Source organism: Prenolepis imparis, unplaced genomic scaffold (assembly GCF_030444845.1).
Source record: "Prenolepis imparis isolate NDT839.2.m4 unplaced genomic scaffold, iyPreImpa1.0 SCAF_6, whole genome shotgun sequence".
NCBI classification, from domain to species: domain Eukaryota; kingdom Metazoa; phylum Arthropoda; class Insecta; order Hymenoptera; family Formicidae; genus Prenolepis; species Prenolepis imparis.
In genome coordinates, this window is record NW_028141164.1 from 361,242 (window position 1) to 619,855 (window position 258,614).

Consider the following 258,614-nt stretch of genomic DNA (forward strand, 5'->3'; position numbering starts at 1 on the left):
TTTATATAATGTGTAATTAACAAATAAAATTTTATACTATTAAAATTTTCTGTACAATATTTTTATAATTTCGAACCATTACTTTAATGTTACTATCCTATTAAAGTTCTTTGTAATTCAACGTTTCTGCATTGTTGTATTTATTATTATCATAATTAATATTTTAATAAATTGATAATTTCAAAGGTACAAATCTCTTTAATTCGTATTATGCAACACAATGTATTTATTTAGAGTTATATAATTATGTCTTTTTATACGTATTAATTGCCAATAAATAGAATCAGTAAAGTGTTTTTATTTTTGAATTAATATACATATTTAGTTTGTTTTTTTTCAAGGTATATAATATCAGTATATTATAATTAGAATGAGACATTTAGATTACAAAATATATATTCACGTTTCCCACCGTTCCAAAAGATTTATTTAAAATACTCGCAGTAATTACTTTTATTTGTAATTAGTAAAATCAAAAAACAGATTGATAAATGAGACTGTAGAGAGAGAAAAAGTATTACAATTTCATAAAAAATACAATTTCTCTCTTTATTTGTCCTTACGTATTTAACAGTACATTAATTTAAAAAAAAACTGCTGCTTTCTTAAATGTGTAATGCAATAAGTAGGAAATAAAATGTATCTATCTAAATTTAATGTGATTAATTAATTTCTTTTCTTTGATTGTAACAAAGTGTGATTATTGTCATTAATTATTTTTATCAAAAAACGCACGATAAATACTAGTACGATAATAATAATTGTTATACAAAGTAGAAGAAAAGCAAACACGTCGACGAGAGATAATTGCCACCAGGTCAAATCCATTGCTGGCGATCGCAAAGCATCGCTGCCGTATTTAATAACATATTCGATCCAATAAATGGCAGTATCAAGTGCGTTCATCGGCCGATCGAGGAATCTTTGAGACAGGTTTCGAGCAGATTCTCTGAAACAATGAAATTCGAAGAAAAATATTACGTAAAAATAATTTATCATTGAAAACGAAAGTGAATTTGTACTTAAGGATAATTAGCTATAAATCAATATTAGCTATAAGCGAATTGTATATATTACACATCTGCATATGCATAGATATGTTCTCTCATTTGTGTGAGAATAATAATTTATGTTAGTTTTTATTAAGTGAAAAACATTGTACGAGTACACACTTGTAAAAAGGATCCCACAAGACTGCGTTTAAGGCCGCATCCATATCATTTTTCGTCATTTTCTTAAGGTCCAATTTCACGGCAACGTTTCTCGCAACGTACGCGTCAATATTAATAAATTGTTCGGCAAAGAGTGGTATACCGATCATTGGGACGCCATATGTTACCGCTTCCTGCGTACTCATGAGTCCACCATGAGTAATGAAGGCTCTTATCTTAGGATGCTCTATGACAGTATGTTGTACTATTTACATTTTAGACAATTTTATAATTTCTACAAAATAATCTCGCTTACGCAATATTTTAATCTGCGGCATCCAAGGTGACGTGTAAACATTTTCGGGTAAACCGGGTGGCAGTTTTTCCGGACTCGGTACCTTCATTAAAACACGCACGGGTGCTATTTTGCCTAAGGAACTGTAAAATATATTCAGGAACTCGCGTGGAAACGTCTCAATCATTACCATCGAGCCGAAGGTGAAGTAAACGAAACCATCTTTGCTATCGTCTATCCACTTCTCCAAATCCTGCGAAAAAAATTGTTGATACAAAATTAATTGATATACATATACATATATACATTGTTCACGCTCTATACTTTTATCTCGCATAAATAATAAAAAGAATAGAGCAGTATTAACACTTTACTTAAATTCGCGTCACTTGTGTTATCTGTAACTTATAACAAATTTTATTAATTTAAGTCATTTAATACTTTTTTTTTATTAAAAGAACAGATTATATAATATTTTTTAGTGTTATTAGATGATATATGTACATAATTATCATGTTTATTACATTTATCGCCTGTCATTATACATCAATGATTCTTTCAACTTAATGTTTCACAAGAGATCTAATAATAATATCTAACCATAAACGATAAAAAAAGATAAAAATAAATAAATTATTATAAAAAAAAGTATTCATTCTTGGTAAATAATGTAAAATAAAAAAATTAGTAAATCTACACAACTACTAAATACGTGTGTATCTCTACTAAATATTATATATCTGTTGAAAAAGCTTTATAAACATATTGGCAACTTAATGTTTCAGACTGCAACAGTGCAATGATATATCGATCTTTTGAAATATTATTTTTCAGATAATTTTAATTTTCATATTCATTCGAAACACTGATGATAGAAGCCAACAGATTGATCCTTGAAATTAAATTCTTGAAGATACACGTACAAATATAGAAACTGCGCAAAAGAATTTGCCTATTGCTGACTGCTTTTTTAATGAAATGTTTCGAAGTATTATTAGAGCAGCTATTATAAACTAAGGAGTTTCTCGAATATCGTATAAATCACTATCGTGTGTCACATTAAAAAAGTGAAAACGATTCATATATAGATCTAAAGAACCGGCTTACAGGTCGCAACGTTAAGTCCTCGTCTTGGATATGCAGTCCCCCCACGTCCACAGCGGCAGGTGTCTTTGGCTGGATCCCATTTAGAGAGATGTGGGAATTGATGAGGATCAACGCCACCTTGGACTCCAATTCCCGTACCCCCGGCATGTCAGATCCAAAGTTCTTCCTTATTATCTCATCTTGCACTCTTGTGAGATAATTAAAGTACAATTTGTTATATAGCGCGTGCAGGGTGTTGTACAAACGTTGCCAAAAATTCATGGGACCGGTGAAGCTCATTGTCAGACAGTTGTTGGGTACGAAAGTCATACTTTCTGGTTGAGCGATTAATGGTGGTAGCCACGGATACAGCGACGTTGTGCTTCCTCCGATCAAAGGAACATTCCACAAGTGCGCAAAGATTCCGAAACAGTGAGCACCAAAGACCTAACATGGGGCACATATCTTATAATATATAATATGAAGAATATCAAGTTGTAAAAGTTAATGCAGTATAGCGAGTATTATTAATGATTAAAACTTGTGCAAAATATTTATCGAAGTAAAAATAATATTTAAATATAATTCTCGAAGTATTAATATTTATTAACTGAAACAGGATTGTCATTTGTTTTGATATAGTGATTATTATTTGCTTCGATTTTAGACAGAAAAAGAGTCGTTCAATCTTATTTAATATGCTATTACGGACTCTTTATTCGATTTACAAAGAAATTGGATAAAGAAACGAGAGAAACATTTAAATTAATTTATATCTAATTTGTTTATTGTAATTCTTATTAGATAATTGCAGAGAAATTTACATTGCAAGAACAAGTTGATGATTCAATATTTGTGATTAATAAACTTTCTTCTGCCTTTAAACGTAAAAAAAAATTTATTTATTATATGCAAAATAAGGCAACTTGTAATCAAAGACCATTGATAGTCGATAGTTTTACATATATTACATGATATTGTCATATCAGCAATATCGTCTTTATCATATCAATCATATGTCATGTAATATATCTTGCAGCAATTAAAAGAGGAAATAAAAAAAATGCACTTTTTACATCAAAAACATGATTGATTATTAGTTAAGAACTCGATTAGAGAAGTTCATAAACAGAAAATAAAATTTATACCCGAAAATATATTTATAACAATTTTCAGAGCTCTATTTTTAAAAAATGTTGTATATCCATTCCATACGTCATCGTCGAAAGAGAGTATTGACAACATTCAAGAATAAACACGCATTTTTATTTTATATGCTTGATATATTTATGCGCTTTTTACGCATGATAATCGGTTTTTAATATAGATGTAGGCTTTCTCTTGAGCAAGTGATTGGTTCATTAACAGCATACATATGTATATATTTTAGCAATATAAAAATTAAAAATACATTTAGTTTTATTCAGCCTTTTCAAGTTATAATTGTTAATTAGTTTTCAATTGCCAGCTGTTTTTCCTTTATTAATATAAATATTTTATTTATAGAATTTTATTATCCATTGTATTTATTTTATTTTAGCTTATTGTACTCTGTTGTATGATTAATGAATTTTTACATTAATACTCTATTACTGATTCATATATATGCTAACATTTTTCTAAATAACGCTTGTATATGCGTTATTTTATCTTTAAAGTCAGGAGTAATATTTACGACTGAAAGCATCTCATCCGGAGGCCGTACAAATTATGGAACAAGCACCTAGAATCCGAGATTTACTAGAGCGTTTTTTACGCCTGGGATCGAAAACGACCGACTATGAACAACGGCCGGACGATATGCCGAAGGTCAACAAAGTTTTAACGAAACTCAAAAATGCTGAGGGTGGTCCAATCCTGAGGACTGAAACGTACGATAATAAACAATATTAAATCTTACAAGACATTCGATTTATTTCAACTTATGCGCACCGATTTCCGCGCTCGGCTCTCAATTAGCCCGTTTCATCAATTTATTTATTATTTATAATTTAGCCTTATTCTTTCTAATTCATATTTTAAATATTAATATTTTATTATCTTCTTTTTATTTATATTTCATTGTGATCAATTATAAAGTATATTAGAAATAAAAGAAAATCAACAAAAATATTTTTGTCATATTTGATTATAACATCTTATTGCAAAAAATTAAAACTAATTTAAGCTAATTAAAGCTAATCATAAAAAGTTTAAAAATTTTTCTAGTTGTTAACTAATCTTATCTTCGTATCTTCGGTATGTTTTAACTGATTTCTATTTACATTATTTCTTATAATGGAGAGAAACCTCAATTACGACAAGAAATCGAACATAATAAATAGAACACAAAGTGTTAAAAAAAATACTGTGTACAAAATTATGAAGAAAGAATTAAGAAGTAGTTTTGTATTCTTGTTGATGTTAATAAACAGATTTTTACTTGTATATGAATTTAAGGTAGGAATGCGACACTGTATACTAGATTTTTACTCACTTCTATGAGTACCGCATCATAAGGTGGATTTTTCGGTGGATTACGTGCCAACTCTTGTATCGCCGGATTTTCCAAATGCATGCAAATATTATTGCTCAGAGGTATTGCAATAGTATATACTAAATTCTTGCGAATAGTTTCCATGGCTTCGTACGACATATTGTTCGTTATTGGTATAGGCGGTGCGATGAGCTTCACGATATCGTTGTAATTCGTATAAGGTTTTTTCAACGGAAAGAAGCTGATCACGTCGACCTGATGACCCTTCCTGGCCAAGCCCTTCATCAATTGCTCGAACATAACGAAGTGGCTCTTACCATGATATGGAAAGAGTCCGAGCAAACGATATCCATGGCACACCGATAGGCAGAACAACCAAAGAATCATGACTTTTAGCATCTGCATCTTTCACTCACTGTTAAGTATTTAAATTCGGTGTACTTGAAATACCAGTAATAATTGATGATAACCTAACTGTTTTCTTAGAAAACAATTCTATTGAAATTTGAAATTATTTGGATTCTATTTTACAATATTTTATTTAATTATTTATTTAAAGAAAAATTTCATAATTTTTTAAATTAAAAAATTTCAAGCACTCTTAAATTAATTTTAAACACTCTCTTTTGATGAGTGAATTGATGATTATTATTATATACAGTATAATGTTGCAGAATATTATACTATGAATATATATATACTATTTGTGCTGTGTGATGATACGTCTACTAACTTGCTGAACATATGATATAAGACTGATGGTCTTAAGTATAGATAATCGCTTAAATCTCATATAACATAGTGTGGATAAATGCGTTTCATTTAAATGAGAGGCGCTATAATGTACTTATCTATTTACTTGCTTTAGTATGAAATTCATATATGTAACATATGTAGGGATATGCTTTATTTGGTTTATCTATATGCATCTGCATTTCAAATGAAAATATAAAATGTACAATGCCTATTTTGTATTTTGCATTTAATATACATATTTTCAAAAACTATTTTATATTTACATTTAAATGGTTTTTATTACCCATTTTTTATTTCAAATGCATTTTTCTTGTAAACTAAAAATTTATCGAGATATCAATAATATGTATATATAACAATGAAATTGTTATTAAAGAAATCATTAACTAAATATCTGTAAACAATAATAAACATTTTTTGTAATTCCACATGTAAATATTTATGTAATTTTTTGTTTCTTGTATAAAAATTTTTCTCATATTAAAAATAAGTTTATATAAAGTTTATAAAAGTTTAGAAAGTTTATAAAAGAAAGTTTATGAAGAAAATTTATAAAGAAAATTTATAAAGTTTATAAAAATTTAATAAAGAAATAAGAATTTAAATATAAGTAATAGTAAGAAGTAAATAATAAAAAAAATATATATATATATTTATTTAAATATATATGTGCATACATATGTGATGTATCGCTGAAATATTTGTGATGTGGCAACACGGTACGTAGGGACCATTCGATAGCTAAATATGTATAAGTCGAAGTGGGAGAACTGAGGCCGAGCAGTCGCACAGTGATCGTCAAACGTAATACTGTGTATCGTCATTGTCTTTCGATAACTCTCAAATATATAGATAATTGTATGTTGTTGTGCAAACGTTGAGTTATTATTTACCCCGAAACATGAAAACATATATATATATATATATGTGCATACATATTGTATTAAATGTGTAATGCAATAAATAGGAAACAAAATATATCTATCTAAAATTAATGTAATTAATTAATTTCTTTTCTTTGAATGCAACGAACTATAATCATTTCCATTTATCATTTTCAACAACAAACGCGCGATGAATATTACAACGATGATAATAATACTTATACAAAGTAGAAGAAAAGCAAACACGTCGACGAGAGATAATTGCCACCAGGTCAAATCCATTGCTGGCGATCGCAAAACATCGCTGCCGTATTTAATAACATATTCGATCCAATAAATGGCAGTATCAAGTGCGTTCATCGGTCGATCGAGGAATCTTTGAGACAGGTTTCGAGCAGATTCTCTGAAACGAAGAAATTCGAAGAAAAGTATTAGTTAAGAGTTAATTTATCATTAAAAACGAAAAAGTGATAAAAGATTTTGCAAATACACAAAGTAACAGTTGAATTTTTACTACAACTTAAGCATAATTAGCTATGAATCATAAATACATAATTGCATAATTGCATATGCATAGATATGTTCTCTCGTTTATGTGAATAATTTGTATTAGTTTTTATTAGGTACGCAGAAACATTGTACGAGTACGCACTTGTATATAGGATCCCACAAAACTGCGTTTAAGGCCGCATCCATATCATTTTCCGTCATTTTCTTAAGGTCCAATTTCACGGCAACGTTTCTCGCAACGTACGCGTCAATATTCATAAATTGATCGGCAAAGAGTGGTATACCGATCATTGGGACGCCGTATGTTACCGCTTCCTGCGTACCCATGAGTCCGCCATGAGTGATGAAAGCTCTTATCTTAGGATGCTCTATGACAGTATGTTGTATTATTTACATATTAGACAATTTTATAATTTCTACAAAATAATCTCGCTTACTCAATATTTTAATCTGCGGCATCCAAGGTGACGTGTAAACATTTTTGGGTAAACCGGGTGGCAGTTTCTCCGGACTCGGTACCTTCATTAAAACACGCACGGGTGCTATTTTGCCTAAGGAACTGTAAAATATATTCAGGAACTCGCGTGGAAACGTCTCAATCATTACCATCGAGCCGAAGGTGAAGTAAACGAAACCATCTTTACTATCGTCTATCCACTTCTCTAAATCCTGCGAAAAAAATTGTTGATACAAAATTAATTGATATACGTATACATATATACATTGTTCACGCTCTATACTTTTATCTCGCAAAAATAATAAAAAGAATAGATCAGTATTAACACTACTTAAATTCGCGTCACTTGTGTTATAAGTAACTTATAACAAATTTTATCCATTTAAGTCATTTAATATTTTCTTATATTCGAGGAACAGATTATATATTATAATATTTCTTATTGTTAGTGTTATTAGATGATATGTACATAATTATCATGTCTATTACATTTATCGCCTGTCATCATTCATCAATGATTCTTTCAATTTAATGTTTCAAGAGATCTAATAATAATATCTAACAATAAACGATAAAAAAAGATAACAATAAATAAATTATAATAAAAAAAAAGTATCCATTTTTGGCAAATAATGTAAAATAAAAAAATTAGTAAAGCTACACAACTACTAAATACGTGTGTATCTCTACTAAATATATATCTGTTGAAAAAGTTTTATAAACATATTGGCAACTTAATTTTTCAGACTGCAACAGTGCAATGATATATCGATTTTTTCAAATATTATTTTTTAGATAATTTTAATTTTTATATTCTTTCGAAACACTGATGATAGAAGCCGACAGATTGATCCTTGAAATTAAATTCTTGAAGATACACGTACAAATATAGAAACTGCGCAAAAGAATTTGCCTATTGCTGACTGCTTTTTTAATGAAATGTTTCCAAGTATTATTATATATAGAGCAGCTATTATAGACTATATATATATAAGGAGTTTCTTGAATATCGTATAAATCACTATCGTGCGTGTCACATTAAATAAGTGAAAACGATTCATGTATAAATCGAAAGAACCAACTTACAGGTCGCAACGTTAAGTCCTCGTCTTGGACATGCAATCCCCCTACATCTACAGCGGCAGGTGTCTTTGGTTGAATTCCATTTAGAGTAATGTGGGAATTGATGAGAATCAACGCCACCTTGGACCCCAATTCCCGTACGCCCGGCATGTCAGATCCAAAGCTCTTCCTTATTATCTCATCTTGCACTCTCGTGAGATAATTAAAGTACAATTTGTTATATAGCGTGTGGAGGGTGTTGTACAAACGTTGCCAAAAATTCATGCGACCGGTGAAGCTTAGACAGTTGTTCGACACGAAAGCCAAACTTTCTGGTTGAGCGATTAATGGTGGTAGCCACGGATACAGCGACGTTGTACTTACTCCGATCAAAGGAACATTCCACAAATGCGCAAAGATTCCGAAACAGTGAGCACCAAAGACCTAACATGGGGCACATATCTTAAAACATACAACATGAGGGATATCACAGTGTAAAAGTTAATGCAGTATAGCGAGTATTATTAATGATAAAAACTTGTGCAAAATATCATCGACGAAAGAAAGTATTGATAACATAAAAGAACAAACACGATAAATTAATATTTTATTTGTTTGATATAATTGCACGCAGGGTTGGGCAGATACTTCAAAACAAAATATTTAAATACAAGATACAAGATACTTTTTGATATATATTTAAATACTATTTATATACTTTGGTTTTGACATATATTTAAATACTAATTGTATTTAAATACATTTATAAATACTTTTAAATACAATTATTCTTTAAATTTTCTGATTATATATTAAAAGTAGAATTGTATAAAAATAGAATCAAAAGTAAAATCAGCACTTTGAAAGATAAGTTTATTTATTTTAACTTTAAACTTCATAAAATAATAATAATTAAAATAATATTAGACATATAATAGCATATATTATATAATTTATATATTATATATAATAGCATATATTATAGTAATTTAAGTATAGGTTTTTCAATACAGTATACATAGAGTATACTCTATTTATTTATCATCACTACAAACTATAACTTTGGTAATTCTTATTGCCTTTTAAAAATACCAATGTTTCAAACATTTTGTCAGATAGAAGGTCACGAGTAGGCGAATGTATAAATCCCGTAGAAGAAAACAGTCTCTCTACAGGAGCGTAGAAGAACATAGACTAGTATTAAATTTTATAAACGCCTTTTGCACACGTGGGATAATAATGTAATTACATAAATACATTTAAATACAAGATACATTTAGATTAAATAATTAATTACAAAATTCAAGATACTTGATTATTCGGTATTTAAATACTGTATTTAAATAAGATACATATCTAAATACGTATCTCAGATACTTTAAGATACATATCTGCCCAACCCTGATTGCACGCTATATTTTTGCGCATAATATTCAATCTTTAATGTAGATGTATGTTATCTTTTATGTAGATGCTTTTATGTATTAGATATATGCTATCTTTTTATTATTTATATTCTATTATGATCAATCATAAATTAAATTAAGAATAACAAAAAATCAACAGATACTTTCGTCATATTTGATTATAACATTTTATTGCAAAAGGATTAAAACTAATTTAAAAAATCATAAAAATAATTTTTAATTCTTACAATTGTTCCATCCTTTAATTGATTTCTATTTACGTTATTTTTTATATTGAAAAAAAAACTACAATTGAGGTGAAAAAGCGATCATAATAAATAGTACATAATAAAAAAAATTTGCTTAGTACATATGATTATTAAGAAAAGAATTAAAAAGTACATTTTAATATAACTTTTTCACGAGTAGCTTTAATGAAAGGATTCTTTACTTATTGTTAAGTGTAAATTAAAGAAATAAATTCAAGAATACGGCAATGTATTCCAGATTTTTACTCACGTACTTCTATGAGTACCGCGTCGTAAGGTGGATCTCTCGGTGGATTACGTGCCAGTTTTTGTATCGTCGGATTTTCTAAATTTACGCAAATCTCATTGCCTGCCAATGTTGCAACAGCGTGCACAGGACTCGCGCCCACCAAAAGTTGCATGAATTCATATGACATATTATTAACAAACACTAGAGGCGGTGTAATGTTCACAATATCGTTGTAATTCGGATAAGATTTTTTTAATGGAAAAGGGCTAATTACGTCGACCTGGTGACCTTTTCTGGCCAAGCCCTTCATCAGTTGCTCGAACATAACAAAATGACTCTTACCATGAAAGGGAAAGAGCCCGAGTAAACGATATCCGTGGCAAACCGATAGGCAGAATAACCAAAGAAATATTACTTTTATCGTCTGCATCTTTCACTCACTTTTTAGTTAAATATTGTAAATATTATATAATGATGCTGATGATAATATTTAATGTTTCTGCATGTCAATTAGATTGCTGAACAGATGATATAAGACTGACAATCTTAAATACGGAGAGTCGCTTAAATCACATATTTATAACATAGTGGGGAGGAATGCATGCACTTAAACGGGGGGTGCATACAACTGATACTATACTATTTATTTACTTGCTTTCGTAAATTCACAAGTGTAACATACTATATAATCATTCCAATAATGATCAGTTATAATGTCATTCTTAATAATTAGTCATCCGTTTATCTCTATATCTAGGAATAAGTCTTGTAACTATCGATTATTATTGTAATGTGTTTTATCATCACAATGATAAGCGAAAAAGCATTAATGATATGTTTTTTCTGCAGTTTTTATAAACTTGGTATTTTAATTTGAAAGGCATAATAAAATTTGTGATGTTAGCAAAGAGCAAATTTTTTTTATATTTTCTTTAAAATAGTGATTTATTATTAGTTCATATAATATGTGACTAGCAAATTAAATCCAATGTTGTATGATCCTATTGTAATATTTTTACAATATTTTCGAAACGTTAGTTTACTCTGTATTGCTGCAATCTTATTAAAGTTCTTTGTTATTCAATGTTTCTGCATTGTTGTACTGTAATTTGTAAGATTGCAATGTGATTGCAATGTAGCGGATAAATTCTGTTCTGCATGTATATATTTTTGCTGAATATTTTTATCTATAGAGAAAATTTTTTTAATAGTCACACTCGATTGTATCGACTTTGTATATAATACAGAGATAAAAATAAGCTTTATTTAAATTATCCGTTCATTATCGTAGATAAAATATATATAATAATAAAAGACAATAAATTAAAGATGACTTTTATCTTATCACACTTATACTAACTATAAGCATATGCAGTAAATATATATATATATATATATAGTTGTTAAAGTTTATTACAAATAAACATTTTCAAAATTATATTATATTTTTCATTCTTGTTTATATCTTAAATCGAAAAGTAAAACCTAAACCTAATCACTAATTTATCTCTTTTATTTTTATATTTCTATATGTTATTTATTTGCATTATTACGCTTATGTAATTATATAGAGTTTTGTTATAGTTCAATGACTATAACCAATATTAATAAAGTATTAGAGTTAGTATTAGTTATTAATAAGTTAAAAATATAAATAAGGGATAGATATTACAGAATATTTTGTTAGACCATAAAAAGAGCGCTCTCGCAAAACGGTCGCCGCGTGAAACTGTGATGAGATTCAAGCGAAGAGTCCGTGACTCCGACCCCGACCTGCTTCGCTTGTATTGCACTTATACCGTTAGATTATAGACTATAGGAACCGCAATAGTAAGGATCGAATAAAATCTCCGAGGCAGAATAAGTTAATCGAAGATTGTACGAGTTTATTAATTTTTATACAAAATATATACTGATAATAATTGGTAAATTTTTCTCGACATTTCGAAAATTGTGTTATTAAACCTATAGGGTATAACGTGATGTAATTGGTATAATTACAGAAAGTCAATCAATCATGCATCTAATACGAAAAACGTAACAAAAACATTTTTAGACATTTGATTAGTCGACTTCTCTATATCATCGATATAGGTATATCGATCATACGATCACGTGTTCGATGACGTGTTCACGCATGCGCACAAAATTCCCGGCGAGAAAGGTATGTTAGTATATATTCCTTTAATTCGCGCAATGTTTTGTCAAGCGTATGCGACGCGTTAAATATTAAATTAAGAGCCAAACACAATTTGCATAAATGCATATTATACTACTTTTTTCGTACTAGACGATCGGTGGATTGATTTTTTCGTGCACATAATATGCATTATGCATGTGTGTGTGTGTGTGTGTGTGCGTGGCGTGTGTGCGTGTGCGTGTGCGTGTGCGTGTGTGCGTGCGAGCGTGCGAGCGTGCGTGCGTGCGTGCGTGCGTAAAGAAATTAACGTATACATCAGTGTCTAAAGGTGCCTTTTCATGCTGACGCTCGACGCTCATTTTTAGCGGCAAAAGACGTCACGTGACCAAAAATAAAGATACCATTTCGTCAATTTTGGTCACGTGACGTCTTTTGCCGCTAAAAATGAGCGTCGAGCGTCAGCATGAAAAGGCACCTTAAATGTATAGGTAATGCTTGCTTGATTTTTGACGCGTATTCATTACGCGTTTATGTAAAATTTGTCCGAATTGGTCTCTTAGAAAGCAGAACTTATACGGTGACCAATGAAAATCTCCCGCTTTGGAGAAAATGAAACATCGCGAGAAACGATTGGCTGACCGTTGTCGCTTATTTGCAACGTGTTGCCGCGTTCTAGCCATATGTTTGTAGTTGCGCGCACCGTCCGCACCGTCCACCGTCCACCATCAACCGTCAATCGTCAATCGTCAACTTCAACCGCTGTACCGCCCTGTTTTTGAGAAAGAGAGGCCGAGCACGCACACGAGAAATTCTGCACGCACTTTCGATATCGCATGACTTGTTCGCGACAGCGCGTACAATATCTCAGCTATCGAAAAAGCTTCAACGAACGCTTCGGTGAATCCAATCGCCGAGACATTCTATCGGAACGTGGAGTAAGAGTCGGTATAAAGCTGAACGGAGCAATCGGCCACCGCAGCGAGCCAAGATGCAGGAACCTCAGCCGAAAAAGGGCAAAAAAGGTTAGTCGAATCGGCGATGTCGTCCAACGATACGAATATTCTTTCGCGCATATTGTATCGTCGAATTAAAGTGCATGTCGAATTAACATATGTACGCTCCTCTTTCGATGTGGCAAATGTCGTCTGCTACCTAACCTCAAACACGGATTTTACTCATTTTTGTTTTTTTTCCTCGGTGCGACATGACTACGACGATTTTATCATATTTAATGTCATCTATGTCGATATCTACACGATACTAATAGATGCAAGGCAAATTATAGCACTATTGTTTTGTAATATTAGTCCTTGACTCATTCTAATAATGTCCGATGGTTAGGTAACATTATAAGCTCAAACTATGCATAAGGATGCAGTGAACTAGTTTTGAAAATTCATTAAAATTTCTGCAATTATAGGTCACTCTGTCAGTTTATTAATTATATCGCGAGTGAGAGTTGCTCATTCTTGGTGCGTAGTGAAAGTTGATGACCTTTAAATTGCATCAGCTTTGTACAGTTATACTTTAATATAACTATAAAGTTCTCAATCAATTTATTGTCTGCTCTAATATAATAAAACTTTTAAATTTATTATTTCTGTTGAAGTTTTTAAGTAATGTATATACATACATACATCATATATATATATATATATATATATAAATGAAAAGTTATATTATTTATTAACAAAGCTCTTAATATTAAATAGTTTTATATTATATAATTATAAAATTATTTAATATTAATATATTAAGCTTTACATGTAGAATTATTTTTTGTGCATTATCTTTTTACATTTATGTCGACTTAATATCTTCAATAACATATCAACGTCTTGTAGTTATTTCACATGGAACAATTTTATCTTAATTATTAATTATCTTTTTCGTTTCTCTGTTATGTTTACACATATGGATCTTTCATTGAACTACAGTATTATTTCCTTGTCAACAAAAATAAACCGATTCAACTAATTTCTTGAGAGATTGTAATTTATTACGCATTCTGTATATACAATGAATTTGAATTTTTATAATTTAGCCAGTAGCTATCAATAAATAAATAAAAGTGATATTTATAATTTGTATCAATAGCTAGAAGAAATCGCAATGATAGTGACGAAGAAATTGAACAAGTATTGGCGGAGTTGGCACTGGAATATTCTGGAACAGAAGCAGTTACAGACAATAAAGTTGAAGACAAGTCGGAATCAAATGAGCAAAAGATTGACGATGAAGATAAAAAGAAAAAAGGGAAGAAGGATAAAAAGAAGGAAAAGGCTGAAAAAGACACTAAAGATGAAGCTCAAGACAATAATATAATAGCATCAGAATTAAATGATGCAGATATAGACATTGAAGTCAGTACTGTAAAAGCAGCAACACAAAAGAAAAAGGAGAAGAAAGAGATAATAGCACCAGAATTAAATGATGCAGATATAGACATTGAAGTAAGTACTGTAAAAACAGCAGCACAAAAGAAAAAGGAAAAGAAAGAGATAATAGCATCAGAATTAAATGATTCAGATATAGACATTGAAGACAGTACTGTAAAAACAGCGGCACAAAAGAAAAAGGAAAAGAAAGAGATAGTAGCACCAGAATTAAATGATCCAGATATAGACATTGAAGACAGTACTGTAAAAACAGCGGCACAAAAGAAAAAGGAAAAGAAAGAGATAGTAGCACCAGAATTAAATGATCCAGATATAGACATTGAAGACAGTACTGTAAAAACAGCGGCACAAAAGAAAAAGGAAAAGAAAGAGATAGTAGCACCAGAATTAAATGATGCAGATATAGACATTGAAGTCAGTACTGTAAAAACAGCGGCACAAAAGAAAAAGGAAAAGAAAGAGAGAGAAAAGCAAAAAAAATTGGCTCAAAAAAAAGTAAGTAAACAATATATGTAATTTATTTATTTTATAGATATTTCTTATATAAAGTTTTTTATATTTAAAGTAATAATATTTTTTCTATATTATTGAAATTAGTATTTGTACTAACTTTTATTACAACAGGAAATGACTAAGGAAACTAATAAGAAGACAGAAAATGGTGAAATAGTCGAAGCTGCAACCTCTGATGAGAAAAAAAAAGATAATGTACCTGAAAAGAAACAGGATAGTGTGGAAGCCGATGGTGACATTGTTGAACCGGAAGATAGTTCAAAGAAGAAAAAGAAAAAAGGTGCTAAGGAAGAAACTAAAGAGAAAGGTAATTTCATTAACTTAATAATATATATATATATATATATATTTATATAATAATATTAATTATTATATAAATATATATAATATTTATATATTTATATAATTATTCTTCTAACATAGCAGATGGGATTTTGTAATAGGCAAAGGTCCTGGAAAGAAAACTATTGCTGCTATGCAGGAAGCTTTAAGGAAAGTAAAAGAAGAGGAAGAGAGATTGAAACGTGAGGAAGAGGAAAGGATACGACAAGAAGAATTACGAGAGCAAGCAAGACTGGAACAATTGCGACTTGAACAAGAGCGCAAAGAAAAGAAAAAATTAAAAGAGAAACAGCGGAAAGAGAGATTGAAGGCAGAAGGAAAATTCTTGACTACAAAACAGAAGCAGGACAGAGCTAGAGCACAAGCGATGATTGAAGCGCTTAAAGCTCAGGGTCTTGACTTGCCAGATGTAGGAGAAAAGAAGCCTAGACCAGGTATTTCACAAAATGCATATATAGGAAATAATCGAAACTTTTTATATATAAAGTTTTTATTATATTAATCATTGTATTGTTTTAGGAACTCGAATCAGGCCGAACAAAATAAAACAACAAAGTAGTGTAGAGAAGAAAGAGGAAGAAAAAGTTGAAGATGATAAGACACCAGCGCCTCAAGTGCAAGTAGAAATTGTAGATGAACCGGTAAAGGAAATAAAGGAGAAGAAGGAAGAAGATGATGTCAAGGATTCATGGGATGCAGACACCACGGAGGATGAACAGGAAGAGGAAGGTATTACAAAATATATAATATATACATTATGATCGTCATGTGATTATACTTTGTATAATGATTAAAATGATCGAATCATAATTAATTAAATTTAGATAAATCGGACGATATTCTCAAGACATCCGAAACAGCAGAAGATGTTCAAAAAATATCGACTGAATCGGAAAAGAAAGAGTCCTCCGAAAGTGAAGTAGAAAGCGAAAGTGGGAGTGAATCTGAATCTGAAGAAGATAGTGAACAAGACAGTGAGGTAGAGGACAAAGTGCCAGATGCCGCGCGTAAAAAGGAACGTGCGAGAGAACGAATTCAGAATCGTCGTATAGAAGCTGAGAAGAAAAAATCTTTGGATAATTTGAGAGCTGCCGTAGTCTGTGTCTTAGGCCATGTAGATACCGGCAAAACCAAAATTCTAGATAAACTCAGGAGAACAAATGTGCAAGACGGAGAAGCTGGTGGTATAACTCAACAAATCGGTGCTACTAATGTACCAATTGAAGCTATCCAAGATTCGACAAAGCATGTAAAAGGCGTAAGTGTTTATTTTAGTACCTTAGTTCTTGGGTAAGAAATATTGAAATTTTATAAATATGTTACAGCATACATCGTTTCTTTTTTTGTTTTTAGTTTGCTGACAAGAAATTAAAAATTCCCGGTCTCTTGATCATAGATACGCCTGGTCACGAATCATTTAGTAACCTCAGGAGCAGAGGATCTTCTCTTTGTGATATAGCAATTTTAGTTGTAGATATTATGCATGGGTTGGAACCGCAAACTTTAGAGAGCATCAATTTATTAAAAGCAAAGAAATGTCCTTTCGTTGTTGCCCTTAATAAAATTGACAGGTACTATCTTATATTAAGTAATCGATTTGCAATTGCAATTAAATAATGTGCAATTTACAAATATAAAGTCACAATTTAATCTTTTCAGGTTATACGATTGGCAAACTATGAGCCGTAAGGATGTTCAAGATATAATAAAAAATCAAGCACCTAATACTCAGCGAGAATTCGAAAAGCGGTCCAAGGACGTAATTGTACAGTTTGCTGAACAAGGTCTCAATGCGGCATTGTATTATGAGAATCCAGATCCTAGGAATTATGTATCATTAGTTCCTACTAGTGCTATAACGGGTACGCTTTAAAATGAGACGTAGATAGCATTTGATGAAAATATCGGGGTGATTATTTACACATCGTTGTATCACAATACAGGCGAAGGCATGGGTAATCTGTTGGCGTTAATAGTCGATGCCTCTCAGGGTCCTCTGGCTAAGAGATTGATGTACAGCGAAGAACTTCAGGCTACCGTATTGGAAGTTAAAGCATTGCCTGGACTCGGCACTACGATAGATTGTATTCTAGTCAATGGATTGTTAAAAGAAGGTGATACAGTCATTATCGCTGGTACGGATGGGCCTATTGTAACGCAAATTCGCTCGCTTCTTATGCCGCAACCGTTAAAGGAATTGAGAGTTAAGGTAATCTGTCAAAATTACATATTTTGCATGTTGAAATGTCATTACAGCTATTATTTCTTTTTTATGTATCTTTTTGAAATATAATATTTATTGTATTGTATATGTATTTTTCATTCCACAGAGTGCGTACATCGAACATCGTGAAGTTAAAGCAGCTCAAGGAGTAAAAATTGCCGCAAAGGACTTGGAGAAAGCCATCGCTGGTATGTAATTTACTTTTAGATATTGGCATTTTTGCTTTTTGATAGTCATAATGCAAGAATCATCATACAGAAATTATGTATATATTATTTGTTTTTATGTCTAAAAAATTAAGTAATACAAAATTAATACTTGTTATTATCTACAGGGTTAAATTTGCAAGTTGCACAGAAACCAGATGAAGTGGATGTATTAAGAGAAGAAATAGCAAAAGAATTAACGAGTGCTCTTGGAAATATACGGTTAGCTGAACGAGGAGTTTATGTCCAGGCGTCAACTTTGGGAGCCCTTGAAGCTTTATTAGATTTTTTGAAGAGCAGTAAAATACCGGTGAGTACCCTTAATTATCTATTTATTTACCTGAAAATTATCCTTTCATTCTAATGCGAGACATCATATACACACATATTATAGTACTAATATTGTACTGTAACGTATTCTTTATACCCTATTATCGCTAATCGACAAAATGATACAATTGTCATCGCGTATAATCGCTCATGTCGAGTAATATTAATTCTGGTAAATGGCAAATTCTCATTGCTGAGATATATATATTAATCAATTTTAAATATAAAAGACAGATTTTCGTGAAAAAATATTCTTCATTGATATAGATGTCTCTTTTACAAAATATTTAGTCACAATCTCTCTTCAATGAGTAAAACTGATAATATTATTATCTTGATATTATAATTTTATCAGAGATTAAGGTGTTTAAAGTATTAAACTTATCTATGTGTATATAAATACGCAATCTATATCTCTATAATTTTGTAAAAACAAAATATTCCTATAGATTTTTTTTTAATTTACAATTACATTTCCATTTGCAGTTACATTTTTTACAATTCATTTATGTAATAAAAGAATAATGACTTCCTGTGCATATAATGCACATATGTAAAAGATTTCAAAATTTGACTTACGATTATATGTATAAATAAATTTAAAAAAAATATATATATCATCAAGCGCGTGTAGATCTCTGTAGGAGCAGAAAAACGAACAGACACACAGATAGACAGATAGATAGATCAGTAGCTATATAGATAGATAGACAGATGGAGAGAGAACAGCAGCAACAGCAGCAGCAACGAACCACTTCCTTCTTAACAGTTTAGCAGGATACGGCTCATTGGTCGCATACGGTGCTTGTACTCGTGATCCATCGTGCTATCAGCCGCACTGTTCAACCGTGGGCACGCCTCATAGCCTTTTACAAGATGTCTTATACATATGCCACGCATCGACAAAAAATTTGCACGCCATTCTTGAGCCTATTTTTTATTTTTTGAGAATTTTCTCTAAAGCAGACGTTTGAATTAATATATAATATAATAATAAAAAGAAACGAAATGTGCGTGCTTGTTTTTCACGATACAATTAGTATGTTATTTGTCGCGCGACAATTGCACGAAACTTAAGTTTTCTTTCGACGATAATGTGACGAAATAATCTTATTTGCATCGAAAAAATTGCAAATTATTTATTCATCAAATATTAAATTAATACATGGTACGGATAAATAAATACGATCGATTGTGCGAAGTATATTATTTACGAGAAAACTATAGAGTCGTCTAGCACTGATACGCGATGAAATCAGCGATGCGCATTTGTTCTTAATCAGATAGATAAATTTACGTGAGAGAGCGAGAGAGGCAAAAATATGTCCCGTTATATCTTGGAACTGAGATATCATTCACAACAAGCTCCGTCTACGATACAATGAACGTAATAGTAGAGGCAATTCCGCCAGAAAGTCTGTGATACATACATACATACATACATACGTGTAGCGAGTATGTGTAAGATATGTACACACGCATGCATAAATGTATATATATATACGTGCATATTTCGCAAGTTGAGGCTGGCATCAATCGCATGTCCGTCTAAAAGTATTTTTTTGTGGTGCCATATGAAGAAAGACAGAAGGGAAAGAGAGAAAGAGAGAGTACGGTAAAAACTTCCTGTCATCTTTGAGCTCGCGGAGGTAACACACCGTCCGAAACGGCCTTAAGCCTGTCCTTGCTCAGGTTATGAATGGGTTCTCCCCACCGTATCGTACCATCACGTGGTCCGATGACGTCAGTTTTATGGCACGCACACGCGAGAGAGACACGCACGCACGATCGCCTGTCTTTCCCTCCTTTCTCTCTCCCCTCAGCTTTGTTCTTCCTCCCCTTCCCGCTCAACTTCCTCACGTACATACAGAACACATTTCACGGCGCGAAAGGGGGACGGGTGGGAGGGAGAATCGGAGTATCACAGTGTCGCTCGACCAGAGTCGTCAGGGAGAAGAGGCGGAGAGGGTTGACGGTTTAAATTCACGCAACACACACATGCGACAATGGTATTTTTTTCTGTTTTTGTCTCTTTCTTTCTATCTTTTTCCTATTCATGTATATTTATCAATTTATCTATCTATTTATCTCTATATATCCATTTATCTATCCATCTATCTCTCTATCTCTCTTTCTTTATCTCTCGGAACGCTTCGCTTTTGCCAATATGGAGGCTCGCGTTCGCGGACGTGTGTAGGCTGGAAAAAAGGAATACGTGATCACGCACAACGTACAGGAAACTGCCTGCCCACACTCGGCGCGCAGGCACCGTGGGTGGACGGATCGACGGATGAACGGACCGGACGATTCAGAAATCGTAGCAATTTCAGGCCAGGCGTCGACACGAATAAATAGCGACTCCACGAAAGCTTGGCAAAATGATGGAAACATTTTTTAATCTTGAAGAGTATATGTTTTAGTCGGCTTATTTGATTAACATGTCGAGACGTTTTTATAATCATTGCAATCAAATTCGCGCTTCATCCTTAACTTTATATATACATATGTCTAGTTTCTACGTCAAAGAATTGGATTATTATTTTCTGACACATTTATACATTTCATATAATCAATTTATTTATAAAAAAGAAGCTAAAACTAGGAATTTTATTACAAGATTTGTGAATTTATTAATTATTCGATAGTATCTCTGTTTTATAGAATATAAAGTTTTCCTTGTTATATCTTTCAAACGCGTGTAAATTGAAGCTAATATACATTTTTATCACACACGCGACAATAGAATGATATAACTTTTGAGTTCAATGACTATAACCGAAGGAGAATCGATGTAAAGAGTCGAAAATATTCTCGGTTAGCCCTGAAGATGTTTTTCAAGGCGCCGTAATGACTCCGGGCTGTTATTGTAAACGTAAACACTATATATCGGCGCGCGCCCTCGTCGTTATTAAACGACTGTTCACAATAACGCCGTTGAATCGACGATTCTTATCGGGTGCGTCTTCCTGTCCTCGTCCCGTTTAGACGAACGGGATCGGAATATGTAGCTTAATCGGGGCGTGTTACGCTGTTCTTGGAACGTGCGTACGATCGCCGATTGCCTGTTTATAGACGTACAGGGTACAGATGCGATTGCAGACTGTAACAATAATAATCGAAAACAATCGTTCGAGCAGACTTTCGCGAGCCATATATATCATCGTTCTTATTTCGTTATTACCGAAATTGTTATGCAACAGGTGATGTTATTGACGCGATTCTCTGTAGCAACATCGACCGTCATTGATATCGTTTCCGAAACTGCTCGAATATATCTTTGATAAATATATTGATTAAAAATTATAAAAGAATTATAAAATTGTCGAAATTGAATGGACACGGACCAAAGAGAGATTAGCGCGTTGATAAAGAAGCTAGCTTATCAATGTTGTAAAGGATGTTGTTATTATTATAAATTCATATCAGTTGCTATCATTATTGATACAAATCTGTTAAGTATTCTAAATATGAATCGGTCGAGAAAGATGTATTCTTTTATCAACGCGTTGATATTAAAATCAAGTTATCTTTTTGCACGTACCTTGTACATGAGTCTGGTGTGGTCGAGTTTATTCGGCGTACGTCTTCTCTCGAAAGCTCTCGTCAGAGTCGGAGAAGAGCGAAGAACAGCGCGCCGTCACGAGCGGACAGAGCGGACGCCTTTCTCGGCTCCGTTTCGATGCGAGCACAACAGGAAAAGATGGTTCGCTTCCTCGCATTGTTTCTGAACGCTCGACAGCACGACGGCAGTCTCTTTACACGTCGGTTAAGAAATGGGTTCCCTCCAAACTAGAGAGAGACTAATGCATTTTCATTATAATCGCGCCTATCGTTCGCGTCTAATAAATTAGACAATCCGGTAATTAAGCAGCTTTCGCTTACAGACCTGGGCGACGAATACATTCTTCTTCCGTTCGTTCTTTTTACAAATTATTATCCATTTGGATGAATCTCTGTTCAGCTTTTGTCGTCATCGATTTATATCGTGCAATATGTTTGAGAGATCTTTGCAGACTCGACAACTCGACTGCAAATAACACGCTTTTGGCAACTCTATTAAAGGTTCTCCTTTTTTTTTTCCTTTTTCTACTCTACTCTGTCCTTCCTATATTTTTTTCGAAATGTCCGAGTATTAACAAAGAGAGGATTTCGCAAACAATGAATGACAATGTCCGACATTGTTCGCTTAAACGAAACCTTAACACTTTGGCGGAATTTAAACTCGAGTTTGAAACTTTTCAAACGCGAGTGTTTGGAATTCTTGCTACAGGAAATTCTTATACAATAGAAAAATTGGTCCCCGCGGGAACTTTTGGCGCACGGGCTATTCTGCATTCGAAATTTCGCAGCATCTGATTCTCGCCGGTACAGAGAAACGCACTCGGGTCTCGATCTGTCTACCTACCTATCTACCCACCTACCTCTATCTACCTACCTGCCTGCGTCGTCGAGCGTTCGCGTCACGGGCGGGCGGAAACGCGCGGCACTGGCACTCGCTCCTCTTCCGCGCGCCGGTGCGGTGCAGCAGGAAAAGATGGCTCGTTTCCTCGCATTGTTTCTAACCGCGGCAATATGAGCGCGCGGCCTGCATATGCGGCGTATCCGGGGACATGGGAGCGGATGCGCGGACGCGCACACGCTCCGCCGCGTTTTTCACCAAGCGATCGAGGAAAGTTGCGCATTAACGCGTTAAACGCGAATCTCGATTAACTTCATCAAGCTTTATGACCCAAGATTATATATACGAGCTGCCTCGAGACAACCCGGACGTTGTTTTAATCTCAGCTTCTTCGATCATTACGGAAAGGGACGAGTATCGAGAAAAAGTTCTTTTCTTTTTCTTTTTTTTTTTTGCATGTCTGCACAATTAACTGAAAGAATTAAAAATTTTTATATATTTTAAATTATTCGAAGAATAGATGACTTGTCATTGATTTAAGCTCTTTCTTTTTAATAATTTATAATAATAAAAAGCGTTAAAAAGTTATATAGTTGTCTCGTGAATTTGGGGAGTTGGCTGGCGTCGTAGTTTACTTGAACAAATTTTGTTCTATTCCGCAAAGCTCATCGCTCTGTTCACGAGATGCATCTTTCGCCGATGGTAGCATCATCGCCGCGTAACCGTGGGTCTTTTTGTAAAAAAAAAAAAAAAAAAAAAAAAAAGGCACGTCACCGAATTTGCGAGAGGCGCAAAACACGCTTGTCCTTCGGTGCCGACGTTAATCGTACGCGCGCGCTTGTTCGCTCGCTCGCGCGGGCAGGATATGCAGGAGGAGCAGAATGGGAGGCGAGTTTAATAAATTAGCGTTTCCTTCTTCGGCGCAGCGTGCCGCAGTTACGACGAGAGGCTAAAGAGGATCCGTGCTCTGACGGCTGGTTTTAAATGCCGGAAGCGCACCCCCTCGCCCCCGGTCTCTCCCGATCACCCGAACCCCACCTTTGTCCCTCTCTCCCTCTGCTCCCTCTGCGCCGAGCCCTCTTCACGCCCCGCTTCCACCTCCGTCTTACTCTTCCTCCCAACTTCCTCTCGCTTGTACCAGCGGCGTTTCTTTCGCCGGCAACATCTGCCATGTCCGCCTTTTTTCTCGTCGTATTACGTTCCTCTTCTTCTCTCGTTCGCGCGCGTCTCTCCTTCTTTCTTCCGCGCTCAATTTTTTTTTCCACCACGGCACCTCTCTCGCCTTTTGCCCTCTTCCCCCCTCTTTCCTCTTCTTCCCTCCCCCCCCCCCTCTTTGAGAGCATCCGTTCTTCCAAAGCCAAGTATCGTCAATTTGCGACTTGCTACGAATTTTGATAGCGTACGAAGAAGAACGTCGACAAGTTTTCGTGCTGATAAACGACTATTGTTTTTAAAAAATTTCACTTGTTTATTGAGTTTGGTTTTCCTTCGCAACTTCGAACAAATTATATAAAATCTAAATTTAAAAAAGCATATATAATTTGATAAGAAATATATTTACTTTTGAATGTTATGTGGAAATTGATTTAAATTTTATTATAAGCATTATTAGAAAAAAAAAATATGACAAAGATACAGTAATTGAGTAATGTACAACTGTGTATATATTATTTTTAATTGATCATTAAACTATCTAAAAATGTTCAAATATTATAGTGTTGTACATGCAAATTTTTATGTGAGTGTGCGCGCGCTTGTCGCTTTGTCTTTTGCTTTGACATTTCACGAAACTGCATCCCTGCAATGTATAATAAATAGAGTCGATGTAAATTGACGATATATATATATATATATATATATATATATATATATATATATATATATACATATATATCTGGTGTCAGGATCGGAATTCGACGCGCACCGGAAGTTCTAAACACACTTATCAAGAGACATGGTTGTGTCTCACGCCAAGTCACGCGCAGCAACAGCAAGGCGGATCGTGTATCTGTACGCGAGCCGCCAAGTTGTGTATGAGAGTACTTTAGATTATCGAATCTCAGTAACGGCTGGACCGATCAGGTTCTTATATATACTCAATCGATAGCTTGTCTATTTTACGTAACAAAAGTATCTTTATTTGCGTGCTCTATGAAGAAAAATATTACGATGAAGAACCCAATATCAAAATTTCCAGACATTTAAGAAATGTCATTATTATAATTTCGGTCCGAAATGAGAGCTTCCGATCTCCCGGATTAGAAAGACCGATATACTTTTACAATTTTCAATTTTTTACAAAACAACGCTGACAGTTGATAGTAAAAGTCACAAAATATATTTGATGCACCTAAGTGCATCATCTTTGCTTACATTATGCTTTGAAAAATTCTTTATCAACGATTAGAGTAATGATAAATAAAATAATTTAATGCAAAAAGTTTGACCTCTTATGAAATAATTATCACATATATTTTCATTTTTATTTTTATTTTTTAATGCACTATATGGAGATGTGTTAATAATAATTTTTCATTATCAGTCACAATATTCTTACGGCAGTGCAATGTCAAGTTTTTTGCATTAAATTTTTTCTTTTTAATTTAGGTGCATCATATTTATTGATACATATTGTATTTGGAAAAATTGTTTATCGGAATATATTTTGTGTGTTCTAATTTTATATCAAGATACATATCACAAATATTTAATTAATATATGCACGATTATTGCAAATATATTGTACTTTGTTGCATAAAACAATTTTAATATCGAGAATTCTATGATATGCATAAGTTTCTCAATTGATTTTTAATAATTTTCTGATAGTTCTCGGAAATGTATCATTTTCCACTTATTCGTTCATCCGCTGATCCGTACTTGTCATTTCTTTTCAATCGCCTGCCTATCAATCTCCTGATTATACCGGCTCGAGAATTTGCCCGTAAATAGGAGTTGTACCATTTGCACGGTCTGTATACCTGCGAGAATAATTATCGTTCCAATCGTGGAGGATGCAGTTCGCGAGAGGAAGCGAGAAAAACGAACGTGTATTTAAAACGCCGGATTGTTATAAACTTTAAAATATTAATAAGGAAATAAACTTTAACGGAAGTTTATTATTACAAAAGAAAAAGGAATTAGAAGAGGTATTATTTATAAAAGAAAAAAAATGAATGATCCCCAACATTCTTTAGAATGATAATTTATATATAAGCTTCAGTACACACACATTTTGAAATTGTTAAATATCATTGGCTATTAATATCTAATATTTAATTTTATATAGTATGTTTTAGAATATTTTAGTTCCTAAAAGAAAAGCTTTATATAATGATCTTGTTTACGTACTGGAGAATATATATATAGAGAGAGAGAAAGTAAAAGGAATAAAGAGCGAGAGAGAGAGAGAGAGAGTCTGGAAGTTATAATATTATACTTATAGCATATTTAAATTTGATCGCGCAGTTCTTAATGCGGCAATTAATCCTGTATATCAAGTATCATTTTATAGACATTGACCATATCAGCAACTGATATAAATATCTGTTTCGCAACCGGAAAACAGACGCACGAGTGTAATTATAAGGAAGATTACAGGAAATTCGCGTCTTATGGCGAATGACTGAGGCTGAATGTAACATTTGCAGTATAATCTGGCAGTTATCGGAAATATACTCACTTTTAATTAATTTCCTTACATTTATTCAGCGAGACATATTGAAGGTGATTTATTTATGATTGTGTTCATTTCCAACGTAGAAAATATGGTATTATCTCATTAAGATACTCCCTGTCGAATTGCGTGAGAAATTGTTTATTGCTGAAATTATATCATAATATGTATATATATTTATTATTTGCAGAATCGTTAAATGTTTAACTCTGGATTATTCATCTTTTGAATAAAATTTGCGTATTTAATATGCAAAGAAATAACTAAAAATCTTTATTTTTGCTACATTTCGAATATTTTTATTAATTGCGATAAATATACCTTTGTACTATCTAGTGCTATTTTGAAATCCATGTACCTATACTTGTTAGGAATAAATATAATTACACAAGTTGAGGAGTTTAGATACATGAGAAATAATGTATATAGAAAAATCTTTTCAGAAACAGATTGTTCGATATGGATAAACTGTCGCAGAGTTTTATATATGTATATCTCTTGCGAAAAGACTCGTGTTGAGACGTTCGGCTTTAATTCCGAGTCTATCTCGTGGCTCTTCTCCGACCGCGAAGCGGCCTTTTCTCGGTAAAGCCGCGAAACGGCTTGTTTGCGAACTGCATCGCGTCGCGCGCGTTTATTTCAACGTGTTACGTCGCGCATCTTCTCGCGTGTCGTCCCGTCTCGCTGCGTCCGAATCCGGGCGACGCTGCATGCGTCACTGGTTATTTTTGCCCAGACCCGCGGGATGGATCTCCATGGTGGTTTCTCGATGGCGATGGATTCCGGTCCCGGTAACCAGCGCAGAGCATAGATTCTACCACAAAACCCATCTTGCCTCTTCGTCTCTCAAAGAGAGAACAATTATCACGTGATGACACGTCGATGAAAAGTTACATTGTCTTGTAAGAGAAGAGTCTGCCATGGTTCGGAGATAAAGAGATGACACACGCAAGTGTGCGAGTGGAGCGCAGCTCCGGCCGTTTAGATTGTTACAGCAATCGTCCCCCGCCGCCTTCCTTCCACCTTCCGTTACGTAACAATGTGCGAAATAACGTAACGCAAGAAACTATGTAATAATGTTGCCAAGATGACAGCCGTTGCACGCTGTCGAGCGAAATCGGAGCGACTTGCGTAATGACAAATCGCTCGCTCTTTTATTTTATTGCACAATTAACAATCTCTCTAATTCGCTAATCAATCAATATTTTTGTCTCTTTATTTACAGTACTCTGGAATTCGTATCGGGCCGGTCGTCAAGAAAGATGTCATGAAAGCTTCCATCATGTTGGAACACGATAGCCAGTGAGTAGAGCTTACAATTAGATTTTGTACCGAGTCTAGTTTGATATGATATTAAAGCAAATTTTTTTTTTTTCAATAGTTTTTTATTACGAAATTGAGAACCGAAATAATAACTCGTCAAAGTTTTCTTTAATAATTTTCTAACGCGAAAGAGAAAATTCTATGCTTTGCTATGATATTTCGAGTTTTTGAGAAAAAGTTTTCAAGTTTTCTGGCCAGCTGGCTAGATTGCATTTAAGAAATAATCGCCATTTAATTCGTTGCGCAGATACGCCACGATTCTCGCGTTCGACGTGAAAATAGAAAAGGACGCGCAGGAACTAGCAGACGCGCAGGGCGTTAAAATCTTCCAGGCGGATATCATTTATCACCTGTTTGACAAATTCACCAACTACAGGGAAGAACTGAAGCAACGTAAACGGGACGAGAACAAGCACATTGCCGTATTCCCGTGCAAGTTAAAGATCCTCCCGCAGGTGCGTATGTGTTTTTTTTTTTTTTTTTTTTTTGCGAAATTTACGTCGGCAGTCTAAAGTCGCCAACTTTTTAACGGAGATCCGATATAATTTGTATTTCAGTACGTATTCAACTCGAGGGATCCGATCGTGATTGGCGTGATGATCGAGGCTGGAATCGTCAAGGAAGGAACGCCACTCTGCGTCCCGAGCAAAGACGTGAGTCGACTCTTTTTATTCATTCTTCTTTCTCTCTCCAACTCTCTAAACTCGTGAATCGCATCTTTTCGCATCGTTCGCATCATTAGAATATGAATATCGTCGAGTAATCTTTACATGTCGCATGTGAGAATCAATAACATTACTATACTTTGACTCTTCGATGAATCCGTAAGAGTGATATGCTTGATATCTGTGAGATTTTTTTATTATTAGCGACACATATATATTTGAAATAACAACATTCTCTCCAATGAGAGAAAAATATCCTAGAGAGATTTATTTAAGAGAAAATGAAATTATATATACTCTGTTAGATTATTTTTATTATTCTCTCTCTACGAAAATAGAAGAATATAAACATCGACAAAGTATCTTTGCGACTTGTACACAAAATAATCGTGTTTCGCATGTACAATCGCGGTGGCCGGAGAGATTAATGTCTACGTCAAAGGTCCGCGGCGAAAATTGAATCCGCGCGTCCAGAACGGATGAATGAGAATGAGAGAAAGAGCCAGGACGGAGGAATCGGAGCAGTCTCGAGGCTCGGGAAACCGAGAACTATCGGGATACGCGTAGGTGAACTCGTTCGGCGGAAATACGGCGATTCAGTTAGTCGATCGAGCGGGCGGACACGTAAACTCGCTCCGGCATTCTCGCTCTCCCAGCGAGATCCCTCTCCCGTTCTTTCCCGTAGGAGGAACCGGGTGGGTAGAAGCTCTGCTATCCGGCCTCGCCTTACGCGGTAGCGCGAGCACGAGCGCGAAACGTTGCAGGTTGCCTAGCCTCGAATCTCGTAGGCGTTGGCGATGCCATTAGCGGCACGCAAATTCCCGACGGACAAAAATCCGAAATGTATTCTCCCACCAACGTCGCGCGTGACGCACCCACGCAGCAGCCCGCGATCAATGATTTAACGCGCCTGACCGGCCAGACTCGCGCGCGACACTCCTTCCCTTTTGCCGATTTTTCACATTCCATTCCGCGATTCGCTTCTTTCATTTTGGGGAAAGAATGTATCATTTTAAAAACATATTTTATTTCTCTTCACGATAGAAATCTCTCTTTACGCGCTTGCGTTCAGGCTCTCCTCTCTCTCTCTCTCTCTCTCTCCCCCCCTCTCTCTCCTTTTTGTTATATATATATATATTTTAAACTCTTACGATATACGATTTTTCAAACATTTGCATAATATTATATTTATTATACACGTCTGGGCGTGCCTCGCCAATATCTCTTTGCTATTCTCGAAAATATCTCGCCTCTCGTGAAAGTTGCAAATCGCAACCGATGTATGTATGTGGTTTTGCGATTCGTAGGAGTCGCGAGCGAATCGCGCGCGTGAAATCGCGCGAAGGGAGACGAGACGACTGGCATTCCGAGCCCTTGCGCATATAGAAAGCGGCTCCGACCACGTATCCACGTAGCCCACGCGATATTCTCCGCGGGACATCGAGAGGAACTCCTCTCTCGCCCAGGCTCTTAACGAGAAATTTCTCAACATTTTCTGGCGACGATACGCCTCGCTCTCGCTCTCACTCGGGAATGAATTCACGAGGAGTTTATAATTTTTTGCGCAACGTGCATCTCTTAAAGAAATGATCGTTTTTGCGCGAGAGAAGCTCATTTATTTTAATTTATTTTTGAATGCGTATCAAAAGAAGATTCTTTGCTTTTTACCGAGGCTGTCATGGTTCTCGAGGAAATGTATCGCAATTTAGTTACAATAGCTATACTGCTGTAGATAATGCTAAAGGAAGTTTAGGCATTTCTTACCTCCTCTAGCTTCTTTCTTTAGAATAGGGCACGGCGAGGCTTTGAAGCGAGGCTTATATACTTTTAGAATAAATTTTAAATCTATTTCAAGAATTTTTCTCAAGACTCGAGAGACAGAATCCAACCGAGGTTTCCAAAACTTCGGATTACAAAATCTGTAAGAAGCTCTGTGGCGGAAGAAAAAAACGCCTCGCAAACAAAACGATCGGCTGAGAAAAACTGGAAAATTTACCGTGAAAGTTATTTCCGCCGAAACGTGGCACGCTCCCGCAGAGAACCGCGTCCCTGACGATTGACCTGATGATTATCCCAGGCGTATATCGAGTCTCACGAAACTCGAGTTAGCGCAGGTCAGTTTGCGCCTGGGTCTCTCTCTCTGGTTTTGTTCAAGACGATCGAAGGCGACCGGATGTGCGTCGTCGTTGTCGTTGGCGATGAGGAACGCATCGATATCGTTCGCGCCGCGAAAGGAAGCGGTTTAATAACGACGGGGCGGAAGAACGTGAGGTCGATACGACGCGTGAGCTCGCAAACGTCGAGCGGATTTTCAGCTCGCGCGATAGAGAGACTCTTGCACGGAGATCGGAGCAAAATTTCGCGCTCCAGACGCATCGTCTGTCACTCTTTACGTTTTATCGATGTTTTCTTCTTCCTTTTTTGAAATTTTACAAGATGCATTATATATTTAAATCGAGATGGAAATTGCGCGAGCTAATGCGGATTCAAAATAAATTATGAGACATTTGTCTCTCTCTTTGGTTGTACCTACGGATTCATTCATATGCTATTGCGCAAGTTTCTCGTAAATACTTTTAATAAATTCACTAACAATAAGTTAAGTGATTTGCTAATAGCGTTGACGACTGACTGTCGATCGTGTCGTTACATAACTTGCCTTACATATTTTGCTCTTTTCTTGAAATTTATTTCTCGCGTATGTATCGCGAAAAGGAAAGAGTCCCCTGGAGAGTGTAACGTATCTATTAATTTATTCGCTTTCCCTCTCTCGCGACTTGTATCGTGCGTTATCGGGTATATGCGTGCACTCTGCACACAACATATATGTGTAAAGACACATACGCATACATAGAGCGTATATAAGCATTGCGCAACGCGGCGATTCTCGATAGGCGGTTCTAACGCCGAGCGGAAATCCGGCGGATTCTTTCGGCTTGCCGTTTTCTTGTCATTTCCTTTTTTTTCTCCCCTCCTATTATCCTTTACATTTTCCTCTCTTTCCGCCGACCAATCGATCGATCGATCGTTTCATTCATTCTGTGAATCGGGTTCTGCTCGGCCCGATGACCCGAAAGCGTAGAGTTGCGATAGCGCCGCACTTTTGATGCTCTCTTCCTTCCTCTTTCTCTCTTTCTATTTCTTGCTGCTTGCTCGGAGAATAGATCTCGGCGCTTTTCACGATTGGATGCTTCTGGCGGAAATAACCTCCGCTGAGTAAAGCACATCATCTTTTCTTCTTCTTCTTCTTCGCGGTCCTCGCTCCGACCGTGTGTATCGCGCAACTTGTTCATTTTCTTCTGCTTCCTCTTTATCAGGCTGTTAAGCGACAACAGGGGACTGCCGCGTCTGCTGGCGCATAACAGAGTGCTAATGCTAACGAAATAGACGCATTTCATCGGTCGTTTGTGTGCAACATTTTCGTTTATTATAAATTTCGTTATAAGGTAAATCTTGGAGAAGTCTATCGAAATGAGATATGGTTGTAAATAATTTTACGCGATTACTAAAGTCTTAAGAATCTCTTAATTTTTATTAAACATTTCCACTTTTTGTGTAAATTATGCACACAATTTATAATTGGAAATTGTTAAAATTATGAAATCTTCAGATATAAATCATACATACACACACAATACCTACTCGTTTACAAAATCTTGAAATAAAAATAGATTAAACTCGGAGCTGGATATAATGATGGTGTTAAAAATATTATCCTGTCGTTTGTCAATGTCGTACCCATGAAGCGAAAGTAGGAAACTCGACAAAGAACGAGTGATCGGAGCGAGGTGGAAAAAGGAGGGAAAGAAAGAGAGAGATAGATAAAGAGTGAGAATGAGGCGGAGGCCCTTTATCGTAGCAAGTTCAACAACACGCTATCGTGAGACGAGAAACACGATCAACGTACATCCCGCGTCGACGTTCGTCCGATTCTCAACTTCTAATACGATGTTTCATAATTCCATCTGTCTCTCGTATGCTTACAATTAAATGAAATCCCTGATAAACGCCCGATTTTATTTAATTTGAAAAATTTTATTAATTTTTTGGATACTTTTGTATCGACGATCCTGAAAAATACACGCGACTATTGTCTATCCTGAGATTAGACTGATTTTTTTTTTCATTTGTGGAATTATATCCAGCTCGTGGGTGAGCGACAGGAACTAGAACACGCTTCGGTGAACACAAGTCCTCTTCCGCCGGAAAGGCGCTGGTAACCATTCTTCCTTTCTCTCTTCTTCCCTCCCCCTTCTCTCTCTCTCTCTCCCTTCTTGCTTCCTCTTCCTTCTTCTTGACGCGCATACGCACCGTGACGAATTCGCGGCAGATAGGAAATAGGAATTTCAAGCCGAGAGGATATCTCTCTATTGAGAGATATTCAGACCGCGACGTTTCGCAATTGTCCGCAATGCACGCGGTTGTTATTCTCTCAAGTATGAGAGAGAGAGGGAGGAGGGAGGGCTCCTACGCGCGAAAATTATCCTTCCTGACTTTACTTACTCTCTTCGTCGCGAATCGTCCAAGAGTAGAAAATATAGCACGCGGTTCTATACGAAGATGGTTTGCATCACCTTTTGATTATTTATTGAATCTCTAAAGAAGCAAAACTTCTTTCCGATTCTCTTATTTTATTATTCTTCAATGGACAATAATAACAAATTTAGATTAATTGGTTTCAATTTTCAATATATACAAAATATAATTAAATAAAACAAATAATACTTTCATATTTTTGAAAACGTAATAACAATTGACAAACGAAGAACAATATAAAAAGGAAATGAAAGAATGATATAATTAAGGTGACCTAAATCTTAAAAAAAAAAGAAAAGTATATATATATACATATATATTGTATATTATATATTTAATTATGTTCAATTTTTATTCTGCATTACTGTTTAATATGGCAGCTTTTTCAATTTAAAATAAATTTATTCAAAGTAAATTTTTTCAACAAAAATATCTATAGTTTTTGTCTAATTAAAGATTGGAAATAAAGGACTCTTATTAGAAATAAATTTTAACGAAGAAAATAAACAAAAGAATCATATTCTTCGATTATTATTTACAAAATTAAATCGACTAATTGTAAAAAAAACTGAAGTTTAGCTTTATAAAAGTATATAGTTATATTTATGAATCATAAATGTTTCAAAAACTTTGTAAAAGATTTTTTTATAGGTAACAAAGAGAGAAAAAGTAAACGTAAAAATAGATTTATAGCTTTTTATTATTACGCACATATATATATATATATATATATATATATATATATGTCTAAAAGATAAAAAGATCTCTCTCTTCTTCATCTGAAATATTTTCTCGTGTATCTCATAATTTCGACACCATCGATCGGAACCGGATGTGTCGAGTTAACCGCGAAAGACCATCCCAGAGCTTAAAAACGGCCGGTCGGCATATAGCAAAGGATACTGTGTGCGCCGCTTATATTCTTAGCATTTGTACTCTTCCGTTTACTACCACTATCGAGAAACCGAGTCGGTATCCTTGTGAAAGGACGAACGTTCCGTGTCCGCATTCGGAACATCGAGAGGGTTCGGTCGCCCGTCCGTCTAGCGAGTGATAAACGGCCGGAAGGAAGCCAGAGGCGTTTCCACGAAAGCTACTGACAGGGACCGGAAGACCGAAAGACGGGATGTGGTCGCCGTGTGAATGCGTTTGTGCGTTATATCGTACTACACACACATCCGCGACGTTTCTCTCTCTTTCTCTCTTCTAAATATGTCGTCTCTCTTTTTTCCTATCTAACTTATTCTAAATATCGCTTCCATCCGTCTCTCTCTCTCTATACGTCATGTTTCGTGTCTCTTTTTTTGCCTCGCGTGGAAGAATTTTCAATTACTGTCTCTAAGAAGCAAATTATTAATATATGTACTTTACGTATTTTATTTTTCCAAATTTCGTTAAAGAGATTATATTTCATTTTTGTTCTGCGTTATTTTTTAATGGAAGTTTTTTTATCAGTTTAAAATTAATTTTTTCAATCTATAATTTTTGTGTAATTAAGGATGATTGAAAATAAAAGATTTGAGAAATAAATTTTAATGAAGGAAATGAACAAAAGTCATATTCTTTAGTTATTTGCAAAGTCAGTTTTAATTATAAACTAAAATATTTAATTTTATAAAAATATATAGCCATAATTACGTAAATAAAATTACAAACGTTTCAAAAATTGTATAAAAGATTTTTTAAAACAAAAAGAAAAAAATTTAATTATTATACAGAGAAAATAGTAATATACATATAAAACTAATATATTCTAAAATAATACATATCTAATTTTGAAACATTTGATTAATATCAAGAATCACATATACACACACAAAATGATTTTACAAATAGTATTTTGTCGACATAAAATTTGTCATATTTGGCCCATGAAGGAAAAAAAAGGCTAGAGTAGAACGGAAGTCAGAACGGGGAGGAAGAGGGAAGTGGCCGGCCGGATACAAGGTTTCCAATGTCGGCGGGATCGTTTTACCCGAGCTTGCGATTAATTCTGCTACGACGATAAAAAATATTGCGACGGTAAACAGCTCCGGTACACGTGGAAGACACACTTACGTCCGTATAACGTTAAATAGCACGTGAACGAGAGCGTTTAACCCCGAGAGAGCGAGGCATAATCTTGTCTAGCTTCAAATCTATCCGTTTTATTCCGGGAGAGTCGTGGAAAACTTGCAACGAAATTATACATGAAATAAATATGCAATATTTATATTTCCGTCAATTATATTAATTACATTTTGGTATATATTTACAATAAAAACATTTCTTTTATCTAGAAAGAAATATCGTCGATATTTACAATTTGATTTTATACTCTGTCTGTGTGTGTGTGTGTGTGTGTGTGTGTGTGTGTGTGTGTGTGTGTGTGTGTGTGTGTGTGTGTGATTTATAAAACTTTATAATTTTAGTCTTCTTTTTTAATTGTATTTTGTATTTCTTATTTTTTTATCGCACACTCCCCCCACTTTTTCTTTTTTTCTTTTTTTTTTTTCTTTTTGTCTAGAAAGCTTTTTTTAAAAATTACGATAAATGCATCTCTCTCGTCGATAGATCCGATCGCGATCGCGAGTCGAGTTTTCGAGATTCGGCAAAATTTACATTTGTTTGGCTTGTCTCTCGCGGAAGACGAGAAGGACGCGGCGCGAATCTCGATTAAGCGTCCAAAAGCGCCGACGACGCGCACGGTTAGAGCCGCTAACTCTCGTCGCACACGAACTATAAAGCCTTCTAAATTGGTGCGGGCCACGAAAATAGACTTCCGGTTCCCGTCTCGCGCGCGCTCACTCGCTCGCTCTCGGCGAGACGCGCCGCGTCTGCTATCTAGTATGCCAAGAACGATTCCTCCTCCTCCTCCCTCTCGTTCCGTCTACATCTTCTCGCGCACACACGCGAGAAATATGGCCACGCCATATACATACATATGTACGCTATGGTTGGGCCGCGAAAGCTGCACGTAAATATTGCACCCGCGAAAATAATTCCGATTTGCAGAAGCACCATCGCGTGCGAGAAACGTGGAAGGCTTGTGCGCTTTGCTGCATCAATATTTACGACGACGTATAAAACCCACGTGAATTAGATAACGAGATAACGATATTTGTATAGAAGAGAAGAAAAAGAATTGTCATCTTATAGTCAAGCTACACAGCTACATAATGTAAATATTAAGCCTGCGAAAAATATAAGTTCGATATTTATCGAGAAATTTTATGTGGAAATTTGTGCTTTGTGGGAATATTCTTTCATTATGTAAATGTCTTATATGCGGATAAGTATAACAATCGCTATATGATAGATGACAAAGAAATATTATACATGCGTTTTATTATGTTATCAAGATAAATATTTCACATGATAATTCCGATATGCGGATTCAAAAATAGGGGTCACATATGTCAATATATTCCCATATTATATAATACACATTACCCATATTATATAATACGTAGATAAATGACAAAGAAATATAATGTCATATAGTCAAACTTTGAGATATGGAAATGTTACATATATTATGTGTATATGCGAAAATAATTTTAATATAAATTTTACGTGAAAGAAACGTTTGTCTTTAGAAAATCTTTGATAGCATTATAGCAATGGCCAAGTTATAATATAATCAAACTGCAAAAGTTGCAACGTTATACACCTGTTACAGTCAAGAATTGCGACAGCTGTACGTAAATCTCATACTCGTGCGGAATAAATAATTCCATCATATTTGAATACGCGCATAATGTCGATAAATGATCTTCGCACGTGAATCTTTCACGGTGACGTAATGATACACACACATGTACAACTTGTGTAATCTAAAAAAACGTGCACTTCTTTTCGCAAAAGGATCCAAGTCCCTTCGGCTAGGCGATGCAGTTGCATCTTTGGTGGATTCCCATTTTGCGCGCCGAGAAAGGATCGGCCTTCGGAATAGCGTGCGCACTTTTGTGCCAAGGTCGAGGCTCGCCATACTTCTTTCTAGGAATTCCTCTCTTCTTTCTTTGCTCCGAGTAGTTTATATAGGCTGTTCTCAAATGACTCTCTCTGCGACATTTCTCATTTTTGTGGGAATTGTTTTCTAGCTACATCCTGGCTTCTTTTTCGCAAACTGTTTCGCAACTCTTTAGAAAATCTATTATTTAATTGATTTTAATTAATTGCAGCCGTATACATATTGGATCTGATGATGACCTAGAAAACTTGATGGAAAAGTGTACAATTTTATATACAAATTTGCATCATACAATTGGGAGATATATATTTTACATTAACTACTCTTGTGATTATAGAGCAAATTAATATTTATGAAGAATTAACTCATATATTAGACTCTAGCGTTGCAAAATAATAACATTATTAAATTAATCGACACATGTTTTATATTATTAATAGTGTATAAAAAAGATATATTTCTCACGCATTATTTTTTAATAATAAACCTTTGACAGAAGATTCGAGTAATTTCAAAATTAATCGATTTTGTATTACATATATGCCAAATGCAACGAACGTATCAATAAGCATATGTAATGGTACGGCGAAAACTTATCGGAGAAACCACAGAGAGGACGGGTGGGTGTCCGCACGAACAGTTAGATAGTTTAGCATCGGAAGACGAGCCGGGAGATAAGGCATGTGCACGCTTTTCCGTTTGATCTCTTCGTCGTTGCCATCATCCGCCGACCCCGCAGGGCTCTTCTTCGCCCACGTAGCGCGAGAGAGATCCTCTCTCGTGTCGTCTCTCGAACACTTAGAGACACGAGATAAATCTAAAGTGGACCGGTGTATGTCCGGGCCCACGCGTCGTATCCACGCCCGTTTGAATTCGAGCGAGAAAGAGAGAGAGGAACAACGAAACATCCATCTGTCACTCTCGCTTCCTCTCGCGTTCTATTGAAATGTTTGTCGTAAAAGGTAAAGCGCGCGCCGATAACACCTTATAATGGCTTCCGTAATTTCAGGAGACGAGGGCCGCGTTATGTCTGCGCGCAACAGTGACCAGATTTTTAAGCCATAAAGCTGTTAAGCCTCCCTTGCTCGGGATCCTCTTTTTTTTTTTTTTTTTTTTATCAGAGAAAAGGTATGATAGGCGTCTAATGCGCCACAGGAGTATCTAAATACCGTATAGCTAAAATCGTTCGCCGATTCGATCATTAAAATCGATGTTTTCCTTCTTTAATACTAATTGTAATTTTTAGCAAAAAAAATGGTATCGCTTAAATCGATCACGATGAAAATTATATATATATATTTATCTATGAAACTTTAGTCGACCTCGAGACTTCCGAAATTCCTAGTAACAGAAACGAAAGAAACGACAGTCGTAAAATACGTCGCGTAATGTTATACATCTGAGAGACGAAAAACGAGAAGACAGACGGTTCGAAATTAGCGGTCAGTCCTTCGACAGTCCTCTCGACAGACTTTATCTTAAAACCTCGAACGGTTAAAAGAGAGAGAGAGAGAGAAAGAGTGAGAGCCCACAAGAGAGGATTGAAGAAAAGTGCGATAGGCTGGAAGGGCGGAGAAGGTCGAGACGGAGGACGAACAAGGTTCGTTTGCCCGCCTGCACACGTGCACCTATATGGTAATTCCTTTCGGTCGCGGCCGAGTGTCGAGAATTTGACGACGGGGGTACGCCGTAAAAGTACGCCCGGCCAGAAGAGAGTATATATCGTGGAGAACATGCACGGGGCACGGGTGAACGGACGACCGTATCCTTTTTTTCACGTCTGAGCTGATTAACTCCAACACGCGCAATATTTCTCCTGCGCATGCACATTTTTTATTTTATTTTATTTTTTTCGGTAATTATTACACTTGATACAGTTTACACGAAAGCGAAAAGATTTGCAAGATGATACATTGCGCGGTAAAAAAAATTACATTGGTCTATCTATTTAATCTTAAAAAAGTTTATCAAGTTTATTCCGATAATTTCAAAAAATTATAATAAAAAAATTTAATCATTTTAAAAATATGTTTTTGTATTTCTCTAAGAAATCTCTTTTTATGCTTTGTTCTCTTCTCTCTTCTTTTCATTATTAAAATACTTGTATACAATTTTTCAAATATTTGATTAATTTTGTATGTAAAACTGTATATATAATTTTTAAGTTTCTTTCTAACAATATATATACACACCACTAGAATTATAGAAAATTTTATTAATTTTATTAACGAAAAAAAATAATAGTTGTTTAATAGAAATTTTATAGAAGCAATCTAGATAGCTTGTATTTGTTCATCGGTATTTTATGTCAGTATTATATACCATTCGCAATATTTCGTCGTTCAAGAAAGCGTTGAAAAGGCATTGCCTCGGTTATTGAACATTTGCGGGGATACCGGGTGGCTCGTTTGAACAGTCACACAATTGAATGAGCGTATCACTCTCTTGACATAGGATTCGGGATACATTAAAGTATTTTGCGCGATAATAGATCTTTACTAGCATTAATTAATCTCGCATAATTCAATTTAATGTATCCCCGAGAAAGAGAGAGACTTGCGAAAGCTACGGATCTCTTTTAACCGCGGCTGATCACGCTTGCAAGTCTTTTGAACGCGATCGCGTTTGTCGCCCACTTTGCGCTCCTGCAGCCACAGGTGTGTCGGAGTCGGAGAGCAACGTGCTCAGAGTTTTTTCGTCTATATAACACCGTTATACAACGTGTCTCGAGAGATATACATAAGAAATTGGTAGTCGGCATGTCTAACGATGGTTGACGGAAAGTTCAATTTCCAGCGTCGACATTGAGAATAAAAAAATTGTTTTTTTTTTTACGATTATAACATTAGTTGTCGCAATCAACAAAGTACTTGAAAATAATTGATCGATGTCACGATGGGAAACCACCAGCTTGGTGTTATTATTTTTCAAACGATAAAAAGATAGGCAAAGTACACACAGCTGGCTCATTCTTGAATGAAATCCTCATTCTTCTCTCTCTCTCTCTGTCTTCCTTAAAATATTTCACGCATTATTGCCTTAATACTGGATAATCTGGATTAAAATTCAACCGAAAATCCCGACGTGCGATCGTTAAATCTTTGGCGGGATATTCGGATAAACATCCTGCAACATCGGCCAATTTACTACGTCGACCTACGTATATATGAAAAGAAGGAAGGGAAGGGGGGAGGATATTGCCTGCCTACTTTGGTTTACCGATTCTTTCTCGACGAAAATGTGTACCCACGTCTCGGTTGTGAGACCAGGCACACGGCACGGCATGGCACGGCAGCGCTACTCAGGTACTCAGGCTGTCCCGACTTCCGGTCGTGATAAAGGTGTGCCTAGGCGTAGAGTTATACCCACGCGACCAGACACCGACGATCGATGGCGAAAAAAAAGAGAAAAGGAAAAAAAAGTCGCGCTACTATAAACTTCGTTATGAGAGAGACCTGTTTCGGTATAGATCGTGCTGTTAAATCATATATTCAAGCATTCGGTATGCGATGCTAAATCAAGCGAACGCACACATGAATGAAATGCGTCGTATTACCACCTGGATAGGGAGAGAAAAAATTACGACAGGTTTTCGGATCTTTTCGACTTGAATTGTTTCCAATTAGAGACCATAAATATGAAAATAATTCAGTGTTTCTGTATTGGCGATTTTTTTTTTATGTAGGTATACGAAATAAAACAACTCTTTTGAGAGATGTATTATTTTGAAATCTTTTGGTATAGTCTCTTATTTTCCAGCATATACATGTACATATAATGGTGCTTTTAAATAAAATAAAAATTGATACTTGTAAAATTCCTATATTTCAAATATGTGTAACACATATAATAGGTATGAATATTTATCGCTATCGTTTAATTTATTGTTTCAGTTTGTTGACTTGGGCATGGTAACTAGCATAGAGTACAATCACAAGTCTGTGGAATCGGCCAGGAAAGGTCAAGAGGTTTGCATCAAAATCGAGCCTGTACCAGGAGAAGCACCGAAGATGTTTGGTCGTCACTTTGAAGCGAAAGACTTTCTCGTCAGCAAGGTAAGCGCATCGACTATCAGTTTGTCAAATCTATATACTTTAAATACAAAAAAAAATTATAAGACGCGAATTATATGTATAATTTGAAGGAAAATTTTTTTAAAGTCGAATGTCGTATCTCGTATATAAATCCGAAAAATAAATGGACCAATTTTGCTCGTTATATCATTATATGATGTGATACAACTTGAGCAATACAGTTTAACTCTTTGGCACGTATAATAATTCAACCTTAATTATAATTAAATTTATTATACATTATTCGGATATATTTCGACACATTAAATCGGGATAAACTTTAAGCTCGGCAATTTTAATTGGCTTACACACGCAGTTGCATATTACTTTACTTGCGTTTAACTACGCAAAACTGAGAAACGCGTTTTTGCCTTGACGCGAATTCGACTTGTTAGTATGCGAGACCTAGATCGAAAAAGGAAGATGAACATCCGGCGGCGATCGCCCGTCCGCCGTCGGCTTCCGGCCTTCGTAGAAGCTCGCTATCTTCTCCCCTCGCTTCCCTTCTCGCTCTCTCTCTCTCTCTCTCTCTCTCTCTCTCTCTCTCTCTCTCTCTCTACTTTCTACTCTTTTTCCTTTTTTGTCTTTTTCCTTCAGGCCAGAATATCGACTACAAATCGATCCTGCATTCGTTCAGAAACTTCATTCTAACACTCGTACGTGCAAGTTCTTTACTTTGATAAACACGCGCTTACACAATCAGCAACGATTTATTATTTGAATCACACAAAATAACGCCTCTGTATATGGATCGAAATATATTATATATACATATAATATTAGTTTTATCTTATCTTTTTTAATATCTCGACACGTAGATATCACATAAACTTAATAAAATGTTGATATCTTGGGATCTATATGTGACTCACAACTCAAGAAAATCAATAAGATAAAAAATTTATATAAGAGTTTTAATCATACTACTTGAATATATACATATGTGTGTGTAAAGCTTTTATATTTTAGTATTAATCACAACGATGCCTTGATATAGCATTAAAAAAAGATTTTATGCAAATGGACATGTCTTTATGTCATTTAAATGTTTAATCGTTAAATAATATTAATGAATATAATATTATAAAACAGAGAAATGAAGAGATAAGAGTTTGAAAATTTTATTCCGTAAATCTAAAGAAAAAATTGATGTATGTGCGAGATAAAAATTATAACGATTATATAAAGATTACATTCATTTGTATACGCGTTACAAGGGTTAATAAAGATCTAAAACGGGGCTGAATGGATCATGTTTCAATTACTTCACCGTCGTTACATTATTCTCGAGAAAATGTGTGTAAAAACTGTTGCGATCATCGTTAATTAAGACGGATGTTTCATAGGCCTCTTCCCCTGTGGGAAACTCTACCGGCGCCTTTTCTTCGACGTACAAATCGACGTCTCATCTTCATTCTTTCTTCCTCCTTCCTTCTCTCGTCCCTTCTTTCCCCTGCCGTCTTTTCCTCCCCCTTTCCGCGGGTCTGTTTCTATCGTCGGGCTTCAAACATCTTCCTGTGCTTTGGTAGGCAAGCGGAAGTCGTCGTTACCGTTTGGTTCGTGGAATCAGTTCCGGAAGTATCTTGTTCCCACGATGATTCCCCCGAAGCCGTTGTTCCGCCGACATGTCGATTCATACTTGAAGCGAAGCAAAAGAGCTTTTGCTTTTGTTCGCTCGAAGAAAATATCTCAAACAGAATGAAAAAAGACTCAAAAAGTCACGAATAAAAAGAAGCCAACGTATTAATTTCTTTACTTAAAAAATGTATGACAGACGATTGATATATAAGAGTAAGTATTTTTTGCATTAAAGTTGAACAAATTTTGCTTCTATAGGCAAGATAACCGATCGGAAATGAAAAATATAAAAATAATAAAGAATACAAATCAATCTGAAAACTTATTCGGACACTTTGACGTTTGTAAAAAAATATTACAAAATATATAGGAAAAATATTTTACACATACAAAATATTAAGATAAAAATACTCGGTAGTAAAAACTATAGTCAACTTTAGATTATATTTTTACGACAGAATTTATCATTTTATGTGCCATATACTTTTTATGATGCGTGTTTCGGTATGTATTCTATATATTCTGTGTATTATGTTCCTTAAAATTGTTTTTTTCATATTACATGACTTATATAAAATTTAAAAAAGAATCTTGTCATACAAATTATGGATCGTCTAAGGTGAGCTTAAAATACGTGAAATATAGGATGTTTTTTTTTGCTTCATACAAGTTCGAAGCATAAATGTTTTCATTCCTGCTTTCAACTAAGAACATTTGCTTCGCTTGTTTCGCATCAGGCACAAGATTTCTCGGCTTTGCTTTTTTTGCCGCATCTCTAAAGATGCGTTTATTTATTCGAACGCGGAAATAGTTCGTTCTTAATCTTGGCGCGAGGAAATGAAGAAAGTAGATCACGGAAATTAGCGCGAAACATTTTAACGGCGCTGTAAATGTAACTCTCAAAAATTTCATCATAAAACCGATAAAGTTTTCAAAGGGATAACATCTCTCTCTCTCTCTCTCTCTCTCTCTCTCTCTCTCTCTCTCTCTCTCTCTCTCTCTCTCTCTCTCTCTCTCTCTCTCTCTCTCTCTCTCTCTCTCTCTCTCTCTCTCTCTCTCTCTCTTTCTTTCTTTCGTCTTCCTCTTTCGTCAGTCGATTCGGCCCGATCGCGCGATCTTATCGCGCTTTTTTCATCACGGAGGCCGAAATTGCATAATAACATCCGATGAGAGACGCGTAATCGCGATCGCGGATTTCGCGCGAAAAACTTAAACTTTCAAATTAGTGTGTGTACGCCTCGCGCCGTCTGTGAAATTTTTTATGATTACCGCGAACTGTTGTATATTCAACGTTCCGCGTACTTTACGAGTGGTAATATGAACGTAGGTGGGGAAACGTGGAGCAGGGTAGAAGAGAGAGAGAGAGAGAGAGAGAGAGAGAGAGAGAGAGAGAGAGAGAGAGAGAGAGAGAGAGAGAACAAGAGAATGAATGAGAGAGAAAAGGAGAGAAGCGGTACCGTAGAGAGAACAGAGGAAACGAGAGAGAGAGAGAGAGAGAGAGAGAGAGAGAGAGAGAGAGAGAGAGAGAGAGAGAGAGAGAGAGAGAGAGAGAGAGAGAGAGAGAGAGAGAGAGAGAGAGAGTAGCAAGGGGTACGAGGAGACAAGGGAAGGGGCGAGAAGGGGCGTGGCGGGAGGCATGCGTCCTCAATAGCCGCGTAAAACCACCATTGTGACCGATCCATGAATGAAACGGGACTTCCGGCCGGGAGTGGGGGCGGAAACAGTTGTGAAGCGTTACGTTTCCGACTGGTGTGCGCCCGCGCGCGTGCACGCTCTTCTCTCTATTTGCGAAAAGCGTCACACGTGAAAATTACCCACGGTGCCGGCGGCCCCGGCGCGGAGCACGTTAGAAAGACACGCACGCTTCTTGAAAACGCCGCAGCTGCCGCGCGATTAAAGTTGTTCTGTCTCTTCTATCGAGATTTTGCCTTCAACACATAGCCTGCCACGTCACACGAATGACGCTTGTGTTTCCGTTATAGTTGCGTCATTCGATTATGTAACGTGTGACGCTACATTTTTCCCCTAAAGCGTTTACGGAGAGAGAGAAAGACATTAGTGGTGCCTACAATTTACTCTCGATTATACTCACGCTCACGGGTTATCTCTGATTCACGAATTATACATATTAATCGAAGTTTTCAGTATATTTTTATACTCGATGTATTTTTCAAATGTTACAAAAAATGTGACAGATGAAAACCTTTTATTTTTTAAAATTCTTTTTCTTCTGTCACAATTTCCAACAGTCTTATTCTACTATTGCTATACTACTGTAATACATTAAGCATATCTAAATGCTATCTAAATAGAGGGAGAAAGAGAAAGAATAAAATCATATAACAAAATATATAAGAATATAAATTTTTTGTTTTAGTTCTTTTTTTTAATAAAACAATCGAGACAGAGGTGAATCCCAATTTTATTATTTAATTACAAATGCAAAATTTATAGTTATACGTCGTATATAGGTCTTGCAGTATCCGATAACGATTCGGATGATAATATACGATTAGCTACAGCACCATTTTACAAACTGTTACAGATAAGCAGACAGAGTATAGACGCCTGCAAGGATTACTTTAGAGACGATCTGCTGAAAACGGATTGGCAGCTCATGGTGGAACTGAAGAAGCTCTTCCAGATACTCTAGGACACGATAAGGATCACTACAGCGACATTATCCAAGGACTTCTTGCTTTTCCGACGACTGCTCGGCAAGAAGATCGGATCGTCAACGAGTTTCACGACATCGCGAACCCGAAACGGACGTCGAGTCGTCTCGATCATCAAGGATGTCATGATAAAATACACATCGACGCATGCTGGAACTTATCCTCCATTGCGAATCGACGCTTCTTCCATCCTTCCACGCTTCCGTCGAAAGTACCCGCTTAGACTTATTGTTGAAGAGCATGCCACAAGAAAGGATGCGAGAAGGATCTCAAACTCATCCTTGAGAACGCAAAATATCCGGTTCGCCAAGTCTCGAAGACGATCGAAAGAAGGAGATGCGATCGTTGGGTTCGGCGATTGCATTCAGAATATTTACGGAGTACCACGAAGCAGTACTCTCATATCCTGTCGACGACGAGAATGAAGAAAAGGTAGAGCCAGTCGCATCGGAAATGAAGCTTCTTGGAAGTGCGCGATCGCGAAAAGGAGAGAGAGTCATTCCGGATGGAATGTCGTGGGTGGCAACGATGTGGTTGTAGATACGTGGAAAAGCGGCGATACAGAAAGAGGAGAGAGAGAGAGAGGGGAGAGGGGAGAGAGAAGAGAGAAGGAGAGGGGACGAAGAAACACATAGCTCTAATGAATGAAAGAATCGTGCGTGAACCTCATGTGTTTTGTATATGTAATCTCTTTGTATGAGACAAGCAAAGTACATATGCTGCGACCGGAAAATAAAGACTATGTACTTTCGCAGAAAAGGGAAAGATGAAAAAAAAGCATTTCGTTTATATATGACTGTTCTCTTATATACGCCGATGCTCTCATTCATTACTGTGTCATCCTTAGGTCTCTTGGGCATCACTCCCGATCAAATTTTCATCGTTTCACTCAAGACATATGTCCGATATGTGCTCGCAACTATTAGTAAGTATCCTCATCTTTTAAAAATAAATTCTGTACATTTTCGTGACAAGAGTGTTTTACAACGATATATTATAATTGCAGATATTGCAATAATTTATCAAACTCGAACTTGTCTTTGAACGGCCTTGTCCCAATTTCGATGCAATTTGATGAATTTGTAAAATGAACGAAAATCTTAAGTGAATGAAAAATTCTTAACAAAAAGAAGGATGATTTTGTTGTGTAATGTCTGATTATAGAATTGCAAAAATCAAAGATACGTTTCCTTTCTGTAGAACACAGGTTTACACAGGAAATGTTTCCGCAAAAATAAACATTTTATTTTGATACGCGCGACAACGGGAAAGTAACATTTCAGGAATTAGACATAAATATAATTTAATAAGCAGTCTTTTATAATAAAGATTATTCTTGTCTCTATTCTTTTACGATGACAACATTAGCCTGCGTTTATATTTATTTAAATGACCGCGCCCTGCTCTATCCATTGAAAACTATCGAAATCGAATACGTTCGTAAATATAAATTCGAAAAATTGAACGGAGAATCTTCTTTAGGACAAAAAAGCTCATAAATTTATGGACCCTTTTTCCGCTTCTTGGATCTTTATTGCATGTTCCTTTATTAAGACATTCGGCAATACACCTCGACCGTGGGAACACGCGTTTTTAATTGGCCGAGAGTGGCAGTAACGCCGGAAAGAAACTCGAGAAATAAATCGACGACGACGACGACGACGACGACGACGACGACGATGACGTGTAACATTACGCAGTGTCGTAGATCGCGTATCGTTCTCGAATTCTTCAGAACTCTCTTCGCTCCCTCCTCTTTTTTTTCACACCACCGGAAGTGACAATAATAGGGCGCGGGCGTGCAAGATCGATTGTGTGCGCGCACGAAATCGAGAGACACATCTTCGTGCTGTCGCTGCAACTCGAAACATTTATTCGTTTACGTAAGTCATAAGTTTTAATTTATCTGGTTTACCGACGCGGGATTCTCCCTCTCGTCCGTCGCTCTCTCTTACGCTCATTATCTTACATCGATGCGTGCTCGCCTCTGTTTTCCCTTCCCCCCGAACAACGTTCCAAGTTGCCCGTGTATTATTGTCGAAGGATACAAACAAACGACCAGTGCAAACAAATGATAATGTGAGATAAATTTTAACATACGCTCGCCTGCCCATCATCTTGGGTAACGAAGGCTGACTCTGTTGTAAAAGAGAAAGAGAGATCTCGCAATATATAGTCGATTATCTATATTTAGAAAAAAAACATTCGCACACTATTTCCGTATGGAATATTATAATATTTAAAATTAATATCTTTTGAGGGACAATTTCTAAACCTTTTATTATTTTTATCATACTCTTATTATATACTATCTGTTTGAGATATAGATTGTCGATTTTTTTTCATACATCTGTATATTTTCTTATTAATAACAAACTGTAAAAAATGTCAGTTTGCACGTTGAATATGTTTTCTCTTTATACATAAATTATACGTATATATCACTCGTACGATGTAGTTGTATATACTTGGTCAATTGCTGATGCGATTGCTAATATTTGCGTAAACTCGTGCGTCGAAAGTTCGATTCCCGCGATTAGGGTTCTTGAGAGTTGTTCGAGTCCGTCGCTAGTCAAAGTCGGAAAATATATGTCGTGTCCTTGCTGGGAGCAACCGAGAGCGCGCGAATCGGCAGGCCGTGCTCAATAAACGCGTACGTCATTTTTCGAGTCATTCATGCATCTGCAGGTTGTCCTCGCGCCTCTCTCCGACTGTGCGTGACGTGCTGTGCGACTGTTGCACTGTGTTAGTGCGACTGCATGCGCACGTGCGTGCTCGCGCATTGATCGTTCGAATCTGCTCAGACAGCATTTACGCGAAATCGAATGATTTATGGCATCATCGCGACGCGCGACGTCACCGAGCTTTCGCTAACATTAACATTAAATAGATATCGTATCCGGGGCAATTCTTGAAAATATACGTGTCCTTGATAATTACAGTTTGAAATCATTATTATGTCCGATGAATCCAAATCCTGTGTGACGCTATAAAAAAATAAGAATATAATTATTTATAAATAAACAATGATGTCTGTAAAATAAATGGTGAAATTTTGAGAGCGTATAATCTACTCGCCTTGAGAATAAAAAGAGATCGGAGATATCTTGTTTCCAATAATAGAAATACTTTTTATCATTATTTTTTGAAATTGTACATTAAATATTGAATGTTGCGATGCAAACACTCTTGATGAAAACGTAATAAAAGTAGGTCTCGATACGTAAGAAAATGTGAGAGGGAGAGAGAGAGAGGCGGGAGCGAGTAGAAAAAATATAATTGTGAAAATGAGGGTAACATTTCGCCATTGCTATTCCGAGTACACTAATTTCTTTATATCGCCCGAATAACTTACTTAATTAGAGACAATTAACCTTGCAATTGTTGAAAGCAATGGCGTAGGAAAATACGGAGAGGGGAACGCGAGGAAGGAATCTATTCGAGAACGCTTTTTTTCTCTCGATACAATTTTATCGTTAAAGATTTTTCGTATTTCTAACTTTAATTTTTAACACGTTTCGGGTTAAACTATGAATGCATTTAAATCTGAAAATTCGAAATTTGACTTAAAATCTCTTAAACGTTAGAGATAAAAATTGCACATTATTAATTACATAAATGTTTAAGCCCAAATTTCGAAAAATTATTCATTAATCTATTATTGATTTGACTTTGAAAATTCGAGAAAAAAAGAAAATAGAAAAACTTGGAGAAAAGAGCCAATAAAGTATCGTTCGATCGCAAAAGGGATTTTTACGGATGAACTGGCATGAATTGCAGACCCCGGGTCTGTTCACGAAAAGTCCCATCGTGGGCCCCGTTGTATTTCACGTAAAGTAAAACTTCCGACGTGAATGCGTCTGTTCGTCGACTCATTGAGGACGTGCTATGAAAGAAGAATGACGTCGGGGGAGGGGGAGGGGGAGGGGGAGGGGGAGGGGGAACAGAGGACGATATATACGCGCGATTCTGTCGAGCGAGAGAGAGAGGGAGCGAGAGAACTAATACGAGAGGGGACCGAACGGGAGGGGAAGCGTTTCCACACCGGATATCCTCTCGAGGGAAGCGGTGCACGCGATTCGCATCGCCGCCACGCCCGTGTGGCGTGTAGATATAAACGTCGTCGCTCGTATTACTAACAGTATAAATGGCCGAGAAAAGACAGCCGAGGCTGCGTCGATTGGATTGTTCAGCCAACGCGAGTTACTTGTCTCGTGTCGAGCACAATGCGAAACGACATGAGCAAATTGGCCAAATATCTCTCTTTTTCTAGCGCTCTATTTGTCCGACACCGGAAATAATTTCGTCTTTTCACGTGTTATCTTATCGATATGGCTAATACATATAATATTTTTTGCGAGATAATTCACGTATACAATATAGAAAATTAATTTAAAAATTGACTGAAAAATCGACAAGTATATTTTGACAAGTTTCCATCTACATATTTTTATTTGGTTAAATCGAATGCCTGTTGTTATCGTCGTAATGAATAGATTAATATATCCGTTCTTCGTCGAGAGAATGACGTATAAATCGATCGACTGTCAGCTCTGCCTCACTGTGCGTTTTTCATATCATACTCTCGACATTTATGTTTCGGAGAAGAGTTAGCGAGAGACTCGAGTGAGTCTCGTGATGAACATTCCCCGTACTGTCGGTTGAATCACGAATCGACCGATGAATATCATCAGCGAGGAAGTGCCTTTTGCCGCTTCTCGGAACAAAGTACGTCATATTTTGCCTCCGGTTGCAACGCCGTCGTTATATTCCGCGACGATTCGATTCGACGAAACAAATTCATCGAAGCTGCATTTCAACCACGATGGATGGAATCGTCAAGTTTATTTTCTCTCTTTTTTTTCTCGCTGACGACATATTATAATTGATGATCCGTATTTTCATTTCAGAGAAATATTATGAACAATCGTACAAGCACTTTATTGAGGAATATTACAGAGTCACCCTGTCTTTCGCTTACTTTTTTCTCTTACTCTTTCCAAGAATATCTCGAATAGATTCTGAGCATTCGTCATGACTCACAGCCAGAATCGTTCGACTGCTTAACTTCAATCTTAAGCGTTTGACATGTGCGAAAGATTAAACGTAAGGTTAAAAAAATCACTGACAGCTGATAGATAGTAAATTAATGATAAATATATATATTTCGTATTTTTACAAGCAACAATCATGACGCACGAATATCTAACTAAATATGTCGTGATGAGCACGGACATGAAATGACAAACATGGCAAACATTAACGAATCCGAAATATAGTATTGCAAAAGCTTCTTAAGCCAAGGCAATCCTCAGTCCTCAACGAGTACCGTTTTCGTTCCTGTACTGTGTACCCTACGGCCACTTTCGGACAGGTGCGCGCCTCGGTGTCAAATTCGCAAAGACCATAGGTGTAATCCGAACCTAACGCTCCATGGGGACTTTGAGTGCCTCTCCATACACGCGGATGTGTACGATACATGCCGTACGATACGACGTTCTCGCGCCTTATTACCTTATTAGATAAGCCAAGGCGCTCTTCAAGTACGTCCTGTTGCTCTCGGAAAAAGATTCGTTCGATTCTTGCCTCTCTTCGCCTTCGCTCGTCGAAAGAAGCTTCGTTTTCATTATTATTCCAAGAATTGCGGAGATATCGGAGTATATCTGGCATTGATTGATATTTTTAACATTTTTGTAAATATATTTTGGTTAATGCGAAAAGTCGATCGAAAGGAATGTCTAATATTGCAACTGAGAATTGTATACACATACTATGTATTCATAAATTTCTTGGAAAAATTACTAGATTGTAATTTTGCAAGTTGCACTTTTTTTCTCGTAAAACGCAGATGAAACGTTGAAGTATTCGCTCGCGTGTTTTTCTCGCAACAGGATTTCCATAAATCACGATGCAAATTATGAATGAACGCAGTCTTCAACCTCTATACGAGGTGTGTATTACACGCTTTACCAAGGGTTATCTCCGACGATCGTCATGGACGATGTGCGCTTCCTCGTTTTATCTCAATATTCTTTTTTTTTATTACGATAAAAAATTCGGCGAAGTAAAATTGTTGTTTATATAATATAAAACTGAGTGGTTTGCTTGTATAAGGTTGTTACTTTCTTGATTTATATAGTCATTTTTCATATGACGATTATATATGCTACACAACTTGACAAGTTTTATAAAAATTAATTATTATATAAAAGTTGAATATATTAGCAATTATATTAGTGACATAACATAAAATGTGATGTGAACTCATAAAGTAGAGAAAAACGTGTAAAATAAATCAATCTAGGATCTATCTTTTTATTTTATTCGCGCATTGAGATATATTGCTGAAATTGCGTTTATGGTTCTAGTAAAAAGGACAAAAAAGACACGTCGCTTTTATTCAATTCTTTTTTTTCTCTGCCTCTCTCTTTCTCGCCGTCTGCCTAGGCGGGTATAAGTATAGGAGGAGCAACGCGCCAACAATATATTTAATACACACACGGCACCTCCGTACGACATATCCGCGAGCAAATGGAACGAGCGTAGAGCGTTGCGGTGCAGGAGAGAGATGAGGAGAGAAGAGAGGAGCGGGAGAGCGAGCGCGACAGTTTGTAAAGGGCGTGCAACGAGGACGAAAGAGGATGTAGTCGGCGGACGTTTACGAAGAGAACCGAGTTGCTCCGACATGTGGGAGAGAGACCCGATATACTACTATACTCGCCGCAGGATCGGCGACATCGGCGTATGTTACAACGTTCGATCACCTGAACGGATACACCCATTCTACTATTGCCACTCTCCCCTCGAGCATCCTCCGGAGGACATTCGACTACCGTCTTTTAAAGAATTAATAATTTATTATTCGCTACAGCAAACACATACTTGAAACTTGTATTGTGAAAAATCAAATTATTTTTAGCGCATATTTTGATAAAAAGAGAAAATAGCGAAATACAGAATTAAATGACGCGTAAGATTTATAAAATGGACGTGTAACTTTATTTCAATTATATAATAGAATATAAAGCAAAATAAATACATGGTAAATATTATATATCACTAGCGGATCCTGGGGGGAGGGGGGGGGGTAAACCACCCCCCTTGAAAATAAAAAAAAACAGTTTTGCTAAATTTGTTTAAAAAATATAAGTAAAGAAAAACAAACATTAAAGAGCTATCAACGTCGTTGATCCTGGAATAAAAGCTAATCATGAAACCAAAAATATTAAATAAAATAATTTTGCAAAACCCCCCCCATTATCGGACGTCAGGATCCGTTAGTGTTATATATACTCCAACAATCAACAAACATAGTATGATAAAATAACGAGAGAATATAAATTTTATAACAGCGAAACGAAATTAAATTTGGAATCTTGCGATTTTTATTAATTTTTCTAAAGTGTACTTGTTTTCGCGGTTCTACGAGTGTTAAAAAGTATTGCGTGGCCCCGCGACTTTGCGGGTCGGTTCTGGCCGCACAATACGAGCATGAATGAAGTATCGCGTCTGACTCGATGAAGCACGGTATAGGAATACGGTGGAGCTGAGCTGGAGAGAAGGGAGAGCGAGAGAGAAGGATCGCAAGAGCGCGTCACGGTACCTCACGGTGGATACACGAGACGCGCGCAAGCGAGCGAGCGACGTGTAAGTACCGCTCTCGCGCACACCGACACACCCGCCTTTTAATGCGAAAGAGCGCGGCGCATGCGCGTCCCGTCCGCGGAGCGAACGAGAAAGAGTGAGAGGGGGGGAGAAAGAGCGAGCAGGACAGAGACAAAGCGCCGTTCGCGCTGTTTGTATGTACGAGTAGAGAGAGTTACAACGCCGCAGCAGCGCCGTGCGCCATCCGGTCGTTTCGGAAAGCTAGGAGCGCGATCGCCGCACTGCTGGACAAAGACGGAAAGAGAAAGAGAAAGAGTGGGAGGAAGAGAGAAAGAGAAAAACAGTGACGAGTTCGCTGGGTGTTTGCGTATAGAGTATAGCCGTCGTTCGTCGTCGTGTCGCGAAAGATACTCTGTGTAAACGCATCTTGTGGAAGCTACAGGACGCGATACGTAGGATGTCGCACGTCTGCGTCCTGTCATCGCGCGCGCAACAAGATTCGCGGTAGCATCTGAGATCTACGTCTCGCCGTATGTACATATCTCTCACGACGCAGAGATTGTCGCGTTGTCGGATATATGAGCGCGTTATACCGGTGCGTTATAGCGGTGAGACAAATCTGACAAATTTTTACGTGAGTGCGACAACTATCCAAAATCTCGCCGAATACGGTTACGAACGTGACGTAAAGCGTAACAGAGGTTAGGAAACGTCACGTCACGACGTTTGGGATTGCATGTGATTGCGTATAACAGGAGGTGCAAATATATCGAGTAGCGAAAGAAGATTCAAGCGGATCTCTAGTTTGGAAAAATAGCATCGCGCGAAGAAATATTCTCCCTTAAAGGGGAATCAAGAGGAAAACCGACGGAGAGGAGAGACCGACACCGGTCGTCCCGGTGGCCCCGACAAAGATAATACGCGCCTGACTCGCATTCGCCACCGATCTGTACACCGGCATGGCTGCCGAGGCCAGCTGAACTCTTGCCTCTCTCTCTCGCGCACGAAACCGTCTTCCTCGTGCACGGTCAGACGAGTGAGCGGACACGACGCGCGTATACGACGATACGACGTGCGCTCGCGCGCGCAATCATTCGCTCTACGTCGTCGCCCTTGTTTCTCTCGCCCGTTCGCCAACCTATCGGCCAACTCCCCTGACGGCCTCTCCTGTCTGTCTCTTTTTACTTCCTTCCACTCTATACCCGCTCGTAATCCCGCCGTTCTAGTCTACAACGACGCGAGAGAGAGAGAGAGAGAGAGAGAGAGAGAGAGAGAGAGAGAGAGAGAGAGAGAGAGAGAGAGAGAAAAGGACGCGCGCACACCATCACGCAAGTATACATCACCCGATATTTCAGAAAGAAAGAGAGAAAGAGAGCGTGTTTCTTTTGTGTATGTGTGTAATACACATTAACGCGACTCGGAGGCTCGCCATTTGAGAGAACCAGCGGAGGCGCAAACTCCTACATCGTTCGCCAACCCGATTTATCTATCTGTTGAGGAGGCACACGATATCGTATCTATCCCTCTCCCTTCTCCTCTTCCGTTCTTCGCCAAAAAAATCGTCACTGCCGTCATAGGAATCGCGTGTCGTCATCAAAGACGCGTTACGATGATATGTTCGGGAAGTAGCGGTCGGAGAAAAAATTTTCGCAAAACAAACGTGCGCGAAATAAACGGCGAACAAGTATTATTGTTTACCCTCGTCGTAGAGCGGCGATAACGGAGACGCGCGAGTGAAAGATTCCGGAGCTACGAATTCAACGACGTCGCGCGATTCGAGAGAAGACATTAGACGGGGGACCCATACTTGTGCACCTGTCGTCATTGTCGAAGAAGCTACCGTTCATAACATCCGCACAGTCGGTCGAAGAGTCTCAACACCTCGAGGAAAGAGAGAAAAAGAAGATCGAGGAGGAGAAAAGGTCGCGCGCGAAAGAGGGTGGAAGGATGCACGAGCAGGAGTGCGGCCTCCACGACATACTCCCGCTTGACGTTTTTTCATCGAGACCAACGCGGTTATCCGAGATGCGAGCCGCGTGACACGAATGCGGGAGCGCGAGAGAAAGGAGAGCCAGAAACACTGTGAAGGGGCGGGGGGAGAGAGTCGGATTGGAAAAGAGAGAGAGAGAGAGGGGCAGGGAGGGAGAGAGTGTATCCGGCCCGTGCGTACAAACGTACGTACGCTGGTGCGTGCATACGGGTGTGACGAGGACGGAACGAGGGTGGCTATTTCTGTGGGGCATATAGGGGCCGTCCGTATAAAATAAGCAGTGAATGAAGGAGCTTGTTTACTGGCAGACAGCCTACGCGAGATTCAGTCGGCTCTCTTTCTCTTTCCCCTCCTCTTTTCTCTCTCTCTCTCTCTCTCTCTCTCTCTCTCTCTCTCGCTCTCTCTCCGACTCTCTCCCCACTTTAATCTGTGTGTCTCTTTTTCTCTCTCGCTCTCTTTTTTCCCTATACTTGTATCTTTCTTGCGCTCGACCGTCCGTCTTCGTCCCGCGCGTTGGTAGTAATCGCGTCGTCTCTTTCCCTCTGGTTGCGCGGAGGAGCGAACGTGTCCGCGCGCTCCGTGCGGAAAAGAGAGAGACAAAGAGAGAGAGAGAGAGAGAGAGTGAGAGACGAAGAAGAGGCAGGCAAGAGAGCGAGCGCGTCGTGTCGGGGCACCGAAAGAGAACCGTGTCGTATGTGTATTGGCCAGTGCGCGAGAGGACCCCGCGGTGTACCGATCTCTCGTCGCTGTGTCGTGTCACCGCGCGCGTGTCTCTCTCTCTCTCTCTCTCTCTCTCTCTCTCTCTCTCTCTCTCTCTCTCTCTCTCTCTCTCCCTCTCCCTCTCCCTCTCTCCCCCTCTCCCTCTCCCTCTCTCTTTCTCTCTCTCCCTTCTCTCTTTCTTACTCTTTGTCGTTCATTCTGTTTCTTTCTCTCCGTCTCTCGTTCGCTACATTCGTGGCCGATCTATCCAGATCTCGACGCGAGCGGCGTTGCTCGCCGCATTCTCGATCAAGTTGAGAGAAGTCGAAGCGAGCGAGCTTGCGCGCGCGCGCACGCGCGCGCGTGCGCTCCGCCTCGCCTCTAATGTCGTTTCCGCACTCCCGGATCGTGCTCGCCTTGGGAGATACGTATATGCTTGCTTGCGTGCTGTGTGACGTTGTGTGACCTGTGCCGGAAGTGCGAGCGGGGAGAAGTAGTAGTAATAGTAGTAGTAATAGTAGTAGTAGTAGTAGTAGTAGTAGCTGCAGCAGCAGCACCAACAGCGGCGACGGCAGCAACAGTATAGCAGTAGTAGAGTAGTAGTTGAAGAAAGAAGAGGTGGAGAAAAGGAAGAGAGGAGAAGGAGCAGGAAGAGGTGGAATTCGAGTTCACGAACCGACGTTCAGTCTCTCTCGGGTACACCGGAAGTGGCGAAGCAGGAACCGTACTCTCGCCTCTTAGTTTTTCTCGCGGGCGCAAATGTACATACGTACACACATGCATACACACACACACATATATATATATATATATATATATATATATATATATATACATAATATATTCTCAAAGTGCGTGACGTGTTTGGAGCGCGACGTTCTATATTTGTGGTAAAAGATAAAAAAAAAGAAAAAAGGAGTACAAGTGAAACAAAAGTGCCGAAAGTGTGGATACCTCGGACAACAACCCGCCTCCGGCGCTGCTTCCGCGGCGGCCGCTTCGACCGTTCAACGTCGCCGTCGTATTAAGGTGCGACGCGCCGCGACGTCCGGCGTCGACGGCGGATAATACGGTAACGACGGCGGCTACGACGACGACGACGACGACAGCGGAGGCGATCGTGCCAGCCACGTTGTCCACGTCCCCCCACGGCTCAACGACCTCCTCGGCCGCTGTTCGAGTGTCGCCGCAGCCGCCACTCTTGACGCCGCCCCAGTATCCTGCGCCTCCACGGCCCCCTAGTCGTACCGGTGAGTGCACCAATTTGCTATCTTCTTCTTACAACGACCGTTCTCCAAGTTGCTCCGAAATAGCCTTGCATTCATCTAGCTTCGTTAATGCTGGATCCCGATTAGAGAAGTATGCGCGAGTAAAAATATGTGGCGTTTGTGAAAGGATCGGCGAGTGCGCGAATTTCCATAATCTCTTTTCTCTCTTATTGTTAGATGTGACGCGAGTCACGTGAGTCTTATTGGTGTTCCCAAAGTGATTCGGGATAATTATAAACACTCGTGTCGGCATTTGACATTTTCTCAATCGAAATATGTATATCGCGGCATCGAACGTTTTCTAAATTATTATATATGCAATTGTACGAGGATGATGAAGGAACTGAAAGTATACAAGTTTTCGGGAGGGTGAGAGTTTAATTATTAAATCTTTAACAAAGTAGGTTTGCACGTCGCAAACAATTTTTATATTTCCATCCATCCATCCATCCGTCTCTAAATTGACGTGACAATTGAATGCCAGAATTACCTTTGCTCGACGATACGTGATAATATCATAATATTGCGCTATCGGCAAATAGCGCGCGCCATTATAGTTGCATTAACAAAAGACTAGACGGGTATATATTGTGTGCAGGTGAAAATGACGATATATATATTGTATATATATATATTAATATTCCGCTAGATATGCGCCTCGCGGCACATGGTCGATTAAAAGTTTATCAAACGATTTCGTCGGAAAAACAACATCCGGGATGGACGGCTGACGGGCAAATGACCCGGACCAACTGGCTGCCGACGCTCTTCTTTTTTTTCTTTTTTTTCTTTTTTTTCTTTTTTTTTTCATTTCGTTCGTCTCGCTCCGCTTCTCTGTTTATTTGCCCGGTACTCTCGTACAGTCGACGAGAAGAGAACCGGGGTTTCGTAATGAGCGCATAACCGAACGATTCACAAGCGCGCTCGTGTGTCATTAGTAACGGCATACGGGGTGATCTGAAGCTAATAAATGTCCTATCTCACGACGTTATTACGAGTCGGAAAGCGATTCTTCGTTCTGAAAATTCCGGTCGTTGACGAAGTGCTCTGTACAATTAACAGTATAGGTTCTCTACTTTGACAAATTTTTAAGAGTCGTCGAATTTTCATTAATTTTGGTTTATGCAAATTCGGATTGTGCAATTCGATTTTAAGTGTCGAAATATTCACCTAAACGTGCAACATTAGAATTTTTTTCGACAAACGTTTTGCATATTTTAATTCGTTCAAAAATTTGTATAGATATAGACTAAAAGATACATTCGTTAGACGTTCACGATATTTCGTATACTATTTACACGTCGCTTTTCTTGGCGAAATGTAGACGAAACATTTGGAAACGAGACGACGAAAGAGGAAGAGAGAGAGACAGAGAGAGAGAGAGAGAGAGAGAGAGAGAGAGAGAGAGAGAGAGAGAGAGAGAGAGAGAACGCGGGTAAATCTGGGAACCGCGTGCTCGTTTACGAAATTCCGCCTTGTTGTTTCCAAGCCGGCGCTAATCATCAGTCGGTCGTGCGCGATACTCGGGAAACGGTCGGGAGCGATAAAACTCCGAAAAATATCTGCGTTGTTCTCCGACGGAAATCGATCGGATTCTTTGCTCCATCTTGTTACACGTCACTCCTCGTTTTTTTTTTTTTTTTTTTTGTACGGTAATATTTCCTTCGAAAATCACGTACAACGCTCAATTAATTCTCATGTGTGTCGAACAAGATGTGTTTGAAATTGAGTGTTTGATTCAAATTTTTTTCAAGAGCTCGATTAAATGAAAATGAATTAAATTTAGAATCTCTTGTAAGATATATTTTCTCCTCTTCTCTCTCTATCTTTCTCCCTCTCTCATTCTCGGTTCTTAATATTTTTAGCTGCTCGCGTATGTATGTATTTTCATTGCATATTTGTTGTCGGCGAATTTTCTCGCGGAACACAATAAATCTCTCCATCTCGTTCGCTGCGTCGTCGCTCTCTCTTGGACGAGGTCGCGCGACTCGGTGCCAACTCCATCGACGGTTAGACCAGCGTGACTCGTTGCGCGCATTGAGTCACACTACGCTTTCATAGAGACCGAACCAGTCACAGGGGCGAAGCGGTGAATGAAACCCACAGGTGTAGAAAGTTTGCGAGAAAGTCGCCGTCGTCTTTCGTAAAACTCACACTGTCGCGCGTAAATGCGCGCACGCGCACGTCCTCCTCTCTCTTTCGCCGTTAGAGATGAATTATCATGTGTAGGCTAAAATTTTAAATTTACGAGAAATACTCTTTGTTGATAGAAAGACATATTTATACTTTCCGCTACATTTCAACTTTGAGAGTATCCATTTTAATCCGGCAAAAAGTTTGCCGGATGTGCATAATACTACATTTTCAGAGCTTGGTTTAATCCATTAGGTGTTGAACGACTGGTGTTGAATCTTCATCTTGATTCCTAGTCGATTGATATCGTTGATTGATATCGCGTTCGCGTTACGAAACTCATTGAACGGCGCGGCGGAGTCGTTTCGCGACGTTTCTGCGAGTCGCCCGCTATATAAGGCAACGCCCGTGTGCGTGCGTGTGTACAGGCTTATTGACACAGAGGCTCGGAACACGTCGTTCGCTCGCTCTCATTGGCATCACACGCCGTGAATGCTACTCGGCTCGCCGTGCGAGTTTCGCGCGCGTGCACACACGCGTACATATACTGCCGTATCCTCTCGTGCAAGCGCGCAACGATACACATCGATTGTTCGAGCGAGGTAGAGCTCTATCGACAACGTTCTCGTACATACCTCTCAAAAGACACACACACACACACGTACACACATATCAAGCGCGCGCGCGCGAGCCATATACGCCGCGAAGTTGATCCGGCATGAATGAAACCATGATTTCCACGCATGGTGCAAAAGTAGGCGACTCAACCGGCGCGCGAAAACGAGTATAGCCTCGGATTCTCTCTCTCGAGGTTCCAATCCAAACGTCATCTTCTCGCACAACGTGTACAACACTTTGAGGACTCATTGATGATTCGCATTGACATTCCGTTGTGATACGCAGCAATTATCCTTTCGCGAGATATTTTATTACATTACACATTATTGCAACAATTAACGATGCTATCTAATTTTTAAGTCAATTTCTTAGAGCAGGTTTTAGAGATTCTAGACATTTATTACATATTTTACAAAGATTTGTCCCGATATTATACTTTTGATAATAGGAAACGGTTTCGTAGATAAAAGTCAACCTTGTACATATTTCTCTTTATTTTACTTTTGTTCATCGCGTCACACGAATGCATATCTCAGATAAAGAATGAGTAGCATGAAAAATGAATATATTGCATATCTATCTAGCTGTTACGTGCGCACGGTGACTGTTGTCCTAGTTTATTCTTCGTTATTAGATAAGAAACGATTTGCCAGATATCGAAAGTCGATATATGTATATTTATTCATAAAATATATACTTATATTTTTGTGTGCTGATTGTATATATTATATCTAAATATTGAGAGAATATATGATATGATATAATAGAAAAAATATTTTATCAATACGTATTTTCGATTCTATTTCATCATTTTATCAATAAATGTATTTTTAATGGATAAAATTAAATGTATCCATTAAATGTATCTTTAATGGATGAAATTAAAGAAGCTGAAAATAAATTCTCGACACATTGCATAATTATCAATAATCTGACAAAATCCGTTTGCCACATTTCAAAAATTATCACTTTATTTCTTTTAAAATAAAAGCCTGACGACGCAACTATTGCAAACGATATTAATACACCGCATATCTTTTGTCAAAGGATCGATTCTTTCCCTTATATTACTACTACTGCAAGGAATTAACATGTAGAATGACGCGTGTTAAATAACTAAACATTTCTCCATTACTCTGCATTTGTCGGTAAAACACGGTTAATTCAATTGTATTTTAACAAGTCCAACTGCGAAACAGGCGACCTTCTGACGTGTTGCTTTAAACATGCGCGCGCACTGTATCGATACCTGGATCGTGTTAATCATACAGTAAGTTAATTCTACACGCCACACAGATGTACTCTCGATATCCTAAGGCTAATAAGCCTATCGAGCTCTCTCGACTTCCAGTAGCGGATCGAACTCGCGCTCGAATCTCGCTATATAATCGCGTATCTTTCTCTCTCTCTTTCTCTCCCTTCCTCTCACGATATATATCTCTCTCATTCGTTCTTTCTTATTCTTCACTCTCTTACTCTTTCTCGCTCAAATAACACGAGAATACCAGCACCACGCTATCTTCATGTTTGCCAACTCCGTTATCTCACGTTCCTCCATTTCGATCTTTTCTCTCTTCTCTCTTTGCTCATTCCCCGTCCCTCTTCTCCGTCTCTCTATCCGTCTTTTTCTCTTTCGCTACTCGCAATCTTTCCTCCTCGTCTATATCCTGCCGACTCGTTTCTTCTTCTCGTCTGGTTTTGCGCGAGCATCGAATGCAATCTACAAGCGAGTCGTCGTTATGTGTTGTCGCGTCACATCCGGCCTCTCCGCGATCTCTCTCCCTCCCTCTTTCTCTCTTTCTCTCTCTCTCTCTCTCTCTCTCTCTCTCTCTCCCTCTCTCTCCGTCTCTTTTTCTCTCTTCCGCCGCCGATCGTGTTCGTCCTTCTCTCCCTTCCATCTTCTCCCGCCGCGCGCCATTCATTTACCGTGCGGTTCGTGAAGTGTCTCTTTCTAGCACTTTTCTCTTTATCGATCTCTCCGGAGAATTCACGTTTTATATACGATCGATGAGCTGAAAGCAACGGCACACGATACGATTTTTTTAATGCTAAATCGTTAACAAATTGCTAGAAATGCATCGCTAGGCAGGAAGTAATTTATACTAGCTTGCGATACTAGCACGAAAAATTGCGTGTCATTCATTTTGTCTATATACATATATTTACATTTATTTGGCGAAACAGATAACTTTGATCCAATAACGATATCTTGAATTACAAACTCTTACGAATCTTACGAAATTTATCACACGTTTGTAAAAAATATTTGATTTAGAACGATATTATCGCTTCGTAAATCGACATTGGTCGATTATTCTTCTCCTCCCATCTGTTTCTTTTTCATTTCGCCCACTCATTGTCAGTCCTATAATTCCTGTAAACGAGGAGACTCGATAGGGATTATAGCGCAGAACGATTTGATAATTTATTGTGATACGTTTCGTCGACCGGAAATCAAATGCTACAAAGTTTATTAATGGGACAAATTCTCAGTATTTGTACACATTTTCGGCGAGGTATCTCTTTCGAATCGTGATTAATTATGATTAATACGAATCAATACGGTGGAGCCGATTGATGCGACGTAGATAAAGACGTAATTACGTAATCGTGTCGATAACAAATACGTTGTCACGGGAGAATCTCTTTTTCTCTCTCTTGTTGGCTTCCGTATCTGATTTTTTTAAAAATCGAATACACAAGTCTGTTTGTTAAAAATAATTTGTGAATGACTAAATTAATTCGGTTATAATACGTACAATAAAATGATTTATTTTTTTCATTTTTTCACACAAATATATTTGTATAATATTATATATATTTTTGATTATTTTACTTGTCAATTATACAATGTAAAATGTTAAAATAGAATTGATATTAAATCAATGTCTCGATATGAAATGCAACGTCTACCGATTCAAAGATTGAATCAATTTCATTATAGTACAGTTGGGGATAGAATAATTTATATATACAGATAATTGTTTATAAGATTCCGAAATTGTCAAAATAATCTTCAGAGATATAGAACGCGATACATAAACGGCATTATACATCGTGCAAGATGATTGAAATTATATATTCGCGCAAAGATAGTATTTTAATCGGATGTAAAGATATATGTATGTATAGGCGGTCGAGAGGTGGAGATAAACGAGATAAACTTATTTCCGGCGAACGGTGAAAAACAAACGTGACGAGATGCTCTGTAGTTAGTATACGTTATCCCTCTTATGTAAGTGTAACTTACATATTAGGTTATTGCTTCGCGCGGCAAATTTTCCGTATCACGAATGGTACGCGTTTAAATTACACCTCTCTCATCGTTATACATATATCGGCGATATCTCGGCATGCGTCGCGATATAATATGTATTTGCGAAAGAAATATATACGAGAGATGAGAGTAGCGTGCGTCACGAATTAGGTGCGGTCTAATTGACAATTATATCTCGCTTTTACCCTAACGATATCAACTAGGCTTTCAACTTAAAAGGATTAACCCTCCGTGTACAACCGCGCCTATTTTTCCACTATACGTAGATCAAGACCGATGCGTGATATTCCGTAAATAAAAGCGATACTTCGGACTGTAATTTGATCGAGAGTGGGAGCTTCTCGCGAATTAGCTCTATACGATAATGTTTCGAAAATTTGACAGGTGGAAAGGCTTTAAGCATATCTCGATATTAAAGGTTAATCTCTCCAACAATCGGCAAATTAATATACACGATCATGGTGACGTAACGCGCGATTTCCGCATCTCATTGTCAGTTTAGATCGGCGTCAGACGACGTAACGTAATTCATCGTGTAATCAACATCGTGTTTTTATTATAATCGCAATCGCTAAATTAAAGATTATCACATTTGTGATTTCTCGTCGATTCGATTTTTTTTTCAAGTTGATTTATTACATTACAAATATCTACAACTTTACTTTATCGCTCGCACTCGCTTATACGCAAATTACAGTCGAGAATTAAGAAAGAATCGAGGGTTCTTCTCTTTCCATTTATTTTTCTCGCCGCGTTTTCGTCTCCTGTTGTGTCTCCGGTGTCTTCGTGTCCATTCCTCCATATACGCGACTCTTTCTGTCTCCTCCTTCTCTTCCTCCCTCGCCCCCATTCCTTCCTTCTCTCCCCTTGCCTCTCCTATCCCCGGTTGTTCTTTAACTTTTCCCTGGCCGTCCTTGGGGGGGAAAGGGAACGTTGACCCCTCGCTGGTTCCTCTCTCGACGCGGTCTCGCTCCAAGTTTCATTCAGAATGCGACGCCGAGAGCGAGGTCCCTCGTCGATATACATATAGTACCTATAAGGAATGTGTGATGCGGCGAAAGTACGCGACTACTACAGAGTATATTTCGGATTTACTCGGAGAATATTATGTATTTTCTTCAACGTAAATGAATCATATTAAGAGTTCCAGTAGCTACCAAGTTTCGAAAGATTCTTTATTAGCATATTAAATCTTATACATAAATGTAAACCAACAATAAAATTTAGTTTTTTTGTAGATATTAAATTGAAGATTCTTATGAAATTTTGTACAACAATGTTATAAAAGTCTTAGAATCCGTGGAAAAGTATCAAGATTAATAGTTGTATGTGTATGCCACGAGCAGGCGGAGAAACCGTCTCGCTTCCGTTTATTTTTCCACTTACGATTGGCGCTATCGGCGTCGAAATGCGAGCTCCGCTTTCAGAACGGAGCGCTGGTATATTGATCAATGATCGACGTCAGCGTAGACGTAGAATTGATTGATTGGCGCTTGAGCGCGAAGGCCGACGGGAGTGGCGCGAGCGACTTGAATTAAACAGAGGCTTAATGAACCACGTTGGGAGAGTCGCCGGCTTTAAATAGGACGGCGAGAGCGAGAGCGCAAATTTGAAGAGCACGACGAGCAGCGTGTCATGGACGAGGCGCGAGAATGCAAGAGAATCTTTGTGCGGATTCGCTTTATTTTAAGTAGGCGAGCCTGAAATAAATTGGACACTTGGATCAATGAAAGAGACAAACTCTGTTGGGGACGCACACGAATAGATCGCGCTTTTATAACGCTTCAATTTCAATCCTGACCACCTGCTTAATTAGACTTTACGTGTTCTCCGAGTTTCATTTATTATTAAATGCGACATTTTTTTTTTTTTTTTTGCATACAATATATACTATTGTTTTATGTAGTATCTACGAAATGTTTGGAAATTTTAGAACGCGTGCTTTGAACAAATTTAATGTGATTTTTTTTCAAGAGAATTTTGATCAATCAACTTAAAATTTTTGTAAAAATCATTAAATTGTCGCCAAATACGGTATAATTTTATTGCGTATTTATTTTATTGCAACGAGAGACGCACATCGTAATGTTGAGCGAAACTATCGCAATGACATACCGGTGATACTTGGCGATGGGAGTTAAATTTCATTGCGCTGCAAGTCTTGTTGCGTAACTCTCGCTGCGTAAACATCTTCCGAAGAGGTACGTCCTGAAAGTTTCCAGATTTTCATGGATTGTCCGTGTTGTGTCGAGAATTTGACGATACGTGTTCCAAAGATGGAAGTGGTACGGACATATAATTCGGCGTTAATGAGTCGATAAACGTTACATCGTGTTGGAGTGCATACATATACACGATTCGCGGAGGCGCGCGCGCAAGTGGATGAGGGCAGAAGGGGAAGGAGAGAGAGAGAGAGAGAGAGAAAAAAGGGAAGAAAAGGCAAATCGCGTACGCGTCGCGCGTATATTCGTTGGCCGCTATAAATACGTAAGATGCAGTCGAATGCGGGCGTGTGCCCGCGCGTACGCACGCCCACACATACGTACGCGCGTGTAATTCCGACGTTCCAGCATTTCTCTGCGTGTACGCGCGACGTCGCTTGAATGCCGAAAATAGTTTTTCGCATGCGAGAACGAGGGAAGAGAGCGCGCGTGGGTCGACGTGCGTAGGCACCTAGTGTGTGCTCCTATATATGTATACATAATATATATATATATATATATATTTTTTTTTTATAAGTGCGGATGTATATAGATAAATTTAAACATAAGTAGTTTTCCCTTCTTAGAAAACCATTATCGTTCCTTCTTATGGATTCTTCGATAATGGATATTGGAGGAGTATCGATATTCTAATATTCGAGAATTATCCCGAATAGAATAATGAATCCATTGTATTTCTTCTATTAATTTCAAGTGGATTTTGCTACAAACATTATGGGGAATCTGAAATTTCAATGAAATATTAACAATAACAGTTACATTTCTCCGTTTTGTTTCCGCGCTTTGTGCACACATTTCCGTATACGTTGTTATTTCCTGTTATAATAAACCCGATAACCTTATGTCGTAATGTTAAATAAGGAATCGGCTTATCTGGAGCTACGCTTCCGCTCGCCAGATGGAACGACTCGTATATAGCTGCACACGACTTTTCGTCAATTAACTCGGCAATTATATTACATTATACATCTCATTTTCAATTTCAACGAGAAAGAAAAGGTTCAATCTCGTGAAAATTCGACGAAGAACATCGTCGTTCTCGAGAACCGTTTTTTTCCTTCTCCCTCGTCATCAGGCATCATCCCGCGTAGGTCCGTCCCTGTTGAGGAGAATACGCCGAAAACGGGACACATGATCGCGGGACAGAGATATATAAACTTTCTCGCGAATAACGCGTCTTGTGGAACGAATGGGTGGTTCGTGTCGATCGGTCGGTTAGTTGATCGGTTGGCTCGTTGGTCGGTTGGGCAAAGACCCTGATGGCCATATGGCATCCACATTCCATTTCTCGGATGGCAGCGATCGCGCGATTGTATGCCCAAGGCGCAGGCTCGCGTAGTTTAACTCTATCGGCCCTAAATTTTCTTCTCGGCGGGGGGAGGACTAAGAATTCGGGGATATATATGCTTTGCCCTCTCGCGCGATGCGAGAAGAAGACCGAGAAAAATTTCTGTTCCAGGATATACTATGCAAGATTTTTAACCCTTGGCCTAAGCGCGTAAATGCGTAAAACTCACGCGTGAATCCGTGAAGATAATTAAACGGAATGAATTCAATAAGCTCGCCAACTGACGAGGAAACTTTGAGCTCGAATTACAAAATCATAGAGAAGTGTATAGAGTGAGCGTTGTGAATTGAATGATAACCTTTAGAAAGATCGTTAGTGTACCTATATTTATGTCGTTAAATATATATTTCAATACGTATTTTGCACATAATTTATAATTTATAGCATAGAGGATACTACCCACAAATTCATATGTGTCACGTGTATAAATGTCACGTGTATGCTGATGCGCAAAATATATTCAAAAAAATTAATATACGTATTTTACGGGCAAGACAAATATACTTGTTTGGTTTAATTACATCGAATTAAATATATTTTAGAAATTGTACATTAAATTTTCTTAATTTAATTGGAAATTTAATTTATATTGAATATTATATTATAACTTTGAGATTTGATTAACGATTTAAATTCAAGTCCTCGTTAGTATATAGAATTATTTGTCCACGATGATATTGATGAATGGAATTTCTTTATCGTATACAAGACTCGGTCGTACGTATATATAAGACTCGATATATATCAATGTCGCGGTGACTCGAAACGCAGGTACATTTAAGAACAATAACGGACTGCAGCAGGTATCACGCTGAGAGACTGACGGAAAAGCCGGAAGAGTATTATGTCCATTGTCCTCCTCTGATACTTTGCAGAGGATACAGCTGGTTTCGCCCTCTTTCTCCTTCCCCCTCCCCTCTCTCGGAGGATGCCTTTCTCCGAAAATATCTTCCCTATGGTCAATTTTACCTGTAATGGCGGATTTCTCAGTTCCCGTCGTATAATGGCCCACGTAATGAGGTGTATCGTAAAGAACGGACTGGTGGGAAGGAATCCTTTTCTCCGTCTACCTAGAAAAACGTCCGGAATGGCATTGTGGGATTCATTTCCCGCCATTACTGGCCGCTTATCGATCATGGGACAGCGTCGTAAAAAATGTACGACGTATAGAGTAGTGAATTATGACGAGGCAAATATTTTTCTTACCGAGTCAACAAAGTTGAATGAATCGATTAACACAACCATCAGGGAGACCAGGGAGAGATTTAGAAAGAGCGCGTACAGCAGACGTGTATATTAACGATTAAAGATTGTTTTCTAATTACAAATTTTACATTATTATTGTATCGCGCGTGCAAAGATACATCTTGCGTTATTTTTAATTTATAAAGATCGATCGTCGTACTCGCGAATTTATATATCGAACGCTTTCTCGTTTATTTCCGTCGATCGATTATTTTATTATTACGACAAGAAGGTTGCGACGCTGTATACTACGAGCATGCACGCAAGCACGCACGCACGCACGCACGCATGCCGCGTAGGCGTCGTCTGGGTGGTATCCGGTGTTGCGTGTCCGTATGTGCTCGCGCCCTTTATTATATCTTTTTTTTCTCTCATTTCCTCCGCTGCCTCTATTTCGTGCGCTTTCCTATCCCTTTGCGACTATCGAAATTTCCATATTTTTTTCAACGCAAGAGCATTCTCTTGCCATTTAATTTATCGAGTGTTTCAAAGGACTAGGAAATATCGTTTTCAACACATGCTTTGAATATCGAATGCTTATTTTATAAATCAGAGTAATGTCAAATTTTGTGTGCATAAAATTATTTTATTTTAATGTATACGAAACTGAGATATATTACGCTTATTTACGATATTTTTTCGAGATTATATAGACATCTACGGAGGCGTTTTTCAAGCGAACCCGGTATACTTGTGTTACGTCACACGATATATTCTGCGCGATAAATCGCAGGTAGATTATGCAGGTTCTGCGGTACGCGAGGGAGAGAAGTCGATTCTCTCTCTACTCGCAACAGTACTCGTGCACGCATCCCGTCGTTTTCCAGGCTGTTGCGGTTTTTTGCGACACCCGAGAGCAAATGCATGCCCCACGCGGCGAGAACGCCGCGACAGATGTTTTCTATTCGCCCGTTCGTCGCTCCGTCACACCGTCACTATATCTCATAAATTCGCTTGCACAACGTGCATTATCCGCAGAATCCCGTAATCCTTGGACGAAAACAACGTTCAAGATCCGGATGGGAGCGCGATGTCGTTAAACTCGCGAGTATTCCGAACCTTCGGGACTCGGGACCTTCTTAAAGTTTCTCGTTTTATCGATAAAGATGCGACAAAGCGGCACATTTTTCGATAAAACTTTTACAAGATTATTTCAACTGTCGACGTTTTCACGTCGTTAAAAATAAAATTTCTCTTTTCTTTTTTTTTACGTTAAAAGCATTCTCTTTTAAGTTTAAACACGCAAATTTTCTCGAAACTGCAAAATATCTTTGAATTTTTAATGTATGTCTGGATATTTAGAAATGATTTAGAAAACATAAATATGTTATTTTAACATATATTTTTTTTCAAAAATATACAAGTTATTAAAATCTTTTTTTTTTTTTTTTTTTTTTTTAGGCAAATTTGCTCTTATCTTTCCTTCTCATTATATCAAAAATACGTTTAGGAAATTTAAAAGTGATTTAATCAATTTTTTTTTATTCAAACAAGTAAGGTATATATACACATATCGAGAGAAAAAGAGAGAGAGACAGAAGGGTTAAAAGGGCGTCAAAACGCACAGGAACAAAGTCCTCTGTAGACAAAGTTGTCGTCACCGCGCCATTTATCAGGAGGCTCCTTGCCTCTTGTCCGGGCTCGTTCGTGTTACGGTCGCCGCGGAATTGCGGCGCGCACAGATTTTATCTGAAACGCGCGAGCGCGCTCACTCGCTCGTTCCTCCAAGTTCGTTCGATTATGCGGCGAACGGCGCGACGTTTTCACGTCGAGTCGTACAGGGTCTTCGTCGATCCGGGGGGTTTCTTGGCAGTGGGATATTACCTGGAAACGCGTCGCTACTCTCGCGCGCGCGATCGCGCCGAACCGAATGTCGCGGCGCTCTTCTTGACGGAAAGTCGCAACGCGTGTCGCGTCGTCTTTTACCCCGTCCCCGTCGTGAAATAATCGAGATGCGCCGAATAAACGAGAAGAATATGAATTCGAAATAAAAAAAAATATTTATGCAACGTCGTTAATTCCGAATTCTCGAGGGCGTATACTTTGATTACAATTTTCTATATAATTTTTTATGTCAAAATATTAACGTCTCGACACATATAAATGACATTTAAATTCTATTTAAACCTCCCGGACTTGGCGGATTTCGTTTCTAGCTGTTTCAAACGCTCGCTGTCGAGATGACATAAACAAAGGAAATATCGGCAGCGAGGCGTGAAAATGTAAAGGCTATATAGTCTACCAAGAGTACAAAACTCGGTATCGTCGCTTGTATAAAGTACAAATGAAATCAAACTAACTGCAGTCTAAACATTCAAATCGAATTCCAATCTGTTTATCGAAGAATAAAATTTGAAAAAAAAATATATATATATATGCGCTATACACAAAAAAATCATCACACGTGTACGTGTCAATGTATAGGTATATGTGCTGCATGCCACAAGTTTGACGTGGCTGATCTACATCCCAGGAAGAGGGTCGTGCTACTCTTTGTCTCGCGCTCTCGACTTTGCTCGGCAGCCAACTTGCTTTGAGAGAGAAAGAGAGAGAGAGGGGGGGGGACAGCCTTTCTTCCTCCCGGGACCAAAAATAAGCTGATCCAATTCCAGCCACGGTGGATCCTTGATTTTTCGTCGCCTCTCTCGCTACGCGGTCGCTCTCTCGAATTCCGTAAGCAGCACACTAGAAGTTTTGCGGCGCGACGCGGTCATTGTGTAATTGGCTCAGCCCGCGAGGCACGCGAGCCGAGAACCGAGAACCGAGAGAGTCCGCCTCCCTCGCGCGCGCACGCGAAATCGGAAATGCTCGAAATAAACCCTACGCGCTCCTTCTCGACTCTCTTTCTCGACGCTCACTCTGACGTATGACGTATGTATATCTCTCCCGCACGTACATACACACTTGCTCCTCTCTACGCGAATATCCGACAAAATATCGCGTCTAGCGAGCTTTACTATCGTCGTTCAACTTTTATTCAACTTTATCATTTGTACCTCGTCTCATCCATCATTCGTGCAACTTTCACACGCGAAATTATCACGATCCGTTTATTGCGCTCGATTGAATCTGCCAATTTAACGTTACACCCACTTGCGTTAAAGTTTGCCCGTTTATTCGATTATCCTTCTCCTCTCATTCACCGTAATCGTAATGCTATACAGTTGTCATTTGCTTCTGAGAAAATTGGTGTATATTTAATTCATATCGAGATATATCCCTTGCCTTATTTAAGACACTAACATGTTGATAGACGCGTATATCGCACAGATATTTTTTATCTCTACCCTATGTAAAATAGCTATCCCTAAAGTGTCTCATTACTTGTATTAAAATATTATCCACGTACGATATATTTATACGTTGTATATAAGCATTACATTTTACATTCTAAGCATTAATAATATTTAAATATATTTTTTATCAAAGTATGATATAGTCCTATATCGAGATACTTGTCGTATTAACCAACAATCTCCTTCGTAAAAAGATTTCATAATATCGAAATATCGCTAAAGAAATATCGATCCCGAAGCGCACAATAGCGCGTCTCATTTACACCTTGCGTAGAGCTGTTTATTACGACGTCGTAATCGGCTTCTCGATACATTGCTTATGTGAACCTCGACGCGGGCGTGGCCATCTCTTGCCTTCCTCGCGATAGGACACGACAACCGACACCCGGGCTGGAGAACGAGTGCGCCGCTTAAAATGGCGCACGTTGGATCGTTGATACCGAATTGTATCGTCAATTATTGCGGATAGATGTGTTGTTTCTTCCATATATCTCTCTTCCTTTCATCAATCTCCGACGCCGCGTTTTTCGTTAAACGGCGAAAATTTATATATAGGAAGCGCATAATTTGTCGCATCCTTTTATAAGACACAATACATGTATACACATATATATCGATCTCGCGGGAGATTAAATATACTAAACGAAATTTTTCCATCGATACACGCCCTTGAAATTTTTATAGAACGATAAAGCTACGAAAAATTTTATCCACACGTGCATTTCATTTTATTTTACTTCTAATACATATCAATCTTTTTAAGAAGTTAGGTTTTTTTTGTAATAAAAAAATTCGTGAAAATTCGATACGTCCGGTGCACATCTCGACCGGAGAAGGAAATGGCGGGGGGAGGAAACTTTAAATGACCGCTGTCCGAAGAGTCGCGCAGCTGATCATCTTTGGAAAAGAGCGCGAGTACGCGGTGACGTACGTCGCGGAACGTCTTATTACGAGGGGGGGGGGGATAGGTGGCGAGTTATTTTCGCGAACGGATTTTTTGACGGTGCACGCACAGAACTATAAGCCACACAAGCCCTCGTCAAAGTTTACGAAGGCTGTTCGCTCGTTTACTCGTTACTCGCTTGTGCCTCGCTTAACGTGCCTTCTCGCTTCTTTTCCCTCTCCCCCTTTTCTCCCCTCGGATCAACGACGTAGCGACAGATCGGCAAACCCCGTGTCGATGTATATCGATCGACGGAGAAAAACGAATATTCGATATGTCGTTCGACAAAAATATAGAATCTTTCGTGTTGCGAGAATAAATGTGAATTTTAAAAATATGAAAAATATATTGCATTTTTTCCATCTCGTTATGGACCGTAATAATCTGTGCAACGCAGTGTCTTGATAACAATTGTCGCACTCAATCGCTCCATCGATATTGGCGCAAATAATTTGTTTTCCTATAATATCTAATTCATTCGTATAATGACCCAAACTTCTTTTTCCGAGAAACGAATTATTCCAAAAGACGCGCGATTGCGCGATACATTTCTCTAATAATAAATAACTACGTCATTTTTTCGGACGTATGCGTCGGGACTCGGGCGTCACGTGTTAATATATAACATATGTTTCGCATTGCGTATACATGTACGTTGAAAATTGTCGCGATACTACGCAGTCGAATCGGTGACTACCAGGAAGCGATAAGTCAAGAAGTTTTGGCCGGTTCGCTCGGATCTCGGAGCCGTTTCACCGGAAAGACGACGGGATGACATTAACGTCTAGTGCCAAGCCCGCGCGCAGGGGACGAGCGCACAAATACTGAGAATAAGACTCCGACATATGTTCGTCTTTCGACAAAAGACGCTCGCGTCTGTTTCTGCTTGTCGTTCAAAAAAAGGAAGCGAAACGTTTCGCATCTCATTTTTCCGAGATCCGGAGAATTTATTCGTCCTCTAACTTTAATCACCCGTCTCTTCTTTTTCGTAATTTACTAATTACAAAAGAGTAATTTAACCGTTGTAATTTCTCAATTATACCAAGTGTGGAACAGTCTTGCTCATACGTGTTACATATTACATGACATCTTTGAATTTCATTTCCGTTTTGTTGGACCGACAATGAGTAAGATATCGATACAACTTGTCTCGAAATTATTAAACAATCGGGCTCGCACTACGCGTGCGTACGTCACTGCATTCACAGCGCTGCGGATGTGTCAGATTGGTAGGAGGTGAAGAAGGAGAAGGAGAGGGTGGAAGGAAAAAGATGTCGCGGGACGAAGAAAGGGGGAACGAGTGGGAGCGACGTGCCCGGTACACAAGTGAGAACGGGAAAAGAAAGAGAGAAAGAGAGGACGGGAGCGTCGGCGAGATACAGGCGGTGATCAGACAGAGACGGGATGAATGAACGTGCGTGTTTGCGCGCGCGCATAAGACAGAGAGGGAGAGCGAGAAGAGGTTAACGCGAAGAAAGAAAGGGAGCGAGAAGTGGGCGCACGAATGAATGAACGGTGCACGACGAGGATGGAATTAATGAGTGGGATAAATATAGAACCGAGTAACGCGTCAGAACGAGACGGCCTGCGTGCTGTTTCTTTTTCTCTCTCTCTCTCTCTCTCTCTCTCTCTCTCTCTCTCTCTCTCTCTCTCTCTCTCTCTCTCTCTCTCTCTCTTTCGTTTCCTCTGTCTCTGTTCTTTTCTATCCGCGCCCTCTGTCGGCTCCGGCCCCTGCATACTCGCGAACTCGCCTCGTTGCTCGTGCAGCTTGTCATCCATACTTGCGCGATCGTAAGTCGAGACTGCAGAAGCGATACCAGGGGAAACACCTCGAGAGTCGATCTTCCATATGTGTTTTTTCGACACTTATATAGAATCTATACGAAAAATACAGTCTCGCGAGATTTATTTATAGATTAACAATTTATTTCGATGAACCAGAAAATTTCTAATTTTCCTCTATTAAATTGTTCACGTTACATTGACATATTGTAGTTTAATTTACAGTCTAGATTAATGTTTAAAAATGTATAAAACATGTTATGCGCGTGCTGAGTTATTAGAGAAAATGGCGACATTGTGCGACGATGAATTCGAGAAATCATATCTCGGAACGTATCGTGGAGCGATGTTCTTCGGATCTCGAGACACTATGTTGCTGAAACGCGTCACCTCGCGCGACTCCTCTCTCTCTCTCTCTCTCTCTCTCTCTCTCTCTCTCTCTCTCTCTCTCTCTCTCTCTCTCTCTCTCTCTCTCTCTTTCTCTCTCTCTCTCTCTTTCTCTCTCTTTCTCTCTTTCTAATAACAATCCATAACGCCTGTATCAGATAATGTTCTTTGCAAGGGTCAAGTATCTTTACAAAGTTACTCGGAAATGGCAGCCGAAAAACGGCAACGGAAAAATAGCAATAATGATGATGGTTGGTTAGTTAGTCGACAAAAATGACGGTGACGACGTCGGCAAACGATACCACCAGCCATTGTCATCATCATCATCATCATCATCATCATCATCATCATCATCATCATCATCATCATCATGACCATCATCATCATCATCATGATGATCGTCATCAGCATCGCCAGCAACATCGTTCCATTACCACCACTCCTCATCCGTCAAACGCGACCACGCCAAACGTTGAGCCGCGCCGACGCCGTGTGACGGCGCGTTGCCGCACGGCGGTGACGACGTAGGTAATGTTTTCATTCAATCCGAAGCTTCAATGATAGCTTCCGTCCATTCATAAAAAGCTTCGTGTGCGTCGGCCGGCCGGGGAACGGGCACGTTTCGGCCACGTTATCGCCAGATGGCGACGCCGTACTATGCGCGCAAACCGTCGTCGCCGCCCGAGAGAGGGTCCTTTCCTCCCTCCCTGCCGCTCCCACCTCTTTTCACTTTTTCTCCTCCGTCCCCGCGTCCGACTGTCGCCATTCATGGCTTCCTTCCCACCGTCTCTCTTCCTGTTTCCCCTCCCTCCGCCCACGTTTTGTCCCGCTGCCGCGCGCGCTATATCCTTCGCGTCTCTCCCCTCCGTCCTTTCGGCCATCGCCTTTCCAGCTCGATGCTCGATTCGAGATCGACTAGCGACGAACCCATTGTCAGTCGTTGGTCGGTGGTTGTCGTGTGCGTTTCGTGCGTGTTTATCTGTCTCGCTCTCGCTCTCGCCTCGTTTAACCTCTCTTCGGTGTTGTCCAGCTGTTGAGTTTTTTTCCGAGCGTGTCCTGTTTCGAGTGTTGTCGACAGATCGAGACTTTTCTCGGAGAATCTGCGACGGGAGCGAGATTGTATGTCGTGATGTGATTAGCTACTTTAAGACGTAACATTGACGTGTATACGCATGTATGGATTTTCGTTTGGTATATCCCGAATAGCAGCACTTTTGCGAGACTGATAATTTTCTCCGTCTATGTGATATTCGCGAGAACAGAAGGAACGAAGAAAAAAAAAGAGTGCGACAAGAGGAGTGGAATGAATGAGGGACGAAAGTGCGAGTAGCGGATCTCTCGCGCTCCCGTCGGAGTGTTCGTCAAGAGATTCCTCCACACTCGGATTTCTCTCTCTCTCTTTCGTTCTCGAGAACGAGACGCGGCGCTCGTCTCTTCTTCGATGCCGTGCCAAGTTGAGAGAGAATGCGGATTCGACTGTCGTTACGTAGCGGTAGCCCGAATCCCTCCTGTCGGCGACGACTGCTCGACGACGTGCTCCACGATCACGGGAACGTTTTTACGCGAGTGTCCTCGGGATCGTCGTTTTCGCCGTCTTGCGAATTGTGCTCGCGTGTGAGAGTGCGTTCCGTTGATCCCGGCTGGTCGGCCACGGCGGAATCCACGTTCATTTTCTGCCCGCCCGCTAGTTCTATGAATTTTCAGTAAGTTCTCTTTTTTTGCGTTTACGTTATATATTAAACAACTGGCAGAGTTGATAATAATTTGATTATCTTTTGGAGTCGAACACACTCTGAGACGCGCGAGACAATTGCAAAAAATTGACATTTCTTCTTTAACTTTATTTTTTTAATCTCGTGTATAAGAAAAAGAGTAAAATCACAGTAACGAGTATTCGTCTTAGCTTACGTAATTTTGAGATAATTTCTTTTTTCTACCGCTCTTCAACGATTCGAAAATAGCGATTTATTAAAAATTGTTTTTTAGCAATTGGAAGGGGAAGAGAGTCTCTATCTCAGGCATGTCAAACTCGTTTTGCATTACGGGCCACATGATCTATTTTGTATTAAGCTGAGGGCCGCATGTTTTCAATGTTCCTAGAATAAATAAAATACGATTTTTTAAATTATTATATTTAGTATATTCAATGTATATTATACATAGTCGCTTTATATTTATATCTTATGTTACTTTTTAAAATAAAAATATTTTACGATTTTTTAAATAAAAAAACAAAAATAGAAACTATAATAAAAAATATTTTACTTTTTTTTATAAAAAACAAAAATAGAAACTATAATGAAAAATAAACAAAATCACAATTTAATATTATTTTTTAGAAGATATTTGACATCGTTTTTCACAAAACAATTTTTTTGAAAAGATTTTCAAGAAGTTTCGGCGGGCCGCAGTTTTTTTGTTGGCGGGCCGCGTGTTTGACATGCCTGCTCTATCTCTACGTTACATAAATTCTTAAAAATATCGCAATGTCAATTACAGTATTTGCACAAATTTGTCGACTGTTGAGTTTCTACCGATTGATATACATTCCTATACATTCGACAAAATCTAGCACGACGCACAAGAGATATCAATTTTGTTATCAGATATCGAGATATCGATTTTATTAGAACCTTTTCAAGATTTATGGGCTAGAATTGACTACTTTTTTGTCTCACGATCAATTCGTTATCGCTATTTGTAGACCGGATGTTGTACATCCGCTAATATCAAAGTTGCAACCGTAAAGTTCTACATGGCACAATTACCGTGCTGTAAAGTCAGTCGAAGTTAGTTAGTTAATTAGTTAATTGGCTGATTTATCTTTATTTTTTTTTTTTTTTACGACGTATACGCAGATTTAAAATTTGGATAATAACGCCATTAATTTCTCGAATTTAAAATTAATTGTAAATGTCACACTGGGCGATTTTAAATTGCAGATTCGATTACATCACGGATAAAATCATGTGCGCGCGGAGGAGAGAGAGAGAGAGAGAGAGAGAGAGAGAGAGAGAGAGAGAGAGAGAGAGAGAGAGAGAGAGAGAGAGAGAGAGAGAGAGAGAGAGAGAGAGAGAGAGAGAGAGAGAGAGAGAGAGAGAGAGAGAGAAAAAAGAAATTTATGTTATTATAGTTAAAAATTATCAATTAAATAAAGTAGGTTTGACACTAATTAACGTTGGCGCTCGTTAGTGGAATTGATTGTAAATCTTGGTCATCGCTTGATCGCATAGGGTCTCTCAGAATCAGACACGACACGATGCCAGAACAAAAAGTTGCCTCGACGTATCATTGCGCCGAATACCCTGTCTCGACCCTGATTATAACACGCATCGCGTATATCGCTAGGCACCAAATAAAAATTGATAATCGGTGAATTTCACGGATTCCACTCGCGCGAATTCTTTTTTTTATGCTTGCAATCGTGAGATTGAGCGCAGGAGGAAGAAAGACGTGCGTTATCGTCGCGCGTAAACTCGTTAACGGATCATGCTACGTATATACATATATATATGAGACATACGCGGGGGGAAACAGATAACGGGAGAGGAAGAACGCGCATCCGGTCTTATCGCGCTCGTTTGCGAACGGAATTAAAGGCCAACTTTACGTTTAAATTAAACGTCGGAGATTCACGAGTTTGCGTATCAAAGAGGCTTTATGTTCTAGCATCGGCTAGTCTCGACAGGATCTTACATATTCATATATAAGATGTCGTTGTAAATAAAATTATCACAAATAGTTTTAGAAACATATGCGTTTCAAGTAGAAATTGCACTTAGTTTTAAAAAAATTTTGAAAAAAAATTTACTTGTATTTTTTTCTTCTTTCTTTTCGAAATCCATAGTCGATCAATTATATTTGCAAAAATTGCTACAATTTTATAAAAGTTTAGACAACATTGCGCTTTATGCGAATTATAATTTAAATTTTCCAAGACATTGTAATTTTTTAAACGTGCAATTTTTTCGACTTGAACTAAAATTAACATTATTTTATTATATATAAATAAGATTCTATTCTGCTCGAAGCTGAATAATTTATCGTGCCTCTCTCGAGAGAAAAGTATTGGCAAAATTTTTGCGATAATGTTGCTTCGCACAAATTATTATGGTTCACGGTCGAAGACATTTCGTAAATATTCCGAAATTCTTTCGTCTTATCGGTATGTATAATCAAAACTTGTTAGTGCGGCGATTTTCGGTTGGTCATACATATCTATAGACCGCAGAGAGGAAACTGATATCGGAGGAAGAACTTATCCGGTTCTTATCGTCGACGTTTCCGACTAGCATTAAAAACTGTTTATGCCAACTCGTGCATTCGCCTAGTATCAGGCTTTTTGCTTCGCTCCCTCGATTTAAAATTAGGAAAAGAGAAGCTTGTGTGCGCTTCATGAATTAATATACATATACCAACTATAAATATAACATTCGAATATAAGTTTCACGTGTCTCTGCGGAATTACTTTCGCATACGCGATCGCATATTTAGTTTATCGTTAAACTAACTTTTTTGTAAGATAATAATTATTTATTTACATTGTTAAAAAATGTGTACACAATGTACGAATAAATTTGTGAAGAGAAATTCTGTCAAAAGAGAATACAAAATTATAAAAAATATTTGTATACTTTTTCCTGAAAAATTTTACAATTGTACAAACAAAAATTTTCGGGCTAAAAAGAGCTGCACAAAGAGATTCTCTTTTTTTCTGCGCAATAATTCGCATTAATGACTCGCGATAAAGGTGTGTACGCGGATGCGTACAATCATCGCGCCGTCATCGATTCATTTATCGGAAATTTTCTACGAACTCCTTTCATTTTACGCGCGGCATTTTACGTATACGATATTCAGTATTCATTTAATCGTTACCAGGAAAATCCGCAAAGACGGTATATAACTGCGCGATGAAATAAACTCGAATGTTGACGCGAATCTCGAACATCAGTGCGGGAAAAGAAATTACGATCGGATCGAAGTCATCGAGATAATACCGTCTTTTCGAATCGTCGGAATATTTTGTACAAAATTTTCAAATAAATACGAGTATTACAAGATACGTATTTATCAATTATACGGTTTAATCGCGCGAATAAAATTGTCACAAATCAAAATTATCTCCATGTTAAAAAAAGAAAATTAAGAATATATAAAATTACTCGAAATCGTAATTTACACATCTGGAAAAGCACGCGAGCGTTATCGGAATGTTTCGAAATTGTTTGACTAATATTTATATATTTCCAAACAATTGTTATATAATCGCGTATCTTATTAATTAAAGAATATATTTGCGATTATAATTGACGCGGAATGGATCGAGATTTTCGCAACGATAATTTAAAAAAATATTAGAAAATTATTAATATAAAAATTCAGGTAGATGTATAGGTATATAATTCAAAGTCGACAAAGCAAGTAAACAAGATTTTTTTAAGACAAGTTTGTTGCGCATAATTTATATGTCTGGCTCTTATATCAGTCCATTTTCTACCTGAATTTTTGCATTTATATGTATATCAGAGCCTTTTCGTTTTATTGTTAGAAAATTATAACCAGCCGAGGGGAGCGTCCCCCATTCCCCATCCCCCATCCAATGTGTGTAGTTGTTGTACGATCGAAGCTCACCGGCTCGCTCTCTCGCTCGCGAAACGCTCGTCTTATCTGCGCGGCGCGGACGGCCGGCTAAAAGCTTTGACCTATGGCAGTCGGTTGACGATAGCCGGCCCGCGCATTCCACTCCGAGCGCACCCTTTCTGAATGGCCCGCCTGTTTCTTCGCCGCGATCGCTCGACGTCGTAACGAGCGAGAGCCGCTACTGGCGTCTTATATGTATAGCGTCTTCTCGCACAGCGTTTAAATAGAGTTGGCCAATTTATTAAAAAGATGATTTATAAATTGAACCGTACAACAATCTATTTTTAATGAATTAAATCTACGACAAGCGAAAAGTTTCTCACGATTTTCAGAGTATTTCAGGCGTGAAAAACGCTAAAAATAATCAATTCTTCTAGCAAAAAAAGCGCATCTCGAATATGCTTTCATTGACCGCGTAATAAAATTGTAAATACTATAAATTAAATATTAAAATGCTCCAAGATTTCCAGCAGGATTGATATAATCGTATTCAAGTGCGCCGCTCTTGCTTATATCAGGGAGACAACGAAGCAGAGCGACTGATAACGAACGAAGTAAAGGAAACTCGCATCCACACGATTAATGATCTCGTGATATATCCACGATTCTCGGAAGGCGAACTTTAATAACTAACTGACTCGAAAGTTGAACTCGCCGAGAGGCTTGTTCAAGAGTCTTAGAAATCTATATATTCCGCTCCCCTATTATATATTCTTCAATCATTATATATATGGCACGCGCTGACGCGTGTCGTCCAGGTAAACGCGCGAAGGTGTATAATCAATGGCAACGACATTTCGAATGCAGGTTCGCGCGTAACACCGGGAGTGGCTCTCTCTCTCCAAGAGAGTAGAAGAATTCAAGAGTTTACTCTGGGAAACTTCTCGAGCTCCTTCAAGCTCCGGAATACTCGATTCTCTCGGATTTCTTCATCTTTCAACCAAAAATTTTTTTTCTCATTTTTCTCTCAAAGCAATGGCATATTTAGGAGGAATTAATCTATTTTAAACTCTGGACGAGCGATTACATTGAACCAAATTTATATATATTCAACATTAAGCAACGAAGTGTACAGTTTTATTTGCTTGATAACAGTGTTTTACAAGTGCGAAAATGCTGACAACTCACAATTAGTAAGTCGGTTAGACCTCGGATTTCAAAGGGGAGAGGGAGAGGGTTAAAGTCCGGAGTCGCTCCTATAAATACGTCACTGACATAGAGTTGTACATCTTTTGTAAATCTATCGCTGTTTGAGATTACGTCGCATTTTTCAATTCTCCATTCCGATCGAAAAGTGTAAAAAAAATGAAATATTTTGAATTTGTCAAGACACTGCGTCGAGGACGCGATCGAACGAGGCTCTCCTGGTTCTTCTATAGTCTATAGAGTCTATATCGTGGGCGCTACGCGAGTGGGTTGGTGACCACCGAATCGAGAACTTGGCGGCCCACTCGTTCTACCGCGCGCGTTTCGCCCACGTAGAAGAAACCAAACCTCTCTTAGCGTAGGTAGGTACTGACCCGACGACGCCTCGCCGTCGTACTTTGTCGTCGTCGAGTCAACCACACATTCCACGGATTTCTTTGATTTTCAGAAACTTGTCGGACGCGATTAGAGCTAGAATTATCTTGGTTGGCGCAACCGCAACCAACGTGGATCTCCCGATTCGAGCACTGCATTGCAATGTCTATGCTGTTACGTCTTATACAGTACCTTCGATTCTCGATTTAATTAAAAAAATATTTTATTCGTCTACAATGTCTTTGACTTTACTCGTTTCGGAGAAATATTCTATATTTAATGGAAGGAGACTGTATTTAAAAATATTATTCAATATGCAAGTAGTTTAAAAGACTCGATAAAAGTTGTCGAAAGAGAAATATCCGTGTTGCGTGCACATGACACATGACACAACATAACGTTCTCGATTGCAATGGTTTCAGGTGGGGATGAAGCGCGTGTCGCGAGGGCGAGAGGAAGCGGACGCGGAGCATTACCGAGCCCCATCCTCGCTAATGGAACGTCCTCGTCGAGAGTGCCACCACCTCGCGCGGGCTGGGCAGTGCGGATTACCGAGGCGACACTTACTCCAACGACTCCAACGTCAAGTCAGAGTCCATCGGGTACACCGTCGACGGCTGTCGAACGATGGGCTAGCGAGCGAACGGCACCGGTTTGGACGGGTCGTACCACAGCAGCGTCATTATCACCATCGTTGTCAGCAGCAGCAGCAACGGTGTCAAACACACAAGAAGGATCGTTCTTCGATCGAGCGGATCGAAGAGCCGGGGGACCTGTTAGCGCGGCTAGTGGTATCCGTCTCGAGCGTCCTTGGATCGAGGAGAGGGAGGAGCTGGAGGCGACGAAGAAGGTGGAGCATCGGCAGTGTCAGGATTATCGGCGGCAGCGTCACTTGGAGACGCCAGCGACGTATAGCCCAGGAGGTGCAGCAGCAGCAGGTCATCTCGAACTGAGCGGTCGGCCGATGTCGCGCAATAATGCGATCCTGCCGCTCTCGCGGCCTCCTTCCTCGCGAACGAACGTTGCCGCTGTCACGGACGATTGTTGTATCGGCGAGGACGCCACGTCGCGCCTCGTCGTCCCCGCCGAGGCTTCTCCTCGCGTGCACGATCACAGTCGACCGTTTCCGCCGCCAAGGTTACCGCCCGTACACGCGGTAACGTCGGTCCCGTCCGTGCCACCGCCCCCACCTCCGCCACCTCCGCCGGTGTCGGATAACAACGTCACGACGAACATCACAACGTCGTCGTCGTCGTCGTCGTCGTCGGCCCCCGGGACGCCAATATCCCGGATAGCCGCGACATCCTTTACTACCATGCCTCTGACCCCGTTATCGAGTTCCTTCCGGAGCAGACCGTCGTCGATGCGTCGTCCGCAGAACGTCGAGTCGCCGGGCGACGCAAATTCCAGGAGTCTGCTGTCACCGTCGTCCACGGATACGTCGACGACGACGATCGCGTTGTCGCCCAGGAGTCCCGTCGGCGAGGTGAGTCTCACCGTGCCGCGACCAGACGGCGAACGGACCATCAACGAGTACGTCGAGGCACCGTTCAAGCACTCGCGCTGCAATCAGGAACGACGCCTCGACGCCGACAGCAAGGCCGTCGTCGGCGATTGTCCGAAGAGCGAGAGGAGGCATCATCATCATCATCACCACCACCACCATCATCACCATCACCATCATCATCGGGGTCACGAGGATGCCACGGTAGTGCCGACTCATCGGACTCAGCGGGGTCGCGCGAGAAATCAGGGTTTGCGTGCCACGACGACCGGCGCTTCCTCGCCTGACGCCGCGTCCAACGCGGCGAATGCAACGGGAGCGAACATCATCACCAAGCAGCCAGTGTCCTTCACCAAGGAGCCGACCAACGCTCTCGGCGCGAGGACCGCTTACGATCCGGCGAGTCTCTCCATCATTTGCGACTTTTGCGGCAAATGTCGATGCGAGTCGTGCCGGGAGCCACCCCCGTTGCCCAGCAAGTGGCTCTGCGACAACACGTGCCTGTGCTCGGCCGAGACGGTCTTGGACTACGCGTCTTGCCTGTGCTGCGTCAAGGGTCTCTTCTATCATTGCGCGGATGGCGGCAGCGGCGGTGGCGTCGCCAGCGACATGGACGACGAGGTGACGATGAGCTGCGCGGATGAGCCGTGTTCCTGTACCGGTAACCGCAGAGCATCCAGATGGGCCTGCCTGAGCTTCCTCACGCTCTTGATGCCCTGTCTGTTGTGCTACTGGCCCTTGAAAGGTTGCGTTACCCTCTGCGAGTCGTGCTACGCGCGTCACGCTGCACAAGGCTGCCGATGTAATCCGAACGCGATCGGCGGTGCCGGCGGTAGGCATCATCCCATCACCAGCGACATCGGCGACTCGAGGGACCCGGAGAAGAGGCTGCTGGATCCGGTCACGCCGGAGCTCTGAGCGGATTATTTCAGAGATGACAACACGCCGCCACGTGTCTCGTGTTGTACGTTATCTCTGTGACTGAAAGAAGCGATTGGATTAGAAATACAGGATCCCGCTGACGGGACATGTGTGAGAGTGTCAGAGGGAGCGAGAGTGAATTATTGCATCAAGTACAAGAGCTGCATTTAAATATCGAGAGGAGAACGATATCGAATTTTGACGAACTTACGTACGTTTAACGCGTCGCGAATGTCTTTATTTATTATTCTTCCATGAACGAGCAGTGCGCGCGTGCACGTGTCGGTATGCTTTTTACATGCGCGAGAAAGAGAGAAAGAGTGAGAAAAAGAGAGCGGTGTGTGTAAACAAGTGAGTGTCTGTACGTTTTGTATGCGCGAGTTGTGAACGCGAGAGAGAGAAACAAGGTATACGCGAACTAGCGTATCGTCCAGACACATACCACTTACGCATAGATAACTCTATAATATTATATGAATTTATACGCATTGTACCACGCGCCGAGCAAAATTCAACGACGAACGCTAATATATCGGTGATCCGGGGCAGGGGGGAGGGGGGGATTACAATACACAGAGTAAATAAAAAAAGTTAAAATATATATATATATATATATACATATATATATATATATATATATATATATATAGATAGAAATGTATATTGTATATTACGTTTGTATAAAGAACAAAACTTTTCTACGGTTAATTTATTTGCGGCTGTAACGCTAAGTGTATGGTTCATGATGAAGGTAATTGAGGATGGAATAGAGGGGAGGCGGAGCGTAAAAGCGTAATTGTACATCGATAACGCATGGACCAATATGGCCGCTGAGAGAAGTCCGTTAATACGACGAAATTTTTTCGATGATAAAGGAAGCGATAATTACACACAGAAAGGGGGAAGAGAGAGAAAGAGAATAGGATTTTTTTATTTATTTATTTTTTTTTTATTCTATATAATCGAATTCGTAATATTTATATGGACGCAGTTGCACACAGGAGCACAAGGGGAGAGAGGGGAACGGGGAAGAAGGGGGCGAGATGGAAAATTGTCGCGAGGAGTCTCGCGTTTCCATTTCGTTGATGTTTTCTCTAGTATTATCTAGTCCTGCGAGCATTCTTTTTCTCAGTGTTTGTTTTTAGGGCACGGGCCACATGTATACACGCGCGCGCGGGAATGGAATCGCGAGAAAGAGGAAGCTACCCTTTCCCCCTTTTCGTCTACCGGTGATTTCGTTCGCTATAAATATAGGCTCAAGATCGGTAACGTCGCAGATAAACTCACGCTCGCTCTTCTCGCAGGCAAATTCGCGAATTCTATTCTCTCTCTTTCTCCCTCTTTCGTGAGGCACCAGGTAGCGGCAAATGCGTACGATTTAACACTAGAACCGCTACCAAGTTTAAGATGCAAAAGTGTCGTTTGACGCGTTTATATTTACAACTTTCTTTCGCTGGTATAAAAGCATGATATTTTTGTCAAAAGATTATTTCGACGGTTCCAGAGATTCGGTCAGGCACAAGTTAAGAGGGATGAGAAACGAAGCTTGAGGCCATGTCAGGGACACGGCAATATGTGGTTCTAGTGTTAAACACTATTTACGGCGATTTTGCTCCATTAAAATTCATCCCCGCGCTAGATTCGATCGAAAGAACCCGAAGTATGGCGACTGGCTTTTTCTGTTTTCAGAGCGATATTCCTCAGAGCGGAGATATCCTCGCGCGGCGCGGCGCGGAAAAGAGGCGATCGATCGAAGCGAAAGAGTCGCACTACTCGCACGGTTTTAGCATTTCAGCGCGAGGCGTGGGCGAATGATGTTATGTGCGAATGTACGATGTTGATCGAGTGTAACTGGGCTGAGATTGCATGGGTAAATAATCGCGAGTGGACGAAGACGAATCGAGAACGAATCGGGTCATGCGGGAGGAAGCACGCGATACTGCAAACGTCGTTGCACGATCTTATGATATTTAGAGCGCGCGCTCCTTCTTCCTTCGGAGAGGAAATAACTCGGAGTAATCGGAATATCGTTGAAGCTTATATTCTGGAGAAAAAAATTAATCGATTTGTGTATTTTTTTTTACTACAATTTCTGCTTTCTACGTTCCGTATATTTTGTTTCTTCTTTTTGAAAGCTACAGAGCACAGATATTAATAATTTTCGAAGAATGTGTGTAGAAGGAACTGCGAGAGAGGAAGATTGTGCAAAGATGGTTTGATTCGTCGTCATCTGAAAGAAATAGTACGAAGATGAAGCTGAAGATACGTTGTAGAAAAAAAATAACAGTTTGACGAGTAATTTTGATGCGAACGCGACTATGTGCGTATGTTTCTGCGTGTGTATCGATTAACATGGGCGTTAACGTTTCTTTTTTTTCCAACTCTTTCTCTCGACGACTCGCTCGCCCTTCTGTCGAAGGGCGGGCATTGAGACAACAGGAATAAGAAGCAATCGGGAAGAGGGACAGATAATCGAGAGGAGCGTTATAGCCTCGATCGCGAGAACGACTAAACGGCGTGAAGAAGCGTAACGAGGTTTTTCGATGTAAGACGAATGCGACGTGAAGAGAGAGTATAACGAGAGAGAAGACCAAACTATACTGAAGCGAGACGAGTCTTCTGTCCTTTCGCGATTCGCAAGATGATTGTATGGTTTTAACTACCGTGCGCGATCCTCTCTTGTCAAAGTGCGAACGATTTTTCTTACCTAAGCGCAAAAACATCCAAACGAATCTTTGGAATCGAACCATTCGATCTTGGAATCTCTTGACCGCGGTTCAACCGATTCTCTTTCTAGTTCTAATTCGAATCTAGATACTAGAAATGAGAAGAACTCCATACAGACACTGAATATACAGCGACATGCGATATTTTATTTTGCGCGCTTTTGTTTTTAATGTCTACGAAAATCGCGAAATCAATGAGATTTAATGCTCGTAATCGAAATCGTGACTCGTTCGCCATAAAGACAACAATGCGATTGCACACCGATCGACTGGTGAAGGCGCGAAAGGACACGAAGGCGTGAATGGAACGCGAGTGCACGTGTGTATGTTATGTGGTGTGTATGTGCGCGCGCGCGTGTGCGTATGTGTGGGTGTGTGCGTATGTGCATGTCTGTGTGTAGGTGTTTGTATGCGCGCATGCGGGTGCGTCTCAAGCGAGAGAAAACAAGTTTTTATTAATATTAGGTCTATACGATCTGTATATGTCTTGTAAATATATATATATACATATATATACATATATATATACATGCATAGACTATGTATATTACTTGTGCATTTATATATTCAACAAATCAATCGCACTCCTCCTGTATACCGATACTGATCGTAACTGTTTCTAAATTTTCTTTCCTCGTGTACGCGAGATAATTATCCGTTCTGGGGGGAAAAGTACAAATAAATAATTTCTTTTTTGTGTGCATAAGGCTCACGAGATGCGTTAATTTCAATCGTGTTTTATATCATTGACTTTTCTCGATTCGATTTCTTTTATTATATTAAGATAATATATCACAAAATTAAACGGTGTAACTCTTTGCGACATCTTGCAGATAACGGTAACTTTTAAAGAGACCAAGTGCGATCGACGAAATAGCAAGAACTTCACCGGCTTACTCGATTGGATTTCGTTTCTCTTCTAGTCGATTCCACCGTATTACGTCCAGAGGAGAGTTCATTTTTTTCCAATGTCCTTTCGTGTCCTTTCGAGCGAGAACCGCCGAGACCAAAACGCTTCTGAGCGTTTGTTTGCTTTGCAGCGCAACCGATCTCGACGAGGCTCGATCGTTACCGAGAGAGGTCCCGGATCATCATTAGCGGGCAATTGAATGCACCGCGGATTGCGGCGCGCGGCGAAGGAAGAGCGAACGGATGTGAGTCCGTTAGCTCGCGGGACGTGCAGCTCTGCCATTCGTTGCAGCCTCGCGAGCCACCATCGCCTTCTCGATATAAAATAACCGAGGTAGCGGTTTGCGAGTGTTAACGCCGGGAGATTGTAATACTACACGCTCGTAATTAATTATTATCCTATATTATCCGCGCGAGACAAATCTTGAAACAAGTCTCAATCCTGGATATATAAATGTTTTTACTATTAAGCAGGTAATAATTCAAGTTGCGTGTAAAAAATAAAATTGTCTAAAACTAACTGAAGAATAATATCTAGCAATCTCTCGGTTTTTTATCAGCGCTATTTCCTTCGATAGTCAACAGTACATTCGAGATATGCATATGAGGGGAAGAAATTTTTTTCATTTCCAGCAAAAGTGTATCGTCTAACAATATTCTCCTCCATCGACGTGGATATATTCGAAATTATGAATCGAGAGTTCCTTCGGAGCCGAAGTCGTCGACGAAAGTCGAAAAGCAGCAGCCGTCCATCTGTTTCCCTCGTTCGTGACCGATTTGCGACGCCGCGCGTTAATCGAAAAGAGGGAGAAGAAGGAGAGGAAGGGGGCGTGGAGAGGTCCGGACGACGAGCCGAAAATAAGAAGAGAGCAAAGTAGTCGGCTGGGTCCAGTGGTGTCATGTGACCGGAAGTAGCGTTCCTTCCTCGCCTCCCTGCCGCCGTCTTCCACGAAACCTCGAGAGAAGCCAGTACCACGGGTCTCCCTCTTTCATCTTTTCTCCTCTTCCCCCCTCTCGCCCCCTCATCCCTCGCCGTGCTCTGTTACTTATCCCTTCCTCCACGCTCGAACGAACACGCAGCAACAACGGAAGATTGCCCTCTCTTAGCGACTCGTTAAGCATGTCAAAAGAGACATCGGGGCATCACGAGGGACGTCGACAATGGATTTCCGCGTTTAAAGCGCGATGTCGAGATACCGTGAAAATCATACGGGCGGATCTCCCCCTCTCTCCTTTCCCGCATGTCCTAATTGACAAGTCCAAATAAAACGTGGGAGTAGTCAATAGGTCTGCTGTTCCTTTCACACACACAATCGCCCTATATTATGCACTTTCTAAAGAGAAGAAATACATATAAGTGGCTGAAAAAAATTGTGCGAGATTTTAGATAGTTCATTATTATCTTTGTATTTTTTTCGCGTTATATAACAATGAAACAAGTATTTATTCGAATTGAATAATTGAAAAGAGCAAGGAAAATATATATTGCAGAAATATATAATGGAAGAGCGTAACTCTATAAAAAAAAAAAAAAATTTAATTGGAAAATATTCTGTGTACTTGAAAATGAATGTTACATCTACATGTACGTTTTCTTTAAAGCCGCTAAATTGCAGGATGACATCGATCTGGTTTCAAGGTATTGAAATAGGAAGCCAACAAGTGACATAACGTTTCCACTCTTCCGCTTCTAAGCATCATCAAATAACATCGATATTGAAGTACCCGTAATAAAATCTGCGCAAATCGATATAAAATTTCGCTTCCTTTCGAATTAACGAGAACGACATTTTAGATGCTCTCGTATCGAGATATCGAAATAGAATATCGCGGAGAATATAGACCCGGATCGCGATATAGGGTGGCCGTTCTTTCATTTCTAATTGTAAGTGTAAGCGTCATCGAAGTGATAGCGGATTCTTTTCGAAACGAATTACAGAAGGACAGAAATAGTCGTTCTCATTTCGAAGGACACGAAATCGGCAAATGTGTTCCCGCTCATTCAAAGGTCGCTGTGGCCACCACAGCGACAGTGACACCACTGTCACGGACAAAGACCTTCGACGAGTCCGGCTTTCCGGCGCGGATATCATCCGCGCGTCGAGCGAGTGGACACGAGCCTAATTTTAGGGGTCCGCGCTGCGTTCGAAAAGAGGAAGAGAAGGTTGGGAGTCGCGACCAAGCGGAAAGAAGGAGACGTTTTTCTCGAGCGGAGAGAGAGAAGGAACTCGTTGGTCGACGTCAACGCGTCATGTTTTCGCGACGGAGAGCCGGCCGCGCGCGAGTGTTCTATATTAAACTCGGGGCGGACGCGCGGGCAGACCTATTGCGCGAAACGGACGCTCTGATATTTTCGTTGCATCGCGCGAGTAACTGCTTCCGGTCGAGTTGTTCTCTGTCTTTCGGTCGAGTCCCCTCTTTCTTTCCCTCTCTATCTTTTTTAGCTCTCTTTCTACGCCCGTTCTCGTACCACCACTCGTCGTCGCTCCGTTTCTCTCCTCCTTTCTTTCCTTTCTCTCCTCTCTCTTCTCTCTCCTCTCCGATTCTATCCTGGCTCTCGACCGTCTTCTTCTGGATCGACGGGCGCAGGCGGCCGTGCTTCTTCAGCCGACCGGAAACACCTACGCACTCGCTGGTAGCGTGTGAGAGCGCTATAAGGTGGGACGGAGGCAATGGGATAAGCCTACTCACAAGAGATTGCTGTCGTCGACGACCTCCTTGCTTCTTGCTCTTATTGCGTTTCTCCGTCTCCTCTTCGCTCCACCATCCGCTCCGCATCTTCTCTCCTTGTTCTTCTCTTCGTTTTCCTCTCTCTTCCCTTCCTCCTCCCCGCCCCGTCACGTCTCTGTCGACCCGTACGATGGAATTCATCCAAGTTTTTTTGCGCCCGCGAATAAACACCACCGTGCAGTGGTGGGAAGACGGAACAGCCCAACCCGAAAGCCGATCGGTTCTCTCCCTCGGTTCTTCTCCTCTTTTCCCTTTGATATTTATTTTTTACTTCTTTGGGGAGAGATAGAGAGATAGAGAGAGAGATAGAGAGAGAGAGAGAGAGAGAGAGAGAGAGAGAGAGAGAGAGAGAGAGAGAGAGAGAGAGAAACACACGCAATGGTGTTTATGGTGAAATACAGAGGGGCAAAGCTTCTTTGCGCGGAATCTAGTCGAAGCATTCGAGACCAAGGTCCACAGTTGCATTCTCTTCAACATCCAAATTTTAAATCCATCTAGTTCAACATTGAGGTTTATATATACGAACATATGTCTTTTTACAATGTTAGTAGAAAAATGTATCTGCAAAGAATAGAACAGAGATTTCTGTATATGTAAAATATAAAAACGTGACTTTTTCAAAGTCAAGCCATACAAGGGAACAATACAAAGATTTTAACTCGACTAAAAGACATTACCATTCAGCGAAAATAGGAGTAGAAAGAAGAATCAGTTATACTTATAATTTCATATCCAATAGTGGCTAAATTGAATTTTGTGTGATAGACACAAATAACTATATACATTTTCCAAATTGATAAAATTAAAATAACAAATATTTAGAGTATACGATTAATGGCTATGATCATTGAACATTTAATATAAAATAAATTTATCATTTTGTAAAATTTATAATAATATTATAATTATTATATTATATTATTATATTATAATAATTTGTTTCCTGGTTTTTACTCTGTTCTCATTTAAACATGATTTTTCAAATCACTTAAACATATTATAGTGCATCTTCTCGTTGTTTCTCGGTTATAGCGTTATGTAAAAAAAAAAGTATAATATATAACTTAAAAAAAGGAAAAAAACATTATTAAACAAATTAATTTAGCAGTTTTGCTTGAAAAGTTTTTATTATAAATCAAAAAGAGAAAACATAATAGTTAAATGTAGCAAAGATAGAAAAACGATAAGATTATCATAAAATTGATCAATTTTGATAAAATCCTGGTATTAGTTGACTTCAGATAAAAGCACTATAACTTTCTTGCCATGTTTTCGTTTCTTAATGATTTATACATGTTCGAAATGTTTTAACATGATCAAAATGAGAATTAATAATCTGTACAGCAAATTCCTGATTAATGTTAATCAAGAAAATATCACATAATATAAAAACTTTAGTACAAGCCTTATGTGATGGAATTGTCTGCCGTAGGTTCATCGGATTGTGTTATTTTTCCTTCACTCGTAGTTTCATTCTGCTCAGTTGTATCTTCAGTTAATTTAGACCCTTCTTCCTTTTCAGATATTATCAATTTATGATATTGGCTTCCAATTAGTGGCAAATGAGGCGCTATTGCACTTGGCTCCAAAAAGAGTGCCGGAGAAACCTTATAACACAATATTTTTAGTTTCCATACATCAAATTTCCATAGTAATATATAAAACAGATGAAGAGTATTATTAATAGTGTACATTGAAAGTTATTTTTATTGATTAGTTATTCATTTATCGTAACAATTGTAAACTTTAACTATCATCAGTTCTAAGTTAAATGAAAAGTTTGTATAATGACATGCAAAACATAAAAGTTGTCCTTAATATTTTAAATACTTGAAATTTGACACTCTTGATATTCTAATTTAATAATAATTGTATCATTATGAGTATATACTGTATTACTTACTCGAATATCTTGAACTTTAGCTTCCCGTGATGTATATTCGCGTAATAAGTAATTTTTGCCAAATTCGTGGTAAATACGGGTATCGTTTATCCTCAACATTACATTATCAATTCTCAGAAAATATCGTAATAATATAAAGAAACTACCGGGCATCACTCTCTGTGCGCAATAAAAAAGAAATTATTACAATTTTATTGTACATGTCATTTGAAAGTTGTATATATTACAAGATAACTTACTATTTTGACCGAGTTTACCGCAATGCCATTGTCATGAAGTTCATCTTCAAATAGTGTTAAATCGTGATAAAACATAATCTTATCCCTCTGCCTTAATTTATCCATATCAATTCTCTCATTTGTTTCTTCAACTTCAAAGCCTGACATTGTACCAGTGTAATTGGTGGTGAATGTCCAATCGAAAGGCTTAATCTTCTCTTCCAAATATTCGCTACTTTCCAATCTGTTAATATACATTTAAAAATTAAAATTATATACAATAACAGTCATGAGTAAATTTAAAAAGAAGCACAATTTTTTATGTACCTGGATTCTTTCCATGCTTCTGCGCAAGCAAGCTGTACATTAATCTTACCATTGGAGACATATCTTAAAGAATCCAAAGCATTGAACTGCAGTGACGCTCCTTCCTGATGTTTCAGAGTTAATACGTTATTGGGAAACACCATGTCTGGCATATGTGGCAATTCTAACGCATTACTATATCTAAAATATTAAAAAATATACTTTTCATATATATCTCTATATTACGATATTTTAAAAATAATTTACATATTTGAATGATCAACGTACGCGCAAAACTGACATGTGGTCTTGTCATTGGAACCACAGCCACTTTCGCTCTTAGAACACTTAGAATGGAGTATATGCGATTGCGTGTATTTGATACGCCATGGGGGGCAAATATGTTCCTCTTCATTTACCGGTAGCCTTAAAATGTCGATGCCACCGTGCACTTTTACAGCAGTCATGATCTAAAATTAAAAAAAGACTCTTGTTATATCTTGTTGTCAAGTAAATCTAGTAGCGTAGGTTAGAATGGTCTTTGAAGGAATAAAATCCAAATGCTACCTCAGACACTTATAATCCTTTTCACTTTCATAATCTTTTCGTATTGATAAGATAAAAATTAAATATATGTATTATATGTCTATATTATTAATATCAAATTACTATTATCGAATATATATGTAATATATACACATATATATATATATATATATTTACATTTTTTTACTTACTCTATATCAAAAAGGAAGATTCGATTTCACTCTTTTGTAATCAAATTAAAGTTTTCAAGAAACATTGGCGTCCAATCTGTATTGGTTTTTATTTACATTATTGTATTGACAGTTTATATATTTCCTATGAAATGTAACTTTTCTCACTTCTTATTTTGGTTCAAAGAAATAACTGGATGTAAATTTGGACAAAGTACATACGATAATCAAATGGAAGAAACGACGCAGTGAAACTAGAGTTCTCAAGCGAGAGTTGGGTCACCTCAAGTCACCTGGCCTTTTTGATTGGCGCGTTTCGATCCGCCATATTTAATACGAGCTGTGTTCGAAAATCTACTCAACTTTAGGTGCGTTCCGTTTCACACATATGCGCGCATTTTCTATAGTAAACGTAACGTGTACTATAGGTAAATGCGCGCATATGCGTGAAACGGAACGTACCCTTTGACGACTAGTTTTTCTAAAGCGCGATTGGTTATCGTTGGGGTGTCAACAATATGGCATACTTTTTAAACTAGTGCACTAGCTGAATCCGCGATTAATTTGTTTGTCTATAGTTTTACTTTATCGATGACTAACTGCAGCATATCCGATGGCGCCATCGCACGCATACATATACGGTAATATATTTATTAACCCATTTAATTTATATTCAATTTGTGCGTTTCGTGTTCCGTTTATTGCTTTATTATTATTATTATTATTATTATAAAATATTCGCATTGCGCATGTATTAAATAATGTTAAAATAACGTTTCATCATAAAATAATGATACAATATAATAATAAGGTAAAGTGTAAGATTAATTTTTCTTAAGAATTAAATTTTATTTGATATAAACTTTTCTTCCTTTTGATTTAGTTTGTTTTTATAATATAATGCTCTTTAAAATTATTCCAGGTGAAACAGAATTTTATTTTTTTGGGAACTTTAATATAAAAGCGTCATCGCTTTTATAAAATATAAAATATAAATTTAAGATATAAAAAGTTTCGATGACAATTTTATTAGTAGTCTGCAAAAAGTACCCTTAACCTTTAACTGCCCCTAAGTTTTTAAATATATTAGAAATTTAATAATATTCGCTATAATAATAGATACAGAGTTTTTCTGTTCCTTCATTTTTCATTTGTTTTTTCTCTTAACGCTCCTTTATTTTATCGCGCTTTAAATTATTTTTTCTTTTACAAGTATTATTACTATATTGCATTATGATTTTCAGTGCACAATATTCTCGATGTTGTATGCAGTTCGAAATGCAGAAAGACCCTCATCTATACTCGAAGATCGGCGATCAGTCTTCTTCGTGTGTTCGACGTGTTTGCGTCGTTCCCGGAAAAACGTGGGCGCGCACGACGAAATGACGAATGACAACAAGTGCAATTCGTCCGTCGAGCTCGGCGCCACGATGGACGGCGAGGATGCTAAAAGAAGATTCTTCAAGGAAAAAACGATGCGAAAGATCAAATCGATCGCCGGTCATGCGGGCCTGTTAATCGCTCTGATGCTTTACACCGCGATCGGTGGACTGGTGAGTCTTAAAACGCGGACAGAAATGTATCGAAAATAATACACACAATATATAAAAGTGAATTTAAATTCGACGATGAGAGAAAATAGAAGAGAGATAGAAAAATTAGGAATAATAAATTCTCAGTAAAATTGACGTCTTTGAAGTCGCGGCTCGAGATTTTGAGAAATTTTCAAACATTTTTCTTTCTTCAGATAGATTTAAAAAAGACTTTAATAAAGAGCTGATAATTTATTTTCTTTTCTACACTCTCCATTATCTTTATTTACGATTAATTGCGATCGCAATGTTCAATAATTTTCGTTCAACTTTTGAGTATATATTTTTAAGAAAAACTAGTCGTATATTATATAAGACGCGCAATTAAATAAAATAAGAGATAAAGCGAAATGCAGCACATTCTGATGATATTCTAAAATAATTCGTGCGTTCGAATTTTTGTTTTCGGAAACGAGATTTCCAGCGCGGAGTTAAATGTATATATTCGATGTTCCATAAATATTTACATTCTATAGAATAACGAACGAACTTGTAGCCTACCGAATCGTATATACCTTTATTTTTAGCAACGGACCAATCGTGCGGCTCAGTAGGAAGTATATTACCACTGACGCCTTTTCAATGAAGTCTGGTAAAAATACCATGCGTTGAAATTCTCGATAGTCATGATTTTTTGAGTGCCTCATAGTACACAGCCGCAAAAATAGTTACATGTATTTCAATCGATAAACGAGTTTTAATAAACACGAGTCACTTGCGTTTATAAATTTCTCATGTAAAAATGTGTGTAAATCATTATTAATTGCAATATACACATATATTATTTGTATAATCGTTGGAGTTAATTGCACATATATATATATATGTGATTAATTCTAACAAATATATATAAATAATAATTTAATTTTATTAGTAAACGCTTTTTTCCAAAATAATTATAATAATAATAAAAAATAATATATTTTCACCTTACTGAGCCATCTTTAAACTTTTTATGTGGTATAATTCCTTACAAGTTAAAAACTAATTCCAGCACTTGACTGGCTAGCTGATGGAGATTTATTAAAAGTCCGTTTAAGGCCAACATCAAGGATTATTGTAGACAAAACGCGCGATATGTTCGTGATAAATATGCGTACATTGACTCGATCATTAGCCTAAAGTGCATCTAGCACTTGAGACTCGAAAGTAATATATCCATATGATTCAATGGATCTGTTGATTTATCATTAGCTTCGATCGTTAAGGCAATCTCGTTGTAAGAGGATATCGATGTACGCATATATGTATATCTCGACGTACCTATATTTTCTCTAACATCTTTACTACCTACGCATAAGATTGATTTGATATATTACAAGCAGCTCGAGTTTGCGTGTACCTTCGGATATGAGTTGTTGCATAAGATTGTTTTTCTCAAAATAGATAATTTTAACTTCCACTTTTCTCCAGGTGTTCCGGCAGATCGAACTTCCGGCGGAGCTCGGCCGACTCGAACATTTACGCACAAAATTACGCACGCAACGATATCGTTTCGTCGAGTCCATTTCCAACAATACGGACGTCTTCAATTTGCGAACCTTGGTGAGAAATGTCAAATGGCTAAAATTATCAACTATTATCGTATCTCGTCCATGCATTCGCCACGATACGGTCGCCTCTTTCAGGTAAGCGTGAAATTGCGCGCCTACGAAGAAGCTGTTCAGGAAGCTGCTGAAGCGGGTCTTTTGGTCAGTTTTGTAACGGACATCATGGATCAAGACGCTTACGCTGAATCGGACTTGGCGCCTATGGTAACCGAAAGGTGGAACATTTTGCAAGCGGTTTTCTTTGCCAGCACCGTCCTCACTACGATCGGTAATCCTCGGCCCTGATTATTATAGCAAAGAGTTTATTATATTTACTGAGGAGATGGAAATCAGAGAGAATTTCTTATTCTGAGAAATCCTAAATCAACGTATTCAACTATTATCATTGTATAAATGTCATCTCAAAGTTGAACATTAAAGATTTTCACCATCCATAGCCTTTCAATTTTCTCTATGATGATTTATATTTGTTTAGGATACGGCAACGTTGTGCCCTCGACTAATTGGGGAAGGGTTTTCTGCATTCTCTTTGCTCTCGTCGGAATACCTTTCACCCTGATCGTGATTGCCGATTTGGGAAAGCTGTTTGCAGAGGGAGTGGTGCATATTGCGTTGACGTTAAAATTGAAACTTCCATTTCGCGCGAAACTCTCGTGCATTCCGACAAACGTAACCAGTCGACGATCGCTCGGTGAGTTTAATTCGCAGATTTAGGTCAATTTTTATATCTGATTGATCCGGTTTTCTTATATAGGCGCCTGTGCCGCTATCGTATTACTCTTCCTATATCTCGCTTGCGGCGCCGGTATGTTTATGTTGTGGGAGGACGATTGGGATTTTTTCGATGGATTTTATTTCTGTTTCGTAACGATGACCACCATAGGATTTGGTGATCTTGTCCCGAGTAAGTAAAACTTTTTCCCAAAAAATCTACAAATATTATTATTATATTATTTTGTCAATTTTAATACAAGTTTCTATATTATAAAATATAGTTAATTATGCAAACTGTATAATGTTTGTTGAATTTTAGAGAAGCCCAAATACACTTTATTGTGTACTTTGTACATCTTGGTCGGTTTGGCGCTGACTGGCACCATCATCGAACTCGTCAGACGACAATATGCTCAGTCTTGGAGAAGACTGCAAAGACTAAGTGGTCCATTAGCTGAAACTCTTAGGAGACTCGGCGAACAAGCGGGCGGCGATATGTCCGCGCTACAGTCTGATCTAAGGTTTCTATCGCTTCTTTAATTCTTCCAAAAATTAAGCAATTATTAAATCAAAGTAATTACTATTATCAGATTGTAATTTTTTAAATATCGTAATCTCGAATATAATCACTTTAATGAATAGGAAAGTACTGACGGTTATATCTATGCCGCGTCTGAGATGGTCTACTTCCATTGATCATGATGCCTCGATGAAGGATCAGGATTGGGAGGAAGCTGTGGAGGCGGTATTGCGCGACATCGCGGCATCCGCGACGGTGCCGCCGCCCAAAAAACCGATCGTACAAATCGTCATTTACGAATCTAGCGTTTAACGTATCGTCAAGAATAGGATAAGAAGAAATGAAATTTACCGTGTTAATTTCCGCATCTCTCATTCGGAACTACATCTTGTATTGTATATTGTCGCTAGTCTACGCGCAATCTAGCTATGTCGCTTTATATTTCGCGCGCTTTATTCACCATCGCGTCAACATAACGCGGTCGATGAAAAGCTCCGAAGGCGTATATAAAGTGTGACCCGTGCGTCGATGTCGTGTCCTCGGTCGACGCGACACGCGAGGTAGTCAAGATAGAAGGAACAGAGTGTCGGCGAACTAAATTTAGGAGTCACGAAGATTGCCATTTCGATCGAATCTTTGTCACGAGTTTTGTCCAAAGTGTCCGGAGCGATGACGGATCCCGAGACATCGCGCGAGCTCGACGAGCGAACCTCGAGTATCGTGCGCATCGCGTATCATGTGCGTATAATAACAATGGCAGTGATCTGGCTGTTACGTAGTAACAAAGTATTATTTAAATCGTTTGCAAATTTTGTCATGCGCTTTCGAATCTGACCTTTCTTTCGTTTGATTTTACGTAAAATTTTTATATAAAATCAGAAAAGTATACATATATATATATATATATATATATATGTGAGATTCACAATTTCATTAGATGACAGTGCATTTCTAATAAATAAAATCAACAATTTTATATATATATGTATAATATCTATGAGAAAGGGAAGAAGCGAGAGGGGGGAAGGAAATGTACATCTCCAATGTTATGTATGATTATATAAAAGTGAGTTTAAATTATAATTGTCGAGAAGCAAGTATCTATATACATATACATTACAATGTATCCTATGTCTGAAAGTTGGAGTATTTTCATTTTTTTCGTAACATGATCGTGCGCAACGCGTTCTCACATCTGTTTACGCCGCTTGTTTTGCAGCAATTGAGCATCATGTGCGGCACGCACGATCCCACCAGGTCGACGAGCGTCGATATCGCCGCGAACGCCGACGCGAATGCACGCAACATGATGTGCACGCGTCGATTGCTGGCACTGCCGGTGTTCGCCTCTGTGTCATTGGCTCTTCGCAACGCTTACGCGGTTACGAGGGATTCGCACAAGTCGGTCGCGACGATATTGGACGGTGCGCAGAACGGGGTGCGAGCGGGATTGGAATTTGCGAGCCCGGTGACCGGCAGGATCGCCGACGTTCTGGAAACGCCGATCGAAGCGATAGACAAGGCGGTATGCGTCGGGCTGGACTTTGTTGAGGAGAAGATGCCCTCCGTAAAACTACCGCCCGGTCAGATTTATACGAACATGAAGGACGGAGTCAGGTGATGACCTATCTAGCCTATATCGAGCGATAAAACGTCCATATATGCAGGAGATCCTCTATACGAAGATATTCTGTGTATTACAGAATGCTTTCTAAAACTACATGTCCTTTTAAATATTTTCTTTTATTGGAAATATTCAATTTTCAACATTATTACATTGCATTTCTTTAAAATTACGAAAAAACTAATAATAAAATAACTAAACTTTTTAAGTTTGTTTAAATTCGACTTGAAATTAATACATATTATTAATTATATAATATATAATATTATTAATATTATAAATTGATAAATATTATTTTAAATATTATTCGCTCTTTTATTGAAAGCTTTTTTTCATTTTTAATTGCTCAAAATTTATTGGCTTTATAATTTCCTTGGCGAAACATCTTGAAATTGGTTAAGAAATCTGTGCTTAAAAGGACATTTAATGATTTTGAACCACTGTAATAATAATAATAATAATAATAATAATAATAAATTGATATGCTTTTTCTATGTTTACGTTATAGGAATATCTTTACATCGGCGTTAGAAACACTTAGGCTTTTGTTCGGTGGGACAAAAAATCAAATAGAAGACTTATCAATTGCGAGCGAGACTGCACGAGAGAAAATGCGAAAAATATCTAGTTGAATAGCGAAAATGCGAAGAATGATTCTTGCACTATAAATCATAATTTTGCCATAAGATGTCATTTGCAATTGGTTTCGAAAACCGATTCATTTGCTATAACAGGTCGTAATAATATATATATATATATATATATATATATATATATATATATATATATAAAACATATAAGAGGATAATATAAAAAAACATTGAGATTAATCGGCATGCAATGACAAATGATATTTGTCATCATATGAATGCGAGGTGATATCCTGAAATTAAAAACAAATCAATAACTGCGAATATATGGATATATCTGACGTCCAGAGATATCTTTGTATAATATATATATATATATATTATTTCATGTTGTTACTTAAATAAATCTTATTATTTCTGTTTTTCAATATCCATACGATTTATATTATGAAAGCGTATGTGTTATTATTTAAATATCAAAACATGATCTACATTTAAATTCAAAACGTTAGAAAAATAGTCATCTCGTCGATATTTATATCGAATCGCAAAATGCAGCATCATGTTGAATTATCGGTTCTACACAGTTTATAAGCGATAAACGAGTCGATTTAAACAAAATTTCTAACAAGGTAGGGTCTTATTGTGGTATCGTTTGCGCAAAAAATGATAAAAAAAGAAAATAGGCGATTTGAACGATATATCGATGTTGTCCGATATGTATCGCGTCGGTCCGCCATTTTTGCTGTCGATTGTGAATCGCTTACCGCCAATTTTTCCTTGTCGCGGAGGAGGAGGCAAGCGACGTTAACGGTTGTTGTTACATACATAGATACGTTCACTTGGAAAGTGTAAACATCTTGGAGGAGCCTCGAGTTTTTTCGTACTTTACTGTGTAAAGAGAATTTCGCGGATCAATCATCGAAATCCCGCGAGGGACCTGTCATGCTGTCGTGATATCATCACCGATTGTGAGTATATATCACTATGCCTGGCCGATTTTGCTTGCTGTGCGCGAGCGACGAAGGGGTCTTCCTGGACGTTTCAACCGACAACCGCGACACATTTATCGACCAGCTGGAGATATGTTTGTCCAGCAAGGTATTAAATATTCTTACTATTAGTAATAACCTAGGAGCGAACGGGATGTGTATTCACGCAGTTTGCCATAATAAAAAAAGAAAAAGAAACAAGAGGTCTAATTAAATTAGATAGCGTCGAATAAGTAAAGAGACGTAAGATGTAGACGCTTTTCGATCCGGAATATCTCTCATTTTCACTATTTTGTTTAGGTTAGGAAATCGCATCGGATTATAGGTTAGAACAAGATTGCTCTTCAAACTTGAGGCAGATATGTTCGTCATATTTTATATGTACATGACATTCTGGACGAAAAAGAAGATTCTGTGTTTTTTTTTTTTTTCGTAGATTATACTATTGAAATATAAATAAATAATCGTGCGTGTTGTGATTGCGCCGAAAATGTTGATCTATCATATGCGTCATCTGTCTCCGAGATCCGGAACTCGCGTGTGAACATAATTACTACGTCTTAAACAAAGAATTTCAATATATTGAAAGTATCTCTCTTTCTCGAAAAAAAATTAACATATAAATTTTTATGTGATAGATGGTATAAAATTTCCATTAAACTTTTATACATCTCTTTACTCGATGAGGTAAATGAGTAATATTTTCTGTGAAAAAAAAAAAACAAATAACGCGAATTGTATCCATCTTGTACCTCGTTTTACCGACATTTTGTGGTACATCTATGCAGATGATGCGATGAATCAAATATTTAAGATCTTGTATCATAACACACTCTACTTTTTACATCTTTATTCAAATCTGCTAATTCTATTTAAAATATAAATATTCATACATATACTTAATTGTTAGTATACCATTGTGTGTTATTCATTATTACATTTGTTTAGTGTACGTCAAGTTCATGTCTCACGTGTTGATAAAAAGTTATCTGTGTATTTGTCAATAAAATAATTCAATTCTTTTTACTATCTAATTAAGATAAAATTATTAAATAAAAAATAATGATTAGAAAATTAAGAAAGAATTTAAAAGATTCTAATCAGTTCTTTTATCATAGGTAAATGAAAATATCAAATTGTCGAACAAAATATGCTACAAGTGTGCGTATGAATTAGGTCAGTGTGCCAAATTTGTGCAAAAGTATAGGAAATCGCATAATACCTCAAAACCAGAAACTGAAACATCAATGCCATGCTGTTGTTTGTGCTTTGAACATATAGAAAATAACCGTATCTTTGATATTACCAAGGACAATCGAGCAATATTTAATCCTTTACAGAAAATCCGCAAGATTTTTAACGAGGATGTAAGTTTAAATCTCCATCTTTTTCATTTTTTGTATCACAACGAATATGTACCTACTGTTATTTATATTAAGATTAAGTTTAAATTAACTAATTAATAAATTAACAAATATATTGTTTTTTTTTATATGCAGCTGAAGAAGAACGACAATTCTAAACTGATATGTCTGACATGTCGATACAACTTGGATGTTTTATATGATTTGAGGAGAGTATACCAGGAAGTAATTATTAATTTGAAGGCTTTGGTTAATGAAGAGATAGATTATTCAAATTTTCCAAAGGTAACAAAGATTTATCATAAATAATATATATGTATATGCTTCTTGCTATTACTTTTATCTCGATTAAATATCTTTTTTAAACAAATTTATATTACACGTGCATTTTTTAAATTGCAGATATATACAGATGTTGTAAATCGCAAAACAACTATTACTACATTTCCAGATATTACATTCTACGATCTGATAAATTCTGATAGCGAAAATAGTGAGAATATGGTACGTAAGTCGCGTGCTAAAAACCGCACAAGGCGAACCAATGCACAAACTAAATCACGAAACGATGTGAAATCAAAAATCCGAAAGTGCGACGAGTGTCATAATATTGTCCCAAATGGTACCGATATGTATAGATTTCATCACTCGCGTCTAACAGTATGTAGAAACTGTTGGATAACGATGGATCCAAGTAAGGACAAATTGAAATTGCGATCGCGACAGATAGAATCCAATTTGACCGAAACAAAACTATGCACAGTCTTTTTGACGGACGTGCTTGACAAAAAGAGCAAGAAAGAATATAAGATGGAATTAAATAAAGATAATAAATCGTACACTATATCGGATGACAGTTCAGAAGACAGATTATCTGGAAGTTATGTCACGCCTAAGAGGAATGATGCTGTTGACAATGATACAAAACAAGGAAAGAAACGACAGATCAATGCTGAGAAGAAGGAAGATGTCGAGAGCACACCGACGAAAGTAACAAGATTAAGCAGAAAACATGCAAATGCAACTGAAGCAAAGGTATCATCTGACGTGGAGCAGCAGTCTACCACTTATTCAACACGGCAGGGACGTAAAAGAGCAGCCGCTGTCAGTTCGGACTCTGATATTTCTCCATTGAGTTTAAAAGAAAAATCGAAAGGTCAGACAGAGATTCTGTCACCTTCCTCAAGTAAGCCAGATAGAAAAAAATTGAAAACTATTCTTGAAGGAGTATCTACGAATATACATTTAGAATCTACCGATGAATCATCCACCGAAGATACAAATTCGAAAAGAATGATGAGAAAAGCTTCGAGTACGTGTGCGAACAAGGAAAAGAACGTTCGCAAAAGAACGAGATCATCTTCTATCTCTAGTACGGAAATGATATCATTGACGGAAAGACTTAACAGTCCGAAATCTATAACCTCGCCGGAAGTTAAGAAAAAATGCTATATTTGTGACACGTGCGGTAAGAAATTTGACACCAAGCTGGAAAACGCAGAACACAGTCTAACACATTTCCAGCAAGCTTCGTTAAAATTGGAAAGAGTAATTATTTCAAGCATTAAGGAGAGACATGAATTGAAAGTCGATTCGGAAGGAGATAAAATCTTCGAAGAAGCGAAAACTAAAGCTATAGTGAGTTCAGTTGAAAAACATACCGACGATGTATCCGACGAGATTAATGTCGAAGATACAGACGAAGAAATGTTTACTGTAGCAAGAAAAGAAAATGCAGAGAAAGAAGAAGCAAACAGCGAAAGCTGTAATGCGACTGACAAACTAGACGCAGAGAGTGAATTGTGTGTAGAAGAATCTACGAAAAATCAAAGTGATGAAAAGATAATGGAGAAATCTGAACAATGTGTAGAATCGACGACTGTGCCGCATGAAACAGTAACTTCTGTTGAAATAGAACAGGGTACAAAAGAAATAAAAGATACAGAAGAAAAAAATACAAACAATAAAAATATCAGCGCAAGAGATACAAAGGATAAAAATACGAAGAACAAAAATAGAAAGGCATCAACGGACAGAGACAATGACACATCGAAAAGTAAAGACACAGATATACAGAATGATATTGTAGCGAAGGAAACATCTTCCTCCGCATCTAAATTTAATTGTTCATTGTTTTACAATTCTGATGAAGAAGAAAATAAAGATGTATCTGCAGAAAATGATACAGAAATATCTACTAAAGAAAAAGAAAAGTCTAATAATGACGAAGAACATCTTTACAAAGAAACTACGCACGATAGTGAAACAACTAAATCATCGGTTTCATCGATTAACAACATAACCAAGGATAAGATTCACAATAAAAATTGCAAAAATGATTTCAAAAATACTTGCGAAGATAATGAAAGTGAGATAGTAAAGGACGTAGAAATGGGGCAGTGCGATTCAGTGAATAAATCTCGGGAGGAAAATATAAATGAGTCCGAAGAAAAGGAAAAAAATGTGTTAAACATCATAGATGAAACAGAAACATTAAAAGACCAAATAGATTTAGACGATGTAGTTACAGATGAGAATAAAGTCGTAGACGAAAACAAAATCGAAGCCTCAGAAAAGTCGCAAGATCCAGTTAATGAAGAGAATATAGAAACTGAAGTAATTCTAAATGTTGATAAGCCTAATAATGCAAAAGATATCGTTAAATCGGATTTTTTGAATGGTAAAAGTGCTCAGGTGGAAGATGGCGATAAAGACAAGAGCACCGATGCGATCATTTCTGCAGATAGTAACGATATAGTACAATGTACGAAAGTCACGGAAGAAATAATTGCAGTAGACAACTCAAAGGAGAAAAAGAAATCAGAGGAGAATTTCGAAGAATCGATCGAGACTAATACAACGAATAACAAGTGCGAAGATCGGGAAAATTTGAATCATGGTTTGAACGATAGCCCCACGGATGCGGCTAACATGATATTGAAAGAAGTATTTGATCTCGCAGCCGCCGAAGTTCAAAAACGAGAGGACACTGGTATGAAAAGCTTACACGGTACTGAAATAGAAACTCTGGAGAATATAACACGCGAGATACGCAATAGCGCGGATATGCCATCTTTGGACCCAATTATGGATATAGATGATGATAACGATATCGCATTAAACTAACTTATGTTATACTGTTATCGTCATCTACTTACGCATAATCATTGTACATTTTGTTATACATGTTCAGATCGAATGATTGCGTGTGCAATGTATTTTTGTTGCAGATGCAGAGAATTAAATTGATAGAAAGAAGGGGACCGCTGGATATTTCTATTCTTTATAGATGCTCTTTGTTACAAACTTTTTCTCTAATATGCTGAAGTTTTCAAAAGATATAATTCTTACGTTTGTTTCTCTTTACATTATATAGATAAATAGATAGATGTTTCATAAATATTAGTAATTCAATTGGAGCTTCAATCGGAACTTTAATAAAATTGAAGATAGGATTTAATTATCACATGTTAAATATCTTACTAGCTCATTATTTAAGATTAATTTGTTTAGTATTAAAAATAAACTAAATATATTGCTATATAATATGCATATTGTTCTTTATGTATAACAGAAAAAGTGAACAAGCTATCAGTGTGACAAAATTTCAATATCAAAAGCAAAAAGGACTTGTAAAACTAAGAGATAAAAAAATTTTTAATTTAAAAAACAGACAGAAAGAGTCTCTTTTATTTATCTCATTATACATATGATAATGTAAGATAATTATTATTATAAGATATATATGTAGGTATATTTTAGCGATTCTGTAAAAATGCTTGCACATTTTATTAGAAATTTATATGATATAACCAATAATTTCTATTATATACACAAGATTTTAATGTAAGAAGATAATTGATTCTCATTATAATGAGATAGAGTGGTATTATAAATTAAGCTTTTCAAAATTTTTATTTATAGAGTTGTAAAAAGATTTTAATAAAACAAGTATTATACGCGCGCGCACATACATTTATCTACTCACATATAACACATCAATTGATAATAATTGTATATATAATAAATATACGTTATATTTCCTGCAAATTTAGTGATAAATTAATGATAATATGATAAATAATCGATGTAATATTTTAAATAATATTTTATATAATATATATATTTTAGAAATATATTTATAAATACATTTATATTTATAATTATAATTATAAATATTATTTATAATTATATTTATATTTTATAAATATATTTATATAATATATTTTATAAAAAAATATTTTTAATAATTTTTTTTTAATAGTACTCTGTTATAAAATTTAACATATTTCTTACGTATCGATAACATCAATGTGTTAACATTGTAACATCATAACTATAGTTTGTCTTTATTTTTCTAATATAAAATTATTAAATTTTCTACGTTGAGTAATATATGTTACGCTTATCTCTGTGTATTATTGTTTTGAAGTCGAAACTTTATAATATAATCTTATTGAGGAAACAGTATATGTTATAAAATTGCGCCAGAGAGTTTTGTGCCCGCGCGTATAAAAGATTTATATATTGTGTAAATTATAATGAGGTGATGAAAATAATTGCATAATAAAATTAAAAATTTCTAAATTTTACTCGTATACACGTACATTCTAATTTTAAATTTATTTTACATCGATAATAACATCAAATTGCGTAATTATATGATTTGTGTCAACTACATATTGTTAAGCAATATTGTCGATAATAATAATATAAAAACAAATTTATTTAAACGACTCTTATTTTAATTTGTTCATGCATATAATATTTTCAGATATAGCACATGTCCCTAAAAAACATCGTTTTCTAGATATCTTTAAGATGTCTTTCGATTAAATATTTTTGGGTATAAATATAGACATTTATATCAAATTGCGACGTAAACATTTATATATAGATATATATATGTGTGTGTGTGTGTGTGTGTTTGTTTGTGTTTGTGTGTATGTATATGTGAGAGAGAGAGCGTTATTCTTCCTTTACGAATTTCTACCCATAACTGTACTAACATGTAAGACAGAACACGTATTATTTATCTGTATCGAAAGTATCAATCTTTGCATTTAATACTATATCATTAAAAGTAAATTTGTAATTATCGAGTTGTCTTTAAATCATTAATATATATATACATTATATATTTGTAGCGCTCGTAAAAAAATGTCAATATACTACATGAATTAGATTTTCTTGTAGTGTACTTGTGATATTATTTACTGCAACAAAAATTTATTTAAAGAAAAAGTATATGTTTTTATTATAAATATATGTAGATATAATCTTCTTTGACAGTCAGATCAAATCGAATATTCTGTTATATTTCTCCCGACAATCGCAGTATTTGTAACGGTGGATAACGATGAAGATATCGTTTCGTTCTCGAAAGATTTCTCTGAATCCTCTGAAATAATATTGTTATGTTGATTTATAATATATGAATCGGATGCGATAATTTACATTTTATTAAAATTGCGCTACGAGTTATATAGTTACAAAATAGTTAAAGATTAAAGTCGAGAGACGAATTCTTTTATAATATTTTATAATTGGCGATTAACTTTTTATTCATTGCCTTACCAGTGTGTAGCGTTTTCTCAGTCCAAAAAACGCTTCTTCGATTTTTCCATTCACATAGCATCGATATCGCTCTCGGATCACCTGTTCCGCATTGGAGTATAAGATCAATATATTGATCAATAATTTTTTGTCCTAATAAATAAGAGCGAAAGAATTTTAAGGAACATATATACAATGAATCTTATTCATTCACTTTTTATTTCACATTTTGAAGAAACGTATTGCGATTACCTTTTGAAACTCCGGCGATGATTCGCGCCTTATTAGCATCATCGTGCAAACCGAGTTCATTGTACAGATTAAAGGATCTTTCTAAATGAGGAGTCGCTATATCTAGCCTTCTCTAAAAGGCATAAAAATTTATTTTTAATTAAACTTTACTTAAAAAAAAATTAATTGTTTGGAATTATCACAATGATTTCGTTCACGCGCGAAAGAGATGTAAAAATATTTTTTTTTCTTATTCATATGATATCTCCTCTCATTATATTAATATATAATTTTATAAATTTTGTTTACGAGATAATTAGTTTGACAATGTATTCGCACCTTACTCAGAAAATGTTCGCCAGTGCAGTAATGTGCCTCCGCGAGTTTTTTCATCAATTTAAACTCGGCCGCATTTTTCCTGAACAGATGTAGATGCTTTTCCGTATTTGAGTCATCATTCAATTCCTGTAAATATGAATTGTCTGAAAAAATTATCTGCGTGCGAAAGAGAGAAAGAAAGAGCCAAAGTCGTTTGAGAGAGATGTAAAATACGAGTCGGATAAAATTCGAAATTGACATTTATATTTTTCTTTATACGTGTGTAGTGTTTGATGTTCATTATTTTATTGTATACATTTTTTAGATGGGAGATTTGAGTTATACATAACTTGTATGCAAGTGCCAACGCCATATGCGCGTTACAGATTCCTTCAGGATCCGGGAGCCTTCTGGCCATCGCTAAAAACTTGGAGAAGTTCTGGAAAGCGAGTTTTACATCGCCGGATCGTAATTGATTCCTACCAAGCTCGTACAGAACGTTTGCCATATATTCGTAGTGTCCAGCTGTGCGAAGACGCCAAAACTATTGAATGATTTTATAGAATAAATGAACGAAGCTTGGAAACTTTAATTTTCAACAATTTTTCACATCGAGTTTTAATTTTCAAAGATGGGAATTATTTAAATTGAGAAATATTGAGATAAACTGGATGTGATAGACATTTTTTAATTGAAATTATATATAACATTTGAAATGGTGTAATGAGAAACTAAAGAAAAATATCGTTTATCATTTGCACACATTTTTAAAAATAAAAAATAACTTACAATCCATCGCTCGTGCTAGAGCTTCTGTCAACACTTTTACGATAATATCCGGTTGATTAGGATCAATCTGTTGCGCGTGCATCAGCAGCGCTTTGTACAAAAGCACGTTGCATTCTCGAAAAATAGTTTCTTCCTTTCGACCGATTATTTTCGACGCGTTCCAGTGTTTCTCTTGAGATGCTTCGCGGGCGATTTTTAGATGATATAATGATTCCGTCGTATTTTGTACTGTAATTACGACGTAATGTGTAACACATTAATATCTAATTATATATTAATTATTAATTTGCAATTATTAATATGCATATTTATATATAATAATACCTAGTAAATATTTCATTAATAAATATATTTTACATATAAATAATAATACCATAACATTATAATTATATAATATTATATCGAGGAAATAAAAATTTAGAAAAAATGTGAAAAAAGTCATGGTTTTTTGGCTCAGACTCGGAGCATTACTTTCTTTTGTTAATGTAATATATAATTTTGCGTGTATCGTGTCGTTTACTAACTTTGTTCGAACAAAAATCGACCGTATAGATAGTGTATCAATGTTATGGTTCGTTGTTCATCCTTTTCAATTAATTCCGCATTCGCTAAAGCGCTACGGTAAAGTCGTTCCGCCACCCACCACCATTCCCATATCATCGCTTGAAAGAATAATGCCATATTCAAAAATTCCATGATCATGGAAGCCGAATCTCCTACATTTATGAAATATTTGACCTTAATCATAACGTTCCACACCTTATTTTATTTTTAAATTATATATATGTATATATTATAATAATATATATATAAATAAACTTAACGATAAAAATGTCAAAATTATTATATTTAGGTATTTATTATATATATTCGATTATAATATAGAATACCTCTCTATTTTACGTGGACAGATATTATATGATGTTAAAAATATATATTTTTATAATTTTTTACGCACCGGCGTTTTTGGCTTGTTCGAAAGCGAACAAGCCTTCTTTGAGACGTGCCATCGTGTCTTTATTATCCTTTAAACGTGGTTTCTTCCACGTCAATGTACCAGGACCAGCCTCTTTCCGCGTTTCTTCATCGAGCTCAAACAATTCCTTCAAATAGCTGACCGATTCCTCGTAACCATTTTCCTCGAGTTCATGAATAATAGCTTCGTGAAGTGGTAAATGAAATCTATTCGGTGAATCAATGTTGATTAATAAAAAAAGAAAAATAATTTTGATGGAATTTCACATGTTTTTAAAATAAATAAAGTAGAGCACAGAAAGATAAATATCGCTGAGAAGTAACGGATAATAAACCTTTTCACTTCTGAAGGTTTTAATTTCGGAAGCATCTCCTTTAGTTCGTTTTTAACCTTTTTCATTTCCTCTTGTCGAACTCCGGCAAGAGTTTTAATCGTTTCCATCGAATTTTGCTCATTTCCTTTAATCTTGGACTTCTGACAATCGACTTCTGACAATTTTCCTACTCCGAAATTCTTCCCTCGGATCGCCTTCGCGCGTGCGGTTTTTAAATCTAATTTTTGCATGTCTGCGATTCCGCTTTTCGCTACAACTTTAATTAAATGTGTAATCAAGGAAATGCGGGAAAAATGACGAAAATATGTGGGGAAAATGTCGGATTTCAGAATTCGCAGCGCGTGTACCGCACTTTATTGCAAGAGATAAATATTAACACAAGAGCAATAAATGTCATACAACGATTTAACGACTTACGAATTAGTATAATATACACCATGTATATGTATGTCGCATACATATGCATATGCGATCTGCGCGCACAATCTAAATACGCATGCGAGATGCATTCTCTTTTGAAACTCTCTTCGCTCGGATTGAAACTCGATAAAAACGCGAAGTCCGCTTCTTTTCAATGTACACTACTCTCTACCACCGTGCTATCCTACGCAAGCGGAATTTGAGACTGCCATTTAAGCGGTGGCGGTCGCCGCCGATTTTCTCGGTTCCAATCTGATCTTGAAGCCCTCGGCTCGCTTGAGGATGATATCGGCCTGGAGTCGGAAGTCGGATTCTTTGATGTCCGACTTGACGCGGAAGTTCCTCATGACCGTGGACAGGATGATCTTCAGCTTGAGCATGGCGTATTTGCGACCCACGCAAGAACGCGGCCCGGCTGAGAAGGGCACAAACGCGTAGTAATGCCGATTCGCGGTCTTTTCGGGTAGGAAGTTGTCAGGATTGAAAACTTCCGGGTTCGGATAGATGTGCGGTTGTCGGTGCATCTTGAAGGTCGTCACCACGACTGTGCATCCGGCTGGGACCGTGTAGTCTCCCGACGCTGAAAATCATATTCAAAGTATGAACACATTGTCGAACTTTATGATTATTTCATATATGTACATAGTTTCTCCAAAAAAATCGCTAAATTTTTTAGAATATTGCAGATTGTGCACGATAATCATCTCGTCAATTTACTGGACTCGATTTAATTTGATTTCGAAGCTATTAATATAATCAGCAGAGTTTTTTAAAACTGACCAAGTTTCAAATCGGTTTTAATTGTACGCGCGATAAGTGGCACAGGTGGATACATGCGAAGAGTCTCCATGAGGCATCGCTCGAGATATTTCATCTCCATCGTGTCCTGGAAAGTTACGGGTCTGTCGCTGTCGCCGAAGATTTCGTCAAGTTCCTGGATAACTTTCTCTTGAATATCTGGATGGCAGCCCATCACTGACAAGAAGAAGCTGGATGCAGCCGCGGTTGTGTCGTGTCCCTGAGAAAAAGGACTCGATTAATGGATCCCCGTCCTCTTGAAATTCAGGTATCACAAATTCTAATACGATACTTACTTCAAACATGATAGTGTCAACTTGCTCCTTGACCTCGGTGTCCGAGAGAACAGAACCATTCTGACCAGCTTCCATTAGCAGATCGAGGAAAGCTTGCCTCTTCTTTTCGCCGACGTCATTCTCCTCCGTATCAAGATCGTCTTTCAAACCGGCCGACTGTCCGAAGGAAAGTCCTTCCACAGGGATGTCCTAAAAAATATAAGATATATGCGTAAATAATGATGAGTTGCATTATTCAATGCTGCTTTTTGTTCTACAAAATTATTTTCAATCAGAAAATTATTAACTTTTTTTCCGAAATTATAATAAAGCACACACGAGCGTGCCCGCATGTGTGTGTGTGTGTGTGTGTGTGTGTGAGATCCATCGCGAAAAGTAATTAATTTACCTTAAATCACCTTAATTAAAAATAAGTAATTAATTACCTTAGTTTTGGCGCTGCCATTTTGTGCGGAGACATCGATGACATTGCGCTTGCCGCTTTTGTATTCTTGCTTCTTGCGCGCGATGACCTTCTTCGTGAGTCCGTGAATAATCTCCAATAAATGAATTTGATCCTTTCCGTATTTCGTGAGATTGAATAGCCAGTCAGGTCTGAGCCAGACTTTCATGTGACGCAAATGGAGAATGTAAGACATTCTAAAAGATAATAAGACAAGATATTCATTTTTAACTATGTTTAGCTTTGATATGAAAATACTCCGATACGTCTTGTATAGAAATTTACAATATAATGTATCGTAATGTATGACATATATAATGCCTTTTATAATTTTAACCATTTTGCTCAGGTATGTATAATAAGGCTTTTATAAACTTAAAATCTTTTTGCTAAGAAAAAAAGCGAACTTTGGCTCCGAGAATCAAAGAATCTATATAATTCAAAATATACATTCTGCAGCATGCTGGAATATATTGAATATGTACAAAGAATTTTCAATGTTTTTTTTCTTTCTTTTTTTTCGTTTTCTTGTATCGTCAGACTTTTTTTAGATACTTGCTTCATAACAGCCATAGCGTATTCGAAGCCGCTTTGATCCTGCGTGGACTTGGAGACACCCATAGCGGTTTCGAGAAGAATCTCGACGGTGCACTCAGACATGTAGTCATGGATGTCGAATTCATTGTCGCCCTCCTTACGTAGTTTTTCCACGACGGCGCGTGAATTGGCGTTGAAAAGATCGATGAAGCTCTTCAACACGTTCAAGTGGAATGTCGGCGCGATCAGTTTGCGATGAGCACGCCATTTTTGACCTGTAAATAATTCATAGACTCTTATTGATCTATACATATATTTGCAATGATAATTAAAGATGATACAAGCAATCCGACTTTCTCGTCGTTGAATTCAAACAATGACGAATTTATTAGGAATTTATTTTACGAATATTCATTTTCAAAATCTCTGCGAGATTACGGGATCTTCAGAATTTGATTACATTTCAATAAGTTAAAAATAGAAGAGGATGGCAACAAAATTTATATATCGTTTAAAATCGAATCTCAGTTTGAAAGACTAGACTTTAAACAAATTCCTGTGAGATGCAATTAATTGAATTGAATTGGTTTCTACTTTTTCGCAGTCGCGACACGTCTGCCGATTTCGCGTATTCGTGTAGAACACTTTCTACCAAACACGCGGAAGTAGGAAGAAGAATAAGAAAGAGAGTCGGTGCAGAGGGGGAGCGCAAGATACAAGATAATATATCGCGATACGCGCGCATACGTAAGGAGGGCGACAGGAATCGTGCAGTAACGCAGTAATGTTGCAAGAGATCCCTGGAAAGAGCGAGATGCGCGCATACGCGTAAATGGAGAACGGAGTTCGCGGGAGAGAAAGCACCGCGCGCGTGTGCAAATTTCCTTCCTGTTCTGCCTCTCGTGCGAATCACCGCGGACTGATTACATTTCGCTCACTCTCCCTTTCTCTCCTTTTCTCCGCTCTCGGGAGAGAGCGAGAGGACTTAATGCAGCTGCATCTCGCTGCAGCTCGCGAATACGTGTATGCAAACACGTAAACGCAAGCATAGGCGTCGACTTTTTCGCGTCGTATTCTTCTTTCGAATCGGTCTTTGACGGTTTTTGAAGGATTCAATGCCGCGCTGGTATAAGACCTTTTCTTCTACTTCTTCAAAGCGTGAAAAAAAAACTCTAGATTCCTCGAATTTTTTCAGTTTCCAATATCCAATTTTTAATGTCTATTAAATTATAATTACACTTAATTATATTGTATAAATTCTTTCGATTTAAAGACCGGTTTTATGGAATAAGTTAACGGGTTAACGATCGTGTCCACCTCTGTAATGCCCGTTTACTATTATATTGCAATTTCACTTCTTGCATTATCACGTCACTGCGTCACGTCGTGTTTGTATTACTATTACGTTGACGTTTATTATTTAGGGCTGCCACCTCGGTGTCTCCGTTTACCCGGAGATCACCTTCTAAAAAAAAAAAAAAAAAAAAGCCTGGGAAAAGTACAAAATCAAACGCGATATGCTGATTGCGTTTACTTATTATGTATTATAATTTTTAATATTGCAAAATTGGACATTTTCGATTGTACAAAACAGAACAAAATTGCACGCTTTCGATTGCACGAAAAATTATCAATTCTAGAAACGAACGCACCACAATAACAACTTTATTAGAAGGATTGCGACATACTACCTTTTATTTTTTTCTGACTTTAAAACTATATTTTTTATTACTCAATACGCTCTTCAGTAATTCGCTTTCTTTAGGATTCATAATATATTTTAAAAAACGAGCCGTTGGCCGTTAGCAGTTGGCTGCATAAGAGTGCGACAAGAGCGTAATAATTCATTAAAAATCCGGCATAAAAAAATTTTTTTTGTAAACTCCAATGACTTGGAGTTAAATTTGTAAAATTTGCTAAATTTCGTGTAGATTAATGATGTATAAAAGATATATATATCACGGGATTTAAAACGTACAATTAACTTTGATAATATACCAAATCATCCTCTTTAAAAAAATATAAAAATACTTTATAAAATTATTTCGTGCATATTATATTTTTAAGTTGTTGATAAAGTTTATAAAAAAGAAAGAGCGTGCTCTATTTTTTAACTTCTTTATTATAATAATAGTAAAATAATCAAAGTTTCTCGTCGTCCTTTTCTTTTGCTGCTGATGTCATAGTTTATACACACTTCAAGTTAAATATTACGATATTTATGTTTTTAAAAAGAGGCAGAAATTTATGACAGGATACTGTTTACTATATTGCATATATAATATCAATTTTCTCTCTCTCTCATTTCGCCGAATTGTGAAACTCGACTGTCTACATGCCACTGAGACTAACGGTAATTACTAAAATGACATGCATTACTAAAATGGCGTGCATTAGGCAATCGTTATGGAATGCGGTGTTGCTGATCCGGAGAGAAAAAAAGGGAGCGATCGGGGTGGAGCGGTCCACCGGCGCCTTTGGCAGCCAAAGCCAAACGACGACAAACGGCATCGACGACCAACGACGACGACGCACGCGAGTGCTTAACCGAGGCCGTTAACACGCGTTGTACGTTACGTACGCGTGAGGTTGTACGTTACGTATATGTCCGCCGAGATCGAGAGAGTTTCGTCAACGAGAAAAAGGACATCCCGGTACTGCGAGAAAGTTGCGATAAAAGTCGACACGCTACGTAGGTCGACGATCGTCGCTGCAGCTTGTTCCTTTTGTTTCGTTTTCACCCTGCGAGAGTCTGTGTTTCGCATTTCTCTCCAGAACATCATCACTCTGGAGAACGAACCTCCGGTACCCGCTTAAAAGTGCGCTCTTAACGAGAATGAATAATTTTAGATTAATCATGGAAATTATCTAAGAGATAGATCGATGAAGTTCGAATAATGTGGAACTTTTTTTTTTATTAACACTTGAAATTATATGAAATCTTTTGAAAATATTGTAATAAGATATAATTTTTTGAACGTGACATATATTAAACGGAGAAAAGGTGGAGGAAAGATTGCGTTGGAATTAAACTTGTTTACCATTCGCCATATATTCTCTTTCTACACGACCTGATCAGACACGATCGACAGGAAAAGTAACATGTTATTCGTCAACCGTAACTAATTATTGCGCCCTACATCCGCGTTACGAGATCGATTATTTTATTAGAAATACTGTAATATATATGTATATATATATTTATTAATAATATCAAAACTAAATAATATACCAACCCTTAAGAGAGCGAAAGAACCAAGAACAAATAGCATGTATTGTTGCGATCTAATTTTATTAAAATAAAAATATCGTCGACTATTATTCGTAATGCAAAAATGAAAAGTCTAAAGATTCCGTATTTCCGCGTTGGAGGTAATAATTGACATATTTTCGATGTAATAGAAACATATTTTTTTCGGCAAAAGTTATATAACGCGTTTATAATGAAAGAATGATAACTCCCAGAGAGGAACTGAATGTATCGACTTACTCTACATTAATTGCGATCGTGCGATTTCCGATGGGTAACTATATGCTATACGTTGCATAGTCAAGTCTTGAAATAAAAAATATGTTAATTTTCAAAATTATGCTCAATATTGCTAATACGCACCGGTGGAGATGAGAAGACCATTGCCGAGCCAGGGCTTGAAGAATCGATATTCGGTGGATTTGTCGATGTAGACCTGGCTGGACAAAATAATCTCGACGTCGCGCGGGTCCATCAGGAAGACCAACAGCTTCGGGCCGAGCCACAATCTGATGAGCTGATCGTATTCGAAGGATTTCCTATATATAGTACGAAAGACGGCTGTAACAAAAACGGGGTGCGTCATCGATCGATCGGAAGTTATGTAAACACGCGTGTTGCACGCAAAAGCCACTTGATTACAAAGCCGCCCTCTTATCTAATATAAATGATGATAAGTACCGTAACGGATATGGCATAATCGGTCAAATTATTAATCTAGTTTCTAGCGAATATTGGAATTGGTAGGTGGTACGATCTCTCGAAATTAAATAAGCGTCGACAAAGCGTTTGACGCTGATTGCGACTTTACATCTTTGCTGAGAGAGATAACATCTCTCTTCTGAAATAAAGCTTTTGTGAAAAAACGATCTGAAAGTATTACAATATAAATAAGACGATTGTTAGTTCCCGGTCTGACCCGGTAAAGACCGGTTCCGTGGAAATCGAAATTAATAATAGATAAATAGATCGGCTAACTAAGTACATACGTACTTACTCACTTATGCAACGGAAAACGAAGTAGGTGTCCGAATATCATCTGAGCTCTAATTTAAAGCAATAATTTTATATATTTAAGAACACATTTTTCATCTCTACTGCAAATATTGAAAGAGTATTTTTTCCCCATAAAGATGTATCTACCCACACAGCAAGATGTAAAGTCAATTAAATCTTATATAAATAGAGAAGATAAATCTTATGATGAGAGTATCGATCAGTATAGAGTTTGTTCCAACAATATTGTTTACATTTTACGCTATTATTTTATGTATACAATTATTAATCTACATTTCTGCATATTTGACTTTCCTTTAATAATTTGCAAGCATTTAAGGTCATGCAATCTCGTTTGTAAAATTCTTTATTCCAATTGTTTTTATTATATTTTATTATTTCAGTTTATTATTTTATTAAATTATGTTATCATTTTTTTATAATTTAAAGACGCATACGCGAGAGACCTAGCGAAGGCTATCAATTAGAGATTTGGCTGAAAGTCTGACTTGATTTTGCTCAAGATATCGAATTAATTGATTGAATTGATATATAAATTATTATATATCATATATGTTTGCCATTATTATATATTTTTATTTGTAAAAACTTACAGTCGGCACTTCCTGTGAACATTAGCGCGTTTCCAATCAACGGTAAGCCTTCGGGACCCGGTAGTTTTTCCGCAAGCTCAATCATATGACGGTGGGAAATCCTGAAGTAGATGTAATACAGGACCAGGGCAGGTATCAAGAGTGAAAGGAAAATGGTAGTTGCCGATAGTCCGCCGGTTGCAGCTGCGGCAGCCGTCGCAGTTATCATTTCTGGTTCGGCTGTCGACATGATTCCTAAAAGAAATATGCAGAAATACCCAGATTAGGGTGTGCGATTTATTCAATTTAATTAGCAATTTATAAAAAAACCAAAAAATCGTTTAAAAAAGATAAATTAAAAATTCAACGAAATTACTATTGCTAAATATAATTTCTGATATTATCTTTTATACATAATAAAAATATACACATTTTACACATCGATATTATTTTATAAAGATCCTTAGGATAATTTGGAAGCAGATTAAATTAATTCCTTTTTTTTCGAGTTTTAGAAAATTTGCACAAATTTTGGGGAGAAATTTTTATAAAGTTTATTACAATCTCTTATACTTCTCCCGCAACCCCTAGTAATAAATGAGCTAATCATGTTAAAATGAACACTGCTGATGAATGCAATATCATTTCACTGTATAATCACAGGCATGAAAAAAAAAAAAAAAACGAAGAAAAAATCTTTTAGATGTTTTCTTAATCGAATGTCCAAATAAATTACGAAGGAATTGAAGAGCCGGGGAGAGTTTTCTCGATTGAATCACCCACCTATATATTTTCACCAATGCACGATCGAGTCTTTTCAATGAACTAGCACTGAACTGATCAGCTTACCTTTCCGCGGTCCTTTATAAGCGGCGCTTTCGACGACCACCACTACCGCCGACGCTGAGTATTGCAATGTTAATTAACTGTTCTCTTTCCTTTTTCTATTGCCGATGCCAATAAGTAAATTTCTTGTTTTTCTACAATTTTGATTCGGTCACGCTGGACAGATTATCCAATAATACTCTGCCTAATTAAAATTCGTATTCTTTAAGATAAGTTAAACTTTGACCTTGAATTTACGTAAAAAAAATCAGAAAACGTAATTCATTTGGTCACAAATATTTTTGCATTTACGTCATTGCACCATTAATTCAAAATCACTTGACTTTTTTTACATTTGAATAGTACATTTTAAAAGCAAAATATAAAAGTATAAAATATTAATAACTTAATAGGTACAATGATACGATACAATAAATAAATAACAAATGTACTTATGCAACCGTAAATTCTATAAAGCATTTATCCAATCGTATAATATTATTTGCAATTGCGTGCAATGTAACACATACATATTATTGTTGTATAAAAATACATTCCGTATCTGTCTTATAGTTCTAGCTGCTCGTATAAGAATAACAGTTTTTTTTCTTCGTAATTTTATAGAAAAAATGATATGCATATTTTTATGTATTAAAAATAGAGCCAGTCGAACAAGGAAAAATCTCTTTAACGAGATATCAAGGAAAGATCTCCTTAATAAGATATCAATAACCATAAAGATATGGATAAATGCATATAGAGATATTTCTATCATGGAGGTAAGAAATAACAGGAGGGAGTGTAAAGCCTTTTAAGTAGGGGGGGGGGGTAACAACACCAAATGTGATTGGTTGGCCACAGTAATATGGCGTTTTGTATTTTTTTTTATCTTATCTAACCTAACTGAACCAAGTAAGTGAGAAACATGTTTGGCGAATAAATCGGATCTCACATTAATTTTGTTTTAAAAAGATATAAAAGTTATAAAATATTATAAAACAAAATGCCCATGCTACTAAATACATACAGATTCGCTTACAATAGGCTTGTTTTCTATTCCTGAACTGATGCAATAAGTTAGAATGAGACAATAAAGTATATTTTGTCTCACTCTAACTTATTGCACCAGTGTGCACAGTTCAGCCAGTGCAGGAATAGAAAACAAGCCTTATATGGTATAGCACAATATATATACTACTATTGTACATACAATATATACATATATATATATCATATTTATAAATATTATTTATGAATTTTTCCTTTTTTTGTGTGTGCTTTCATCACTATTTCAAATGTCGCGCTTCGATAAGCCACACCAATATGACGCTTAGTGTTCCCCCCTTACGTCTGCTTGCCTGGCAAGGGGGGTATATCCTCCCTCCTGTTATTTCTTACCTCCATGATTTCTATAGCTTATTTTCGAAAAATGCGTTTTTTTGGAGTACAACTTTATCATATAAGATTGAATTTGAAATTAAATATGCTTTAAGTTTTGTTATAAGACAAATTTCAAAAATCACGGAGTGGAGGAAGAGAATTTTATAAAAATATGACATTTTCGAAAAATCTGATTGCATTATTATAAAATACATTAGAAACCATAAAACTTTTATTTGAAACATTTTTTTTCAACATCTTTTACCGTTTCGACGGTATTTATTCAGAAATATAAAAATCGATTTTTTTCAAGGGGATGTTTCTCTATTAATGGCAAAATAGACATAAAATACGTAAAAAAATATGTGTCTCTTATTTTAACCTAGACTACAACATATTTAACTCATAAAAATTGAAGAGGGACACTTCTTCTTCTTTCCATGTCAGATTAACTCGACTTTTCTTTAATAAAAATGGGAGAGAGAGAGAGAGAGAGAGAGAGAGAGAGAGAGAGAGAGAGAGAGAGAGAGAGAGAGAGAGAGAGAGAGAGAGAGAGACAAAAAAGAACATTACAAATTTTTTGTAAGTGACGTTTCAATTAATAATTTCTTAAAAAAAAAAAAATAATATAAATGCTAAGGAGGGACTTCCTTCAACTCTACCACTAATGGGTTTAACTTTTATTTTAGAATTTGTGCGCACTTTTTGTTACTTAATTACGAAATGACTACTTATCATTTTAATTATTGTATACATTCCTTATATTGTTCCTGTCATTATAGATAAGACTTATATATAATTATTGATAAAGATGTTCACAATCTAAAGTAGGTTAAAATATTCCATTTTTATGGTCGGAAGAATTACGCTGTATCTATGTATCTATTTTAATTTGCACGAAAACTTTGCATTATTATAAAATACATTAGAAACCATAAAACTTTTATTTGAAACATTTTTTTTCAACATCTTTTACCGTTTCGACGGTATTTATTCAGAAATATAAAAATCGATTTTTTTCAAGGGGATGTTTCTCTATTAATGGCAAAATAGACATAAAATACGTAAAAAAAATATGTGTCTCTTATTTTAACCTAGACTACAACATATTTAACTCATAAAAATTGAAGAGGGACACTTCTTCTTCTTTCCATGTCAGATTAACTCGACTTTTCTTTAATAAAAATGGGAGAGAGAGAGAGAGAGAGAGAGAGAGAGAGAGAGAGAGAGAGAGAGAGAGAGAGAGAGAGAGAGAGAGAGAGAGAGAGAGAGAGAGAGAGAGAGAGAGAGAGAGAGAGAGAGAGAGAGACAAAAAAGAACATTACAAATTTTTTGTAAGTGACGTTTCAATTAATAATTTCTTAAAAAAAAAAAAATAATGTAAATGCTAAGGAAGGACTTCCTTCAACTCTACCACTACGACGGTTTAACTTTTATTTTAGAATTTGTGCGCACTTTTTGTTACTTAATTACGAAATGACTACTTATCATTTTAATTATTGTATACATTCCTTATATTGTTCCTGTCATTATAGATAAGACTTATATATAATTATTGATAAAGATGTTCACAATCTAAAGTAGGTTAAAATATTCCATTTTTATGGTCGGAAGAATTACGCTGTATCTATGTATCTATTTTAATTTGCACGAAAACTTTGCATTATTATAAAATACATTAGAAACCATAAAACTTTTATTTGAAACATTTTTTTTCAACATCTTTTACCGTTTCGACGGTATTTATTCAGAAATATAAAAATCGATTTTTTTCAAGGGGATGTTTCTCTATTAATGGCAAAATAGACATAAAATACGTAAAAAAAATATGTGTCTCTTATTTTAACCTAGACTACAACATATTTAACTCATAAAAATTGAAGAGGGACACTTCTTCTTCTTTCCATGTCAGATTAACTCGACTTTTCTTTAATAAAAATGGGAGAGAGAGAGAGAGAGAGAGAGAGAGAGAGAGAGAGAGAGAGAGAGAGAGAGAGAGAGAGAGAGAGAGAGAGAGAGAGAGAGAGAGAGAGAGAGAGAGAGAGAGAGAAAAAAGAACATTACAAATTTTTTGTAAGTGACGTTTCAATTAATAATTTCTTAAAAAAAAAAAAATAATGTAAATGCTAAGGAAGGACTTCCTTCAACTCTACCACTACGACGGTTTAACTTTTATTTTAGAATTTGTGCGCACTTTTTGTTACTTAATTACGAAATGACTACTTATCATTTTAATTATTGTATACATTCCTTATATTGTTCCTGTCATTATAGATAAGACTTATATATAATTATTGATAAAGATGTTCACAATCTAAAGTAGGTTAAAATATTCCATTTTTATGGTCGGAAGAATTACGCTGTATCTAATGTATCTATTTTAATTTGCACGAAAACTTTGCATTATTATAAAATACATTAGAAACCATAAAACTTTTATTTGAAACATTTTTTTTCAACATCTTTTACCGTTTCGACGGTATTTATTCAGAAATATAAAAATCGATTTTTTTCAAGGGGATGTTTCTCTATTAATGGCAAAATAGACATAAAATACGTAAAAAAAATATGTGTCTCTTATTTTAACCTAGACTACAACATATTTAACTCATAAAAATTGAAGAGGGACACTTCTTCTTCTTTCCATGTCAGATTAACTCGACTTTTCTTTAATAAAAATGGGAGAGAGAGAGAGAGAGAGAGAGAGAGAGAGAGAGAGAGAGAGAGAGAGAGAGAGAGAGAGAGAGAGAGAGAGAGAGAGAGAGAGAGAGAGAGAGAGAGAGAGAGAGAGAGAGACAAAAAAGAACATTACAAATTTTTTGTAAGTGACGTTTCAATTAATAATTTCTTAAAAAAAAAAAAATAATGTAAATGCTAAGGAAGGACTTCCTTCAACTCTACCACTACGACGGTTTAACTTTTATTTTAGAATTTGTGCGCACTTTTTGTTACTTAATTACGAAATGACTACTTATCATTTTAATTATTGTATACATTCCTTATATTGTTCCTGTCATTATAGATAAGACTTATATATAATTATTGATAAAGATGTTCACAATCTAAAGTAGGTTAAAATATTCCATTTTTATGGTCGGAAGAATTACGCTGTATCTATGTATCTATTTTAATTTGCACGAAAACTTTCACATGTATATTTTTTCTTACGCTTACAATAAAATCGTACTAACTTCTAATTCTTATAAAACATGTACAATGTTATTATTTTATGAAATAGTATCGATGAAAAGCATTAGAATCAAATGTATATACTTTAAAATTCATTTAATGGATTCTTCAAGAAATCGGAAATTATTATTTTAATAAAATGTTACATAGAATTCTACACACATTGAAATGATCTGATGTTAAATATATCATGAGTTGATTTATTATTAGAAAATTTATATTATGATATTGCAATATTTATTTATTTCTCAAAATAAAAATTTGCCATGAAATATTTAATAATTTCGCTTGCTTCTGCTTGATTCCACCGCTCTGTCACATAATCGCAAATGTGCAATTAATTTTGCGAGAACATGCAAATATATACGTCATCCAAAATTAACAAGTAAATATATGTGTTTTTGTAAATTAAAATTTCGGACAAGTGCAGTCGTGGACACAAAGGTTGCGACACTTTTTTTTAATGAGTTTATAAATGTGCAATAAAATTCAGGACACGAATCACTGTCACGTGCGGTATATAAATAATTATGACGTTGTCATATTTGCGTATACGCAGTGTGTAATATTAATTTAAATACGGACAATTTATAATAAATAAACATTAAATTCAATAAATATAAAATGTCGCAACCTCTCTGTGTCCACGACTGTATATATATTTACAACTCGAACTCTTTCGCATGGCGGAGAAGAATTTATACATACGCATGGCTCACACAATCGACGGACATCCAGGTCACTTGCTCGTTGACCTGCACGAGCACTTTATATATGATACCTGCTGGCATCGATTATTTTATCAGTTGTATTGCGTGTACATAATGACAAACGAAATTTTTACAAGCGTTATAAACTAAATGCAAGGTGCATATGACTTTTCTTACTCTAAAGATATAATCGCAGATACGTTGTCGCGGGAGAAAATTTTTTATTTCGCTCATCCATATCACGTATAGTGATGTACATACATATAATGAGAAATCAAATACAGAAAAACACTTTTGGGCTACATACATATTTATGCATTTAAAATTTCTTAATTAGTAAAATATACTCTGGCACAAGATTAAATGATTAAATATTTCAAAATTAACACGCTTTGTCTTTCACACGCGCTTTTTTTCATGCAGAAAAATGTGAATAAGTAGTAAACACAAGAGAAAGACATCATTTTACATGCAGCATTTAGTTGATTTATAATATGGACAAAAGACAATACTTTAACTATATTAATAGTCTACCATATGTGGATGCTATACTTTTTATTAATGTTTACTGTAGTTTAGAATTCAAGTTTTTGTATATATGTATATATATATATATATATATATCAGAAAGATAGTAAATACAAAAGCGATTGCACTATTGCATAAAATATCAAACAAACTATTTCTATATATTTCCAATTGCATAGAGAAAAATTGATTAAAATTTAATAAAAATTGAATAAGAAAATCTTAATGCGAAAATATCAACATTATACAATAGGTAATTTTGCAGTTGTGATATAAACTAATTAAAGTTAAATATTGAATAGTGAGTTTGTTATGTGCGCACGTGTATGTATATCGATGGCTGTATTTTGTATTAAGTAGAATAAGTATAGTATAGTTAAGTAGAATAAGATTTGTTGTTTTATAGCGCGTTTTTTTTTATTTCTATTGTTCAATAATTTTGTTAATTTTGTTTTTTATGTCATTATGTGTAGATACTGCATATATGCAGTGGCAGTCATTAAAAATTTAAATGAGATTTCTATTATTAATGTGTATTCTCTCGCATATACAGGGTGTTAAGAAATTAGACCAACAAATTTTGAAGGGAAATAGAAGACATCAAAATAAACATTTTTTGTTAATACTATTTTTCTCTACATTTTTAATTTTATACTATACATGGTAATGAAATAGGAGTTTGTGACTTAAACATAAACAAACATATAAATGGAAAAATTAAATTGTATTTTAATCTTGAACAAAAACGCGGAACAAATACATAAAAGTAATTCACCCTTTTACAGTAAATAATGTTCAAAAGTTCCTCCATTAACTTTAATACAAAGGTGACAAACTGAAAAGTCACAAACTCATATCTCATATCACGTAGTATTAAAATTAAACATTGTAGAAAAAATTATTATTAACAAAAAATGTTTATTTTGAAGTCTTCTTTCTCCCTTCAAAGTTTATCGGTCTAATTTTTTAACACCCTATATATGATAAAGACTATTTATAGATACAGTTCTAGAGTGGAGATATGCAAAATGAGCAATAGCGGAATGTTTGTGTAAAGATAAAAAAAGAAACAAATAATTTCTGATGCATTGTTGGTGTGTGTTGTGCTATATTCATTCATTCCTTCGGATGATTAAGCTTGATATTATTTGGCTAGTTTGCGAATTATATAATAACAGCGACACAATTTAAGTTCGATATGTTACGATTTATTCTTCACCTTTAGAAAATATCAAATTAAATTATTTATTGCTACTAACAGTGAATAATTTTATGAAATTAAACGAGCCAATTAACCGCAGTTTGAACTTTGAAATATAAAACTGCGCACGAAGCGCGCAGGAAACTCATTCTTTCATAAAACTGAATAAATAAGAACATATTAACATAACATTCCTGTGGCTTTTCTTTCGAAAACAATAATAAATCAAACATGACATTCTTTTTCCATATATTTTTTACAAAGCAAAAAGCTACTCGTGAATATCACATCGACAGAGCTCGAGACGCGAAGATGAGTCGCCGCAAACTTCATAAAATTATTTCTTACAATTATTATTTATTGCAATAACTCTTTTACATTCAAATTGTTAAAATACATGATCTCCACGATGGCAGTTATTTGTAGTACATAATAAGTACAGAATACAGGGAAATCGTCGCAGGAAAAGAGACACTATAATAAAATTATATTTTACTTTACTTTTTATAAAAGTAGATTAAAAAAAAATATTGTAAATTATAGATAAATACGTGTCGCGCGTTCCAGTCTAATAAATGTAAAAAGTCAAATTTCCCGCTCCCCGTGAATATCGTCGGAGAAAATTGCCGCGAGATGGCGCGTACGAAAACTTTCATTTGTGAGTCGGACTTCTATCAGTTGCGTGCTAGCGCAACTAGATCAGAAAACCGAAACAACTGTAACGTTAACGGCGGTGTGCGTGTTGCAACGTATTACAACGTGCTACGACGATCTCCTAATTTAATTTTTATTAATTTTTATCGCGTTTGTGAATTGATTTCGACTAGTAAGCACGAGAGAATGCGCCACGTCCCACTTATTTTCTGACGGACAATTTTCCAGGTTATCGAAGGTAAGCTTAGTTTTATCTTAGTTTTCGTGATAATCTCTCCTCTCTCTTTCTCTCTCTCTCTCTCTCTCTCTCTCTCTCTCTCTCTCTCTCTATATATATATATATATATATATATAAGTCGCATTACATGCGGCGAATGTCGGTTCGCGGTTTCATCGAAATGACCTTCGAGCCAATCTCGGTGTGTAGCGTCAATAACGACGTCGTTGGTTCATCTATCATCTCACGAAAATCAGGCCATGTGATGTTCCATATTCCATGGCTGCAAATTGTTTATCTCGCGCTCGCGTGTCGCTATGGTGACGCGGTGTAATGTCAATCGTGCGAACACGTGATACGATAATTGTGTCGCGCGTCATGTCAGATGCAAGCGCGAGATGATTGTCGTTTCTATTTGTGTATTTTGCTATTTTTAATTTCCGTTTCCGAATAAAATTCTTCGATTATTGCCTACTGTAGTTTAATTAATTTTCCGTTTCTAACTTTTATACAGTATTTCGTCATCTTTATAAATATATTCGTCATTTTATATACTCATTTTTTAAAAGCAACTTTTAATTGTAAGAGAATATATTTTAATTCGAACTAAATTCGAATTTATGTACCTATAAATATATATCTACATATACATATATATACATATATATATATATGTAAAAATCTATGTATATTTGATTTTTGTTTGACATGTGTTGAAGAAGCTCTTTCCTTCGAGTTGAATTCCAAAGATTCTATTCGATGACGAATTGTTTTTCTCCCTCTTCTTTTATTATAATTATACTCGTTAGACTATATGGGCCAGTTCACCAACGTCGATTAACTTCAACCTCCGATTAAACTATATCTTTGTCTCTTTTCAGATACGTTTTTAAAAAGAGACAAAGATATAGTTTAATCGGAGGTTGAAGTTAATCGACGTTAGTGAAACTGGCCCTATGCAATGATTAACTATTTTATCTTGATTTGTAAATTGTTTTATATACAAAAAAATCAAGAATATATCTAATTGAAAATTATTTGAATAAATCGTGTGTTTGATAAAAGTCTCGGTGATTCATTAAAATTAATTGTATAAAGACAAAAAATGTATGTATGTAAATTTTATTTTTTATTCAACTAGATTCTCATCGCTTAGATGTCGATATTAGATAAGGCTTATTCGCTTGCTCAAAAATTAATATGTGAATATCTTGTAACAAAGCAAAAAACTTTTCACGTAATGAGAAAACATGTAATAGATTTCAAGAGATTTACGCGTCCCGTAAAAATTGTCTAAAATAAAATAAAATAAAATAAAATAAAATAAAACTTCAAACATTATTGCGGGTAGTTTTCGCGCTGGAGGCGCGCTTAATCTGCTCGGTTCCTCTATTCGTCGCCGACTTTCTCAGCTGCTGCTTCTTTTTCTTTTGCTTCTTTTTCGTGACCTTCGTGACCTTACCCGAGTCCGACGAAACGTCGTCCGACGTCGTACTCTCGCAGAAGGTGTCACGGCGACACGTACGCGCCGGTTTCGGTGTCCTTGCACCAACACAGGTGGTGGAGGCCACTGTGCCAACGCCGCGGAATTTCCGGCGCGGTGGTCTTTGGGGTGATGCGGTCGATGCTGCTAGCAATTTCAACGAATCCGCCTCGATGGTCAGAAAAGAGGATGAGATTTTCGCGCCCCTCGCGTCTTTGATCCTAGAGTTGAGGTTCACCGCTCGTTGCCAATCGAGTTTCGAGTTCTTCTTCCTCGACGTCTTCCGTCCGACGTCCGTTCGCACGGATACTTTCAGCTGGGACGTGGTTTGATCAGCGACACCCTGCTGCCGCTTTCGCCGCGACTTTTTCCGCGTCTTCCTGACATCGTCCTTGTCTTCGTCGTAAACTAGCAACTGTACTTTTTTCGACTGCGATCTAAAAAGATAATAAAACATCAGAGAGGGCGATGAAATATATTTTACTCTAAAATGTAGATGATTCGAGGGTGCGGTAGAGAGAGAGAGATTTTTAGACTCGGTTATAAACGATCAAAAATTTTATTCCGGTATATATGTCTGACACCGTGTATGTCATGGACACACTTCACTATTTCACGGACACCGTATGAATAACTTGAGAATTGACTCACTTTAGCGTGACTTCTTCGTCCGTGGGATAGTGCATCAGAGCGTATCTGGAAACACCCCAACTTAATGGCATCTTAACGTACTCATCTACAAGACGTCCGGTATCGCTGCCCTCCGCGGTAGACGGTATTCCCGTCCAAATCTGCTGCCTTCTCATTGATGTCAGCTTGATTTTTACTTCTCGATTGGGTGATACCGGTGACGGAGTCTTAAGCGTCGTTCTGACAGATTTAAATTGATTATATAATTTTGCGAATGAATACTTAACTATTTTATTACAAGTGTGATATAATAACAAAGATGTAATATTACACTTTCTAATTCTGTTGAATTTTAACAAAAAAAATCTGTCGATTAAAGAAACATCAGTTTTAATTTTTATCAATGATTTTTAAACATCTTCTTGAGATGAAGAAATTAAAGAAATTAAGAAATTAAGAAATTAAGAAATTAAGAAATTAAGAAATTAAGAAATTAAAGTTGCTTTACCGAAGACATCGCGGCCTCCGTTGACGAGTTTTCCGATGATCTTTGCGCGGCAATAATTCCCCGAAAGATACACTGCGAGGTCTGACGATTTCTGGCAGGATCAGCGTTTTGTCCTGTCTCTCATTTCTTTCGATCGTCTCTCTCTCGGAAAGTTCAACAATCTCTTCACAATTCTCTCGCGTGTTTCTCCATAAAACTGGCAAGACCAGAATATGCATACATATATGTATATACATACATTATAATTGATGTCGAGATATTGGATTGATAAATGTATACCGTCATATTCTCCTCCCTCGCTTCTGATGAAATTTTCATCAGCTGAATCGGTCAGATCGCATAAATCGCTACCTGGATCCGTCGTCGGCAAATCCATTACTGCGCGTTGCGTCTGAAACATTACAAATATTATTTATTATTTTTGAGAACGAGATACATCTTTTCATAAAATTTATTTTATAATTTCTACACTCTCACAAATTATCTATAGAATAATTAGAGATAGCTGTACCAGGTTTCTTCTGCGCTCCAGATATATCCTTCCCGCGACATCCCTTCTCGCTCTCCTTCTGTAAAGACCGACACTTCTCGGTGGAACGAAAGTCGGCGACGGTGGAGGCGCGCAAAGATATCGACGACGATTATTCGCCAGGAACTCTCCGCCTTCGCTGGACCACGCAGCATCCCTGTACTCGATTCTTTCCTCCTCTGATGAAAAACTGTCCTGCGAGATGTCTCCTTCATCGCTATAGTCACAAATTCGTTAGATCGGAAAAATTTGCATGGATATAGAATAGATATTAATTACGAATTATTGTAGGATAGTTATACCTTGAATAATCGGTCAAATCGATATTGGTAGGCTCCTCGGCGCTGGATCCTTCCTTGGTCAATCTAGCTATGATCTTATTCCGAAGTTTTTCCTGTCGAATCGAGCGTTTATTCAGGATTCGTTGCACGGTCCATCTTTAGACATTATGATTATGTAAATTAGATTTCTCGGATAACTTTTTCAAGTGCCTCCAGATTCACAGAGGAATGTGGAGATGCTCTATCTATTTGCTATTAAAATAATCTGATATTACTTACTTACAGTATATATATATATATATATATATAAGTTCCGAGAAAGCACATGAAACATTTATTGAGTAAATGCGCGATAAAGGAAAGTTTGATCGATTTAAATTTTGATTGTTACGTTAATACATAAATACATGACGTCTATATTTCCTTGCGTGAAAGTTATAATGTTTCAAGTCGTGAATAACGACTTTATATTTTTCGTTCAATATCATATTTCGACATACACCATAATTTCCAGGGAAGTGCAAGAGAAATGTAGCCGATATTAGTTAAGTAGACGATGTTACCTTCATCGGATCCTGATCCGAAAAATCGAGTAGAGTCTCGCAGAAAGCCTTGCCGATCTGTTCATAGTCTTGAGTAGAGAAATGAGTTCCGCATCTCGAACCAATCTTGGAACCACCCATAGATGCTTCCATGGTGTAACTATTCTGAACACCCATCGACCATACGACTACTCTTCCCGTACCTTCCTTTCCTTTCTCAACGTGAAATTTGCAATTTTCGAAAGAAAACTAGATTTGTAGATAGAAAAAATGTTTAATTTGGAATATTATTATTATTATATCTGTACTGTATCTTACCTTGTCTGCTGCGTTTTTGTGGAGCATCAGCGGAAACACTTGTTCCGATAATCTTCCGTTACATCCGGCTCTTTTGCTCTCGCAACCGTAAGCGAATATATTGTGCTTTCTCGAGTGAGCGTGAAGGTCACAGTATATCGCCACCCCGCATTCCTCGAGGAGTCTCCGTATCATCAGCTTCGTATGCCAAACAGACGGGTAGCTCTCCCGCATCACGGTTCTGTATTGCCGGTTCAAGTCTTTGCCAGATAAAGAGCACCGATTGTTGCCCACTATTACGCCGTCCGGATTCAACATTGGTACTAATTTGAAGACGAATCTCTCCCTGAGTTCCTAGAACAATCGCGCGATAATTATCGATGCTACTTCTATCTTGAATATTTATATATATATATATATAATTACGCGTAAACGCGTCTTACTCTAGCCCGGTTCGTGTCGCCCGTGAGGAAGTCGATGATGCCCTTCATCGTCCAACTCGACGGCGTCTCCCCGGGATGCACCCGGGCCGTGATGACGACACCCCTCTTTCTGCGCACCTCTTCGTCCTGCGTCGGTGCGGTGATCGTCAAGTAATACACGCCGTTTCCGGCCAGGCTGCGGCACAGCAAGCGCAGCTTGGTGAACCTCGTTTTCGCGGGGTCGGCCACGAGTTTGCCGAGATACTCCTACGGCATGTTTATGCGCGTAATTAGAAGCAGACCGAGATTTAATCTACACGCAATAAGGTACAATCGGTTGCTGAGAATTGTTTACGCTTAGGATGATAATTGCGCGACGAAATAGCAGGATGCGGAATGTGAAATAAATTCCGTGAATAATTTCATTTGCATTTTTAACGACATTGTGGGAACGCATACCGCTCGATAATTATACTAGGAGAATTCTGATCTCCTCACCACATTGTGTATTCTTGCGCGCTATGCGAAGAAGATGGGAATCGATCGGAATAATAAACCCGTCGTAATGAGAATGTTGCTTATGATTTATGAACCGTTATTCATAGGATAGTAAATATGCAATTCTCGTACCTGGAGATCGGTGTACGTGTACGGATAGCAATGTGCCAAGTAAACGATGTCACGATCGTGAGGGAACGAGATATTGAACGTTAACGTGTGTTTCTCTCTCTCCTCGTCGCTCCTGCAATTATTTGTGCACATTATTAGTTTTAACCGCGCTGGATTACGTCCTAGTTCAGAAATTTTCCAGCACTCACGATGAATCGTTGTTTCGATAATACGTGATGTTGTCGCCGCATCTTCTCCATCCTACGGATCGAGTGCGAGCGTCTTCCGTAGAGTAGAGAAGAGGCTTGAGACCTTCGTTGTAGAGACTCTCTTCTTTGCACATGTTTACGATCGAGAATCTGTAACCATAACGATTATTTTGCAGAGGCCACATTATGTGTATTATAATATTTATACATTTGTTGGTTAATGCATATAATAATATATTTAATAATAATTCATGTAATATTAAACATTATATTATAGTGTATCGTTTATATTTCGGCAATTTTGACTTAAAAAGAATATTTAAAAGCATAGAAAGAAAGCTAATAAAATATGATCACAAAAAGCAAAATTTAAAGAAACAAATCTCAATTATATATTTTATTTTAATCTGAATCTGAATTCTTCAATTGTACCTGTATGTAATTCTGCTCCTCGTATTGGATACTTTGAAATAGTACCATTGCGTGTGCCTCTGAGTGTAGAGATCTCTTCTTAGGTAGAGCTGGTAATAGGTGTCAGTTATTTTCACTACTTTGCCAAGATTTCCAGATTCGAATCGCGACTCGAATCGCAAATCCGTGTTGTCCTCTTTCGGTCGAGACGTCTCGGCGACAAAAAAAATATCATTCTCGTTAGTGTTGTCCTTGGTATCCGTAGCACACGTGGTCGATTCCTCGGTGGAGAACGGTAATACCGTGCTTCCACCCACGCAAGATCGACTAAACTGTAAAAATAACGAACCTAATATATTCAAACTCTTATTTTCGTTCTTATTTTATTTCTCATTTTAATATTCTCTCGCGAATCAATAGAAAAGTCCAATATTCATCAGATTCGTACTTTATTAAATTTATTGATTGATCGACTATTTATATATTGATCGATCGAGTTTGAACTAGTTTACACATACATATATGACTCTTAATGACTTACGTAATTAGTAACGTTAGTCGGGCAGTAACGAAATATCACTGTTCCAAGCTCGTCGCTGATCGGCTTCGGTCTTGGTTCCTTTCCCGTTGGAATATAAAAAGCTTCCGGGGTAGCAGAATTGTATTCTATGTGGCGAATTCGTTCTGGGAATACCTGAAGGAATATTTTGTCTCGATTAATTACATAATTATATTATACGAATTAGTTTATGGTAGTCAAAGTAAAATAAATTAATAATTTTTCATATATAAATTATCATATATAAGAGGATCGCATCGGCTGTTTTCGTTTCAATATTCATTCTCAATGTCTTGCAAATCGCGCGTGCAAATGCATCGATTCTTGCCTGACACTCGGTCGGCCACCTGGCCGCTTCCTGAATACTTCCGTCGACGATGCAGCGCGCATCGAGAACCGCCCGAAGAGTTTCCTTCGACGAGTATCGATGCCTAGACAAACTCAGGGGTATCGCGAACAGCGCCGATTCCGCATCCCGTCTCAGAGTCGAGCTATCGTAACGTTCCAGCTGAGACACTTGCAACTCCTGTGGCGCCAGATCGGAAAGCATGCCACCTGCATCGTTAAGAAAAAACAAAAAAAAAACTTATTTCATTGTGTGTCGCGAAAATAAAATTACGTTTTCGGTCAAATTAATGTTTTCTTTTAACCACCTCGCTTTATTTACTTATTAGTAGAGAAATATTGCAAATAAGAGGTAATTACAGTACATTCACGACTAATGAGATTGTGAATTTTGAGAATTGAGATAACATTGGAAAAAAATTTTAAAATTTTTGTTACTCGCGAAAAATTGCTTATCTTAACGATGTGCGTATAAAGTAATTACATTAATAAGCAACACAAGTGTATTGAAATGAATTGAAATGAGAGACTTTAATTTGCAAATTTAAATTTGCAAATTGAATTATTCGCACGAGATACATATAGGGATCGTAATGATAGGCATTACATCTATTGTTAGTAGCGTATTAAACGTGACTGCATGTATGAGAGATCGATTATTCGTGATTGAGTACAATGTCCGCAGGTTCGCGACCTCTCCTCGACATCTTCATTACGTTACTATAAATGTATTTTTCCACCTCCATTGAATAATGCAATGGAATATATAGAAATTAATTTGTCGAACAATGATACTAATCTTATTATAAATTTTTAAACCGGTGGCAATATTACTCTTGTTTCTTCTCATTAATTAAAAATACAGAGCTCACCAGGGATGGGTTGGATCGGAAATAGCATGGCCTGAAGCTCTCTCACTCTGCTGCTCGACGCCGCCTTCATCATCTTTCGTTATCTCTCGTCGCTCTCGTCCTCGTTTTGCTCGTCGCGATTGTCGACGTCCACTGGGAGTATCGGCGATGTTCTTCCACCTTTAGCATTCTCGTGCCAATCCGTGTAATCCTCCCTCGTCGGTACTTCCTCTCCGAGGAGATACTTGACAATCGGATTCTTCATCTTTATTAACGCACGCTTACGTTCTCATGATTCTCGAAACTCTTCACTTCTTTTAGCGACAGACTATTATCGATATCCTCTTTCACGATTATATAATTAATTATAACTCAAGATTTATTATTCGTTTTACGAAGGCAAGTAAATTTGAAAATATTTATTATCTTCTCGTCTCAAAGAAAGGAATTGTTCAATTTTGTTTAAGGAAAGACAATATATACACATACTTTATCAGAGTAAATTTTGACTCAAAATTGATTTGATTTTAACTTTAAACTTCTGCTGCTCCATCAATCACCAACACCACGTTTAAGATAATAATAAATAATGCAAATCTAAGCTTGTAAGCTGAAAACGTCAAATAGAGATGAGAAAATTGATCGAGGCAGGTAAGCGACGAAATGATACACGTTATTAGCAACTATTCTGGAATTTGTGGTAGCTTCGACCTGGCGAACGCTAGAGAGAAACCTGGCCCGCGTTGCTGAAGAGATTGAGTGGAACGTTCCCTTGTAGATGATTGCCTGACAACCGTCGCGAATCGTGGGCGGAGCCACAACTTCAACGATTGTTCGTTAACTGCTCTCATTCCAGAAAGCCGCCGACGCGGCTCATCGACATAATATCTTCGTCGAGTTCGGGTAATTCGACGTTCCCTATCGACGTTTCCAAAGGAGTATAGAAGCTTACCGTTAAAATCGTCGCAACCGACACACGAGAAATACCGTCGCGGAAAATTCGAGTCGTGTCTAAAGATAATAAAATACAACTGGGAAATAATTAAGAACTACTTGATGCGAAGAGAAGGCTGTTGAGAGAGTATCGTTGATCTGAGTTTTTCATTTGTGTTTAATTTATAAATAAGTTAAATTTAATTTACGTGACGATATTTGAATCAAATTATGTTAATTTTTACTACTCGTCCATGTGTCATTTATTTTAGTATCCAACTTGTTGCTCAAGATAGACTTACTTTATATGTACATATAAAATATGTAAGGCCAGCATTTTTATCAGAAGGACAAAGTATTAGTGATAAGAAAATTATATATATGCACATATACATACATGTATATATATAATTCTCTTATTACTATATACTTCAAAAAAAACTTTGTTACTTTATTATATATATTAGTTGAGAATATAATTTATCATTGAGCAATAAACAAGTGTGGTTTAATTATAAAATGTTCAAATATCTTCATTTTTTTATCAATTTATATTCTGTTTTCTCTTATTTTTTGTGTTATCCGAAAGTGTTAGCTTTTTAAATTTATCGTACATTCTATGTGAATATTATCAACTTACAGTAGGATAATTGGTAGCGAATTTTTGTTTTTGGTGAAAAAAACGTGGTAGACTGTAGAGTTATTATATACAAGAGGGATTTTAGAAGGTGCGGTCTACCTGGCCGTACCGGGTTTTCCGTCCAGATTATTGATCAATCAACATGCGCCGGACTAAGGAGAACAAAACGTTTCAGTTTATCATCTGGATGGAGTGATCGATAGGACTCAATTGATAGGATTAGTTGGCAAGTTGCCGCCAGAAGTTCCATCAAGCGTACACGCAATCGCCGACTTTTAACAGTCCGTATTTAGTCATAATAATATTACCGTTCAATTGCATACGAAACGATATTGGCATTAATGCAATTTTCAAATTCAACTATCCGACTATTGCATTTCAATTTTGTATGTATTTATTTGATTAAAATATTTCATCTCGTATATCGACGATACTGATGGTATCTGTATTACGGAATCTTGGGATGCTTAAATATTTATATTATTGAAGCTTATACTGATCTTTTTGAATTATTTTTTAATATTGTATGATTCTTCTCTTAATTTGATTTTTTGTCGCTATCGTTCTAACAAGAATAATTTTACGTATCCCTCTAATTCTGTATTATTATTCACAGTATTATAGAAAAGTTTTGATTTTTCGACGTAAATTAAGTGTCTTGAACATTTGTTTATTTATTTCAGATAAGAAGAGTATCTCGGAAATCATATAAGAAATAACATTGAAAATAAATTCAACATGGGACGTACGGTGACTGTCGCTGTTTGCACGTTAAATCAATGGGCGATGGACTTTGATGGGAATAGCAAGAGGATCTTGCAAAGTATACAAGAGGCAAAAGAGGCTGGCGCCACTTATAGAAGTGGTCCAGAGCTCGAAATTTGGTAATTATACATTTGAGAAAATTAATTTTGCTGATTGTAAAAATTTTAAAGGAAATGCTGCTTCCCCCGAGCTTCCTTTTTTTAAACAGCATATTTCTATGGCTTTGTAACTTTCTACTTATATACTATATTTTTGCTATATATAATACATATATATTATTTTACATTTATAATTACATTTTTAAATATTTAATTCAACAGCGGTTACAGCTGCGAAGATCACTTTTATGAGTCCGACACGTTGCTTCATAGCTGGGAGGTTTTAGCAAACCTTCTAAAGTCCAGCGTTTGCGAGGATATACTGATAGACGTGGGTATGCCGGTGATGCACAAAAATGTGACGTATAATTGCAGAGTGGCTTTCTTCAATAAGAAAATTTTATTGATTAGACCGAAAATGCAGCTCTGCGAGGACGGTAATTACAGGGAAAGCAGATGGTTCTCTCCTTGGACGAAGGTAATGGAATATTGTGCTTTCGAACAATCGATCAAAGTGACGATCCTGCACGCGATAATTCCTTATGTCTTGTTAGGAACGTACGGTCGAGCATTATCAGCTACCGCGAATGATATCGTGTATCACCAACCAAGTAGATGTACCGTTCGGGGATGCAGTTATCGCGACCAGGGACACGTGCGTCGGCTTCGAAATATGCGAGGAACTTTGGCATCCAGCCAGCAATCACATTCCGATGTCACTGGACGGTGTGGAAATTATTGCGAATGGTAAAAGCGCTAATTTGATACTGTAGGTAATATATAGACTCGTTCTCTTTTTTATTTCTTTCACTGTGCTTGTCTTTACACTTTGCGCAACACCTTCAAATGCATAAAAATCACGAACAGATGTTTGTATTTGATCCTTTTCATTGCCTATATAGTATACAATTAAAAGGATTAAATCTAATTTTTGACTTGTTTTTTTCAATCGAAAGGAAGCGGTTCGTATTTCGAACTACGTAAAGCCTACGTCACCGTAGACCTCGTTAAATCAGCTACTTACAAGGCTGGCGGCTGCTACATGTTCAGTAATTTACGTGGATGCGATGGCGGCAGAATATATTTCAACGGCGGTTCCAGCATCGCTCTCAATGGCGATATATTAAATCGCGGAAGACAATTTGCTCTTGAAGACGTGGAAGTGACCGTCGCTACGTTCGATCTTGAGGATATAAGGTTTTGAACTGGACCAACTATTCCAGATAGCGATGCCCGGTATTCGATTACTCGGCAGAATATTGGATATTTCTAGATTCATTTCGAAATAAATTAGGGAAAAAACTCGTAAAAAAAAGTCTCCAGATACCGAGTTGCTATTTGGAATATAATGTAGATGTAGTACACTATTGTAATATTCAATCTACTGGCAGGACATATCGGAACAACATCAGATCGCGATCGCATACGGCAGCCGCGTCGCAAAGTTATCCGCGCGTGTCAGTCAACTTTGCGCTCACGTCGAAGAATCTTATATCGAATCCACCGGATCGACCGCTCGACGGAGTCCAGGATGTGTATGGTGATGACGACTTGCGGCCGAAACTCAAATATCACACCGCGGAAGAGGAGATTGCGATGGCACCCGCTTGCTGGCTATGGGATTATCTCAGGTGCGAACAGAATTCTATTCAATCTTTTAATATTTTCTTTTTTATATGACGTGCTATGCTTCTAAAAATATTTGTTGATACATACATACATAATACATACATATACATATGTATATATATTGTGTTATGTGTTTTAGACGATCTTGTCAAGGGGGATTTTTCTTACCATTGAGCGGAGGAGTCGATTCATCATCCTCGGCGTGTATCGTATATTCGATGTGCGAAATGATTGTCAAGTCGATCAATAGAGGAGGTAAGAATGTGCACTGCCTCATCCTCTTGACCTATGAAAATTTTAAATAATTATATTTTGCATTTAGATACGCAGGTTTTAGCGGACATTAGGAAAATTGTAGGCGATTGCGAATATGTACCGATCGATCCGAAACAATTGTGCAACACTATCCTGGTCACGTGTTACATGGGAACGGAAAATTCATCGGCAGAGACCAAGGCCAGAGCGGCCGAGTTGGCCAGTCAAATAGGATCCTATCATCACAGTATAGTTATAGATACCGCGATATCCGCGATTTTAGGAATTTTCCAACAGGTTACCAAGCTGACGCCGAAATTCAAAGTGCAGGGTGGATCGCCTAGAGAGAACTTGGCCTTACAAAATGTGCAGGTAATCGTTCTCGAATCTTTGACGATGGCACTAATATCTCGATCATTAAATTATCCGCTTCTATATCTCTAGTATTTTGCTTTCAGGCCCGATTACGAATGGTGATCGCTTACTTATTCGCTCAATTAATGTTGTGGGTCAGAGGCCGTCCGGGTGGTCTCTTGGTATTAGGAAGCGGTAACGTGGACGAAGCCTTACGCGGTTATCTCACCAAATACGATTGCAGTAGCGCTGACATTAATCCTATCGGTGGCATCGCGAAAGACGATCTAAAAAAATTCCTCCATTACTTTAAGTACGCGTGTATGCAAAATAATTATAGTGATATTAGCTACGACAGTCATATATGTATGTTTATGAGTTTAAAAGTTAAGAATTTTGGTAAAAATCGTACATTATTTTTGAATTTTAGAAACAAACACGGAATATCTGCTTTAGACGGTATTGTGAAGGCACCACCCACGGCGGAATTGGAACCGCTGCAAGCAGGGCAGCTCGCACAATTGGACGAAGTAGATATGGGTATGACGTATAAGGAATTGTCGACCTTTGGACGACTAAGGAAACAGTATTGTTCCGGACCGTTTACAATGTTTTGCAGACTTGTACACATATGGAAGCGTTGTACTCCGAAAGAAGTGAGTACATACGCGTTTCAATAACATAACAAGTTCTCTTCGAACTAAACTTTCAATAAACTTCTATTTCAGGTTGCCGATAAAGTAAAACACTTTTATAGATGTTACGCTATAAATCGTCACAAGATGACGATACTGACTCCATCCTGCCACGCGGAGACATACAGTCCCGATGATAATAGATTCGATCATCGTCCCTTCCTCTATAATCACTCGTGGAAGTGGCAGTTTGCGGCGATTGACGAACAGGTGAGAATGATGCGGGAGAGAGTTGATCTTGCCTCGAGTTCTAAAGTATCGGAATGTGAGAGGAAACACCATGCCGACGAAGTAACATCGCGATTAGGCTGTGAGAATGCGATACGTTATGGAAAGAGGTTTCATGTGCAACGTAGTGCCTGGCGTGTCGCGTGCAAGATGACCCGTAAAGGCTGAATTTTTTTATCGATAAGACTTCTTCGTCGAGTCCAATTTGCATCAACGACGAGATCGAGCTAGAAAAATAATTAGTATGTTGGAAAGTTCCCGTTCATCTCTCTCGATATAAGGGCTAGCAAGCGAATAATCGAATGATACAGTAGGTAGTATAGAAAATGTAACGATAGCATAATGCGATGCCTTGCTAACCCCTGGAAATTTCACATATTTTTATTACAATTTCATATTTCATGGATTAAACTATTTTCAGATAAAACAACTCAGCGAGGAGAAACCGCCCAGACCGCATAAAGCTGCTCCGGAAGTGCCCCGCAAGACTCAATTAAAATTTTTCGGCGCCGAAATCAGTGAGTAAATAAAACAAAGTGCCCGCATTAACGAAGCACGTCGAGCACAGCGGCCGACAAAACCGTCCTAATCGCTAAAATACGGCGAAAACACCTACCGGAAAACCTACCTCCAGAGCTGCACACAAGCAGATTAAAATGATCTGCCTCGAAATGTCAACTAGTGCACACCTATATTCCTCCATCTCGGTTTCTATCGAGGAGTCATCACCGGCATCATTCTCTGTTGCAGATGAGATGCATCCAGGAGTAGTAGTTTAACCGTAGCAGTAGCACTCTCTTATCATTTTGACATTGCAGCGATAAATGGATAATCCATACTTGAAGCAGTCGATGATGGATTTTAATCGTTAAACGAGTTGCTATTGAGATTAATATTTAGGAAACTTTTATACCGATAAAAGCTATTTTGTGAGAGTTAAACTTTGTGAAATCTGACAAAATAAATCTATTAAATAACAAATATATAATAAAAACTTGATGCGTAAATTCTAATTCTGATGTACTTTCTAGAATTATCCAAAGATCTTTGAAAATCTCGACTAATAAAATTTCATTGATTTGCTAGCAGACATATCAGATACATATTGTCAGAAATATTTATAAAATTTTTAATTAAAATTAAACTTGATTGAAAATTTAACTTGGAGAATTTTTTGCCTCAACTAAAATCTAAAAACACAAAATGTAAAGAAAGCATGATATCAAAGCCATACTTGGGGTAATATTTTATGGTTGCAATTCCATATGCCAGCAGCGCTTGGTTTTAAAGTATTCTTATATTTTATAAGAGCAATGTAAAGCACGCAGTTATTGGACGCACGATGACAGGCGCAATATCAAAAGTATCTCCATTTATCGAGTATATATAATATTAATTTTTATTATCTCTCTTTTCTCTCACAAACATATAAGAGCGCGTAACCACATTTTAACTACGATTTATAAAGATTGCTATTGAGCAGCTGGGCTGCTCGATGAATGGAATGATCGCTTAATATCGGATAATCAGTAGACCTGAATTCGATTCTGGCTCATGCTCTACTTTGTAGGTTGAAAATTATATTTAAAATTTATAATATTCCCACTATTGTAAAAAATAATCCTAGAACGAAGAACCATAAATTCTTATTATAATGGGAAGCGTAAAGAAAACATGGTACTGCATCCTAGGAATGAAGGAGAATACAACAAAGAATGCTGACCTGACTTGATCTAAGTAGACATTAATGTCCGGATAATGCAGTCGCGCTCTAACGCAAAATTTACAATCTCGTGCGACACATATACAGCATAAACATTCATGTGTTTATTTTAGCTGCACTTTCTATGCACTTCGTTTCTTCGTTTCAAAGTTTTGATATACATATTTTGTCTAAGCACCAAAAGTGGAGCTAAAAGCTGTATTATACATCATACGCGAATTTACACGCATACGCTCATACGAACAATGATATAGCCACACATACGCTCATATAAACAATGATATCCACACATGCAATCATACGCTCGATTCGCAATTTTACGTTAAAAACGTGCCTGACAGTGTGAAATTTGTCCAATCTAACAAGACAAAAATATACCATCCGATTGTACGTGTGTCTGTATATAAATGACATATATTTTGCACTTATATTTTAAGATAATTTCATTCAAGTAAGTGTAAATTATTCCGTTGCTCGAATCAATTTCAGACTTGAATATACATGCACATGTTTAAAAAAATATAAATAAAAATATACTTATAATATAATTGGAGAAACTTTAGAACAAAAATATTTCTTCTAAAGAACTCAAATGTTTATAATGTGATTATATAATATATAATTAATAGAAAATATATTTTTTTATCTTTTAAGATTGGATAAATTTTTCACGCTGTACCATAGCAATTCCCTAACCATAATCGCTCATTTTTTCTGCAAAAAGTCGCTTCTGCACCCGGACGATTCGATAAATATAGGACTCTATATACTGTATGTGTGTAGAGAATTATCTATAATATTATTAATAAAGTCAATAATTAAAATTATTATTTAGAGCTTTAGTAATAATAATATAATGATAATAATAATATAATATAATAATAATAATATAATAATGACAAATTATAAAGTACTAAGGATGAAAAGAATCGAACGCTCCGTAATATCATATATAGCATTTTTTTGCAAATGTCAAAGTAACGAGATAGTAAATTATATGGTGATCAAATTTCCCAAATCGATCGTTTTTACTGAAGAAATAGCATGCAACTTATTTTGTGGTTCAATACTGAATGTAAATTAAATAATAATGAAAACATATATATATATATATATATATATATAGCGTTATCGTTTAAAAATATAATGTTAATATTAATAATAATAATAATAATAATCATGATAATAAGACGACATAATACACGCGCAACTTAATAAACTTGATTAATAATGCGCGAAGACAAGTACCGTTATATCCTTGAGTATTTTCTCCAAGGTGTAAGTGCAAGAAGATATTCTCACAATGCAGTCCTCGCGCGTTCACTATACAAATATTGTATACATTATTGTTTGTAAGCAAAAAATAATCGCGGATTAATCGGTGCCCGCGTGTGTGCGTGCGTAGTGTTTCTCTGCCGCCGATACAACTATTTACAATAATATGCGGAAATGAGCATCTCTCGGCGAAGCGTTAGCACCTACGCCGAAGTAATCGAGCTTAAAAAAAAAGACGAATACGATTATATATGTATAAGAATTAAATATCAGCATAGTCTCTCTCTAGTCGTATGTTATTTACAATAACAAAGATTATCAAAAATGCTCTCGGCATGGTGTTGTTAACCATCGGACGGACGCGTTTTGCGATATCAGCGGGGACATTTTAGAAATGACGAATCTAAAATTGATGAAACACCCGACTGTAAGACACCTATCTATACACTTAATATCAAATGCTATTAAATGATCCAAATGATAAAAAAAGAAAATAAAACGATCCAAGTGGCATAAACAATTGCTCGACTTATAGTGTGAAAATTGCAATAATCAAGTTAGCGTTTGCGCACTCTGATAAGAACGCTTTCAGGAAACACTAATTGAATATTTAATCGACACACTTCGACACGTAAATGTAATACATTAAAACAATAATAATAATGATTTTAGGATAAAACATCGGAGCCGATTACATAACTTCTACCCGATATAACATCGTATGTTACAGCGTGAGGTTCTTTTAATTTTTCAGTTCTTATTCCTATATGTAAGAATAGGTGACGTTTGGTATCCATTATATGGAGCATTCGTGAAGAATGACATTACACTTTCTTGCGCTCGCCCGAGAGGGTTTAGGAGACTGTGTTTCAAGGTCGTGCTTCAAGGAGACGCGGTTTTTTTAACCCTTTGACAAGCGCATTTCGAGTCTTTTACATGCCACGAGGAGGAACAAACAAGCACTGCATATAATTATACATTTATGTACATATATGTATATAATATATATATATAAAACAAAATGTATAATAATCTATATAATACAGATAAGTAAATATATTTTTTCGATGTTATTAGTTCGGTGTAACCAATGAATGTGACTGTTATATGTAAAATATTGCGTAAACAGAAAAATTGTGTGCCGTAGCACAACTATTGCGTTTCAAAGGGTTAATCTTCCAGTCTCGCAATTAGCTCGCCGACCAATACAGTATTGAGAACGCTTTAAATTTAAACCTCGCAAATTATGCTTTTGCCGTAACGAGTGAATCTACGACTCGTGTGTTTACAAGAAAAAGAAAGAATCGAGCTGAAATATATTACCGGTTGTGCCCGATCCTTACTTAAAATTGCACGAAATCCCGTTTTATGTTTTCGTGTGTATACATGTGTGTGTATGTATGTGTGTGTGTGTGTAAGTGCACAATCAGTGTGTATGCGTGCCTCTCCTGTCCCATCCCCAAGCCCAAAGAACCATGGTGCAAGAGCGGAAAAGCTAAGTCGGGTGCGTAAAGGAGCGAGTGAATTGTGCTGTTACTCTTATCATATCACAGATTACCCAAAGTGCGCGTCGGTTGGGGACTTTATTAAATATATACACATACACATACGTATATATATATATATATATATATATATATATATATGGATACTGTATATGGATACTGTATACCATCAGTGTTTAGAAATATAATCCTAATAAGGATAACTAAATTAAAATTTTTAATTAAAAATACAGCAATATTGTATTCATTTCCATAATATAGTGACTGATTTAATTTATCTTCTTTCAGTTGAAAGGCGTCTCAACTCAATAATAAAATCATTGATTATATTAACAACAAAATAAAAATATTAATTTTAATTACAGTCGATTTTCTCTTTTCAAATGTTTCAAAAATCAGCAATTTTCCTCTAAACTAGTATTCTATTCTTACTATTCACATTTGTCACCGTATTAGAATGAGAAAACGAACGAAAAACGAAGAGCACGAATCGAGGAAAGATTTGAACAACGTTCCATGGAAATAGAGGAAATCGACTCTCTGATTATTCTTCTAAACATCGACGGTTCAAATTCTCTATTTTTTTTTCAATAATGGTACAGTGCAAGGTCAGTCCACTGAGAATCTTGTCCTGCTTATTAGCAACGCGTTCAAGCAACTTGAGAATTCTTGTCTATCCCCAATGCTCCGATCAAAAATAATGGAAAATTCGTGACGTAAATCGCGATCGGAGAAACCACTCCTTCCTAATAATCGCAACGTCAAGAATTCCATTTTTCGCGCGCATGTTTACCCATCGAGTCGAAAAGTAACGTAACTCGCCGTACATCTCTGAGAAAAAAAAATCATCCGTATCGCGCCCTTCTCCCTCTCCTCGGCTCGCTCGCCGAGGATGATCCGCATTCCTGAAACGTTCTATCCGAGTCTTTGGGTCTGCTCGGTGTCGCGCCTCCGGCCCACTATTAATATTCCATCTAAAATCTACATATGCAATTGCATTTAACGGTGTGTTATTGTATGTATGTGTTTTGCACGCGCACGCGCGCATCCTCGACGTGTGTAAATGAGTATACGTATGCTTTATGAATTTTCTTTGTAATTCAGTATCAGTCGTCATATTCTAAGTTTCTATTAAATTAATGTTAATTAACCATACAGTTAATATGAATTAACTATACAGTTAAAAATACTACAAACTAAAAAAAAAGAAGACCTACTAAAAATAATTAAAAAATTCAGAACATTGTCCGAAAATGTTGGGTAGAAGCGAGATTTATAGTTACAAGTCCGTTTTAGAAATTCTCTGCTCGACGCATAGAAAAAAAAAATCGCGACGCGCTATATATATATTATAATTTAAAAACGGTGTATCATTCATGTAAATTGCTTTAATGAATAAAAAATAATCTTTTCGCTCGCTACGGTGAACACTACGCGTACTATTCCTTCTCAAATATTAATTTTCTTTATCCGTTTCATTGGTACCATCTTCTTTAGAGAACTACCAGAGAAAGAAAGAATAACGTATGAACTTAATCATACAAGTTTCAAGAGAAGTAAAAGAGAAGCTATAATATAACAATCGTTCGATTACACGAAATGTACCGTGTACACGGTATTTCGCGATCGCTTGTTATTACCGCGGCTCTCTTACTCTTTTGTCTTATTTTTTCTTCTCGTCCTCTTCTCGCCTTCCTTCTCTACCCATGAATTTGAAGCGGCGAAATCTAATCAATCGCACAGATCCTACGCGACCGATCCTGTCGCCTTCGGACTTGGATGTTTGTGGGTTTCAGTGTCACCGCTATGGGAGCCACCTGCAGGTACTTTATTCGCGCGACGTCACTCGCCCGGGTCGCCAGGTTCAAGGTGATGGATTCAGAAGCTGGTCGTGGTCTGTTGGTGCGTCGCCTCGGTGCTCTTTGAGACCGTCTCTCGTCGCTTCGCGAGGCCGCAGCTGTCCGTATTCCGCGAATCCCGTTGCAACAGGCCACCCTGAAGAGATTACATCAACAAGAACAATTTCGTGTTCTTATATACCGCGCTGTGTATTTTGTTTTGTTCGTTTGAGTATCGAAGCCTCCCTATATATCAGATTGATTAATCTCAACGTGCAATCTTCTACCTAACACAAGTTTCAAGACTAATATCGTCTCTACGCGTCTGTGCCCACCTGGAGCAACATATTAGCGAAGTTACTATTGGTGAACTTGAAGTGCCGCTTGTCGTAGAACTTTAGTAGCGCCGGACTATAAGGATGCTGTTCCTTCAGATGTATATAATGTACTTCCGGCTCGTGCGTGGTATGTCCGCATTCCTCGCAAACGTACATCTACCGAACAAAATGCAAATAATTCATATTTGCATTTCAAAACATATTAGAATGGATCTACAGAGTTACAAGACATATGTAACATATTGATTTGAAGTCTTAAAGAAAGAGAAAAAATCTCATGAAGAATTAAATTTGTTAAATAGAAGAAATTTCTCAATGAAAAATTTACCTTAGCACGTCGCTCTTTGTAGGCATACTGATGCTGAACGCCATGGACCTTCTGGCCGTGACTTTCCAGGGAGCACCTTTGCGTGAAACTCTTTTCGCAAAGGAAACACTTGTAAGGTCGTACTCCCGTATGCGTTCTCGTATGCCTCTTGAGGTCGAAAGTGTCGTTGAAGCCCTTTCCACAAAATGTGCAAAGATAACGCTTCACGTCGCTGTGACACTTCATGTGACGATTAAGAAGCCGCTGGAGACTAAAGCTTTTGCTGCACACACGGCAACTGAAGCGACTGGGATCGTCATCCTATCGGGCAAAAAGTCGAAAAACATTCCTTTTAACGGCTTCTTATAATCCCGCAGCAATATATGCGATTCGATATCGATACATTTCATTACATCACAACCATGTTTTTAATAACGATAATTGCATACATTTTATATGCGAAATACGATTCATAAAATACCTGTGTTACCTTGCTCGATGGCGGAGTTCGAATCGCTCTCTCTTCATCTCGATCGGTTGCAGGCGGCCTTGGACCCTCGACGGCTAAGGGATTCTTTATGCCGTGACCACCGTTAACAAATTCTAGCTGACAGTCATTCGGTAAACCCAGCTGCAAATCCAAGACACGTTAATTTGAAGTAATTCCTCGAAACGATTGAAAGACTGATGACATCGGATGAAGCACTCAAATTGATTGACATTGCATAATATACGAGTAAGAGTGGCAATTAAACGAGCTATTCTTTTCCACATCATGGTACACATCAAATTGTACGTTGCATTGGAAGGATGATGACGGAATCGATTTTAGGATCGCGAGCAAGCCTGAAGAAGGATCGAATCAATTCGATTCCGCTTCCGGAAGCGATAATTTAACGCCAAGATATATGCTTTTGCCTGGATCAATTTGGGTTGCTTACCCTTTGTTGAAGTACACCGACCCGTTGCGAAAGAGGAGGTTCTCCGACTCCAGCGGTTTGCGCTGCGACTGTGGTTGGTGACACGACCGTGACCGGACTATGCTCGTGTTCCGCTAGCGCGCACGACGGTGAAGTACCCGACGAGGTCCCGTCCAAAGAACAACTAGCAGTGCCGGGACTAGGCAGACTTCCACCCACGCTGCTACTGGAGTCCAACTCTAAACCTTTGAAATTCAAAAATTGAACTTTAAGTTCAATTTTTATGTTAGTTAGCACAAAATTAGTTAGTTCTAAATTGACGGATATTTGTAAAAATTTAATGAAAATTTTTCTGTTTGCCATTTTTTAATATAACTTTCTTTACTTTTTTTAACCCAGGAGGAAGACATCTCTTAAACCAATGTATCCTGCAATGTTTCTCAGCAGTTTAGCAAAATTGCCACTATGACTCACCATTATTGGCAAAATTCAATCCGGGACTTAAAAGACCTTGATGTTGTTGCTGTTGCTGGTGCGGCGACGCGGCAGTTTGCTTCTGCTGCTGCAGTTGAACTTGAATTTGCAGCTGCTGATCTTGTTGGTGCTGCTGATTCTGATTAACGTGCAACGCGAGTTCCGGGCGTTCCTTCGACAATGGCTGATAACTCGATTCTCCGGTCGCATAATTTAAGCTCGCGAGCTTGGAAGCGTTAAAGTGTTGCGGAGTCGTATAGTGTCTGAGAAAGGCGATCGATATATTATTTTATAATATACTATTAGAACTCGTGCGATATTCGTTACAACATTTTTAAATGATTTTTAAATCGCTGAACAAAAATAAACGACAAACAAACGTATCTGCGATTGATTTGCAAGCGAGAGTTAATTCTCATGGTAACTGAGACGCTCACCTGGTGTCAAAGCCTCTGGTCAAGGCCATGCTATGCTCGGGGAAAGGATCGACGCTGGGCTCGACGGGAGTGGTCATCTGACCGGCGTCTTGACCGATTCCGCTGCTGCCAGTCGAGCCGGGCGAGTGCAACGAATCTTCTAAAAGATCGCTGCCTCCGTCCTCAGTCTGCAACCTGGGCAACAAAAGGTCGGCGGCATCGCTGAGGCTCTCCAGTAATGCCGTGTGATCGGAGGGCGAGTTGAAGGCCAGGGTACCGGTGGTGAATTGCAACGGGTCCACCACGGCGCCCGTCACCATGTCCACCATCATGCCCGCGTCGGTGACATCGTAGGAAGCGTACTGGCTAGACAATAGATCAGGTTGAATCTTGTAAGCTGCCAACTCCTCATCTTCCTCTTTAAACGTCAGGCCGTAGGACGCGCATACATTCGCGCAGACATTTTGAAGGAGAGAATATTGTTTGCCTTCCTGCGCGTTGTACTGTGCGTGCTGAGAATTGTCCTGTTGGCCGGTATCGCATTCGATCCCGACCGCCGTTAACGGTGTTAGATATGCATTTCCTAAAATAATAACACGACTGATTGTGAGTCAGGAAAAACATTATTTAATTATGGCAGAGATTGTTTTGCAAAATCTCATTATCTTATTTTAATAAGTTTAAGTGAAAATTTTTTTCTTAATTTTACCGAAAAAACAAGTTCCTTCCATAATGTGATATTGGTCGAAATAAGCTTTGATCGGGCTTCCAAGGATGTTACAATATGATTTTTAAAGTAAACGATATAGAATTTTGTAAATATAATAGTAAAAATTAAAACAACAGTACTTTCAGTAGAAACAAAAAGAAAATGTAGATAACTTGAAATGCAATACGTCTATAAGCTAATGGAGGTCTGTCACGCCTAGAAGACCTTATGATTAGTATAGGATGAGCCATGAGGGAAAAAAATCTATTGCGCACTGTACGTTCAAAATACAAATGAGATGATCGACTACAATATCACATTGGAAATAAAATTTAAAAAGATGGGGAAAAAATGTAAACTCTACACTGTATTGAAACTTTAAAGTTGGTTAATTATACTAAAAGTTAGACAAAATAAATATTGCCGGTAAAGGACCGATGACTGAATACAAACAATCAAAACATAAATAAAACACATCACGAATTTTGCCTATATATAATTTTGTTTGTATATTATATATTATATGTATAACGGATTATATATGTATAATGTTATAAAACGGATTGTCCCAGGGTTACCGCACCACTCGTTAATGGGAGATTCCTCAAAAATGATTTCCAAATAATCTCAGGAATCTCCCATTAACAGATGCGTTAATCCTGGGACATCATATATGTATATAGAGAAAGAGAGAGAGAGAGAGAGAGAGAGAGAGAGAAATGGAGCACCTTGGGCGCTGTTGTACTGATTGGCAAAGTTGGCGAGATTGTTGCCACCCTTGAGGGACTCGTAGAACGGCGGCAGGGATCCCGTCGGCGGCGAGCTCGGCCCGTAATTACCGCGACCTCCGTTACCTCCGGGGGGCATGCCGCCCGCTCCTGCGCCGCCACCCACGGCACCGCCGCCACCGCTCCCGCCGCCGCCTCCGCCGCCGCCGATCATCGCTCCGCTTCCGCATCCGCCGATGCCGCTGTTGGATTGCGAGGAAGTATTGGAACCACCGCTGCCACCGCCGGAGGAGCCGCTGTTGCCCGAGTTCGACGATCTGCCGTGTCCCGCGGCTGCCTGCACCGCTGCCTGCGAGCCGGACAGTTTGACGGCTAGCAAAGATCTTGCGATGGAATTGCCGGAATTGCGGGATGCCATCGCGCCATCGCGACACTTTTCCTCGTCCTCCTCTTTCCGTTTCGGCACGGCATAATCGATGGGCTGTTCCTGAAATTGTCATCGATAATTTTCTAGTGTGTTTTCCATTGTGCATATAATATGTCGATCTTGCACAAATTATTTTGAAGTCATTAAAAAAAAAGAGTTCAAAGAGTCTTTCTCCTCTTTCTCTTTTTTCTCCTCGCCCTCTTTCTTTTTATTATATTCTGCTTCTTTAGCTCTTAAAAACAGACAATGTGTGAGATATAAAATATTTGAAAGAAATTATTCATATCAAAAGAACGTATAAACTACGAATAACACCAATCCAACGCGCGCGCGAAAATAGTACCACAATATGAATATGAGAAAAGTATACTATTATATAGATCGGGATAGATAATCAAGCTAAGGGAGCATAACACGAGCGGATGATTAATGCAATAAATATAATAACGTGTTAGTTTGTTAATGCTATTAAGCGCATATCACATGCAATTAAAGCGATTAATAAACTGCAATTTTTTTCATCCATCTCACATATTCTATTCTCCCGTTCTCTTTCTTCCTTTTTGAGTCCAATCTTCTTTCTTGCTTGTCTTTTGATTCTTCCCTTGCCATTGTCTCATTGTCAGATATTCATCTATTAGTCCTTTTGCACTAATTATAAGCGTTAGTATACGATTTATCGTTGACTTTCTTCCAAGTGTATCGGACCCTGTGAGTCACGGTCGCACTTTGGGCTGGGATAGTTAAACTGTGTATTGAAATTAGTGGCAACTCCAAATTAAGATTAAGCGTTAGTATATTTTAGTATTTAGCTAGATAAGCTTACTTTTCCAACCAAAGCGTATCCAGATATACATATATCATAATTGCTCTCAATCGGAAGAGGTTCATTTGGACACAGTGGCGATTGGACACAACCACTCATCGATCACATATCGATTGTGCTTAACCAGCACGATTGATCAATCAGAGTCCTGTGTTCAAATGGCTAATGTATCCAAATGAATGACACCCCTCTCAATTTAGTTTTCGGTCTGCAAAATTAAACATGTTTCTAATAGACACACACGCACATACACACATACATATATATGTATATACACAATTTGTTAATATTTTTATTTCTTCTTTTTCGTATATGCACACATGTATGAATTATTATGCATTTTTTATGACCATATATTCTCATAGAATTGATAAGCTTTCGTACTTTAATATCAAAAATATTAGCGAACAAGAAACTCGACAGATTGGAAGTTAAATAATGTTAACAAATTATGTATAATACAGTGCAATATTTTCTCAGCCCTTCTTTATCTGCTTAGTCACTATACATTATACATAATGCATGAGTGGCTGCGAGGATTGTGAGTCAAAGTTAACAAAGCGCGACTGCATTAGTCTAATAGCAGAATCGTTTCGTTAACATATTTAAATGTCTTGAGCTTTAATCATACACATACACATGTATATATTTTATATTCATATTAATTTATAAGATTGTATTATTTTTTAAATAATTATACGAAATATATTATCTTTCGTTCGGCCATTGAATCAACCATTCATGAACACTGAGCGCGCGATCGTGTCTTCGTTAATTAAAGTTAATTAAAGAGAGAACCAAGACGTGTAAATACATAATCACTTTAGATAGATTGTTTTTCCAAAAGTGCTCTTCCAGCAAGACGACAAAGTTCATTCATTCAGTGAAGGTGAATTCACGTAACGCGTAATTTACCTGCTCCGGCTCGGGTGCCTGCACCGGATCGACTCTCTCGATCTCGATCTTATTCCCTTCTTTTCTAGAAGTAGATTGACCTTGCGACGGCACCCTCTGGATAACCGAGACTCTGGTAGGTGGCTCGATACGGGGCGCTTTTGGTGGCGTCTGCGGCCTCGGCAGAGCGATCCTTTCCGACTTGGACAGGAACTGGGGTGGATCGTCCGAGGCTATCGGCGGGCTGCTGTACTCTTTCCGTTCCGCCCGGGTGAGCACGTGACGCCTGCTGCCGTACGGCACGTCACCGCCGAGGATGCTGGAAATGAATCGTCTGGGTGCCGGACTGGTCGCGTTGCTCGCCGGTTGTTGCGTAGGCGGTGGCGATGGCGCCGGACTGCTACTGCGTAAGGATTCCGGGGTCGTCGCACGGTCATCGTCGGTTTTGTCGCGATCTAGAATCAGAGAAACGTAAATGAAATGCCTCCTTCAAATATTTTAACAAACTTATTTTTTGTTGAGACTTTCTTACCTATCTATATCTCTCTTATCCATAAATTTTTCTAGAGATATACTTGTCGGAAAACCTATGTACATGTATATAATTTATGTAAGCTTGCATATTGATTAAATTAAATGTTAACATGTTTGATAAATTAGCGCGCATTTCAATATGAATAAATTATCCATTATTATTAAAAAAAATTCTAAAGAAGAGAATACTCGGAGAATATTTATATAAAGTATATAGAAGAATAAGCGTAACCCCCTGTTACGCTAATTCTTATACCGATTTGACGATACACGGTGCGCGATAAATCAAGAATGCGACGAAGCGACCTTTGCGTATCGTCAGTACATCATTAACGCAATTGCACTATTGCACGCGCGAATAAGACGCGCAGAAATTGAGCAAACTTCCCAAGGTTCGCTGCTTTGCAGTTTGAATTTTTACATTCGGGTACATCTGGCGAAAATTGAAAAGCAAGAGTCGAATCTCAATTCACGGCGCAAAGAGAGATTGACGGTCATAACCGATGTCGGTTACTTGGCCCGTTTCGTGGCTGAATTTACGAGCAACCTTGAAGGATTCGCTGGTACCGTATGCCGATAGGTGCTCCTTCGTACGCGCGTCCTTCGCACGTACGCGTGATCTCCCGCTTCTCTCCTTCAGCAATTTTCAGCACCGCGTATTCTGTACATAATTCGCCGCTGTAGTAACCGTTTTTAATTAACATTACGATAAGCGACAATCGAGACTACAGTTTCGTCTCTCAACATTGATATTTTTTCTCGGAGCGAATGGAGAGAGGAAGATACTAACGGACAGTCATCTTCATCAGTTATGACATCAGAATTGAGAAACAATTTCTACGTTTGCGCAAGTAATATTACGTTGACGAAATTATCTCGGCATATTTTGTAATGATTAAAATAAAAAATGTCTTGGATATGTGTTGGAGATTTATCGTCAGTGATATATATATGTATATGATAAATTCGTCTCCCAGATAAGTTATTCTCCGTTGCAAAGTAACGCATCAACGGTTTTATTATTTTTGCAATTTTAATAGGGCGGTCTGTCGCTGGAGATGCGAAGTGTACCGGTTTCTTGACTTTGACATCGAGTGAGCTCGCTGATGGAGCACGAGGACACTGTATGTCATGCAATCATATTGTTGGAGTAACAATCAGGAAACCAACTACGAGGACGCGAAACGAGTCTTACTGAGGCCACGTGCGTTATAAAGAATACATCGAAAGACATTTCACAGATCTTTTTCAAAGATATATTTTCTTTCCTTTATTCACAAGTATCGCAACTACTGAACGTTATTATTAATGATTAATATTCCTAGTTGCATTCAAGAAAAATAAGAGAAGATGAGAAATTATTATAGATGAAATGGGAATCTAAAACATCCTCAAATCAAGTTGATCAAAATTTGCACAAGTTCTGACAATAATGATGAATGTAATGTCATGACATTTTCCTTTACTCTTTCGACGAGGGGGGTTTGAATTTTTAGTTGGAAAGAGAGGCTCGTCCCTGAACTGGAAATCTCAATCTTGCGACTCAATTTCGACCTCGAAATTACGAGTTAGACGAGGTGCCTAACGATATCTTTACGCAATCGCTTGCGTCACACGGCTTGCAAACTGTGAAGGTATAACAGCTACGGTAGCGGCGAAACTCCAAAATGGCGATTCCGTTCCGTTCATCGGGCAACCTTCGCGAAGAGGACCGCGAAGAGAGCCTCGTGCGTGCGTGCATGCGTGTCGCGTGAGTTCCTCTAACCAAAACCCCCTAACAGACAGGTTCGGCCGCGCTATAAATATACCTGCGGCGCGATCGTCGTGACCGGGGTACCGATGTACGCCTTTGCCTATCTTCAACTCTCTCCCACTCGCGGATTCTCCATCTCTCGCTCGTTCTCCATCTCGGCCTCGTTCCCCATTCGTCCGTTCTATCTCTCTTTCTCATTTTTCCTTTCGCTTCCCCTTCGAAGAAGAAAGAAAGAGAGAGAAAAAGGGAGAGAGAGAGAGAGAGAGAGAGAGAGAGAGAGAGAGAGAGAGAGAGAGAGAGAAAATCAAATGAGAACCGGTACATCGAGTTGGAATCGAGAGGAACGGGCTTGCTCGCGGAGCAAGCCTGAAGACGAGAGGAGAAAAGATCAATCTAGAGGGTTGGAAAATCCTTCGGTATAAATCGGAATTCGAATCGTAATTTCGTTGCGATTCGAGTCAATTTTACAATAATGATAAATCTATTTTTTTCTTACGATTCTTCTTCTTCCTTTACCATTATTCTTATCACATTCTCGAAAGATTGTTAAAATTACAAGTATCTTTACTGCTTTAAATGAGAAGTCCTCTTATCACGACACAGTAAGATGTAAGATATAAAAACGACAAGATATATATTTTATCGTCGTTAAAATTCCGAGGAAATCGACTCGATTCTCTTATTAGATGAAAGATACCAAGCTGTCGGCTACAACCGTGCGAAAAGGCATTAAAATGAATGCGCGAACGTTCGCGGAACAAAGTGGAAAGAAAGGATTCCGAGGAAAGAAAAGATCAACGTTCAACTCGACCGAATCCTTACAATTCCCACAACGCGAAACCCAGGAGTGCGTGAGTACTGGAACGAGCCAAGTACACTTCCTGAACACGAAGCGAAGCTTCGAAGTCGTTGACCATTTTATATTGCTAGTCAAATCTATGGTCCGCGTGACTTCCGCATTTTCGACCGAATGCGCATCGCTACGCATCGCGACGTGTTGAAGAGTCCAGCCTTAAAATTCGTATAAACATATAAGATAGGAATAAACATTCCACATCTTTAATCCTTTAATTGCGCTTTATCTCAGTTCTCCGCTCATAAATGTGAGAATTATCCTCAACTAACCGTTATCGCGATCCGAGAATCGCATTCGATGTTACATTTAGCGACGAATGCTGGATGCGGAGCCTGAAAGTCTTCAGCTGTCGAGCTATATCAGCAATGGTTACCGGCGGTTTCTCAAGAACGACGATAAAACACGCCTTATGACGTTTACAGCAGCCCATAAATATCTCGCGTACAAAGTTATTTTCTACAGACATATATGTATATATATAACGCGTCGATTACTTCATCATTCGATACATTGTTTCTGATTTGTATGCAGATAAGCGGGATAAATCTCCGGCGAAGGCGCGCGCGTTGTGTTAATCGCGGTGTTGTTGTAGCCGAAAGGAAAGGAAAAATCTGAAAAAAGGACCCGAGAGAGCAGGGAGCGGTCGGTCGTAAGTAGGTCGGCTAAACCGCGGCGTTTCGTTCGCGATCGAGCGGATATTGTCCGCGAACGAAGGTATAAGGCCGACGATGCGCGATCGCGCCCCTGCAAGACGACCGACTCGCAACAGGATCTCGTCTGGCCACATCTTAAGCGCTTTATATTGTACAACGCACGGCAACTTTTTTCTCGAATATATCGCGTCTCGATGATGATGTTTATTGACGTAAGCGCCTACATCTCAGTTTATTTTTATTTATTTTTTTTTTTTTCAAGCTTGCACCAAAGCGTTGCGCTACCATAAATGTACAGTGAGTCTGTATATAGCGAGTAAAAACATATTTTCTCTCTTTTAATAAATTTCTTTAGCTTTTTTGTCTCTCAACTCTGAATTTTTTCCATTTTCGTAAAAATCTGAAAGTATCATTACATCCTTTTATAGTGTAAATAATGTAAATATATTTATAAGCGTTTTTTCTTGAATATCGCGCCTCGATATGATCGATGTTTAATGACATCAGCGTCTACATTTCGATTTATTTTTTTCAATAAGCTCTTGCACCATATAAAGATTACGCTATCATAAATATAGAATATAACGAATAAAAACTCTTTTATATTCTTCAAAATTCTTTCGACAAAATTCCTTTAGCTCTTTTCTTTTTAAATTATAAAACTCTTTTCCCTTTTTTTTTGGTGAGCATTGTTAATTAATATTATTACATCATTTTATGGTGTTAATGTGAATTACGAGCGTCGAGAGAAAATGCGAGGACGAGGATGCTATGGAAAACTCGCGGCTCGGTAATCGCGAGAAAATGCGACGCGATGCCATGGCCGACCGACGCGGTATACGTTGCGTAGCGGTACCGTGCGTGGGTCGTCGCGCGCGGACAGCAAGGTGACACCGGTATATACGCGCGACATACACACTTGGTCGCTTTACGTAATGGACAGTATTCCCCTCCATGATTTGTCGTTCATCGGCGCGTACGTTTCCGCTTCCATTTTTTAAATCGTCCATATTTCGGCAAATTGCGCGCATTTTCTACATGTGCGATATTTCGCGCGATCCCCTCTTGCGGAAACGCTTCTGTGATAAGAAAATCGGATATTAAAAAAATTGGTCACGTAATTTTTGGAGCAAAGATCGAGTGCTCGTGTGTTTTGAATTGATTAGAGAAAGATATATTTGAAACTCTGTAAGATATCTAGCAAAAAGGGGCAGTTACCTTATAAGTAAGGAATATTGATCATATCTGCGTAGAATCTGTACAAAGAAATTTAATATTTAAAATTTTAATTAAATTAAATAATTAAAATGTAATTTAAAATAGTACAAATCTAAAATAATATAGCGGATATATTTTTTTGTTATATGTGTATTGGAGAATGGAGTAGATATTTTACACACAAGTAGATTGGAGTATTCTCTTTCTCTCTCGATTCGATGTTTCCCATCTACGTAGATATGTGCGTGACTCGATATTATGCTATCTGTAAGATCGGAAATACCCTTTGGCGCGATGCTTCGCAGACTTAATTTTAGAGTACATTGTCGGCTCGCTTTGTGCACTTTATCATTGCCAAATTACACGCGTCTCGTTTTTATCATCATCGATAATCATACATGAGAATTTGATCAGGCTTCCATATTAAGGGATCGAAATGCATCGCGTATATATATTTCGAGTTCTTCCTAAAAACACTACGAATTACACGCTTATATTATACATATCTTGCTAACGCCACGCTTCAGAGAACCCTTTCTATAGCCGAGCGGAAGATCGAGGCGTTAACCGACCGATGGAACTCGCTTGACCTTGGCACTCGGTGAAAAGTCGCCAACGAAAAAATAATTTGCTTTTTACACCGGATAAGCAGAGACGAGGGGAGTGAGAAAAGTGGGGAAGGATCGATGCAGTGGGGGAAGACCGGTACGGGATTCCGCCGTAACCAGTCGAGTCTGTCGTTCTAATGGCGAAGATTACACACGATATCGAGATATACGCAATCATCTGGTTAGGAAACACTTTAAAGTATGGAAAACTTTGTTTCAAGTATAGGCAACAAACGACACCGAAATAAAAGCATCGACAATCGCGATATTTTTAAAATTCTCTTCTCTCTTTCGTGAAAATTTATAATTATAAATTAAGAATATATTATAATTAATATGTTAAAATTAAATTAAATGTATTATAATTAAATTAAGAATATAATTAAATTAAGAATAATCGTGTTATATTATTATTATTTAATTTTAATTAACTTTGATAATTGCAGGAAAAAATATTTTAGCGTCATATCAATAGTTTTCGAGTTAAAATGTCTCGCTTCATAACGATAAGCATTAATATTTACATATTCGAGATACTGGCGATCATTCAGCGTGCGATGAACGGTTCTTCGCGATAAAAATAAAAGTTTAAAATCTATAGTAATTTTTTTCTCCTTTCGAATGTAACTGTTCTCTCACAATAGAATTGATTGAATTGACTTCCGAAATCTCTCATCGATAATTAAAATCTTGCAGAAGCAACAATAAAACGTGGTAATAAATAACGTGCTATAGGACATTATTACTGTACACGCGTCATCATTATCTCGCGATGTCAAATGTATACGACTATTTGCCTGATTCAACGATGATTGTATAACGAGTTTTTACATAATGAGCATAATGAGTCTAGAGAAGAAATTATAGATCAATGTGAATCTCATTCGAGTGGACCAAATGTTTTTGTCCGCAGAAATAAAAACAAGATGTAAACGAGATAATCGAATGCACATATGTAAATATATGTTAACGAGCGATATTATACGATAAAATTTATGAAACAAAAAGAAACCGATTAAGTCGATCAGCAATATCTGTGCAATTGGTCTTTTTTTTAAAATAATTTTTTAATTTAGGAAACATGTGCGCGCGTTATTAGTAATTTTATTTTCCTCGAATTAAAATAATAATAAGAGAATGACAGTGGTAAAAAAATTATTTCGAGCATCTCGTTCATGGCACAAGATTTTTTCCATGAATCAAGATTTTTTCCAAAGAGATAGACATAGATCATGGACCGTGACATCGTCGCGATTGAGCGGTGTCGTTCGATTAATCATTGCTCAAAAATTATATTCATCAACCAGACCAAGTTATTTTTTGAAAATAATAATACAGTTATACAAATGCAAAATTATCTATGTAGGTAAATTCGAAAGAGATATATACACAAATTTTAGAATTTAGAACATTAAAAAAAAAAACTTTTTGATAATAAATAAAATTCAGATTGAAAAAAAAAACTTGAAAAGAAATCTGTAAAAATAAGGAGATGAATAGAATTTGAACCACCAAATCAAGAAAAAGTGTTGCTATGGAAATTAACATTTTCCTAAAGGAAAAGTGCCCATATACGAATCTCACGCTTAAAAATAATTGACAATGCGACACAACGTGTAATATAGCGTTATTATCACGCAATCATTACGCTCGCGAGAACTCATTATCGCGAAATTAATCGGTATATATACCGATTCGAATAAGCGTCTACGGTACCTATAGTATAGAGCGAGATTGATCGTGCCAAACGTTCTTTCTTTTCTTCTGCACTTGGCCCCCTTGCTCGGAAAGAATTTCGGTCACGGCCCTCTTGCGCCATTAGCTGTCGCCGTGTCGTTCGTGTGCGTACGCAGCCAGAATGCGTTGTGTGTCTGTACCTGTGTGACTGTGTACGTACATATACGAGACGACGATGACGACAATGACGAACGTATGCATGAAATGTACCTGCTCGCGGCGCTTTCGACGACGAGAGTCGAACCTGTTCCTCGCGACGAGAAGTCCAGTGTCGTTGTTTCGAACGAACGGACCTCGATGTAGTATATCTGCCGAGTGTTCCGTAAGATTTGCGTCAAACCTCAGGGACGTATTATTGCACGTGCAATTTAAGCGGACGTGATTTTTTATCTATTGCAAAAGAATAAAAAAATATAATTAAAATTAAAATTATAAGATTAATCAACTACGATTCCGAAAAGAACTGTCTCTAATGTTTGGTAATTGTGGACAAGACATGGGAAATTTGTCGGATATTTAATTTCATGCCTCCTTTTTCAACGAACGTCACGGTACCGCGAAGATCCGTACCCCTATATGCGTACGCGCACACACACATGCATATGCAAACGCTGTGTATAACGATTAGACATGCATGCACGCATCGCGAGGCTTACGGGCGACGCATTGTAATTCGTCGCAATGACTGCACATCCTGGTGTACTAGCCTTTGCAACAGGTGCGCGTCACTGAGCGCGATTACCTGCGTGTCAACGACAGTTAAAGCTCGTATATACGTACATGTATACATATAGATATATGTATATATACACATGTATGCACTGGGAATGTAACAGTATTTATCTATATATTCGCGCGGGAAGAGACATACGCGGGTATAATGCGTTAACGGCGTCTCTTTCAAGTAAACTTTTTTTATTTTTTGTTCTCATGGGCTCGCAAACGTTGTATCGTAGTGCTTTATCCATTTTTAGCAAAATCGCTAGACCATCTTGTATATAATCCTAATATAATCCTAATATAAGAGATTCAACTTTTTAGTTTGCCCTTTTGACGCGAGTAAATTTATGTATATACGATAAAAAAATTAAATATATAAAGAATGTTGACCGTTTCTCGACACTTGACCATTCATGGATTCCTTGAATAATATTTAGAGATAAAAATTCCAATATTTTAAAATATCAGACTACACGACACACTGTTGAAATTTGAAATTTATTACAATGAGCCCGGTATCCAATTTGTATACGTCCAATTGTACCGATCCTGCTGATTCTCTTCATCGCGTCGAATTTAACACGCATTTTATATACATATACATACACAACGATCCTTTTTTGGTGCGGCTAAGTAGAATGAGCGTGCATCGCACTGCAATAAACGAATATAACTAAAATCGCATAAAACGAAATACATCGCGCGCTGTTCAGGCTTGATCCATAATGACGCTGCGATCGAGAAACGACCGACGCCAAACGCATTAGAATTTTAGTGCCATAGTTAGTGAGGATTATGCACGCGCGGACAAAAAGAATTTGAGAAAAAGTTAAATACGTGTACTAAAGATAGCACGAGTGTCAGCGCGTTGTTAGAAAATAGAAATATATATATAAATATGTATATCCAATTATTATAAAAAATTTGTTTTTATGAATCATATAATTGTTAATACGATCAACATGGGAAAAACATCTCGGGAACATCCAGTTTGTCTGAATTGCCGGGAGAGTGCCTTGTGCAATAACGATAATAATAAATTCAAAATAATAGAAGAAACATGATTGCATCCACTTAATATTCTTAATATATCCAGACACACTGTTATGTACGTATTAATAATATTTAAACTTAAGGAATTCTATGATCTGCGCGATAAAGTTAATTTTTCTACATATTATTATTCCTTTCCTCGTATAAATGCAAGTACGAGTTTTAAAGGAATCAAATTACATATTTATTACATCATTAAATACTATTATTTTTAACCTTATTAAAATATTTTATCCATATTCTTTTTAGCTGGAGAAGGAGTAATGTGTCGAAAGAGAAATCGCGAAAACAATATTTTAGATTTTATATTATAAATATTTAAAAAAATAGCCAAAGCGAGCGCGATGTGATAAGAGGATTTAAAATTTGATAACAAATTCGGATGAATTCACAATCAACGATAAAAACTTTAGGGGAATGCGACGAGTTCCGTACTTCTTGTTGAATGTCTATATCTTCTTTCAGTAACTACGATTATGCTTATGTCCTTCTATCCGTATCCTACCACTCGTTCGTTGCTACCACAGCTGTAGAGATTCTAATGCCGGCACAATCGAAGGCCTTGGCCGTCGCGAAGACCGCGAGAGATCACTGACAGCAGGTTTATATGCTTTGCGTTGCGCAACTTTTATGCGACGAACCAAAGGTTCCTACTCTAACGGATACGACAGGAGAACAAATCCAGTTGCCCAACAGACACGCCAAATATAATCCATCTCATTAGCATTCGCGATAAAAGTCGCCTATCGCTGCCATTTTAAGACCACGGCCATGAATCCGTAAAAAAAATACATCCAAGATTGCGCGCTTATAAAACAGTTATGTCGTGTAAGTCAATCTTATCCATCAACTGACATGAAAATTTGTAATTTTAAAGAAAGATAGAGAAATAAGAAAAGTTTTTTGTGATATCTGTTTGTTTTACAACTTTGTTGTAAAGAAAATGTATCAATATATATGTATATTCAAATATCCGTATTTAGATGTTTGCTCGATGCTAAAAAGAGTTGCATAAATGACATCAACTATATTTTCGGAAAAATAAAAAAGTTGTTTTATTCAAAAACGATAATATATGTTTAATTAAAACATCAATTTCAAATATATTATTGAATGTCTTTTTAAAAAATTTTGTTAAATATTAACTATAAATTTCCAGATGAAAGTTTCACATGTTTCAGCAAACTTTTTTAGCAGAGAAAGTTGTAGATCCTTTATATTTTGCAATTTTTTAACTCGAATTCTCATTCGACAAAAAATTCTGTCCCAACCAAGCATTGAAGCGCGACAATAATGCATCGCTTATCCGAGCATCGAAGTCTCCGCTGCGGAGCGCAAGCGCGCATCGAAAAGTGTATAATACACGCGTACTCTGGCTTGTGTTAGTATTATTTCATTATAATACGAGCGCAGGGGCGGGGGGGGGGGGGGACGTTATACGAATGATGTAGCTTTAGGAATAGCTCGCGTGTGCACGTCAATCCGATGAATTCCGATCGTCAACGCGGAAAATATAAATATAAAAAATATCTGTACACAATCGCGAGGAGACTTTTACGTAATGTTGCAATTTTCCAATCGGCAACGAATTACAACGCGTATATGAATCTCCCTCGCGTCAGAGATAACAATATTTATCGATTCTCTCAACAGCCGCCTCACACAAAACATATACACAGATAGAGACGAGAAAGCTCAAGTGATGCAGTTTAATGGATCGGTTTTATACGCGAGTCGTTAAATTCGGGGGACGATAAATTACTTAATTGGATACTGGTGCGTTAATTGAGCGGCTGCGTCAAACACGCCAAGGAATAAATATCGATAAAATATTCAGACAGCCGGGAGGACGGTCCCGGAACGGATAAAGTTATAGGAACGATGCAAAATAATCACATTTCCGCGTTATATATATAAATATTTAATTAACATATAATTAGTGATAAAACCGCGCGCACCGGCCGAGAGAGGAAACTAATTCGATGCACCTGCGACAGCAGCAGATAGTGTTCGCCGGAACAAAAGGCCATCGACATCGCGATTCGCGCATTATTCGTGCTCTCGTGAGCGTAGCAACCTGACGCAAAACGAGAATCGGAGACTCGTCAGAGGAGGAGTGGAAGGCGAGAAGGAAACGAGGGGAGAAGCGAGAAACAGAAAAGAAAGAAAAAAAAAAAAAAAAAAAAAAAAGAAGAAGCCGCTCCGCCCGGTCACTTTCCTAAACCAGTTTTAGGGACTACATTTTGGTCTCTCTCTCTCTCCCCACCTACTACTCAATATACCGTTGTAGAAGTACCACCCTGGACTCGACCTCGACTAGACAACCGCCCGAGGACTATAATAGCCGAACGAAAAATCAGCCGTGAATTATGTAACGAAACTCTTGAGCAGCGAGACGCCCCATCGCGCACGCAACCGTCGTGTCATTTCGATTTATCTTTACGACAACTGTAAATAAGGAAGAAATAATTACTAAAATACTCGTAACGATTTACGATAACAGTTTTACCTATGCGCTCTTGGAGTTATTTCGATACAAAATACATCCTCCGAAATAATGTCCTGATAATGATTCCGAAATCATCCTTACATCGCTGTCGTAAACTCCTGCCGACCTTGATACAACTGACAATAGTACAGTACATTAAATACGATGAGCGTCGCGCGCATATTCGCGGCGAATACAAATTTCAATTGTGTTTACGACCATTCACTCACTATACCGTTCCTCATCGGTGCGGCCGGCGATGCAAGGATGACCGTTGCTTCGGACGCGAAACCGTTCCTACGACGCGAACGTCATTATGCAATCGCACGCGTGTAAAGCAACGATTCATATAATTAACACTGCACGTGGCATGCACAGATATATGTGGCGGACAAGTGCGCCGATTGTCAAAGGTCAGTCGTTACTCGAGACGTCGAGCGACAGATCGGCGACGAGAATCTCTTTTTTCCTCCTCGATGTTGTAACTATGTATATTGCTGATTACGTCAAGTTATCGTTACATGGAGAATGTCCGGCAAATGAATCATTATATAGAAGAGTATTACGGTGAAGGAAGAAGATTACGCGGTGACCGACCGAAAGGAGTATTATGAGAATCCCACAATTGTCGAATAAAAGAAATAAATTTTTCGCACGAACGCAAGGCTACACGATTAAGGTCATTGTATGGAGATAGCTGTCGAATTTACGAAGATTGAACATCGCGAGTCCAAAATAGGCATATGCGAATTATTAACATAATGGACGCGTTAATGATTCGCTGGAGCAAAAAAACGCGCAACTGCGCGCGATAACGTTCCCCGGAACCGGGTATACAAATTGCAATCGCACCTGTACGCCGAAAGACGATCGCACCTGCGGCAGAAGTGTAACATTTTAGGGTGCTTCTTTCTGCGTGTTCCTCCCTTTCGCTCCTTTATCTCTTTTTTTCCCGCTCGGCAGGTTACGGTCGAACCGTAACGAGAGCATCCGTCGAGAGGGAAGCCACAAACTTGCATTTGCACCCGATCTTCGACTCTTATTGACGGGCTACATCGTGGATTAAACTTGTGTCGAGATCAATATCTTCATTTTACACGCAACCGGCTCCGCGTACGAATTCGTAATGCCAATAATAATCGGCACGCCAAATTGCCGGTGTACACAACACCGAAAAGATGAAGATAATATTTGTCTTGCACGCCTAATTAATCCCTTTCCTATAATGACGCGCATTTGAGATACGTCATATAGATAAGCGAGTCTCTTCACCGCGATTTAATACGTACCCCCCGTATTATGGCTATTTATCTCTTTATCACAGATATATTTGTAATGTAAGAACGAAATGTAGCAATTATATTGACGGCATTATGCATAACGATTCGCTAACAACAGTATTTAAATAATTTTCTTTCTACACAGACTCTCCTAATTTTAGAGCAATATTCTTAATATTTTTTATATTTTATTACTCTAATCTAATTTAATAATGTATTCGTCTCTACTTTGCATTTTTTATGACATCCTACAACCTTGATAACAATTTAATTTGCCAGACCTTCATTACTATCTCTCGTACATTTTTTAATTTTAATTAAATTTTAATTTAAATTTGAAAGTATAATGCAAAGTCTTCTTCTAGTGTGAGTATAAAAGTCTTATCAATGCAAGCTTACTTTTATATAAAAGTTTTTCGACAAATTTAGAATCGATTATTGACACATGTTAACCTTTAACTTTTGGATCTATTTACAGATGTTAAAAAATTGGAACAAAAAAACGATTCAAATATTTTCACTAAATACATGCGAAGAATGTATACTTTAAACCGACCAAAGAACTTGCCAATCATTAAAATGTGAAATACTTTGAATTGAAAGATTGAAACCGGTGTAATTTCGACGAATTCCTTTTTCTTCAATTTTTTTTTTAAGAATAAATAAATGTTACATGAATCAATGCAATTTCCAATATTACCAATTCCAATTCTGTTGCTAAAAGGTGTGTATTAGAAATCCTCAAAATTACGCCGGTTTGAATCCTTTTTAATTAAAGAAAATGTTTTTACATTGATCCTTGTTGACTATGAGACTTAGTGGCTCCGAGCTGCCAAGCGGGCTGTCCTTGCCGCTGCCGAGTGGCGGACTCTTGCTGGGATGTTGCGATTCCAGCAGCCGCAATTGCTGCTGGTGCAATCGATTCTTGATCAAAAAGATCTTTGGCATCGTGACCTGGTGGTGGAAGCGATGCACGACGTTATCACTTGCACTACCACTACATCGAAGTGGAGTAAGCGAGCTTCGCCGCTACGAGTACAGTCAAGATCGCTCGCGACACAATAAGTTGCAATCAAATAAAAAAGAAGAACGCGTAAAGCGAAACACGCTTGTAACGATCACAAGAGTATCATGCTTAAGAGTACTTGAAGAACGCCGGCCAGCAGAAGATTACAACAAAAAATTGTGTTAAATCCACCCGTGGTCTCGCGATTGTAGACTCATCATTTACCTTGTCCTTACTCTACGTCGGACAATCATCGAGGATCTACACGGGAGACTTCCAGGTTGAACGTGAATAGAGATCCACACGTATAGAGCTCTTTTTCACAAATCAAATGACAGGTTCATTGTTCAGCGATACGATTGTCGGAAAGCCCAAACAGGGCCCAGTCAACTTGACGTTCGAAAAATTTAAGTGTCACTCGCGAACTTAATTTTTAACCGGTACTCGTATAGGGTACCTAGGCCCATACACGCCTGTCACTTCCTGCACACGGTGAATTTACAGTTATCTTCTCAACAGCTCTGTTTCAAAGAGGCAGCGCGAAACGACCGCAAACTCAACCGTGAGGCCTCTCGTAAGCTACTGAATCCGTGAGTGTTTTGCTCAGTAGTACAGGGGCCCCCGGCCCCGTACTCTCGGCCTCTTCCTCCCTTCTACATCCCAGCCCCTCTTCCACCTCCATCCCTCGCCATCTACCTATCTACCCATCGAGCAACGCGCGCGGACCCCGTTGATTTCTTCGTCTCCCACCACTGTGGCCGTCAACTGGCCCTCCTCCTCATCCCACCATAAGAACGTAAGCCAGCCAGCCAGCGGGACTATTTCAGCCTGTAATCCTCTGAGACTCTGAGATGAAAACCTTGCGCATGCGCCTAACGGAGACTGGTACGTGTGTGTCCTCTGTTTTCTTTCTCGTTAGGGGACTGCATTGTTTCTCTTTCTTTCTTTCTTTCTTTTTGTCTTCTTCTTCTAGGGAAACTAGTTGTTCCGTCCCTGGGTTACACCTCTTGATCGAATTAACGTTTTACTGTTGAACGCGTTTCCGGGTAATCAATTCTCTCTCTCTCTCTCTCTCTCTCTCTCTCTCCCGCCTTTTATATTCTCTCGTAAAAATTCATGAATTAAGCAACTCTTTGTTTGTTTTTTTATTTTATATTACTTTCGTACTTATTACATTGCATTTGGAGCAAATTTATATTTTTTACCGTACACGTCTATTCGAGAGTAAGATAGACATTGGACGAGTAAAAGAATTAAAATGTAATGTATTTTCAGATATATTTATACTCTATTATTGCTAACAAAACTAACACACACAAAGAAGCTCTAGCAGAGTAATAATATAATACGCTTATTATGAAAAGATTTGATTTTTCTAGCGAAAGAAAATGTATATAATTTTCGGATGCAGGCATCTACAAGAGAGATTAAACATTTTATTTAATCAATTTCAACCTAGAACAGTGACATTGAATTATATCCACGGGTCCAGCGCGAGTTATCTTCCGATCTCAAACATTTCAAAAAAAAATTCGAGGGCGAGGACGTTTACGATCTTCTTCATGGGGGAGGGATATTCTAGATTAAATCTCGAAACGCGATCGAAACGTGATTTAAATGCATTCCTTTTCATCATCTTGAAATACGATAAAACTTGAGTTTGATCGATATATATAAATGAAATTATACGATTATATGTATAATTAAATGTGACATGTGACATAGTTATATATATCATAATCATATAAACAAAAAACTTTCCGAGCACGATTTATATATATCTGCATGGAAAAAAATTGTATTAATATTTTTCCTTAAAGAAATTATTAAATGTTGTAGCGACTAAACATTGTGCTGAGTAATACACATCTCGCGTATAATGACGCTGCGTATAAATCACACTGCGTTCAACTTTGATCGTTTATCTCTCGGCCGAGGAAGAAGGTATATGAAGGGCAGGTAGAGCAAAGTGAGATGTCCTAAAGAAGAGAGATCGGCGCTTTATTTATCTTTCAGAGATTTCTGTCTGCCGGTCATGCATAAAACATTTCCTTCGCGGCACGATCGATTAAATCTGCAGTATCTGCACTATTCCAAGTTATAAAAACTCCAACGAGAACTTGACGAGCCATATAATATAAATGTAATCCCTATTATAATATTTTATTACGAAAAATTCATTTGAACACTTGTTAACATTTTCAATGTGTGTTCTGTTAGAATCATTCTTTCTAATAATATTTAAATTATTCATTTAGTCATGAAATCGCGAATAATCAGAAATTTTTTTCTGTAATAGTCGGTATCCTTGACATTGAATAAAGAACTCGTGCAACTATAAACGGTATGATCAGAAACACCGCAGCACATGTAGAATAAATTATGTAATAAGTTTACGTAAGATTGGCTTTATGGATATCTCTTAAGCACCTCATGCTACTCGACGCATATTCTCAAACGATCTCTCAAACGATCGATTTGCATTTCTCTTGACGTACATCATTATATTATAGAGAAACGATGCTGCGATAGGATTGTGTTACATGGGATGTACGTCCATATACATAATTTTCCGTTGCATTCCGAGAAATTAATAATTATTAATATTTTCTAGCCTTTTTCTTTTTAAATTGTTGCGATCCAATCACGATTGAATGAATAAGATTGCACTAACGAGCAACGTCAAGTTTTTCTTTTTTATCACACGTATTTTACTTTCTCGATTAAAATTTACATCTACATTTTAATACATTTTGTCCTATCGTACTTTTAGAGTATTTTTCCGAAAGAGTTTATTCTAATATATTATAATAATGTAATAATATATTATAATTATATGTCTTATTATAGGTTGACGAATTGTTAAATATCACATAAATTAATCCTTTAATTGCGCGAAAAGCAATATATGTATAATATATGCCCGATCATTGTTAGATGGGAAAACTGTACATATGAAATATTATTGTTTCGCGGAATCTCACTGGACGCTCGTCGGAACTAAACAGATTGAAAAATTCAAGTTCCTAATTTTTTTAAATATATCTAATTTAATAAAATATATATAAAAGAACAATATGTTCTTTTTGCACAATAGTTTTGACGCCATTTTATAGATGCCATTTTGAAAACACCAGACTGAATACGTGCTACTCAAATCCTAAGAATCATTCTTTGGTCAGTGGTTCAAAAGAGAACCGAACCTGATTTCTCTTTTTTTTTAAACGGAAACTATTGGCTACCATAATTTTTTTTATAAAAAAATAACACATACTATTACAAATGTATAATCTTTCACGTTTAGTATCTGCTTATTTTTAAAAGTGGCTATATTATACCTTTTTCTTGCAGATTTCCTTCCTTTTGTCTATCTTTTGTCTATCTGTATGCGGTTATGTTTATAAGATAATCGAAATGCGGCATGCTTTAACTTTATATACATTGTGCAGTTTACTCCAAAAACTATTTATATCCTGTCAAGTGTAAGAAATTCATAAACGCGCGACGCTGCGAAAAAAATTACATAGTTTAGAAACTATCTTTAAAAAATATCTTATCATAATGTCATTATGTAACAAATAATTTTGTCAGATATATAAACAATAAATTATGTAACTCTAAATCACATTCATCTACCTCTGTTTTTTAAAATTTACAGACGAAATTAAAAATTGAAATGACAAACAAACTACATTTGTCAGTGAATATAAATTACTCATTTATCTTTCCTCACCATCTTCCCTTCTCCTATTTTTATTACCACAATTAAAGGGCATTCTCTCAGTTCTAAATTCTGTTCTATACACGCAATTGAAATTGTAATTATTACTGGTTGCGTCTAACATGCAGCCAGCAGAGTCGCAGTTTCAAGTCGGTGCAACAACGTAGGTATGATATATATGAACGAGAGGTGAGGTTTATCCGCCCATACATGCGCTCGGCTTGCGAAACCGCCGCTCGTATGTCGTACGTCGGTGGCGACCGCCGCTACTTGGTCGCGATCGTAATCAAGAGTCAAAGTCAAAGTCAAGGTCGCGATCGAGGAGAGAAGAGCACTTATGCAACGCGCCGCGGCACGCGTTCTCGCTCGCTTCTGCTGCAGTCGCGTAAACGTCCGCGGCCAGGTAGGGGAAATTATTGCAGCCCGTTGAGAGACGGGCTATGCTACCAAACGAGTATGGTACAACTGTTAAGTATCTCTCGAGAGAGAGAGAGTGTGACAAGAAAGAATGAGAGAGAAGGAGCGTGCAAGTGGCGACGATCCGATATATACGCGATCGTAAAACTAGCGTTCCTCCGATCCTTCTTCAGGAAGCTGTATTATTTTACGCGCAATTTATGTAACACGAGACATTTATTAAAAGTTTAATTACGTATAAGGATGATAATGTATTATACGTTATATATGTAATATTTTTATTTTATTTATCGCGACTTGGATTTTATTTAGTACCAAATATATGTTAGTGGCATCTCTTTTGTGTAAAAAAAATGTTCTAGTTACATCTTCATTTTTTTTCTTTCATTAGAAAATGGAAGCTCACGTCGAAAATAGAGATGCGCAGGTAAACGCAGCCGAGATATCTGTCTTTTCCACGCGCTAAAATCACATAAAAGGAAAACGTCAGAATAAATGCACACCTAAACTACCTCCGTCAACTTTCGTCTCGATTACTTCGAGACATTGAAGTGTCTTCGATCCAATTGTTGTCGTCGAAGGTCTAGAGGCAGAAGAAGATGAATGACGTAAGAATCTTTTCTTCACCTCGCGCCAACACAGCGTGAGATTGGGGACCCGGAAGAAACTGTGACGACGGAATTGGGTCGATAAATTTTGCACGAGACATTGCACGCGAAAATAATTAAAAGTTCGCTTCTCGCTCGTGAAAGAACCGCAGGGATTAAGTTGTTTTTTCTTTAATTTTTGATAACGGCGCGATCGGAAGACTATAGGTACTATTCGGAATTTGCGTTTCTTCTTCGACATGAGAATCGCGCTTTTAATTATCACATCGGACGTAAAATCCAAGCTCGGACGGGATGTAATTTCGTTGCGGCGGTCAATCTCACGTCGAGTTACGTCAGGTAGTTAAGCTACGGGATTATATATAATAATGTTAGATCCTCGTCCTAGCGAAAAGGAAAGAGAAGGAAAAAAAGAAGACTCTCGGGCGAACTCGACCGAGTCCCGCGCACGAGGCTGGCCATCGTTATTACAATCATTATTATCATTATCGTCATTACACGTATTGCAGCTGATGCTACGAGAACCACACTAAAATCCAGACTATCATTAGTCTCGGAAGGCAATCTCTTCCCTCGCGACGCGCTTCGACGCCGCGTCCCTCGTATATACCTCGTCGTCGACGACGGCGTCTTCGTCTTCCTCCCCCACCCCGCCTTCAAGTTCAGTGCCACCGTTCCCCGACTAGTTCCGGTCGTTGCTCGTTGCCGGTTCCCCCCGGAGCTAGTACACCTTTCTCGTCTTCGACTAGCCATACTAGTCTTACGTAATCTCTCGCGAGTATTTTTTTTTCCCGCGCCACTTCCATCTCGGTAGGGGACCAGAGTCGAAAGGAAGGTGCGGAGGAAAGGTCCCCAGACGAGTGCTTCTCACAGAGGTGAAAGGGGCATCGAACGTTTCCGACCGCGGTATGGTTGCATGCGTGCATCTCGGATCAGATGCATGTCGGATTTTCTTCGACAAATTGCAACTTAACTTCCATTTAATCACATTTTGCACAGTCGAGAAAAGTTGAGAAGTTTCAATTTTTTTATCTCTGGACATTATTTTCAATCAATCATCGTTTCTTCTTTACGTTCCCGTTTATGCGAATTCTAATCAAACAACCTTCTTATCAAACTATATAAATTGTCAAATTTTTTCTAGTCTATAATTTATCTCTTAGAGCCATCTCTAATCGTATCGTAAATTTTGTTATTCTATTCTTTGCTGAAAAGAGAATTAACATAAATATTCAAAATCTATCACGGTCTCATAGTAACAACTAATTAGAATCGTAAGGAAATAAATTCTGTGAGAATATGCGTATCTTCTCATTACATTGTTTTGCGCAGCGAGCAAGAAAATCGAAATTCCGCGCTCGCTCTTATGCGAATAATTGCGAGACAATTGCGGTCGGTCGGGGGGAAGGGAGGGAACGATTTCCGAGTAATATCGTCGCGCAAGTCGGTATACCGTTAACGTAACTCGCGCGTTGAAAACGGCGAACGCGCTAGACGGAAAGAAGACGTCGGCACATATAGAGAGGGACACAACAACAGGTGCGCTCCGTCAGCTTTACTTGAAATCACTCACGCCGACGTGTGTGTTACGGCATTCGTCGGCGTTACATACAATATCGTCGGCGAGGATAATCACAGATATACGCGCATATGACGCGCGCCATTGTAACGCGCCGCATTGAACTCACCGTATCGCAACGCGCGCACAATGTGTTTCCTAGACGTTACTATTAACTCGCGATTTATAAATCTTAATGAGATAACAGTTGTTGTAATCTCGCGTTCCTCGCATATTCAAGCGCTTCGCGCTTCATCGTAATCCGCGCGCGCACAAAGCGCGGAAAAAAATAATTATCCTCTCCTCATCTTCTCGCGCGCGTTCAATAATAATAATCGATTGTACTTTACGTAAATTGGAAAAGCGTATATCTATATCATTATTTATTATCTCTAGTAGTTGAAGGAATTGTTTCGCCGTAATTGATCCATTCATTCGTTTTACTCGTGGACGAATCTAAGAATCTCGCGATAAATCAAAAATATTATAAAGATATAATTATTGCGCGTGAAAATTGATCAAAATTAATGCATCAGTTTACTGTATATATTACATGAAATAATCTCGCTGTTATTAAAAAAAAATAAACTGTGTAGTTGGAGAGCTCTTTACGCTTTGAAAATTTTTACGCTTCTGAATTATGATTGAATGCGTTTTGGCGCGTGCGCATGCGTGCGTGCATACTCAACTCACGACATGCTTACGAGTATATATGCGTGCGCGAGTCGCACGAGTCACGTCTCTAGATCCCGTATACTTCCCGCGGTGGCGTGGCTGCTTGACCAATTAAGGGTTTCTTCCGGAGCGTGGGGGAAGAGGGAATCTTATTGCGTTCGTACTGCGTGCATACTCGCTCTCTCGCGCAGTTCTCCTTGTAACGACGCAATTTTCCGAAGCACAATTCTTCGCCAGAGTCGATCGTACATATACTCGACCAACACACTCTCCTCTGCCTTCTCCCCTCTTCCAGTTTCCTCTCCCTCCGCATCTGATCGCGCCTTTTTCGCGCTGACGCGGTTACTGACGCTTTATTACGTTCTGATCAGAGTTGCTGATTTCTCGCTCGAAGAGATCATCGTATTTAAAAAAAAAAAAAAAAAAAGGAAAGCAGACATATTACTTTCTCATCGAAAAAATATTGTGCTAAAGGGATTGTTGAAAGATAAAAAATATGAACGATAACATAATATAATTACAACGTAACACTAGGTTATCCGTTGAACTCACAATCAGTCAGAAACTCCAGACAGAAAACAGGAAGCGTCACAATCCTGATGCTAATTATGCGTAACACGCTCCACCATTGAGTGCATTACGCTGTTCTACGTCAGTCTACAGTCAGAAGAGGGTCCGATTTGATTCTCGCGATCGATCGGAGCGCGAACGCGTGTCGGATCCAGTTTCGGTTTTTACGATAATAAAGCGGATTTCCTGCGAAGCAGGATCGATTATTGGACGTGAATATTCATGAGCGGTCATTATATACATCGTATAGACGATAACACTTTTAGTTTGGAGCCGGATATAAAAAAATGTTACATACGTACACGCATACATACACCGACATCAACGTTTGATGATTACATCTCGGGAAGGCAATTGGACACATAATCACATATTGTCGTTTAACTCTTCCCGGCATCCTTCGCACGCGAGATTTGATAACCTCGTATTGGAAAATATCCGACTCGTCGAGAAGAGAGCCTGAGAAGCTCAGCCTCGCGTATGTACGCAGGGAGGATATCGAGATTCTTTGGGCCCTCCATACATTAAGTCACCCCCTTCGATCGCGAAATACGAGATAGATATTATATTCGCACAAAAACAAATTGTCAAAGTGTTATGTTTATATCGGCTATAATTGTACGTTTTGGATATTCAAATTAGTCCAAAATAATTAAAAGGCCTTGGCTTATTTCCTTCTCAAATATTGTATTTCCCTCCCGAATAAATTCCATTTAGAAAATAATGTAAAATAAAACAGTGTAACATGCAGAAAATTAAAAAGAAATATGCACGTCATACTTCTCGTAAGATGCGATATATAATAATAATTCGAGATATATTTTCTTCATTCGTGGATGGGTCCGACTTTCATCATTGACGAATACTCGCTTCATATATGACTTGGAGGAATATCTAAATAATCGAGTATTCTGAATTTTTTTCAATTTCCTGCGGTTTTTTTTCTCTTGACAATTATCATCGTACCGCTTCTCGGTCCAAAGACGCCCCAACGACAGGGTCGGCCCTGCGAGAGCGCGTATTCCCGCGGCGGAAAGAAAAAAGACGAAGAGGAGAAACCACACACGAGAGTCCTCGAGTTCGTGCACGTATGCTGGATCCGCGCCAGACCGTTGTCGGGGCCTCTCCACCTCCTTCTCTCTCAAGTCCTCTCTCTCCTCCCGCTTTTCCTCTACCCACTCGCCTCTCGGTTTCTTGAGGTCAGAAGCGTGTGTATATACGCGTCTCACCTTCCTTCCCGTTCATCGTCGTGCGCATTCATCGGCCTCGCCTTCTTCGCGAGGTTCTTGAGGTTACGACGTTCTCTCCCGCGCGCGAGATAACGCGTCATCGTCGAATTCCCTTTTCCAAAGTTTCTATCCGGAAATGGTACCGTCCTGAACGAATATATATGTTCCTCAAATTCCGCAAGTTACCATTTTTCCAATCGCAAAGATCCCCTTAGTTATATTCTCTAACTTTAATTATCCGATAAAAGTTAAAAATTCACGGTATACTCTATTCAATCCCGTCTTTCTAGCAATCTACGCTTTCTATGCGATATTTGCATCCTTCCTTTCTTCGTTACAAAAGTGTAGGTAAAACGCACGCAGACCCATTATGCGATAACTGTGCCGCTCGTCTCTCGAGGAACTTCTGCCTCGGAACATCCTGCGCGAGAGCGCGACGGTATGTGTGCATGTATGTGTGCCGCTTACATTAAATAAATTACCGTGGCGGCCGCGCGTGGACCGGTAACACGGGAACGCTGTTACCTGGTCCCCGGCTATAGCACGACGTTATGTGTGATACACGTGTATGTGTGCGTACATATACGTGGAGTATGTGCGCGTGTGCCCGCCGGCGAACTTGACTCGCTTCTTGCACGCACGGAGGAAGTCGCGGCGGCAGCCCCGGCTCCGCTCCCGTCTCTCTCTCTTCCCATGACCGTGCTTCACCTTCTCTATCTCCGAGGCGATTTCCACGTCGACGGCGAAATTAACCTTGCGACCGTCCGCGCGATTTTGCGACTCATTGTTTCATTCTCCGACAAGAGACGTTTTCACGTGCGTCCCGACTCTCGAGCTCTCTGCCATCGCTATATTTAAAACCAGTCCCTCCCCTCGATCTTGAATAAGAGACTTGGCGGTTGAGCGAAATATCTCAATTTTTTTCAAGTTTATATTTGATAAAAAATGGAGATTATGTAATGAACAAAATTATATATATGTAAAATATATAATATAATAATAGTTGAGAGATGGTCTAGAACTCTGCACTTCAGCCTGAAAGACTATATGTTGCGCTTTCCCCAATAGCTAAATGCTCTGCCATGGCACAGCTCTAGCTCTTCAAAAAAGCTCTAGCTCTTCAGAGAGCTTTGGCCAGGGCAATTTGTATAAAATGTTTAAGCGTGATACGTATTTTGAGAATGTGCAAAGAGAGAAACGGATACCGGTATTGTATCTACTTGAGGAATTTGTAACACTCTCTCGTACACGCTCGGTAATCGTTACTCTCGATACGAAAAGCTGCAATGAGGGAAATAGAGTTAGTCGACCCCTTTACTCCGATTGTGCTCGACGACGGTTATCAGTCGGCTCCGGCCACCATGTCGAGTCGAGACAAGAGGAATAGGAAGCCGCAGCGGGTACCAGCATGGCGGGTCTGTGTGTTTGGTCTACCCGACTTTGCCCGGCAACGCGCGCGAAAACGTCCGTGATTTTTTTTTTATTTATCTCTTTCCTCTTTCCCTTATCTCCTTGCGCTCTTTGCACCGTTATGCACTTTCCTCTATCCGTGCAAATTCCGCAAATGGTCCTTCTCTCATCCTCTTCTCCTACGGTCTCTCGATCATTCGCGGCGATAACTCGCGAAATTCACAGGCGGCAGTTTTGTTTTACAGCCGGTTTATCGCCGGAACGTTTTGCTTCCGCGGCTTATTCCAGATGCTATTTCGCATTCGTCGCGGAAAATTGCTCGGCGCAAAGTTCGCTCCGATAGACTGACTAGAGAACGCGATTTACGAGCAGAAACTGCAAGAAGCAAATTTAATATATGTGTGCGTGTATGTATGTATGTGAATATCGCGACATTGATATTGATGTGAAAATATGCGGGTTCTCGCGAAACTAGTCCGGAAACTATCAACTAAGAGATGATAGTGTCCCGTGAAACGTAGAAAAATACGTAATTATATAAATAATTAAAAAATTAAAGCGGCTCAAATAATATTATTTACGTCATATTTTCTACATTCTGCGTAAATCTCGAACATCTTGGAGAATTCGCAAACTTCTTTGAGCATTCCTCAATGTAGGCCATTTATCGAAAGATATACAGTGCATAAAAATGAAAGATGAAGTCCTCTTCCCCCAGTTTCACTCTCAAACGTATTGAAGCGAGGCGAAGTGACAAACGACAAACCGTACTTCCAAAATCCCATGATTATAAAGTACGGTGTGTGGGTATCTTCAGGGTCGGCAGTTTGCGTGTAGCGGAAGTGACGGAACGGGCGAACGCGTGACGTTCTGAGGACGCTGGAAAGGGAGGGAGGGGAGAAGCTCGTCGGAGCGAAGAGCTTCGGAACCCTAACCTGACGTAAGTTGACCTCCGCACCTGGATTCGCAATCGCGTTTGGCGTGGGGTATTTAACGGAACACCGCGAAGAAAGTAAAGTAGAAGGCGCGCTCTCGCGCTCGCGCTCGCGCAGGTGGCCTTTGCCTTTGCGGTGGGAAAAATGCGTTCGACGGGACTCGCCCACCTGCTGAAATAATCACCGCGATTCCCTCTGAACGAGTTAGACTCGGATAAATTCGTAATGAAAATATTAGACCACCTAGCGGCCCCGCGACTTTATCTACCTGTCGGTGTATGAAAAACTTGACGAGTATTTCGATTAATTTGAATATTATAATAATAAGTTACATATAATTTAAGAATTATTGGATTATTTATTCTGTGAAAAAAATTTAGAGACACATTGTAGCGAAAGAGCGAGCAAAATCAAGCATTTCAATGGTAATTTTAATAATAAAAATACCTACCTATCTTAAATATCTTACGATGATCTCTATCTTTAAATTAAATTTCTCTTGGTACTTATAGATACATTTAATTTTAATATATATACGCGAATGTTTAATCGAGACAATGTCAGGGTCAATGATGGTGTTGCGCCAATGGTGAAACGCAAAACCGCGTAACGAAAGAACCGCTTCGGCTTCTCGTGTGTATCGAATGAGCGCTCTACGAGACAGGGTAATTTGCATTCGAGCGTAATTTGCAGCATACATAGGCCGCTAGGTTTATAGATTGTTTTGTAAGAGTTTATACTGTCCATCAATCTCATAGCTGGTTCCGTATGACGGATGAAAAAATAAGCGGTCGATTAATTCAAATTTATGGGCGTTCCTCGCGATTCTCCTGATATCTCCGCGAATAATATGTCGTGAGAATTCGAGAGATATATGAATATGCATAAATTTGTTCCGCAATATGAGAAAAAAATCCGCTTGAAACATAAGCCTCATAGGTTTCTCTCTCTCTCTCTCTCTCTCTTTCTCTTTCTGATAAGGTTTTAATATTCGTAATAAAACAAATTATAAATTTTATTGAAAAAAATATGACATTCTATACTTAAATCACGTGTTTTTTTTTTAAACAGCTTTATATGTAAATAATTCGTATGCATCGTAATAATATTCACATTCGTAGCACCTCTCTATCCGCAATATTTAACGTATGCAGATTCGCATTTATTCTTGATGGTCACTTGCCACGTGCTTAGCAGAATCTACCACATTCCTTTCTGTCACATTTATTGTTGATGATCACGTGCTTAGCACAATCCGGCCCCTTCCTATACAATGTATTGTATATTTAATGCGGATACATACGTGTGCGCTTGCCGATCATCATCATTCTGAGAACGAATCTTCCGCGTGTATGTATATACGAAGTGACGATCGATTGACGCAGATATGTGACATCACATCTGCGATTTCACAATTAACCGGTTTGCTTCGATTTTTAAGTAAAGTCGAGACGCTGCCTTTTCTGTTAGAATTCAATTCGACCGCAAGAAGTTATTCTTAAACCGGAAGAATTTTGTATAGCTGTGGTTGCTGCCATAGTGTTAAAATTCCAAACTCTGTTTCGTCGTTAAAAGAATTAATCTACATATTTATATGTGATATAAAAATATGTTGTCTCAATTTATATAAATCTCTACTTTGCAAGTTCTAAAATAGATTAGAGCGAAAGAATAAATTTTACTCCTTTATTCTTGAATAGTTACATTTCGAAGAAATTAGATTTTGAGTCATTCTCGACTTCGAGAATTTCAAATGACACATGCGCTTATGCATCGACACATAAAGAAAAGGAATTAATCTCATTTGAATGATGAAATCGTCATCGCGATCGATCTATATCCGATTAATAACGAGAAAGTTTAAACATCGAATTGAGCAAATATTTCTTTTAATGATGCCTAGAAACTGCAATATTTTTTAATCTATTCTAAATCTGCACTTTTTGTTTTCACATATACAAACTTTTTTATGCTTTATTCGAGACAGGTATTGGAATTTAATTTCTTACGTTTATTATAAAATTGACAGTCAATAATGTATATCAAAATAATAATAGATATTTAAATAAATTTCAGATTAAAGCCTTTTGAATTTGACAAGTTTGCCGAAAAATTGTTTCATAAAAATTTCATTTCTTTTTCATTCTGAAAATTCTGACGAAAGTACGAGCCGCGCCCCGTTATATTCCATCTTTGCAATTTTCACAGTAGCGCGATGTAATAATCCGGTTAGCGGAACGACTGAATTATCTCAGAAAAACAGGCGAGAGAGTTCAACGACTCTGAAAACCAACAAAACTTTGAACTTTCTTCGAATGTCATTCTATAAAGTTCCTCTCCGCACGCGCTCTTCCGTTTCTTCTTCTACCGGCGATTCCGCCGCCGGGCTGGAATTCAGTGGGGCAGAGAAGAGGTGAGACCGGATCATGTGTTTGTGCACACATATATATATATATATATATATATATATATATGTACACGTCGCGAGACCGAGAGAGAGAAAGAAGAATAAAGACGAGAAGCGAAAGAAGGAAAGAAATAAAGAGAGGGGCATATGGCCGCACTGGTGTTATGTGTATATGTGTGGACGGGTCTCCCCGGGTTTCGCCAAGAAGACGTAACGGTAAATCCGCGGCCGCCGGCGTCCGATGAACCCACTCTCAGCCTCGCAAGGCCTGCGCGCCTTCTTCTTCTACGGGGCCCGTGCGTACGTGTGCACGCCTACACACATGCACACACGGGCCGGGCACACCTGTACACGCGCTGGCCAGCTCGTAGTCGAATTATTGCCGAGCGAATAGTTGTAGCGTTTTCGCGATGATACGTCGCGGACGAAGAGAAAAAGAGAGAGGGGGGGGGGCCTCGCTTAATGGCCTCGCTTCTCGACCAAAAACCCGAGAATGAAGACGACGAAGATGATGACCAAGACATCAGGTTTCTCCATCGAGAAGCAGAACACTTTGGTTGCGTCATCGAGTGGCATCATAAGAGGGCGAGGCTCTGGAGCGAGTGGGAACGGGATGCCCGTTCCTCGAGAATTAGGTCGCTCTCGTGTCCTCGCGGGAATTTCTCGGGTCTCTTCTCAAGTTTCCCTTTAACACGTCGTGTTGAAAACGACACTCCTTTCATTCCTCTCAATTGTGACATTAAAACGGTTGCTAATTTTTTATAGTGTGTGAGAGATTTCTTTTCTATTTCCCGAAAACATTACTTGAGTATTTTACTGAACAATTTAATCTAATCTTATTTACTTTTTGTAATGCAAATTATTTATTGTTAGGCATTATCTATAAAAAAAAAAAGTCTTGATAATTTGATGTGTATAGAATGCATAATTTATATTTTAAAAAGAGTTCAGAATCATCAAGCTTTACAAAAACAATCTCGTTCGATCGTTCTTAAGAGATGCGCTCTCTCAGAGGATGAAATAAATTCCGTTCTATCCACGTGATGTCCTTCTTTCTCTCTCCTTCTCTCGATTCTCCGCAACAAGTGTCGTCGCGATCCATCGCGATCAAGACAATGCGATCATTATGGAATCGGCACGCGAGATCGAAAGTACTCGACTTTTGCGGCGATGGCAGACGATGGCGATCGTATCAATGCAGGACGTATGCATCCGTTGACCGAGGTGAAAAGTGAACAACCAGGAGGAAAATCCTCCATTGAAATGGAGAACGATTTCAGATCGCATTTCACTCTGATTCGCAATTCGCACAATTAAATTACAACATCAAATCGTAATCAATTATGCGATTACGTTTGATGACATTATGACGATTCATGCAACGTTTGAGCTCTTGAGCTGCATTTTGCGACAAATCATTAAGCGTTAAATTGCTTAAAAAGTGACCGCTTAAAGTGTCTAAAATTACCTTAAGGCTCCTGGATGCTCACCGCGGCCATATTGGATTGTGACGTCAGAGGCGAGAAAGCACACGCTGAAAATTCTTAGATGCCATTTTTTAATGAAAAGATATTTCGATTAAACAGCACTTCAGATGGCTTTAGCACACTCTTAAAAACCCCTGAAAACTCTCCTTTTCCCTTTATAATTAATCAACATCTGTAAAATGATCGAGATATCAGACTTTGACATGCGGAATGACTGCGCATGTGCAAAGACCAGACGGACTGGGCTTCATAATATTACATTTTACAGCTGTTGATTGATTATAAAGGGGAAAGGATAGTTTTCGGGGGTTTTTAAGAATGTGCTAAAGCCATCTGAAGTGCTGTTTCATCGAAATATTTTTTTATTTCGAAATGGCATCTAAGAAATTTTAGCGTGTGTTTTCTCGCCTCTGACGTCACGATTTCGACATGGTCGGCAAGGAGCCAGGAGCCTTAATTAAATTATTTATTTAAATTGTTTTTATTGCTAATCTTTTAGCTGCGTTAATGTATGTATATGGATCTATGTTGAAAGATATACATGGATTCGCTTATAAGGATTAATATTCAGAGACATATAAATATGTCTTAGCTCTTAGCTAATGGATAAGAGTGAATTTTTTCAAGCGTATATATGCGAAGAAAAAATGATGGCATCAAAGAGCGAGTTGGAGAACTCGAAAGAATGGCGGACGCACGTAAGAATTGCATCATCGCAATATGCACACACGAGAGGGAACGCGCGTGTACATGGTGTCTCGAAATCATCAGATATTCTTTTAGAAGTTACAGCTTCCTCAACCAATTAAATTTCACCGAAAAATGTTTCTGTTCTTCAGAAAATTCAGACGAAAAAGCTTCAAATAGAGGAGACATAAAAAAAATTCCTAATACCTTCAGAAAAAATCACGCCAACCTTTCTCTCCAACACGCAACGTTATAATTAAATGTGAAATATGATAAATAAAAAGATGAAACAAACATTATAATTTAAAGCTCGTATCAAATGTTTCTCTTTCTCGCTAAGGGAAGACTCGCCAAGGAACGATCCGGTCTTGAGAGGATATTCCGCGGCTTCGGGACACCCCGTATGCGTGTATGCGTGCCGCCGCGGCGAGATCGATTCTCTTCTGGACGCGATCGGAGTCGAGAAGAAGTGCGTGGGGATCTCTCGCGCGCGCACTCGCGCGCCCCCGTCGACTCGTTGACTCACTGACTCCTGACGGGCTTACCGTTAACCAGCAAAAGTGAACCAAGTAAGCCGTGTCTCTGGTACTTGCGGTACCGATCGTATAAGTGCAGGACAATATAACGACGACCGGCCGCGAGTTAGGTGTGGGACGCGCGCTTTTAAAGCATTGTCCGGAAGGGGGAGGGAAGCACCGACGAAAGCGCAAGCGGCGAAACGTAAGCGCCGAAACGGGACTATCATCCCGAATGACGAATTCGCGAGTCATCGGCCGCAGTTCTTTAAGTCGTGTCTTTAAAAGTAAATCTCGTTTCGCCAAGACAGTCGCTAAGTATGTATGTCGCGCGAGTTGCAGCGAACGATGGAAATGTATATACGAAATACGCAATTCGATTAATTATTTATCAGACGCGTTTATCAAATTAATTATTAAAGCAATTAAATGTATATTATCATATAGTATGTAATGTGTATAAATTTATACATATTACGATATTAAACTTATTAATATATATCAAAATATATAACATTTTTATATGATATATAAATTATATAAATTGAATTATAATAAATACACAGTACGTTTTGCGAATATTATATAGCGAATATTATATAACGAGATTACGATATAGAAAATTAGATTAGAAAAAATCGTTATAGTTATAATAGAGACTAGACTTTAATAGGCATTGATGGGGGGATCATCGTATACGCGAAAGAAGGAAGGTACAAGGCCTGTCACGAAATTAATTTCAGGATAATCGATCTTTCACGTGCCCGAGTTTTCTTTCAATTTTTTTTTGCGGCGTACAAGAAGACGCGCCATATGGCCATCGAGGAATAGAGAAGTAGCAATCGTGATTTATTCAATCCCGTTTTTTTTGCCCATCTCCAAGGGACCAGTTGTAAGAGTCTCTCGAGTCTCTCTCTTCATGACTGCCAAGGAAATTAAGCGAAGGTATATCTCTCGAGATCTTGATTTCCGGTTTGCGACTCATCTTCCGGAGGCAGTTTCTCGATTGACAGCGACATATGTACATACGTGCGTACACAATCGCAAATAATAAAGAGCAAACGTCCTCCGATTTGTGTATATAATACCACGCTATTATTCCGCTCGTCTAAAAGTACAGCCGACGAAACAGCGAAAGAAGACGAAAGAAATATCCAAGAAACTCGCGAGTTAATGACGAATCGCGGCGCAGTTTGTCGAAAAATTAACGAGCTCATTCTCTAAAATTATAAACGCGCGAGAATAAATGACGAGAGAGATCAAGAGGAAGAGGGGAAGGAAAAAGGGAAGTCGCGTTGTACGCGTAAGGATGGAAACGGCGTCCTTCGCGGCGAGGCGTGTCGATTACCGTAGGTAAATTGCGTGACAGCACCGAGACGCCATTGAGGAGAGAACCGACGGACCTTGACAGTGTATGCTGGACTTGACGTTCTGCCGTGGCGAGTGTCAGTGAACCGCAGCCAGCAGGACGACGAACGAGCGGGAGAATGTTCAAGGATACATTCTACGCGGCCCAACATGCGGTACTTCTTGATAACCAGTCCCTCGGCCGAGTCCCGCGATCGCCTCGTATATATGTATATCGCGATAAAGATTGGAAAATTCCTTCTTGGGACGATAATTTCAAGATTCTAGCTAACGTTAGTTGTACATTCGAAACAAAAAAATTATGAAAAAAAAGAAACTTGAAATAAATGTGCGACAAAATAAAAAATAAATGAAAATGTGAGGAGCTTTCGGAATTTGTATTAATAATCACGGCGTGCCAGAAACAAAAATTATACATATACAAATTGCATACTTTAGAATATCTTGCAAAAAGAAAAAAAAATTAACAACAATGGGGATTCGCGAAAGGGCTTTGTTTAAACAGAAATATCAGAACGCAATTTAGATGTATGTTTAAAATTCGTGATTGCCTTTTGCACATGTTTTGTACAAAAATATTTGTTAAAGAATTATATATATATATATTTTTTTTTTTAAATTATTATCTCTTTTATTATACATCTGATATATAATATTCGCAAAATAACTTCAAAAGTAAAATAAGTAATAATTTAGCACTCACCAATACGATGCAGCTGGCAGAGTTACAGAATATGACGTTCATCTGCAAAATATAAAAAGAGATTTAAATTATAAAACAAATAATATTTATAAAATCATTTATAATAATTTATAATAATATGCAGTATAAAAATAATTATTATTTCAAATAATCATTAGACATATTTGAATTTTTTATTTATTCTTTAAATATATGATAAATAAATTATATAGAATATATATGTATTATCAATGCGACAGATATTTATTTCAGCATGAGATATAACATATATGCATTACAAAGTTATTTATCATTCTACACATATCAGAGTGAAATGATAATTTCTAATTGTTTTATCTTCCGTGACTTTAATGTCTATTTTAAAAGAATCGCGCGAAAATATTATGCTTCAATAGATAAATAATCGCCGTCGAGATATATGATTTCTCTTAATCTTAAAGATATATATAATAATCGTTCTAAAACTATAGAAAGCTATTACATACTATTGGTTAACAAAAAAATATAATCGGGATGACACGTACGTGAATATTCGCATTCTCTTCGTTGCTATATAATTATACAGTTTATATCGCTTGCAATTCAATACCGAAAGTATAGCGTGCAAAGTACTACGCGAATATCGTATTCCATTTATATCAGTACGCGTCTGATTGTAATGAATTGTATTTTCGCAAGTGTTGTAAAGAAGCAGCAATAGATGAAGAAGAGAAAAGGAACAGACCCAAGGAGGAACAAGTCAAAGGCAAGAATAGTCGTCGAAAAGTCCAGAAAAACTCAGGTTAACTGCGCATTTTTCTATCCTCCGCTTTTTTAGGAAGGCACAAAATTTATTAAAATAAATCTCAAATTTTGTAGCTATTTAAATTATTTTTACATAATTTATATTTTTATATGAAAATTAGATTTTTATTTACCCTATTTTACATGAAGAAATAAAGGCATTTTAATCTTAAAAGCTCGAAGTTCAAAGCCGAATAATAGACAAACGTTCGAAAAATTTATTGTAGTATAAAGATACGTTCCTTTTATTGTGCAAAATTATATATATATACATTATTTATAAAAAAGCGGCTATTTTCTTAGAGGCGTTATAAGGTTTATATATATTAACCGAAAAAAATCCAAACATTCAAACTCGAATTATTTACAAATTCCTGGAAGACTTGTGAAAAGTTATGATTCATCAATCCAGTAAATTTACATAATGCATGTCATCAAACTTGGGTGGTAAGCCACTGAAATAAACCTTTCTCCGATCATTATTCATTATTTTCCATTATATGACATAATGAATTATCGGATAGTTGTTGATAATAGGGCGGGGGCTAGAACTCTGGGCGACATACATTAAACCAAATTCATACTTAACATCAATTTTATTTGCATAATAAAACAGTCTATAAGTGCGAAAATGCTGTCGATTTAGTTAGTCGGTTAGATTTCGGGTTTCGCGGGGGACCTTTGAAGTTTGAAGTCCAGCAGCTCTTCATAAACGCGACTGTTTAGGTACCAGCCGAAAGGCAGAGTAGATGAAATTTTTTGCATCCTATTCTTTCAATCATTTTTGGAAACTTCTTTTTTTACTTCCGACTGCTGCCAACCGTAGGTTATTGTTATTAAAAACGTAGAAAGAGTTAATAGACGACGGTGATCCAAAAAAAGTTTGCTCTGATTGTAATAAACTCTCTTCCCTTCTTTCTTCTTCCTTCCTTTCTCCGAAACTTTTAATTTTACAAACATCGTAAATAAAACTTGACTTATTCCGACATGATAAAATATAAATAATAAGAAAAAAAATTATTCGGTTTAAAAAAAATGACAAAGATTTTTTTGCTACTTTTTTTTAGTATGCTTGCGCACGATATTTTTAAATACTGTTTAATACTTATATTTTAATACTAATAAAATACTTGCGAAACAGGTAAAAGCGGTTTAAAAAGAGATGAAAAAAAATGGACAAATTTCTTTGAAAGATGAAAGTAAAAACGTCATCTTTAAAATATATAGTCCAACGTCTTTTTTCTTAAAATATCGTTCGCGTTCCACATATTTAGCAAAATACAATGCCGCTCTACATTTTTCACCCTATAGCAATTTTCTTTGAAACGAAAATGCATAACTTTCATAAAAAAGGGTTAGTTAGAAGGCACGTCGTATGACGAATATTTCAAACATTTTCAAAGCAATATCGCACTAAAAAAAGGGATCACGGATACCGTTAGGGACTCGAGCAAGGGTTAAAAAATTTCAGTTTCATTTCGCGACAGCCTTTATATTTTAAAATTTATTGCCGTGTACAAAAAGATCATTTTTTAATTTTTATACGGGATAATTTGTTTATGATATCTATTGAAGAAATATGACTTATGTTAGTTATATAATTCATATCTCGGCATACAACTTTTTTCCTATATTCTTTTCAATAACTTGAAATGGTCTTAAGAAAACTCATAAAGATATAGATTTTTAACATATCATTCAGAACACAGCGGCATAATTTTATAAAAAAAAATTTATAAAAAAATTCAAACTTTCAATTTCTAAAGGTGCAATAAATAATTGTCTTCCAAAGAGAATAATTAATTAATTATTTTTGGCTCTTACATATTGAATTTTATCCAGAGATTTAAATTATTTTCACAGAATTTCCACCGTGAGGAATATGGCAGATTTTTGTATACTTTCTTAATATTAAGCTATTTATAAATGTTACATGAAATATAATTATCATTTCTCTATTATTCGATAGAGCAGTAGCAATCGTCATTCCAAGTAACATAATATCCTCTTTAAGGGTCGGTTGTTCCATCTTTCGATAAATCTCAGCTTACTTGACAGATTGGTATCTATAGGATAAAGTTTATCAGACAGTTTACCAGCTACTTATACGTAAGCGTTGTTCCATGGTTATTTATCCTATTGATAGTTACCTGCAGTGTAAAAGAAATATATCGTGATAATTTCTTCCGGAAACATGTGTTTGCAACTTCAAGTGAATGTATGCGGTACTATAATAACCTCTCACTGGCTTTATTACACCCATTCGTATATATTTTTATAATAATAGAATTCAAGTAAGATATAATAATTATGTACATATGACAAATATAAATATATTATACGTGATATACATATAATATTTTATATATTTTAATTATTTATGCTAAATAGATGGCCGAATTAAAAAAAAGGGAAAGAGGTTCTAATTTCTCTAATAAAGAAATTGAGATATTAATTCCCATTAAATTTTATCGAAACGTGGAACAACGCATGTCAGATTTTTAACCATGAAATAAATTATCTCACAGTTTATCTGAAGATGGAACAACCGGCCCTAAAAGATTCTAATAAACAAATGCTTCCTGTACTTTGGTAAATGTTTGCGCGACAAAGATCCAGCATATAGAGGAGGGAAAGGGGGAGACGATTGAAATTCAATCAATTCCGGTCGCGCGAGAGCGATGAAATGGTTCCCTTTCTACGGAACGCTATTTTTTCTTTGTCCTAAACCGATGAAAGAGAAAGGAAAGCTCGCAGGTGGAAGAAGACGGGGCCGAGGGCGGTGGATCCATTTTTCGCTCTATCCCTCTATGGATTCTTATATGCTCGTATTAGAGGCCCTCCATCCACCCATCGGTCCGTCATCTCCCAGGAGCGTGGGAGAAACGGACAGGTGGGTCGATACATCCTCGCGTATCCTGTAGTGTGTTCAGTAGCACCTTACCGTATATTCGATATTTCTTTTCCATATCCCGTCGATACAGCTTGTGGGAAAACTTTTGACAGATCCGGAACACACTTGGGAAAAAGGAAGCGCGTTTTTCGCGTTTTAGTCTTTATATTTCTTTCTTCGCGCTTCGAGCGACGATCCGTCACTCTAATTATCATATATGTATATAATTTCTATAAGACATTTTCTATACATTTCGTTACATAAATTATTAATATGTGAGAAATGTATAGATGTATGAAACATGTAATGCATTTATGTGTATAAAAATAAATAAAATATAATACAATTCAATAAAATGCCCAGTAGATTATAAATATGTAAATTTTAATCCATTAAAAATTTTTATACCAATACATAAGCATGCGAGTATCAATTTGTTGTACTTGACTCCTCGCTTCTAATAAGCATCGTGAAATGTTGCGGTTGATTTGAAAGAGTGCTACTGCAAATTAGAAGTGACATTCGCGGGTATTCGTGAAACGATAGAATATACATATAATATTCGCATACAGCGAGATCGCGCTCGCGTTTCTAAAAATATACGCGCGGTGCGTCCGCGAACGGCCACGGAATTCCGAATGACGAAATTAAATCCCGTTACAAATTCCTGGAAGGCACCTTGCCAGTACACCGATGCCAGCCGTGACGCAATTTTCGAGAATCACCGATTCACCTCATCGAGTTTACTTCCTTAGAGTAATAAGGAAAATTTTTAGTCGCCGATCTTCTCCAAAAAGAAGAAAACCGAAATTGATGAGATCGATAGATAAGATGACACATTGAATATTTTTCATCAAACGTATAATGATCGACATAAATAGAGACTTTTAAGTAAATTTTGAAATTATTTAAAAAATTTATTTTTTTCATAAATTTACTTCACATACATGAAGGAAATATTTATCGAATTGCAATCTGAGATTTCTTTTTTTCTTGTAACAGACAATAAATTATGTAATAGAATAGTAAAATACATAATTTTATATATAATTTATAGATAATATTATAGATAATTTATTCATTTTAATAATTATCACTCATATAATAAAGCTTTTATTCAATAAGATAAAGGGGAATTAATATCTTTTATTATATTTGGTAAAACAAAAGCAGATAATATATAGTATAATTTTTGTAGCTTTCACATTAATTCGTATACCTATATAGTGGTTAATCGCGAAAAATAGACTTTAGTATTTTTCGAAAGACACACGATGTCAAAATAAAAAGATTATCCCCCATGACCTATTGCCAGATTTCCATATATTCTTCGCCGCTGTTACGGATATTTCGTTCTCACGAGATCGATCTAGTTTCTCTGCCTACGAATCGCGACCCTCTATATCTATAGAAAACTTAGATCAACGGTTCAACAGAAAATGAACCCATTCAATATTCACGAACCGATCCAATGGTTTTTCAACTTCAAAGATACCCCTATCCTGGTGAGACCCCTTTCTTCATCCGGTTTCTGATGATGAAAAGAATCTCATACGGTGGCCGAAATTCTCCCTTTCGCGGAATAAAAGATGAAATATTGGTGTAAATTTGCGATTTATCTATTTTATCCTATTCGACAAGTTATTTTATAAACAAAAATTTATTATCGTAGAAAGGAAACTATATATTATTTAAAAACATTAATATGCTCGTTTTAAATCAATGTTATCGCTAAACTAATATATAAGCCGACAATGAAATAATTAATATAATAATAATGTAATTATGAAAATAGTTAAAGTTTTGTGAAAGAGTAATATCCACACAGTGACTATAAAATATTATAAAATAACGTATATTTTCATAATTTCATAAAAATTCACAATCGCGCGAGCACGTTTGGGATTTGTTCAGATTTAATACAAAGTGCCATTCCAGTGATCCACATTTTTATTTCATCGGATTAGACCGCGCGTCGATAATGCGCGAAACGGAAATGCGTGCCGCACGAAAGAAGGCAACCGCGAAATCCTACAAATCTTTCGCAGCCCGGTCCTTTTCCCATGACCTGGATACATTACGGAGTAGAATGTAGTATACATTTACGCGCAATTTATTTGCGATTTACCCGCAATCTATATCCTTGTGTCTGATGTGACTCGAAACGCGCAAACGTAATAGAAACACAAGTTTTTTTTATCATACCACGAGAGAGATTCGACGTAAAATTTATACACAAAGATATTTTTCGCAGTACGATTTGGTCATTTCGAAAAACATAAGGAATATTTCTTCGCTTTGATAATTCAAGGCTACGGAATTCAGCGCACGAGCGGCGCCATGCGTGTCAACGTTGTCTGAAGATAGAATCGCGGAAAAAAAAACACCCGCATTAGAGTTACTTCTCCCCTAGAATTTGCAAATATAATGACCGACGAGAGCGATCGTCTAGCGTCAAGCGGCGTACTACATTCCGACTAAACGTAGATAATGAACGAATCAAGTGACGATATTGGCCGATACGAGTGAATAAAAGATACCCCTTTTCGATTCGCTGTTAAGACAGATAGCCGAGACGGTGGATTTTAAAAGTGGCAGGAGAGAGGAGAGCGAGGAACACGAGAGACGCAAAGAAGTGGAAAAGAAGAAGGAAAGGAGGCGAGGACAGAGGAGGTGAGAGAGAGAGAGACGGGGGGAGGGACTGGAGGAAAGGAAAGAGAGAGAGGAGTGGAGAAAGAGACGTCGTGAGCGTCGGAGCGGCTGTCCTTGGATACTCGCAGATCAGCGGCCACCGGCAGTCAATGACCTAAGAACGCTCTTGTATCCAGCGCCGCTTCGCTTCGCCTCGCCTCGCCTCGCCTCGCTTGGCCTCGCGCGCGCTCGCGTATACCTTGCCAGGTCTCTCCAGCAGCGGTATGGGTTTTCTTCACCGAGTCGATAGCTTTCGAAGAAAGTTATTAGCCGTCATCTTACAAGGGAAAAGATCGGACGCGAAAAGATTACTTATTAAGAGACACTCCTTTCTATTTATTCTTAAATTTTCATAATTCTTTTTACTTTACCAATTGCTCCTTGTTAATTTCACTTTGATCCTCGCCCGTAATCAGCAGTCGTTCGAATCCTACATTTCAATATTCCTTCAATGTGTTCGAGCTATGTTTCCGAATCCTCGAACCGTAAAAAAATGTCACATTTGGACCGAGCATGGTTTTTACGACTGGCCCTGAATCTTTTTTTCGACAGTGTTGGAGCAATTTTTAGGGCAATAAATCTTTATTCTATCTTTTCATTCTTACTTAGCTTTCATATATACCAATTTAAATTTTTTAGTCAAAACTCAAAAGTATTGGAAAAAGATAAAACGCAACCATTCATATGTAGCTTGCTTTCACAGATAATCATAATTGTCCAGTAGATAATCAGACAAGTATTGATAACGTATTCAATTATACAATTAATATTATAGTTATGTATAATATTATAATTATGTATAATCAATACAATATAATAAATCAACGCTAAATATGTTAAATGCATACATATATGTAATAAGTATATAAAAAAATATTTGTGTAAATATATCTCTCTCTTCAGATTATATTTTTACTGAAAAAAAGTCGTATTTTGACGTTCTCTATTATATACTCGTTAAAGATCGGAGAACAATTGAAAAACAGTAAAAAAGAAATAAAAGTCACATACAGGTAGTCAACTATATATATTGGTTCAAAAAACTAACTGTATTCTATAGTATTCGTATATTTATAGGATATTTTTTAAAGACTTCTCTCTGTTAGAGGCAATATTGTGTACATAAGTAAATCACAGATTAGCGTGACAAAATAAGTTTATCGAAGATTGAAAACGTTACGCATATCTCATTGAGAAAGAGGCTCTACATTTTTAAGTGTTACCAAAATGGAATTTTTTACGGAAAACAAATATTGAATGCGCAATTTACGGTACAGCGACTTTTGTTTATCGATACATGGAGAAAGTTTCCTTTTTTAAAGTAACTGTAATTCACCATAAATATTTTTTCCTGCTGTTGCAAGCTTCTGGCGTAACAAGTAAAAAATGTTTCTTTCAAACAATACGATAAAAAAAAATTGCGCAAACTGTCAGGTAATATTTGATTTAATTGTTAGCTCGGATTAAGAAAATCGCAAATTAAGAAAAATTTTATTTAATAAAAAAGAAAGTAATTTGATAGTTGTATATTTATTACATATAATTATATTTTTATATTGGGAGATTTGTTATATCATATTTATTAATAAATTTATTACTATTTATTAATATTAGCATTGTAAATGTGTGTATGTATAAAATGGCACATACATTATTAAATAATATATAATTATAATTTTTATATTTCATTCTTCCAAAATGTAATGCGTAATCAATAATTGTCTGATTCATATGGGAATGATTAATGCACACACAACGATATATTATCATTATAATATAATAATTAAAGCGATCTTTTCTACAACAAAACACGTGACAAAATCTATATATAAAAACTGCGTGAAAAATATATTCAAAATTATGCAAACGTAAATATAAATGTCACGTCATTGTTAATTATAAAGTTTTCGATTGTTAATGGTCTATTGTAACGTAAGAAACGTTATAAAACAGCCGTCGAGAGCACACAGTGCGTCGTGCGGCAAAAAACGCGAGATAGCGCAATAGCAGTAATTTCATTCCCGTTTCTTGGGCCAAGTTCATCGCTGCTTAGAACGTAATTCTAGTTCTGCCATCGGCAGTTGCTCTGCTGGCGTAACTCGGCGAGCCAGGATAGAATCGGCTTAGTCACGACAGCGCCGATCTCTCTCTTTCCTTCTCTCTCTCTCTGCTATTTCGTCCGCACGCATTTTCTCACGTGGTTCACGCGCGGAGGAAGAGGCCTTCCGACGACTAAGGCTTTAATTCCGCCTTTCATCGCACGATGCGCACGATGATGACTTGGCTTAGCCCGAAAGCCACCCGACGATAGTAATTAAAACGACAATAGCAGCGACGAAGTCACGTCGGCGCTGAATGCGCCGGATTTACCGTAATTTGGCGTGACCCGACTCTCATCGCGACGATTTTGCAAGATTGCGCGTGCGAGAGAGAGAGAGAGCTGAAAGATCAGAAAAGATACTTCTCATTCGAGAAATCGCAGTAATGTTGCTTAATCGCATTCAATTCGGGTAATGCGAGTCGGAGAAATGGGATAAAGGTTGTGAATGGTATTTCAAATTTTGCCGACATTAATCGCGATTAACGTCAACGACACGAATGGGAATAGCTCTTATTCATGGGCGAATAGTTCACTCGTCAGCTAAACAAATCTGCCGTGTGTAGTCGTCCCTTTATTCAGTCAGTCCTTCAAGAGTAAACATGATAAAATGCAGATCCAAGTCTAGAGATCGATCGGAAAATGTCGAAGAACTGCTTTCTCGCGGTTCTCCAGCGAGTGTCGGCGATACGGTGGCCTTGACCGTTCTCCATCTAAGTGTTCGTGTGTCTGTGTGGCTCTGTGTGTGTATGTATATATGCGTGAAATTGCACACACATGCGCGATTAGAAGCAGGGTCCCGCGATCGGACCGAGATAGAATTTATACGAACCGAGAACGATATTGTGCCGATTCGAGCATTAGATAGATACGTCTTGTAAGATTTTTGCGAGAGGTGATTTAAAAAAAAAATACGAATCTCGAGTAAGAACGATAATTCCAAAAAACGGTGTTTTTTCTATCGATCTCGTAAGAATTAAAATCGATTTGTTTTTCCCGTTATTGTTTCTTATACATACACAACTAGAATCCTGTCGTAGCAGGAAGATCCTGCGATTTATACGTTGAACTGATAACTTGTCATTCACGATAGACACGATAGCTCGTAATTTATTACTTAGCCTTATATAAAATACAAAGATATAAAACTAGCTACACTATATCTATACTAGCTTCAAGTAGTCCAAGGTTCTCCTAGAATATTTCTATATAGAATATTTCGTATGCATACTAATGTACGAGGCATGAAATTGACATCTAGTATATCCAGCACTCAATGTCGACATATTCGTGACACACACACACACACATTCGACTTTTTTTAAATACATTCAAAATTATCATATAAAATCTCGTTAGTTTAAAGAAACATGTCTTGTCTCATCTACATACCCATTTTCCAATTTTTTAATTTATCGGCAGGACTCAAATACTATTTCTGCTGAAGAAAAGATTAGAATCTTAAAATTAATCGAGACGATAGAAAAAATTTCTTTTGGTTATTTATCCATTTATATCTTTGCAATTTTAATCACGCAACGTTACTTGTATGAAGAATTAAATAAAGCCTACGGCACACGGTACGATTTTTCGTACTGGATTTGATAAGATTTAGTAAGATATTAGAAATGCTGCATTCTGATTGGTGCATTTTTAGTATGTTACTAAATCTTATCAGATCCAGTACGAAAAATCGTACCGTGTGCCGTAGGCCTAAGTCTTGAAATTTTCATTTCATCAGGATAATCTGTCAAAATTAATCAATCATAGGTCTCATTGTATGTACGCGAGGCGCCTCTGCAGGCATAAAGTCGACATAAATCCTCGAACGCGTTTTATCGCGACACGGAATGCACACAATGCATATCGGGTGTGGCATGTAGAGCAAATGTCTTACTGACTCACATGACCGGGCTCGATCGACCGGCCGTTCGATCTGATCGACTGGTATCGGCATTCTGGACTGGTGTATAAACGCACCTATACACGCGTGTAGAATACATGTGTGTATATCTACCCCGTGCAAACGTCACGCGCACCGTTTCCCGTTTCGTCGCGCGTGCACAAGCGTGCTCGACGTTAATCCAGATTATTTTCTCATGCGGCAATCATGCTAATATCGCGGGGCCTTGATCTTGAGAGAGAAAGAGAGAGAGAGAGATCGCGTTGAATAATCCAGAGACGCGAGAGGCATAGAACTGCAACTTGACTAGAACTTGTTTTTTCTTCGTCTGCTTTTCGCGTCGAAGGTTCTCTATACTGCGCACGAAGACTTTCATTAGTCGCATAATGATTCAATTCTGCGGTTCTTTTGACCTTGGCAGAACGAAATCTTGGGACTGTAACGTGTAACGAATTAAGAGTGGGTCGAGATTATATTCGTTAAAGATATTATATTTTCTCATATACAATCTCGGAATTTGAAGAGAGAGAGACATCATCTGCGCGCGTTGAACAAGTTTGCGCACTTCTTATAAACATAAATATGTATTAACGAGATGCCATATGCGAATAGCTTTATAAATAACATGAATTACAGGCAAAAGGTAATTGATATTTTTTTTACGATTGCTTTATATGATGCAATGTTATATAAATAACCACTCAATGTTGTGATTTAAGCTCTTGAATTCATAACAGATGTTAGATGAATCACAAGCGCGATTCTTGCATCCGCGGCCGTTATACTACTCTAGGAAAGCGATGTGATGAGTCATTATACAATATTATATAAAATTCGAATCTCAATCAAAAAGAATTTTATTTCTTCAACAAAGGCGCGACACTTTAATTCGCGAATCTTTTTTTTTTTTTTTTTAATTCGATAGGCGAGCGAGTGTACGTTTAAAAAAAAAAGAGGGAAGAGAAAAAAAATATAATTTATATGATAGAACGGACAAGAACGATTTTCCGCGTCTAGACACAATGGCGGTCTTTGTTGCCGCCAATCTTTTCACGGTCGCGAGCATCGGATGAGATTTCGTTATATTTCGTATCCGGAGTTGCGCGAGTCGCTCTCTTTTGACAACTAGCTACCTGGCTACTTTTGATACACACATCCGTTCCGCGCCTTGTGTGTGTGTGAGAATTTCAACATCGCGATCGACGGCATCCGGAATGATAACGCGGGTACTTCTGAAACCGATTACGCGCGTTAAAGGCCACGGCGACAGGATTCGCAAGCCAAGAACACAAGGGTGGAGGAGGAGAAGGGGGAGGAAGGTGGAACTGGTCTCTCTCTCGAGTCGCGGACAAGACACTTGTTTACTCGAACGATCGTGGCCTCCTTTTCGGTCGTATACCTTCGCTAATTCGCTTCACTTCCTCTGCCCCTTCTCTCTTTCTTCGCTTCTTCGAGTCCTATTCCTCTCTGCCGATCGTCTTGCTCTCCTCCTTCTCTCTTTCTTTCTCTCTCTCTCTCGTCTTAGCCGTTCCTTCTTTACAAACCCCCTGTTATATTCCTGTGCGTGACGCCATTCTCCATTTTAATCCACGATTATTTCTACCTATTCCCTCTGACTTATTATTTGTACGATGTTACGTCGATAATGCTATTCGGATACTTTGATTACGGTAGTGCAGTTAAGTTCGCATGATTGTATTATCGATAAAATAATCGACGTATCCAGGAGTCTATATCTTCTTTCTACTTTAAAAGGGACACATTTTTTTGGCTCGCCGATTTTTTTCCCGTTAAATCTCGACTGTAAATTGCCAACTTTTGGATACATAGCAACAATTAAAATAATATACAAAGAAAATAATGCAATGTTGTAAAAAGAGTTCATTTGACTGATAAAAATTAATAACGCGCTGCTATCTTCAAGTTTCGAACATTGCCATCAAAGTTATCGCGTCTCTCTCAATTTATATTCATACGCATTTATAATGATGCATTACAGACAGTTTCTTGCATCATGCCGAGCATTAAGCTGCTCATTAAGTTATTTTCGTTCCCACTCGATAATTAGTAAGGGTGTACTCGAACGTAAAATTTCAATGTCATTTTATCGGCAGGATTTATAATGGTCCTGTCTTCAAGATGCATTTAAATCAATAAACATATACAGAAGTTTTTGCGTTTCATTTCTCTCCGTACAACTATTTTAATATTTGAAATATTTAAAATTAAATATGTAAATATGTAAATAATTAAATATGTAAATAATTATTTAAATAAATATTCCACGAAAAATGAGACGCTTTACACACCCCTATTACCGCTATAAAAATGTTATAAAATAAACAATTTATTCTCACTCACCGATACGTGCAATAGCAAAGTTGTAGTACACAGCACGTTGATCTGAAAAGAAAATATTCAAATTATATATATGCGTGTGTACAGACTGTTTTGAAAGTCTAGAAACAATCGAATATCTCGATACAGTTTAGAAAAAGTTTTCATTTTGCATACCTCACAGTTGCCTCGCTGTCGCCCGATGCCTCCCCGGGCCTCCTCCTCCTCTCTTGGTCCTTCGTGGCACTCGTGACACTCGCGAAAACACGAACAATTATCGCCCGACACTTTACACGGCACTCCCGACACGCGAAACTTTACACGATACTCTCGACACGACGCGTGAATCGCAATGCTACCTGTAACAAATAAAATAAATACATGTATTAGAATAATCTTATTATTTCGAATTATAACACACAATATAAATATGTAAGTTAGAATTAACGATAGATATATTCACGAATCGCAACACATTCGCGCGCGCGAAAAGGTTGGGTTATGTTGGGTTATGTTGACCGTTGGCAAGAGACTTTGCATCGAATTTCTCGCGAAATATGCGTTTCTAACAATTACGATTACATACGAATGTTGAAATTATGATATGCGATTGATAAATATTACAATACAAAAGTTAGAAACGATTATGCTTACTAATTATAATTAATTAATCAGCGGGATGCAGCTCGAACTGCCTGGTACTCGCGGAGTTTCGGTAATGGCCGCTATTCTACAAACATCGGCAACTTCATTCTAATAGCGCGCGCGATACTATATATATGACTAAATATTAATAATTAATTAAAACTCGAAGAAGATTCGTTCGAAAAGATATAGCTTTAGAATAAATATAATTATCGAAAATCGACTGGTGTCTCATTTAAATATCTACAGATATATAGATATCCAATTATTGTCTTTATTTTAGCTTAATCGATTTTTTTTGCTTTTAGAAGGCAGAACTCTTTTTAGAACTCACGTAAAACTATAAATTTTTTAAATCCTGATAATTACTGATAAGGAAAATGCCGTAGGACAAAGTGATATGTTGCGTGAAGTTGACATATCAATTTGTCCCTAGGCATTTTTTTTTTATTTAATCGCCAAAACTTAAATTTGTTTAAACTATCAAGAACTTTAAGAACTATTGAAAATAAAGCCAGAACTCTCAATTATATATGATTTTCCATTATATGCTAGCATGATATGCTAGCTTCACACACACAAACGTTTTACGCGAAAGATATACAATAAAAGATAAAAATCGTAACAACCTTTGATTAATTTCTCATGTATATTTATCTCGCAACGATTTATCTCGTCGAGCTCGTGCTCGTGCCAATTAGCTAATTAACGATCTATATATACGTGTATGGTGTATGTATACGCAACTTAAATTGAATCATCGTAGAAGTTTCGCGATGTGTTATAATGAACTATACACACAGCAGCGGATAACGCGTGTAGTTTCTTCTCTTGGATTCCTCACCGCAATTATATCGAATTATACGGCAAGATGTGTAAATACTTTTCCGGCGAAATAAAGTTTTTTTTCTCGTGCATCGATACATCGTGCGAAAATATAGGTATAGATTAATAAAGAAAAATATACGAAAAACTCTTTCTTCTCGCTTTCGCGCTTCCACAGCTTAATACAAAGATGTGCGAGGAAACAGAAGCCTTCTTAACATCGCTATAACGTCCGTCGAGCGGTAATGTTCGCCTAAGGACGCGGGAGCAGAAGGGGGGAAAAAAAAAAGATCGGCGAAACGTGATTCGCCACGAAATTGCATGGTATTTCGCGCAACGGATGACGGCGAGTCTCCTTTTGTCGCGCTCGCCGCCGACTCGTTTTAATGGATCCGAGAATGATCGGGATCTTCGAGAAGGCGGCGAAGCGACGTCGTGAGAATCCTTCGCCAACGAGAGCGCGTCTCTTTCTCTCCTTCTCTCGCACGGCATTCCTTCCCCGCTAACAGGATAGAGGGTAAACGGTGTCCCTGAAGGCAATCGGCATATTTGCCTCGCAACTTTGTAATAAGGCAAATGGTAATTCTATTCTTATTACGATACTTAATACTACGAAGGACGCGAGCGGATACGGGTCACGTGACACATTTTTGCGAGAGAAAAATTAAGATTTATCCCTGGCACGTTCTCTTGAAACGTGCGCGACAGGAAATTTGCTTTGATGCAAAATCTTGAATTGCAATGATACCTAAACCTAATCTTTTTACGATCGTAACTTGAAAAAAGGAAAAAATTGAGAAATGTGATTTTAATATATGAAAAAAATATGACAATGTTAATCTAATTTTTTCTCGATTTTATTACAATGACAATTTTATTCTTTTCATTAAAAAAATTGAAAAAAGTGATGATGATAAAAAAATATTCTTAAAGATATTTCTTTAATTAAAAGGATAAACTTTATTTCTCTCTCTCGCACGAGCAAATCGACGTTCACACACACATATGTATATGTATGCACGCGCATATATGCACATCGAGGCAGAGAGCAACGCGACGATACGGGACGGGACGAGACGGGACGGTGAATGCGAGTGAGACGCGATTGTGTGGGCAAGCGGAACGTGTCCTTGACTGCAGGAGTCCGCTATGTCCTACACACCCACCTACCGCATGCCGAGGAGAAGGAACGCACCGCTCGCGCCCGCGGGATTCGCATGCGGCGCGAGAGACGGACCAGGGCTCTCTTCGGAGAAGGAAGGAAGGGAGGAGGACGAGGGGATGGGGTATCCGACCCTCGGGCGATCCTTAACGAGGCGAGCACATCAAGAGGAAACTCTTTGCGCGCTTGTGCTCAGCAGTGACCTTCTGATCCCGTTTCTTTCCCTCGAGAGTGTCCGCGCCGCGGTCTTTTCGCATCCTCGCGAGCCCCACGGGACTCGTTAAATTATATAGTAGTATATTTGACAAGAATTGGCCTGCAAGTAACGCGTTGAATGCACGCGGATATGCAGCAAGTCTATCTTACATTAGTAATAATTCTCTAGTAGTAAATAGTTGTGAAATAATTTCTTAAAACTGATTTCTATTTTTCTATTTTTCCCTTTTTCTTACGAAATTCGTGATTTTTAAGTTATAAACAATTAGGCTACATTTAACTTTTTGGGTATATTCTGATATCATGATATTTAATTTAAAGTATATAATTGATAAGATATTTATTTAGATATGTTTATGATTTATGTTTATGATTTATGTTTATCAGCCTCTCAACAAACTGCGAATGTAGAATAGTTTAAAAAGTTCCGTGAAAAAAGCAATAATATCCTTTACACAAATCTGTATTAATAAGCTTATGAATATTTTTTTTTAAATGCCTGTTGTAAACTTCACCAATAATTACATCAACTTGTTCATCTCGTTTCTACGTCGTGCTTGCTTGTTGATGAAATCATCTGTTTTTTTTTTCTTCAAATTACACATTAAGATTTTCAGGTACGTAAAAATTAAAAAAAAATTTCTGTGTGATCGAATTGTTTGAATCAAAGATAGAAAGATTGAATTTGATAAAATATATCTTTTTCGCAGTTATTTTATTGAACTCCATAACTTCAGTTAAATCCTAATATGACCGATTTCGTCGTCGATTAACCGGAAGGAAGTACAATCGCGGAAATGCACGAGACTCTTCGTCCCTTGTCGTTCAACCTGGTACGTAATGTACATGAATAATGTACATAATGTCGCTCTCCGAGACAGGATTAACATATCGCGAATGATGGCTGTGGCTTTACACGCGTTACACGGGGTCTGACATTTCTACTCGTAAATTTGCGCGAGATGTTTTATTTCTCGGCCATAAGAATAATGCGAATATACATATACGTATATTGTATGTGTATATATATATATATATATATATATATATATATATATATATAGTATATGTATATATGTGTATATATCGCGCAAGATGTACAACGTAATCGCGTGAAGAATATGACACAATTTTCATAGTAAGGTACGCGCTTTTAAATATGGATGAGGCGATTATTTCATCGAGCTTGCGGTTCACGCATGGCACACTTGTGAGTCACCAAGTCGAGACCAGCGTTCGAATTCTTTTCATACCGAAAACGTCGATGTAAAATATCGTATCTCATCTACGACGCGCTATTCCTTAAGACTTAAGAGAGATCGAATTGTTAGAGTTGTTATCGTTATAGATAAAGAAAAAATGTTATTAAACTATGTTTATATAAAATAAAGCTTTGAACCTTCGATCGTTTACCTGAAATAAACACTTACTAATATTTCAAGATATTAACAATCTTGTCAACTAACAATCTAAATAATTAATACCTATGTTATTTTGCGCGTGTAGAGGCATTTGTCTTTCTCAAGATTTTAATTAATGACAAATAACAGAATGAGAGAGATTTAGAATGATTTTAAAGGGTGAATCGAGGATGGTTGTGAATAAATATATATATAATTGATTTTACGATTATGGATGATGTATATATACGACGATCAAAATATCTTAGCTCACATGTTAAAGATTTTTCACCCGAGATTTTTTTTGGGGGGGATAGCTACCGTGAAGGTACTATATTTAGCGCTTACAATTAGTACAATTTCCTCATGGCAACACGTGACACGTTCAATGGAAAAGGAGGACTTGACAAGAGAAATAGAAGGATGAAGAAAAGACTAGAGAGGAGGAAAAGGGGAACGGAAGAGAGAAGGCCACTGTCACTGCCGCGGCTACGGTGAGGTAATATCAGATTCCATGCCGTGAAACGCACCGGCGCCATTTTGTGCGACGCGCTGTTTTTCATTCTTACCAAGGGTAATTTTTCCAGCATTGTTTCTCGCCGAATGAATTTCAATTACGGCGTGACTCGACAGACACTGGTTTTTTCTCGGTCTTTTTTTAAAATTGCTACGTCATTAAAATGTTTGCAAAAAAAATGCTACTTTTAATGTAATGGTTGCACGTGTTTATTAAAACAATGCAAATGTACTTTGCATAAATCATTTACGTTTACGATCAATCAAATCTAAGTCGATTTAATGTTTAAAGAGAGAATGATCGCAATTTGCTTGGTACAAAAATACGCAAAATTTCGCGGAAAAATTGCGTGATTGATTTTACTCGGGTCAGACACGTGTAGAGGTCAAGTATAAGTTACTACAACGTAAAGATCAATGTATCTTCTCGCATGCATCGATCGATGATGAAAATAATCACAGTTTAACGTAAGAACCGATGATGCAAATGACGCGAGATTGCATAGATGAAGATACAGATCACGACGTAATTGTATGTCCCGATGCATTCGCGATAAGAAGAGGAATAAATAAATATAATAAGTCTAGATTTTTTTATCGTCTACGTCAATCGTTCTACGCTAAGCGTGATGGTTTTGCGTTCCGTTATCAGATCGCAAAATTTACAGTATTATCGCGAAAATAAAAAATAGAGAAAAGAGAATAAAAGGTCGCTATTAAAGGCATTTCGCAAAGGAAAGGACATCATTTACGTTTGAGAACATGAATATCATTCCTGCGGACCCGAATTAGATACGGGTGGCGAGGGGGGAGGGGGAGAGAAGGGAAACGTCGCGGTAAATGTTGTTTACCTAGGCGAGGACGATGACACCTAGCCGAAATGAGGTTCCGCGTCAGTCGGTAGTGCACTTGTTCGCTTCGGCGAGCTTCGTAGCCTTCGCTAGCCCCGGTTAGCATTTAGCATTCGTCGTCGTCCCGTGGTAGCGAGGATAAAGACGAGTCCGCGAGAGAAAAAGAGTGAAGAGAGAGAGCGAGGGGTTGTGGAGGGAAAGGGGAGAGAGGAGACTATGTAGAAGAAGACGAGAGGGGGGCACGAGCCTCGCAGGACATTCACCTCTCTTGTGGGTCTCTCCGCAAGAGACTCGAGCCGCCGCCATTACACAATCGCCGCCGAGGCTGTTCGGCACGTTCGTTCCTCGGCCATGGTCGCCATCTTGGTACCGGTCTCGCGGTGTGCGCCGGCTACGGTTCAAGATCTCCACGGTGAAGGTCTTGAAGCGTATACCGTGCACGCTCGCGCGAGAAATCCGTGCGATATCTCTTTCGTTGGTAGATTCGTATGAAGCAATCGCCAACCGCACGTACATATACACATACGATACCAAGTAGCATCGAATACGGCGATGTCGCGAATTTAATTTCAGTGTGAATCGGTCGAATATATACAAGAGTATAAGTATTAAAAAAATAATTAATGATGTATCAGAATTTATGTAATTTTTTTTCAGCATTATATATATATTATATTATTTCTGTCAAATATAACTCTGACATCATCATATCTCTAAAGGTTGAAGATTTCAACCTATGACAGATATGAGATATATTTTGCCTTAATCGTGTTTCTATAAACTGGACACATGCTCGAATCATTTCTTTATTAATATTAGAAAAGATGTAATAATTTAATAGGCTATCTTTTGTTCCATCGTATGACTTGAGTATCGTGTAATTTTATAAGATGTTTATGTGTCTAATCTTTGTGCTGGACAAATTTTTCCTCTTGGCAATGTAATATTGTGGATTACAAAGGAAAAAAAAGTTAATTGTACATTCGATTACGCCGCGTATGGAGAAACCGAAGGCGTATGGGAGATTCGAATGCCTGGATAGGTGAGAGAGAGGCCAGGAGTACCCAAGATGTTTAGTCGACCCACGTAGGCCGCGTATATGTATGTAGGACCAACATTACGAACCACGCGGTGAAATCACGTGATGGCGTTACGAAACGAAAACCTGCCGAGCACCAAAATTCAATGTCGAAGTCGACGAACTTTCGAAATAGGAGCGAGGCCGCAACAGAGAATGCGCCGTCATATGAAAGATATGATGGAACGCGATCGAGAGAAATTATAATAACAAATTTATCTGGCAACTACAGAAGCTTGAGCTTGTTTAAAATTTAAAAGAATTTAAAGCTCTCATATATTAAATATAGGTATATCAAATCAAAAAATATTCACTCGAGATCCGGAAGATTGTTTGAATGTCATAATAATTTAAAAGTTTTGTAGGAGATACAATTTTAGTCTTAATATAGTGAAAAATATGAAGTATTTGTGATCATATCGCGTGCAAAAAAAAAAAAGAATGGAAAGATATATGTATATCGTTCAAGGAATCCGGCGTTATATCCGGTTGCGTTATAAAATTGGAGCTAATCAATGGTCGCTCCTTTTTGCTTCAAACTTGCGGCTTCGCGACAAGCTGAAATTGGTTTTCAACGAGCCAGCGAGCATCGTAACTTTGCTCTTGTTAGCCGCTATGTTGCCAGTTGAGCAAATTATGAAATTCTTTCGCGTATCTACCTGTTGGCTGGTCTGGATCCTCACCGCGTGATTCCTCAAGAAGCGATTCGCGTCGAATAACTACGCATGTCGATCTTGTAGCACTCGATGCCAAAATGGTCAGAAAAATCGATCGAATCAATTTTCTTGTTCCCAGTTTATTTCACATGCTTCTTTCCTATTATCCGGCGAATATCTCGATCTTTTTCATTTTTCTTTACTGAAACAAAAAAATCGACGTACATGGTCAGCACATAAAAATCTCGATCGATGAACAAATAGCAAAAACATCTTTCAATATAATTTTTTTATAAAATATACGAATCCAATAATTAGTTGCAAATAATATTTGTATTATTTAGACATAAACTTTTATTATTATTATTCAGTATCGGCGCGCAATATCGTGTAACGAAGTAAATTAAAAATTCTCACATTCCTGGTGCGTATATTTTCTGTATATTAATTAATGATAAGAGAGAAGGTTTTGACCTCGCGAATAGTTCACCTCGACGGTGATTGTTTGGTGATTTCGGCTATAAATTACCGGGATTACGTGCTACGTGTCACACGGCTCACATGCGCGTCTTGGGTCTCGAGTCTCGAGGCGATTCGTGGGACGCGGACTCGGCTCAATGTACGTGAACGTCCGCGCGTAAGTAGGCCGGTCGGTTTGGTTCCTTATCCCGTTACCGCGGAAGAGACACGTGTAATAACAAGCATTACGCATCCTGATGTATGCGTTTTCAATCTTCATTTACGTTGTCTTTTTTTTCTTTTTCTATCCGCAAGTCTCGCAAGATTAATATGTAATATTACTCATACTAGTCACGATAACATATGTAACAAAATTAAATTTCTGATAGCTTTTTTTCGGTAATCCTAAACGATCTCATCTTATGAGATTCCCATTTAACGTTTCAATACTTGGTACCAACGATTCAATGTCAATAGTCATTGTAATAATAGGTACTAGTATTGTGCGCTCTGGACTATTTATAAAATTATTAAATTGAGTTTGTAATGAATAACAAGTATGATAAAATGCTAAGAAAACACCTGCAATTCTCAACCTTGTTTTGTGTATGAATGTACGAAAAGGAGGAAAAATGGACTTGAGGAAAAATGATTCTCAATATCGCATGTAGATGAAACGAGATTTATTTGTAATGCAAATGGAAATATTGACGATCTGGTTTCTTAGCGTGTTTCAAAAAAGCAGTTGACGATATATGATATATAGATAGCCTCTTAAAAAATTGATTCGTGGCTTGAAAAAGGCATTCGAGAGTAAAAATCCACTTTTCCACGCGTTTCTTCTCCTCGGGAGGAACGATTCTTCGACGACCGCATTAATTTCTCGCTTCCGCGGACAGCGCGACGGTTCGAAAAGAGAAAGAGCCTGCCGGCGTGTTACAGTGTTCAGGTGTAATAGTCGGTTGAGTAAGAAGAAAGCGGCCTTGCGCTACTTTCCATCGTTAGATAATATCGGTAATACAATTTTCACCCGACTCTCGCAGCTTATCGTCGTCTGTCTGGCGATACTTGGCCAAGAGATGCAAATGAATCGAATCAAATAACAAAAACCGTTCATTATATATATATGTGTATGTAAAAATAAAATGAAAAGTGGGCGGTTTAAATGACATTTCAATGACAGAACCGTCAAAATATGGGTGTTTAAAAATAACGATTTATGAATTACTCTCTTCGAACGCAATCCTGATTTATTTCCAACGAGTTTTCAAAACATCCACCCGAAACTTTATGATTTTTATTCGCGATTCGTTGTCTTGTGCGAAGGAAAAAGATTCGGTAAGATCGAGAATCGCCTGGGTTCAGTAGGTCAAGGCTGTGGGTGAGAGTTCGAGAATAATCCGTCTCTTTCTGTCTCTTTCTGTCTCTTTCTGTCTCTTTTCGTCTCTTTTCGTCTCGCTTTCGGGTCGCTCCGATGACAGAGAGAGACGATACAACGAAGAAAGACCGAAAAAGGAATCACGACGGAGGACGGGACGCGAGGCATTTTATTCCACAGCCGTAACACTTTTACAGATCATGTTGCCGCGTTGCGTAACTGTCATTGCGCAATCAAGACGTTAGCTAATCGCCGAATGTTACAATCCGGACACCGTTAGACGGATAGTTAATCACGAATAGGACAAGTATCCGTATCTATATGTGTATGCGTCGAGTATTTGCACGACAAACCGGTGATTATTTAGAAGAAATCCCTTTTTTAATATTGACAAGCATTATGTCTACTTGGGCGAGACTACTTCTTCCTGTAGATTACTGTAGAAGAAACAACGCCGGTTTCTGATTTTTTTGTTTTCACTTCTCGGTGAATAATAGATTCTTAAAAGGAATATTTAATATTTTGCATCAAGATCGCGATATACAAATATATTAATACCGATAAAAGATCAAAAAGAAAGAAGTTTTAAAAATACCCGTTTGCGTTTTCAATAAATAAATAATAAACACGGAAAATCTCTTATAGATACTTAAACCCGGGGCTGTTCGTATTCTAATACAGTTTTATCCATATTCATTTTTCTTGCATCATATCAAAATCTGGATATTTCTTGATAAAGCAAGTCATAAAATTTAGAAATACATATATATTAAAAATTTTGCTACATTATATATTTGAAACATGAAATTTAAATAAATTCGAATGAAACGACAGACTCGGGTGAAATCTTTCTAATATATTTGTATTATTATGAACCAATTGAAAAGTTCATTTCTAAATCATTTTAAATCTTCATATTTAAAAAATGTAAAAAATTTGTATATCGCTTTGTAATTGTGTTATTTTTTCATTTTTTTTTAAATATGAATTAAAATGAGTTGGAAATAAATTAATCGTTAAAAATCGATAAAATAATAAGCGATGAATGGATTTTAGCGCCGATGCAATTTGTCGCCTCGAGCCCTGATTGCACTTGTCGGTTCGGCGCCGGCGAATCGAGTCAGTAGGGTCGTTCTAACGGAACGTATCGTGTCGCGCTGCGCGTTACGCATACGGTAAGGTAAGGTAATCCCCCGGATCGTCAGATGTGCGTTCAGCCTTCCCAAGGACACGATGAGCGAAAGTGTCCACCGTTTAGCGAGGACCTCGATTGGCCCTCGGGGGAAAAGAGCGTCGCGAGAAACAAATTACATTTTTTATTAGTGACGACAAAAATTTAATCTAAATCCATTGAAACCCGTATGGTACCGTTATATCGTAAAATATAAATGCAATTTTCAACAAATCCCTTGTTGTCTTCGGAGCAATAATATGTATATAATTGAATTTTCACTCGATTCGCAAGATTGATTTGTAATCTCCGAGCCTTAATTAAACATAGTTATTTCGCGTCTTACGCAAATTACTGAGAGACACAGCAGAGTATGTGTCGATGAACACGGATATATATGAACTCGATATATTAATTCGTCGACTGATAAAGTCGTCGGCGTCTCGAAGAAGGAGTCAACGAGCACACGAGTTCAGCGGTGCTGAATGTAAGCGAACATAACTGTTTTATTAAACCGTAAGCCGCGTCTTCGCGTTCAACGGCTACTTATGTAATCGAAAACACGGAGAGTGAAAATCGAGCGCGATCCTACTTTCGTCGGCGCGAGAAGACGCGCCTCCCGGCGCTTTTGCCGGAGTTTGTGTATCGCCTTCCATCGAGAGTCGCAAGATCCGACTTTTCGCTATATGAAGTCGTTAAGGCCACGTATTTTGGTGTAACGTAGCAAGAGCGAATCTAAAGCGGGCACCAAAGTCGGCGACCGTGAAAGAGAAATGGGCATCGATTTTCCGCCAAGATGTCCCGATAACGATGACCGAAAATTATCATGAGAATTGCGAACCGCAAGTTAAATGATTCATTGACAAAATTGCGCACAATTTTTCGTCTAAAATTTAAGTGACGTTGATAAGGTATTTTAGAAAGGTCAAGGCTAGTCGTATCAGGCAAATCAGACACTCCTAAGGGTCAAGGTGACAACGAGTCTGTTTTATCTCACGATCCGTCTATCTAATTCGCGATCAAAGCTCGATCGAGTTGTCGCCATTCGCTGGTTTACGCACGTGTCAAGGGCGCGCCGTACATTTAAATTGGAATCGTTTTATCGGCATCGCGATCTAGCGTTCGCCGTGTCCCCGTTAGCCGTTTCTTTAACAAGGTCACATCGCGAAGGTTCAACGCACGAACGAGCTACGACGGAGAATTATTCCGCATAGCAGCGTTTCTACGATCGTTATCGGCCGACCGATCTCGCTAGAATTCTTTCGCTTGTGCGATCTGTATTTCTCTAGCCTAACAATTTGTCATCGTCGCAGACATATAGCTGTGCGCGTGAAGATAACTCTAAATTTAGTCAGAAAATGCGTAAATTTAAATGCGCCCCAATAATAAATATGAGACTGATGTAATAATTTATTGTCATATGCAGAAAAGTGTCACAAATCATCTCTGTTTCTAAATTTTCATCTTTATATAAAAAAATGTTTATATATATGATATATTTATTACGAATTAATGGTTTCGAAATGATTTCTGGAATAAAATAGAAAAAATTTGATAATAATATAATCGGCGATAACTTATTTCTCGAGCTATATCGGTTAATCAAATCAGCTGTTGCGATCAGCTGAGCGCTAGAGAATTTGTCAACTTTTGACAAGTTCAATAATTTTCGTGCTTGTTTGACCGCATTCGCTCATCCCGGTATTCACTTTCTTACTTTCGATTATCATGACGAAGTTGGAGATACGATGTTAAAACGGCGCGGATAACGTTAGCGTGAACGGTACACCCGTGAACTGTTATCCTTGCGGAGAGAAGCAGACGAGGGGACCCACTGGCCCAGCGATCAAGTCGCGGCACTCAGTTCGTTTAACAATGTCGTTTCGTCAACAGTCTCGAAACGAACATTCCATCGATAACTATACATATTATATTAGACGTTTGGTGAAACAATGTTTAGTGCGAATATCGTGTGCTTCAATTATATGTATATCGTCTCTTTACAAGTACCCCGGGAAATGTCTTTAGTGTTGCGCAAACTCTCTAGGATATGAAAGAGAAATTTTTTTCAAAATTAAAGTCGACCCACGAAATAATTATAAGATAATTGCGAAATTTAATGAAGATTTCTGTTCACTGCTGTGTAGTTTTATAAATCAACATACTAACTCGAGAATTAAATTATGTTGAAATGTATATACATATTAATATCTTAATTTAATTGCAGGAGTATAGATTGATTCGTCTAAATTCTAACGAATCTATCCGAGCAGATTATCTTATTAAGCGCCGTGTGAATGAGATAATACATTCATTGTGTATGTGTTATCATCATGTGCGTATTACATATACAAATACAAATACAACAGCGTGCGTTGCGTAATAAGTTATAAGGTATTGTGATGTGAAGAAAGATAAATTGTTTCGGCTTTTTCTCTAAAATCTCTCTTACAAGGTCATAAGAATTTTCTAAACGTTTTGAAAAAAATATGAATGATTAGGTAATGAAACACTCGCTGATAAATAGCCATTACTGTATTGTAAGGTAAAAGACTTAAATGCTTTAAACTTTAAATGTTTGATGCTTTTTTAAGTTTATGTGCGCGATATATAAATCCTAAAATCCTAAAAACTTGAAAAGAACAATGAAAATATCCATTAATATATTCAATTACGATAAACAAAATTTCCGTCTTCAGTGTTAAATTATTTTGCGAGTGGTGGCAAAAAAAGAGCTAACCACGTGGAATTTGTGTTTTGCAGTCTCGTATGAATAATTAATGATGCGCAAAATATGTGAATAAAAACGTGATGCATAAACACATTTTCTACGGAAAAGAAGATTTCATTCTTACATCTTTCTATTTTTATATGTATATATAGTGTGGAATAATTAAAAAAAAAATTGATGTAAAAATATGTACTAATTATGTCAAAATATCTTTAAATAAATATTTTAATTCGTGGTAAATATTTTTGTTTAATCGTAAATTATATCGAGATGTTTGAAGAAAAGAAACCTGACGATCGCTTCTCAAAGTATATAGTTCGAATTATAGTTGGAATCAATCGGAAGAAACCAGACGAAGAGTCTGGATGTGTGTCTTCCTCGAGCGAAATTCCTCGGATAAAATCAAATACGGGGGATACGGCGAATAGCCGGGGATTATAAAGAGTGCAAAACACGCAGATTCTTCGTGGCTGGTGCGCCTTTTTACCGATGCGATGGAGGAAGGTGGCATCCCATCGGCCATATTGGTTCGGCGGAAGGGTCGTCCCGGGGAAGTCCGCGGTAGAGAATGAATGCGGGCTTGACCGAAAGAGAGATAAAAAGAGAGAGAGAGAACGCGTCGTGTATAAGAGAAGAGAAATGCGGTGGTAAAAGAGAGGATGGGGAATAGTAACGCGCAGTGCCCGGACAACGCTCCCGCTGGTGCTGGGGCCAACTAACGGTCCAAACCACCACCACCACCATCACCACCATCGCCACCATCAACATTGCCATCGTCACAAGCAACGCGAACCTCGCTTCGATAGTCCTCATCATCATCCTTCTCCTCCTTTTGCGCTTCTCTTCGCACACATGGTTTTTCCTCCCTTCCTCTCGTCATCCCTTCGTCTTTGTCTTTGTCTTTGTCTTCGTCTTCGTCTCTTTCTCGCGCGCGTGTTGTGCACAGAGATCCTTTTAATTTTAAACTATAAATTCCCCGACTGGCGTCTTTTTACCATTTCCTTTTACTACATTTCCTCTCACGACGGATTCCGCGAACGCAGGCAAACGTGGCGAAGAGACAACTCAGGCGTGAACGCGCGCGCATGTATGTAAAGGTATTCGACATGGAGAGGAATTTTTGCGCACGTTCGAGGATCACTAAGACGGTATATCTTATCGTATCCGGTACTTCTCCGGTTCTTTATCATTCTTAAGGAGAATGGAATAAGCAGCCCCGGTACAAGTAAGGCCCGTTTAACTCGTGAATATGAAAGTGGAGTCTATTTTACAAGACGCGCCGTCCTTATTGAAGTAATTTAACGAGAATGCGCTACACACTTGAAGCTTAAACACACTCGTGCGTATTTTTGCGATATTACTGCAGCGTGTAGTTGCTATTTTTAGATACTAACGTATAAAGATACCACCATCCTCTACGCGGCCATAAAAGCTGGATGGAACTCGGATATGACCGTTCGAGCAGGAGAGAAGAATGAGGAAACCTCATATCCGCACACTGTATTTGCGCACGATTACAAACGGATCCACGAATAAAGAACTACATCCCTCGCGCTACGATCAAAGGTCCGAGAAACTCTCGAGTTACAAGATGCTCGCGGTAGACCTAACCGTCTATCGTTTTATTTTTTTCTGTCGTTTTTTTACAGCATATCGCAAGCGAGCTCTCAAATCTTGCACAAATCCATCGTTCTCTTTCTCGCATTTTCTTTCTATAAAAGGATCAGAATAAAGAGCAACGCGTTTGCACATAGCTCGAAAAAAAGATTCTTAATTTTCAATATCAAATGTAATTGAAAATATTTTGTAATTATTTAAATAAATATCCATTCTCTACACATGTAAAAAAATATTTTAAACATAAAATTGTACGCAGCAATAATGGATTTTGGAAAGCAATTTTTAAACAAATTTACAAATTTACAGGGATCCTCAAAGGGCAAAGAGAGAGGATACCAAAAAGAGAGAGAAAAAGAAAGAGAAAGAGAGCGAGAGAGAGGAAGTGGGAGGTAAACGTTTTTGTTCAAGAGTAATAGTCATAGAAAGGAAAGGTCAGCATTGGATAAATTTTTTCAGCGTCGTATTATTACTTTCTATAGACGAGGTCATAGGTATGTAAATGCCTAATAATGAAGCGGAAAAATAGAGCAATCCGGCGTGACAGTAAATCACGATTCGGCCTTTAACATAATCCGAATGAGATTATTTGTGCGAAGGTGCCAAGGATTTTCTCCTAATGCATATACGTAGTTAGACTTTTCTTTTCATCCACAAACATCGGATATTTTATTGTTAGCCATTACGCAAATAAACCGCAGTTAATAAGATCAGGTTTCCTTTCTAAAAAAGGCATGTTAAGTCGATTCTCGCAAGTAGTGTTGCCTTCTTTTTCGCGATGCTGATTGGCTGTCTCGATTCGCGTTGTGCGTTATATTCCTAGCATCGAGAAGCTGTCATCGCGAGGATTAGCAGTTTGACAGTTTAAACAAAATTAAATTAAATTAAATAATATATTTTAATACTTTAAATTTGATTAATATTTTTGACAGTTATCAGCTGATGTCTGCCAAATAATATTAATCGCAGATAAAGTATTATAACTATTATATTACTTACAAAATATTATATTACTTACAAAATATTATTATTTTAATTATAATATGTTGTAAATAATATAATATGTTATAATATGTACTTATAATATATACTTTTTCCGCGATTAATATTTTTTGACAGAAATCAGCTGATAACTGTCAAAAATATTAGTCGAATTTAAAGTATTAAAACATATTATTATATTTTATTTTATTTTAAACAAACTGTCAAACTGCTAACCCTCGCAGGGGTGGCAATGAGAGGCCTCTCGAGAGAGGCTGTCCAAAATAAAATTAAATAAAATAATAATGTTTTAAATAATATGTTATAATATTTAAAACTCGGTTAATATTTTTGATAGTTATCAGCTGATAACTATCAAGAATATTAATCAAGTTTAAAATATTATAACAAATTTAAAACATTAATATTATTTTATTTAATTTTATTGTGGACTAACTGCTAACCTTCGCGATGAGCGATGACAGCCTCTTGATACTATATGAATATAACACACAACACGTATCGAGATGGTTGATAGTTGATCAGCATCGTGAAAAAGAGGCAACAAAATACTTCGAGACTTTTGAAAATCGACTTAACATTTAACATGCCTTTTTTAGAAAGGGAAAATGTATTTAAATAAATAGATATTTAGATATAAATTTGTTTGAATTCTCAAGAAATTATTTTTAATTTTCAATATTTGGATATTTAAGATTTATTAACAATATAAAAAAAATCGTTATTTTTATAGTAATATCTTATTTTATCAACTGTAATAATAAACATATAGGTAGATAATTTCATTAAAAAGTAACTCAATAAGTTTCTTAGAATTATTTTCATGACATAATTTATTTCATGAAAATAATTATAAAAAGCTTATTAGTTACTTTTTAATAGAATTATCTACCTACATATTTATTACTACAGTTGATAAAATAAGATATTAGAAGTCAAGTTATCGATAAACTTGCATAAATAAATTTGGAGAAAAAATAAAATTAGCGCATTATAAAAATAGATATAATTTAATTATTAACGCGCGTTCTATTAAATTAATTGAAATGTGTTATTTTATAACACATTTAACATTTCTTATTTTTTATGTTTATAACAAATGCACGTTGAAAAAATCTCTATTATAATACACATTCAAAAATTAAACATATATACAATAATTTATCTTAATTCATTTATTTCGAGATAATGAATTTGTGATATATATAATATATATTTATATATAATATTACGATTAATTTGACACTTTAATTCTTTTAATGTGTAATAAGTATAAAAATAAAAAAAGGTAAATTTGGATATCAAACAATTTGCAAGAATGAAAATAAGAATAAAAAGAATTTTACCGATTCATCTATTATTGCAAATTATATTATAATTATCAGAGAAAAGAGATTTATTCCTAATACTTTTATATATGTATATGTATATATATATATATATGTATATGTATTAAAATATTTGATATAATTTTCACAAATACATTATACCTTAAAATTTTTAATAATTCAACACTTACCAATTTGATGATGCGGAATTGTAGACAATGTTAATCTGTAAAATATAAAGTATAAATATTAAAACAATTATTAAAATATTTAAATAATTTATATTTTAAATCATTTTTTGAAATATTAAAATTAATTTGAAAATTTTAATATTAATTTTAATGTTTCAAAATGATTGTATTATGCGCATAGTTAACTTTTGTTATTTACTTTAAGATATTAAAAAACTACTTAATTTGCATAGAAATATTTTTTAAAGAAAGATAGAAATAATTATAAAAAATATTTAAATTAAAATATTTTACTATTTATTTTTACTATTAAATATTTTAATTTAAATATAATAGTAAAAAAATCTAGGTACGCATTACATAAATAATTATATCTACATATCTCTTAAATATAATACAATGTAAAAATTGCATTTTATACATATACAAATATTTATTATTAAAATATTTATTATTAAAAAATTATTATATTTATTAATAAATATTCTAAGTATTTCAAAATATAAAATCCAGGATATTTTATATTCATTATTATACAATGTAAATTTTAAATCATTATCGCGAAGATAAATAGATAATCTCACAAATAACAAATGAAAAGTTAAATAAATTATAAATTATATTTACCCTATCGTTGCTCCGCCGTTGCCCGATGCCTGGCCCGGCCCACTTCTCTCTCTCTCTCTCTCTCTCTCTCTCTCTCTCTCTCTCTCTCTCTCTCTCTCTCTCTCTCTCTCTCTCTCTCTCCGCACCGTTCCTTTATGGCACTCATTCGAAACACTTGCACTCGCGTTATTTTTTTCGTCGCGACGCGCGGCGACGCCCAGATTTTAGATATCACATTTCGACGCGTTTCGGTAAAACGCGAGAATCGCGAGAGCTTATTCGCGCGCGAATAAAACCGATGCTCTGTTTTTGCGTCGCCGCTTTTTTCAAGGCCCACTTATCGGAAGGCCTCATCGAACGACGATGATGCGGCGACTACTTCACGACGCACTCAGGAGTCGCCGATATTCCAAGAAATAGGCACTACAGTTCGCTATGTTTTATATATCACAATTCAACGACGTAGAAATCGGATCGACAACGCCGAAAAACTCGGGAAATTCGCGTCGAAAGCGCAACGGTAATTCGATCCGCCCGTGCGATCGCCATCACGATGTCGGTACACGATTTCGCGACGCAATCGGCTTTGTACGATAATTAAAAACACTAAACTCACACTTGTACTATCGCGGACCGGCGATGAGCGTGTAAACGTTGATCGCGAACAACCGAAAATGCACCTGGCAACAGACAGGTTTGTGCCAGTTATGGGACGCGCAGCACGCCAAGGTCGCAAACACGTAATGGCGGTGATCGCGGCGTACGCAGTGATGCCACCTTCAGGTCGCGCAACGAGTGGCGCCGGGGGGTGGGGGGAGAGGCGCGGTGGGGGGCGTACGTGCGAGCTCGGAGCTCGGCTCGGCTCGGCTCGGCTCGGATCGGGTCGGCTCGGCTCGGCTCGGCTCGGCGGTCCGGGCAACTCCAACTGATAACTGTAAAAAATAATTATGACATATTATTTAAAAGATATTATTATTTTAATTTTTATAACATATTATTTTAAATATTAATTAGCAATTTAACTCCTTAATCAGCTGATTTCTGTCAAAAAATATTAATCGCAGATGGGTTATTATAACATATTATTTACAACATATTACTATTTTACATTTTATAATATATTATTACTTTAAAATTTAATTAGCAAATTACCACCTTATTAATATTTTTCGTCAGAAATCAGCTGACTATACATATATGTTATAAACATTATATTAATAATGTTATAAAATTTAAAATAATATGTTTTAAATAGAGAGAATGTTATAGAACTTTAACCTCGATTAATATTTTTTGACAGTAAGCTGATTTCTGTCAAAAAATATTATTAGTTAATTAACGTTTTATTAATATTTTTTGACAAAAATCAGCTAGTTAAAGCATTAATTTGTTAATTAAATTTTAAAATAATAAAATGTTATAAAATGTAAATTAGTAATATGTTGTATATAATATACAATATATTATAATGCCTTATATATCTGCTATATTTTATATTTTATATTAATTAAAAATTATTATTTATTTTTTGCTTAAAGCTCATTTGTCACATAAAAATTATGAGAGATTATATTTAAAATGACAACAGGTTTGTAAGATAATGTATTAAAATGTACAGAAAACAAAAATGCTTATTTCTATTCTCTGTACATATTTTAATACAATCTCTTACAAAGATTTATAACATTTTGAATATCTTTTAAAATTTCTACGGAACAAATAAATTCTAAACAAGAAATTAATTTTTTTAATTATATAAAATAAATAATACATATATATATATATATATATATATATATAAACTTATATAAATATACATATAAATAGGTTAAATAGGAAAATTAGCAAAGAAAAAAGTACTATTAAAAAATGGATAAATGTGCAGAAAAAAACTCTGCGCGTGTCAAATGACCACAACAGCTGTTGCGTATATATTCATTGCATATTCTAAACCGATGGAAAATAAAGAATTTCAGAGAAAAGCGGGTATTGAGAAAAAAAAAAGGATATAGAACAAGACAAGAACCAGATTTTTTAGCGGGATCGCCGAGCGTTCTTTCTCTAAGGTACGTCGCGAATAATAAACTATGCACACACACGGTCGCGAATAATAAGCCGTGCGTGCATCGGGACCGTATTGCATTACGCATTCTATCGACGCTCCTTCCGGAAAAAGATGGATGAAAAAAAAAACTCAGACGTCCGCGTCTTGGTCAGCAAGACCTCCTGACCTCTTTTGTAATCTTGTCTTTCTCAAATCTTGGGCGTTTGAAACCGCGAGCAGCCTAATGAATTTAGACAACCAGAAAAAAGGAAACAATCACCTGCGTAAAAAAACTCTCGATCGAGAGTGTAAAATATCTTCGGTATACCAGGCTTCGTTTTCACAAAGTGAATGAAACTTGAAGAATTAGTAATATCCTCTCGCTTGAAGCTTTCGTAACTTTCAACGAATATCCTTTTACACGAGAATATCTTCGAAGCTCTTCTCCAAAAACGAAGCCTAGAACGACAAACATTTTAATATTTTTATGCAAGTGCAATCTAACCTAAAATGGCGGTTCCCGCATACAACGCGTTCACCTACGATTCTAGCCAATTTGTTTACATGAAAATTATAAGAACTCTTCTTACCTTGAATGTACAGAAGGCTTCTCTTCTCGTTTCGAAGGAAGGATCGCCGTAATTCCATCGTTGGTCGCCACTACGTTCCCGAAAAACACTCGAGTAAAATTACGCGACAAACTGCACTTACGTTATCGCGTGCGCGAATTGAAATTCGGAGTAGGGATGCAAAGTTTATCGATATTTATCGATACTATCGACAAGACCAACTATCGATAGTTGTCGACAAGAAGGTGAAGGAGAAGTCTCTATCGATATCGATAAGAGTACGTTCAAAAACCATCCTCATCTGAGTGACTCGAGTGCATTCCCTCTCTTTTATAGAGTTAGAGCCCTAGCACAGACTTTTGCATAACGCATAACGCATAAGCATAAGAAATTCGATTGGTTGAATTTCTTATGCATATGCGTTATGCGTTATGCAAAAGTCTGTGCTCTGGCCTTTAGAGAAGTGACATGTGATGTTTTCGATTTCCGAACGCAGCCTAATTGTCGAAGTTTTTACGTGCTTTTTGTTTGGGTATGACGTTTAGGTATGAGTTTATGAAGTCGTAGACGATAGACGTAAATATTGTAAGTAACGCACAAGTTTAGGATGTCGTAAAAACGTGCTACAATCGAAAATTTCATATGCCAAAACTTGTGCGTTACTTGCGTCTACCGTCTACGACTTACATTATTATCAATGTTAACAACTATATATCCTAACTTGATATTAATGAATAATTTAATTTGACAGATAATTTAACTTTTTAAAAGTGAGGTTATTTCAATTTTCGTTATTATTATCACGCAATATGCATTGGGAAGAGGAAAATGGTAAGTTAATAATTTGAATTATATTAAAATTACATGCAAAACAAATTAAAGTTATTTATAAAATATTGTGTATTTATTACTCTATTCTGTTATTTATCTGTACTTATAGAATCAATAGTTGATGATCCCCAACCTGCAAAAAAGCAGAAACAATCAACATTACAAGGCTTTCTTGTATCAAACTCTCAGTCTGAATGTCAAATTTCGAAGTAAGTAATAATTTATTTTAAAAAATGCTAATATTTTTATATTTTTAAAATTTATCTAATAAATTTATTCTTTTGTTGTTTAGTGTAAAAACAAGGATGAAGAAATCAAAAGTATGGGAATTTTTTAAAAAAGATCCAAACAATAAGAAATTATCTGTATGCATAATATGTAATACTGAAATTTATAACAGTGGTAATACAAGTAATTATTGGGATCATCTACATCGCTATCATGCCTCCAAATTAAAAAAATCTATTGAAGAGGAAGAGAGCCTTTCACATTCTACCCCCAGTGGAAGTGAACCTGAAGGAACAAGAATAGAAATTGAAACTGAGAATCATTGGTACAAATATTATAAATTTATTTCCTTTTAGCGTTTGTATAGGCTCATGTTTGTTAATAATTTCTATTGTTTCAGTGTTCAAACTAAAAAAAATTTGCCTCGAAAACGTTCTAAGAATCAGCCGTCATTGAAGAAGTTTATAAAAAAGAAAAGACTATTATGGTGCTAACAGTAAACAAAAAATTATATTGGATAAAGCATTAGTAAAATTTATTACTAGAGATCTTCAGCCTTTGAGCATAGTAAATGACATTGGATTTCAAGAATTTGTGTATGAATTGAATCCACGATATTGTTTGCCAAGTCGACCTACAGTCACTAATGTTTTAATTCCAAAAATGTATCACGAGGTGAAAGAGAAAATTTCAACTATTTTAAATACTGTCAAGTATGTTTTTTCAAATGTTTTAGTTTTTTATATTTTTCTTCTACGTTTTTGATTAAATTAATAATTTTTAATATTTTTATAATTTTAATTTTTTAAATAATTTTTAAAAAATAATTTTTAATTTTCTTCTAAGTTTTTATATTATTTTATAGATATTTAGCAATAACTTTTGATGGCTGGACTAGTGTTGCCAGAGAATCTTATCTGACGATCACAGGTCATTTCATTTTTGAATCCAAATTACAAGCAGCATTACTGAATTTTATTCACGTGAGTGATGTATCATCAACAGCTGAAGATCTAAAATCCTTAATTCAAGAAAAAGTATTGAAGATATACCCAAATGTAGAACTAGTATGTGCTGTGACTGATAATGCTGCTAACATGATAGCAACTTGTGAGAAATTAAAGGTAAATTTTTACTTAAATAAATTATATTTAAAACTTATATTTATCATATAATGTATTACAATTTTAATAGGTGAAACATGTCCCATGCGGAGCCCATTCTATACAATTAGTTGTAAATCATGCCATATTAAAAACTAAGCCATCATCTTCGTTAACTGCAATAGATACTGATGTGATGAAGTAAGTACTCAAACTTTATCTAAATGTGTATATTTCTATTATTCTTTATTTTATTGAGTTTAAATTAAATGTTTTAGATTATTTGAGAGTGATGAATTTGAAAATTTATCTTCTGAAAATGAAGTTTCAGTTTACATTATTTTAAAGAAATGTAAGCGTATAACTACTTTCTTTCATTCAAGTCCTAAGAAATCAGCTGAATTGAAAAAAGAACTTAATTTACGTCAAATGGAAGTTACAACTTTAGTACAATCAGTTTATACTCGTTGGAATTCATCTTATGAGATGTTACAACGTATATATAAAACTTTAGATTGTATTAATATTATTTTATTAAAATTTAAAAATAATATTCCTCTATTGAATCATGAAGAAACACAATGTATCCCAGATATTTTAGCTTGTTTGAAAATATTTGCTGTTATGACTGAAAAACTAAGTGGTGAATCATATGCCACAATTTCTCTTTTAATTCCATGTACAAAACAAATACTCATTGAGTTAAAAAATTTAGAATCAGTTATGAAAACAAAAACTGGGCAAATATTTCGAAAACTCCTCATTAAGTTGAGTGAAGATAGATTGCTGCAATATGAAACACGAACTGTTCCTAGGTATATAAATTTATATTATTCTTAATATTATTTAATTATTTATATAATTTGTTTATATAATATATTGTTATATAATTTATAATATATTATTCTTAATATTTTATAATTTAATTAATTATTAAAATTGTTTATTTTATTACAGCATTGCTACAGTTATGGATCCTAGATTTAAAAATTTAGGATTTTATCAATATAATAACTTTGGTAATGCTGCAACTTCTATTAAACATGAATTGAAGATGATTTTAAATTCTACGACTATTCCACCTATTCATGCTCAACCTTCGGCTTCATCTAATTCTGATGATTCATCTCAAAAAAAAAGTAGGATCTCTACAAGTATTTCAATAAGTCATGTATTTAATTAAGTTTTATTTTTAAATCGTTACTTTTTGTTTAGGTTTATTCACATTTTTGAACCAATTTCGAAGTCCTACCCTGCCAGCTTCTCACAATATTCCACTATTGTCTCAGGCAATTGTACATTTCAATTCTTATTTGGAAGAACCAATTCTTGCAGAAGATGAAGATGTTATTAAATTTTGGATTAACTACACTAAATGTGATGCTTTGAAGAAAATAGCTTTGAAATACCTCTGTGTACCAGGTACATCTGTTCCATCGGAGAGGATTAACTCCACTGCTGGAAATACGATAAGTGATCGACGTGCTAGATTAACCTCTGATAATGCAAAAAAACTAATTTACTTAAAATGTAATTACAAATATAGTCAATAAAATTTTGAATATACATTTAATATAAATTTGTCTGTTTTTATAATATTTATAGCCTTATTTTTATTTAATTATATTTTATTTTTGTTTAATTATCGAATATAGTATCTGAAAATGTAATCTAGGAGAATCTATAGTTAAAAAATAGCATATAAACAACTTATAAAACTATCGATATTTATCGATAGTATCGACAAGGATCTTGAAAACTATCGATAGTATCGACAAGCAAATTTTTTCGATAGTTTGCATCCCTAATTCGGAGCTGTTACGCATTAGGATGCCCTCTGTATTAGGATCTATATCGCGAAATCCTTTTATCACGTGACTGCGTAATCAGTCGTAACGCACGGTGATACCGCTAGATGTCGATTATCGATGTATCGGTGTGAACACGTGCGCATCGATGTGCGCGTGTGTATTGTGTATTATTCTCGTTGCTTGTCGCGATTTGCATCTCGTACAGTGCCGGGATTCGCGTTATTATTCCGCAATTCGACGTAATGTATTCCGAGACGACCGATTTCAACAGCGAGGACAGCGAAAACATGGTTTGGTCGCCGAAGCGAACAATAATCAATCACGACGATCGCGACGATACGACGACGTCGTGTCTTGTGCGCGAATTCGGCGACTTCGTCGACAATCACGGCTGGATCCAGTGTCGCTCGAAAACCTATCCAGATCGCGTGTATTTTCACAATACGCACAGCAACTGTAATACGTGGTACAGACCCATCTCGCGCTACATCGACATCCCGCCCGTCACCATCAGAAGGGTGAGCTTCTTAATTAGTACCTGAAAAACAAAAGTAAACAATAGATTTAGTTTTTTTCTTTTTTTATATTTTTCTAGTTATAGAACAATTGATATATTAAATGTTATGTAAAAAAACAAAGAATGTATGCATTTTTTTTATCGAATTTCATGAGCTACACCTCTGTCTTTGTTCTCAATTTTAAATTAATTATTAATAATAATAATGGAGCTAGCCTGCATGCTCAGGTGTGATTTTGTCCCTTTAATATTTATATATATATATAAATTATATATACAATAGAGTGTATATAATAATTATTATACAATACAGTATAATTTAATATTTTTAATATTATTTTTAATATAAAAAATCGCACTAAATAAATACGTACGTAATAATTTAAAAGAATTATAAAGATTACAAAGGATGCATATATAATAAATTCTAAAAAAGAATATATATATATATAAAATATCAAATGGACATAATTTCCTGTAAAAGTAAAAACGAGAGAAATATTAATGACAAAAAGGTGCGTAATTGAAAAGAATTTTTTTTCTACAGGTGCTTTATAGAGATAACGTGCCGACACCGAACGATATAGAATTGTTGTCAGTGTCGGACAACGAGAACGAGCCGGGTGCATCGGCTGCACCGGCTGCGGATGACGATAACTCGACGGTGGTTCCGGATGTCATCGCGCGATGTTATTACACACCTCAGGTGGACCTGACCTCCGACGCGGATGACTCTAAGTCATCGCCGGATAGATCACCATCGGTCGACGCGTTCGCCAGCGAATGTCTTTACGACGAGGAAGAAGAAATCGACGGGAACAACCACGTCGACGAGGATATCGGAGACGAGAGGAACAATTCGGAAACGGAATGCGCGACGAATTTTCTCGAAACCGAATTTTTCGTGGGAGACGACGAGGTAAACCTCGAAAGGATCGATCGGGTATTCAATTCCCGGATGAACGACGACGAAGTTTCTTCCGCGACCACGCTGTCTACTTCCGTGATCGCGCCCTACGTCGTTTACGGCGTTCCTCGCCTGAAGAGGATCAGCTTGGAGGATCAATTGATCAAGCAACGGAGAACTCGCGTCTCTAATCACGTCGAGAAGGGACCCAGGAAAATCATTTGCAACATGTACGGCGTGAAGACCATCAATTACGATCTGCCTACGCAGGATCAGGTGCAGGCGCAAGTGGGAGTGAAATCGTCGACGTTGAGCGACGAGAGCGATAGCGACGTAAGCGAACCGCCGTTGTCGCGAGACGCGAAAACGACGCTGTTGTTCGAGTCCGAGTGGCGCGACATAGAGAAGAACTTGCATCAACCGTTACTGAGCGATCCGAGTTCCAGTCCGTCGTCACGGTCCGATACGAACAGCTCTAGTGCCTCTGGTACGTGCTGGAGCACCAGCTCCACCGCTTCCTCTACGTGCTCTATGTGTTCCTCGTGCGAAAAAAACATGCCTTGAACAAAATATTACGTAGTTTTACTTTACACGACATACATACGTACACAGACGTTGGACGTATATAATGTTTTACTATCTATTTGACAGTATTCTTTTCGGTAACTTTATTTTTAATCACATGGGACTTATTTTCAGTTCTTTTTTTTTATTATTTTTTGTCGTCCTGTGTACAAGATGATTTCTACTCTTTATTTTAGTTATATTGACTTGAATTTTCTTATTTTTATTTTATTTTGCATTTTATATGCATAGTTGAACACTTATTTAATTTTTGTGATATATTATTTTTTCTTTACTTGATATTTTTTTATATGACGTTGTAATGAGAGTGAAAGAATCTTTATTTAGTTTGCCAATTTAGGTTGCCTATACGATATTATTAACATAGAATTCTCTCGCGAAATTGTTTGAAGAATGTAGAGATTATAAAAGATTGACAAAGCATCCGCGTTTCCGAGATATTTATCATATTCAAATAATGTATACCTTAGCAATAACGTACGAGGAAAATATGAAATAAAATATTTTAATTTTAGAATGCAACTGCTATGCATATTGCTGATAATTCTGTAATGTATGAGAAAAAAAATCTGTCGAAAGGCAGAAGAGCAAAGCGGAGCTTCGCTGCGTTATACGCTCGCGGGCATTCTCGGTATCCCGCGGTAAGGGATCAGTAAGGTAGGAGTGCCAACGGGAGGAGCGCAACAAGGAGATGCAGGTGCAACGGTGCGCCTGCCCCGACGCTCGTCACCGTGGCGTGCCTCTCGTTTCGCTTTAAGCACGAAGGTTGCGTTTTTGTTTGCGCCGGTCTCTCCCTGCTGGTAACGTCCCACCGCCGACCGTGGCAACCGCTCCGATGCGATGGAACGGCGGAGAAAAAACGGCCCGGACCCCTCGCGGCGGCGACGACGGAGGAGGAGAGTCGCTCGGTTCAAGAAACGTTCCGCGCTCCGCTGACGACGACGTTCTTCCTCGACTGTATCCTCGACAATTAATCACTCGACGGAGAATGACTCTTTGCTTTTAATATACATATACATAAATTTAGAAACAATATCGTACAAATTTATTCACGCAAGTCGAAGTTGATCAAATTCATCAAATACGCTAATGTATTCTGGCGAAAAGAGATGAGATCTTTTATTTATATTAATGTATGTTAATTTTATCTCATTGTGTGCTTTAATATATAATTATCATTATTGCTTTTTCGATTTATATCTCGAAATGATATATGAGAATGGATATATATATCTCTCTCTGCCGTGTGAAATTATTATTCTCTGTTGACAGACTATGGCATTTCGTATTTATTTATATATTATTTATGTCTCATTTAAAACTATAGTTTTCGTATATTGCATTTTCCATATAATAATATGATTTAAAAAATTTTACTCAAAAGAGCATCCAAATATGCGTTTTAATAATATTAAATTATATTACATTATATATATGTGTATAATATATTATATATATATTATGCATATATATAATATTGTATATTGTTGTACATGTATAATTTGATTACAAATCTAAAATAAGCGAGAGTCAACTCTGTCGAGATATTTTATCCATAATTTAGAAAAAAAGCTGTCGCCTTCTCGATATTTTCGATTGAATTTAATGCGCAAATCCATCGAAGCACCGCGACAAGTATATATTAAACGCGCGCCAATCGGCAAAGGTTTGAACGGCAAAAATCACAGCCGGTTTCTAGCAGCCCGGCATATGGCAAACGTTACCTCGAGGAGCGTTTTATTCGCGCGCCGTCTCGCAGCTATTCGTGTCCATCGTCGCCATCCTCGTCGTCGATTCGCAACGTCGGCAATCGGGAATCGGGAGAACTGGAGAAGCGTAACCAGGCGCAGCCAGGCGCGAAAAACGGAACCTGCGACAGACGTACGAGGGGATCATCATCCACATGATGAGAGTCGGCGCTTGTCGTCTCGCTGCTGCTTCCGGGCTTCTGCCACGAGCGCGCGCGTTTATAATTTCCTTTCGGCACGCGCGATTGTTGGAATCGCGATTGTGCGGTTCGATTATCGCGCTGGCGCCATCTGTCGTCGCCGTCAAACGCGAGCGAGCGAACATATGATTGATGACGGACGGATCCTCATCTCGAGTTTCCTACCCGCGAGAGACTTATTTTGCGAGAAACGCAACGGCGAAGGAATTTATTTACGAAATGGAACGAGACGCGCTTGTATCTTCCTGTTCCATCTTTCCGGAAAAATTGTAAACAACGCGGCGTAGAAGATTTCGCGCGGATCTCAGTTGGGCGAATAAACAGTTACGCGCGTTTCTCGGAGAGGCAGAGAGGGAAGGGGAGAGATGATAATTCCGGTAGCGATTAATAAAATGCACTTATAAAATTTCAACACTTGATATCGAAGCGTGAGATTTATTCTTCGTCTAACAAGAGCTTAATTAATTTTCATTTTATTAAACGGACGCGAATGCTCTTTGGCATTAAAAGTTGCGTTATATATATATATATATTCGGGGAACTTCGTTTATCTGTTCGCGCGCAAATTTATTCATCCATCGACACGCGCAACTGACAATATATTTTAGATGCGCGTATTATATATTTAAAAACAATTCTATATTAATTTTTCCGCTAGGATAAATCGCGAACGCGAGAGACCTTTCGCGAAACAATTCAACTCTCAAAGTCAAATGGCTATTTATATATATTTAATACTGAATAATGCGTGCGGGATGCGAATATACAGATTTATGACTCGTTCGCAGTCGCAAGGGGTATAATATTATCGTGATAAAAATCGTGCGAGGGCCCGTGCAGACACGCGTTAGATAGATAAGGATCCCCGTGAAGCAGCCGTGAACTTTGCACCGTGAGAGGAGTTCGCTTTGCTTAACGAGCCGCGCTGAAGATTCCCGCGCTTCGAGACAATGAAGTACATTGCGTGCATATTCGTTCCCCCTGCACCCCGCCCCTTTCCTCTCTCTCGTTTTTTCTCCTCGCGTGGTATTCATAATACCAGTGAGAAGGGAAGTCACGTGTTATCGTGATTTATTGTTGCGGCCGCGCTTAATCCCCGGCCCTCAAAGTTTAAGATTAACTTTTTTTTATTAGCTCGTTGTAATTGAAGTTAATTAGTAGTTATTCTATAGCGCTTTTATAATTTTTTCATACAAAAGTATCATATATTATATTATATTTACAGACGTTTCCTAATTCATCGTTTGTTTTAAAAATGTTTTATTTTATATAAAATTATTTCATCTTTTTCATTACTATGTTGTATTAAAAGAATGCGTTTTTCCACATCAATATAAAAATAATAATGATATAGTAGAATTTCTCTGATGATAAATGATATTTTTTGATAGATGGCAAAACTTTTAATTCAGAACGTTAAATGCATGAGAAATTATTATAAAATATAAAAATTTAGAATATTTTGTATTTTAGAATGCCATTTCATCAAACTTTTATTTCATACCTCTATAAATAAGTATATGTGCATCAGAGAAATTATACACATATATATATGTCACATGCATAAGATATATTATTGCATTTCTTATATATACATATAGTATATATTATGTATTAGACTTACAGATTCAGTCATAATAAAACGTTGTGCTCCTTTCGATATATATATATATGTACTCTTGAAAGATCTCGTCAAGGTTATATATCATCAGCATCAGATAAATATATATTTCGGCAAGATAGACATATCGAACACACTGACTGAAATAATCAATATAAAATTTACGTAATTGTGATACACATGATGATTATTTAATAAGTGGATTAAGATAAATTTTAAAACATATTTTTGATACCTGTTTTTCATCCCCTTTTGAGCAGCTGCAGCGTCAAAACAACCTGAAATAAGCTTCAAAAGTTAAATTTCCGAGCTCCGATAGGCTGATATGCGATATTAGAAGAGCACAAAAGTCGTAAGAAATTGACCAATTACAGTCGATTATTCTCCTCACATTCAACTGTGATTGGTCAATTTCTTACGACTTTATTATATTGTAAACCAGGCCTAAGAAATGGCGTAAATGAAAATTGGCGCGAAATTTTAAAATACATATGGTCATTTAGTGCGTCAAAAGAAAATAAAAGTGAGAGATTGAAGGTTAAAAACACGTTATATTTTTTATATTTACATAAGGAATTGCATTATTGCTACTTTAATTATAATTTTCATCATAAAATTTCTTTCTCTCAATTGGATTAATATCATCGTTTTACAACCACGTGTTAGAAGATAAATCTAACCTAACTTGACCTATTGTGTGCAGTGTGTGCACGCGCTACGCTTCTTCAAGTCCAAGTGACATTCTCTAATAAAAAGAAAGAAAAGAAAAAATGGCTCGTAAGAAAAAGGTATTTTTGTATTATTTGTAAACATAATTATATAATTAATATAGATTTATAATTTAATAATATTTATAATATTTAATAAGAAAACATTAATCTAAACGTCGAACATTTGTATATAGTTTATATATCTAACAATGTCCACATGCATTCAGAAAATAATTTGTTAATATGTATTAAGGATAGTTTGCAATTTTTTCTATTAACACATGATTTTTATACAGGGTCGATGCGCTAAACGAAATAAGCAAATAAACGTGGGGGAAAAGGAAGAGTTAGTGCAAGCACCTCATTCCTTTGTATTTCATCGTGGCTTGCCAGGAGAACACATTGTCGAGCTTACTAAAGATTTTCGCAGAGCTATGGAACCTTTTACAGCTTCATCCTTAAAAATTCGAAAGAAAAATACCATTAAAGATTTTGTCTCCGTTGCGAGTGTCCTTCATGTCACTCACATTTGTATGTTTACAAAGACAGAGATAGGAATGTACCTCAAGCTTTGCAGGTATTGTAGTCATTTTTTTATAAATTTTTATCGATAATTCTCTAGAGCTATGATTATTCGAAATAATGTAGCTATTAATTATTGTTATATAGATTGCCCAGAGGACCTACCCTTACTTTTAAAATACACAGTTTTTCTCTGGCGCGAGATGTGATATCTAAATTAAAGAAGCAAATGGTATACGAGGAGGCCTTCCAAAATGCTCCACTGGTGATTTTAAATAATTTTAGCGGCGAAGGCATGCAATTGAAACTTATAGCTTCTACATTCCAAAACATGTTTCCAACCATAAACTTAACCACTGTAAGTTTTATAAAACATAACTAATCGAGAAAATAGTTAATTGAGTGAATGAAATATTTTTACAGATTAATTTGAGCACGATTCGTCGCTGTATATGTTTAAATTATAATACGACATCGAAAACGATTGACCTTAGACATTATGCGATCAAGGTTGTACCTACAGGTTTATCAAGAGGGGTTAAAAAATTAGTCCAAGCAAAAATACCAAATTTATCTAAATGTCAAGATATCTCGGAATTTTTGACGAAACCGACTGTATCTGAAAGTGAAGCAGAAGATGATGAAACTAGTTGTGTTACATTACCGCAAAAATTATCTTCAAGGGGGAATCATGCCAATTCTAAGAGCGCGATTCGATTGTACGAATTGGGACCAAGAATAACGTTACAGGTTAGAGAATTAATTAGAGCTAATATTATAATAAATTTTATAGATGTTTATCCCACGTTTTTAAATATTAACTTTCTTTTTAAATCTATTTTAGTTAATTAAAGTGGAGAATGGACTTCTCGATGGTGAAGTACTGTTTCACGAGTTTGTATACAAAACCGAAGAAGAGAAGCTTGCGATAGAGAAAAAGAGGGCAGCAAAGAAGAAATTGAAGGAGAAGAGAAAGAGAATACAAGAGGAGAATAAAAAGAAGAAGGAAATACAAAAGCAAGAACACAAAGAGAAATCGCTCAAGGGTATTCAGAAGAAAAAGGAAAGCGACATGATATTACAAAAAATTGCAAAGGAATCTGCTGAAAAGAGTAAATTGGAAGAAGACGATGATGCACAGTATTATCGTGAAGAAGTAGGAGAAGAACCTGATAAAGGTAAATATATATATTGCATATATTTGCTAATATTTTATAGATAGTTGTTAAGAATATTTAATTCATTTGCAATATAATAACATTAATTTTATTTCAGATCTGTTTCAAACAAAAATTGGTACAAAGAGACCACATAAGCACATAATGAGATATAAATCGAAGAAGGCAAAATTTGACAAGTCTTAGAATAAAATCGAATAATTTTAAATTGTAATACAAATTAATAAAATACTATATTACTACTATTTTACGTGTATTAATACAAATTATACGTGTATATATATAACAGATAGTCATGACTCTCATTCTTTCATACATCCTGTCTTAAGTTAAAACTTAATTATTTTATATCACAGATATCATACTATCTTCGAAAATGTAAAGTGGTAAAAAATATAAATGTTATTATTTATATTGTCATATAAAGTTAAAGTATATTATATTGTCATATAAAGTATAAAATTATTAATCGAGTTCGTATTTGTATTACAAAAATATATCATATTATAGTCTAACATTAACGACTTATTTACATTTATGTTCTACACGCTTTTATAAACTATCTTAAAAACTTTAAATTTCAATTGTTTTATTACGCGCGTGTACGATAAAACGATATGTATAAACTACATAATATGCTATTTATAGATAAATAATACTATTTCGATGAGAGATTTGGTCAAATATGATATATGGCAGTTATGAAAACTCGAGTTATTATGTAGTTTATTCATATTTTTTCCAACCCATTATGGATTTTTGGAGCGCAACACTTTATCGTACTCCTCTAATTGTTTTTCAAGCTCTTTTATGGTTTTCGATCGAGAACGACACACATCCTTCATGAACTGTTTTTCCTTTTCCAATTTCGTTATTCTTATTTCATCCTACATAAAAAAATATATTATTATGTAAAACAATATACAAGTTATAACAATGACGACAAGTTACAACAGTAAAACTTGAGAACAACAAATGAAATGAAAACATTCTACAATTATGTATATATTTTTTTTGTTCATTTCCTGATATTCACATGTCGTCTGTGATATCGATTGTTTTAACTCTCTAAGATACCGATGTATACTTACATCGATTATACCACTGCTTGTACCGCAAAATCGCAATATATTAGTCGATGTTGTCTGACATATCTGATCTCTTTTATTTAAAAGTCTCTGTTTGCATACATGGCATTCTCTTGCGCTTGTACGCGTCATGGCAGTCTGAAGTCGCTTAATTTCTGCTTTAAGTTCGCTGGTCTGTAAAAAAATGGTATAGAAGGTTTGTAAAACAAATTATGATCGAATCTATAGTTTATAATATAGTCAAATAATTATAATAATTAGTGAAATACATTAAAGTACCTTATTTTTGTACGCCGACAGATGCTCCTGCAATTCTGCACACTTGGCCTGATAAGGGAAACTTCCATTCCGTATTTGCAGTTCCAGTGTCGCGATCTTTCCGTTCTTCGATACAATTTCCATTTGCAATTCACGTATCTTATTTTTCAACTCCGTACAACTACAGTCATCGTTGCGAGGTTTAGCTCTCTCTACGTCTGCTCTCTGAGGATCTTGAATTTGATTCTCGAGAACTTTGATCTTGTCTTGTAACTCGTCATTTTCGATGCGACATGTCCAAAGCTGATCTTCAAGTTTCGCATTCTCAGCATCGTGCTGACAAATAACTTGGGCCAACTCTTCCGATTCTTGGTCAAGCTCCGCATTCTTTTCCTTCAATTTTTTGACCTCGCTAACGTAATTCTCGATATCTCTGTTCTTTTGATCCAATTCAACCTTTATCGCTTCTAATTCTAAAGCAATTTTGTTCTTCTCCTGCAGCAAAGCGTCGTATTTTTCGCAAAGTGCGTGCGTGTCGTTATATTTAGACTTATACGATGACAGCATCTCCTTTAATTCTTCATTATCTTTACACGCTACATCGTATAGACTTTTTAAAGTAATCAATTGCTTCGTCAATTCAGCTTTGGCATCTTGTAGCTCTATTATCCGATTACTAGCACCGTCCAAATTATTTCGCAAAGATCTATTCAAGTCTTTCAATTCTTCCATTTGTTCCTCCGCTTGAATCCTACTTGTACTATTTCTAATTCTTCTCTCTAATGTAACGCACTTATGTTGTAATGTCGCGTAATCGTCCTTCAAGATATTTATTTCTTCCGTTAAAGCAGCGTTTCTATTATTTAATTCGTCTATTTGTTTGTTCAATTCGATATTCTTCAATTCCTCGAAATTTAATTCATCTTTAATAGCGTCAATCTCTTTCTCGTTTTCAATCTTCAGTTTCTCTATCTCCATTTTGTATTGCTCTATACTGGTCTTTCGTTCGCCGATTTGTTGTTTCAGGTATGTATTCTCCGACATAATCGTATCCAATTTAGCTTTATATTCCGTAAGATCGTCGCATTTAGTTTTCAAAAGTTCCGTAATTTCCTCGACACGCAAGTTTTTCTTCTCCAATTCGCAATTCAGATCGTTGTAAGCTTCCGTGAGCTGCTCCAATTCAATCTGCATTTTCTGAATAATTTGATTACCTTTCATTAATTCGTTGTTCTTCAAATCGATAATGTTCTTCGATTGCTCCTGATTAGCTTCGAGGCCTTCGATGTTGCCCGTCAATTCTATATTTTTCGTTTTAAACGATTCTATCGTACGCGCGAAATCTTCTATCCGTTTATTATAGGCCTCCTTCTCCGATTTCATCTTCATCTGAAATTCGGCTTCCTTATTCCTGATCGCTTCTTGCGCTTGTCTCTCCCGTTTTACAGCGCTATTAATAGCTTCTTCACTCGCCGTGTCCAACTTGGAATATTTATTATACTCAATTTGTATATTATTGAGATCCATCTCGAGCAGGCTAATCTTTTCTCTCAACGTATCTCGGTCGCGATTATTTTCTTCTAAAAGCTTCTTCAAACGCAAAACTTCTTTTTGCAATCCATCGGACGCAGCTTCTCGCTGGGACAGCTCTGCTTGAAGCTTCTCTATCTCGCTCTCCAATTCTTTCGCCCACAACGTCGTACGTTTCTCCGCATCCACGCTCTGCCGTTTATCATCCTCAAGTTTTTGCTTCTCCTTATTAAAGCTGTCTGCCATAGACTTCACTATCTCTTTCTCTTTCGACAAGATTATGTGTAAAAATATTTGAAACAGCTCATCCACCGATTTATCCTGGAATTCCTCAGCGCCAACTTTCGGCTTGAGAGACTTGATCTCCTTAATGATAATCTTGGAAATGTTGTTTAATTCATCCTTGAGCTTTTTGTTATCGTCGGCTAACATTTTATCTTGCTGAGATTTGGATTGGTACTCGTTTCTCATCGTCTCGAATTTATTTTCTATGTCGCGTAGCTTAATTAACTCCTGTTTTAAATAATCGTTTTCGGCAGTATACTTGTTTACCTTTTCGTTTAGTTCTGTACATCTATTTTCCGATTCTTTAGAATAATTGGCAAATTCTTGTGAAATAGTTGCTTTAGAATTAGTCAATTCCTCATTCATTGATTTTAATGATTCCAGTTTCTTCTCATTCATTGATCTTAATGATTCCAGTTTCTTCTCATACTCTTGCTCCAAAAGATTAAGCTGGTTTTTCTCTTTTTTTGTCGAATCTAACTCGTGTTGTAAATCTGAGAGGTTTTGACGTAACTCGTTTATTGTTTCTTCTTTCGTTGCTTTGTCTGTTTTCAGGAATTCCGCTTCAGTTTCAACAATGAACTTTTCATGCTCAATTTCTTTATATCTCACGGAAAACTCTTGTAATTTTTTGGCCATATCTTTTATCTCATTTTCAAGGATATCTGTTTTTTCCAAATGCAATAGTTCACTTTCTGACAACTTTTGCAGTAACTGTTCATTAGTATTTTTCAAAGATTTAATTTCATCCAATAGAGAGTTTTCCTTTTCATTAAATTTGCCAAGATCTGTTTTGACTCCTACAGTGGATTCCTTTAATTTCTCAATATCATTTTGCAAATTGCTTATCGTCTTTGCGATATTTTCTAATCTCGATGAAGTTTTGTTTGGAGATTTCTTAACGCTAGTATTTACATTATGAATTTTATTCGGCGACAAATTCGTAACACTGCTATTTTGTAATTCTTCGACTTCATTACATTTTTCTTTGTACAAGTCCGATAATTTATCGTGATCCTCCTTCAAAATTTGTAATGCGTTATTTAAAGATTGAAGTCTTTCCTCAACACAACTAATGTTCATATTTTCCAGAAAACTGGCATTAAAAGATGAATTACACATACTTATATTTACATCTTCCTTAGCTTTTAGAATAAGCGGATCGCTCTTTGCAACCACACGATTAAACTTTCTTTGCAAATCCTCTATTTTGTGATTGAGAGCCTTCTCTTTGAGTTTCAGCTCTCTTTTATTTTCAATCATTTCCTGCAGATAAACACACTGAGTACAAGGGCCCAATTTCAGATCGCTGAGCTTTCTATTGAGAAGTGTAAGACGATCAACTTCCTCTTGAAGATGTGAGATTGTTGCTTCGACATTGTCACCTTTTATAGATTTGTCCACTGTATCGCTCGTCGTTAAAGTGTTATTAAATAACATCGATAAGGTATTATTGCAAGAATTAATTTTTCGCACATTATCCAAATCTTCTATAGTCTCAATTAACTGATTAGATATTTTCGAATTGTCTTTGGTTAAAATTTCTATATTAGCTTTCAACTCCACTTGTTCGGTTCTCAACAAAGTATTCTCCATTTTCAATTGTTCCGCATCATTACTGTCTTCTTCATGTTTCAATAACAACTCTAGTTTATTTTTAAAAATTTCACATTCTTCTTTTAGTCCATCATTCTCTTCGATTTTATCCATTAAATCAGTGGAAAGTTGATTATGCTCAATTGTAAAATATTCATATTTCTCCATAAGATCAGTTAATTTATCCTTATGCATACAATCGTGTTCATACAAGAGTGCCTTACTCTCTTTCAACATTTCAAGTTCTTTCATTGTATCTGTGGCATTAGATAATAATTCTATATTTTTTGCTGTTAGTTCGCTGATTTGTTCTTCATACTTGATAATTATTTCTTCTTCATTTGAGTTCACTTCAGGCATCTTTGAGCGTAAAGTTTCCATCTCTTCATTAAGAATTGCGAAATTATTTTTTAATTCGAGATTTTCATCTATTATCTTTAAATTTCGCGCATAAAGTTCTTCAATCGTTTGTTGAAAATGAGCAGTCGATTTTTCAGAATATTCCTTCTCTGCTGACAATTTATCCGCCAATTCACTGTTTTCCATTGTTAACACAGAAATAGTGTCCTTCAACTCTTGCATATCCGTTTTCAAACTTTGCACTATTTGTGATACTTCTTGATCTTCTTCTGCAGATAATTTAGTACTATCGTTTAAAGACGTCGTAGTCGATAAATCCTCTATAACTTTTGAAGAATCACCGTTGCTTAAGTCACATTTGGGATTTAATACCAATATCGCTGATACTTCTTCTTTCAAGCATGTATTCTCTTTCTGTATATCTTGAATGAAACCTTGTAAATTATCTATGTGACTTTTTAAATAATTAATATCATTATCGTTACTCTGATCAAACGTTAATTCTTTTCCATTCGATTTTCTATGCAATTTCATAGAGACTTCTTCATATTCATCTCTTTCAGATGTAACTCTTGCGACTTGTTCTTCTGGTTCTTGGATATTTTGTAAATATTGCTCATTCGATTCATCTTTTGTTAAAATACAACGCTCAGTATGGGTTAGCTTTTCCTGCAACTCGTGTACCATAGATTTAAACTCTTTTGTTTCCGATGTACGACATTCAATCTCCTTTTCTAAATCATGGATTTTTTGTAATTGTAATTCTTGCTCATTTATTCTATTCTTCATCAATTCATTATGTAATTCCACTCTCTTTAATTTTTCTTGCAGCTCGTAAATTATATCTTCTAGCTCATTTTTCTTGATTGTGAAATCCTCGATACATTTCTTTTGCTCGTCTATGGTTTTCTGTGCTTCTACCCGTTGTACGTTTAATTCTTCTTTCATTGAGTTATTATATAATTCTGTTTCTTTCAATTTTTCTTGTAATTCGGAAATAATATGTTCTTTTTCTATATTCTCAGGCTCGCACATGTTTGTTTCATATTCATTTAATTTGTGTTTTAATGAACTGTTCATTAATTCCGCTTCATTTAATTTTTCTTTCAATTCAGCAACTATTCCTTCAAATTTATTTTTTTCATTTGTAAGATCTTCAACCTGTTTCTCTAAATCACTTGTATTTTGTACATATATTTCTTGTTTATTTTTCATTGAACTATTTATTAGCTCTATTTCTTTCAATTTGTCTCTTAGTTCGCTACTGATTCGTTCAGATTCCATTTTTTCCTTTACAACATCCTGAATTTGTTCCTCTAAGTGTAGTTTATCTGTATCTAGTTCATTATCAATAATATATTGATGTTCATTATCTTCCATTGTATTATTTCTTATTTCTGCTTCTATTAATTGCTCTTGCAGTTCACTAATGGTAAGTTTAAGTTCATTATTTTCGGAAACAAGTTGTTCAATCTGTTTCTCTTGATTTTCAAATTTCTGAATTTCTATTTGTTGCTCATTTAATTTATCCCGCATTGATATATTGTCTTCTTGCACTTCTTTCGATTTATTTTGTATTTCACAAATGGTTTGTTCAAATACATTTTCAGACATAACACTATCGATGCGTTCTTTTTGATCTTGAAAATTTTGTAAAGTTTGCTGCTGCTCGTCCAGTTTATCTTTCATCAAGTTCTTGCATTTCTCCGTTTCTGTTAATTTATTTTGAAGATCCGTTACTGTATGTTGCAATTCATTATTTTGAACCGTGATAGCGATAATTCGATTTTCCAGTTCCATTTGCTGCATATTCTCTGCATTTTGCGACAAAGATTGTTCAAGTGATACATTCTGTACTGCTAATTTGTCTTCTAACATAATATTGCGTTGTTCAGCTTCATTAAACTTTTTTCGTAATTCGGAAGCGACATGTTCGTACCCGTCTTTTTCAGCTGTAAGAAGAGCTATCTGTTTTTGTAACTCTGGAACGTTTTGCATCTCTATTTCTTGTGCGGACAATTGTACGATCTTCTTTTCTAAATCTGGTATCCTTTGTAATTCTGCTGCTTGCGCATTCAATTTATCTTCTGCCGAAGTGTAACGCGATTCAGAAGCAGTTAATTTTTTACGAAGCTCAGATGCTATATGTTCGTAACTGTCTCTTTCAGATATTGTATTTTCCAATTGTTTTTCTAACTTTATAAGCTTTTCTTTTGTTTCTAAATAATCTTCAATATGTAACTGCTTCTCCAAGGTTGTAAACTCTTTAAGCTGTGACAATTCTTCCGATAAATACTGGATTCTGTCCAGTAAAATTTTTTCTTGTGGAGACTGATCACTATTTACACAAATAAAACAAGAGCAATTAAATTAATTAAATATGAATATATATTAAACACAAGTTAATTGTTCCACATTATTATTACCTTTCAGTTTGCATACATTTATCGATTTTCTCATGCGAGGTGTCATGATTGTGATAATTTATGGATGGTGATTTATGGATAATTACATCATCTATAAATTTTACACGGTTGTGCTTTCGGTGTATGGCAAACGTATCTTCATCACTTTCCATGTCTTCACAATCCTCTTCATTATTCATAAGTTCCAACTCAAAATCAGCAAGAGCTATTTGGAGTGCTGTAAGAATAATATATTAAAATATTTAAATTTTATATAATTTATATAATTTAAATTTTAAACTTTTTTAAGTATTTTGTTTTAATTATATAAAACCTACATGAATTCACCATATCAGTCGACTTTCTATGCAACTTGAAAGGTGACATTTCTTTGATCGGTGATAAGTTTGTGCATGTTTGAAATGTGTTTAATTTATATCCGGCAGTGCCGCCCCAAGTTTGTCTCCTTTTTTCTTTATGCTTAAATGATTCTGTGTTGTTGCGACTATCACCATGAACTATCCGAGTTTGTAAAAATCTGATACGTTCCTCCAAATTTTGATTAATACGATCTTTTTCTTGTATTTTAGATTCCATTTCTTCAAAATCGGTCGATCGAGCTTGTTGTTTCATTCTCTGAAAAAATAAATTTACATATATAAATTAATAATCTTTCATCATTTTGTAATATGTATAAAGAAAAATTTTTAGTTATCTATACACTTACCTCTAATTCTGCATGTAATATATCTATTTGTTTTGCGTAACGTTTTAAAAGTACACCATCTGACATAACTTCGTTTAGTTCAGGCTTATTTTTTATATTTCTAGCTCTAGATGCGAATCTATTCAAAATATATACAAAAATTAAATATATTTGATTTTGTTACATATGTTGATGACAAATCATTCAAGAAACAAAAACATTAAAAATACTAACGATAATGTGCATTGAGTTTCGTCTAGAGCAGCTGATGTTACTGCACATATTATCACCGTCATTGCATTTCCACCCAAAGATGCTTGAAGCAACCTTGTTAATTTACTATCTCGAAAATTTATATATTTTTGATGCGAGTCTTGTGACTCACTCAACTGCTTTATTACTAATGCCAGTGTAGAAAGAGACAAATTAATGCGACATCCTTCCTTAAAACGCTCTCCAGTAGCCCCTGTTTGGCGTGCTCTCTCCGAACCAGCAAGATCTACCATATTTAATTGGGATACTTGTATTGCACGATCTGAGTCAGCACCAGCTTCTCGACTTTCGATTGTCTACGACATCATACAATTTTATTACAGTTTTAAAAAAACTGACAATAAATTATATAGATTAGTTAGAGATAGATGTATACAATCTTAAAAAATTTAATATGCAAAATTAAATTGGCATTCTTACAATTCTGAATATTGTATGGCTCCTGCTACTTCGCTCGTTCATGTTTGTTTCGCCTATTCTTCTGTTCTTATTACCTTTATGCATTAACGATAAAACATTCTCTGGACAATTTGTGACTTCTTCTTTGCATTTCACAAAAACTTGACCATTTACGTCTTCGTGTATTTTTAGATCTACTGAGCTTTTACTTAAGAGATCTGTGACTTTTTCATTATAAATCTCTAAGTAGGATACTCTAAAAAAATTAATAAATTAAATAAAAATAAGTTCTACAATCAGTCATCACAATTATCAGTGTTACAATTTATATAGATAACAAACAAAATTCTTTTTTTAGCTAGAACAGATTTTAAAAAATTATCTTTTATCTAATAAATATATCAGAGAAGTTAGAATAGCTCAATGTTGAAACAATCCTCTAGCAAGCTAAAAATCTGGATTTCCCAGACCTGCTATACCATTTTGCTACATGGATAAGAGAAAAAACATAAGCAAAAATTATTTCACTAATATAACCTATAAAAATTAAAGAGCTACCCCACTCTGAATAAGAAAATAGGAGGAGAAAGCAAACAAATATCAACCTCAATAAAAACTCGCGTCCAGAAGTATTAGCTATAGCATCAAACATATGTTCCACAGCCAGAGGTATTGTGCCAGGCTCTTCCGAGGTGCCCATCATAGTATACGTTTTGCCAGAACTTGTCTGTCCATAAGCGAACACTGTGCCATTAAACCCATTTACAGCAGCATCAACGATAGGCCTTACGATAGTATCAAACACATCATTGTTACTGGCGTTTGTATCAAAAATATGATCTGCAAATGCAATGTTAACGAATCAATTTAAACAAGAGATTTGACGAGTCTTACAACAGGATGTTTTCCTTTCTTGCATTCTATGTTACACTTTCTGTATCTAAAATGAAATAAATACATATTCGGACCGAATATGTAAAAGAAAAAGGAAAAAATTGATACAGAAAGTAAACAACAAAGGAAAAATCCAACCTAATACAAAGTCAAAGTATCGTGAGAATTTTGAGCAAGTTATATCGAGATAAATAAATAAGGATATTGTATTTTTCATAATTTCGAAATTTGCATTCGCAGTACCGAATTGAAATCCACCGTCGCCTCGCTTCCTTAATTCCACATCGGTGGCCACGATATTGTTTCCTTGAACCAGCCATTGAATCGGCAAATTCTCCTCCTTCTCCCTCTTGATGAGCGGCCTGACTTTGATAGCCACTTTAATACTGTCCGACATTGCGAATAATACTCTCGTGTTCTTTAACAACTTAATCGGAAACGCAGGCCTAATTCGCCTCTCATTCAAACAACGACTTCTGGTCTCAGTCGCTTCCAATGAAAATTTACTCGAACAACGCCATATGTACGCCCGTAAACACGCATCCACGCACCACTGTTATCGACGATCGTCTGCCTGCGGGACACGTTGGATTTCGACGCTCGTTGAACTTTGTTCAAATTCAAATCGTGCTCGCACATGCGCGCTCCATCGCCGACAGATGAGGGAGCTACCTTCGATTCGAATATGCGCGGCAAATCCGGGACTTGGATGGTCACGTGACGCGCGCGGACCAATGAGCGCGGAGATGAGCGGCCCCCTTCGACCAATGACGTGTCTGATGTCTCGTCAAGGATTGCTGCCTTCATGGCGAAGCCGAAGAGCATCGTTTGAAGTACGCTGCGCGTTGCGATCCTCGTTACAACTTACAATTCAATGCAATCTCGTGCTTTTAGGTAAGTTTCAAAAATGTATATTTCTTAGGTATAAATTTCATTATCTCGATACGAAAAAGATCGTGTTATACGTAACAAGAATACATTTTTAAGGTGAACGGAAATAAGTGAGCGATAAAGTGAACTGTTGCGGGAGGAGAAAGAGAGAGAGAGAGAGGGAGGGAGGAAATACATTGAAACATGCCGATATGTGGTGAGTGATATTTAATTTCAAATATATAACTCAATAACATATGTAACAATGATATTTTTAAGATTTACACGTACTATATATATTTCTAAAAATGTGGGAACGTAAATGTGAGATATAGAGTTGGACGATAGCACAATATATATATAGTACAATTTTCCTATATGGGGGGCCTGAAAAATACAAAATATATCAATGACAATGCTTGATTTATGAATTTGCAATATGTCTGATTAAAAATACAGATTTCTTTGAGAAGATTGACTTTTTTTCGAATTCTTTTGATAATCATTTTTTTTTTATATAAAAATTTCTTGCTCGATAAAACTTTGCATTAGAATGTAAGAAGCATAAATAATATTTCTTTAATACTCTCAATCATCCTGTATCAGGCTATATATAGTGCATAGGACTAGATGTCTATATTCTTAATAATAAAGAACAGACACAGTCCACTCTCTGTCATCTATGTCTGTATTTTTTTTAATCCTCTGCTGCATTATACAGCATTACCGTTCTCTACACTTTACGTTAGCGAATGGCTCGGTGACTTTGCATCTCTATCTCATAATCAGAAGCGTATCTCTACAATGCTCTTGTTTGCTGATTTTCTTTGGTCTCAAAATGAGACTAAACATAGCATTTTTTTCTTACTGTTGCCATCTACTTTATAAGCACTTCTCATTACATGAGACTCGCAAGCTTTCCCTTTATAATATATCTTTTCAATTATCTGCGTCAAAAATAATCCAACATTATACATATATATATATATATGTATATCTAAATAAATAAATGAAGAAATAAATGTATAAATTAATCACAATATTAATGGACGGATATTGTGGACTAGTACAACTTGTATTAAAATTTTTCCTGTAAAGTCTTGTTAAATAATTAGATAATAATTTATATATTAATTATACTTTTGGATATATATCTTGAGATAATAAAAAGAGATATAATTTTTATGTGCATTAATTGATATTAAACTGACTTTTATGCAACTATTTCTTTATAATCAGATAACTAGACTCGCAAGACCTGACGTAGCAAAAGAAATTTGCAAATATTATTATTTAGTTAAATATTTTTGTAAAATGTATGTATATGTCTTATCACAAAAATTTTCACATACGTTTCATGCATTGATAAAATGTATGAAATACTGTTGATAAACTGTCTGCATCTCATATATAATCATTTGGAAGCATAAAATTTGTATAAAAAAATTTGATAAAAGTTCAATATGTCCAATATAAAAATTGCATATCAAATAAAATATTAAAAAATCTATAATTATCTTAAAATGTAAAATATCAAGAAGCATTATTAATTCATGGTTTGTCAAAATAGATTAATGATCTTATGTGCCTTCTTTAAGTAACGACTTTGACTAGATAATGTTAAAGCGCACTGAACAATATTTTTATATGCGCGAATTTTATATGATCGTACTTTATATTCTCAAGAAATATAAGTACTACTTATATAAGTACTTATATGCTCTTGTATGAATATACAAGTACTACTTGATACACTGGCAGTTTCCAGAGAAAGTACAGTCACTTCTCGCATTATTTGAATTGTGACGGAGTGCCGGATCTGTGAGACGAAGGTGGAGCAGGTAAAGCTAATGACGGCGGTAAACTAGTGGTACTCGTCAAGGTAGAGTCTAATTTACGCGCTTCGTGTTCCAGTAATACCGCATCTAATGACGGATCTTGCGCCACGGTTCTCAAAGAATCGCCCAATGCTTGTCGCAATTGTTGCATCTCTCTACCGGCCCGTGAACTCCGCAAAACGTACAGCTGTCTGCGCTTTATCTCTTGATTGAGCTGTTCTCGCAATAATTGTATCTATACAAAAAAATTTTTTTTTTATTTATAAGAGTTTAAACAATTATGTGATAGATATATAATACATTCTGTTATAAAAGTCTGTCGTAGATATATGTACCTGATTTTCTAAACGTGATACTTGCTGACGATGACTTTGTTCTCTCGCCTCTAACAATTTCTCGGCCTGCAATTGCGCGGATCTGATTCTTTCTAATTCTCCACTTCTGTCTCGACTTGTATCTAATAATGAATGAGGGGAATGTATATAAGTTGACTTGATTCGTATAAGTTCGGCCTCCTTTTCCGCTAATTGGGTCTCCAGTTTGCGTATCTTCAATCTTAATTCTCTGTTTTCATGCTCCAAGTTGTCGATGCTGTAACTAGTACCCAGAAGTTCTATGTGTGCTTTCTCTGGACGTTCGTAACTCTTGCTTCGAATAACGCTCGTTTTGCCCGCAGCAATTTGACGTTCTAAATTACGTTTATCGGCTTCTAACAGCTTCACCTATTAAAATATATATATTTATTATATATGTATAAATATATATTTTTTAAATTTCTTGATTCTCTCTCTATCTCTCTCCTCTTTTCCCAAGAGATTTTAACACTTGTATCAAATTCAATCGTTTACATTTACCTTATCATTAAGAGCATCCACTTTTCCTCTCGTTTCACTTCTTTCTCTTTGTGCAGTTTGCAGCTGACGTAACAGTTCTTCATCTTTAGTGGCACTGCTTTCCGGTGGCCAGGTAGACAATCTTAATTGTGATTCTAAAGCTGATCGCTGCACTTCGTTATTAGCTAACTCGTTCTGTAGTCGTGCATTTTGATCGATCAACGATTGATTCGTATGTTTTAAATCGCTTAGGGTCTGTTGAACCGTTTCCAGGCGTTCGGATAATATTCTACGCTCGTTTTCGGTATTCGAGAGCTGTTTCTGCAGCTGAAGATGAAACAATGTTTAATAATTTGTGCGAAAAGTTAGTAGCCTGTGTAAAATAGAATTCTTTACCTGTTTAAGTTTCTCGTTGTTACTTTGAGAGGAAGTAGTGATCTCTATTATATTACGATGTAACAGGTTTATCTCACTCTTGAGTTCGCTTTCCGTAGCAGATGCTTTCTCCAGTGCTAGTTTTAATTGCTCTATGGTAGATTTTAAGGATGCGCAACGTTCTTCCAGATTTGCCATAGTGCGGCTTTGCGTGTCAAAGCGTTCTTGCAATTTCTAATAAGAAAGAAAGAGAAAAAAAATCACATTTATATAATATTTATATTTAAATTCCAAATCCAAAGAAAAATGTTGTCTTTATCGACCAGATTATTATAATTGATTCTTTGTGATTGGAGTAAAAATATCTCTCTTTCAAAATACAGATTATATTATGAATAATTAAAGCATCAATTACGACAATAAATATCCTAATTGCCAACGATTCTTTGAGTTTACAATTTAATTACTATGAATCGTTACGCGTTTTGCCATCTTTTCAATATACAATATATCTAAAAATATCTAAATGTTTTATATAAAAAAAAAATATTTCATTGATAGATGTTTTGATCTTACTTGAATATGCGCCTCTTTTTCTTGCAGCATCATTTGCAATCTTTGGAAATCACCGTCTAAAGACATTCTGTGTAATTCCATTTCTGTTGCGCGAGATTCGCTATGGCGAATCTCCTTCTGAAGATTGCGCTTTTCCGTTTCCACTCTGTTCAATTCGTGTTTCATTTTCTCAAATTTATCCTACATAAGTATAAAATGTTACATACATTTAGAGCAATTATAACAATTATAAATATTTCTTTTAAATAATACCTCGTATTGAGACTTCTCTTCCGATTCGGTACCGATCTTTAATTCTAAGATTGTCAATTTTTCACATAACTGCTCGCATTCTTCTGTTTTTTGTTGCAATGCATCCAGCTGAAAATAAATAAATATTAATGTCTTTTTAGGTGTAGAATACAAAAAAGATATATAAAAAGATATACCTGTGCGTGATAGGCAGTCTGCTTTTGAGTCAGTTTCGCCTCCAAAGATTTTCTGTCTTCCTGAAGTGTACGAATATTGGCCAGAAGATTATTGACCTTTACATCTGTATTACTTTGATTCTCTTGAGACTCTTTCAGCTGTTTCTTCAAGCTACACAATTCCGTTTTGTAATCGTCCTACGATTTATCGAATCATAGATTTTATCGTGTCACAAAGTCGATAGTTTATGTATAAATCTAGATTTATAATTGTCGAAACTCAACATACTCTCTCGCGTTCGATTTGGGCGACTTGTTGCATAAGTGATCGCACGCCCTTTCTAATAGCTTCGGGATCGACATCCAATATGATATCTCTACCAGTGTCACCGTGATCTTGAACTTGATGTGAAAATACATATTATATATTAACTACATGTTATATCATCTTATCGAGATAACACAGCGTCTCGTTGCACGAATTATAAACTTGAAATTTTATTTTACATAAATTACCACGTGCCGGACTCCACCTTCGCGATGGACTCATCAATTTAAACGGCATATTCACGCTCCCGTCCATTTGAATACCGGCGATACGGCGGAGCGTAGAGCCTACGCTGCTCAATTTCTGCTCCACTTCCCTTTTCGCGGTTTCCAACTGCGACAATTGAGCATCGAGAGCTCTCACCCTTCCTTCAGATCCTCCAAGTCGCGCCTGGTGACATTATAAGCATGCTTTGTAATTTTAATCCACATATGCGCAAGTTGCAGTCTTTTTGTTTTTCCGTCTTCGAGAATACCTTCAACTCTTGCAATTGCTGCGTGGCATCGGCCAAGCAAACTTCCAGATTATGCTTCTGATCTTCCAGCTTCCTCTCGCGACAGCGGCTATCCTCGAGACGCACCAGCAACTCTTGCTCCCGAGCACGCCATCTCTCATCCTCCTCGTCCGCTCGCGTGCGTAATTTCCCCAGCTCTTGTCGCGTAACTTCCAAACTGTTATCCAGGTCGACGACCTACGGTTGAAAAATTTCGCGATGTAACCGAATCGAATAAAAAAAATCATCTAAAACATTTCTATACCTGTTTCTTCACTTGATGCAATTGCAATTGTATACGTTCTCTTTCCTCAATCTCGTTGGCTAATCTAGCCTGCAGTTCCTTCTCCTCGTTCTGAGCCTGGGAATTGTTCTCGTGACATTTCTGCAATTCGTCCTGCGTGAAGCGAAGCTGTTGCTGCAATTGCATCGCGTCGCGTTCCAGATCTCGCACTTGCGCTTGTAAACGCGTCCTCTCAACGTCCATGCTCGCTTTTGCATCCTCCAATGCTAAACACAGATGTTTTAGCAGCTACATGTTGAATCATCAAATATCTATATGTGTGTGTGAAAAAAAGAATATAATACCGACTTGCTATTTTTTGGTACGATTCTTCCAATGTTCTTCCCCGTTCTCTTCTTTCAGTCTCGATTTGCTTAACACGTTCCCGTAATTCCTTGTTGCTGTTGTTATATTTCTCTTTTTCATACGTCGTATCTGCCAATTGTCTCCTTGTATCCACTAACTCTTTGCGCAATGTCTCATTAGCATTGTCACCTGTAATGATATAAATTGTAATTATGACAAATAATTAGAAAATAGACTCTGAGTGGAAGGAAGAGGTCAATTACCATCTTTAAGTTTTCTGATAGTATCATGCAACTGATGTTGCAGTCCGTCTACTTTATCCTCCGTCATATGTAATTGAACTTGCAATTCTTCAACTTCTCTTTGCGTGGACTCCCGTTCTTTCCAGAGCTCCTCTAATTTTAAATCGAGTTTTAGCTTTTCTTCGTTAGCCTTCAACTTGGTCTCGTCCAGCTTTGTTTTAAGACGATTTAATTCATCGCGCAACTGATTCGTATTATTACGTTCTTGTTCAGCGCGTGCCGCGGCCTCCCTTTTAACACGTTCCAAAGTATTTTTTTCTTCTTCCAATTCACGCATAATAGCATCAATTTTTTCGATTAAAGCCTGTTGATCGTGATGAGCTGTAACAAATTTGTTGTCAAATATTTTAAGATACGAACGTGTATTAAAAATATATATATTAATCTTATAAAGATTCAATTAAGATTTAATCAAGAATATTTAGTTATATATACCTATAAGAAGTGCCTGTTGTTTATCATTCTCGGCTCTAAGAAGCGCTTCCTCGTGCTGTTTGCACAAATTCTCTATATGTTGTTGCAACTCTTCTATTCTCTGTTGTAGATGATTGATTTCTTCATTTTTCTCTCCTTCCAATTGTGATACAGACTGTTGTAGTCGTTTCTCTAAACTTATTCTTACTTGCTCCTTAAGATCCAAAGATGCAGAGAAAATGGACAAAAATGAAAACAAGGATTATAACATGATAATTATAACACTATAATAATTGGACATAATAATGTATTAGACAGCTAAAAAAAAATTCTATAAGTAAATACCTTTTCATCATTAATTTTTTTCATGTTATCCTCAGATTGTCTCTTCATATTCGATATAATTTGTTGAAATTCTGCCACTTGATCACCACTCTGTTGTGTAAGCGACTGTTTCATATCTTGCGCACGTTTCTCACTGTTTTCTAATTCTTTTGTTAATCGCGTCACCTGTCCTTTTAAGCTTTCCTGTTTGATTAATGTTTCTTTTTGCTCTTTCTCTAACTGTGTCTTTTTGACATGTGTAGCTTCCAAATTAGTTTGTGTATCGAATAGCACTCCTTCCAATATTTCTTTTTCGGTACGCATTGAGGCAAGTTGCTCTTGCATTCTTTGAAATTCTTTCTCATTTGTTTCCAAAAGCACCTATAGGGACGAAAAGATTATTATATTTTTATAATAATAGATCAGAAAGATGTACCGTATATAAATAATCATTTTTACCTGTTTCTCTTCATTATCTTTTACAAGATCTTTCAAGTTTCTATTTATTCGTGCATTCATTTCGTTGGACTGTTCTAGTCTTTGTCTAAGTCTCATGAGCTCTTCATTCAATGTTTCCTTCTTTCGCGCCAAAACTGACAATTGATTACTCAAATCACTGCGTTCGCGACTCACTTGGCCCAATTCTATTTCCACTTTCTCCTTTTCTATCTCCAAAAATTTAATTTTCTCATTCAACGTAACTTTCTCAGATTGTATGTCAAGTCGAGTTTGTTCAGCTTGTAATAATTCTTTCCTTAATGAATTTAAATCCCCTTGTTGATCGATACATTGATTCGCAAGTTTATTTTTCTCGACTGTCATCTACAAGTATAATTGTAATTAATTATAATTAATATAAGATATACATTACTGCTGAGATTAAATTTGGATTACCTTTTTTAAGTCTTCTTGTAATTTCTGTTTATCCTGTTCATAATTAGAGCACATTGCTTCCAATTTTATCAAAATTTCCTGGACATCTGACTTTTCTAATAATATTCGTTCCAATTCCAATTCAAGATCACCTGAATTATTTATATAACATTTGTACAACAATTTATCAAAGACATATATATATATATACTTGTGAGAACATGTAGAATACCTTTGCTTTTTTCGATTTGAGAAATTAATCCATCAGTTTCCAATTTTTGTTGTTCCAACATATCCTTGGCAAGATAAGCTTTATTTAAATCTTCTCGTAGTGTCAAAAGTTCTTCCCGCATTTTACTACATCTATCCTCTTCTGATCGTAAACTCAATTCTCTGCAATTCATTTAATACAAAAAATGTTTACTCTCATATATAAATAATTTAGCAAAATGAAAGCGCGATTTATAAGAGTATATAATTATTAATTTATTTACTTTATGTCAGCATCCTCCGATACTCTACTGAGTTCGTTCTGCAAGTACAATTTTTCATCTTCCAGATTGTCACATAGTTTTTGTAATTTATTATTCGCCTTTTGAAGTTTTTCATAATTACTTTTAAGAGCCTCTAGCTATAATATAAATCAATCAATTAATGCCTGTAATTGTATTAATGATGGTGTAGAAAAAATTCGACCAATACTCGGAATCCTACCATACTATTGAGTTCCATTTTATTTTTATCTAATGCATTTTTCTCCACTTTTACAGTGTCGAGACTTGTCTGCAGCATCTCTTTCTCCTGACTTAGCTGTGTGCATTGCGAACGACACGTGTCCAATTGAGATACCAATTCTGTCATTTTTGTACTTAGCGTCTGAGCGTTTGCCTCCGTGGTGTCGTACTGCTTGCGCATTGTTAAAAGCTGTTCCTTGTTGGTTTGTAATTTTATCTAAATTATAGAGAAAATATTTGTAAGCAACTAATGATATGTAGAATATATATTTTTTCTCCTTATACATATACCTGTAATTCACGTATAGTTAATTGATATTTTTGCAGAGCTGCTCGTACTGCGCTTATAGTACTCTCAGCGAGTGCCGGTATAGCGCTGCTTCTCGCACTTCTTTTCGGCGATCTTTGGGAGATAGGTCCACCGGACGACAAGTGAATATGCGGAAGTGCCTGCTTGACGTCGCTCGCATCCCGACTCTCGGCATCTTGAATCACAGCATGCGCGATATCTCTCAATGCGGATTCCAACACTTCGATGTCCTCTTGCATACGCGCAGTTTGACTCACTGTCGCTTCAGAAACTCCACATCTTTCTTCCTATATATACATCGAAAAACGTGTAAGTTTGACCAAAAATAATTAATAGATTAATTAGATATGAGATAAATTAATATCTACCAAATTGCGAATTTCTCGAATAAGCTGATCTATTCGATCGTCTTTTGTACGAATTTCATGCTGATCGGCAGCATGTTGTTGCTTAAGCGCTGTAATTTCACTTTTCAAAACAGTAGTTATAGTTTGTTCTTCCTCTTGTTGGTCTCTGGGATTCTCGGAGATTCTGTGAGATGGCTGAAAATAAAGTAGGGAAGAGATAAGATACAATATAAAAAATATCAATAGACAGTTATTAGTATAATTATATCAAATGATTTTATACTGTTGATTGCACTGCAGTTGCTTGTAGTTTCATAGTAAAACTTGTGCTGTTGCACGCCGATGTCATTTCATTAGATGACGAAATAATTTCGTTCCGCAATTTGGATAGATCTCGTTCCGTAGCAGATTTCATTTCCGCAAACAATCTTTTAACAGACACGACATCACGCCACAGGTTCAATAATCTGTTGTGCTCGGAGATGTAATATTCATTGAAGGCCTGTTCCTCTTCCTTCCATTCGTCCTCTTTAATAGCCAATTCCTCGCGCAATACATCCCAGTCGTTACTTAATTTCTGCAAATCGGTAGTTAATGCTTCATTTGTTTGATGAGATTCTTCGAGTTGATCTTTCAGAGATGAGTTTAGTTGCAAAAGTTCTTCACATCTATGGCAAAAGAAAGCATCTTTGTAAAATAAAATACAATCTATATATTTATTAATTAAAGGATATAGTATGCTAATTTATGAAAATATTTCTACATACTTTCGCCGTTCCTCTCCAAGTTTTTGCAAGGCAGTGTCCAGATCATGAATTTGTTCCTCACGTATATCCCTGAGCGTCTGATGAGCAGCCTCTAATACAGATGTAGATGATACTGTGGCAGTTGCTGGTTTGCTAGTATCACATGGAATTGTTTCTACCATTTGATTTTCCAGTTCTGAACATCTCTGTTTATATTGCAAAACCTAAAACATTTTTTCAATTATTTGCTTGTCGCTAACAAATTTGTAGTTTGCATATCAGTTTGCAGTTTTTTTAATAAAGAAATAGAATTTGAAATATTTACTTTAGCTTGTAAACGTGAGACAAGAGCGGCTTGGTGTTGCTGAGCCTGCCGATAAGTGTCCAAACGTCTCTTGTAACTTGCAGCCTCTTGTTCCAAACGATGACGGAGCTCATAATTTTGTCTAACCAAAGCATCCGGTGACAGATCTTCATCACTACCCTGTTCCTCTATAGCCCCCCCACTGCGTGCAGAATCCATCTTTGTTTTACTGCCTCGTTCCGTCTATAAATGCATAATTTTCTAATATATTCCACTGCTATATAATTATATCCTGATGTTTTCTTTTTAGAAAGTTAAATATTTTATTACCACAATAACATTTCTCCAATTTTTCTTAATATGATATCAGTGCAAATGAATGACAGAATGTGCAAGATAAAACAAATTCTAAATCATTCCATTAATCATTTTTAATTTTTTTCTTATCAAACGTACATTTTTATTACATACTCTACTTTTTTATAACAACTTTTATAATTTATTCCAATTCCAAATTATTATTATTGATACATATAAGTATCACACATATTGATAAGAGGTAAAAAGAGATACAAATATCTGTTAAATATAGAGGATGGTCTATTATCAAAAATAAACATTACAGTTATGTGCATTTTTTTTTATTAAGAGAATGTCTCGAAAATTATCTAGCATCTCGATATTATTAAAATTTTAAAAATTATTTATATTATTTTTCTTGTCTTTGCAGTAAAATCATACACCATCACTCCAACAATAAGCGTTTTTATATTTTTGGTTAGGATTCTGTTTACTATGTATTGCGGGTTGCCATGACAACCTTGTGACATCACATTCATTGAATCACTTTTGCTTCTTATGAATCGCGTAGGTAAAACGCATTTTTTTACGCACATTATATCGTAAAATATAAAACTTTTTTAAGTCTGTAAATCGACAAATGTGTGCATAATTTTTAAAATTAATTTTAATTTGTATAGAGAATTATATTAGGATTCTATTATTACATGCATAGAACATTTTTTTAATTAAAAAAACTTTATGCGTTTTTTATATATCGCAGATTCTCATCTTTTGATCTCTCTTTCCATTTTATTTAAATAAATAATTTTATAATACAATAATATCTCTTTTTACCTCCTTGGCTTTGCTGGAAGCTCTGAGAAACGGTGGCCGCCGCCTCTCCATCTGTCCCCGTGCCGATAATTGAGATGTTCCTTTCGAAACTGGCTGTAACACATATAATTTTGCCTTGATTATATAATATAATATTCGATATTATTTTTTTCTTATCGAAAAAACATATTTTTAAACGGTTTATTTTTTTTTAACAGTGTCACGATTTTTTAATACATTTTTTATCTGATATATCTCTTTCATGTATATATAAATAAGCTTTGGACGTATATAATTATAATATTTCCCTCCCCTCCCCAATTTCTAACGAATTATCTCTTCACGCTTATTTTATCACAATTTTTCTCTGGCTGTAGAAATAAAAATCTGTTTTTTATTCGAGATAACTTAAAAGCAGATTAAAACCAATTAAACGGTAAAACAACACGATTAATCAGTATTCGTCGAGCTTTATTTTTTGTAGATCCTTGTCGGTATAATAGTTGAACCCGTGACCCACGCTGAAAGAAAGCCATCTCAGATTTGTTTATAGTTACGATAGGTCAGCTTGTTCGTTGATTACACCGCGGTCTTTTTGCGTGATACCGAAATACTCTCTGTTATCGCGATATGAAGACGAAACAAATTGGCGAAATAGAAGTTCTAAACGCACTTGTGTGTTTTGTTTCGACGTTTTTTATTTTTAACTTTGTTATTTTTTTCCTGATGAATATCGTTTTCAAGATAATATACTGAAAACTATCCAAATGACAATTTTTTTCGTTTATTTCATACATTTTCAATAATGTTAAATAAATTTTAAAAAAAGATAAGAATTTTTTATCATTCTACAAATTATTATTCATCAACATTGCATTAATTAATTCAATTTTGTTAAATGATTAATTTTATGTAACATAATAATGCATATAATTAATTATATATATATATATATATGTAAAATCAACGGATCATTTAATAATTATTACTATTGTTTTGAATGAATATATTTTGTTAGCTGTGCGGGCTGGTGTTGATGCATATATGCCTAATCGAAGACGCGGAGTTATCTCTCGGAGCGATTGTTAGCCCAGGTGTGTGAAATTCTCATATGGGGTGATGATAACTGCGTTTATAATCGCGTGAATTAAACGTGCTGCGAAATCATACACCGGAAATCAACACGTAGGATCGCATTAATTCACCGTTTTATCCTTCGCGCTTCGCACGAATAGAGTATATTGTATTAGGGAAATCGATGGCAAATGGTTATTTAACCCTCGATAAATAACAAAAATAGGATCTAAAAAGGTTTATTATCGACAATATTTTATATAAATTTTAATATAGAGGTGTTTAATTAATTTTACACGCTCGTTCCGGATTTTTAATAATTTTATATTTTTAATAACAAAATTGATTTGTGAAACTCAATATGTAGAGGCGGTTTTTGTGTAAAAAAATGCATTTAGCATATTTCGTGCATTGTAATGCAACTAGAAAAGAAAGACGTTCAAAATTGATAATCATACGTTAGATTCTCAAAGAATACTTCCTCTTAACGAAAACTGCGATCTAGAATGAACTCGCGAAATTTATTGAATGGATAGAGAGTACTTTTCATTGATGATGTTATCCAATAGGGAAAGTATATATAGCCTTAACGTAAACGTATTGCTGATTCACGCGGTAAATTTCAAGTCATCGTGGCAACTTAAAAGTACAAAGGAAGTCTTCGCACTCGCGGAAGTTAAGCCAATTCGTATTCGGCAGTGATATTCTGGGCATATATCGATTGGTGCCATTCAGTGCCTGGTAGTAAACTCGAGCTTCTTCTACTTCCCATTCGGTCTTAGATAACAGAAAGTAGATGTCTAAAAGTCCTTTGTAGAAAAGACAGAAATAGACACGGACTCAAAGAAGAGAGAAGATCCAATTTTCCGGAAAGAATCCCAGAAAATCTGGTATAAACCGGAAAGAAACTAATTATTCAAGCTCTTCTTTCGCGATTTATCTGAAAAATCTAATTCTACAAGAAAGAGAGAAACCACGGCGACAAAACATGAAAAAAGTTAAAACAACTTTAGTATTAAATAATAAACAAAGCAACATCTTTCTTCCTTCTTTATACAAAATTATTTCAAAACTGATAGAATGTGCACTGAAAAAAAAGATTATTTAATTCAACTAATAATTAGTTGAATACGTTCAAATAAATAATTTATTTGAAACAAATAAATATTTATTTGCTTTGAAAAGGATTTTCTTATATCAAATAAATATTTGTCATATCAAATCAATATTATTTACTTTCAAATAAATGATTTATTTGAACGTATTCAACTAAATATTAGTTGAATTAAATAATCTTTTTTTTCAGTGTGTAAATATATTTCTTTTTTATTGTATAGTTGTATTCAAAACGCATGCTTTATTGGTAATTTCCATTCGTTCGGTTTATTGAAGACGTCTGCCATATGCGATTTTAACGCTTAGTTAGCATCGGACTTTGAGATCGACAATAATTTCACAGATAATTGTATTTGTCACTCGTGACAAATGAAGTGCGGAAATCGGTCAGACTCAAAGTACAGAACTTCGTTTCGGTATCAAACGCCGACTCAGACCAGACTTCATTAAGTCGTCTCCATTTATTACGCATCACATACGATAGCGTATATCGCGTAGGCAATAGCATGTTTTATAACATGGATGTACAAAAAATAATGATTCTTTCGAATCGTGTCATTCGCGGTCCTCGTGCTAATCGATAGCCGCGTCGGAAGGACGCAAGAATCTCTTTGGAATTGAGAATCAAGTCCATATACAAGTCCCAATTTCGCGGTTGATTAGTCGAATATCAGGCCACATCGAGTCTGTGTCTGTCTGTCTATCTATCTGTCTATATGTATACACATATCTCAATGAGTTTTTGCAGACTGTGACTTCATGGGTCAGTGAGACTGCAATCACTTTTCCCTCGCTTCGTCTCGTAACGTCGCAAAAAACCATGGATTTTTCACAGAATGTGGGGGAGTCCGGTTTTTCTTTCTAAAGAGAACGCAATATTTATTTCGAAAAAGAAACATCAAGTACACTTTTCTTATATTGCAAAATTCTCACGATATAATTAGAAGATTTCGATGATTAAACTCGAAGCGATTAATTGCGAAAAATGAACCTATATATACGTATTAAAAAAATCGATAAAATAATAAGGCTCTGAATATGTCAATATAGATAATAAAAAAAGGCTAATAAGAGATAAAGGCGAGTAAAATAAACTCCTAAATAATTTTTTAGACACTATTTATTAGTTTGAAACTAAAAACGTTTTGGTCCCACTTCAAGCCATCTTCAATAAATCAAAAGTGGACGAAATAAAATTTACTTTAAATTAATAAATAGTGCCTAAAATTATTTAAGAGTTCTTTATCTCGCGTTTGGTTATTTCTTATTAGCAACCCGTATTAAGATGCTGCGGGATTACTTGCGTCTTTAATCGTAGCGTGTGAAGGAATTCGCGTCAAACCTCCGTTTATATTCGCGGTCATGTAGTTTCGTAAAGGAATACACTTATCTTTACCCTTGATCGTGTGTGCAGACTGCACCAATTCTCGTTTCGCATTATCATATATATGTGTCGTGAACTTCATTAACATTAACCATTATTATCATAAAATTGAAAACCGAAAGAGTTATCCTCCCTGATAACATTTCCCGGTGACATGTTATCACTTGCGACATTCTTAAAAAAGAAGAAAAAAAGATCGCAAGAATTTGAGATTAAATGGAAAATCTCTTCGTTTGCATTCTATAAATCGGATTCATCGTGCGCGAAACGTGATTTTGTCATATGCTGTTTTCATAACAACGATCCATGGATTATGTCAATAATGTTTCAAAACACACGCGTATTAATGTGTGAATTTTTATATTCGGCACGTTCTCGTGATAAATTCCGTCCATTTGTAAAAATGTATTATTCGCGTTTAATTGCTATATAAACTTGCAGATTTTGATATCGCTGCAACTTCGACGCAGCAATTTCGCAACTTCAAATTTTTGAAATCTGGAAGAGGCTGAAAAAAATAATCCCGCGCGCTACTTACACACGGAAATTATCCGTGATGTTCAATGATGAAGATTCGAAGTCTAATGCGTTCAAATGACACATCACATAAATACCGAACATTATAATCACATATTCGAACGCGAGATCGTAAGAAATCGAAAGTAAATAGAAAAAAATCGTGAATTACACAACGATCTACATAAATGTGAAAAATCAAAGATATTTGTTTGACTCGAGTGTCGATCAAAAAGTTGCATCAGCATGGTTGATACGATTATATAACGATGATGAACATTGCCCGCAACGATTTATAAACTGCAGTGTTTTCAGAATTATGCAACATACGGATATTGCGAGGATGAATTTTACGAGGACATATATTTTGCAATTCATTTTAAACGTAAAATGCAACTCTATGTTATTCTTATCTCTAAAGAAGAATTTCTGACAATGAGATCAGTTATCGGAATCTTGTAAGAGAAGAATATATATATCTCGCTTTCCTCTTTCTTTTTTTTTCTCGTTGTTACAAAAGAAACTGTACTTTCATTGCGTACATTGTCGTATATCGATCGGTACTTTAGCGAATAATGTCGGTGCACGCGAGTCAAAAATACGCACACCGGGGGTTGCATTTCATGTATTACACGCGTAACATATGTCGTGTATTTACCTTATCACGTCAGTCAAACATGGTTCGAAATTACTCTTCAAATTTATTTGTACTTACAATGTGAGTCACGTCGATGTAACGATTTCATTCTTCACATTTAAGAGCTTTATTTATGTCTAATAAGAAATACTTACTACTGGTATGAAGTAATTGTACGACAATTTAACGCTAAATATAAGATATAAATACAAATCGAAATTTAATATGTCAGGACAGATACGTAAATGAAGTACCAATTTTACGATGTGTGCAATGAATGCGTAAAATCGATTATAAAATTATATATAAATATATGAATTAATATAATATAAATATAAATTATATATAAATATTTTCTAAAAGTATTTTTGTGTTTTATTTCTATAGAAAACACATCTAAAGTGTAGTGGACACCGGACTCTGGCGAGTGAGGTTGCGACACGTGACAGAATGAACCCTACACCCCCATGAATAGATTATTATTATATGATTTTACGTCGACACCCCGAATGCGTCATAGCCTGTGAAACTGTCCAGTCTGTCGTAAGTCTCAATTTTTTTTCTACAAACATATATTAAGTTAAGTTTGGATTTATTGCATATATTATAATATTGAAATAATTGTTAAAACAGACACCGTTTTTTTTATATCCAGTATTTTTTTATATCCAATATTTTTCCAAAAATATTTGGATTCCAAAAATTTACTTAAAAACAGGATTTAATGAAAAAATGATAGATAGTGATATATTTTTCATTCATATTTTTTTGAACGAATAAAGATAAGAATTATTTTTATAATTAATATATATGTCATGTTGCACGATAGATTATTCTTTTATATCCATATATGAGAGATAATTTTACGAAATAGAGATAAGGTATATAATAACAACATATAATTATTTTTATTAATTTCTACAATTAATTAGCTTTTACGTTTATCAATTGCATCCCGAGAGAAAAAATTGGCAATGTGTTTGAATCTTTTTTGCATCAAATCAGTATTTAAGGTAATGAAAGGAGTCAATCAACTCTCGCTGGGCGCGAAACTAGTTAGTCGATGCTACTAACGATTTCATTTCTACGCGAGAGTTAGCTAAAGCCCCCTTACAGGGCGCCAACCCTTTGTTTGAAGACTTTGTCGATCAATTGTGCGATAAGAGCGTCGTATGCAATTAGTATCGAGGATCGATGCTATATATAATCGAGAATTTAATCTCTTTCGCTCTTTCTTCCTCTTTCTATATAGATAAGAATTTAATCGATGATATAGATAGATTTTAATCGTTATTTAATAGATATAGAAGTTTGTAATATTGTATACTCTTGACGATACAGAGACCATCTGTGACATGCAATTGTAGTACACCTGGGATTGTCATTCATAATATTTCTGATAACTTTTAAAGAAATTCATCGTCGAAGTTGTGATTATAATAGTGATCATTTTGAATATCTTTCTTAAAATATTGATAAAATATTTAGTTATTAACATATATATATATATATATTTTTTTTTATAATTATGAACGTAATATTAGATTCGCAGGGTATAAAGTTGAGAAAATAAATAAAATATTATTAGAACAATAGGTCTAATTATCTCTGTTTCATGATAAATGTATTATTAGATTATCAAAGAGGTCGATATATTCTTTTTAATTGCTATTTATTTATGTGCATTACACACAATGCTTTAGTCATAAAAGTGTGTTTATCATAGAAGAGAGTTTTATATCATTATTATATTTTTCTCTCTTATTATAATTTTTATTTCTTTTTTATTATATCGCGAAGATATTTATTATCTTTATATACATTTATATTTATTTTTTTATTTTATATATTTATTATAAAAAAATTAGCTAAAGTAACTAACAATAACATGTCTTCTTCGACAAGTTAGTATAATTTATATATTTATATATTCTATTATAATATCTTGACGGAGTAAATGCTGCTATAAAATAAAATAAAAATGTTCCGACATCAGTATTATTTCTGTTATCAAATTAAATAATCTATTTCGCGTACTAGAATAATTATTGATATTAAAATAAGAAAAAAGATGGATATAATATATAAAATAACTCACCCGTGGCATTTTTATCGTGTCTTCCAGATGTTCGGATTGCGATGATTCTCTGCAAGAGAGATGGGAAGCGAAGCGTTTCTCTTCGGCGATGAAGGAGATAGATAGGTTGGCGGCGATACAGTTTCCTCAGGGCTTCTCGGTCCAAACGGCGGGGGTGCTTGCGTTCGCCACGAATGGTCGGCCTTCACTGAAGCGACGTCGACGTCGGCGTCGCGACGCTTCTATTCCTGGGGGATACCATCCCCGCTCGTAGAGGGTGGGAAAGACGATCGCGTGCCGCGAACGCCTGCCTGAACGCGGTCCCCTTTGCGCCACAAGTCAGAGGAGCGTAGGAGGAGAAGAAGAGAGAAAGGACGGGGTGAGTGTCTTACACGAGGGCACGAGGGTATCCTATCACCCCCTATGCGCCGCGTGAACACATTCGCGGCGTCGCGCAGGGTAAAATATCTCCAAACTATGAGAATCGACGTATATTTATCATATACGTTGCGTGTAAATGTAGTAGACATAATATTTATTTTTATATGTGAACTTTCGGGACTATTATG

At 36.8% G+C, this 258,614-nt stretch overlaps 17 protein-coding genes and 2 long non-coding RNA genes across 34 annotated transcripts; 10 read left to right on the forward strand and 9 right to left on the reverse strand.

The window, feature by feature from the left end:
• Positions 1 to 389: 389 nt before the first annotated feature.
• LOC145937201 (UDP-glucosyltransferase 2-like) lies at positions 390 to 5,760 on the reverse strand. The gene is made up of 5 exons (XM_083040129.1): positions 5,009 to 5,760; positions 2,554 to 2,979; positions 1,468 to 1,699; positions 1,173 to 1,398; positions 390 to 949 (listed from the first exon to the last, which is right to left on the reverse strand). Exons 1-5 carry the CDS (start codon positions 5,411 to 5,413, stop codon positions 667 to 669), a joined length of 1,572 nt encoding a protein of 523 aa, XP_082896255.1. The 5' UTR covers positions 5,414 to 5,760; the 3' UTR covers positions 390 to 666.
• Positions 5,761 to 6,386: 626 nt separating this feature from the next.
• LOC145937202 (UDP-glycosyltransferase UGT5-like) lies at positions 6,387 to 11,113 on the reverse strand. The gene is made up of 5 exons (XM_083040130.1): positions 10,607 to 11,113; positions 8,702 to 9,121; positions 7,596 to 7,827; positions 7,301 to 7,526; positions 6,387 to 7,051 (listed from the first exon to the last, which is right to left on the reverse strand). Exons 1-5 carry the CDS (start codon positions 11,009 to 11,011, stop codon positions 6,769 to 6,771), a joined length of 1,566 nt encoding a protein of 521 aa, XP_082896256.1. The 5' UTR covers positions 11,012 to 11,113; the 3' UTR covers positions 6,387 to 6,768.
• A 2,289-nt stretch (positions 11,114 to 13,402) lies between these two features.
• Eif5b (eukaryotic translation initiation factor 5B) lies at positions 13,403 to 47,125 on the forward strand. 2 transcript variants are annotated; one of them, XR_014425547.1, is made up of 17 exons: positions 13,403 to 13,743; positions 14,819 to 15,615; positions 15,745 to 15,940; positions 16,077 to 16,409; positions 16,495 to 16,704; positions 16,800 to 17,233; positions 17,329 to 17,546; positions 17,635 to 17,837; positions 17,919 to 18,184; positions 18,306 to 18,387; positions 18,534 to 18,715; positions 28,036 to 28,112; positions 28,381 to 28,588; positions 28,691 to 28,786; positions 41,180 to 41,341; positions 45,483 to 46,537; positions 46,619 to 47,125. XR_014425547.1 is itself a non-coding variant. In XM_083040334.1 (16 exons), the coding sequence occupies exons 1-16, from the start codon at positions 13,710 to 13,712 to the stop codon at positions 45,588 to 45,590; spliced, it is 3,606 nt and encodes a 1,201-aa protein (XP_082896460.1). In that variant the 5' UTR covers positions 13,403 to 13,709; the 3' UTR covers positions 45,591 to 47,125. The 2 variants fall into 2 exon arrangements, 1 of the variants encoding a protein (XP_082896460.1); XM_083040334.1 differs by having other exon boundaries at positions 45,483 to 47,125.
• A 9,709-nt stretch (positions 47,126 to 56,834) lies between these two features.
• Positions 56,835 to 84,921, forward strand: Sty (sprouty signaling antagonist). The gene is made up of 2 exons (XM_083040335.1): positions 56,835 to 57,156; positions 82,012 to 84,921. The coding sequence occupies exon 2, from the start codon at positions 82,554 to 82,556 to the stop codon at positions 84,009 to 84,011; it is 1,458 nt and encodes a 485-aa protein (XP_082896461.1). The 5' UTR covers positions 56,835 to 57,156; positions 82,012 to 82,553; the 3' UTR covers positions 84,012 to 84,921.
• Positions 84,922 to 86,379: 1,458 nt separating this feature from the next.
• On the reverse strand, positions 86,380 to 93,764 carry LOC145937347 (TIP41-like protein). Of its 2 annotated transcripts, XR_014425548.1 has the most exons (7): positions 93,544 to 93,764; positions 93,095 to 93,276; positions 92,828 to 93,007; positions 92,522 to 92,744; positions 92,283 to 92,441; positions 90,341 to 91,986; positions 86,380 to 90,270 (listed from the first exon to the last, which is right to left on the reverse strand). XR_014425548.1 is itself a non-coding variant. In XM_083040336.1 (6 exons), exons 2-6 carry the CDS (start codon positions 93,271 to 93,273, stop codon positions 91,786 to 91,788), a joined length of 942 nt encoding a protein of 313 aa, XP_082896462.1. In that variant the 5' UTR covers positions 93,274 to 93,276; positions 93,544 to 93,764; the 3' UTR covers positions 86,380 to 91,785. The 2 variants fall into 2 exon arrangements, 1 of the variants encoding a protein (XP_082896462.1); XM_083040336.1 differs by having other exon boundaries at positions 86,380 to 91,986.
• Positions 93,765 to 94,147: 383 nt separating this feature from the next.
• Positions 94,148 to 98,211, forward strand: LOC145937647 (potassium channel subfamily K member 15). The gene is made up of 8 exons (XM_083040833.1): positions 94,148 to 94,163; positions 94,767 to 95,075; positions 96,528 to 96,659; positions 96,743 to 96,932; positions 97,140 to 97,355; positions 97,419 to 97,568; positions 97,698 to 97,899; positions 98,021 to 98,211. The coding sequence occupies exons 2-8, from the start codon at positions 94,782 to 94,784 to the stop codon at positions 98,208 to 98,210; spliced, it is 1,374 nt and encodes a 457-aa protein (XP_082896959.1). The 5' UTR covers positions 94,148 to 94,163; positions 94,767 to 94,781; the 3' UTR covers position 98,211.
• Positions 98,212 to 98,501: 290 nt separating this feature from the next.
• On the forward strand, positions 98,502 to 100,540 carry LOC145937648 (perilipin-1-like). Of its 2 annotated transcripts, none has more exons than XM_083040834.1 (3): positions 98,502 to 98,636; positions 99,118 to 99,515; positions 100,031 to 100,540. In XM_083040834.1, the coding sequence occupies exons 1-3, from the start codon at positions 98,568 to 98,570 to the stop codon at positions 100,152 to 100,154; spliced, it is 591 nt and encodes a 196-aa protein (XP_082896960.1). In that variant the 5' UTR covers positions 98,502 to 98,567; the 3' UTR covers positions 100,155 to 100,540. The 2 variants fall into 2 exon arrangements, with proteins under 2 accessions (XP_082896960.1, XP_082896961.1); XM_083040835.1 differs by lacking the exon at positions 98,502 to 98,636 and adding an exon at positions 98,795 to 98,964.
• Positions 100,541 to 100,824: 284 nt separating this feature from the next.
• On the forward strand, positions 100,825 to 106,545 carry LOC145937645 (uncharacterized). 6 transcript variants are annotated; one of them, XM_083040826.1, is made up of 5 exons: positions 100,825 to 101,213; positions 102,223 to 102,471; positions 102,604 to 102,753; positions 102,871 to 105,478; positions 105,699 to 106,545. In XM_083040826.1, the coding sequence occupies exons 1-5, from the start codon at positions 101,100 to 101,102 to the stop codon at positions 105,710 to 105,712; spliced, it is 3,135 nt and encodes a 1,044-aa protein (XP_082896952.1). In that variant the 5' UTR covers positions 100,825 to 101,099; the 3' UTR covers positions 105,713 to 106,545. The 6 variants fall into 6 exon arrangements, with proteins under 6 accessions (XP_082896952.1, XP_082896953.1, XP_082896951.1 ...); XM_083040827.1 differs by having other exon boundaries at positions 100,826 to 101,213; positions 102,871 to 105,460; XM_083040825.1 differs by having other exon boundaries at positions 100,826 to 101,213; positions 102,871 to 106,545.
• Positions 106,546 to 107,451: 906 nt separating this feature from the next.
• Positions 107,452 to 110,909, reverse strand: LOC145937396 (uncharacterized). The gene is made up of 9 exons (XM_083040416.1): positions 110,673 to 110,909; positions 110,321 to 110,544; positions 109,887 to 110,078; positions 109,403 to 109,590; positions 108,919 to 109,117; positions 108,595 to 108,737; positions 108,277 to 108,388; positions 108,046 to 108,177; positions 107,452 to 107,869 (listed from the first exon to the last, which is right to left on the reverse strand). The coding sequence occupies exons 1-9, from the start codon at positions 110,900 to 110,902 to the stop codon at positions 107,766 to 107,768; spliced, it is 1,524 nt and encodes a 507-aa protein (XP_082896542.1). The 5' UTR covers positions 110,903 to 110,909; the 3' UTR covers positions 107,452 to 107,765.
• An 86-nt stretch (positions 110,910 to 110,995) lies between these two features.
• Cyp4g15 (Cytochrome P450 4g15) lies at positions 110,996 to 118,859 on the reverse strand. The gene is made up of 8 exons (XM_083040832.1): positions 118,788 to 118,859; positions 118,026 to 118,259; positions 116,779 to 116,976; positions 113,188 to 113,440; positions 112,612 to 112,825; positions 112,187 to 112,375; positions 111,873 to 112,110; positions 110,996 to 111,672 (listed from the first exon to the last, which is right to left on the reverse strand). The coding sequence occupies exons 2-8, from the start codon at positions 118,252 to 118,254 to the stop codon at positions 111,305 to 111,307; spliced, it is 1,689 nt and encodes a 562-aa protein (XP_082896958.1). The 5' UTR covers positions 118,255 to 118,259; positions 118,788 to 118,859; the 3' UTR covers positions 110,996 to 111,304.
• Positions 118,860 to 126,511: 7,652 nt separating this feature from the next.
• On the forward strand, positions 126,512 to 141,254 carry Nadsyn (NAD synthetase). 3 transcript variants are annotated; one of them, XM_083040859.1, is made up of 14 exons: positions 126,512 to 126,729; positions 136,133 to 136,238; positions 136,641 to 136,841; positions 137,043 to 137,298; positions 137,375 to 137,567; positions 137,777 to 138,017; positions 138,212 to 138,451; positions 138,589 to 138,704; positions 138,772 to 139,076; positions 139,163 to 139,371; positions 139,489 to 139,714; positions 139,787 to 139,963; positions 140,403 to 140,499; positions 140,732 to 141,254. In XM_083040859.1, exons 3-14 carry the CDS (start codon positions 136,696 to 136,698, stop codon positions 140,758 to 140,760), a joined length of 2,235 nt encoding a protein of 744 aa, XP_082896985.1. In that variant the 5' UTR covers positions 126,512 to 126,729; positions 136,133 to 136,238; positions 136,641 to 136,695; the 3' UTR covers positions 140,761 to 141,254. The 3 variants fall into 3 exon arrangements, with proteins under 3 accessions (XP_082896985.1, XP_082896984.1, XP_082896986.1); XM_083040858.1 differs by lacking the exon at positions 136,133 to 136,238; XM_083040860.1 differs by lacking the exons at positions 126,512 to 126,729; positions 136,133 to 136,238; positions 136,641 to 136,841 and having other exon boundaries at positions 137,043 to 137,151; positions 137,232 to 137,298.
• Positions 127,629 to 134,727, reverse strand: LOC145937660 (uncharacterized). Its single transcript, XM_083040850.1, has 15 exons — positions 134,406 to 134,727; positions 133,517 to 133,743; positions 133,171 to 133,323; positions 132,651 to 132,961; positions 132,219 to 132,368; positions 132,031 to 132,142; positions 131,422 to 131,667; positions 131,000 to 131,332; positions 130,703 to 130,930; positions 130,161 to 130,252; positions 129,841 to 130,075; positions 129,609 to 129,720; positions 129,330 to 129,525; positions 128,843 to 129,061; positions 127,629 to 128,628 (listed from the first exon to the last, which is right to left on the reverse strand). The coding sequence occupies exons 1-15, from the start codon at positions 134,476 to 134,478 to the stop codon at positions 128,040 to 128,042; spliced, it is 3,276 nt and encodes a 1,091-aa protein (XP_082896976.1). The 5' UTR covers positions 134,479 to 134,727; the 3' UTR covers positions 127,629 to 128,039.
• A 1,504-nt stretch (positions 141,255 to 142,758) lies between the features above and the next one.
• Positions 142,759 to 166,866, reverse strand: LOC145937661 (uncharacterized). Of its 5 annotated transcripts, none has more exons than XM_083040856.1 (10): positions 166,053 to 166,866; positions 152,383 to 152,816; positions 150,215 to 150,701; positions 148,799 to 149,360; positions 148,362 to 148,624; positions 147,909 to 148,132; positions 147,458 to 147,598; positions 146,989 to 147,288; positions 146,658 to 146,816; positions 142,759 to 146,479 (listed from the first exon to the last, which is right to left on the reverse strand). In XM_083040856.1, exons 1-10 carry the CDS (start codon positions 166,207 to 166,209, stop codon positions 146,363 to 146,365), a joined length of 2,844 nt encoding a protein of 947 aa, XP_082896982.1. In that variant the 5' UTR covers positions 166,210 to 166,866; the 3' UTR covers positions 142,759 to 146,362. The 5 variants fall into 5 exon arrangements, with proteins under 5 accessions (XP_082896982.1, XP_082896981.1, XP_082896980.1 ...); XM_083040855.1 differs by having other exon boundaries at positions 147,449 to 147,598; XM_083040854.1 differs by having other exon boundaries at positions 147,449 to 147,598; positions 147,930 to 148,153.
• Positions 166,867 to 204,624: 37,758 nt separating this feature from the next.
• LOC145937664 (uncharacterized) lies at positions 204,625 to 217,873 on the reverse strand. Of its 2 annotated transcripts, XR_014425601.1 has the most exons (5): positions 217,729 to 217,873; positions 217,419 to 217,597; positions 215,116 to 216,026; positions 214,489 to 214,523; positions 204,625 to 204,813 (listed from the first exon to the last, which is right to left on the reverse strand). It is a non-coding gene; the product is annotated as an uncharacterized LOC145937664 (long non-coding RNA). The 2 variants fall into 2 exon arrangements; XR_014425600.1 differs by lacking the exon at positions 217,419 to 217,597.
• Positions 217,874 to 218,524: 651 nt separating this feature from the next.
• On the forward strand, positions 218,525 to 219,077 carry LOC145937665 (uncharacterized). Its single transcript, XR_014425602.1, has 4 exons — positions 218,525 to 218,538; positions 218,648 to 218,747; positions 218,831 to 218,858; positions 218,939 to 219,077. It is a non-coding gene; the product is annotated as an uncharacterized LOC145937665 (long non-coding RNA).
• A 193-nt stretch (positions 219,078 to 219,270) lies between these two features.
• On the forward strand, positions 219,271 to 221,442 carry LOC145937663 (zinc finger BED domain-containing protein 4-like). Its single transcript, XM_083040861.1, has 6 exons — positions 219,271 to 219,479; positions 219,632 to 219,890; positions 219,961 to 220,070; positions 220,148 to 220,684; positions 220,827 to 221,008; positions 221,085 to 221,442. Exons 1-6 carry the CDS (start codon positions 219,430 to 219,432, stop codon positions 221,420 to 221,422), a joined length of 1,476 nt encoding a protein of 491 aa, XP_082896987.1. The 5' UTR covers positions 219,271 to 219,429; the 3' UTR covers positions 221,423 to 221,442.
• Positions 221,443 to 221,677: 235 nt separating this feature from the next.
• On the forward strand, positions 221,678 to 223,885 carry LOC145937149 (uncharacterized). Its single transcript, XM_083040030.1, has 2 exons — positions 221,678 to 222,198; positions 222,745 to 223,885. Exons 1-2 carry the CDS (start codon positions 221,923 to 221,925, stop codon positions 223,666 to 223,668), a joined length of 1,200 nt encoding a protein of 399 aa, XP_082896156.1. The 5' UTR covers positions 221,678 to 221,922; the 3' UTR covers positions 223,669 to 223,885.
• Positions 223,886 to 227,937: 4,052 nt separating this feature from the next.
• Positions 227,938 to 229,926, forward strand: Ppan (Brix domain-containing protein peter pan). Its single transcript, XM_083040282.1, has 6 exons — positions 227,938 to 228,046; positions 228,265 to 228,545; positions 228,638 to 228,848; positions 228,914 to 229,240; positions 229,335 to 229,668; positions 229,766 to 229,926. The coding sequence occupies exons 1-6, from the start codon at positions 228,029 to 228,031 to the stop codon at positions 229,852 to 229,854; spliced, it is 1,260 nt and encodes a 419-aa protein (XP_082896408.1). The 5' UTR covers positions 227,938 to 228,028; the 3' UTR covers positions 229,855 to 229,926.
• Positions 229,773 to 254,821, reverse strand: Root (ciliary rootlet coiled-coil, rootletin). Its single transcript, XM_083040417.1, has 37 exons — positions 254,736 to 254,821; positions 251,263 to 251,355; positions 250,147 to 250,368; positions 249,843 to 250,045; positions 249,359 to 249,743; positions 249,097 to 249,270; positions 248,710 to 249,015; positions 248,399 to 248,635; positions 248,179 to 248,315; positions 247,917 to 248,077; positions 247,706 to 247,836; positions 247,271 to 247,633; positions 246,833 to 247,192; positions 246,509 to 246,701; positions 246,035 to 246,394; positions 245,775 to 245,960; positions 245,448 to 245,692; positions 245,165 to 245,380; positions 244,869 to 245,079; positions 244,651 to 244,763; positions 244,383 to 244,559; positions 244,207 to 244,314; positions 243,955 to 244,134; positions 243,400 to 243,612; positions 243,025 to 243,330; positions 242,506 to 242,892; positions 242,127 to 242,405; positions 239,706 to 240,015; positions 239,174 to 239,408; positions 238,590 to 238,824; positions 238,131 to 238,465; positions 237,918 to 238,035; positions 237,529 to 237,826; positions 237,212 to 237,428; positions 231,036 to 237,123; positions 230,760 to 230,930; positions 229,773 to 230,555 (listed from the first exon to the last, which is right to left on the reverse strand). Exons 1-37 carry the CDS (start codon positions 254,793 to 254,795, stop codon positions 230,418 to 230,420), a joined length of 14,151 nt encoding a protein of 4,716 aa, XP_082896543.1. The 5' UTR covers positions 254,796 to 254,821; the 3' UTR covers positions 229,773 to 230,417.
• Between the last annotated feature and the right edge of the window lie 3,793 nt (positions 254,822 to 258,614).

Coding starts and splice junctions, on each gene's coding strand:
- LOC145937645 (XM_083040825.1), top strand. CDS start 101,100: ATGCCTGGCCGATTTTGCTTGCTGTGCGCGAGCGACGAAGGGGTCTTC. Junction 102,472..102,603: donor GCAAGATTTTTAACGAGGAT/GTAAGTTTAAAT, acceptor TTTTATATGCAG/CTGAAGAAGAACGACAATTC. Junction 102,754..102,870: donor ATTATTCAAATTTTCCAAAG/GTAACAAAGATT, acceptor TTTAAATTGCAG/ATATATACAGATGTTGTAAA.
- LOC145937663 (XM_083040861.1), top strand. CDS start 219,430: ATGTATCACGAGGTGAAAGAGAAAATTTCAACTATTTTAAATACTGTC. Junction 220,071..220,147: donor ATAGATACTGATGTGATGAA/GTAAGTACTCAA, acceptor TAAATGTTTTAG/ATTATTTGAGAGTGATGAAT. Junction 220,685..220,826: donor GAAACACGAACTGTTCCTAG/GTATATAAATTT, acceptor ATTTTATTACAG/CATTGCTACAGTTATGGATC.
- LOC145937647 (XM_083040833.1), top strand. CDS start 94,782: ATGTTGTATGCAGTTCGAAATGCAGAAAGACCCTCATCTATACTCGAA. Junction 96,660..96,742: donor TCTTCAATTTGCGAACCTTG/GTGAGAAATGTC, acceptor CGCCTCTTTCAG/GTAAGCGTGAAATTGCGCGC. Junction 96,933..97,139: donor CACCGTCCTCACTACGATCG/GTAATCCTCGGC, acceptor ATATTTGTTTAG/GATACGGCAACGTTGTGCCC.
- LOC145937648 (XM_083040834.1), top strand. CDS start 98,568: ATGACGGATCCCGAGACATCGCGCGAGCTCGACGAGCGAACCTCGAGT. Junction 98,637..99,117: donor TCGTGCGCATCGCGTATCAT/GTGCGTATAATA, acceptor CTTGTTTTGCAG/CAATTGAGCATCATGTGCGG. Junction 99,516..100,030: donor AACATGAAGGACGGAGTCAG/GTGATGACCTAT, acceptor TTTACGTTATAG/GAATATCTTTACATCGGCGT.
- LOC145937660 (XM_083040850.1), bottom strand. CDS start 134,478: ATGATGAAGGCGGCGTCGAGCAGCAGAGTGAGAGAGCTTCAGGCCATG. Junction 131,333..131,421: donor GCGACACGAACCGGGCTAGA/GTAAGACGCGTT, acceptor CGATTGTTCTAG/GAACTCAGGGAGAGATTCGT. Junction 130,253..130,702: donor CGGATCAGGATCCGATGAAG/GTAACATCGTCT, acceptor TCGATTCGACAG/GAAAAACTTCGGAATAAGAT.
- Nadsyn (XM_083040859.1), top strand. CDS start 136,696: ATGGGACGTACGGTGACTGTCGCTGTTTGCACGTTAAATCAATGGGCG. Junction 137,299..137,374: donor GGTTCTCTCCTTGGACGAAG/GTAATGGAATAT, acceptor ATGTCTTGTTAG/GAACGTACGGTCGAGCATTA. Junction 140,500..140,731: donor ATTTTTCGGCGCCGAAATCA/GTGAGTAAATAA, acceptor TCTCTGTTGCAG/ATGAGATGCATCCAGGAGTA.
- Root (XM_083040417.1), bottom strand. CDS start 254,795: ATGACCGCGAATATAAACGGAGGTTTGACGCGAATTCCTTCACACGCT. Junction 240,016..242,126: donor GCACTCCGTCACAATTCAAA/TAATGCGAGAAG, acceptor CGTCGATAACAG/TGGTGCGTGGATGCGTGTTT. Junction 238,466..238,589: donor GCCATACAATATTCAGAATT/GTAAGAATGCCA, acceptor ATGATGTCGTAG/ACAATCGAAAGTCGAGAAGC.
- Cyp4g15 (XM_083040832.1), bottom strand. CDS start 118,254: ATGTCGACAGCCGAACCAGAAATGATAACTGCGACGGCTGCCGCAGCT. Junction 112,826..113,187: donor TACGCTATGGCTGTTATGAA/GCAAGTATCTAA, acceptor ATTATCTTTTAG/AATGTCTTACATTCTCCATT. Junction 112,376..112,611: donor ATGGCAGCGCCAAAACTAAG/GTAATTAATTAC, acceptor TATATTTTTTAG/GACATCCCTGTGGAAGGACT.
- LOC145937661 (XM_083040851.1), bottom strand. CDS start 166,209: ATGCCAAAGATCTTTTTGATCAAGAATCGATTGCACCAGCAGCAATTG. Junction 152,817..166,052: donor CATAGTCAACAAGGATCAAT/GTAAAAACATTT, acceptor CTCTGATTCTAG/ATCGCGACAAAACCGACGAT. Junction 148,625..148,798: donor ACCAGAGGCTTTGACACCAG/GTGAGCGTCTCA, acceptor CGCCTTTCTCAG/ACACTATACGACTCCGCAAC.
- LOC145937347 (XM_083040336.1), bottom strand. CDS start 93,273: ATGACTGCTGTAAAAGTGCACGGTGGCATCGACATTTTAAGGCTACCG. Junction 92,745..92,827: donor GAAGCATGGAAAGAATCCAG/GTACATAAAAAA, acceptor GTATATTAACAG/ATTGGAAAGTAGCGAATATT. Junction 91,987..92,282: donor CTAAAGTTCAAGATATTCGA/GTAAGTAATACA, acceptor TTGTGTTATAAG/GTTTCTCCGGCACTCTTTTT.
- Sty (XM_083040335.1), top strand. CDS start 82,554: ATGTCGCGCAATAATGCGATCCTGCCGCTCTCGCGGCCTCCTTCCTCG.
- LOC145937396 (XM_083040416.1), bottom strand. CDS start 110,902: ATGCAAAAATTAGATTTAAAAACCGCACGCGCGAAGGCGATCCGAGGG. Junction 110,545..110,672: donor AAACCTTCAGAAGTGAAAAG/GTTTATTATCCG, acceptor TTCACCGAATAG/ATTTCATTTACCACTTCACG. Junction 109,591..109,886: donor TCGATTTTTGTTCGAACAAA/GTTAGTAAACGA, acceptor TCGTAATTACAG/TACAAAATACGACGGAATCA.
- Ppan (XM_083040282.1), top strand. Junction 228,546..228,637: donor ATGTACCTCAAGCTTTGCAG/GTATTGTAGTCA, acceptor ATTGTTATATAG/ATTGCCCAGAGGACCTACCC. Junction 229,669..229,765: donor AGGAGAAGAACCTGATAAAG/GTAAATATATAT, acceptor ATTTTATTTCAG/ATCTGTTTCAAACAAAAATT.
- LOC145937202 (XM_083040130.1), bottom strand. CDS start 11,011: ATGCAGACGATAAAAGTAATATTTCTTTGGTTATTCTGCCTATCGGTT. Junction 9,122..10,606: donor ACGACGCGGTACTCATAGAA/GTACGTGAGTAA, acceptor GCCCCATGTTAG/GTCTTTGGTGCTCACTGTTT. Junction 7,052..7,300: donor TTGTGGGATCCTATATACAA/GTGCGTACTCGT, acceptor TCTTCGTTTCAG/AGAATCTGCTCGAAACCTGT.
- LOC145937201 (XM_083040129.1), bottom strand. CDS start 5,413: ATGCAGATGCTAAAAGTCATGATTCTTTGGTTGTTCTGCCTATCGGTG. Junction 1,700..2,553: donor AGGACTTAACGTTGCGACCT/GTAAGCCGGTTC, acceptor TTTTTTTCGCAG/GATTTGGAGAAGTGGATAGA. Junction 950..1,172: donor TTGTGGGATCCTTTTTACAA/GTGTGTACTCGT, acceptor TCATTGTTTCAG/AGAATCTGCTCGAAACCTGT.
- Eif5b (XM_083040334.1), top strand. CDS start 13,710: ATGCAGGAACCTCAGCCGAAAAAGGGCAAAAAAG. Junction 15,616..15,744: donor AAAAATTGGCTCAAAAAAAA/GTAAGTAAACAA, acceptor TTATTACAACAG/GAAATGACTAAGGAAACTAA. Junction 15,941..16,076: donor GGAAGAAACTAAAGAGAAAG/GTAATTTCATTA, acceptor ATTTTGTAATAG/GCAAAGGTCCTGGAAAGAAA.
- LOC145937149 (XM_083040030.1), top strand. CDS start 221,923: ATGTATTCCGAGACGACCGATTTCAACAGCGAGGACAGCGAAAACATG. Junction 222,199..222,744: donor CGCCCGTCACCATCAGAAGG/GTGAGCTTCTTA, acceptor TTTTTTCTACAG/GTGCTTTATAGAGATAACGT.